This window comes from Atractosteus spatula, chromosome 9 (assembly GCF_055471065.1).
Source record: "Atractosteus spatula isolate fAtrSpa1 chromosome 9, fAtrSpa1.hap1, whole genome shotgun sequence".
Taxonomy (NCBI): Eukaryota; Metazoa; Chordata; class Actinopteri; order Semionotiformes; family Lepisosteidae; genus Atractosteus; species Atractosteus spatula.
This window is the reverse complement of record NC_142714.1, coordinates 44,238,568-44,486,788: the sequence shown is the minus strand read 5'-3', so window position 1 is coordinate 44,486,788 and position 248,221 is coordinate 44,238,568. Positions and strand designations below refer to the sequence as shown.

The window sequence follows — 248,221 nt, the reverse complement described above, 5'->3', positions numbered from 1 at the left end:
TCTAAACATTTGTGGACTCAGTAAATTGGATTTATGAATCCATGAAATTTATGAGTGGAAAAAGGTCAATCTAATTTGTCACCAGTGTTTGCATTTTGCATTGTTTTTCTGACAGTAGGCCTGTCTTTCTTAAACTGAATCATTTCTTGACTATGCAACTTCCAGATTAGACTTCTTATTGTTTTCTTGAACTTCTCACATCCATGGAAAATAAGGAATGCATTGTAAACTGCATAAAAGTGTTACACATTTTGAATGCAATACTTTTTTTGATGATCAAATGTTCATGTCTTTTGTTCTGGTGAATTACAGTTTTCTCACACTGCACCCCAAATGACTGCTTCCTCAGATCAACTCAGAACGTTGAACAAAGGACAACGTCTGCTCTTGTAGTGTCCTGACAACAAAGAATGAGCCACCATGTGCTACAAACAGCATCAAGGGTTTAATGGCCTCCATGCTGGCTTATTGAGCAAATGTCTTGCCAAATCAGCCCTTGCTGGGCTCAAACCAGATGCATACCAGTCTGTGCCCGATAACCACTGAGGAAAGGGAGATTAAGTCAAGTACAATTATTTCATCATGAAAATGAGCTGGTTATCAAAAATACTAAAATCATCAATTAGATGCAAAATTATTTTTTCTTCAAGATATTCCACCAATGTAGAAAATGAGGTATTTATTCTGATGTTGTGCATGCTTTTATTCCATCTTTTTTAAAATAACACAAGAATCAAAACATATTTTTAGACACTTTCCTTTCTCTTCTTCAGTTTGCAGTGCATCTCAGATAATCTCAAAACCGTTTAACATTGGCAGCATTAGGAAGGCAGGATTTTGGATTTGAAATGCTTAATGTCAGTTCAGTGAATGAGCTTATACCCATCAATACCCCCAGAGGATTCTGGTTTTATTGGAGCTGCATGAATGTTGTTCACTTGATTGGAAATACAATTAAAATGCTACAAATGTAATGACGCTGATGCTTTCGCAGCGATAATGAAATTAGACTGCGAGAGTGATCACAAGCTTTCTAAATAATGTTAATGAAAGCTTCATTCTCCACCTGAGACAGGGCACAGCGATGGTACTCAATCACTGCAAAGATGGGAAAATGTCAAATTAGCTGACACTTGGGACTGCCATGACAAAAGCGGATGAACAAGACCATTTTTGCAGTCATATGATGTGATTAAAAGTAATTCAATTAGTGACAGATAAATACAAAGGGATTAATGAGGTATGGCTGGTTCCTGCTTCTCGTCAGACTTTGATTGATGGGGAAAATGTCAAATATATTTTGATGAGTGGTGTTAGCCAGGTCCCTGAAGTAACAAAGGTTATCCAGTGTTTCTGAGCTTCTTAAAATTTAGAGCAGAATGAATCCACCAGTAACACTTTGATTTTTTTGTCTCTTTCAAACTGCCATAGACCTTTTCCAAGCAGCAGCTGTTACATCTTACATCCATGTGTAGGGAACAGTAATAACTTAAAACATTAATCATTAATGTTCTCTGTGTTTATTTGGAACTGCTGAATTGGAATATAAGCATAGATCCCAAAAATGAGAAAAGGAGACTGAGTGCAGATGGATGTGTTCTGTTTTTGTATACCTACCCAAATCTAATTTTGAAATTGCACCTTCACTATTGCAATGAATCTGATTTCTTTGGTTTCATTTTGTCCCGTTATTGTTCAGGGGTAGAATTTTAGATTAATTTTATACTGTACTTGCTGTATGTCACAGGATATGTGATTCCCACATTATGAAATCATTCTCAAATGTTATATAAAATATCACTTGTGAGTGTCTCCAATATAGCACTGAGAAGCCCTTTAAGAACCTCTTTTGGATTTAATATAAGTTTAATACATACAGTAGTTATGATTTTAATAACTACTGTAGCAGAAAAAACAGAAAATCTTATATAGAAGTTAATGCGTATCCTGTAAAAGAGCCTTTTCAGCACACATAATGCTGCTGTAAAATGTAGATATAAAACATTAAAGATAACATCTGTCTTTTTCAACCAGAAAACATTGTTTTAATATCCCAGCATAATTGAACCAGTAATAATTCATTTTAAAGGAGAATATAGGGAGAACACTGAAATCCTCTAGGAACAGAACAGTAAAGAAAATGTCGAAATATAAAACAATGGAATTAATCTGATTGTCTAAATAACATTTGTAATCCTAGTCTTTCAAAACAAACTCTTCTCAGCTATCTTTCTGATAAGGATGTCTAAAAATTACCTTACATAAAGCTGACAGCTCAACTTGAATGTTTCTTGACAATAGATGACCAATGTGCAGTTATTTACTCTTTCATTTTGCATTTCCATCAATGGATTACAAAACGTTCTGTATTGCAAACATTTAATATAGCTTGTTTTGTTTTTCAAGCATTCAAGATTTCTGACAGAATCCTAGTGAAATAAAATATCCATAATTAAAACTACTTCTGTGCAACCTGTCTTATATAGAAGGGCTTTTTTTGTGTTTGTCTTATCTTCTATGTTTGCTTAGTTTTTCATACAAAGCTTTGGTAATTTAATTTTACTCCTGAAATGTGCTTTATATATTGCATTATATATAGTATATTATATACTTTAAGATATCTTTGAAAAGGTGGTATTGAATATAAAGTAAGATTTCTAAATATTAACATATAATATATTGAGTATTGTGTGCAACCTGTAACTGCAACTAATTCACAAATTTAACAGGAAAATTACAGGACAAATTTTTACTTGTGAAATTCTCATAGTTTTTTTAAATCTAAGGTCAAATAGAATGACATTTTTTTTAATTCAAAAATAGTCAGAAATCAAGAGGTTGAAAACACACTTTCTTTTTTGGGAAATTTGCTTGTGTTTTCAATCTGAATCCAAATCAAATAATATTGTAAAATCCTGCGTTCAGTAAAATGTTTCAGGCATTCATATGAAGGACAAAGGAGCTTTAACTGGACGATTATCGAATTTTATTGATAAAACAAAAACAAAAACTAGCCGACCAAACCAGAAGAAGAAAAAAAGAATCAAGAATAACGGACACAGCGCAAGCCTGCATTCTCTCTTCAACCGTCCACACCACACTTTTCCACTCGCACCAAACAAATTACCACACACTGAACACTGAACATGTTAACCCAAATATTTCTCACATTAGACCCACCGTGGAAAAAGAAACGTCCACGTTTCTAAGTAACATTCCTATAAGTAAATAAAACCATACGTAAACTTTATAACAAGTAACAAATACTAGAACAAACAATTATTAGATGTAAGATCATTAAACAACATGAAACTACTGAAACACTTTGTGTACATTTTTCTTTAACTTCGTTTTACAATATAATCCCTGAAACGGGCTGGCAACTTAACAGGCCTGCGACCTGGCTGTCGTGATGACTGCTCGGGGTTATCAGGGGAGCAGGAGGTACTGTTCATTTGAGATGCTACCTGAGCTGCACTGTGATCTGATTCCCCTGGAAGGTGTTGGACGCGTTGTGCAGTGGACTGTTCATTAATTGTATGTCTGGCAGGATGTTGGCACTGCTTCACACAAGAGAAAATGATGGAAGGCAACTCAGGGGTAGCACTAGGTACCTGCACATCTGGGTTGTCCTGGGGTGGCACCCTTTGAGTCTGCTGAAGCTTGACAGGTGCAGTTGGAGGGAGACATTCTGTCTGTGGAAAAGCAGGTGTCAAATAAGCTTTCAGACGGTTGTGATGAACAACTTGGGTAGGTCCATCAGGGGAGTCTTTCTGACTAATGACATACAGCACCCCATCTCCATCAGCAGGACGTATTAACTGTATGATACAGTATGGCCCTTTCCAACGTGGTGCCAGTTTACACCGTAAATGAGCTGGATCGTTCAACCAAACTAAGTCTCCCATGTGGTAAGGTGAGTACTTTACTTTTTTGTCATACTGGGTCTTTTGTTGTAGATGTGCAGCTTCACAATGTTCCTGGCTGGACTGATAAGCATGCTGGAGTTTACGACAAACAAATGCAGCATATTCAGCTGGTGTTCCTGGAGATGCAGATGATAGTTCAGCCTTAGGCGAAAATAATAGATGAACCGGCAACCGAGCCTAACGACCATGCACCAGATAGAATGGTGTATACCCAGTGCTAGCATGTACACTTGTATTGTAGGCAAGCTGAATGGATCCCAGCAACATGTCCCAAGCTTCATGTATTTGATATAAACATTTGGCCAGTTGGTCCTTTAGGAACCGGTTAAATCTTTCGATTAACCCATTACCTGCTGGATGGTAGGAGGAAGTTCGGGTTTTTGTCACTCCTAACTTAGAGCACAGTTCTTTTACCAAATCTGACTCGAACTGTCGACCTTGATCTGTGTGGAAATATTCTGGAACTCCATGCTCACTTATGTATTGTTCAAAAATAAAGTGAGCGACTGTGACTGCACGCTGGTCTTTCATGGGATACAGGCTAACATACTTAGTAAAATAGTCCTGTATAACAAGAACATACCTGTACCCACTGGGTGAGATAGGGAGTACAGTTATGTCTGCAGCCACTTTCTGGAATGGTCGACTAGCTTCAATTGTCTGCAGAGGAACAAGGTTATGGGGTACTATGTCCCTCGCCATAAAAGGCAAGTAGAACTGCTCTCGAGCTCGATGAAGTGTCTTTCTGTGACCAAGGTGGCCAACTGTTTGGTTTCCTTGTAGGAGCTGTAGCACTTCCGGAACAATCTTATCGGGAATTACAATGTGAAGAGTAGGCTCCTCCCCTGGTTGGTTTCACGAGGAATGACGGCAGCCGGAAGCTTGGGAGAAATTAGAATCATTTATTGAGATGTGGAGATTTGGCGTAACCCGCTTGGCTGAGGGCCAACCTCCCGGCCGTTGGACGGGGAGGATAGGACCCCCATGCGACCAATGGGGTAGCTGCAAAGGTGGAGAGGGGGTGGAGGAGGGATGCAGAAAACGAACGAGGAAGAGGAGAGGGTGACGTTTGGTATATATGGAGACCGGTTGTTACATCAGGATTAATGAGAATTGCAGCAGCTGTGTCGAATGAGCTCGGCTGCTTTCATTCCTCCCAAACTTTCATTAAAAACTCCATTTCACGAGGAATGACGGCAGCCGGAAAATTGGGAGAAATTAGAATCATTTGTTGAGATGTGGAGATTTGGCATAACCCGCTTGGCTGAGGGCCAACCTCCCGGCTGTTGGATGGGGAGGATAGGACCCCCAAAAGAACCAAGCGGGACCCCCAGTCACCAGTGCAGAAAAACAAAAACAAAACCAAATGATTATGAAACTAATTCAGCCGAGGAGAGAAAGTGCCTGCTTGAGGGTACCGGGGTTAGTTTTGATGTATGCATGATAAGCCTCGGAGGACCAACGGCCGAGTTGCTTGATGAGATACTCGGGTATGCCTTGGCGAACGGCAGAGGACGCGGCCCCTGATCTGAAGGAGGGCCCGGAGAATTGTTCAGGGGGGTATCCGGCGGTTAGAAGGATGTCGTAGAGGTGAGAGACGAACCAGTTGCGGGTCACGATACGGCCCTTCTCGTTTACGAACAGAGGGTCAGTAGGCAAAGCTCCGGCAGAGGTGCGAAGATGTGCGTAAAGGGATAGAGGCTCGTATGGGCTTATGTATGAACAGAGTTTGAAATAATAGATGAGAGTGCCGGACCCGAGTTGGTCAGTTTTGCTTTTCTTGAGATAGAAGGTCAGTGTTTCGGAAGATAGGATGGAGATGTCAGATAAGCAGGGTTGAGAAGAAGGATCGAAGGATGTGGAAGCAGCGGTAATTTCAGAGCATCTTAGAAAGCCGAAGAAGGCTAACAAGAATAAAGATTCAAGAGTGCGGTCGACCCAGGGTGAGTGGTAACCCGACCTGAGAACGTAGATGCAGGATTCGAGGATGTCCGAGGTAAGTGGTGCGCGTTGGTTCGGAAGTGGATTTTTCAAGCCGCTGAAAGCCTTTAAGCAGGAGACTAATTTGAGGGTGGATAAGGGAGGGACAGGTCGTGCCGAAAAGGAGTTTATGGAAGAAGTGGATACCGCACAGGTATACTTTGGCGGTGGATGCTCGTACCTTGAGTGAGTTTCTATAATAGCAAACGAAGGATGATACGGTGAGAATATCGAAAGAAGGGAATTTTATGTTCACGGAGAAGTGGAAGGATTGGAAGCCCTTCCAGGCAGTCCAGTAAGAGTTGAGAGTTCGAGGGGCAATCCCTAAGAGGATAGTTTGCTGGGCCAGCTGGAAGTAGTGATGGAAAGGATGATTCAGAGGAACGTGAGTTCCGAATAGGGAGGTACCATGGGTTCAGTCTTGCATCTGGTGCCAGGTTCCTGAATTTCTGAACTTGAAAGCGAGAGAGAGAGTCAGCTATCTCATTAAGGTGACCTGGAATGTGAGCATCTACGAGGATGAATTGATGTGTGAGAGAGATCCATTTAAGGCGGCGGAGAAATTTCATGATAGATCGGGATGAAGACCTTCCTTTGTTGATTATATGGACTACTGCATAGTTGTCCGAATGGATAAGGACGGATTTTTGTTTCCAATTGTGGCCCCAAAGAGAAGCTGCAACGACAATTGGAAATATTTCGAACAAGGCCGATGACTGGTCAGCGAGAGGGATTGAAGAGAATTCAGGAGGCCAAGGGGCCGCAAACCATTGGCCTTTGTAATAGCCTCCGAAACCGACTGAGGGGGCTGCGTCTGTGGAAAGCTGGATATCCTCGGCGTCGGAGAGGAGGTCATCGTAGAAGAGAGATATGCCATTCCAGTTGGCCAAAAAAAGCTGCCAAAGCCTGAGCTCAGATTTGCAGTCGGCTGAAAGGCTTACGTGGTGGTAAGGAGAGGACACGGAAGAGGCGAGGTCGAGAAGGTAGGAGATGAACGACCGTCCTTGAGGAATGATACGCATGGCGTAATTGAGGTGGCCGAGCAGAGAGAGGAGTTCCCTCTTTGTGCAAGATTTGGCAGAAGAATAGGTAGAGATATACGTCTGGATCCTGTCGATCTTGTCGCGAGGCAGGGAGGCGGAGAAATTGATGGAATTGAGGGTGATCCTGAGGAATTGGATTATATGAGAGGGACCGGTTGTTTTGTCTGTGGCGAGAGGTACCCCTAGTTTCCCGAACACGGAAATAAGTGTGGAAGAGGCTCTTGCGGGTGGGGCGTGAGGAAAATCTATGGTAAGGAAATTGTCGAGAAGGTGGACGAGAAAAGGAAGCCTATAGTTATTCAAGAGGATCCAGCAGAGAGCTTTGGCTAAGGTATTGAAAATTTTTGGGCTACTCCTACATCGGAAAGTAAGGCGGACTGCGAAGAACATGTTCCGCCAATGAACTCCAAAGAGGTGCCAGAAGTCTGGGTTGAGAGGCATAACTTTAAAGGCACTGGAGATGTTGGCCTTAGCGAGCCAGGCGCCCGGACCTGTGATTTTGATGAGAGAAATGGCATGGTCGATTGTGGCATAGTGGAGGGAGAAGTCTGAACTGGGAATAAGGCTATTGAGACTTGGCACGCGGGAGTTATGGGGGGCTGACAAGTCAATTATATGGCGTTTTTTACCGGAATACTTACGGACCGCTATACCGATGGGATTGATGCGGTATGCAGGGAATGGGGGAGAGTCAAGTGGGCCGATCATGAAACCGTTCTCGACTTCAGATGCTAACAAGGAATAAACGGACTGGGGATCGGTGGTGGCAGATTGCAAATTTTTGCAAAAGACGGGGGAAGAAGGAAGTGTGCACAGGCCTGGTGAGAATCCGAAGGAAAGGCCGTCGAGTAAGATGTGGGTGGAAGAGGGGTCGGGGTGACGCAGCAGTTCGGAAGCAAGAGTGGGGATATCGATTGGGGTAGACAGAAAAGCCAGTAGTCATTTGGGAACGCTGAAGGTGGAGCGAGCATGGAAAGGCCAGCGGGGCAGGCAGAGCGAGCATGAGCTTCGCCGCAGAAGCTGCAAATGTGAAGGAAGCAACAAAGGGAAGAGGTGCATGTTGAGGAATTGAAGTTGTTGCAAATTTGTTGACCTCTGATCATCACGATGGGGAGGCCGCGAACGTCTCTGGACCGGGAAGGTTTGAAGAAGACCTGGCGGGAGAATTGATGCTGAGGAGGAGAAGGGGCAGAGTTGGGGTTGAGGTTGCGGACTGTATTTGGGCAAAGATTTGATGAATGTGTCCAGGAGGAACAGAAGTCGCAGGAAAGAGCTCTGATGCCGGCGAAAGTGCGGCAGTAAAGCTCGATGTCGAGAGCTCCCCAGTAGGTGCGCTGGTTCCATTGGAGTAGGCGGGCAGCGGCCTTGGCCGAGAACTGCTTGTGGTAATCGTAGAACAGGGAGCCCTCGAAACGGACAGATAGATCGAGGATGATGTGCATGTAATCATCGAGTTCTTGGCGACGTTCAGGAAAGGCGGAGCATATGATGTCGCGAAAAATGCTGAAAGCCAAGCAGAATTCGGAAATTCGAAGGACTGAAGCTGAGTGAGGGTCAGAAGATTTGAGAGTAACGGAAATCGAGCCGCAGTCGACTGTTCTGGAATCGGAGTTGTAAGTGGAGGAAGAGAGAAGGTGAGCTAGATTGACGTCAGCACCTCGTAGAATTTGCTGCCGGAGTGAAAAGGGGATGGGAGGAGGACTAAACTTTAGTGCGTTAGGAGGAGCTGGGAGAGGAACGGCTGTTTGGAGAGAAAAGTCCTTAGTAAAGGGGAGATTGGAATCCAGGGCCGAAGGCATGGGATGACTGATGCCGTATTGGACACCGGGGATGGGAGAAGATGAGGAGGGGAGAAGAGCGGAAAGCAGATTGTGGTAGGAGGGGTTAGACGGATCTGGGGCCTGAAGCTCATTGGCTTGGGATATGGAAGCCAAAGACTGTTGAGGAGGAATTGAAGCAGGGGCGAAGGCTGAGTGAAGGACTGAGGAGGCTGCCGAGTCATCTTGGACGCCAGGGGGTGGGGGAGGGTAAGAGCCGCCTGCTGGCTGAGCTGGGGGTTGTTTACTGGATGGCCTTTGGGCCATGGAGACAGCAGCAGGGGCCAAAAGAAAAGAAACCGGGGCCGAAGGCACCAAGCCGGCGGAGCTTGAGCCGTGTTGGACGCCGGAGGTAGAGACTGAGGAGAGTGCAGAAATTAGATTAAGAAGAGAAGGGGGTTGGGGAGGGGCGTGAGCCTGGGGCCTTAGACTCGGCAGCAAGGAGTTTAAGGGAAGGAGGCTGGGTGGAAGAGGCTAGGTGCAGTTGTTCAGCAGAGGAATGGATTGGTTGGGGAACAGACACAGACACGGATATATCAGGACAAGACAAGACAGAAGACGCGACAGGCAGAGGTGCGGACGGCCTCGGGGTCCTCACGTTGGGATGAGTGGCGGCGGTGCGGGTGATGTCATCGGAGGGCGCCGGGGGAAGCTGTGTAGCTGATGTTTCCTTTGTGAAGACTGCGGTCAAGTACAGGGAAAACAGAGTTTTTTTGGAAGCGTTTCTTTTAAAACGGACGCCATGTTTTCGAAGTATCCTCTGGAGGCTTGCTACGGTCCAGTTGGAAATCGCGAGAGATGATCCAGGAGAAGGGTGAGCCGATGTGTGTGAAGCGCGGCGGCTGGGACATCCTCGAGAGAAGCCGGGGTTATTTGGAGACTTTGCTGTGGTGGGACGGGAAGGCTGGGTTTGTGATGAGAGAGGGACTACGACGGCGGAACGCAGTCTTCGGCGAGGAGTTGGATCTTGTGAGGACTGGCTGGGAGATGAGCGGGGCTGAATTGGCACGGCGGGTGAAGGAGGCGATGAGACGGAGGTGAGGGGAGCGGGGGGGGAAGACTAGACGAGAGGGGTAGGAGAGTCTCCTGTGCTGAAGAAAAGGTCTTCATCGGAGCAGCGAATTTGCAGATCCATGAGAAGGGAGCACGGATTTGAGCTAGGCGAAAGCGAACCATGCAGAAAACGAACGAGGAAGAGGAGAGGGTGACGTTTGGTATATATGGAGACCGGTTGCTTCCATCAGGATTAGTGAGAATTGCAGCAGCTGTGTCGAATGAGCTCGGCTGCTTTCATTCCTCCCGAACTTTCATTAAAAACTCCATTACATGAACAGTGATAAATCAGGTCATTCACTAAATGCAATTTATAGAACTGTTGCCACAACACTTTAAGATTTTTTCATTGCCCAAACTGGAGGTCTCTTTCCTATAGCTAACCATGCTTGCACTGTGTGCAGTGTAACATCATCCTTTTGATATTGGAGCAAATCAAATGACAGAGCCTGTGACAAGTCAAGAACCGAGTTGACATTTACAGCAGGATGTATAGCTGGTTTTGTGCACTTTTCTTTGCAGAGTTCATTACAGTTTGTTACAGTTTGTTCATTACAGGCCCCACTAGTGATGATGTCAGGTGGACGTCTTGACAGAGTATCAGCATTTCCATGCCTCTAACCATCTCGATGTTTGATGACCCAATCGTACACATCAAGCTCTAAAGCCCAGCGTGTTCTCCGTCCTGTCAGGTCACGCTGTATAGGCAGTTTCTTCAAGCCCACAAAGGGACATATTGTCAGTGACAATAATGAAAGAAGAACCTGTTAAATAATGGGAGAAATGTCTGACTGACCATACTATTGCCCACCACTCTCGGTCAAAGGTGGACCAGTTGCATTCTGTGGCAGTGAGGACATGACTGGCATAGGCTACGACTTTTTCACTGCCCTGTTGTTCTTGTGCAAGGACTGAGCCTATAGCATCATGTGAGGCATCTGTGTAGAGGATGAACGGCTTTGTAAAGTCTGGGTAAGTCAGTATTGGAGGCAAAGAGAGAACATTACGGAAATACTGAAAGGACTCTTCGCATTGGGCTGTCCATGAAAAGGTGGCATGCTTTTGTGTCAGTTGGTGCAAAGGGGCTGCTTTGTCTGCAAATCCCTTAATAAAACTGTGTCAGTACTGTGTCAGGTTGAATGCCGTCTTTTGATACAATGTGTCCTAAAAATTGTACAGACTGTTTGAAAAGTTGGCGTTTTTGAGGATGAAGTTTGAGGCCTGCCTGACGCAGTCTGCTGAAAACCTCAGTGAGGCTGTCCACATGTTCCTGGAATGTCTTACTGAAAACAATGATGTAATCTAAATAAACTAATGTTTTGGACCAATGAAGACCACGTAACACTAACTCCATTAATCGTTGGAAAGTTGGAGGTGCATTTGTCAGGTCCATCGGCATTACTTTGAAATGATATAAACAATCACCTGTAGAGAAGGCTGTTTTGTCTTTGTCACTGTCTTCCATTTGAATCTGCCAGTAGCCACTTGACATATCCAGTGTAGTAAACAATGTGGCTCCAGATAAAGCATCCAAACTATCATCCACACGTGACAAGGGGTGTGCATCTTTGATTGTGACTGAATTTAAACGTCTATAGTCGATACAAAATCTGTATGAGCCATCCTTTTTGCGAACTAATAGTAAAGGAGAGGCCCATGGGCTGTGGCTAGGTTCAATCAGGTCAGCATCCAGTGATTGTTGCACTTGTCGGTTTATTTCATCCCTCACTAGAGGAGAGGTGCGATACACCAGTTGACGTATTGGGGATGCAGATGATGTCCGAATTTTGTGTTTGATTAAATCTGTTTTGCCTAGATCAGTTGGGCTTGTACTGAAAACATCGCAATTGTCACATAAGAGAGCATTTACTTTTGACAGTTCTTCTGGGGTCAGAGTATCTTTGTCACTGTGAACATCAGGTAAATTTTGAGGAGCATGAAGCTGACTAACTGTTGCTACACACTCAATGGGGATGTAAAAGTCAGAGGGCATGTTTCGCAAAGAGTAGAACTGACCAATGTGTATCTTCTGGGGTAGCACAATATCCTGGTGAGTGGGATTAAGCAAGTGAATGAGTGTAAGTCCATTCTCAACCATGGAGAAACTGCGGGCAATTGCGAGGTTTCTCTCGGACTGGATATCTGGCTCCAGAATTCCCTGGAACCCACGTAGTTTTGCTCCAATTTCAGTGGGGCATGTGACTGAGGCAGGAATAATAATTTCAGTTAGCGGGGGCACTGATACGGGTGACAAAAGTGACACATTGCAGCAGAAGGGCAGTGTTTGTGAAGAAATAAGTAGGGGAACTGGTTCGTTTCTGAACACAAAGGCACTGTCACTCAAAAATGGTCAAAAATCCAAAGGTTGAAACCACACTTTCTATGTTGGGAAATTCGCTTGTGTTTTCAATCTGAATCCAAATCAAATAATATTTTTAGCCATATAGCAGTAACGATTGTAATACTAAGCCGCAAATGTCACCCAAAAATGCTCATCTTATATGGCATTTCAGCAGCAGGTTCGGGTTAGAGTTAGGGTTAGGGTTAGGGTTTAAGCAAGAACTAGCCATTTCCTGATGCATTTCCAGTGCTTTAAAATGCATTTGGAACGCAGGAAAAGTGTTGTTTTGTTGTTACCTAGAGAATGAAATTTGGTCGGATTTTGCCGTTTTTCCTAAGCTGCGCGCCTGTCACTCAAAAATGGTCAAAAATCCAAAGGTTGAAACCACACTTTCTATGTTGGAAATTCGCTTGTGTTTTCAATCTGAATCCAAATCAAATAATACTTTTAACCTTCTCTAACGGAGGGTTAGGGTTAGAGTTAGTGTTACGATTAGGGTTTTAGCAGGATGCATTTGAAAAGCAGCAAAGGTGTTGTTTCGTAGTGAAAGAAATTTGGTCAGATGTTGCAATTTTTGCTAAACTGCGCGACTGTCGCTCAAAAATTATCTCCTTGTAGTGGGTGCACGGATATTAATTTGAATAAATACAACAAAAATAAATGACCGTTTGTCAACAACACTGTTGACCAATAGGAGGTGTACTGTGAAAGTTACAAATTAGTTTTGTGTGGAAACCAGTGGAAGAAATGCCAGGCTGTCTTGTAGAATTCTGTCCCATGCTTGCCTCCTAGTCTCTAAGCCTTATTTGCAACATGTCATGGAATTTCACAGTGGCTCAATATGGCATTGCACTTAGAAAAAGTACGGAATATTGGCTCCTTTCTTTGTTTTTCTTTCTTGATTTACACCAGGCTTAAAAATCTACAACTAAAATCACTTCATCACCTATGTCTTGTCAACCATATCACTAGTGCATTGATTCTCTACATGCACAACAGTAAGTAAGATCATGGTCAAGTAACCAAAATGATACCAAAAATTCCTGCTTAGGATAGTATTCTGAAATTTATAGTTCTAATTTGTATACCTAAGGAGTTCCACACAGTAACAAGCTCTCTACTCCATTTAATGCTACACATACCAGCATGAGCTCTGGCCTGATGAGCCTATGTGACTCTGGGCTGGACTTTACTATACCTTAACACACATAAATACAGTGCAAGTTTATTGTGATGCTCAGTGTAGTATACAAAATATGTAGATTATTGTAGATTCTCCAGTTCTCTTTGTTCCAATTCAAAAAGGTAGCAGTTTCATAGCCATTTGAGCCTTCATGTAGTAAATCACTCAAATAATATAAACTAAGCCATTGCATTCTTTCTTTACAGAGACAAGTCACTAGATTGTCAAGTGATATTCTCGCTAGTTTTGGAGATTTTGATATTGATTTGATGGCTACCTGAGCAGAGGCTTTCAGATATTCTGACATGAGTTTTAGGGTTAACATCATTTTATCAGTAATTTATCAATGACCTATGTATTATTAGGATTAATGGATTACATTAACTATCTACTGTACATAACTACATAAGGTTAGCAATAACTGTACAGAAATTGAGCCCATAACCCCTAACCAATTTTCAGCCTTGTCTGTTTCTGAAACACAAGGCCTGTTAACTTTGGTAACAGGATTTTATTGTACTTGGGAACCAGTCACTTGTGTGGGTTAAATCTCAGAATTCATGATCCATTTCTACTCTGGTGACAATATTTTTTTCACAACAAAACACTTACTGTACATATCTATCACTAGACAAATGTATTATTTGGTAACAATAATGCAGCTAACCTGTAATATTTCTTAACATAAGGAAGAATGCTTATTTAAGGAAATAAAAAAATGGAATGTGTGTGTGTAAAGACTCACGTGAAAAATATTCACCTTTCTGTTTTCAAGACAAAAACAATTACCGTTATCCTGTTTCTAGGTGCTCATGTTGCTGGAGACAAAACAGATGCTGCATAATTATTCATGTTTCATCGACTTCTGCGCCTTCTCATTCACTAAACATGACATGTCAGATCGTCTGCTGTTTGAAGTGGTGTTTATCCCTGAATTATTCAGCTGTTCTATAACTGGAGAGCAGCCAGCAGTGTGTCATTATATAATGAATTATTTTAAGCATGCCTGGCTCTACTTAGTGACCTGCAGAGCAGCCAGTTACAAAAAGCTTGGCGAGGAAACTGGGGGAGTGTGTGTGTAGGGAGGGGTGGGTTCTGAAAGACAGGAAATTGGTGTGCTGTTCACAACATGCTATAAATAATAATTTCTGTAAACAAAATTAATTCTGCCTGGACAGCCTCTTTATTTGCTTGATAGGGATCAAACTACACCCCAGTTCCAAGGTGTGAAAGACAGATGTAAAACAAATCAGTGATGTTCCTATAAAGTTAAGCAAATCACATACAAGAAGACTCTATGAAAGACGGTATTCAGAACTTTACATATATATTTCATGTTTACATTGCATGATTGTAACTTCTTATTTCATTTTTGTGTTTAGAAGAATCCTAGGCAGTTTCAAGCCCCTTAATATGTGACAGCAATTTCAGAAATTTGTGAGCTCTTCAAGTAATGAAGAAAAAACTGTGCTTTTCATCAATAAATAGGGTAACACACACCTATAAAACAAATCCCCAGACTAATCAAAAATTGCTCTTGAATAAAATGTGTTAGTGAGAGCATCTTAAAATATCTTTTAACTCACAACAGTAAAACCCTCTTGCTTGACGCTGACTGTGAATCAGATTTCGCTGCCTGAGACAAAACATGATGCCCCAACCTGTCAGAGAAACACTGAGAACAGTACATAAAATGCATTAGGTACAGAGGAGAATTATCCGGTTCAGCATGTATATACTAAAGGGCGTTAAAGGCAACTACTGTAGTTCCTGTAGTTCTCAACTCAAAATATAATGTGATTTTATTGAGTATATTCTTTGTTGGGAGACGTATATCTATAGCTTCCGTTTCTAAAATTCAGTCCTGGGTTTGATTCCAGAACTGAATGTCCTCTGTTTGGAGTTTGCATGTTATTTTTTCCAGGTGCTCTGGTTTAATATCAGCTCCAAAGGACATACTGGCTAGGTTAACAAGTGTCTCCAGTGTCTCTGTCTCCAGCAGACTGGCATCCCATCCAGAGTATAGTCTCTTAGACTTCCTAGGCTTCAGGTTACTATAATCCTTTCCAAGAATAAGTGGCTTTCTGATAATGGATAGACATGTATTGTCATTACTGCAACCATATTATGTTCAGATTGGAACTGTGCTCGCAAAGTTTCCAGGTTTTAGAAAAAAATAATTTACTATTTTGTTTTTTGGATTCTGCTTACTCCATCAAAAAACAGCTTCCCAGTGACCTGACATAATTTGAAGACACTCACTTTTGTCTTTTACATTTTTATGATGTCTACAGTAGCTCTTCTGATTCAACAAAGGGTATCATAATTACTCAATTATCTAATTAAAGAAAATCCCAAGGCAGTTCTTGTCAAAACATCAGCTGGTTGCCTTATGATTTATGTCTCCCCATCTCTCTTTCTTAAGAATGTCCTCAGTGTCAGAACCACTTTGTTTAAGAAGCCTTTCTTGTCTTTTCATTGCATCAAATATAGAAAAGTGGATTTTTGTTTTATTATGCATGCATGTTTTTTTCTACCTTTTTATAAATATACTAGACATCCACATACGTTTTTGCTGATTGCTAATAATAGGTCAATGTTTCCATCTATTATGCAAAAGCAGTTATTTACACTTTTAGTTTCTTATACAAAGGCTACAGCCATGACTTTGCATTGATCATCATGGTACAGAATACTGCTGTCACATCTTCTGCCTTCTGTTTCGCATCAAGGATTCAAATTGAGATGCTGCCACACATCCCAGCTCATAGGCAGCAGTTTTATAGCTCGTGGAGATTGCTGATATTCAGATTGTGCTCTCAGGGGATATTTATGGGGCTCATCCAGGGAACAGATTAACCCAAAAGCCAGGGAAAAACAACAAAAAGCATCCTGATGAAGTGAAATGCTTTTTCATCAACAAGGGATTGATTTATTTTTTTAAATTAAAAAAACATTTTTTGTTTATGTCAGTATGTCAAATGTGTAAATGTTGATGTTTCAAAAACATCACATTGCACTTGTGTGATACTACATATCCAGTTTGATGACTGATGTTTGATGATGTAGCAAGGGGATACATTAAGAACATGCTACATCAGTTTTCATGAAATTTGAGGTGACGTGTAAAGGAGTCTATTAATAATTATAGCAGACCTTAAAAAGAGGAGTACTCGTATTTTCCATTTATTTTTCATGTTTCTCAATGTGTCTTAGAAATTTTACTTAGTTTCTCAGTTATGTTATAACATACTGTAAAATATACTTAAAATATAAAGAGCATCCTAGTACTAGACAAATGCTAATGGTAAACAAGTTTTAGAGACAAATTTTCTGTCTTGATACACATCACAAATTGTTTTCCTCTTTATTTTTTGTCCTGGAGCATGGAGTTAGCATTCTTAATAACCATTGTTACAGTATGTCTGAAGTATCAACAGATAATTCAACTATCACACCCAATAAGATTTGTGTAAGAACTGTGAAACTTTGCTAACACAAAAATGCCCACTTCATTAACTTATTAAAAATCACAATATTTCTGATACATACTGTATGTGTTCACAAAGCTATGCCTTTTGATTTTGTTTGAAGAAATTAAAACTATTCATTTAGCAGTAATGTTTATTGATGCTTGAATATTTTTTTTTATATGAGACATTCATTTTGGAGGAGTTTTAGTTCTGTTTTGGCTCCATACAGCACATTATTAGCTCTGATATAGAATGTAAAAATATAAACAGTTTACATCAAGTAGTTTTAACAAATAGAGTGTTATATATTTGTCTTTATTTGTGCATAAAACCAGCTATTATATATGGAATATGCAAACATTTCATCTCCATAACAATACCTTTTGACAGGCTGCAAATATGTCATTTTATCTTTTGAGCAGATTTCTGAAGATCATTTAAAAAAAGTGAAGAAAGAGAGGGTGAACTGTAACAAACCTATCTTATTTCATTTTTACCCAGACCAGCTTAAAAAAGTATTAAAAGTCGTGAAAATATGCCTCCATGGTTTTTTGAGTCATTTACTGCCAGATGTGTGGCATAAGAGCAACTTTGATTTCAGTCATTTACTGGTAATGTGTGTTACACGAGACACTAGTTTGTTCCACTACATGAGTTCAAGTGGACAGGAGCAGAAATGTGTAGTTATCTGATCTCTACAGTGATCACCAACATTACTCACAAGAAAATAAATCATTTGGCAAGAATACATTAAAGCTCAAAACCCTAAGAACTCACAAAATACCATTATTGTTGTTAGCAAAAAAATGGAAAAAAGAAAATTAAGATTAAATTGAGGTTTATGTGAGTTTCGACATCTAAACGTTTAACATTTAAACATTTAAAAACAGATTTTAAATGTTATGTACTGATTAACAGGCATCAGAAATTATTTTAGACATCCTGAAATTTTCAATACTGTTGTTCTGATGCCCAAATCAAATTATTCATATTTTCTGGTGTGTTAAATTTAAAAACTCATGACAAGAGGTATACTAAACTATCCTCTATAACAGTAATGACTTCGTATTGTCAAGGGAGATGATGTAGCAGATGAAGTTCTTCACCACAACAGCTGCAAGGTTGCAGTTGCTATGGATACTGCCTCAAACAGCCTATCAATGCCATATGAGTTCACCAACTAAGAACAGAGCTCAGAGCAGTCCCCACTAAAGAGGCAGAAAAAGTAACACATATTATATGGACACTGCAATAATTAAATCCAGGTTACCCTTGCATCTCAGTTGCTTTAACTGAGATGATTCAAACCACCTATCCCCATAAATATACCTATATTGTACATTTTGAGTGCCATTTAGAAGTGCTGGTGCTAGATATACATAGCTCATAAACAACAATAACAACCTTACAGCATCCTGAAACATTTCTCCATAGAATCATTTCTGGACCAACATTTACACACCAGAAAAGTTCCTGCACTTAATTAAGAGTACTGTGGAGGATGAGTAATAAAGTAAAAAAAACTTGACTTGAAGATTATATGATGGAGGTAAAAAAATAAAAAAGTTTGTATTCCAATTTCCATACTAAATTAAAGTACGGGCATACTTTCTGAAGGAGTTTAAACACAGGAAGAGGCTAAAGCTATAAATTCTTCATTGTGTGTGTAGTTGGCTCTCCAGCATGGGAAAGTACTACTATTGGAAGTTACTGATAGACCTGAACCTGAATCCCCCATTCAAAGGACAGACGTGCTGCACTAGCATGTGTTGATATGCCGACATAATATGGGAGCTTTGTTTAACAACAGCTTGTTATTGTACCGGAGAAAATGGGATTACTGCCACTAGAAGGGGTTTATTTTTCCTTTTTGTTGCCAAGGGCAAAAGCAACAGATTTCTTCTCTTCTTATTGCCACTTTTATGGTGGGTGAGAGTTAGATTTATGTTAGAGCCTTCAGAGGAAAACTCACATGAAAAGATGATCTGTGATCAAAAAGAATTTTGATTGTGGTGTTTCAGAGAGCTCCAAAATGTTTTGGAGTATTGAAGTGTTTAGGCATTATGCTTTCATGTTTAAAACATGTAATGCCCTCAGCTCCAGACCTCTGTCAACACATTTGATAGTAATTGTATCTTTAGAATACAATTTGTTAATGTGTGTCTAAGGTGTGGATACATTTTACATTTTAGAATATAAACCACAGATTACTGTTAGTTTTTGTGACCTGTTCACTGAACATCATCACTTTATCATTGTCTGTTAATTCATAATAGATAGTTCTGTCATCTAATTAACACAGAAAATGGAAGTTGAAGGCATTCAGGATGTAAGCTAAAGAGTTTACCATTTAACCAAGTCAAATTCTCTTGATTAATGTGCAACAAATTAAGCTACAAGGGTTTCTCTGATGTACAATTTATTTTTTGAGGAAGCCAACAGGGGTGTTCTCCTCATGTCTGATGGCAATGTACCATTGTTTCCAAGTTGTAAAAGAAATGGATGTTGCTTGATGTTGAACATCTGCTGCCTCAGAGTACAAGTGACTGATTGCAGGCTCAAAATCTATACCACACTAGTCTTTAACAGTATATACCGCCCTCTGGTGGGCTGAAAGCTTACTCCATCACAAACTCTATTGTAACATTAAAATCCTTGTTATCATTTTATCATGAACAAACAGCAACAGCAAAGTGTTCATAATATACTTTGAATAATAATTAAAAATGACTGGTGGTTTGGAATTTTATATAGTTACTACTAATTATTACTATTAAATCTTTTGACTTTTTAGAGCACAGTATATTCTTTTCTCAGATTTGTCTTATCTCTTAGAGCACAATGCGTTATGTCTTTTGGTGCCCTCAGCTGGATACTTACTGTTTTACAGCCATATGATACTCATGGTCTGAGCAGATCTCATCCAACTGCCATTTGGTGGCAGTATTTGCCAATAACACATTTTCTGCGGCAAACCTGCTTATTTATTGGGCTTGACATCTAATTATTCAAGCTTATTTCTAAAAATACTGCATGATATAATTCCTTGTTAAAACCTCAGAATGACTCATCGTTTAACAATGAGGCATGGGATTTTAAAATAGCAACATTTACTTGTACCGCTTATAATTCATTTTTGCTGTGGAGGTGGTCTGGGAAGTGTAATGGCATGGGATGATATTCTACCACATCTCTTAAAGCTCTAAGAGGATGTTTTCATTGATGAGCCTGCCTTCACCAGACTTTAAGAAAAACAGAATCTGTTTTTCACAGTTTATCCAGTTCTTTTTATCTTATAAAATATCTCTTTTATCTTATATGGCCAGCAGCCATATCAACCCACTGAAGCTAATCAGGTGTGAGCCTGGTCAGTACCTGAATGGGAGACCTCCTGAGAAAAACTAAAGCTGCTGCTGGAAGCATTGTTAGTGGGGCCAGTAGGGTATGCTCCCCTTGCAGTCTGTGTGGGTCCTGATGCCCCAGTATAGTGACGGGGTACTATTCTGTAAAAAGGTTGAGTCTTTGGATGAGACTTAAAACCAGGTCCTGACACTGTGGTTATTAAAAATCCCAGAGTGTTTGTTGAAAAAGAGTAGGGGTGTAACCTTGGCTAAATTTCCCAGTGGTCTTTACCAATCATGGTCTCCTAATAACCCCTGTCTATGAATTGGCTTCATCACTCTGTTCCCCTCTCTACTGATAGCTGGTGTGTGGTGAGCATTCTGGTGCACTATGGCTGCCTTCACATCCTCCAGGTGCGTGCTGCACATTGATAGTGGTGAAGGGCATTACCTGTGGAGTGTCCAGAAAAGTGCTACATAAGTGTAAGGAATTATTATTGTTAATTATAATGTGAAATTGCGAGAAGTGTGCTTACAGAACACCCACTTCATCCCTGGCCAGGTTTCTCAGCTCATACTGAATTTGTGAGACAAAATGGATAAAGATGGAAAATCAGCTGTGATGTGAGAATTGTGACCATTTTTTTCCAAGCATTTTTTTTCCAGTTGCAAAGGTAATCACTCCTACACTCATTTGATCATCAAGCTGACAGCTGTTGGTCCTCCGTTACATCACGTGTAGTTTGGAGTTTTGAAAACTACACTTTGCACTTTTCATCCTTACTTATTTTTAAAGAGTAAGAATAGATAATATATCAAACAAGAGATAAAAGAATAAAAAATATCTTTGCTTGATGCTTTTCAAAATAGGACCTGGAGTGAGAGCGACTTTCCCAAATACATGGTAGTCTAGCAATGATATTGTTTGTACTTTTGGAAATCATTCCAAAATGAAGTGACTGCACTGGTAGTTTACACAGTTTAATTTGTAACACAGGCTGAACAATGACACTTGTTTTAACAGAGTTAATGCATCTTTGCTTCACTATTATTCTAGTAGGATGCTGTATTTTTAGTAACATTTTAGATATTGCATTTCCAAGGAATTGCTTTGATTTTCAAAAGATTAATATTTGGTATGACTTACTATTGGTACAGTAAATGATCCAATTCCAGAATACTGCAGTAAATGTTTTAGGCTGCCAGACTTCTTTGCCCCTCTGCTTTGTCATCTACAAGGGTAGAGTTGAAGTGAGTAAGCATAATATTTGACTTTTCTGCTGCCTACTCTCGATGGATGTGCCAAAAATCCCACTGCCAAAATATCCCAAAAAGATCACGGCAGCTCCTCACTGATCTGTTTGTCAACGTAGGACTGTAAAATGCTCTGTTGCCATAGCAACCATCTTTTTCCAGTGCTCACTTATGCTGCAGTAAAAAAAAATACTCTCTGGATTCAGATTATAAAATACTGACCAACAGACTTAGTGTTATATGAGAAAATGTCTTATTCTGAAATGAAGGCGTGAAGACTGTATACTGTGCTCATAAAACGTTAAGATGAAAGTAAAGGCTTAAAGTATTCACTTTATGAATATGATTACCTGTTCTTTACACATAAAAGCCCTAACATCTAAACCTGCATTACAGGAGAGAATATATAACTATGAATAATTAGTACTCAGGGGACACTGTAAATTTAACAACTGTTTTGATATCATCAGTGATCATTTTCTTATTATTTTTTAAATATTATGTACTTGTTCACATTATGCACTGCATGAACTATTACATTAACTGTAATTCTGTTATGCATATGTCTGATTGGAAATTTGTATTTTTATCTTATAAACTATCTACATTCTTTAACCAGCATTTGACATATTTTGTTGAAAGGCATTGGCAAAACCATGCTAGCAAGCTTCCAAGAAGTCCTTATGCTAGCACTGCAACAGGGACTGATTTTTGGACATTCTCCATGGGTGTCGATTTCTGTGGTGCTTTTATCAGAGTTATTTTTGAGAACTACTGCAACTTATGACTTAAGTGATAAATAGTAATAAGTAATTAAGGTCAGAGATGGAAAGAAAATCAAAAGAGCACAGGAGTTACCCATGCCTGTCCTACACCAACTCCCTGTCAAGACCAATTATCATTATACCAAGCACCCAGTGAATGATCATAATGAAATAAAGAGGCAATTTTTTATTCTCACAAAAAAAACAGTTAAAATAAAAGTCTTATGAAAACATAATTTTGTGAAAGCATTTCTAAGCAACGAGCAAAGTTGGGTTCCAGTTATAATCCTATCCAGTTAACGAAGGTGACCTCTACATAGTGGCCTATAAGAGCAATGTTAAAACAGCTCTCTGAAAATGATAGTTATTTCGCATGATTGGTGATGTATGTGACAGTCACCTTTTAGCAACCAGTATTTCTTTAGTCTCAAGCCCCAGACAGTTGCAAATAATTTATTGAGTCTCCTAAAAACAGGTCAGATGGGTATTATCTGTTCAGTGAAGCTTGTTAACCAAAATTCCAAAAATTAAATGAATGTTTTATTACAAAGATCCCCTGGGATCTTCCTTTTATTCCATTCTCTATTTATACCAGATAAAAAATGTTTTGTACTGGTAGTTAAAACTATTCTTTGGTGAGATTTCAGACTAATACTATTTACTTGGAAATAAATATTAGCACAGACAAAACAATTTGAACAAAGCTGTCAGAACAGTGTAATTTTCTGTAAGAAGGTGTTGCTTTTCAAGGTGATGGTTGGTAAAGTGTAGATTTATAAGTAAGCTTGTCAGAATGGAGCTTTTTTCATCCAAAACACAGTGCCTTTTTACAGTGTAATTTCACTATACTGGGGCATTAGGACCCACACAGACCACCAGGTGAGCACCCCTCACTGGCCAACTAACATCTCTTCCCGTAGCAACCTTAGTTTTTCCCAGGAGGTCACCCATCCAAATACTGGCCAGGCTCATGCCTGCTTAGCTTCAGTGGATTGCCAGTTGTGAGTCGCAGAGTGATATGGCTGTTGGCTATTTAACTCATAGTCCCTTGTATATACTATTAGATAAGATCACTTTATTGGCCATATACAATTTCTTGTATTAGGAATTTGTCTTTTCGCATACCCCAGCCTGCTCTCAATGAGATACACATACACACAGACAGGGAGAGAATCTTGGGGTCAGAGCGCAGGGTCAGCCATTTATATGGCGCCCTTGGAGCAGTTGGGGTTAAGGGCCTTGCTCAGGGGCCCAACGGAGTAGGATTCCTCTGCCGGCCGCGGGATACGAACCGGCAACCTTCCAGCCACAGGCGCACACTAATAAGACCAAATGTTTATGTAGTAAGTCATTAAATATAATAGTAAAAGGGTTTAAGTAAAGTTTTCTGGTTGGGTAATTACATGTTACCTTTTGTGAGCTATCCTGCATATTATGGTAAAACTGATTGGGGGTGCCAGCTGGGTAAAACGTTATCTTGTCCCAAGTAAAACAAGGCATATAATAATAAATAATAAGATCGGTGGTCTCACATAGACAAACACACTTTTAATGGAAGATGTATTCTTTATTACAATGGCCACTGGATTTGGCTTATTAATTTTCTTGGTAATATAATATCATAAAACAGCATTCCAGTGAAATATTATGTACTCTCTACAGTTAGATAATAGATCTTATCTTAAAAAAAAGAATACAATTGACAAGTTAACAAGTTAACAAATTATCAGGTTAACAAGTGAATGGATTGATGTTAAGTATAAGAAAGAGGATAACAAGAATGCATCCATATTTGTAAAAAAGGCTAACAAATCAGGGTGGCTTCTCTAAATATTTCCACAAGTATGTCACATCTAGTTTTCACCTTGCTATGACATTCTTACCAAACTCACAGGAACCAAAGCCTGACACTTTCAGTTAGCCATATTTTATGATCAGTGAAGACGGAAGTGACAAATCTCAGAAGTCCTGTATTCAGCAGGCAAACCAGGCTCACAGACAACAAAGAATAACACAATGTAAATAAACCTTTGCTTCTGGCAATGTTTCTAGACCAAAGGACAGGAATATTTCAGCAAATCAAACCATGATTTAACATAGTCTTAACATTGCGCCAAAGGACAGCAACATTAACACCTTTTAGCCTGTTCTTGTCAATTCTCAGAAGGGTAGCAAGGCTGGGCTCAGTCAGTACTGGGAAAGGAAACCTCTCAGGAAAACCAGGTTGCTGGTTTACAAGCCAGTGTCCCAATATAGTGTCAGGAAATACTATGTTGTAGGAGGTTCCGTCCTACAGATGAGACATTAAACCGACATCCTGACTAACTGGTCTTTAACGATCCATTCATATGGCTCCTAAGTATAGGGGTGTTAATGTTGGCACACATTCTAAATCCTTCTTTAAGCCTGAATAATCTGGCTTTTCTAAATTTCCTCCCATAATGTTTGTTAAATTGATGGCATAAATAATTATGACAGGTGCAGTATCAGAAAGTTGTATTAATTTCTGACTAATTCCATTTTCTTTGTATTTTTAAAATACAAACTATACAAACTTTAGTGTATCCTTAGTTCCTATGGAAAACAGGAGTACCACACTCGCTTGAAACAGCTAACAAATGTTCACAGATCCATCTAAATGGGGCTCCCTCTACTCTATTTGAAACATTACCATACAGAAGGGATTAGGTTCCTGCACCAGCAGATGAAACAGCTCTGACACCACAAATTTTCATCACACCACTCATTTTCAGATCATGATCAGGAGTTTCTAAAAAGTCTGGTAACTGTATTGGACTTTGGAGCCTTTGCTCATGCTTGTCTTGTTGGGTTGCAATCAATGGTGATAAAAAGAGTTAATTTTTCGATTTTTGTACATACACCTGAGGATACACCATTCAAAAATATATTTCCAACATTCTAGTGTGGATTTAGTCACAAGAGAGGAATGCTGTAGTTACATTTTTAGTGAAAAATCATTTGTTTTAATAATTCATGGCTCTGCTGCTCTTTGCAGATAACAAAAACCTAGAAAAACCCTTTGGGTATTTAAAACCTACCATGAAAGCAGTCATAAGTATAGACCAAAGTCGCTTTCAAACTTCTGCACCTCTTTAAAATGAATCTGCAAATGCCACAGAAACCTATCCATTTCAACCATTCTTTTTACCTTTCTCAAAGGTTTGACAGCATTGATGGTTTGATGCTAAAAAGGAAAGAAGAAAACAATACATAATATATTAACCCCCTCAATTTTTGTTGGTCTTTCAATCAAGTTCTCTGTCAAGAAAGAAAAATTGCAGCCATGAAATATTGTTATTAATGCCAGTATTGAATGGCACAGGTCAGAGCACCTCATATTCAATTAAACCAATAATAGCAAAAGAAATTGTTGTATAATATTTACATTTTGAGAATTTTTCCAAACATAATGCTGTCATATGTGAGCTTTTAATATACTTATTAAAGCAACTGGGACTTTGGAATATTAGTACAGTATATTTGATGATACTATGCTTTAGGTTAATTGGATAGCAAAGTGATACACTGGTTAGCATTACTGCCTCACAAAGCTAGGGTTCAATTCCTGAGGTGCTACCTGTGTGGAATTTCTCTTCTTATTCACGTGGGTTTCCTCTCACTGTCCAAAGACATGCTAGCAGGTTAATAGTCTTCTGGGAAAATTAGCCCTGATATGAGTGTGCGTGTTTTTGTCTGCATGTGCCCTGCAATGGACTGGCATCCTGCATGTATCCTGCCTTGTGTGTAGAATATTTATCTTTTAAGGTGCCAGAGAAAAAAAACAACTACATATGGCTTGTGTTGAAATACAAAATTTAATCTTAATAGCTAGCAGAAGCCTCTCTCTTTTCGTAAATGTGTAAATCATTGCAGATTTGACTCTCAAGTGCAAAAAACTACCAGCAGGAAGACATGTTTCCTGATGAGTAAGTGAATTGCGGTAATTGTGTCCTGGGAAAATAGTAAATACCTTTTTCATGGATATTCCACATGATGCATTATGTGATTCATACTATTGACTTGACTTCATATGTGTCCTAAAATGTGAAGTATGTCAACAATAATATTTGACATTTAGACCTTTGTGAAGACAGAGTATGACAATCCCCCCAAAATAGCATGCATTGTATTTCCAACCCAGCATTCAAACAAATGAACACATATTAAATAAAAATCTAAACATATACACATCATGGTGACCAAGACTGAACCAAGAACCTTCTGTGGGGAGTTTAAATGCTCTCCAAGTAGATTTGGTTTCCTTCTACTGTTAAAATACACGGTGACCAGATTTGATTGACTGCACTATATTGCCCCCAGGGTCTGATCCCTGCTCCCATTGACCAACGAAGTATGAACTGTTGCATTGCAGGTGTTCAGGCACATAGCACGTAGATAGTAATGTTATTACTGCAAGAAATATAGAGACATCTTTTTCCATTAAGGTTTATTCACTCAGAGATACTCTAATAAAAAAAATAGTACAGGTTTAATAATAATAACAATAATAATAATAATCATCATCATAAACTTTTTTTATATAGCACCTTTAAAGGTGGCTTCTCAAAGTGCTTTACAAAATGACAACAACAATAAATAAAAAGAATACATAAGATAAAACACAATTACAATATACAATATACCATGGATGGTGGTACTAAGAAAAGCAGAGGGGTGAAGAATGGAACCAGTTAAGTAAAGGCTCTTCAAAAGAAGAAGTCTGGATTTGAAGGAGTTTAGAGAAGGTGACTCTCTGATATCCTTGGACAGAGAGTTCCAGAGCATGGGGGCATAACAGGAGAAGGCCCTGTCACCCATAAGGTGTAGACAGGCTTGGGGGACAGTTAGGAGACCAGAATTAGAAGAGCGAAGGTTGCGAGGTGGGGAGTAGGGCGATAATAGTTCAGACAGGTACTGAGGTGCCAAGCCATGCAGTGACTTATAGGTGAGCATGAGGATTTTAAAGTCCACACATAATTTGACAGGAAGCCAGTGCAAGGACTCCAAGAGATAGGAGTAATGTGATCACTTGCACTAGACCTGGTCAGGATTCTGGCTGCCAAACTTTGGACATACTGCAGTTTGTTCAAAGTAGATTAAGATACCACAGCGAGTAGAGCATTAAAGTAGTCAATTCGAAAGATTTCACTTTTGAGACTCTGAACAATACTCTGAACTGCACTAAATGTTAGTGACATAGATGGCTGAAATCATACCTTGCTTCCATCTTCCATGGAGAATGCCAAAAAATACTTATACACTAAGAAATATCTGTACCTCAGAAAACAGGCAGTATACATTGATAAAATCTAATCTTTTCTGCTTTTAAAAGCACAAAGAAATTGAAGATTTGGGGCAAAACTATATAACCTTTCACTAGCCTTACATAAGCAAATTCTATGGTATTTTCAATGATTTTCTAATCTTTACATTTCCATTTTCTTCTATGCAAGCAGAAAGGCCAGAACACTATATGTACATACATTTTATGTATTTTAAAATGCAATTTGTTTTGGGCAGTTTACACCCTTGTATATTGTTTTTAAAGAAACTTGTCAGCATTTTAATGGAGCAAATTAGCCTTTTGGTTTTTCTTCTGTAGATCTGATGTTTTATTCATTCAATACTTAAATTATGGACAAAAATAAAGGTAAAATAAGCTGATTTTATTTCTTCTTTGCTTTTCTTGCAAAATAGTCCTGTTATTTGCATTGCATGCCAAAATTAATCTTTCTTAAAGGTATTAACAGGTTATTAAGCCTCATCATTTCTGAAAAAAGTTTTCATAATAGACTGTTAAAAAACAAGGATTTTTGTGCACTTTTAAACTTGTCCGTAACATCAAAGAGTGTCTGGTGTGATCAGTAGCAAATTACAGGAGAGTGCTTGGTTCTGAAGGGTTGAATTAATTTACCACTTTCTCTCATTCTTTGAAAGAAAAAAGAAAAAAATGGTTGTTATTGATTTCACCTTTTGCAGTTGAGATACTATAAAACATTTTAACTTTGACCTTTGACAAGTCTTTCTTGGAACTTAGGATATTTTTCTCTTATAGCCAACACACAGATCTCAGTGGCACAACCTGAAACACCACCCCCACACATTTGATGACTTTTAAAATAAGTGTAAAAATAAATTACATCTCAAAAGGGAGACATTGCTGACAGCCTTTAAAGCAGAAATAGGTTATGTGTTATTTATGCTTTACACTGTAATTATATTTAATATAAACTGTTTTAACCTTTGCAGTGCTTTGTGTAATTAATCAGGATTCTTTTAAAGTGAATCAAATTCCAAGAAAAATCTACTTTCATTTATGGCACTTTGATCTGAAGCACAAAACTGCAGAGGCAGGGGTATGATTCATGGTCTTACATAATTTGTTTCCAACTGGGTTAGAAAAACCAATGGCAGGGTGCTCTTATAGTCTTTTTTCAGAGCTTCTTTTACACACATTCCTGTTCAGAGAAGAAATGATTGGTGGAAGCCCTGACAGCTTGCTTTCCCAGGAATTCCCTCTGAGGCCAACCTTAGCCTTCAACTGTAGAACAAAGTCACTCAATTGCCAAACCTTTACTGACCATCTGGAGATACCACTGAGCCTGACTTCAGTTTAGCACTGGAGTAGATGTTTAATATATAGGTGAATCAACAAATACTGTCACACACCATGAGAATAAAAGAAGCTAGTTTGGATCTGATGTTTTTGGTATTTGCATTACCAGGTTTAATAATGGAACTAGGTTTTTTGAAGCTGGATGCAGCTGGTATTTTTAAAAACATGCAGTTTTTGTGCTGTTCTGTATCATGGTATTTCCAAATAATAAGTCCTTGATGTTCGACTGATGGCTAAGGCTTTTGTCCTTTTCTAATGACAGCAAATAAGTATTCAGTTAAAAGTAAATCAAACTATTAGAATTCATTAAAAGTCGAATGTTTCAACCTTTCTTTCCGTGCTAACTTTGCATTCTTGTGCTTTTTAATTGGCTGTGTTTGAAGTTATGGATGTGCCATAAGTAAAAGAAATTTACTGAATTGTTGTAGTCAAACGTAGTGTTCATTTCTGTGTTGGAGCCCGGCACAGTTCCAGATGCTAAAAACTAAGATAAAGATAAGTCCAACAGACCAAGCTAAGACACAGGATAAACATCAATAACATTTCCCTAAACAGACTGATAAGACTGCTGACTGTTTTATTGACGCTTTGGTAATTCCAGTTAAACTTCTGAAAAGAAGGTAATAAGTTGCTGATGAACTGCATACACATCGTTTAAATAGTATGAAAGGCAGTTGTTAATGTTACTATATTGTCTGAAAAGTGTTTTTTATTAAAATGCTGTAACATGTTTTGTTTTGACCTCATGACAGCTACACTCAAACATGCTTATTTGGTGAAGTCAGCTCAACATAAAAAGAATGAAGTGAACAAATCAGGATGTTTGTGAGTTTAAGACAATTGTTACAATACTTTATGTACTTTTTTTTGGCTCAAGTGTATTATTCCTTTGTGCTGAAAAGATTGGTGGTACAAGGTCACAGTTGGTCATTAGAATTCCTAAAAAATGTACCATTTCCTCTCTCGCTCCAAAACCGGAAGACGTCTGCATTATAACTATGGCTGTCTTGCTTTGATCCTGTTTATTGTAACTGATTTTCCTGTTTTCTGATTGTTCCTGATACTGCTCATTGCCTGCTCTTCTCCCTGTCTCTGCCCTTTTACAGCCTAATGAATTCATGTCTTAATGCATTTGTATCAATCTGTGAATATTCTGCGATTGGGCCCCTTTGATTGAAAGAAAGGTAATTGGATACTAGTAGGAAGAAAAAAACCTTTTACAGAATGACCTGAAATACCTTGACCTCTTATCTATCCCTTAAATCCCACAGAAACCTTTAGTGTTCAGAACAGAACCCTACTATGGGTCAGGGTGGTCCATCGGGGATTAAAATAATAAAAATTTCAATTGTAATTAGTTGCCATTACTTAATGCTCCTTAAATATGTTTTTTTAAAATACAAACATATTCTAAAATGAAAAAAAACATAGGTTTGTCACATAAGAGAATTCTAAGATCTTGGAATCACCAAAAATACTTTGAAAAGATATTAGTTTTAAATTAACTATTCAAATTAAAACATTGATTATAACAACAAATAATTTAAATTAATTTAATCAAATTAATTAGTCAAATTGCAAAGAAACACATTTAACATTTAACTATTTTATATATCCCAAATGTGTAGCACTGGGTAAATTATATCCTTGAAGTTAAAGCTTTGGTACGTTAATATTGAATGTAGTCCAGAGAAAGTCAGCATAGATAAAATAGCCTCAGCATATTCAACAGTTTTCTGTCATGAAGACATTAATAAGAAGTTGTTGCCAATATTTTTTTTAGTTGGAAAGCTGGCACTCTAAGTAACTTTTCAACATGTTTTGTTTACCATCCCTTTCTTACATTTCATTACTTTGTTTATAGTTGGAACTGCTAACATACAATGTCTTCAGTTCTAGATTTCCACATTGACCTGTTGGATCTTGTCTGAATTAATTATATATTTAATTTCCCCCATCTCTATCCTTTTTGATACAACATATCTGGTAGAGGATTCAATATTTTAACAAAATGGAAACTTTTGCTTCTAATGAAAAAAAAAGATTCTGTGACAAGAGAACAACAGCAATCTATTCTTAGAGTAAAAGTTTTACAATGCATTGTTCAAATAATCAGCTTGGTCCACACCCTTTCTATTGACAGGATTGCTATGCAAATATATTTTAAAAAAATCAAGAAACATTTTTAAATGAATTGCACAACTACTAATTTATCCAAGGGGACTTATAACACTTCAGACACACTCCAACTCTTTTAAAATCAAATATTTAACCCTGGCAGGGAAGCACTCCATTTGATTATGGCTTTACTCCTGCTAATATCCCCTAATATCTCCTTTATATCCCCAGTGGATATAAATAATAGATGAGGCACCAGCAATGGACATTACTCACTGAAGCAGATGGGTTTGGAGTAATTCTGAACAAAAAGCATTGCCCCGAGCAAAGGCAAATAAAACATCGCCACATTTGGAACATGTGCTGTAAAGGTCAACACATTCAGAAGATACCAACTGACAGCCACAGATTTTCACTATAGAAAATTACCTCCTATAGTTTCTGTGTATGTATACAGTATATAATACAAGTGTGAGTATATGCGCATGTAATCTTCCCACAGTGTGAAATGGCCAAAATACATAAACCGTGAACTACAGAAGCAGCACCCCTTTCGAGATGTAAGGTGTTCATGGTTACTAAACCTGAAAAAAATGGAAGAATCAGTATTTTACTTTTATATCAGTACCAATATACCTACAAATCATTATTATAACAGAAAGGAGGGGACACACATAATCCACCACTGTAGTGGCGAACTCACCTACTGTACATGACTGGTGGCAGTCATTCTGTCTGCCACTATACAGCAGGTTGGGTAGAGATGTGACAATGTTGGATTACTACTTTAAATACTATTCATCTACGTCTTTAGAGATGTATACTAATTATACCGCCACAAAGGATAATGTAAATGCTCTAGGGTAACGATGCCACAATAAAGCTGGCAAGGATATGAAAACATTTGAGAGAATGTGAAGAATGCCCTTATAACTGTGCTTAAATCTGATTGCCTCAAGGCAATGACCTGCACTTCTTAACTCTCCACAATATGTCTCCATCTAATGTTGAACAGCACAAATAGAGGGATACTGTATTGGATTTATATCATATAAAGTTTGCTCACTTCTATTCTAATGTAGCAGCAGTGAATATGCAAAAATAATGTCTCCCCATAATGATAATGATTTGAATTATTATTTAAGAATAATTATTTAAGAATATCAGATATTCTAAAGCTGCCATTTGAGAAAAAGGAAGAGGATATAAAAATTCCCACAAAACCTTTTTTATAAATAATAATTACATCCCTATTGTAAAAAAAATGATAATACAAAAAATAACTAGTTAGGGTTATGGTTGATGGTTAGAGTTTCCTCACTAAAGAGTGAACATGGTCACTTACATGAAGTTTATAAACAGGAAAGCTTTTCAGCCTTCCACATGACATCATTCACTGATTCCCTAATTCCATCCCAGCTAACAAGCCTCATCTCATTAACAAACGTACATTTCTTTTAGAGATAAAAGGTGTTTTGTATACTGTCTTCTCAAGCTCTTTTATGTTAGTCACATAAGCTGCTTAACACATGTATTTTATAATAAATATCTGAATTGAAGATGCAAAGCATCTAATCCATTGTTAAATAAAAGGAAGTTCATTTAAACCACATACCTTTTAAGTGCTTCTAAATGAATGCAAAGATATGGAGTTTAAGGAGCATAATTAGCTTGCTAGGGCATTATATATAAATATATACTGTAGTTTCAAAAAGTTTCATATGACCTTTATATACTGTAATTACAATGGGATTTTTACTGGAGAATGATGTTTTTATATCTATGCATATCTTATCAAAGGCATTTCAGCTCAACTGGTTTTAATAATTTTGTAAAAACACTGTCAGAAAGAAAAGAGGAATAATTTTAGACTGGTGGAGTAGAGAAATTCTTAAAAATTCAGACAAGCAGGAAAAACAGAACAATGCCACCTTACAAAGTTTATATAACAGTTGCTAAACCTCTTATATTTTATACATAATCTGTCAACATGTACTGACAGTGTGAATGGGAAAACCCAAAATGTGTAATGTAGCAGAAACTGGCCATAGGAAAAACAGCCCTGTAATCAGGAAGTCAACTGAATTAAACAACTAAAAAAGAAGGTGATGTAAGTTCTTGTTTTCTACATAAATAGGAATGAAGAATTCAATTCACAAAACGCACATCATGCAGGTTTGACAGTAATGCCTAAATCCCTTTTGAGATAGGTGGTGGAGGGGTGATAGTAGTGACTCAAACAGATTTCAGTTTTACCACCTGAGCTGCTGATTTAAACACCTTCAGAGGTCAACTGTATTGCAACAGTAGGTACGCAGGCCATGCGAATGCATTGAACAAGTGTAGCAGATAAATCAGCAGAACAGAAAAGATAAAAAAAATGCTGAACAAATTAAATCTTCCATTTTATATCACATAGTGTTGCAACATTGGCAGGAAATTGCTTTCTGCAGGGAAATGTGTGCAAATTCCATGTCAGGTTATTGAACTTTTAACCAGTTATCCTTCCAAGATTGGTTACTTAGATTTTTTTAAAATTACAATTTTCTTCATGCAAGAAGAAGCCTGAAGCACCACACATTAAGAAATAAAGAATTTCAAGACGTTCATTGTACAAACTAGTTACACATTACAAAACAGTAAAATAGTTTAGAATTCAACACTTTATGATATTATCATATTCTAATAAGATAGACATTAAAAAATGATACAATGGTCACTCTGTAACAAGTACAGAAGGACAGCAGGATTTAGAGTTATGGTCTGAGCAGCTGAGCAGATAGGTCTTGTGGAGGTCTGAAAGGAATAAGAGGGCAGTAGTGATAAGACACTTTGTTCAATTACAGGTGGGTTAGGGATGACAATGTGCAGGTATGAGTGTGAAGAGACTGAAGAGAAGAGCTACATCTGCTTTGAAGCATTAGGAGGAATAACCATGAAGAACAGCTTCACCAATTAGGCATTTTCAAAAAAATGTCAGGCACTTAAAATATTTTCTTGTTAACAAAAAAAAACATACCACACATTAAACATGTAAAACATAAGTTTCCAATACCATTGTCAGGGATATTCTAACCCCCATGTATTCAAAAATTCAGAATCTCCCTTATTGATGACACAGAGTTTTTGAGGGAGAAGAGCAGGGTATACATTCAAATACTGGGGAGAATTAAGGAATATGATTAGCAAGTATTTTTTAAATTTGAAGTATGTAATTATCTCGCATCTCTAATGCAGAAATGAAAAGCCATTCAGATGTGATTTACATTTTTAATACATGTTTTCTTGATAAGGAAGCAGAATGCTATAACAATCAAGAATGTTCCCTGCTACCGAGATTTTTGTTAATTATTTGGTAGTCTTATTTTGCTAGTGTATGTTTTTAAGAGAATGTCTAAAAAATTGAGACTCTTTAAAATTATTTTAAACAAGATCCAAGATCTGCATTATATTATACATGCAAAGCCTGACTGAGAAAGAATGAGATAATATGTACCGAACCACATATACAATTCTTCATTCAAATTGACAAAGATAATCAAACATAATCAGAGCAATACATGAAAGTATATTCAGTAAATAAAATATGAAATAGAGATTGTTTTTAAGTTGAATACTGTACTGTATAACTTTTGCTGTTACACATTTTATAGCCTGGAAGCTAAGATAATTACTACTGATTGTAGGATCTATTCATTATTTAATGAAGAACTTCATCCATAATGTAATGACTAATGTTTGTGAAAGCATTCCTAGCAGCTCCCTGCTAAAGGCCCTATAACAGATAAAAACATAAAATAAATTAAACGTTTTTTTGGGGGGCCAACAGATATAGAATATTAAGAAAATAATGATGTTCCTTAACATGCATTTTTTAAAGAATATTTGATGAAAAAAAAACATGTATATATTGTTGGTATTCATACTGTACTTAAAAAGTTCTCCATGATGAAATGTATTGGAGTCCACACATTTCAGACAATAACTGTGTTCATTTATATGTAGATGAAACAATTCCAGAGCCTTTCTTTAAATTATTATCAAATAATAATCACTTGGAAATAGGATAACCTTTTATTACAGCACACAGAAGGATGTAAGCCAGGAGATATTTACATAATGTAAAGCAGACTTCCTGGCTTTGTCAACCAGTGGATATCTTTTGTTTAACCCATCAATTGTACGATCCACTCTTTCCTGTGCAAATAGAAAGAGATTTCATATATGTTCACAAAAAGCACAAAAGGGTACAAAAAGGAAATGTTTAAATTTAGAACCCCCACATTTCGTCTTTCACAACTCCACCCTCAAAGCCTGTTTAGGTTTCTGAATTCCTCCAGTTCCCCTGGTGTTTTCCTATTTTGACTGTTGAGTTGAAGGACTCCAACATCACAGGAGTTTCAGATAATACAAAAAGGCTTACTTCCCATCATGCAATTAAACTCCTAATTTTGCTTTGTCTTGAGGAAGGGAAGTCTCAGAATACTTAGTGAAAAATACTTCTGGAAAAAAGTAGAGGTTCAGACTGGATATGAGCCGGCTTCTGAACTGTAACCATAAAACAATGTAATTAGGAATGATTTTTTTGCATACATCTGAATCCTGTGAGTTATATAAATGTTTGTTTCTACATTTATACAACTATCACAATGTGTGGGTTTCACAAGTGAAGAGTTCACAGAGTACAGGTAAGATCACCCTTCTTTATTAAATTTAAAATTGGCTTCCAAGTCAAATTAACATAATATTCATTTGCATGAAGAAATTGGTCTTAAAGTCAGTGTACATCTGTTATAGTAGATTGATAGAGCATAGTGGTGAGTAATTCTTAAATGTATTTGCTTACATAAAATCTACTTGGATTGGTAGAAAAAGATTCAACAGACACTTTTAGAAAATAAAGTATTTTAGGAGACACATATTTATAGTACAGTGTTATGTTAGTTAAAATGGTACAGTCCAAAAGCTATTGTTCCTAATCCCGCCTAGCCTAAACGTAAATGTTTTCTTTGGCTAGGCGTTATTTTTAAAAAATCCAAATATTTATTAACATACCGAAATACGAAATAAATGCTTCTTTTGAATTCACAAAATTTATTTGTTATTATATCCAAAAGTCTTGAAAAACCCAGTACAAATCTGCAGTGGACGTTCACGGCCTATTGGTTTTATCGTTTCATGGTGTTTATACCGGTGTCAGACTGCGAGCTGGAACATCGGGCAATTACTACAATTCTATGTACACGCACCTCTTCCATGCTGGCATTATAGTCTTGCCAGACGTTTTCCACCGCCGATGGGAAAACAGCAATTAAATCGATGACTACTTTCTAGCATGTTTGAGCTGGTTCTGTAGGGCGAAAAGTAAAGATTATTTGGGCAGCATAGTGAACTGCACAGTGTATGTGTACTTGCGAGTGTCTGTGAGTCAGTGTGTTTGACAGGGCTGGAGTTAAGGGGCTCCCTCTTACTGTGAAAACTATTCTGTAACTTCGGAACGATCTTTTCGGGTTTGTGTTGTCCAATGGATGAGCTCTGGAGGCTTCAAAGCGAAGCTTCATTCTGCATTGCAGCGTAACAAGTTTTACGTTTTTTTTTCTTTACTGGGTGTGAAGAGTACCCCTTTGATTTATGTATCTGGTGAAAAAAATGAAGACGGATCTGGGAAGTGAGATATAAAGAAAAGCTCAAAGTGTGGTATTTGATTTACTTTCGGAAGTGATTGTATTTTTCACATGAACGCTTACAGAAACTAATTTACGGAATTGTCCAAACTGAATGAAATGTTAGGTAAGTTGGAACATAGTACTTAAACTAATTTTCACTATTAATCGTGTGCCAAAATTGAATTATTTTTAATTATATCCTAACATATGGTTAGGTTGTAACACGTTGTTAACTTGCATGCCAAAATTAAGCAGTTGGTATCCTGTGGGTTATTTGTCATTTGTTATTTGTTATTATCCTTATGGATTTTAACGTTTGTATCATATAAACTATTATAATGGTGTCTTCTTTCGTAACTGCCAGAACCATTTAGGCTTTGTTTAAAATATCAGTTCATAAATATTTTACAATGTTTTCTCAACTTTTTCATGCAAATCTTTAGAATTATTTCATGTTGTGAAAGTGAAAATAAACCGAAATTAAACCTATTATTACAATTAAGCTGCTGTACTGTATTGCCTACATATACTGTATGTTCCTGCAGAACACAAGTAAAGAGGTTAATGCTTATGCGGAAAAATGTATTTCATGTGACACGATTTAGCCTACTCTATGTTATGATTCAGGACTTGAGTTTGGAATGCTAAGCACGACGATTTACACTTCTTCCTTTTCGTCTCTTGGATGCCTTAAGCTTAAGTGAAGGTCTATTTGGCCGTAGAGGTCTTCGGCAAGTCTTCAGGCACGTGTTTGCAAAACTTAATTACCACAGTACCTAGGCATACTGTAGGTGTTTATAAACATACCAGATGACATCTATCTGGCTGTATTCCAAAAAAGTATTACAAACTCTTTACAAAGTATACATACACAGCTCACAACTAATAATATTATGTATTTCTAAATATAATTAAAGAGGACTTTAATTATGTTTCATGTTTAGATTTGTGTAGTTTTGTAAATACCGTTGATATGATTCTAGTGGATTTTTCAAATGCATTGATTTTTTTAACGCCTTATGTTTGAATACATGAAGTTAATGTTTTAATTATCGACCTGAAGGGATTTCACTTGTGACAGATAACAGTAAGCCACTGCAAAGCGGTATTGATGAACATTGATCCTTATTACGTACAAAAGTACATAATATAAAGGGTATGCCTGTGCTCTATTTTAATAGTACTAGGGTTTGAAATCCATGTTATTTCAACAAGTTGTTTTTTCGCTAATAAAGTGCAATACAATGAACTCGGCAAGTAAGTGTATTTTGTGAATTGTTGGACTGAGTTGAACTTTTTTACAGGCAGCTTTTCCTGTGATAAGCTTCGCCAGTAGTTTGCAGGCTACTGATTAAAATAGCCTCTTATGAATAGTTATGGTGGCTGTAAGCGTGGGACCAGTAATTTGTATGAAATTCTGATGCGATGGACAAGTTTTATCTTTTGGCCCATTAATTAACAGCTTAACTTGAATAGCACGCAGAGGTATCACTTACAGTACACCTTTCTTGGTTTGCTGAGTTGATGTCTAAAGAGTTTCCTTAAACTGATGGGAACAGTGGATGGTTAATGTTTCTTGCTTCTCTTCTAACCTCAGAAACCAAAGTTAAAGATTTGTGTCATTGAACATGGTATATTAACTGTGTAATTCTCCCTGTACATTAATTATGTCTGATCTTTATTCTTAATGTACAATGACTCCAATGACTCTTCTATATTATGTGACAATGCTTTTGAAAACAGAATTGCATGGATTGTATACAACATTTTTCTTCCTTTTAAAGGATATTGGGAATGTTCTTGCAAAAATACAATTGTACCTTCATGCTTATTTTACTTACAAGGAAATAAGAAAGGATACTTTGTTGCAGCCTCTCATTTTAGCAATTTGAATATACAAAAGGACAGTAATATTCCTGTCTTTGCCTATATTTTTCTCATACAGCTTTCTTTACTGATACTTGACATTTTCTGTTAGCTTTTATGAACTTAAATGCTTTGGCTGGCATGCAACACAAGTGTACCGTTTATAGAAGAGGCCTAATCAGAGTCCATCTAGTTAACATTTCTGTTTAGTTTCAACTGAGGTTTTCATTCTACTAAACTTTTAAAACTCTGGATAAATATTGTTCCTTATGGGCACCAATCACAGATTTTGTTCACACAGAAAGATTTGTGCAATTAGACCAATTTTGTTTTAAAGGAGCTGTGTTGCACGTTGTGTTTGACTACTCTCCAGTTAGGTGCCTTTGAGGCTGTGCTATATGGGAAAGGCTCAGCTACCAGTTAGCTCTGATACCAGGTTAATAAAATCTAGTAGGACTTCTTTAGTGTCCTTTAGATTAAATCTGTTTAGTCTATTAGTGACACATTTAATACACAGTACAGTGCCCTCCAAAGGTTTGGAACATGAGAGTTAAAATATATTTTTGCTTTACAGTTTGTATTTGTAAAATTTGAGAATTAGTTAAATATGAATGATAAGTTAAATATAATACATATTTTAAATATAATTACATATCACTATTGAGCTGGATGATGAAGTGCTACTCATTAAATATAGAAACATTTTTCTTTTAAAAAAGCAAATGTAAATGGTGTTTGTAAACTTCAGAACTTATTCTGTTGCTTCATTCCATAACATTACAACCACTACACAGATGAGGTGATGTCCTTTGGAGAATCTGCAGCTCCTTACGCCTTAACCTTTCTCTGACTCATCTTTGTACATCCAAGGATATTCTAATCTGTGTTATCTGTTCTTGGCGCTGATGAGAAGTTTATATCTTCCAGTGTAGCCTTCGTAATTCTGCTGTCTCAATCTTCTGCAAAATGTGTATTTCGATACCTTCGACCCTGCTCTCTAGAGGTTATTGAAGACGTTGTTTTAGGTCTTCTTTGACGTCTCTGATAGGTTTTCTGGTTTTCACGTTGGATATGTTTTTAGCAAACCCTTTCTTGGCTAATTAAATCTCTGGATTCTCTCCTATCATGTGTATTCAAAATTGTTTATTTTGACATGCCCAAATTCTGTAATATGGTTGGGACTGACTTTTTCCTTCTGTTCAGCTTCAGAAATGCCTTCTTTTCTTTCCCAGTTACTTTATGAGTGCCTAATGATCCAACAGCAAAAACCTGACCAACAAGGCAATGCATTAAAATCCCAACAAATCCTCTTAGTATAAGTTCATCTTTTAGTACCTTAAACCTATTTCAGTGTGATACAATTTGTATCAAAACTGAGAAGAATTTGCATACATGAACTTATTTTTGAAGTAGGGACCTTCATTTCTATTATGAAAATATTCTACAATCTTAAAAAAATAATAAGTTAAACAAATTTAGTTTATTATTGTTGAGAGGGAACCGGAGCTTTCCACAAGTATGCAGACTTGTAAAGACTAGCAGGATTTAATAATACATGCTGGAAATTTTATATGATTTTGTCGTATTTCGCTTAATTTAATGCACTTTTAATACACAAAGTACTACTGGGATAGTACTGAAAGATGACATGTATAAGCGCACTAAGTTTCTCATGCAATTTAATAGATAAGTCCCCAAAGAATACTGTTTAATTTTCAAGAGTTGTTTCTGAAGAAATGTTTTTATTAAATACGTTGTTGGACTGTTGTCACCCACATACGCTTCAGAGATGAATGAATGTATATTGAACTGAAATGTAATGCATTGTGACATGCATTTAGATTTAGAGTGATATGCACTACTCAAAAGAAGTGTATTTTGGTTTTGGTGTGAATTATCTGATAGACCTTGCGGTTGACAGCTAACAACTTGTCTTAGCTTAGCGATTACACCTTATAGATGAAGAGTTCTATGTTCCATAACTGGAGACAGAAAGTTGCCAGACTGAAGTCACTAAGAAATGTGTCACTACACAGTCGAGGACCAGGAATGGATGCCCAATATGCACAACTTTGCCCAAGGACTGATACTTGATGCATTATGCCCTTTGGAACAGGGACAACAATGTCAAACAAGCCCCACCATACTTGAGTGAAAGGGGGAGCACCCGTGTGTTTAGTAATAGGCTTTACCAACAGGGATTATGTGTGTGACGACAGGTATCAGTCCCCCTGAAAACACCATTTGCTCCATCTGCAACGGACATGTGCTCATGTGATGTGGGGAAGACAGCAGTGGATTCTAGTTCTGTTTACTGATCAAAGGTGAAATGACAGACAGCAATGCTGATGGAGATCATGCGGGGAACACTTTGTTGATGCCACTGCTGTGAGAACTATTTGGAAAGGGGGGCTGGCATATCTGTTCAGCGAATAGCAGACCTTGTGTGAGAGTGGCCTGTAACACTTCCATTGTAGTCAAGAAAAATGACCTTTAGGAAGTGAAAATAGATCTTAAAGGTGACATGAACTCATTTCTTGTTAAGTCAGTATTCACTACATCATTCTGACTATAAGAGAGAAAGTTTTCATTTACAGTGTCAATCCACTGTACGAACGTTCAAAACCTCCAACACTGTGAAGTGTTTCCTTTTTATTTTACTTGTACTTTGGGACTAATTAACAATTTAGATTCTTCCAGTAGATGTTTTCCCACGTTTGTGAGTCAGTGAAGCTGTAATGAAATTTTAATATAGTCTTTCAATAATCTGTAGAGATTTTCTTTTCCCATATTATTATAACAGATTCAGTTGGCTCTTTTTCATATCCTTAATACTATTGTAAAACTATTGTTTTCTTTTGTGTACTGTTCTGATAAGAAACAATTTGTTAAGATTTTATTCTGTAGTTTGTTTATACAACCATTTACTTAATTGTAAATTTGAAGATATCTGAAGAAACTGTTTTTCGAGATTGTGTTGGTATGGGAATTCAAATCTTTTTATTAATTGCTGTTTCTCTCCTGTTGCCCAAATCTTGAATTATACTGTACAGTATATCAAATTTTATGCAGAGACAATCAGAATCATAGGATATCTATCTTAAACAAGTTTTGCATCATTCTCCAGATTTGTTTTTTAAACCTTGAAATGCATTTTAATTGGTGTTTCTGTACTTCAAGCGGAATCTCTTTAAATTCTCCACTGATTCCAGGTCTGTCTCTCGAGCTCAATCTTTTCAAAGTCTGTGTTTTTGAAATTGTAAACATTTGATTTGGTGAAATGGAATGATACCTAAAAGATTCTCTCAACTCCCTCTCACTCTATCTTGTTAGTTTGAAAATAGTAGATCAATACAGCATGCTCTTTTCTGACAAACTAAGTGAGAAAACAGTTGTTAGTCATAGCTACCATTTCGATCTCATCTACTGTCATTCCTGTAAGTTTTTCTTAGCCTGTGTGAGGAACGTTAAAATCTTCGTAAGAAACATGAAGATCCTTCATTTTCACATACAGTATATCCAAGATTTCATTATATAAGGCTCTTTAGAGTAATTCTTCCCTTCCAGAATCTTCCTTGTCTATTGGAATGCTCTGTATCTACTAATGTAATATTTGTCACCACAACTCTTTACTAGACATTTGCCTAAATTCCAATTATATAATAATAATATTGCTTTTGTTTCTTGCATTTTGTATCTAGTATTCCTAGCATTGAGATATAAAAATTGAAATCCATGGTACTTTGATGTTTTATTCTTTATACTTTATGAATTCATACATTTTATGTATATATACTGTATAGGTATTCATAATGACTGTGTTTGTCTATCATAAATAACGAACAATTACTTTATGGTCATTATATACAGTAAACTAATAAGTTTAGCTTAATGTTATTAAGAAATTTACAAAAGATAAACCCTTTTTTACAGATCACACGAACTGTAACAATTGCTGTTTTAGTATCCAGAGGCAAATTGCAGGTGAGGTTTCAAGAGGTTACAATAGTCTGTTTTCTGCTTTATGGTGAGGTCCTGTATCATGTTTTAAATTTTACTATTCAGTTGCTCCTTTTTACAAATGTCTTGGCCTCATTAACACATTAGAATATCTTTCTCTCATTTTTGTCATTTTGTCTAAACTAGGTGTATTTACAGTACAACATTTTTTAATCGTTTCTATTTATTTTGTTTAATGTATGAGCTCAACTGTTGTCTCCTGGCAATGTGAGAAATTTCCTAAATTTAATGTATAACATATAAAAGACAGGCTGCAGTGAAAAACACTGAAAAACACGTTCAATAGTTGCCGATTCTACCCTGGTCCTTTAAAGCAAAAGTGTTTTGGAGTTTCCTCATGAAGGTCTGTGTGCTGTCACTCTTAACATGTTCACGCCCGTTTGCCTTGGTGCAAATTCCTATGATTATGGAAGTCACGGGGATTGTAAATCATCAGAACGTGTAATACAGGCACAAACAGATTCATTAGCTGCACATAGCGCACAACCCTTACCACCAGAAACAGCATTTTTGGAATAGTTTTGTTGCCTGTACATGGCTGCTGGAAAACTGTACAGACATTGTGAAAAAGCAATGGAAGGAAGTGTAAGTCTGAAAGTCTCATTCAGGATGAGGAAGAATTAAAAAAACAACTTGGGTACAAACTGGAAACCATAAAAATGTATTCCTTTGTTTCAGTGCTGTGTAAACTTGCTCTGCGTGTTTTGTTTTAGTGATTAGAAGCAATGCCCAGTAGCATTAGAATTTAAGTGAGCTTCACCCTGACTATTGTAATCCTAAAGTTGAAATCAGGACTTGTACTTGCATAATATTTTGTCTTGACTATGTTGTGGGATTTTGAGGAAGGTTTTTCCTAATTTTCACTCAAGGGGTGACTCACCACAGTGATAGATATAGTATAGATACTCTGTTTACACAGAGTATTGAAAATATTGTTGATCAGAAACATGCTTTAAAATGCATTGGGGTGCTTATAATATTGAGATTTAGTCTATTTTGAGTGCCTTAATGGACCTGTGTGGCTGTTTTAAGAAGAAAATTGTATAAATCAGTGTAGCGAATGGAAGGTTTTTAGTTGTTCACTTAATTGGTTTTTAATTGGTCACTTTAATTGTGAGTTTAATATTACTTTATATTGCTCAATGGCATTAATACATATCTAGTTTGTGTGTTGTGGGCATGTCTGTTTGCTGGAATGTAATTAGATTTTAGAAGCAAGTTAAATTTATCCTCAATCACAACTGTTTGAATCACAAGGATGATACGTTTACATAGTCATTAAGGGTGAAAGAAATGTGTTAATATATTCTGATGCAACCTTTACATGGATAGTTTTAGTAAAGCAAGATTTGTGCTGTGATGCACAACTGGAAGAACTAATGCTGTTGGAAAGTTACTCTTTTTTAATCTTACAGCACTTAATTGGAACTTTATTTATACAGCTTTCACTTAATTGGAATAATTTTCACTTAATTGTTTCTTCGATTAGGCACAACAGAAAATGTAATTCTTCAGGGGAAAGGGGCAGGTTTTACGTATAATAAGCGCATAGATAAAACAATAGAGTTATGTGGAAACTTTGCTATGTTAACATAGAAAGACCAGAAATGTCAGAATGTATAAGATACAATGAAGTTTCAGCATTAATCTGACATTAAATATATTTATGACAGGTTAAAACAAAACAATGCTCACATTTGTAATGTTAGTACAAAACATCAATTACCATAGCACCAAATAATAAAAGTAATTTAATTCTTTAATAAATGCTTCCAATATATGTGATAGAATTAAATACTTCATATAGTAGTAGATTTGCATGTGCTTAGAGGTTAAAATAGAAGTAGCAATTCTTGTATGAATACATTACGTATTAAGAAACAAATTTCTATATGAAACTATGAAACAATAATGTGCAATTTTGCATATCAAATTGCAAACTGAAACATTAAGTATAAAGAACTCTTAATTTGCATATGCAGTATGTTGCAGACAGATTTTTACAGATTATTGTCAATAATCATGCTTACAAAATTACAGATTTTTGAAGAAACTACAGCATAGGGGAACTGCAAAGAAAATAGTTATCCATCACAAGAGTTGAGTATACCCTTATGTGTTACCAAGATTATGGATCATTAAAGGATTTAATTGCAAGATGGAGAAAAACTCTTAACCAATACCTAGTTTTAAATTCAGGAGATAGTTTAAGACAAAGACCTTTACACAACAAATAAAAAAACACAGAACCATCATATCTACTGTATATCTAACAGTTCAACATAGACTGAAAGAAGTTATTAAATAGAAGATTCAATAAAATGGCTTAAATAGTAGAGCTATTAGTTATACCAATGTAACTATAAGGCAGGCAAACAGAGTAATATGCACACAACAACAAACATAACCAGGATAATGTATCCCGGACAGAAGAATCTAAACTTGAGATTTTCTGAAGACATCAGAGAAAGTAAAAATGATACAACATATCTCTTGTAAGAAACACAACAGAAATGAAACAGTGTGATGTGTCTGTAAATATTAAATGTTGAAATTGAAACTGCAGGCTCCAGAGTCTATAGGACAATCCAACTGAAGCAATTTGGAAATACATGCACTTGAATATAGGAGAAAATTTAAAAACAGGCATAAACTTTGGTATAGTTTTGATGATTATTAGAACAATATAGCAAAATCTGCCAAGAATACTGCTGTATATGTGTGCAAATTTAAAGAGCAAAGCTAATGGTAAAAAATGACTTGCAAAGTACTAAACTGATCATGCATTCTAATGTGCTTATTTTAAATGTCTGTTCTTCTGTACTGTCTTATTTAAGGTAACCTTCACTCACAGCAATAATCTCTTTTAAACAACTGCAAAAGTATTTAATGTTTCCAAAAGTTGAAACATTACTTTATGAACCATTTTTAAATGTTTTACCAAAAAAATAATATTGTATTGGTATCATAGGGCCAGTCTGCAACCTGAAACAATTGTAATTTTATTAGCAAAGGGGAACCAAACATCTGGAGGTAAATATCTTCTGTAACTGAAGGAAAAAAAAAACAGAAAAAACGTTCATGTGAATGTAACAAAAGAGAAAATTAATGCAAGACACAGTGTGGAGTGCTGGTGAGGGCTCTAAAGTCGTGGGCTCATATCTCAGATACGACACTGTTGTTGTACTCTTGAAGATAACATTGCAGTCGCAATCTATGGATCTCATTTTTACAGAGCAAAAACTTGTGGGCCAGTTGCAACCTGCTACATAGCTGCTGCTGTGAAAAAAGAAAAGCAAAGTACAAAATGTACTGAATGTCTATTGAGGCAGTTGGTTCCTAGCAAAATGTTTGCTGTGTTCTGACAAAGAAGAATTTTATGTCATAGACTGGTGTTTGTAGTACGAATGCAATTGGAGATAAAAGGTGCAAATAAACAGATTAGCTTTTTATCATAATTGGATTTGGTTACTTTATTAACATGAACATTTGTGTCAAATGCTTTGAAATACTAAAGTATAGATACGGCTGTATATACAGTACAGTGCCTTGCAAAAGTATTCAGACCCTTCCTGGTGTCTCATTTTACAGAATTACAAAATGATGCATACACATTTTTAATCTTATTTTATTCAAAATTTGAATGCTCAAACTGAAGACTTTTAAGGGTACAATAAGTTACAGTAAATGTCAGCAAAAACTACAGAGAAAAAAATGAAATATGTTGATTGCATAATTATTCAGACTCACAATATTAAGTTGAAGAAGCTTTATCAGCAATTACAGAGACCTTTTTGGGGGTAAGTCTACACTTTTTTCCATTCTTCTTAGCAGATTTGCTTAAGCTCTCTTGAGTTGCTTGAGGGTCATTCTCCTGCTGAAAGGTGAATTTGTGTCCTAATTTTAGCAGACTGCAGCAGGCTTTCCTTTAGTATCTGTCTTACTTTTGCTCTATTTTTTGCTCCTTATGTTCCCCCCAGTCTTGACAAGATGCTTACTGATGAGTCGCTGTTGATGAGGTGTGGCCCCATAACACAGTTTTGCCCCCACGGTGCTTGACAGTAGGGATGGTGTTGACTGAAACATGTCCTGTGACCAAAAAGTTTTAATTTTGTCTAGTCTCACCACTCCATGCAGGATGTAAGATGTTTTTATTCAGTTTCTTTCTTGCAAATCCGTCATTAATGCCAGTTTTGACCCATGGACATTATCTACCATCTTCATAGTGGTACACCTAACCTGTTTCCTCCTTGTCCGTCTCCTCAATTTGGACAGATAGCCTGATCTAGGCCGAGTTTGAGTAGTACAATATACCTTCCACATCTTAATCATCGGCTTCATCGTGCTCAAAGGGATATTCAGTTTCTTATACCCTTTAAGTTTTTATACCCTTTTCTTGGTTGGAGTCTTTATACAACCTTATCCCTGATTTTTTGGAAAGTTTCTTAGTCTTCATAAATAAATATTTGTTTGGAATTCACTACCTGATTGATGGTACCTTACAGGGACTTGTATTTACTGTATTCTGATACAGAGGCTTCTTATCTAATTGTGTGTCTTGTTAGGGTAATTTTGTACATCTAAATTAATTTAGGTTTGCGACAGCAGAGGATATACTTCCATCATGACTTTTCCTATTGTTTGTCATTCATATTAATTATGTATTTACTTATTCTTTATTTGAGTATGCAGAGTAGATTATACACATAACAAATATTAATTAAAACAAACTTATTAGTAATAATGTGAAAACTGTGCATTGGTCTGAATGTGTTTGCAAGGCACTGTAGCAAAATATGAATTAGACTGGAATAGTACAAATTATATTAGATAAAACAATTTTATTTTCATTTTATAATTTCTGTTTTGACTTAATATATTATTGATAATTGTTTCTTTATGCTGTGGAATTTTGATAGTGAAACAGCAGTCTCATTCCACACTGTTGGAAGTATTCAAGGGCAGTACATTCCCACTGTGATTTTGTGTAATCAGGTATGCTTTTCCATTCACTGCTTTCGGTGTTTAATATCAGCAGTTCTGAATGCAAGATGATCTTTGAGATAATTGTGTTTGACGTGGACTCTAAACTGAAAAGCACTGGGCATGTCTCAGTCTTTTACTGGTGCTCACAGTTGCTGTATCAGATTTGTGGTTGGTGAAGGATTTAAACTGACAGGCTTTTCACAGAGAAGTTAACAACTGAGTATGGGATTCTAACATTCCATTCAGTCCCATAGATGGCTAATAGTTGTTTGGGATTCTGTCTCTACCACTGAGTCTGTCTAGTTTGGTTGAACTGTTATCATTCTTATCTGCATTGTAATCTGCTGTCATTTTAATAGCCATGGTGTTTGTAAGTTATCACCTGGAGACCCAAAACAGCCAATGGGATTTAATTTGTGATGTTAGCTGGCAAATCTGAAGCACTGGTTTGGTTTCAGAACTGTCTGGATTGAGTGTCAAAGCTTTCATACTGAAACCTAGGCTTTCCGGTTAACAGCAACTTCAAGTTATGTTTCAAAACATTGTTGCCTCTCTGGTATTACTGTATGAAAAAAAAAACAATGTATTTTTTATTCTGCTGCCAAAATGAGAGTTACTATTACACTGGTTGAAAATGTACTGAGATTTGTTTTGTGTTTTTTTTAAAGGTTTACATTAGCTATGGCATTCACAGTTGCACTAAGAAAAAGAATGCTGCACATTGGCATCGTATTCATTTATTGCTTTCCAAGTTTTTTTTGTCTTTTTGCTTAAGCAATGACAATATGACTTTGCATTTTAATTAGCAAACACCGTCTATGGATTTGTGGAATTAGAAGAGTTAGTGAAACCATACAGAAATTAAAGAGTTCTTCCTAATTATAAACAAAAACACCTACTGCAGTGGAGGTTTAAAATGCAGCTTATCATCAGTTTCAGGAACTGTTCATAAAAATTACTTACAGCTTCCCTAAAAGGATCAACAAAGCATCTTGTTTCAGGGTTTATCAGAAGACACATTTTTTAAACACTTTTTTTCAAAGAAGGCCTGTTTTGGCTTATTGGAACTAAAATGATTGAATGAACCGTGAATGATCTAAGGCTACCCAAAATGATGTGGTATGTGACTGCTTTATAGCTGTCACTGTGGAATTTCGGTGCAGTCTCAAAGGATGCACACAAGGTCACTGAAACTGTGTGTTCTTGTAAAAGCCTGTGACAGTTCAAGATTCTCTGGCCTCTGTATTTTGCGGATGTGAAGCTCCAGGCCATTGATGGGGGAACAAAGACATCTACGGATCTTTTGCTAAAGACAGAGCAATGTCATTTGGATCTAGAGCTGCGTATTATTGAAGAGTGACATGCGCAGTTGGAGAGAAGCTCAATAACAGGTTTAAGACTCGACTAAATTCTGTTTCTTGAATCACTTCATCCAGTTTGCCTTTCAGTAACCTGTCTCTCCATAAGTAGGTGTTCCTATACAGAAGAGAAAGTTGATTTAAACAAAGACATTTTACATGCAGCATCTCTCCCATCTCACATTCTTTCAATTGTCTTTCCAAATTCCAAAACACTTATTAATAATTAGCTTCTGGTCCTTATAAAGTTTCAAAAACCTTGTTTATGAGGACTGTTTCTTCTGAAAGTTCTCCATTGTGCATTTAAAATGTGTCTGAAGTTTTTCCTGGTTTTGACCATGGTTTCCCTTTTACTGTGGTTTTATAATGTCTTTACTTGCTTTGCCTTAACATCCCACAATTTGTATTGTGGATTTACTGAAAGTAAAAATTGCATTTACTAGACAAACTTTAAGAAAGTACTTCTCTCCTTATGTGTGCTTATTGTGGTAAGAATGGGATCAATAATTTTAAAAATGTTTTTCTTTCTCAGAGCAGATACAATTTGACAAGTGAAATGCAAAATATCTAACATTTAAATGAGCTGTGAACCCCATTCTACTTGGAACAATATGACATTGATTCTTTATAAGTTATGTGTTTAATTTATGTAATTTCAGAAAGCACCAAAAGTGAGCACTTAAAACAAGATTCACTTGAGAATATGGAGCTTGTCTCATTTAGTTTTAAGAGATGATTCAAACTTCTTCTTTTAGTATGATGTAGATTTAAATGACAGGCTAATTGTTGAAAAGGGAAGGTTTCTTGAATCCTGATTGTACATAATTACATCTGCACAGCAGGGCCACAGATCTGTAGATAATTGTGTGTTCTTCAGTTCCTCTGTGATTAGAATTAGTAGTAGTTCAAGACCAATACTTTCCCTAATGTCATTATAAATTAATTCTACTGATAAAATTCACTGAAGACTATGTTAAGAATATAGTAAAGAGGCTCTCAATTACTTAGTTTTTGTTAAGTTAAACATGATAAAAATAACTTGTGTTAAATTGATGATTCATCTATGTTTTTTTTTATTTTATCATTCAGAAACACATTCAGAACTGAGTTTTATCTTCTTTGTTTTTCCGTTGGCTAAATGCAGGTCTCCCTTAAATATGGAAAAATCAACATTTAAAAAGCAATAGTTGAGTATCTCTCCTAAACTCACTCTCTTCCAAGAAAGTGTCTGGGTTGCATTAGAACACCTAGCATAAAAATTATGTCTACTGGTCTACCTCTTTCTGATGAAGCTATACAATGTGAGTTGATGCTTAGTGTCATGATATTAACATCATGTGCCTATTGAAATTCCACAGAGAAAGAGTTACATCCATTTTATGGTGTTTGTATAATCCTACACCTGCCTAGAATGAAGAGTTGAATTTATAGTAAATATGCCAATTTAGGAGTCACTGCAACTTGAACACCAGAAATGAGGTCCTATAGTGCGATTTAAATTCCTCCACTGTAGCTTCTTAATTTAGTACAGTGCAGTTGTCAGTCCTATCACTGAATTTTGTATTATTTAGACTGATAATGTGAATAATATATCAACAGTACTTCATAACATTTAGAAATCCTGCTCCAGCCAAGAGCTACTTTAGTGTGTCAGGATTTGTAAGACTGAACTGTTGCTGCTTATATTTTATTAGTGTGATGGTTAGCAACAGTGTGGTTGCTCTGAACACCATGTTGTTATTGCAAAGATTATAATTCATTACACTTGTCAGCTTATTTAAAAACTGTATTGTGAAAACTAAGGATTTAGGAATTAATGATGGGAATTATGGACAGCATTGTGGTGCAGTGATTAGCATTGCTGCCTAGCAGTGCTGGGGCCCTCAGTTTATTTCTGCAGTGCTATGTCTGTGCATGGACTTTGCGTGTTCTATCCATGTTCACGTAGGTTTACTCTGGGTCTTTTAGTTTCCTCCCACAGTCCAAAGACATACAAGTAGGTTAATTGGTTTCTAGGCACTGATTGGCACTGGTTTACAGTATGTGCATGTCTGTGCCTGTGTGCCCTGCTGTGAACTGGTATGCTGTTCAGTATCCCTCCTTGTGCCTGGTACTTGCCAGGATAAGCTCTGTCTCTTCCGTGACCCTGAATTGGATGAAGCAGTTAGAAAACTTACTTGGATGTTTGATACATGTACAAGATGGCTGTGCAGAACATTCATTTATAGACAAAAGTACACATCAGTGTGAACTAAAATTAGAGAAAAATAATGCATGAAAGCCACCATTGGCATAAATGTTGATTAAACATTGTTTATGGGAATGTATTCTCTATAGAATTTACCAGGTACAGATTAGAACTCTCCTTGGAGAGACACACATAACGTATTGTTTTTCTTATTGTCATTTTGGCCTGAAATTTAAGATACTAACCATTTTATTCTCACAAAAAATAACTTCTTTGTTCCAAAAATTTAGAAAGCAGCAGCTCTGAATTAGCCTTTTGCTAAAAACAATTTCTAATTATAGCACACCAGAGGGTGATGATTGCATACCAGCAGTCCTGTGAAACATGTGGAAAACCTGATAGAATTAAAATCATCAGTTCCTTTCCCTGATTGAAACCTAATACATAGCCTTCAGAATAATTACAAGTAACCATAAGTTCATAGTGTGGTTCTTACATACTGTAGTAGCATAGCACTGATCACATTAGTGAGAGGCTTGCACAGGTGCATGTTTGTCCAAAATAACTAGTTATAAGACATATAAACAAATCAATAGAATGCTTAATAAGCTTGAGATTTACACTATAAAACATTACTGTATGTTAACTAGAATATTTACGTGTTTCATGTAAAAATGCATTTTAAGGCTGTAGTTCACAATGACACTCTTTTCATAACATTTTGCTACACCCTTAAATAGGCAAAAGAGGATAATTCTGGTTATGTCTAGATTAAACAAGCATACTGGAACTCCACCCAACAACTGGTAAAAACAAGTAGGTGCATTAAAGGTACTTCCTGGTTTTCACAGTCAGAACAATTATCTATCATCCTTTGTATTGAATGGTTATAGTGGGATACCCTGTTCAGTGAGCTTATTTGATTCCATTATGTACATTTGAGCATACGAAATATGTTAATCATAATTCTGTACCAAAATAAGAATAGAAGAAGTAGAAAAATTAAATTCCACCTACAGTATATTCAAATTAAATGTTATTGTCAGAATCAAAATCTACTTTGTTGTCCACAGACAGTGGAAATTTTCATTTGGACTCGCTTAGACAACAATAGAAAAACTACATAAAACAGCATATTTTACAGATGTATACAATTAATAAATCAATCTAATATAAATAACAGTACCATAAAATACAGTACAAAAACATAAGATTCATGTGTAAGTTGCATGCATGTATACAGTATGCTGTGAATGCAATGCTGTGAATGGGCTTATACTGTACATCAGAGTTTTCTTCTGCATTCATCTATATACAGTAAATAGTTATTAGCTAAGACTTATGACTACTAAAATTAGCTTGTTTTTAAAGGTCCACCTGGTACTGTCCATTGTCAGGAAAATGAAAAAAAGACTTTTGCTTAAATAATGCTTTCTGGTTTTCTTAATAAGGCCACAGAAATGCTTGCAGTCACAAAATTGTGCATGGAACAAAATTTGATGGCATCTGCTGTCATTGAAACCAATGTGCCTGGCTTTGGTTTACTGGTACATTCATAAACATTTAAAATTGAATATTTAGAATTAATATTTTATTTATTCTTTTTTTTGTTTTGTGTTTACTAAACATTTTAGACATTACAGTCACATACTGTATATTGATTGACACATGGATGTTAGATAGAATGTCAGAAAAAAGAAAATGTAGAGTAGCTAATGCGTGATTAAATAGAAATGACTATTGTTGGAACTATACTTGCTGTTTCAACAAGAATGCCTTTTCTGTTTTCTCAGAAGTCTTTGATGTCTTGTAGTATTTTTCAACTACATAGGAAGCAACTCAAGTTAAAAAAACCTTACAATTGAATTAGAAATGGATCTACTGGAAATGGAACATATAATTCCTAATGTTTTATTACGATTAAGATCCTGTGTCTTTTGTTTGCAGGTAACATCATATGGATGTCATGACAATGGAAGATGTGAATTGTAACTGACTGGTTTTACAAGATGGTACAATGGATGACATAAACAGCTCTAAATCTAAGCACAAAGATTCTAATGGGTTTGTTAATAAAGTATTTAATATTTCCCTAGACGTGGAGAATACAACAGGCATAATGAGAATACAGGAACCTGACCTCTGTGAAACACCTGTTGTGTGTCAGAGTGTAGGTAAGGAGAAAGTAGAATTAAACAGGAAGCCTAAAAACACTGGAATCTGGAGAATCATCACTAGGAAGAAGACTCCAACAGGATATGGAAGGAGGCCCCATTCTATGATTCTTCCTGGGGAGACTGCGGTACCTAAGTTATCATTTGTAGACAAGGTGAAGTCTTTCAAGAAACTGAAGTCTACATCAGTTTTTAGAGGGAAAGGAAGCAAGAACTCAAATGCAAAGTTCAGCACTATTCTTAAAGATGAACAAGAAGAGGAGTCACACTTCAGAGACCCCTCCTCCCACATATATTCACAAAGGAACTTGTTCAGAAATCGAGGTAAAAGACATTCCTACGCAGGCTGCACCAAAGACTTTGACTGCTCATTTGAAGATGTAGACATTACAGGACCTTCTGAAAACATTGATAATGAAAACCAATGGCTCAGGGAACTCTCAAATCATCATAATGGTTTTAAATCCATTGAGGGTGTGTCTTACATAAAGAGGACACATACCAATTTCTCAAACTGTAACAATGCAACTCTGCTTGAAGAATACAGTATAAAGGACTGCCCAAAGACATTTCAGGGAGGAAGAAAATCTAAAGGTGCTGATGTTTGGAGTTACCTAAGGAAAATTTCTTTTATTGGGAAAGGGAACTCAAATCTAGCAGAAAAAAGTTTTGACTCTGAATTAAATACCTTTGACAAGACAATTGATTCAGATTGTGCCTCCTCTGACTTTGAGTGTATCAGAGATCCTAATTCCTCCCCTAAACACGCAAGTGCTGATACCAAAGGTAATCATTTTGGTGGCTTATTCAGGTGGTTTAGTAATGTGGCTGAAACAGCAAGGAAGTGGAGAATCTCTTCACGGTCTTTTTCACCCCCAGAAGAAGACCGCTCTCCTTTGGGAACTCATAGTGCTCAGAGATCTGGTGAGTTTAGTCAAGTTATATCATTAAGCTCAAAGAATGAAACTAAGATCATGTCCCCAACTCCAAAGACTGTTCTGTCCTCAGACCCAAGTTTATGTGATACCCTTTCATCTCCTAGTTTAACAGGAGAATCTCCACAGGTGACTTTAAAGTCATGGAGAACCTGTCCAGATTCACCCAGTCCTAATGGATACTTGTCTGTAGCAGCTGAAGCATCTCCACACTCACCTCACAAATTGGTGGCTTCTATAGAGAATCGCAAAAGCCACATACCTGCTGAAAGTGGGATTTGCCTTGAAAAAGAACCAGAGTCAGATAGAACTTCAAGCCACAATGATACAGGAAATTGTCTAGATTCCATGAATGACTTTGTTTCTACCAAAGAAAGACAGGATCAAACTGGGCACAGGAATGATGAAAATGAAGAAAATTACTCAAACAGCAAAACTGCCCCATATCACTCAGGAAATAAGGTAAGGTTTTTTAAATGATTAATAAGGTATTTAATCTATAAATGTAATAATTTAATAAAAGTAATTACATTAAAAAAATTAAGCAAAAACATGCATGTATGTATGGTTATGAATTTAAGTTATGATTTATTGTACTTACACCATATACTATCAATATTGTTCAGTTCACCAACTCTGGCATGCTTCTGTGAAGTGAGATCAACATTTTTTCTTTCTTTTAGCGTGCACCTTTTAACTAAACAAATACATAACTTTTAAATGCCACTGTTCTTGAATTAATTCAGCGCATTACAATTTTAAGTGTTACTTCAGTCAATTTATACTTCAGCCTTATTAGTCTTTATTTTGTAATGTGTAATATCTTACTCTTTATTACAATAATAGTACAACTTTTTATACAATTACTCATTTTGTCTTTCTTGTTTTTTATCATTTTTCATAAGAATATGATTACAAAATAGATTGTATGTTATGTATTGAAACTATTAAAATTAAAATTATTACAGTACAAGTATTTTTAACAAATTGAATTTCTCTAAATGTGCTACTTCACAATACCAGATAAAGTTGGAATCCCTTTTGTTTACTAAGCATTTTTCAAGATGGATTTATCCTAACACATTGAGAAACTGAGTTGCCCTTAAACAGTAAGAATTCCATATATAAATTCAGTACTACACTTAAACTAAATTGAAAAAAAAATACAATTTGAAAACTAGCTTTAACTGGCCATAGGTTTACAAGTACATTTAACAACAGTGAATATGTCGTAAACTTATAGAAATACCTTTACACATTAGCAACCTTCTTACCAGTAAAACTATAAATGGTTACATTGAGTATAGAACAATTTACAAGATTAACAATAACTGTACATTAGGTTATCAGTCAAATTTAAATTCATATAATGAATATTTTGATTATATTCTTTTTAACTGGTGAGGGTTTATTATTATGTTGATGAAATTTACATGATTCAAAGTTTATTATGTTGAAATTTGTGAAGTGTGCTCCAGTTGGTCATGAACAACTCTAATGAATTAATTATATCAACTTAAGGCTGACATTTTGTAGCTGTTCATTATATATTATGAAATGTGGATAGGCATACTTAAAATCATAAACTGCTTGGTGTTTTACTTTTTCTTTAACCAACCTTAATAGACAGTAATTAACAAAGTGGGAATATTGCTGAATTATACAGTTTCTTTGGAAAACACACCAATTTTTGGATTAAAAAAATTCATAGGGTACATGCTGGTTATATAATGTTAACTTATGTATGTTTATGCAAAACTTAAACCAGATGCTACTGTATTAACATTTTGGAAAGGTTTAACAAAAGCTCTTCATAATTTATTGTAATAACTGACTAAAATACTGTTTTTCTTGTGGTAAATGTGAATGCTGCAATAATTACTCACAGACGAAATTACTACTGACACCATACATTTCATATTTTAGTCCTATAATATTCCTTGTCTGCCATTAACAGATCTAAAACCAGTCAATTCAGTGAGTGACGTGACTAGATTTTGTATTGAAGAAAAGTCTTTGATACCGGGCAATTGTAAAAAATGTACACAGTTATAAATATCTCTAGAGACATGTTAATAGGCATTTGCTAACTTTTTACTAATAGTGTTTACTAGATAAATTACAAAGCTGAAATACTGGCTGTTCTCCAATGCCTAAACAACCTTGTAAAGATGTCAAGACCTATTTACTAATTGTGTTGTTCCATTAACAAGCAGTGTATTTCTTTGACAATAAGCAGAATAGCAGTTTACAACACCACATTTTCAGTGAGTCAATGGTATCATTATGTTTCTTAATTGAATCCCCTTCTTAAATACAATGACAACAGCAAAGTTGGATTTTCTAAGCTCGCGGTTGTTAATTTCTTTTTTCAGTAATGCAATAGTTCTTAAGATCAATTTCTGCACAATATACCAGCAGAGGGAAAGAACATTTTAATATACATCCATCGTTTTACCACTTCATCCAATTCAAAGTTGCAGGGAAACCAGAGCCTCTCTTGGCAAGCAACATGTTCAAAGTGGGCTACAAACTGGATGGGACTCCAGTCCATAGCAGGGTACACACAGACTCATACTGTACACTCACACCAGAGCCGGTTTTCCCAAAAGCCAATTAACCTGCCAGTATGTTTTTGGACTGTGGGAGGAAACCAGAGCACCTGAAAGAAATCCACTTGAACACACGAGAACATACAAACTCCACGCAAACAGCACTCCAGGTCTGGAATTGAACCCAGGGCTCCAGTGCAGCCTTGCTAACTATTGTGCCATTGATCCCCAGCATTTTAATATCAATCGCGATAAATTTAGTTTTGTAAAGTCAAATATATTACATTCTTCTATATAAAACCCAAAAGGCAAGTGGTATATTGACTACATACTGTATCTCCAGCATATATAGCACATTGCAATACATTTAAAATCTTATGGCAAATAACATGGAGTCTTCTGTTTTGTCATTTATTTTGCATACCTTGTTCATGTATGTTCCAAAAACATGTAATCAAAACCTGTGACAAACTAAATCCTTTCTAATGTGCCATTACATCTGGGAACTGTACTGTAGCTGCAGTTTAACTATGAGAGAAGAATGAAATTAAAGAGAAGAAAATAAATAATGTTTCTTTTTAGAGAGAATATTATTTCTCAGTTTCAATATATCTCAGAACAACCACTATCAGGTTGTCGGTTATTTGTTTATAACACGAAATGGAGTAGTGTAATAATTGTGCGGTCTAGTTTTGGATTAAAATACTTTGTCAGTTTTTGTCTTTTAAAATGTATGTACTGAAATACTTTTGCTCCACCTGCTGGGGAACAGAGAGAATATACAAAAGTCCATTTGAGCCCTTTTTTACAGATGTGAGAACTATCTTGATAAAAAAAAAATATTTTGAGAACATGTCTATATATTTTTGTCAGGTCAGTTTAAGGTACCAACTGTTCAAGGAAATTGACTTAACCACATAATTCACTGTCTAATGGCTGTCAGCTTTCTAATATATAATTTTATAATTATTAATAATTGTAGTTCATGGGTATTCAAATTGGCAGTTATTTTTATTTTTTGAATGAATTGATTTATTAGAAGTATTTCTCAATTTTAAGTCCTGACCTCTATAAAGTAACATTTTAAGATCCAAATATGTATTAATGTTACTGTAATAAGGGTATTAGATTAGAATAGTATGTTATCGAAACATTTGTAAATGATAAACTTGTACAGTGAAGTAGAATTACTTCTATAGCCATGCCTTAATTATCACATAATAACTAATTTGTGTAATGTTAAACCTTTTCATTATGACTTAGAGTTTGCTGTTCTGTCAGCATGATACATTACCAAAATCATTTAGGGAAATAAAAAAAGACACTGTACATAGAGATGTACACAAAATTAATGAGATCTTTCTTGAACACACTTTTAATTTTACGTCCTTTTAAAAATGCATATCTAATAGCCACCTTACAAAGACATGCAGACTCTGTATGGCAAGCCAAACTATCATTTAGAGATGTAACACCTGTCAAAGAATGGTAGCCAATATTGTTTAAATTAGATAATAGTTTCTCTCCCTTCATTTTTCATACGAAACAAGGATCTGCCTGATGACCACTGTTTGGAGATGGAAAACCAACATGTCCCAAGCCCGTCAGAGCTCAACCGCTCTTCTTTAATGGTCACTTCACCAAAATGGAGGAAGCGTCGCCCAACCTCAGCCTACACTATGATGCTGAACCTACAGAGTCCAATTCTAGAGGAGGGGTCTGTTTCAGCCTTTGAAGCCAAGACTGGCCATGTGGATGAAGACCCAACAGCTTTGAAAAGCCAGATTTTACCTAACAATCAGTCTGACGTCCCCCTGAAAAGGCCAGTTATGCGACAGAGACCTCATTCTGTAATAGATGGGGCTTCTGTCACCAAGACAGAGTCTCTGCATCCTCTCAGAGTAAGAACTGATGACCCCTGTCCTTGCCTGTCTGCTTCTCTCATGATGTATGAGTCCTGGACACCACCTTAAGCTGCATGAACTGTCATTCTGTCTCTTGCCTTTCTGTGTGGCTTTAGCATGACTAACCTATGCTAGAAACTTAAAAGCATCTTTCAAAATGTGGATAATATTAATAAGGTCACGAGAACTGCTGAAAGTCAAGAAGCCTCCAACGTAGTTTTTAATGGTAGGAGTTTCTGTGAGATTCTATGCCCCTTGTGTTCTGAATATGCCTAATTCCACATATTATTAGTTTAACTGTAATTAGACTTCACTAGTAAAAGCAAACAGAATACCACAGCTGAGCAGTTCAAAAAGCACATTGTAATGGGAAAACTCTCTTTTTTGTACCTGTATCTTGCACTCAAATTAACTTGTCCCTTTTTAGAATTTAGCAGCTGCTGCAATGAGAGGTTTTTATTAATATGAATTTATATTGATTAAATATAAATATTAATTTAAGGCATTTGGATACAAACATTCTTTCCCCACTGGGCACAACTTGCTTTTGCTCTCACCCTGTCAATGGTAATGTTATGTTTAATTTCCCAAGTCACAACAGATTGAGGAACTACAGCAGGTTTTATTAGATTTATTTGGGAAAAAAGTAATGCTATTTGATATATGTTTTGATTTGATTTGATATGTTTCTAAACTAAAAATACTTGTTAATTTCTTATGTTTGTCATAAATCCCAAAACAATCTGTTCTTAAGTCTGTTCTTACAACTTGCAGTTAATATTTGTATATATATATTTGTAGCAAAGGGTCATATACCTAGTACAAGCATTTCTGAAATGAAAGAAGAGTTATATTGCGGTAAATTAATTATATTTAAGTAGTTAAATATGCTGCGATGTGCTTTTTATAAAAGATTGCTTTATAACTTGATTTTCAAACAATAAAACTTCAGATGATTTACAGTTCAGAGTTTGTTACTTTCATAAACAGGGACAGATAATAAGGTTTTTAGGGGTGTTATTGCTGGTTCCATGGTGATTTAAGAATAAGGAGATGTATCATTACTATCAGCTATAAATCCATATTATGAAGGCAATGCAGTTCTAATCACTCAGTGGTGTTTAGAGTAAACACTTCTTTTTCATCAGTATTTATTCCAGGACATCCAACTCAGCACTTTTTATAATCCACTAAAGATGTGACACTCAGAGAGCGTTAATCCATTGTGAGAGATGTTTCTGTCTTGGCTTGTTTCTTCTTGAGATTGACAGAGTAGACTATCTTCATGCTTCGTTTCAAAGGATAAAAAAGACAGGTCTGTTTGGCTTATATCATATCCATTCAAAAAAGATAAGAAAAAGACGCTCTTTTTCAACTCATTTATTATTTATGTGTTCACTTCTCACAATCCAATTTTTGTTACACCCTCTTTGTGATTAGCAGGTTTAGTGTATGAAATGGCTAAACAAAAAAAAATATATTTCACAGATCATTTTTGCACTTTAGATTTATGACTCATTTTCTAAAATGGCTTCAGTCACTCATCTTCTATGTTTAGTTACTAATTCTAGTAACTAATTAATACTAATTAATTCATGTGGGCTGCAAAGGAACAAGTAATAGGTTTATTCCATGCTGAAAAAAAGAAGAGAGAAAACACAACGTTTCGGCCGTGGAGCCTTCTTCAGGTGTGTGTCTAATTAATTCATGCCCCACAAATGAGCCCTCCACCGAGAACCCTTTGTTTCTCTTGCATTATTTCATAAAGTTTAGATGGTGAAGGAGGTCAACAAGAGACAGTATTGTCTTTCAGTATTTCAGTTAAATACTAATAATGAATTAAACAGGCTGGTTAATATAAAGGGACAGAGCACTTAATTGTTGAGGTTGAGGAAATGAAAATGCTGGCTGAAAAATCATTGTCACTTACAAGGAATGAACCAGGGAGCTGCAGCAATGGTAAAGTTAGGATGGAAGAAGGGGTGTAGTAAAGCAGCACGCAGAATTATGGGCAGCCAGTGATTATTTATATGTAGCAGGGCAGATGTTTGACATTAGAAGAAGACCTTCTCTTGACCTTCTGTTGCATAGTGTCATACCATTTTGTGCTACCACTCTCTAGACACATGAACTGGAGTTTAGTTTCCTTTTCTGTAAACTGCGTGCAAGAAACATCTTCCAATGACTTTAAGTGTATCAACAGATGGCATGCAGATTTTTGGAGACAGCTTAAAGAAATTGAAGGAATGCAATTCAAAGTCAACTTAATTGTTATATTTTAGAATGTTCATCAGGCAATTAGCTGTTTTATACTGTGGTGTACGAGTTACATTCTTACTAATGGTGTAGCTTCATTAAGCAAGTATATATTGATTTATGACTACTTAAGCCAGCTGTAGTGATTCTGCAGTAATTTCTATGCTATTGTTATCTATTGCAAATATATTTTGTGGCAAGACTAAGACTGAATAATCATGCTGATACAAGCACACCTACAGCTTACCACCCACTCACATATATATATAGCATTTATGGTAATGAATCAACAAGATACCTACATTTTACATTAATTAGGAGAGTGCCACAAAGCTACAATCTATGTACTAGATCAAACCAGTTTGGGAAGGTTTACATCTATTGCGGACAGTATATACTTTGTTCTTCATTCTTCTTTTCTAGCTCTCTACTTTCATACATTTTTCTGTGATTGCACTGTTTAGTCCATCTTGGTTGGGAACAAAATACATCTTTTAAAAAACTGGGAAAATCAAAGACATTTTCTGTCAGCAGCTTTTCTTCACTGTATATTGTCTTTCTTTCCCCTAAACTAAATCCCTAAGTTTTCAATTAATCTACTAATTAAAGTTTTTTTTTCATTATTTTTGCCACTTTGGAAAAAAGCTTATTAGCTCAGAAACTACTCAATAAATTATGGAACAATAATAATTTATTAACTCTTTAGTTTTCAGCAAAATCCCCAAGAACTTTCTAAATGCATCTCTACAATTTGTAAGTAAAAACAATTGATTTTATGTAGTTGGAAACCATGAGGCACTACAGTTGATTGCATTTATCTTATGAATGCATTCTAGAACATTCTCAGTGCATATTTTGAGCCAACTAAAAATTCTTGAGGGATTATTCATTTGTCTCAAAATCCATGAAAATGTTTCATGAAAATGCTATACAAATTTGTCACATAACTGGCAGAAAAAAATGCCAACATTTTTATTTAACATTGAAAATAATAAAAAAAAACATCTAACTGTACTTTTGGAAAATATTCATCAGTATTTATTGACATTAAGGTAATATACAGTAAATACCAGTCAAAATAATACAGCTGTCAAATGTAAGGCAACAAATGACATTTTTTCCAAAGAAGTGGTCCTGATTTCTCTAAATTACTTATTTTTTTGCAGCCACTCTCTCGTCCTCCAGGACACTCTCCCTGTGGTCCATCTTTTAAAGCTGCACTGCAAAGATGTCATTCTCTGCCACTTTCTCAGAGCACTCCAGCAGGCTTGAATGAAGCAGGCTGGAGCCACTTGCTGCATCAACCAGGTATTACACACCCTAAATGCTCATTTATTTAGGTTAGACTGCAGAAAGAGAACAAGGGCTTTTAGGTTCATGAAAAAAGTGGAACAGTATTTTGGTGTGGGGGTTGTGGAAGGGAAACCGGTTGCAGTGCAGAAAGTCACAGCCCTGCTCTAAGACCAATTCGTGATAAATAGATGGTGCTTTCAACTCCTGCTTTTCAACTTTCAGCAGAGCTGAAGCACTCTGATTTTTAAGATTGACTTTATTTTGAACTATATGCGCAACTCATAATCCAAACCTTCTTTCTTTTCTGTATTAAAATTCCTTTTAGAATGTATGCTTTATGTTGGTAAGGCTGATTTGTTTTAATGTAAGAAAAGGCTACACTGTTTGAAGGACGTGTATGTGATGTTTTTCTTCATGCTGATTAGGGAATGTGAGGTGATCAGGAACCACAAAACCTGGCTGCAGGTGGCCTGGTGTGTGAATGCTGAGTTTACATCAGTGTCCATCTTTCCAACAGCTGAGTCCATGTTGACACGTGATGGTAATGGAGGCACAAGCAGGAGGCGGAGGCTAATAAGGCCTGGAGCTGAACAGCTGCTAGTCAATAATGTAAGTGAAAGAGAAAATGCCTTCTCAGTCTTTAGACCGCACACCAAAAGGTCATTGAGCTGTGCAGTAAAGCACACATTTCACAGGCAAATGTAGACGCAGTTTATTTTCATGTCTTTCTTCAAAGACGGAAGTCTTCAGTTGTCATAAATCGGCACAAACCAGCAAGAGGGGAAAAATCTTAAAAGTTGCTATACTATGTCATAATTGGGTTAAGTCTTGGGAATAATTGCTGTAAATACTCAAAAAGGTATTCTTGTCTGACAACACGGGTATTTCCACCATTATACAGTACATGTATTCCAGCCAGCAGGTCACCATAACGTTTGTGTTTTTAGTGGCTGGTCTACAAGATTGACAGTACCTCTTAGGGTATTTAAGTTTTGCCTTCGTCTCCCCTCCGGACAAGGAACATCCGCATGGTCTTGTTTCATTGTTTTTCTCTCATCTTTCCTTAACTCAGTGTTTTTAAATCCCCACTTACACATTTAATTAGGCATTGGAGATTTCTACCCAATTCCTTCCATGTCACCCAATAACACTTCTCACTTCATTAATCTGTACTATAAACAAACTACTTAACCAGCTCTGCTCTTTTAACTCTTCGCTCAAACAGCCCACATATTTCTTTACTAAGTGTATGGACAATTTAATCATTGATCACCACTTGCATCCCTGACACAGCAGCAAGTTTGTTATTTCCCTCTTTAATACCCTTCACACAGAGACCACTGTCTGCTGATGGTAAAGTAGGAGTACTCAGGACTACTCAGGACTCCACTTGTGTTACCTACACTCTCTTCGCTTTTGACTGCAAGCAGAAGATAAACTGCTACTGGACCAGGCTCTGCCCTCCTCCTCCACGTACTAACACCTCCCATCACCCTGGTTCAGCTGGCCAGACCTGTCTTTGGCATATCAGTCTAGTCTAAGCTATGCTTCACTCACTGAGTCCCATGAGTCTCTAAGCTAGCTCAACCTCACTTGATCTCTACCAAGACCTGCCTTCAGATCTTTCACTCTCTTTCCATCCATACTGGAGTCTCCTGTCTGTTCTTATATACCTTCCAATTATCCAGGGGAGTGGCCAATTCCACACAGAGCTGATCCTTTCTGCTCTTCTCTCGCATGTGGAATCTCACCCCCTTTGGATGCCAAATACTCAGTTAGCCCACGTGCGTCTCCTTTTTAACCTGGCCTTTCTCCTTAATAGAAGGTTTTCTCTTATAGACACCTGTTCCTCACAACATGCTTATCATTTGCTTGTCACATGCATGTACAACAAAATGAATACAATTACAATAATGCTTGCACAATAAAAGTAAGAAGTGTAATGTGATTGCCATACAAAAACATTAAAATAATGAGACTGCAAATACTAAAACAATAGAATGCATTTGCAGACAATGCTGATACTGTTCAAAGCAGTAACACAGACATTGATTTAGTATGTGTTCCATGTTTATTGTGAATAAGTATGAATTATGTTACTGTGTGGAATTTAGACACTACACGTTATTTTACATGTAGTCTATTGTAGTATGGTCCTTTGATTTTTTAATACCTCCATTTGCTATGTATCTTTTTTCTTTAAATATTTAGGGTCTTGATTTGCTTATTTAGTATACTACAAAATCTGTGATAGTTTAGAAATGTTGAATATTTGTATATTATAAGTACATGGAGTTGCTTACTTTCAAAAGGTTACTTGAGAGGCCAGAGAATGACTAGGAAAGCAAGGCATGGGGATTAACTCAGAATATTCCAAGGGGTTAGAGAGACAGGTGTGAAGGTACTGTATGTTAATAAGTTGTGTTAAAAGGAGAGCCGATAAAATATTATTTTCTTGTATTCATTTTTGCGTGAAGAGAGACACATAATGCAAATTTTCAAGTGATTTGCTCTGTTCGTGAACTTGAAAATTGATTTGGAAACCCCAAAAAACCAGAGTGCACTTCAATTTTTAAAGGCTTTTTTGTAATGTGCTTTCCCCTAACATATTGCACAATTGAGCAGTAACCGATAGTTACTTCAGTAAATGAAGTAAACGAGGCTTCTGTCACAGTGAAATGCTGCTAAACAATTTAACATCTTGTCATTATTTGTGATGGACTTGGCAGATGAAGAACAGTTTTAGGATGCAAATTGTGCTTTAGGGACATGATGATATTAATGCAAATTGCATATTTAAAAAGGCAATTAATATCAATAGCGATATTAGTGATCAAATTGTCTTAATTGGAAGTTAAATATAATTTCTGGTACTGCAGATATTATTTTACCAGTATTGGTAGTTTTGAAGAATTCATGAAGGTAATCTATTCTAAAATAAAATTATGCAATGCAAAATATGTATTCATGTCAACTCTATGTGCCTCAGAATTTTTTTAAATATCCATTTTGTTATTTTTGAATGAAGAGGGTGCCTGACGAAACTGACATTATAGACTTTGTGTAATTTCTATGTGTTGTGTTCGCTGTCTTCAGGCTCTCCCTTTAATCCTTCACTTACAGGGCTGTACTTCAAAGCATTTTACTTGAAGTATTCCCAGGCATGTCCACGGTAACCTGATTTAGAGATGAGCTAAACTCATGAACTGGCTGATTACCTCTTGCAGAAGGACGTGGTTGCCATGACATAACAATTTTGTCTTAGTCTCTGTAGATACCTTGTTCGAGAGGAGGGTGCACTTGAATATGTGTGCGTTTAATTTTAAAAAAGAAGCTGAAATATTAAGCACCAGCAAAATTAAATTTTAAAATAACATTTGCGAAATCCACTTCAATACTCGGATAAGCTAGCGAAGGGTCACTGCAGCACACTTGCTTTAACTACAAAGGCTTTCAGAGTATGTAGATTTTGTACTGCAGTGGATTAGCACTATATCTTAATGCAGCAGTCTCTCTTTCCTCTCTTTGAATTTGCTGTATTTGGAGTGTGCTAGTTTTTTCTAAGAAGAAAACAACAAGAATTAAGTCGAGTTAATTGTGGAAAAAAAAACGTATTTCATTTGTGTAGCAGTGATCTAATACATATTTTTTTTCACGCCGGCTGCAGTACTTAATACAGTATTAGAGAAAAACTCTGAAACCTTTTTTTACGGTCACAGAGAAGCAAGGCTAGTTTATTTTGATGAGATCCACTTGTTTAGGGTCAGTGATAAACAAGACTGATTATTAAGAAGAGTGATTATTTTTTGGAGACATTTAAGGAGAAATTATTCCTGTTACTGCATTTATCTCATTATGCAGCTGTACGTATTAACAGATGAGTCAGCAAGATAACAAAGCAAAAGAGAATGGGAAGGGACAAATGATTAAAAAAAATAATCTCTTCCCCTCATGCATGTGAATTTAATAACCTTCCATACAGATGTTAAGGCAGTGCTCACATGTTTTATACAGTAGATGCATTTTTTTCAGGCATTAGAAATCTTTTGAAGACTAGGCACAGAGGACCCTTTTGCATCAGATTCAAAACTGTTGGATTGTTTTGAGGGAAAATAGAACCCTTTGCTTCCATATTTGTAAGCGCACAGTTTTCGTCAGCAGCCTTTGTTTCTGAATGCTTCTTTATTGTGTGTCTAAGAGGCTGTCGGTAAGGCAGTGCTCTGTCTTATTTTCTTTTCCTGAGTCCCTCTGTGTTGTTTTTTTGAACATGTTGTCATACTGTATTTCTGTTTCAGTGTTCTGAGTTTTCTGCCCAAGAAAGATCCCCTTTTGCTTTTCCTCCTTTTCCTGGGTATTTCTACATTAAACCTCTGTATTTATTGAATTGTTACTCGTAAGTTTCTGTCTGACTAAACTAAGTTTTTACTGTCAGGTTTCTTTCCCTGTTTTGTGAAAGCTGGGGTGTATACTATTTTTTACACGTTTTTCTGCAGGGGCTACATTATCCCAGGATGATCCTGAGACTCCTGGTATGTTTTTGTGCTATTAAAAACTGGCTTGTGCATTTGTTGGACTTCAAATTTCAATTCATTCTTTTAAGTTTTAAGCTGCACCATTTCAAGAGCTTCACTTGCTAAGTGAAACTGACAAATATTGTACATAGATGTAATTTGGATTAGTACAGTAGTATTTAATACTAAATAACTAGTTTAAGTGTTTTGAAGGTTTTCCAAACCAAAATTACAAATTTTGTTTTTAGTTTCATCCATTGTATTTCATAATTACATTGTTTACTGAGTTATTTGGACTTCTGTGCAGCCTTAATGCCAGCGGCATATCACCCTGCAACTCACAACTGGCAACCCACTGAAGCTAAGCAGGTGTGAGCTTGGTCAGTACTTGGATGAGAGACCTCCTGGGGAAAAACTAAGGTTGCTGCTGGAAAAGGTGTTAGTGGGGCCAGCAGAGGGCGCTCACCCTGCGGTCCACGTGGGTCCTAATGCCCCAGTATAGTGACGGGGACACTATACTGTAAACAGGTGCCGTCCTTCGGATGAGACATAAAACTGAGGTCCTGACTCTCTGTGGTCATTAAAAATCCCAGGGCGTTTCTCGAAAAGAGTAGGGGTATAACCCCGGCGTCCTAGCCAAATTTCCCATTGGCCCTTACCAATCATGGCCTCCTAATAATCCCCCTCTATGAATTGGCTACATTAGTCTGCTCTCCTCCCCACTGATAGCTGGTGTGTGGTGAGCGTTCTGGCGCACTATGGCTGCTGTCACATCATCCAGGTGGATGCTGCACATTGGTGGTGGTGGAGGGGAGTCCCCATTACCTGTAAAGCGCTTTGAGTGGAGTGTCGAGAAAAGTGCTATGTAAGTGTAATCAATTATTATTGATAATTAAGTACAATGCAAGGATCTTCTTCCTGCTTTTAATCAGGCTCCCTGTTTTATTTAGTGTTTTATCCTAACAGCCGATTCAACAGTTAATTAAACTTGTCTTGAATCCTTTTCCCTTGTATAACAGTCATTTCTTGAGCTGGGGGGGGGGGGGATACAATTATTTAGTATTCATGAGTTTTAATCCCATACTTGTGATGTGTAAGTGTATGTGTGACTTGCGTTTAGAGTATTATAGCAGAACTTGATTAGAATTAAGAATGTATATTGGAGGCGCTGAGGAAATGTGGTAGTTCAGAATCTGAATGTCATTTGAACGTGTTTGATATGCAGATATGTGTCATACATCCCACTTATCAGGGCTTGCAACTTTTTAGCAGCTACTGTATTAACTTAAAATATTTTATTTTCCCAAATGGAAATGAATTATTATCAATTTAAGTATGCATCTGAAAATGTGAGATTTAATGTGAGTATAAAGTTAAATAGAGTATACAACTGTATATTTTTATTCCTAATCACATTGATCTACAAATAATCTCAACAATTCCTGGTAAAATGTATGAGTCATTATAAAGTTTTGCAGATTATCAATGACATAATCAAATTTGGTCAAATATGACTCATTGCCAAGTTTTTCTCATCACTGACTTAATTGGTTATTCACCATTCATAAAGTAATAATAAATTCATAATTATTAAATATGTATTTTTTATTCCAAATGATCTCAAAGAATTTTATGTAAAGGAGAGGATTCTCTTCATCCACTAATAAATTTCAATCACTACCAATGTGTAGCATCCACCTGGACGATGTGACAGCTAGGCAGAGTGTGCCAGTACGCTCACCACACATAGGCTATCAGTGGGGAGGAGAACAAAGTAATGAAGGCAGTTAGAAATGGGGATCATTAGGAAGCCGTGATTGGTAAAGGGGAACTTTGGCCAGGACACTGGGATTAACATCCATAATCTTTTTGAGAAACACCCTGGGATTATTAATGGAGAGTTGAGATCTTGGTTTTATGTCTCATCTGAAGAACAGTGACTTTTTGTTTTACGGTATATTGTGCCCATCACCCTAATGCCTATGCGGCATTAGGACAGACAGACCACAGTGTGGGCACACCCTACTTGTCCCACTAACACCTCTTCCAGCAGCAGCCTTAGCTTTCCCAAGAGGTTTCCCATCAAGATTCAGAGGGTTGCCAGTTGTGAGTTGCAGGGTGATATAGATGCTGGATGTATATCACAATAGCGTAGAAGCCATTAAGTTCAACAGCCTCACTATGGGGTAGGTCAGATGGGAATGTTTGGGGAAAAGTATGTGAGAAGTGTGCTTCACCAAATGGTGTGATTTAACAGACGTTTTAGAGGAGTCTTTACTACTGCTACATAGTAGCGAATACTTGCTAGCTGCCCATACAGTAGCTCTGCACTTGTCTTTTCGACACCTCTCCCTCCCCCCCAACTTCACTATTGCAGCAGCCACTGTGGTTCATTCCTCATAAGTGAGGGGGGTTGTGACAGCTCTGACCTTTGGTAGTTACTGTCATATGCCGAAGCAGTAAGTACGCTATTCCTTCATATTCATCAGTTGTTTCATTGTTACTACAATTGGACTGAATTTAGAGGGATCGTTAGATGTCCAGATTATACCAGTGAAATTTAGGTAGGGCACCAAGCTTAATCTTCCAAGTCTTAAGAACAATGCCATGGGATCTTAAAAATAACAAAGCAGTCAGGACCTTGGTTAACATTTAAACCACACGTTAAACCACAACCACAAGATAGCAATTCCTCCAGCATAGTGTCTCCGGTCACCATAATAGGCCACGGGATTTTGGACATTCTGGTCCAGACGGAAAAGTTCTACATACCACCAACTCCATATGCAGCGATAGCAACCTTATTATTTTCAAAGGTCTCCCATTCCAGTAGTGACCAGTCCCAATCTTGGTTAGTTTCTGAGATTGATGCAATCAATCTACAATGGGGTAATTCTGTTGTGGAGCTTAAGATATTTTTATACAGTAAAATCCAGATTATTGGAGTTAAAAGGAAAGTTTTTAGTGGAAGAGCACCACAGAATTGTGTTTCAGCATACAGAAGAAAAACATTTACTGTGGATATCAAAAGTCAAATTAAGACTTTGCACAGCAGTGTATTAGCAAGATTAATCTGATAGGGAAGGGGGTTATTACACAAGCTCATTAGGGTGTTCACATTAAAATATGACCTTCATATTCGGAAAAAAATAGTATTTATTTTCTTTAGGACACAAGTCTGGTTTATTATAAATCTTTTACATGCATCTTAGGAAGTTCTCTTCTGTTGTTTTCTTAACTTGTACTGTACTTTAATGTACGCAGAAATATGCAAGGAATGGCAAACATGCAAACAAGTACTTTACATTATTGTCATTTGAATTAAACCTTCTCTAACCGTAAGGAAAAAAAAAACCTCAAAGTTTGTGTTCAGCTGAGCTGAGTTTCAGAAGTATGTGTGCTGTTTTCTTGCCAACAAGCCAATATCTTTGTTGATGTCTTTTAATTATGTTAGACACTTCTTACTGGTCAATTGTATATGCCCTAAATCTATTTGAAAGACTTCATTAGTTAAAGCAAACTTTAAAAAAATCAACTTTAGTGCTCTGAAGATGTTTAGAGTCTATGGTTTGTCTTAGGTGTATATATTAGTATATGCGTAGGTAGAATGCATTTTCCTTTGAATACCATCACAGTCCAACATATGTATAGTGAACATAGTAACAGCATAGTTGCATCAGAAAGAGATTCTAAGGCATAGAGTGCTTGGGCTGTCAGCATATTAGTTGGCTGGAAAATAACAGGTTTTGAGAAAAAAATGCAAGAGTGACAGCAGAACTGACTTGCTTCTAATGGAACCTGTGCTAGTAGAGAGAAGTAATAAAGATATAATGTGCATCATAACCAACATGTAGTTGAGCAGTTTTGTAGGATCCTAATGAATGTGATAGAGAGACAGCCTACGGATAATGTATGTGATAATGTATTTGGCGTGAGCTGTTTAGCTGAGGTAATGGTACCTTATCAGAAGGATAGGCTTCCCCAACACCCCCCCAAGCTAGGGAGTTTGCTGCAAGGGCGTAGATGAGGAGGAGGCGGATGTGAGAGAGATACACTAAAGGAAGTCCTATGTGTGAAATGTATATATGTGGGTGAGCTGACGTTTATATAAACGTATATTGTGGGATTCCTGGAATTCTGTTATAAACACCATTTGTGACAAGGATTGAATGTCCCTATTGCTGTTATATTGTATGTGTTGAGATCCAACGTCTACAAGGGTTTTATTTAAGATTTGGTTCCAGAGCCTTGTTTTTTAGATTACTGTAAAGCAGGTACTTTTTAGGTTAAAACAACAGTCTTTTATCTTTGTTGGAATTCATAAAGAGCTTTTAAATCCTTGTCAGATATTTTTGTGCAGTATAAATACAACACTACGAAACTGAGTTTGAATTCTGTGGCTATTATGGCAACCTGCAGGACTGTGCGGAATACTTATGGAATATTTATTGATTTCAGTGCCGAGAAGTATGGAAGATATTAACTAAAGTGTGACTAAGTCCAATATACAGTAAACACTGTGTATTATTCCTCTAATAAAGATAGCTGCCTGACACATTATTGTCTCATTCTGGAGAATATAAACTACAGCTTTAATCAAGTTTCTCTTAATAGAATAATTCCCTGTACCAGGGTACAGGCATGAGCGCCATGGCAACCTTCCGCATGTCACTCACCACCTGCAACTTGCAGTTTCCTAGCTATGAAAATTTTGTACTGTATGTGCTGTTTTAGCAGATGTCTGGCTGGATTTTGGTTCCATAGTCCTTGATTTTTGCTGCTGCAAGAGACTGTACAACCCATAGTTTTCCATAGAGTCATACTACCTTTAGGACTGTACACTCATCTTTCCATGACACACTGGGTTTCAGTGGTTGTGAGGGAAAGCTTCGAATTTCTTTCACTCTGACCTTTCATTTTCTCTCAGTATAACTCCATCCAGGAGTATCAATAACCACATTTCCCCTTGTGGGAAAATGTATTCCCACACTGACAGTGCTTACTTTCCTAAGGCTGCCTTCCAGGATCTATCCTTATTCCAGCTCCAGTTCCCAGGAATGCACCCCCTTTGCAGTCAGCGAATGACAGACACACTGTTATGCTGCAGTTTTCCCTTTAACTTATGCACCACAAGGATCTTTTGCTACTGCCTCTTTTATGACCAGAGGATTTATGCCTTGTGCATTCTCACTGCCCTTGGACAGCCCTTGGGTCTACCTTCCCTCTGTCTCTCTTTTCACGTACTCTTTTTTAACCCGTTGTTCTATAATCATTACCTGCTCAGCTGATCATGTTGGGTAAAGGATGCTTCTAAGCAATCAATGCCGATGGCCTGATGGAGCAGCAGTCAGGTTTGCTGTTACCCTACTTGGTTTAACCTTATTATGTCTTTACCCACCTTCCATGAAAAACCAATTCCCTTAAACTATTGGGAAGATACAAACACAATGGGGTATATTTTAGGAGAGCTAGCCATTTCTCTTTCCATAGGCATCCTTTCAAATAACCTGTTCTCTCTAACCTCCATTAATTTACTGAAGCTCCTAACTATGGTGTATTTCCTAGGAAAGCTAATGATGCTTTGTCTGTTGGGCCTCCCTTCTAATAGGACATACTGTTACCAAAAGACTGGTCTAACTACCAGCAATATCTGCAGAAAGCTACAGTCAGTGCAAACTATTGACTGTTCCCTGGGAGAGTGAAGTATTCTTTTTGGCATATGGTTTCCCTTCAAACTGAACAGCAACAGCTGCTCCTTTAAGTTGTCTTGAGTTTTCTGTTTTGATCAATATGTATGTTGGAAGAGGTTTGGACAAATTAATTTAAAAAGTGGAGGTGATTTTTGTGTATTGATGATGTACAAAAAAGTTTAATGCCATGTACGATACTTACTGTGGTTTTCCAATGCAAATACCTTTGTAATTCTCCATGCCATAGGCTACTAGTCATTACTACACACTAAATAGGACATCAGTCCATTATGTGACACTGAAACAGTACATTAGGGAAGATTCAAAGATCCAATTCACCTAGCCAGTATGTCAACTGGAGCGGTCTGGAAAAACACATGCAGAGAAGGTGAGAAACATCATGCTGAAGGTGACTCAGAGTGGAATTAAACCCAGGTCTCAATAGTGATATGTACTGTAACTAATATGCTATTGTGCCCCCCAGTATAACAGTAATACACAAAATACTTTGCATTTACTGCTAAATGTGACCATCATTAGATCTCCCATTGAGTTACTTGGTAAGGTGACAATAACATTTTCGTCAAGTATTTATTACCATACTGTTTCCTTTGCCTGCTTTTTGATTTTGCTGCAATAATAGTGTAATTATTAAAGACACTAAATGTCCACAAATGAGCCCTTTCTGATCCAATTAAGGTGGTTGTAAGCCCAGCAAGGAAAATATCGCAGAGGTACAAAAACTTTATTTGAAGTAATTTCCTAAAAATGTAGAAAGCAGTTGTCTCATAAAATACATATTGCAGTATAATAATATAATAATCCTATAATTTAATACAGTATGTTCTATAGTCACAGCAGTCACTTAAGAATAAAATTATTATGCCAGGCTGATAATTACTGGTAAGGAACTCAAAATGTGTGTATGATGTGGTTATTTTATTAATGTCAGATGATTTATAATGATGGTCTGCAGTATATAATAATACTACCTTTCATACTTCCTTCACTTTTGCTTATAGTATAAATTATCTCATGGTCCTTAAAGTGAAAATGAGAATTCTATCCTTAACCTCTCCTAATGGGTCTGTCTGACTATAGTGACTACTATTTAAGTATTTTAGTATTGCCATTTCATAGGGATATATCTTCTTGTTTTATATAGTTCAGGATCCTACAACATGAAATTGCTACTATAAATCCCTATAGCTGTTTGTTACCAAACAATCATGAAACCTGGTAAAAGCAACACTAAATATAGTGCACTTAAATGTTTTGAAGTAATTCATAAATGTAACCCAGGAGGGTTTTATAATTCTGCAAAAGAAAAATGCATACACGTACATGTTCTAAGGTGAAAACCATTCTTTATGGTCTGTACCCAGACTGCACATTCCCTCAAGCAACTGTCTCCATGGGAAATAAGCCTGTGCAAACAAAAGGAAGCCAATGGCCAATTGATTAGTGTTGACCATCAGTGTTTCTAGGGGCCTCTGCCTCAAGCTTTCATGCTGCAGAAAAAGTGATGTCATTGAAAAGATAGGTCAGATATAACATACAGAGAAACAAGTCTTTAAATATGAACAAACAAAAGGGGCAAAGAGCTAACAGTTTATTACCATTAAAGTAGAATTAATGAATATTAGTTCAAATATTAAAACATAGGAGTTAATACAGTGGGATACCCTGCAGATATGAACATTAAAAATATCTCGTGTATCGAATTGTTACTGTTTGGGAGAATGGTCAGAACTGTCCAGTTGTTGTTTTGGTCCATTGTTCAACACTTAAGACAGTGAAGATCTGTGCCTTTAAATGATGACAGCTTTATTCTTATCTCATGTTATGCTTTTCTCTAAGCCTGTATGACTAATTTTTGCCAGTCAGTTTATTAGTTGTTCCCCACCTACAATCCGCATGTTAATGCAGTTATGTAACTTATTAAAACAAACCAAAAAGAATTCCTAAAAAATATTTTGATATCTCTGTAGTTATGTTACATGTTTTACCCTGTCTTAATTCCCTTAACTTAAATAGCTACTTCCTTGTCCATGCTGTCAGTAGAATTCAAAGTAAATCAAAATGTTAACATTTTATTGGAATTTCAAGTAGATGCTCTGTGAAAACAACTTCAAGAATAAGGATTCATGTCTAGTGAAATAAATTTATTTAAACATGACTGCTGAAAGGGATATTATGCATATGAAATGATCATCTCTTGGAATAAATAAGGAAATTGCCTTAGCACTGGATATTTTACATTTGGGGATATATCAACAAAGTTACATTGCCATTCATGGATACTGTTTATTTCATGTGAGTTTTAAAAACCTTTACTTCTAATAATGTTGCATGCATTTTAAGTTACTTTTGCAATTCTCTTTGAAATGTATACTCTGCTCTTGAAATAAAAGGAATTTAAATTCATGCTTTTGTATTTTCAAAGTGAAGGGATTTTCCATAGCTTTGTTTAAAGCAGTTTTAATTACTGGCATGTTTGCTGAACTTAGAATATAGAAGATACGCTATGTTTCAATTATGATTGCACAACTATGTATATTAATGATATTGTACAGCAATGGAAAAAAATAGGAACATATGTGGCTTAAAATGCAGACGAAGAGTTGTTTTGAATGCTAGAAGTTTTTAAATGATTGAGAATGCTTTCTTAATTTGTAAGTGGAATTTCAATGTATAACCCAGACAGAAAGCAAAGCCAGTTTATAAGTTGTGTGCCAAGGTTAAATTAAATAAAATGTTGAAGAACTCAGTTTAATCCTGGATTTTTTGGATATAACAGACACAGATATTGCTCTTTACAGTTATCTGCAATTTTTCGAACTACCTCCAAGTACTCAGAATACTGGTCTACATATTTTTTTTCTGTCTTTGAAACTTAATGCAGGCTACTCACTCAGAGATGAAGGCTTTCTATCTTAAGCACTACTAATTTTGTATTAATTACCACTGCTTCTTGGAAGGATTGCCGTTTTTTAGTTTTACAGTGCCTATAAAAACTATTCACCTCCCTTGGACATTTTTATATTTTATAGTGTTACAGAATGGAACCATGATGCATTTATTGAGAATTGTTGCCGCTCATCAACACAAAGTACTCTATAATGTCAAAGTGAAAAAAAAATCCAGGCATTTTACTAAATTAATTAAAAATAAAAAAACAAAATAATTGAATGCATTTATGGGCATCTATCTTATAGCTCATTGCTTAAGCTAGTATTATCCAGATACCTGTATCCAGATACCTGAATTTATCTAAAAACTAAGTAACCTTGTCCTCTGTCCCAGTTTTTAGAAACTTTTGGGTTATACAATTAAAGGCATACCACTCATTACCATTCACTGCAGAAGTTCAAGGAGATATTTGAGTGGCAAACTCTAATTTACTATATAATGCCTTATGATCTTACATTTTTAGTTTTCTACTGGTGGATCTGTCATTTGCAGTAGGATGATGATAGATCATTAACGTAGTGGATATTTAACTGTTTATCCACCTGTGAAACACATTTTTAAAGAAGGACGTTTAAGATTTGAAAGTTTTCTCCAAAAAGATTTTATGATGTAGATGTCAAATTCTGAGTGAGGCCTTTATAGAAGATGCAGATTTTGGATATTTGTAGTAGTCCAATGTTTTGCACAATATATCATATTTCAAAGTAAATCCAGTTAAGTAAGAACTAGATAAATAATTCACTTGTTTTCAAACACTAATTATCCATAACCTCCAGATTTCAATAGTGAAGTGAACAATAACTGGTCTGCTACCTCCCAGTGGTGATTAGAACGATGCCTCCGTTTTTAAATTAAATAGTATGTCACCTGTCTTAAAGGTCTTTGTATGCCTTAAGAGCGTTAAGTATATTTCTTTTAAAGCCCTCAAGATGTTATTTACTCTTTCAACCTGATCTAAACATCCAGAAAAAATTATAAGCTGGAACACTGCAATTGGCCTAATTAAATCTGCATACTTAGGAAAAGGATTGTAACTTGTCTGGATTTTTCTGGACAGTCCTCTGACAAAGGTCTTTGTTTTCTATTGTGTAAAAACTAATGTATAGAAAACTGGAGCAGTTCCAGCATATTCTGGTTATTACTGCAGTGCAAGTCTTGTGTCTACTTTAAGGTTACTTCATTGGATTTATTTACAGTACCTTCCTTTAGCCTTATTATAACACTGTTTTGGAGTGCAGTGGTCTGTATTATCACCTTGAGGGCAACTAGTTACTTGCACCCCTCCTTCCTTTTACAGACCCTGGATATTATTCACTATACATTAGATGTTTGTCGTAGTATTAACCTACTAATCTCTCTAGTGACCAAATTTGATTGTACTTGTGCCGTTGCTGCAAGTTAGCAGTTAGGTGCTAATGCTATCTATTTCAGTCTTTGAAAGCTAGCTTAGAAAAAAATATAATAAAACCCTATAAACTAAAAAAAAAGATATTAGGGACAGTTTGCCATTCACTGCTTACTCATGTTAAAGAGTGTATAAGATGTACAAATTATATTATTTTTACATTTAAGTATATCAATATTCTGTTGTGATAATTTGGTTACTGTTTGTAATCGTATGGAACTGCAAAAGAAACATAAAATCTACCCTTATGATGTTTTTACAAGATAATGTTTTTTACTGTGGAGCTGGAGTATCTTTTAAACATACGTGAAAGGGCAAAAAACATTTCTGAATCTGCATTCCTTAATAATCTTGATTTGCCACAGTACACTTTTAGTTGCACAATATATATGCTTATAATATCCAGTCTTTAAAAATCTTATTTAATATATTTTATGAAAGGTATTTAAAGCAAAAGAAATTACTTTAATTTTATGGTGGCAGTCAGTTTGGTTGGTACTTTGTCATCTATAGAAGCTACCCTCTGCCTGACCTCAGGGTCTCTTAATCTCACATGACAGACACCAGAAAGTGTGCTATAAAAACACATTTTTTATTTCCATTTTTTACAAACATTGGAGCAATACATACTCTGATTTTTAGATTTCGAAGAATAACTGTGATTTTTTAAGAACAGCTATTTCAAAATTATTTTTCACAGACAAAGTAGGACACATAAATAAAGTAGAATAAACTACAGAATAAACTGTAAACTTTGGTTACAATTTTGCGGGCCATAGTATATTAGACCTTATTTAAGTCACTCAGAGTCAAAGCTGCCAATTTTTTAAAGCTCTGGAGTACCTTCTTTGGTAAAAGCCCACATTTGTAGTGCCAGACTAAAGTTTACAATTTGAATTCATCATTTATATGCCAGCAATAGCTGGGAGTTCCAGGTGAAGTACAGAATCGACCGTTAGCTGCTGGGGTTGGATGAATTGTAGTTAGATGGGAATCCTTAGTTTTTCTTTAATACACTGAATCTTGGCCGGGAGGGTCTGAGTATGGGTGTCCACTTGTTCAGCTGGACAGTGCTTCCAATATGTGTGCTCTCGAAGGGCATTGCAAAATGAAGAACACAGTCTGGGAGAGTGGGTTCAATCCACATAGCAGTGCTGATTCAGCTTGAATCAATAATTGCAGATTCCAAATTGTACATAAAATAAATTAAAAATAATAACCGAATGTATTCATGTAGAAAACCTTTTCGCAATTACACAATGTCTTTGAATGAGGCTTTGAATTACAACAAATTAATATTAAAACCAATAGTATTTGCTCTGTTTTTAATGCCTGCCATAGAATATAGAATAGTTTTGTTTCCAAATATATTGCTTTCTCATATTTTTTCTGGCATGTAACTTGTTTGTCACCCTCCATAGTATGTGTAAACAGCCTTTACCTTTTGCCAGTTGATTCCTTGTGTTTACTCAATCATTTCATTGCTGCTAGAATAATAAAATTCTTATATTAGTCTGCCAATAAATAAAGGTTGTCCTGTTGGATAGAAGTGTGTGTTGTGCATGAAATGTGAAGTAACTGACAGTTTTTTTAAAGGTGGCAGTATGCATGAATCATACTCTGCATTTCAGAAAAGAAAAACATGGGCTGTTTGGCCTTTTTGGTTTTCAGATGGTATACTTTTACTATGCAAATATCTTTAAATAGAATAAAGAATCACTACACTAAGGGAATGTGTTTACAAAAATGTTAATGTTACAAAAATGTTAATTTTTGGATATTGAGTTACCATCCATCTTTTTAAGTAGATTAAACTATGGTCTGAAAACATCGACGATCTGATTGTCAGTGTCTTTGTTGGTCTGTATTTACAAAAATTACAATTAAGATAATTTATAATACAGCTTATAAATTATAGCTGTAGTTTATATATGTTATAGAAACCAAAAGTATATACTGTATGTTACTGTTTTTAAGTTAAAGTATTCTTTTTACATCATTTTGCTGGATTTAAAAGCGAACATTTCTAGTTTTGTAAATTTGATTATATTGGAACGTTAAAGAAAAGTGAAGGACATTCTTAGATTTCCATAATAATGTGTCTTTCACGTGTCACAAGTACTCATTTTTCTTTTTGCATTTGTCTTAGGGCATTATTATTTATGATCCAATTATATATCCCCTTGTACTAAACTTATAAATCCCTCACAGTTTCCTTCTGCAGTGCCTGTGTTATGTCATAGTGGATATATTGTAAGCCTGTCCTCTTCTCATTACTCACGGTCTGCATCACAAATGCAGTAACTGTTTAGTTGTATCATAAATGGAAGTAGTTTATAGACATGTCTCATATGCAATGATATTATTTAATATATTGTAATGGTGTAATGTGGTAAATTCTGTAAAAGCATAATGATGGATGCGCTATTACATGTATTCAGAAAAAATGAATGTTTGTATGTAAAGTGAGTGATTTTCAGATCAGTTGTCATAAAACATCTTTCACAGTTCAGTGTGAACAGGTGGGCTTTTAGATTCTATGTGCTGCAGTTCAACCACAGTAAAATAAATTTTGAATACACATGAGAACAGAAGATCTTTGGACACATAAAACAAGTTATTCCTGGTTTTAATAATGGAGGCAATATTCTGCACGGTGCTGATGCAAGCAGCTGGTTCCTCTCATCTTCAGAAGCAGAGAAAATCTAAAAATACTCTGTTGCGTGGACTGTGAATCTGCAGTCACCAACTGCAGCATGCTACAGGGAATATATTTTCTGCCTAACTGCACAGGGGTTTACCACATTTCCAAAACTGAGCTTTCATGTCCTTGTGTCAGTTAATAATAATAATTATCATCATCATTATAAGCAGCAGCATCAACATTAATTACATGATACCAGATTTTTTGGCCAAAATCTAAAAATGATATTGAACAACTCCACATGGAAGGTGAAAAATACTCACCAATTGGATCACACTTCTATTTTTTTCTGTTTGTGACTCCTGAATATGCTGTGCTACTTAAGCATCCTTAATGATAATCTTGAATTCTTAAGAAACACTCCTTTTGCAATGGAAAGTTTAAGACCACCTACACCCAGAATAGTTTTCCTTTTTTGTGTAATCTTTAAATGCATCCAAATGATTTTTCATCAGAAGAGGGCCTGATTTTTTTTTCTTTGACCTAAAACAAAAAACGTTAAAAAAATATATTTTATAGCACAACATATGGCATGTTTACTATGTAACTATACATTTATTGTTTACATATCCAAACTGTTTTAGGGATGTCAGGGCAAGGCATAGTAACATTAAAGGCCATCATACTGTATATCAAACTACGGATATTGAGTACATCTCACAAGTGAAGGTAGGGTGTATTTTCTTATCTTATGATTTAAAAGTAGACAAAACATCTGTGTGGAATGTCCTAAATAGAAAATCTCACACTATATAGTGAATACCAGATCTGTGTCTACTGTATTAGGGGAGAGAAAATTTTTTATCAAACAGTTATCGATTATACAGTAAGTTGTGGTAAAACAGACTAATATGGGAATGTGATAAAACTTAAGGCTACAATAAGACCTTTTCACAGCCCATATATAAAACTACTTTGTGCTCTCTGAACTGTTAACGTTTTATGAAAAGTATTTCAAAATGTTTTCTATATCAGAGTTGTTATTAATACCATTTTTTGTTTGAATGGGATGATATTTGGGGTGACACTGTGGCACATTGGTTACTTTCGCTACAGCACTGAGGCTAATTCCTGGAGTACTAACTGTGTTTAATATTCTCCTGGTGTTTGCGTGGGTCCTACATGTGCTCATAGAAGAAATGCTGGTAGGTTAATTGACATCTGTAAAATTGGCTGTAGTGTGAGTGTGTTTGTCTATGTGTACCCTGGAAATGGAATGGGTGCCCTCTGCAAGGTGTATCCTGTCTTGTGCTCGTTGCTTGCCTGGTGAGGCTTTGGCTTCTCTATGCTGGATAAAGTGGTTATAAAATGGATGAATTGATGGATTGTATGATATTTTAGACTGTATTTGCTGAACATGAGCCTTTAGTCATAGCTCAGTTCTATGAAATAACTGAAGGATTATTTAACCCTTAAGATTAAACCATTGGTAATTCAGTCACAAAAGAATTGTTTAACCATGTGGAATTATACACTGTTTAAAAAGATAATGGTTCACTATAAGATAATACTGCACTGTTGTAACCTTGAAGATTAAAGTTTCCCCTTTGTATAGTACATTTTCTCACCTAAAGCAATTCAATCCCTCACTGTTCAACAAAATACATTAAAACGGACACCCTGCTTAAGGCATAGCCATAAATGACTCCTGTGTTGCGTAATGCTACTGGTATAAAGATGTACCTCATGTATTTTGACTAGTGAAATGGTGTTGCCTGAATGTGGATTCAGCCTTTACCTCACTTAAAAAACATATTCAAGTAACAATATTACTTATTACATAATAAGAACACAGAATGAATATCTTGTTTATAGATAGTTCTATATCCCATTTTTTACAATAATTATATTACATACCTAAGCTTTTATTTGATCACCGATTTTGTCAGATCTATAGTAAAAAAAAACATGCAACCTGTTTTTACCTAGCGTTTATCAGTTGAGGGTGGCATGGTGGCACAGTGGTTGACTTTGCTGCCTTGCAGTACTAGGGCCCTGGGTTCAATTCCTGTCTTGGGGCTCCATCTGTTTGGAGTATGTTCTCCCTGTATTCGCATGGGTTTTTTTCAGATGCTCTGCAGTCCAAAGACATCCTAGTAGGTTAACTGGCTTCTGGGTAAACAGGCCTTGGGATGAGTGTGCATGTATGTGTGCCCTGTTATGGACTGGCGTCCCATCCAGGGTGCATCCCGTTGCTTGCTGGGATAGGCTTCGGCTCCCCCATGACTCTTAACCCTAAAGAAGAAGCTGAAGTCTTAATTTTTAAGGGTGGTAATGAAATATGCATAGGTATGAAAAGGAGTGTTTGTTTCCTCTCAGGAAGGGAAGTGGCTTTGTGATATATTTTATTGTTTTGGTGATGCTTTCCTGTTGTTCTCCAGCATTGTTATTGAGAAATTTGTGTTTTAATCCAGTAAAAAAGCCACAGTTTATATATGTATATAAATAAGGGGATACGCATTTGCCTTCCTCTTCTTTCTTTATAAGGACATTTAATTTTCACTTCTACAATGGCTTCATAGTAAGAACTAGAGTGAAAGTGGGATAATAAATCAAGTGCTCATACCTCAGTCTGTCAAGATTTTCTCTTATAGTCACAGAGCTCAATAAAAAAGACGGTGATGCATAAAACGTTATCTGCCCTAATAAGACAACTGTTACCCATCCAATATATTAAAAAATGCCAGCTGTGTGAACCAGTCAAGCATGGCAGTAAAAGGCAAACCGATTCATGACCGAAGGCATTTTAATGAACTTTTTAATTTGTTCTAATAGATCATGTGAATGGTGCTTTTGCTGATTTGCCCTATTGACCCATCAGTATATTGAAAAAAGCAGGTAATATGGTAAAAAAGATTGATAACTGTAATTTGGAAAAAAAAACACTTAAAATCTAAAAGTTCTAAAAAGTCATACCTACTCTATTTATCAGAGAGGGAAAAATACTAAAAGACAAATGTGGTGTTTCTGGAATGAAGTTTCATTTGTTTTAAACTGTTCATCTGCTTACAATTAAAAAAAAAACAAAGAAGATGGTGGAATAAATAATAATACATTATACATAAAATGCCCCATAAACTAATAGAATCATCACAGTAATTTTAAAGGCTAGAATCAATTTAATAAAACAGTTCATACATGTTAAATTATTATTTCTTTGCTTTTCATGAGCAGAGCAATAGTGACAGGTGGTTCAAAAGAATGCAAATGAAGCATGTATATAGAAAATTACATCAAATAATCTTTGGCAATAAAAATCTTAATGTTTCTAGACAAGAGCTGCCTTACCTTCATAGTCTGGTTATTTTAGTTACTGTAGAAATATCTTGATCATATCCAATAAGTGCCCATTCTTTCAGAGAGAAATGTCCTGGTAATGCAGTTTTCATTTTCAGTGTAAATATCCTGAAAATAAAGAATTATAATTAAGTGATGAGAAATGTCTGCTTTAAGGACACTAATAGCAGCTTATATCATATTTTACCTAAAGGTGTGCATGTCCACAGTGTGATCTAAAAATACATTCTCTCTTTAATTAACCACTTGCTTTGTTTGGGATTTAGCTGTCAGCCTGATTATTATACTGAAAGGATATTTCCCATATTTACTTTTGTTTAAGTTGAGGAAGCTATTATTTTAGTGCTATTATATTTAAAGCTAAACATATCTACATTCTAAATTGAGGGATTCACCTGTTTGCCTTGAAAGTGTTACGATCCCTGCCTCCCGGCAACGGAGGAGGCAGAAGTAGGCGTAGCCCCTATCCAATCAGTTCACCTATTAGTTTTCCCATTCACCACCACACCCCCGTCTCATCCTACTTAAACACCTGTCCTTCCCTACCTCGTTGCTCAGTATTGGTTTTTCCCTTCGAGCTTCCCGGTTGCGCTACTCCTACTCCTACTTCTACCCTGTGTTCGTCTTGGCTTTCGGTTTGCGGCTTTTCCCTTTGGACTTCGGCTTTTCGGATCTCGGTTTGGCTTGGTTACTTTCGCTCTGTTTTGGATCACTGGCTACCCCTGGATTATCGGATTGCTCGACTGACTACGACTTCGGATCACGCTTCAGCTTCGGTACTCGTTCCCTTTCGGATATCTGGCTTCCCCTGGACTCTCGGCTCGTTTCTACGATTACGGCTTGCTTTCGGATTACGGCTTGGCTTTGTTCGCTCCTGCAAGTGGGTTCACTCACTGGTTCGGTCCCTCGTACCGAATCCCTAACAGAATACTGAGCCATTTAACATGGACCCAGCGGAGCAAGAGGAGATTCGCTCGGCTCTGGATCAGCACGGACAAGCCTTACTCCAGCTCCAGGCTTCTGTCCAACAGATCTCTGCGCACCTGTCTGCAATGCCACCCATCGGCGATCAAGGAAGCAACGCTGGAGCTGCCGCTTCGGCTCCGCCCCCGCCAGCTGCTACACCTGCCCCTCGGCCTCTTCCACTAACTCCACTTGACAGGTTTGACGGCAACCCTACGAAATGTCGGGGCTTCTTAGCACAGTGTGCGCTGGTTTTCAGGCTCCATCCGGAAACTTTTTTTTCTCCTCAGGACAAGATCGCCTTCATAGTTTCACTGCTAACCGGCCGCGCTTTGGAATGGGCTACTGCTCTGCTTGATTGCGGGGCTCCTGAAATTCAGGATTATGATCTCTTTTTAGGAAAATTTAAGGGGGTTTTTTGTCATCCCGTAGTTGGTCAAGACTCTGCCTTCCGCCTCTCCTCCATCCACCAGGGCCGCCGGTCTGTACAAGACCATGCTATAGATTTTCAAGTAGCAGCAGCGGAGACTCACTAGAACGACGAGGTCCTTATTTTTCTTTTCCGTCAAGGACTCAGTGAAGAAATAAAGGACTGTCTGGTAAATATGCCGCAATTGGGCATAATTGGGAGGAAGTAATTTCACAAGTGTTGGAATTGGATATCAGAATTCGTCAAAGGAGTGCTGAAAGATCTCGGACCCCAATATTAAAGGCTCCTCGGCTATCTCCTATCAGATCTTTCGACTCAGATCAACCCATGGAAGTAGCCCGCACCCAGTTAACCCCTGAAGAACGAGAGAGGCGCCAACGAGAGGGTCACTGCATGTACTGTGGGAAATTAGGACACTTTAAAGCGGCCTGCCCTGCCTCATACTCATCCTTGAGGCGCAGCTCACCTTCTCAAGTTCCTACGGTGAGTGAGATTTCTCAATCCCCTCAGTTTTCCGCTGGATTTTTTATTCGTTCTACACTATTCTGGGGTAATGAAAGGAGACCTCTTCTAGCTTTTATAGACTCAGGGGCGGCAGGAAACTTTATTGACGCCTCCATCGCTCGAACTTGGAAATTACCCTTGACCCCGGTGACTACACCACTTCGTGTTCAATCGATCGACGGCTCCCCCGTATCTCCAGGACTTGGAGATGGCAAACTGAAATTATAAGCTTGCAGATTGGCGCCACCCATGTGGAAGACATCTGGTTTTATCTCCTTGAGACCCCAACACATCCTCTGGTGTTAGGCTTTCCTTGGCTACAACAGCATGACCCTAACATTTCTTGGTCCCGAAAAGAAATTTTAGCTTGGGGACCCAGATGTATTAAAGATTGCTGTCGTCTACCAGTACGAATTGCACTCACGGCGACGTCCCCTTCAGGGGTTCCTACCATACCCCCTCAATATTCCGATCTACAGGAAGCCTTTAATGAGCAGGAGGCCTTGGCCCTCCCACCTCATCGACCTTATGATTGTGCCATTGACCTTTTGCCAGGTACTATCCCTCCTACAGGTCGTATTTTTCCGCTCTCCAATTCTGAGTCTGAGGCCCTGAAAGTCTACATACAGGATTCTCTGAAGGCTGGACTTATACGTCCATCCACTTCACCAGCATGTGCCAGTTTTTTTTTCGTGGAAAAGAAGGATGGTGGGCTTCGTCCCTGCATCGACTATCGTGGCCTCAATGAGATCACAATCAAGAATCGGTACCCTTTGCCTCTAATTCCAGCAGCACTTGAGTCGGTGCATGGAGCCAAAGTCTTCACCAAACTGGATTTACGAGGGGCCTATAATCTAATCCGCATTCGGGAAGGGGACGAGTGGAAGACGGCTTTCATGACAACCCATGGACATTACGAATATTTGGTCATGCCCTTTGGTTTGGTTAATGCCCCAGCGGTGTTTCAGTCTTTTATTAATGACATCTTTCGTGATCTCCTACAAAGATTTGTCTTGGTCTATCTAGATGACATTCTAATTTTTTCTGATTCCTTCCAGGATCATGTTCTCCATGTCAGAGAAGTACTCTCCCGGCTCATCAAGAATAAACTATATGTCAAACTGGAGAAGTGTACCTTCCATGCTTCGAGGATTCATTTTTTAGGTTACGTCATCTCTCCAGAGGGTGTGGAAATGGATTCGAGTAAAGTCTCGGCGATTACTGATTGGCCCACACCCAAGAACCTCAAACACATTCAACGATTTCTCGGCTTTGCTAATTTTTACAGGAAGTTTATTCGAAACTTCAGCTCGGTGCTCACTCCCATAACCTCCTTGACCCGTAAAGGACCAAGACAAGGCAAATGGACCCCTCAAGCCGAAGAAGCATTTCAGCGTCTGAAACACCTGTTCACAACAGCCCCCATCCTAAAACACCCTGATCCGACTTTGCCTTTTGTAGTCGAAGTGGATGCTTCTGGCCATGGTGTGGGGGCTGTTCTCTCTCAACGTCATGGAGAAAAACAGATTCTTCATCCCTGTGCCTTCTTCTCTAAGAAGTTATCCCCTGCCCAAATGAACTATGACGTGGGTAACCGTGAGCTCTTGGCCATTAAGCTGGCATTGGAGGAATGGAGGCACTGGTTAGAGGGTGCTCATCACCCTTTTTTGATTTACACAGATCACAAAAACCTGGAGTACCTGCAGTCGGCCAAACGTCTTTGTCCTCGCCAGGCTAGGTGGTCCCTTTTTTTTTCCAGGTTTAATTTCTTGATCACCTACACTCCAGGTTCTAAGAACATCAAAGCAGACGCCCTCTCACGGATCCATGACCCCCCTGAGTCCGGACACCCTGGAGTCCACCGTACCTTGGATTTCATCTCCAGAGACTTCTGGTGGCCAACTATGGCTAAGGATATCAAGGAGTATGTCCAGGCCTGCTCTATCTGTTCCCAAATGAAGTCTTCCCGGATGAGGGCAGCGGGCCTACTTCAACCCTTACCCATCCCGGATCATCCTTGGACCCACCTCTCAGTAGATTTTGTTACTGACCTTCCACCCAGCCATGGACACACGACTATTATGGTAGTGGTAGACCGTTTCTCCAAATCTGTTCATTTTATTCCCCTACCATCTTTACCTACAGCTCGAGAACTAGCAGAATTGTTTGTACAGCATATCTTCCGACTGCATGGCATCCCTAAGGATATTGTTTCAGATAGGGGCCCTCAGTTTGTCTCCCGATTTTGGAGGGCCTTCTGTAAGTCACTGGGCGCCTCAGTCTCACTTACCTCAGCTTACCACCCTCAGGCCAACGGTCAGACAGAACACATGAATCAGGAACTGCTGACCTATTTACGGACTTATATCTCCTCTACCCATGATAATTGGGTGTCCTTGCTCCCATGGGCAGAGTATGCACACAACTCATTGTATACTACATCTACTGGCATGTCTCCCTTTAAGTGTGCCTTAGGTTATCAGCCTCCTCTGATCCCTGACTCCCACCCCAACACAGAGGTACCTTCGGTTCAGGACTACATCTCTAACCTGAAGACCTTCTGGAGGAAGGCCAAAGCCACCCTTCTTCGCACCTCAGCTCAGCAGAAGAAGGTAACTGATCGGCGCCGTCGGATCCCACCCAGACTTCGACGTGGGCAGTTTGTTTGGTTATCTACTCGTAACCTTCCTCTTAGGCAACCTTCTGGCAAGCTTGCTCCCAGGTACATTGGTCCTTTTCGTGTCCTCGCCCAGATTACCCCAGTAACTTACCGGCTGGCCTTGCCTCCTACCCTTCGGATCCACCCTACTTTCCATGTTTCCCTCCTTAAACCCTTTCACAGATCCACCCTGTCTAAACCGCAACAAAAAACCCCTCCGCCTCGAGTAATTGATGGACTCCCTGCTTACACGGTAAATAAAATCCTGGATTCCCGATGGTCTCGTGGATCCCTACAATATCTCGTCGATTGGGAAGGCTACGGTCCGGAGGAGCGCTCATGGGTTTCGGAGAAGGATATTCTGGACCCCAACCTCATCCAAGACTTCCACCTTAACTTCCCGGATCGTCCCGTTAGGGCGTCAGGAGCCGCCCGTAGAGGGGGGGGGTAGTGTTACGATCCCTGCCTCCCGGCAACGGAGGAGGCAGAAGTAGGCGTAGCCCCTATCCAATCAGTTCACCTATTAGTTTTCCCATTCACCACCACACCCCCGTCTCATCCTACTTAAACACCTGTCCTTCCCTACCTCGTTGCTCAGTATTGGTTTTTCCCTTCGAGCTTCCCGGTTGCGCTACTCCTACTTCTACCCTGTGTTCGTCTTGGCTTTCGGTTTGCGGCTTTTCCCTTTGGACTTCGGCTTTTCGGATCTCGGTTTGGCTTGGTTACTTTCGCTCTGTTTCGGATCACTGTCTACCCCTGGATTATCGGATTGCTCAACTGACTACGACTTCGGATCACGCTTCGGCTTCGGTACTCGTTCCCTTTCGGATATCTGGCTTCCCCTGGACTCTCGGCTCGTTTCTACGATTACAGCTTGCTTTCGGATTACGGCTTGGCTTTGTTCGCTCCTGCAAGTGGGTTCACTCACTGGTTCGGTCCCTCGTACCGAATCCCTAACAGAAAGGCCCTACTCGTACCAACTCAAAAGCTGTAGAAGTAAAATCTTCTGGCCACAATCACTTTTTGTTTTACCCATCCAAATATTTATGGTCTTTGTTTGCATAGAGGTATTTTTTAAATATTCGGGTAATGAAATAACAAAGTGCCGAATGGAATGCCCTCCTGTACTGCATGTTTTTCTTTTCAAACATGCAGTCCTTTTCCAAGCTCTTCTTTTCCCTGTTGTCAAGTCCTGTTTAACACAAGATGGTGACATAAAATCAGGCACAGAATACTGTATACACTTGGTGTTAAGTGTATGCTGTTTTTTTTTCTAGCACTTCAAAAACTAAATACCAGTAAAATTAAACCAATTAGTGCAGCAGGCTTCAGAAATAATTTCTGGATAAATGATGGTACTTGCTTTAGCTTGTGTTTGTTTTTTCCCTTAGTAAAACCAGAAATTGTCTTTGAAATTGAAATTGTCTAGCATCTCTAAAATGATTAAACCTTTTAAAACTGTCTCAGGAACTTCTAACAATGTATACAGTCTTCGAGAAAACAATGTTTTGATGTGACTTTCACCAAGAGCATTATGATATTACTCGTAGTTCTCTTGCAATATGCTCAAGCACATTTTGTGATAAACAACAGTGCAGCCAAAACAGATCTGGTGCCAGCATTGCTTTCCTGACTTATTTAACAGTTAGTGGGTATCACATCTCCGTAACTTAGCAACATTTCCAGTGAAAACACAATAATGTAGAAAACGACAATGCTCCTATTTTCATGATGAATAAGGAGGCAAAGATAAAAAGAACTTAATGCATCTCATCTCATTATGCTGGTGTGGTAAAAGCTTCAGTATATTGGAATAAAGTGGATTTTTTTCTTTTTTAGAATCTATTCCTGTTTGTATGGTATATTGATTTGTAAGGGTTTTTTATCCTTTTCATGCCCCGTGGTTTCTAGTAATTCATGTTTGAAAATAACACTTATTATTTTAGGTCAGTTTAAAATCTTTTTATTGAATTATTAATGCACTTTCACAACTTTTATAAGGAAGATGACAATAAGAGTTATGTTTTCAGCTCACCTTGGCCATCTGTTTAATTATATTTTATGTATACAGATTCCTTCTCATATTCATATATTAGGATAGGAATTATTTTATTTTACACAACAGTTATATTGTTGTAATATGTTTTTTGGTTTTTGGAGTTTTAATTCTGTTTTCCCTTACAAATAAAACCCAAAGGCTTCTAAAGAAATATGTTTCTGTTGAGAATTCAGACATTTCTTTAGAACCTATAGATATTCTGTAAGTTATTTTTGTAAGGCTTAAAGAAAGGACATTTTTGTCAAACATTATATGGAAGGGGCACATAATTCTTTAGGTGAAATATTGATATAGGTTCAATCACTGTTAAACTAAGTTCAGTTCCTCCACGTTGCCACCTTTTAAAACAGCAGTTCTGAATATCTGTCTTCAAAGCTCTACAACTGTCAAAATAGAACAAAAAGAAACAGCGTCACAAAATCTAAACACCCATGCCCATTACCCCTCTCTAACATAGTAGAATAAAATATAATAATCTTTTGTAAATGTGCTAATTATATCTTACTGTGGCACTAGAAACATGTTCATCTATTATCTAAATGAGTTGACTCTTGAACTCAATCTAAAATTAGCAAACATCAGAGGGACAACGATTTAGCATGTACTATACTACCGAGAGTGGCAATTTTAATCATCTGCTGAGTTGAATGGGGTGAAAATGGTAAAAAAATTGTGATAACTGTGTATTTACTTTAGTGGTTTTGAGTGTTTAAAAGGCAGGCAAATAACCCAAGCTAATAACATATTTTTCTTGACAAAACAGATTGATAAAACATAACTAATTATTCCTCTCTTTTTTCATTATACATGCTGTTTTAGTTTTCATTGAAAGACAGACATCTTCTGGTTTAACATTCACTTACTGAATCTACACATTATTTTCTAATTTCCATCTGTCATTACTTGATTACCAGTTCTGTAAATATACAAATATAATTTGTACGTTACATCAAAGTCTATCCAAGGTAGACTTTGAGAAACAATGAGAACGATCTCCTTAGTGTATCAGGGTGCTCACCCTTTTCCCTGAATCCGCTATACTTGTGAGATATTTGTCAAATCCTCTAATTCTTCCTACATATGAGCAAGTATTACGATTTCAGTTAACTCACACCAGGACTCAGTCAACAGCTATTCATCCTCAAAAAAGCTATGGTTAAATGCACTGATTATGGATTACTGTATATACGTTTACTGTGTAAAGAGAAAAAGAGATAAGGAAAGACCATATGTACAAAAACACACTTTTTTGGTGATTGGAAAGAATAGATACGAGTGTGTTCAGTTAGAATCTCTAAAATGAATTTAAAATATCCACAAAATATGGAAGTATGATGTAAATAGCACACCTGGAACAGATGCCAGAAACAGGGATTAAAAACAGAGTTCTCCTTTCCTGAATATACAGTGGGAAAGATAAATTGTAAGATCCATAGTATTCCATTCAGAAAGAGCTTTAGTTGTTATTTTTAGGCTTTTAATGCATTGTTGAGTAACTGCTACAGGAAGCAGGGATTTGCTGTAGCAAAGGAGAAGACAGAAGTTGAACAAAATAATAAGGCCGGAACTCTACACAAAAGGATGGAAATAGGTGGAACTGACCTCCTGGGCTATTACCAAATCGTGTTTCTCAGAGAGAGTCATTTATATTTACAGAGTAAATAAAAATTTTCTACAGAAAACCTTGAGAGATCATTTAAAAAATCATTGAAATCCAAAGCAGTTGAAAAAGCCAAGATAGATGGTTTTCTGACCATTAAACACAACCAATAGGGAAACAACACGATGAAAGTATGTTGATTTGTAATAAGAAGCAGGCTGTTTCAGGACGGGGTGCTGACATGCTAAGCATTCTAAAACCTCATAATATGGGCCTTTGTTTGGAAAACAATTCTTTCATTATCCCACTCCTACATTTACAATCTCTAAGGCCTCAGTAAAGCCTTGGACAAGATTTGATTTGTCTTTTTCAAAGCTGGTGCCTCAGGTTTATTTTGCTTGATAGCTCATGCTTTTCTTTATATTACTGTTTTCACAGCATCCTGTTTCTTAATGCTGGAGCAATTGCTGATGTTTTCCATCAATACTCTTGGTCACACCAGTATAAATTTCAGTTCGGAATTTGTCTCTGTTCATCAGATTGTGATTGCAGTCACCCCTGAGTTAGTATGCGTGTACTAAAACATAGGCCAATGGAATTTCACATTTACATTATAGACTCAAGAGATGTACAGTATAGATAACTTTTCAGAGCATGCAGAATAAGAACATTTGACTTCCTGTCATATGGATGAATAAACACTTCTTACCTTATGAAATAATCAGCAAAGGAGAGGAAGATTGTATTTATTATGTGTTCAGGATTGTATGGAGTGCTTCGCCATTGGCTGTGAAGTTCCAACTGAATTGATCGCCTGAATGTATTGCAGACACTGGGTTTTTAATGGAAGCTGTATTATAGGCACCTTCATGTTTCAAGTCATGCGCCTCAACATATAGGAACTTTTTTAGTGGATGCTGCTTTTGTACAGTGATTCTGTACTGAATGTTATGCGGGTATATTGGAAGTATAAAAACATCCGTGTCTGTCATGTAAAGGCAACTCCAGAATGCAACTGGTCCATGTAGCAACCATGCCACAATTTTCTCAGTTGTTTTCTCCTCATTGAAGTGTTGTAGGTCATTTTTATAGGTGTCTACAGAAATTAAACAAATGCTGTGCAGTCATTGTATATACTGTATAGTTTAAAAACTGCTTAGTCAATACATTGACTGTAGTCCTACTTTGTCTTAGGATGTTAGTTTTTTTTTCCTTGTAGGAAACAATAGGGCAACCTCACATAACTGCAGAAAGAGCAATGAATGTAAAAAACTAAAATGAAACAATATTCACCCAGTTTCTTATATTTTGATATTTGATATTTTGTATTAATTGCATATTTTCGTTGACGTTTAATTTTAAACTTTGTTTAGTTTTATGCATGTCTGATCTAGAACATATACAGTAAGTCCATACTGTATATAGTGTTTTCCAGATCTGTCTTCTGTACCAGCTTGTCCAGCTTTAATTTTCATTGTCAGATTGTGCCCATTTTTTTGACTCAATCATGGATAAATAGCAGTAATGAAAAGAACTCCTTCCTTTACATATTTTTTTGCTTAGAGAAATGTGGTTGCTTTTTGTGACTCAGTCGTCTTTCTGCTCTACTCTTTCTGTAAAGGGGATGTTAGCCATTAACCTGTGAACTGCTTGTTTGATGAAAGGTATCATGCCTAGAGACAAATGTCACATGAAACTTTATTCCTAAGGAAAATGTGCAATTAGGCAAAAAGAATAACAATTGGGTAAATAAATAATGCATTTGAGAAGGTCAAGGATTTCATTCTGGTGATATCTGGTAGAGTCATTGCAGTACTTTTCTGTATTTCTGGAGTGAGAATAAAATGCTTGTTAAAATTGTTCTCTTAATTTGAGTTCATTTTAAAGATGTTTTCAAAGTCAAAGGGACTTTTCACTACCATACAGGAATAAAAGTTGCAAATGAGCATGCTGTATTACAAAGTATCAGCATACAATACATGCTTTCCTCAGCTGCTGTCAGTTAGTATTGTGCATTACATTTTGAGATCAGACAGACATTTATTTTAAAAAACACTACTTCACTTCTAGTAGTATTAATTATTTGATTTTAACTGTTGTTGAAATCATATTTCAAACATTAATAGAACAACACACAAATGGATGATCTGTACTTAAGTAATGTGTAATAGATTGTCTCGGGGACATTTGCAGTCCATTTGGGCTTTTAAATGTCCACTTTCTTGTCCATTACAGAGCTGAGACTAACTTTTTTTAAACTAGTCTGATTTAATTGTACTTTGGAAGGGTAGGCAGGGAACCTAGCAACAGGACTGATGTCATTATATCTAGATGGAGATAAAACCATATGTGGGTGTCACAAGAAACTGTGCTGAAAAGTCAAGTGATTCATATCAACTTGGGAATGAGTTACAGAAATTAAATTGGGTACGGGGGTACTCTTTGGTAATATGTTAAAATAAAATTAAATTGAACCTTTACAGGCATTTTTGTAAGGAATTATTTTTTGGGTGAAGAAATGATCATAATTAAATGACATGTGATAATGGCATGTAGGTGCAAGCTGTCATTGGTAATTACTCATCCAGGGAAAAGAGCTCAGCATTAAATTTCATGGTCTTATCAGTTAATGCAGAAGTTACATAATTGACACGAAGTGCCTATTGTCATTGAAATAAAAAAAAATCACCCTATAGGAAGAACCTATACTCTCCCACCAAAGGTGTGCGCTCGTTGCAGGTCCTTGCTTTCTCCACGGTGTTTAGCTGTAGTGGATGTTCTTTGCTGAAGCATTCTGGGATTTTTAATGGTGTTTGCACAATATTTCTTGTGCACTGACACCCTTAACCTCCTCTTTTTGCTTTATGCTTTTCATGCTTCCACTGCTTTGCCTCTTAAGGCAAAACATACTGAAATACTGTAGTACCTGATTTGGTTGAGCAAACATTTCATTTTCAAAAGATTGCAAAATAGCAAACAATAATAACAATGTTTCAGTGAATTTCAGGAAACTTATATCTGTACAATAATACACACAATACACAGCATAAGCACAAAGAAACTAAAACAAAAAAAGTGCAGGACTCAGTGAAACTAAGAGTAATCCTAAATTCTACATGAATTCAGTACAAACTTAGTGTAAACACAAAAATACAGTAAGAGAATGTGGAAAATTTTGACTGTCAGAGTCTCTAATGGATTTAGACAATGAGGTCCATAAACATGGTTCTGCACACAGGAACGTACCCATGTCAATATTTCAGTGTTAGGAAGAACAGAGTTCTTAAACAGTGCTATGTACTGTAGGTAGACAAAAGATGTTCTTCCATTCTTAACTTACACTTCAGATGACAGTACAGGGTCTGATGTAACACCAATTTTTACAGCAAAAAAAAAATTAGAGCTTGCAACACTACAAAAAGGGAAAAACCTCTGTGCCCAATGTCACAGTGTATTTCCACTTGATCACTTTCTGTAAATGAATACCTCAAAGTGCCATCTGGAATCTCTATCTAAAGATAGACTTTTTAAGCTGCAGTTAGTCAAGGCACCACTAGTTGTTGTGCTTGAAGATTTATAGTAATTTGGGAATCATTGAGAAGGTACAGTTAGATTCAGCGATACAGTCACATTGAGAGAGTATTAGTCACATATTTCAAAAAGGCTCTATTATAGGATATGCCCAGCACGTGTGGGTAGGTACCTAATAGTACATGATTTTTACAAATAATGCCAAATCACAAGGACACACAACAAAGCCAGAAAGCATTTGTAATATAATACAAATAGAGAAGAGGATAATATACTGAAGAAAAAGGACAGGCAAGAAATGCAAAATTATCACATTTTAACAAATTCATAAAGAACATTGGGAGTCACTTTGAAAACAGAAGTGTCAGCAATTCAAAGACACCACAAACCTCAAAAGCATAAATATTGGGGTTATAATTTTAAGATGAAATTGGTGCTTTTAATACGTTTTAAACAGGTGCTATTTAAAGACAAAAAACTGTAAAGGCACTGTGACAGTGAACACATTTCCTTCCTGCCTGAGGCTATTTATCTTGATTTTATTCATGCTAGCATTGTGAAACAGCCAGTGCTAATATTCAAATTCCCATAATTTTTGGAAACTTTGTTCTTAAAAGACAATTACACAGAAAGGTGCGCCTTGTGTTCTTTAATCACTCTATATATTGTGACACTAATTTATCTTTGAAAATAACGTCTGACTAATTGTTAGTTCATTTGGATTCAGTTTCAGCTGCAAAGAAAATGATTATTTAACTGCCATGTCATAACACTAGCATAAGCTTTTTTGTCATGGTGTAGCATTGTCAAGCACATGAAGGGAGCATTAAAATGGTGGACAGTCCATTTAATGTATGAATTTATATTAAAATGAAGTATTACAGTTATTAAAATATGTAGTTAGAATCAAATTACAGAGTTTCATACTGAAATAATCCATATTGGAGACACTCTTTAAAAGTTGCATTATTAACAAAAAGGGTCAGTCTTATGGATGATGTCAGTGGTTGCGCAGGGCTACTAGTATTATTTTGAAGTGCATTAAATTCATGCTTTGGGAATCTGATCATCCACTTTCTCTTTGTTGGTGATATTAAAGTTAGGCTCCTCAAAAGTATGTTACTGCTTTTGAAAAAGACCAAGATAGTTGGCTTCAGCTCAAGAGTAACTTGTTTCAGACTGACAGCAGTGGGATCTTCCCAACATTTATCTTTTATTTTGAGAATACAGTGAGAGGTTACAGTGTACAAATCCTAAAAAAAGTTGTGATTAGCTTTTCACAGATTAAACACAAGAAAGAGCCTGTGAACCTATTTCATATCAGTGTGTGATGATAATCATACTAATCATATCCATTTGTTCAAAATGTATAATTGAGCAGTTCAGCATTGCCATAGAGGCATTCATTCACTATTACAGATGATGCTGCCCTCTCACCCACATTATTCTATTTTTAGAAAAGCAGTGAACTATTCTGGGGTCTAAGAGCATATTGAAAAAACAAGTGAAGAGATCTGGCAAGCATAGAACAGACAACTTTAGATTTGTAGTACCTGGTCACTGTACTGTTTACACATGTTATTGCTTTAAAATGTGTAGTAACAACACTTTGAAATAGCAAGTAATATTGTTATATTGCTACACCAACCAACTCGACCCATAAGAAAAACGTAGTAGTTACATAACATTAAGGACAAACTGAAAAATCATGATTGCATAAGTATCCAAACCTTTTGCTGTGGCACACCTAGATTAATTTTGGTGTACAAAATTACCTTAAGATAAGATCACTTTATTGGCCATATACAGTACAATTTCTTGTATAAGAATTTGTCTTTTCACATACCTATGTGTGTCCACAGTACACAGGGAGAGAAGTTTAGGGTCAGAGCACAGGGTCAACCAATTATATGGCACCCCTGGAGCAGTTGGGTTTAAGGGCCTTGCTCAGGGGCCCAACAGAGTAGGATTACTCTCCCAGCTGCAGGATATGAACTGGCAACCTTCCAACCACAGGTGCAGATCCTTAGCCACAGAGCCACCACACCCCCTTAATGATCCATAATTAGTTCAGTGGCCTTTGTCTGTGTGCCATAATAGTGGTTCTCATTATTTCATAATAAAACCTGTCTCTCTGAGGTTCCTTGGCCAGGTGAATCTCAGGCAAAGACTTAGGAGCTCAGGGAAAGTTATTGAAAAGCACAGGTTAGGAGAAGGTTATAAAATATAAAAATATCATGTCTGAGTACAGTCTGCTGAATCATCAAGAAATTTAAAGTGCTTTATACCAGAAAGACACTCCAGATCAAGCTATCCCTCCAGACTGATCAGCTAGTCAAGGATCAAACTTGAATGCCAGTGTAGGGCCATTGACAACTCAAGAAGAGCTACAGAGTTCAATGGCTGAGACAGAAGCAAATGTACATCAGTCAGCAATATCCAGAACACTTCACAAAACTAACCTGTGTGACAGGGTGGCAAGAAGGATGCTATTACTAAAAAAAAGTCATTTTAAAACATGCATTGAGTGCAGCAAAGTACCTTGTTGATCCTGCTAAAATGTGGCAAAAGGTTTTGTTGTCTTATGAGACCAAATTAGAACTTACTGGTAGAAATGCAAAATGTTAGTTCCAACACAGCACATCTCCCTGTCAGCACTATCCCTTCACAGAAGCAGTGTGATGGCAGTTTTGGGGATGCACATCTTAATCCGGAACTAGAAAACTTAAGAAAGAAAAATGCAAAGTACAGCTGCTGAACACCTGAAACTGGGGCAAATGTTATCTTTCAGCAGGGCTTGATTCCATGCACAAGGTCCGAGTTACACTGGAGTAGCTTAAAAATAAGAAGTGACTGGCCCAGTAAATGTCCTGACATGAATCCTATTTAGAATCTGTGGATAGACTTGAAAACTACTGTCCATACAGCAAGCGATTCCCATGCAACCTAAGAGAGCTTAAGACTGCCAAGATGTGTGGGGAAGAATTGTACTAAGCCAGTGTCAAAGCTGTAAGAGACATATGGCTTTTACTACTGCCTAATGTACTATTACCACCTATTGATAATTTGAATACTTGGATTTGAATACTTTGGAACCAACATTTTTCGGGTTTTGCTGACATTTACTTTAACTTATCTTACCCTTAGACATCTTGTGTTTGAGCATTCAGGTTTTGCAATCGCAAAACAAGACACCATGGCAGGGAGTATCAACATTGTAGTTTACAAAAACAAAAAGTAAATTCATTTTTTTCCTTATATTCTATGTAAATCATGTAAACCGCTTATCAAAAATCACATCCCTTGAAGGTCAATTCTGAACATTTTATGTATATTTTGACTTTAGTCTATAGGTAGAACAAATACACAAAAATAATGCCTGCAGTTGTTTTAAGGGAGTTTTACTGTATATTGTCGGCATCTTACCTTGAAGAATTTGATTTTGGGAATGTCTGTAAGTTGTCACACTGTGTAATGAACTGACTTTGCAGCATAAATACATATTGCACAAGAAATTATCTGACTACAACACATTGTAATCCTAAAATTATCTTAAAATATATTGTGGCACACCCTGGGATTTGGGCTCTGTAACAAGCAATCTTTTAATGTAACAAGGTGGGTCCCACAAAAAACTGACACAAAAAAAGCCCTTAGGTATACCTGAAATACTAACTGGCCTCTCACACAGTCCCACTACAAGACTCTACTCACATTCTTCTAAAAAACGTAGGCACTTTCTGAGACTTCTCCCAAAAACTCATTCCACACAGGATCAATCCTTTTTACACAGGTTCTTCTACTGTTCAACACAGACTTTTCTCGTCTTTTTCTTTCTCCCACTGTTCTCCTTTTCTTTCTTCTCTCTTCCAGAAGCCTCAGCTTACTGGTTTTTAAGTCAACACCAGACCAATCATGCTTAATGCTTTCTTGCTAAGGTTTTTAATTTCTCCCTCTCTCCATCTTTGCCCTTGCAGCATCCTTCATTAAACGTGGGGTTCAGATAGCCTGTTGTTCTCCTCAGCCAAGTGACTTACTCCAGTAAAGCTCAATATTTAAATCACACTTCTTCATCACCTTAATAAGGGTTTATGAGAACTACTGAAATATTATTAGTATTATTAGTCCAAACATTAATTTGTTTATCTTTTAATGTTTCTCGGTATCTAGAAAACACTAATACAATAGTATGCTTTAAAGATTTTTTTTTAATAAAGCAAAAGGCTACATCTAAAAGAGCATATAGTGTGTAGGAAATTCTGGTCTTTTAACCTATAGTCACAGTGTAGTATACAAATTCTAACAAATGTTTTATGATTGCAGAATGCTAGATATTTCATAAAATGTATAAAAAACTTAATGTAAAATGTTTGAAAAAAGCTTCTGAGTAGGGCATGTTCAAAATGATGGAATTAAACAGCCACTTATTGTGGGTGTTTTGGGATAGATACTTCTGACTCCCAGAAGGGTTGTCAACAGGAAAACTAAAGAAGCCAAAGTAGCCACTGGCACCATGGAAGCAAAGTGGTCTACAAAGGCTTGTAATACATATTTAATTGAATATAGAATGTACTTTCACATAAATCATAATAGATAGTATAATAATTTCTAGATTTTTTTAAAATCTGCATAATTGAAGAAGTCTCAGAAAACATGCCTTTAGACCAAAACAATTAGAACTTACAAGTAACTTACAATTTATAATGAGAATTTCAGAGCCATCAGGGTGTTATATATTCATGTTACGTTTTATTTTTTATCATGGAAATGTAGTTGACAGTAATGGATGTTAAAATAAATGAAATTGCATAACTTATTTTCATGAAGAAAGCATAGGTTTTTTAAAACATAAATTTATCTTAGATCTCTATTTGATCTCTCTTTGACCTAGATTAGACGACAATCTCTAATTTAAGCTACTGTATACACAAAGATGACAGTATTCTGTAGCTTCCTTGGAAAAGCACTTTGTATTGGTGGTTACAGCGAATAAAATGAGTGGTTGTTTTTGACACTCAGTCCAAATTCTAAAATACATTTCAGACGACCCAAAGAGCCGGATACCAGGGCTAGTGAATAGGCAGCATAGACAGTAAAAAGTAAGAACTGTTATTGAACACAGGCTACAGTATGTGAACTTAGGTAAAACATAATTCAAATGAGGGTACTCTTATGATTATTTGAACATTTCTAAAAATTCTTCAGACAAGGTGAATATACTTTTGTAATATTTGGACTTATACTGGTTTCTAACCCGTTTGAAATGGGACTTTTTACATAAAATTAATTTTACTGTATATATTTAGATGAATACTAATATGCACTTTATGGCTATTTAAGGTACTCTAGCAGCTGATGCTAATATTAGCCTAAAACTATGGGTAAAGCCAAAAAGGATCCAACGAAGACGTCGCTGTTGCAAATATTATTTCTTTAAATTAAAAATATTAACACTTGTACCCTACCTTTCCCTTTATTTAATGCAAAAATGTTTAGAAAATACCAACAACAAAAAAAGACAGAATTACATCATGGCTAATACCTGGGTAAATCAGAAAACAGTGGTTATCAAAAATTGTGTAGTTTATTAATTAATAGGACTGTGAAATTACTGTGTGTATCTTGCAGTTCTTCATTAATTCTTTAAAGGGTGGGAATCAATAAATATTGAACATGCTGTTTCAAGCACCACAGGGTTGTCAGTTGTTTGATGGGCTAAGATTAAGCCTATGCAAATACAAACTGCCTGCTTAGAATGGCAGTTAGAAGTAGGTGTAGTGCTCGTGAAAGGTTAAGTCTTGTTTTATCCCTGTCTTTTTTCTGAAGGCTCAGCTGTGAGTGAACCACTTTAAAAATAGGTGTTCCATACAGCACACAGAGGGGGATTGCTGATTAGTGATTATTTGCCTCCTGCCTTTGAGAATGCTTGCAGAATTCTTTGTCTGTATATCTTTAGATGAATGAATGAAATTTCAAGTACAATTTGGTATAAAAAATGTCACCTTCTGTTTTCTTGAAATCAGTTCTTGAAAACAACTGAAACTCTTAAGAAATATGCAGATGGTTTAAGGAGCTGTTACTGTGCGGGACAGACAATCTTCCCACGACAAAGGTTTTGCTTCTAAACCTTCACTTACCTTTTTTTACTGATGTTTGGATGAATGGGCTTGCATTGTGAGTGTACGTGTTCATTTTAGAAGTTGCTGATGCACAGCACAGAAATGCAAAAGACTTTGAAATCCCCTTAGAGAATTTAATTACTACCAGGGGTATTTGCTGTCTTGCAAGCTGAGCATAATGCATTAAGAATCTTAGTATCATTAGCATTTTGTGTTACACATCATCTGTATTTGACCTGTGAATTCTGGAATTAGTTCTATATACCTTTGAAGATGATTTTGTGCATCTAGTTCCTTTAGGGAGACCACATTTCTCATGTGAATTATCACTCTGCTTACTTATTAACATTATATAAATACTTCATGAAGTTAAACAATCTGCATTACAGAAATTTCTTACATGAATACTGAGATATTTTGCATGAGTGACAGACAGAAGCATTTGTGTTTCCCCGCCTGTTGGTTTGAACACTTTATTTTTGCCAAATAAACTGGATATTAGACGAAGTCATAGTCTTCATAAGCTGCAGATATTCAAGTAATCAAATAATCTTTGATATTATCAGATAAAAGCCATTAATAGAGAATCTGTCACGGACGTCCAAAGGGACTAACCGTGGGGAGCAGGAGAGCGGAAAAAGACCCATATGCGTAGCGGCGAGACGGGAAAAAGGCCCGGGCTCATTAGTGCAAAGAGTTCAGGAATGCCGTATAGAAACCTATGCCCTCAGGGAGCGGACGTGGGGCGCCCTGGTGCTAGGCGGGTCTCAGGACATCCGAACATCAATGCTGAGCAAGGACAGAGTGCAAGACCCGGAAATATAAAGCCCAAGGGAAAGAGAGGGACCGGAAGGACAGCAGACAGGAACCAGGGACAGGACAGAGAAGGAGCGCCCTCTGGCTGCAGAGGGCGTGACAGTACCCCCCCCTTCATGGGCGGCTCCTGATGCCCATACAATAAAATGAGCTGCCCAGCACTGGGGGGAGGAAAAACCTCATTTAACTGAAAGGAAACCTCCGGGAGTCCACGGCTGAGAGCTACCCCCTCCTCCGGGGTATAAACCTTTATTGGGTGGAGGAAGGGGGGGTCGAGTAGAGCTCCGGAGACTTAAAACAAAAAAGTACACAAGCACAAACACCACAGACAAAAACCTGGGAAAGACCAGGGAGACAAACCACACAAAACAGATAGGAACCAAATACAGGTAGGAACCAAAGTTCCGAGACACAGAGCAGGGGGGACCAAAAAGGAGGGGAAACCAGGAAGAAAAAAATCAAAACAAAAGGCAAAAAACAAGAAAAAAAACTACAAAAACCCCGGGGAAAAATACCGCAGACTGGGCAATGGGCACGTTCACATTCTAATGCTGATATCGGAGTGGACAACCTGAGGAAAGCCAGACCGAAGTCCGCTCACAGACACAGATGCCCGGAGTGATATCCAGCGAAAAGAATGGAGGAACGGCAGAAAGCTTACCATTCTATCACTGATATCGGAGAGAGCAAGACCAGGAAGAGCCAGGCACGAAAACCCGCTCCAGACACAGAAGCTCGGAGTGATATCCAGTAATAAGAATAGGAAAGCCAGCTCAACATTCAATCACTGATATCGGAGTGATCTACCCGAGGAAAGCCAGGTGCAGGACCCGCTCACAGGCACGGAAGATCGGAGTGATATCCAGCGATTAGAATAGAGGAACTGAAAAAAAAAAAACAGCCCAGAGAACAAGAAAAAACTGCGGCAAGACAAAAAGCGCCGCTCGCGGGGTCAGAAAGCGGCTCAGCATTCTGTCACGGACGTCCAAAGGGACTAACCATGGGGAGCAGGAGAGCGGAAAAAGACCCATATGCGTAGCGGCGAGACGGGAAAAAGGCCCGGGCTCATATGCAAAGAGTTCAGGAATGCCGTATAGAAACCTATGCCCTCAGGGAGCGGACGTGGGGCACCCTGGTGCTAGGCGGGTCTCGGGACATCCAAACATCAATGCAGAGCGAGGACAGAGTGCAAAACCCGGAAATATAAAGCCCAAGGGAAAGAGAGGGACCAGAAGGACAGCAGACAGGAAACCAGGGACAGGACAGAGAAGGAGCGCCCTCTGCAGCCAGAATCATCTGAAAACACTTCCTTCAACAGACGTTAGAATAAAAGTGTAGTAATAAGTACTGATTTTTAGTGTGAGAAGACAGTTAAAGACCAAACTACTTTAAATTAAGTACTTAATGTTTGCACTTTTACAAGATTCATAACCTTTAAAACACGGAAATAAGTTCAAAAAGAGATGGTAGTTTATAAATAGACATTTTAGCATTAACCAGAAAGAGGTAATGAGGTACAGTATATGTGAACAAATGAGGGAAGATACTACACCGTGTAATGTAACTGGACAATTCTAGAACGAGGACACAAAAGAGGAGATATTAGTAGGCAGGAACTGGAGGATTTGATTTGCTGCAAAAGAACAGACATCTGTAGGCCAGAGGGGTAATTTGAAATTACGCTGTTCAGGGCTCAGTGACATAGACTGCATAGTTATTTCACTATTTTCTTTCATCTGAAGTTGAGTAGCTAAAACTAAGAAAAAACAAATTTAGCTTTTGGATCAGGTTGAGCCTATCTGTTTAATGAGGTTCAGATATGCTTGGTATATTTTTCTGTGATGAATACTAGTTTTGGAGAGTAAGATTTTTATAACATTTTTTATAACTCTTTGCAAAATAAACCTTTATAATTAACAAAGTTGGTACAAAAATATGATAATTACTGCTTGAAGTTTTACCTCTTGATGCTGATAAAAATTTTGAATTGTAATGATCATTTCTGCAACTGTCTGCAATGTGTACTTAGTTATTTAAACACATTACAACTATTCCATTGAATAACTGCAATAATTGACAATAATTTCAACAGTAGCAGATTACCATTTTGATACAGTTGTCAGGGATACTATGTTGCTATGATAACTGTTTCTAACTATGAGTCATTAAATTTTTCAGCTTTCAGAATATGCTAATTTTTTTCGAGTTTTTTTCCGGTTCTTTATGTGACCTGCTCCAGGTGGAAAGCTAAACTGCAGGTTCGATTCTATCTATTCAATTGCAAAAAGTGTTTAATCTGATGTAAACTGACAGGCGTTTTGTTGGTAGATTCCAATGATGGCCGTCTTACTGCTGTACTACAACAGTCATTGCATTCAGTACATTCAGAAAGCAAACTTGTACAGAGACCAGAATCACTTAAGAACAATCCAGGTCTTGATGCCTATACAGAGGCAGGACAGGAATACTTGTCTATGTCACACACTGGGTATTCCAGTTTTTACATTCAGCAGACTACTAACAGGAGTTTTTGTTGAGAAATATAAACTAAGAAGAGCTGAATGAAGCCCATCCAATATTTTTTTTCATTATCATCCCATGCTACAATAGCATGTGATATGACAATTAACTTGTACTTGGATATTAAATATTCAAGATTAAAATGCTGCATCGTAAATGCTTCAGGAACATTGAAAATTATTTAGATTTAGATTTTTGATTTATTTTGATTTTGATTTGTTTACTGTACAGTAATGTCTTTAAAAATACTTGAAGAATTACATTTTGGAAGTAGGGGTCTTTGATGGCATACATACTGTATCGCAATAACGCAATAGGACTTAATTTGTATTATGTGTATGCAAGTGAAATGTGAAACATCCTTGGGTTCAGCATCTGAATGTTCCCTTTTGAATACAACAATGTGGCTTCTAATGGACTTACAACCTTATTGTTCTCTGAAATTATTTAGAATTGCCAGTTACCACTTCATGTTGTATACTGCCTCAATTTGGAATTGGCAATTATTTCTTCATCTCTTGGCTCACAAAAATGGCTCCTGTAACCAAAAGGGGAGGATGAATTTCTCAGATGGGTTTCTCTAAAACCCCTAAACCCTCCACCTCAAGGCCCATTGATCCTTCATTTGAGAGACTATAGACTGTGCAGTTACAGTACATGTTTTTAGAGGACAGTAAGTTCAGCACTGAATGGAAGAGAGTCAATTCCTCTGCTGATGTCATTGTCAGTCTGTGGTTGCCTGGGGAGTTACAGAGGGTCATTGTTTTGCTGGGAGCAGCAACCTGGTTGACTGATCCTAACCCTATCTTCAGATGCCGTGAATGAGATTTGAACCCACAACATCTTGCATCTGGATTATGGTACTCAGCCTGTACTTGCAGTGAGCACCTTTGCTCAATCATCATAATGCTTTTATTTAAAAAAAAATAAAGTTCTGCTAGTTGTATTTTTACTTTATTGGCTCATGACTGTGTTCCTCTCTCATTTTGTGTATAAGATGTAACACGTTGTGACAATTTCATTTTTTTTTTGCTATTTATATTCATGACTATATTAGTTTTCTAAAAAAATTTAGAATTGCAGATGTGACCTTTGGTGTCTAAATGTCACACACTAGATGCAGCAGAATTACAGGAGAGAAAAGCATGTTGAGCACAATTTTAAGCTTATATAATTTCTGGAAAAAATTTCTTTGTCTATTACAAAATTTAGACAGAGATTGTACTTTCATGCATCACATAAACAGAACACGCCTGACAGCTTGTTCACTGAATAATTTTATGGTTGATTTTAGTCTTTTACTATATATTGAAATGCAATCAAATTCAGTGATTGCATCACATAAAACAATGATTACAGATATGCCTGAAGGGTTGGGGAGCTTTTTGGATATTAACTCCAAATTCATTCTAAAGTTCTTTGACCATTTTTTTCCCCACCGTCTGAAAATTTGAGAGCTATGAGAAATGTCTTTTAATAAAAAAAATGGCATCTCTCAGAAAAGGAACACACTTCTGCATTAATCTAAATATAGTGATGTCAATATGCACAATAATGCAAAATATAATTGAATGGCTTTTATGTCATGGTCTTTTTTATCAAGGAAGTTATTATAGTACTTAATTGAAATGCCTCATCAGTACTGAAATGAAATGTCAAAAAGGTAGAAACAGTTTTAATACAAATACCCCCTTATTAACAAAGTGAAACAGGCACACAATTTTTTGCCTGATGTTATAAAAAACACTATTACTTTATTAGTGTTTTAAGTACTACTTCGCTTTTGTGAATCCTAATTTAATTTAAAGCCATCATATTCAGGACTTTCATATTATTACTGTAGGTCACCTCTTTTCTTGCTGTATATTGTCTTTAAGAGGTGTGTTCCTGTGCTCCTGCTCAGCTGGCTGTATTGCAGGCCATTCCAAAATCCTAATTAGAAAAGTTCTACCTCACTACCAGGCCCTCAGATACATTCAAAGGGGTTTTATATTTATTAAATATGTTTCCTATCAGTGTATTGTAGAGTTCAAAATATAGTGTTATATAATATTTATTTTAAGTTTATATGTACTATATTTGATCGATTCTAGATCTTTGACATACAATCTGATTGTCACTGTACATACTAAGACGATAGTGCTCCAGCATATCTAAGCACTTCTGGAGATTTTAACAAGTTTAGAGAGTGCATTAAACCTTCATGTTTCTGATCCTTTACATTAGCTTGAGCTTTGGAATTAAACACATTTTTTATAGTCCCCCTTCCCTTTTTCAGCTTTATTTGGTAAATCAGTATTAACACAGGTATATTTTTGTTTCATTGAATATAATTTGAAGCAGGGTTGTTAAACATGCAGCCAGAAAATTAGGGCTAACCTTTCAATTCTGTTGTGGTCAAAATCTCGGCTGGATTTTAGTTTGCCTTGTTTGAGCCTGCATAGCCAACACACCAAGCGGACATACTCGGGCATCTTGCACACACAATCCTACCTACGGTTGTCGACCTCTGTCCCGTCACAGCTCCCCTTTTTGATGTCAGAGATTTAATTTGACAAGGGGTTGGGTAAAAATAACACTCCCAAGACCTGTATAGACACTTCCTCCAAACACCCCTTGCAAATTTTGGAGCAACACCAGCAACTGGACCACTATTGCTGTCACTGAGCCTTTATCTTGGAGATTTTTGTTCAAGTGGGTGTGGAAATTTATTTTGCTTCCTAGATTTGAATGGAAGGGCAACATGCTTAATTTGTACAACAGGAAGCTGTTGCCAAAGAGCAATAGCAATAGTTGTATAAGTGAATTTTCTGCTGTTTCTATATCATTGATATCTAGAAAAAAGTGTTCTACATTTTTAGTGTTTATTTTTTATCAGCTTTAACCTTATATTTTGCTGATTCTGTTTTCCAGTAAATAAAAAGTAAAGCTGTGCTAATTGTGAAACCATTATGTTTACCATTTGATATGCATGTATACAAATCTCCTGGTTTATGAAGGAAATTTGTTTCTCTAAAACTGTTTGCAATGCAAAATTTTGCATAATGAAAATTAAAATCCCATTACCTTTCATGTTAAACCTAATTCCCAATGTCTAGAAAATTATGTATATAAAAACTGTTGAACATGTGCACTTTTTAGGTAAATTTAAGCCAATGCAAATGTCTTTCAACCACCCATCCTTTTCAATCATTTATAAACTTTCAAGTTTCAGATGCTTTCCTCTTTTTCTTTCTTAAGTAACATCTGAATTTCTGGAATTAGAATTTTCTGACAAATTAAAAATATGGAGCATTCAAAAATAAAAATCACTAAATAAGCAATATAGGAGATGCAGTGCAACACTATAGCAAAAATAAAAATGGCTACATAAAGAGAAAATCAGGTATTAAAATACACATTTGCAGCATAAATTCAAGCATTTATTTCACCAGGTATTGAACGATCTGCCTTGACCACTGTTTTCAACACAAGAAGGTACAGTATAACAATCACAGATATGATCATTTTCTATAATGCGTAAGTTTTGCTAAACTGGCATTTAGTGAAGACACAATTATTATAATTTACTTTAAAAGAAAATATTTTTCCTTTTCCATCCCCCAAACAACAAAAAACCTCTACAAATAATACTATATAAGGTGATGCCTATTATTTTCATAATAGTAATTTATAGTATGCACTGTATTATACACTTGAAGTACATTTAAACCAAATCTGGACAGCTATAGCAAAGGAGTTTGACATCCTTAATTTTTAGGTTAAATTTTACAGGAAAAGTAAAATAACAGGATGATTTTAACAGCAAATGGAAAATCTGGTCGCAGATTGCTACTGCAATGATGCACAGTAGCACTACTTACTCCTAATTTCTAGAGGACAAGGTTTGTATCTAGTGCAAGTCATAAGTGGAATGTGTTTGATGATCTGAGGTTAGCTCCCGGTGCCCATTAACACAAATCTAAATCAACTGCACAACTTGAAAAATCTGGCAGAATTTCTCAGTTGGGAGAAGCCCAGGACTGAATGACAGTGAGTATTTAGGTCAAGATTTAGATAAACAAAAATATTTTAAGTGTGTATGTCTTTTTTTCCCAGTACATAAGCACATGTATGTTATATTATGTACTGTACATGTACTGTTTTTTTACAAATGTTTTGGCCAAAGTGACATTGGGTGCCAAATTCTGTTGGTGAGCACCACTTATGTCATTAAGTAGTGCCAAAGACAACCACACAGTCTAGGGAGTGTAGTTCCCCTCACTCATTTTTCTTTCTTGGCCCCCTGTCATTTTTAGGGAGTTTACACCTAGTGTAGCCTTTATATCACGGAAAAAAATAATAGTTCCCAGTTGTGAACAAGAAAAAAACCAACACAGTGACTGCAAAATGCAGAAACAAAGTTTACAAGCATCCACAGGAAAGAGATTAACTTTGCCGTGCATTAGGTGTTGAATTTTCCCCTGCACTCTGTGTTGCCAGACGCTGCACTCTCTACACTTTATGCTTGACCCACTATTGGAACAGCATTTTGTCTAACTTTATACGTACCTTCTTTGCGACAAGATCCCTCCTGTATTTTGCACACATATTGATTGTTCATCAGCAGTCATGTAATAAAATTGTGTGTGACTGGAGACTCTGTTTCCAGATCACCTGGCACTCGTGAGGTATCCACATGTACACACACATATGCAAACATTTCACTACCTAAACAATCTGGTTTCAAACGTAAAAGTTTACCTAGTCTAGAATTCTTTCTAATGCTTATTTAATTCACATTTTCAGCAGTGTTAAAATCATAAAGATACTGCACTACCACATCAAAGCATGTGAGGATAGATACAGTTTCTTTTGATATTCAGACAGTAAAATCATTCTCTGATTGGAAATGTATCTCACTACTATCAGAAAAGAAACATTCAAAACACCCCTAAACAATTTTTGAGCAATGCTTGCTCTTTGGGTGCACACACAGAGTAAAGTAAGGTTGTTTAGGTATGGTAAAAATTAAACTAACTCAAACCAAACACTCCTTTTTCTTTGTTTTATAAGTGAAATTAAGTAAATTGGCATTTAACTCATGTGTTTCAAATAAATACCTTGGTTTGATTTCTCGCCGGCAAAATGGTTTCTCCCGCAACCTGTAGGACCCAAACCTTGGCATGGCAACAGGGGCTGGTTTAGCAATGCCTGTTCCAGAATTGCGCATGCGTGGATCAATTTGTAACAAGATACCATTAAGAGGAGGTAGTATTTTCTTTAAAATATTTATGTACATAAAAGGAATAATTACATTTTATTTTTGTTAATATTATGTTTATTGTTTAATTGTGTACTCACTGGGGAAAGTTGTATATTAGAATTCTGGTTGTTATTTTGTAGAATTATTTTTTGCTTTATAGTGGAATGTTCTAGGGGGAGGGGTTTAACCTAGAAGTGGAGCTCCTCAAGATAGCAGAAGAGAGATAGGAGGAAGTTGTTCATAGTATAGAATGGGAGCTGCCTACCACAATCTATTTTTTTAAATCAATTAATGTATATATTATTGTACTATAGTTCAGGTGGGTAGCTGCGTCCACATGTGTAGGCTGCAAAGGAACAAGTATTTTTTCTCTTTTCAGCATGGAATAAACATATTATTGTTCCTTATTGTACTATAGTTTTGTATTTTTTTTCCGTTGGTTGGTTTGTATTTTTTTTCTGGTGTGCACTTTGGGAACACAGTTCCTCACAATAAACACCATTGCACTTCCTTTTAATTGTGGCTGTGCCATCATTATTGCTGCATTCCATCTACGCCTCTAAACTTTTGAAGGATGAGATTATGACATTGTGCATTCTCAGATCTTTGGCTATTTGTTTCCTCACCTGGTCAGTCAGAATGTACAGGATGTATTTAGTCAGATAATGCCAGTGACTAGACCTAAAGCATTTTTGCTGGAATAATATCTCCCTTGTTAGAGGAGGACATTATTCTTTGTATCATGACTGAAGAAAGAGATGCTAACAACACTTTGGGTTACAGTGAGTATTCAGTCGTTCTACAACTGGACTTTTCAGTCTGTTTCAGCACCATCCTCATAAAAGTTTGACCTCATCTACCTGGCTTTGAAGAGGTTGCAGCTTGGATTGTTGTACTCTGATGGAATAGTGGAGATTGTGGATTTGCTCATTCATGGCTGATGACCTTCTTTTTGAACCTAAGAAGCACATGAAATGTACACACTAGAGCACCGGGAAAGGAGATGTTATAAAGCTCTTAACAGCAATACTTGGAGAAAAAGGAACCAGAACAGAGAAATGGGTAGATGGAAGACCTAAGACAAGAACAGAAAAGGGTGTCCTGAAGGGGAAACTATGAAATGCAGCTAATGACTAGCTGACCAGTCATGATCATCAGAATCCACAGAGAGGCTAAGAGCTACACAACTGCAACAGTGGGCATCAAGAGGACTTGAGTGGAGTGAGGTGGGATGCTGGGCAAAATTATATACCCACGAAGTCTATCCAGTTTTCATAGTAGTATGGATGCAGGCCAGAAACTTGCTGATACCCAGAGGAAGATGAATCTAGTATAGAGAAAATGTGTCCTTTTTCTGAGGGCATCAAAGAGTCTCTATATCAACTTTTGAGGCAAGTAAACACTGAAGTTGTAGAATCTATGAGAGGGAACTTTACTGTTGACCAAATCCTGACACTGTACTGCACCAACCAAGTACTGACATCTGCCTATGCTAATGTTATATATAGTTTTCTTTTGCGATTATCATTATTATTTTGATTGTCTGTCCATAAAGCTTACAACACACTCTTAGTACAATAATTACTGATGTAGGTTACATGCATATACATGCAGTATATACAGTACATATGTGCACAGAGTGGAATACATTAAGCACTTAACTTTACAGACATCATGTAAATTGTAAGTAAGAAGTAATAAATGCAAATCTAACTCACACTTTCCATTTACGTGACTACGTTCTATACTGTGATGCAAATGATGATGCTGTGAATATTCTAGAAGTTCCCTGCAAACTGTCAAGTCAAATACAGGCTGGTAGACCATAGTGCGTTGTTGCTTTGTCAGCAAAGCAGAAAGCTTTCTGTTCTTATGCCAGTGATTCCAAGGGGTTGAACGTTCCTTTTACATGATCCTTTTTGATGTAGTCTTCCACTTTGTTCTGGAAGATTGTATAATTGCAAAGGAAAGAAGATAAAAAACTAAAATGGGTGCCATTTCGCCAATTTCACTAAATGGCTTATAGGGCAAGGAATAGATTAAAGGAGAAATAGCACACAGCAATTTCTGAAGCAGATCTCAATAGGAAGAATTCATTCTATTAATACATTTTTTTATTTATTTGAAACAGTAGAAATCTTCTCAAGACTAAAAAAGTTTCGTTATTTTAGTCTGTCAGTTCTTTTAGGCAGCTTTTCTATGAACACATTACAGAGCAACAGTATCTTTTTGTGACCAGTAGACCAGACCCGTCTCTTATGAGTGCATTCTAAATTTTTAACTTAAAATCCATTTTAAATATATACTTTAACTGTTTTGTCTTTTTCATAAAAGTGCTTTCTTGTGGTTTTGCTACCTCCATATAGTATTTTGCACTTGTCAGCATTTAGCATCATCTTCTAGGTGTTTAACCAATCTTCAATCCAAACATGTACATTTCCCTAAATGCCTGTCTGTAATATGGGAATTAAGGAACCTTTTGAAGAACTTAATACATATTGTTTGCTCTGTGTGTGTTTATTACTGTTGTTTTTTTCAGAAAACAAGCTAAATAAGACCTACCTAACTTTTCTTTGTTCAAGTCAGAAATATTGGTTTAAAATTACTTGGTTCAGTTTTCTCGCCCTTATTATGGATGAGCACTACCTTAGCAATTCTCATGCTTGGGTACTACCTCTATCTGGTATGACTTTTAGAAGACCTGTGTCAATGGCTAAAGCATAACATCTCTTATTTCCTTCAGTACAGTTCCTTCAGTTTTTTCCTTCAGTTGAATATTATCAGGACCAGGTGATTTATTAATTTTGAGTGCTTCTCATAACTGAACTGCTTTGTCTATGCAAGTACTATTTCATGCAGAACTTTGTGCTTCTGTGGCCTGAGATGTTGCAAATCAAGTTGTTGATTTCGTCTTTAATGAACAAGGCAAAGCCCATGCCAGAGCACAGTGGCTCATTGGCCTAGAATTTATCCTGGTTACCATAGTATTAAGTGGACTCAGAGCATGTGACTTCCCACCTAGATGAGTTGCTGGTCCATCACATATACAGAGGAAGTAACTGGGGTAGTGTATCTTGCTCAGAGGTACAAGATCAGTGATTCGAACATATAAACTGTCAGGAAAGACCATAGTGAACACCTGAGTGAAATACTTACTATATTTAGTAGAGTACATCAGACTCTTTTCTTTCATTGTCCAGAAGTTAACCATTACTGTCCCATATACAGTATTTATATATTACTTTGTTGGATTTCACTTGAATAGATTTCTTGATTTTTTTATAGCATTCTTAGAGCAACACTGTTTTGCAGTAAACCCATACTGTATAATATAATGATACAGATGTTTTATATCAATTAACAGGGATAATCCATGCAACTACTTAAACTCAGGCTGATTTAAGTAATTTGAGCTGGGCCTATCTTAAGTTGGCGTACTACAGTATGTTTTTTTTGTTAATTACTCATATTAATGGCATACAAGACTATGTGCTGTCCTCCAGAGACGGTGTGTGGCTTTATAGACAAACAAAAAAAGGCTAATGCAAAGCTGTGCTCTTTTTTCATTAATCATATCTCAATGGCCCTTTTCACCTGATTTGAAGGTTACCTTCTTCTCTGGTTATGATATTGTCCTTGACAGCCTTGCTTTTCTCCCCTGCAGAGCAGGAACGAGACTTAGTGCAGCTACGTCATTTAGGTTAAAACAGCAGCAGTCATAATTGGTGACTAAATTTTGTTAGTTGCGGATTCCTAGTCTGCAGTAGTAATGGGACTTGATTTTTAAATTTCCACTCCAGCTCATATTTGAGGAGACATTTGCTTCTCAAGCTGCTGCTCTGGTCCCTAATAACAGATCCATACCTTTTTAAAGAAATATTCTGACGTATGTCTGTTTCTGTACATAAAACTTCTCTATGTGTACTATAATGTATATACAGTATAATGTAATGTACTGTAATGTTTCTGTCTGTATAACTGCTCTATGTGTACTATAACCAAATTTCCCTTTTGCCCTTACCAATCATGGCCTCCTAATAATCACCATCTATGAATTGGCTTCATTACTCTCTTCCCCTCCCCACTAAAAGCTCATGTGTGGTGAGCGTACTGGCGCAGTATGGCTGCTGTCGCATCATCCAGGTGGGGCTGCACATTGGTGGTGGTGGAGGGGAGTCCCCATTACCTGTAAAGTGCTTTGAGGGGAGTGTCTTAGAAAAGCACTATATAAGTGTAAGCAATAATAATAATAATAATAATTATTATTATTATTATTACTATTATTATTTTTATTATTAACTTGATCATTTTTACCCTTACAGATTTATTAATATTGGATTATAGTTTTTGTTGGATTTTTAATACATTTAAGCTATGGATTATGAACTTCTAAAAACAGGTGCTACTACAGTTACAGTAGCATCGTAACTCCAAAACATCCAAATCAAGATACAGTATTTATCATAATCCAATTAATTGAGATGGGAGTTGTTATATACTGTTTATACTGTAAAGTCAAATGTTGAAAGTGACAGATGGTGCGGTGGGTTTGGCGCCAAAATTGATTAGAAACACTTACTTCATGTTATATACTGTACAGTAGTGAGGAGATATTGACACACTAAAAAATGACCCATTTCCAGTCCTGATTATACTGTACATGTGCTTAAATTTTGCATCTACAAGTCCTTATTTTTGGTAAGTTTCCTTATTGTAATCTCCTTGTAGTCTTCTAAGAGTTAAATTTATTTTAATTTTGTGGATGTGACATTTCTTTAAGGCCAGGCTTTGACCTACAGTACTGTAGCTGCTTCAATTTCAGTGAATTCTAAAACCAAGAAATACCCAGTCACTTGATTTATGGATTGCTTTTTTGAAACACCAAGTTTCAAAGTTTATAAGTACATAATATATAGTTTAAGTATGTAATATACTGTACGTGTGTATGGGTGTATGCATTTAAAAATGATCCTCTGTTTTTTTCTCCCTTTCTGTGCCTGATTGACCTGAGGCTGTTGTGCAGGGAGAGCTGCTCTGTTTGTCAGGAGGACTTGAGATTCAGGGAAGCAGAATTTACGTAAAGCGGGAGTGACGATGTCATATAGTCTGCAGTGCACAGGATTCTCTGCACGGATATGGCTTCGTGCACACCAGGCTTGCAAACCTAAAAATAGACTCCGGCTGACAGGTTAAAAAGCAGACAAAAAACACAGAGAAGAAACAACTGAATAACAAAGATGATTCATTTTCGTTCAGTTCACTGCGTGTTTTCAAAAGCAGTACAGCTACGTGCATTTCATTACCGCTTGCTGTCCCTCCCCCAACCATGAAGAGAACTATTTCGGTAAATAACTAAAGTTGTACAGGCTACAGTCATGTGTCCTTCAGTGATGGCATCCCTATGGTAAATGTGCTGTGTTACATAACACACTATACCCCATCTGCAACTAAATTAAGGGGAAAGTATGATTAACTTTGCAGTCCTTAAGGGATATGGGGCACTCAAATTGAACAGATCATTTTGTTAAAGTTGTATTGCCGTTGTTCAATTTTTTTTCCTTATGTTTTATTTCTACAGAGCAATGTGTGGAGATAATGGGGTCTACATCATTACTTTTTTTATCTGTAGTTTGTAGTGCAGTTCCTTAGGCTATCATCTGAGTTATGAGTCATTTGTTAGAGCTGAGTTTTGTTTTAAAGATCTAAGAATTTAAGCTTGCAGAGGAAAAATGCAGTGTAACCAAGCGTCTTGGAGAAACTTGGTATTCCTTTCTTTAAGGGATTGTGTAATTTTTGGGAGGGATGTGAAGTTAACCACAAAATGTATTTGAATATTGGTTTTTATTTGACAGTTGAATACTCGTATTCTTGAGAATATTCTGTAAAAAGGAATAGCACTGGGTTAGAATTCTCAAAATCCATATTTAAAAGATGTCAGACTGAGTGTGGGAGAAAATAGATTTTATATGTACTTTTATCTCAACAACAGTAAAACTCCAAATAAAATAACAACAACATGAAAGGTAACAATAAATAGAACCTGAAATGAAATCCTTGTGGGATTCAGAGTCGATTTTAGAATGGATCAGTTATTGCTGTATTAAGATTATTACTTCGGATAAATTATTATTATCCTCCCCTTCATGACTTGTCATCATCACTACTGCAGCTGTTGATGTCATTATTGATTAAGCCGTGGTTTACGGTGCCTGAGCAATGAACTGAACGGTAGTGGGATCAGCCAGTGTTCTACAGAGCCTCCGACTTGTTTAAGTATATTTTCACTTTATCAGTATATCACAGAAGCGTTCGCCTCTGAAGATCTTTCTGGATTTATGGGACTGTTTTGGAAATGCGTGGTGAATGGCTTAATAGGCTTGGAATTTTGGCTTGATGACTAAATATTCGCTGTAAACTGTAGACTTCCCCTCTCTTTTGATTGATGGCTGAGTCCCCTGGTTGCCTAGCTGCCGGTTGCTGATTAGCATGCAACAAGGGCCGCCTCGGCTGCTGCTAGCTGCTTCATACGGTGAGATGCAGCAGCAGCCACTTCTGCTGCCGTCAGAATAGTGCACCTCGCGGTACTTGCAATATATCTACTGTATCTCTTGCACTGTCTTTTACCAGCAAATCAAGAAACCAGCGGACGCCGGGGTTTAGACTAGAAGAGAAATTAACGGTACTGAATCTGATGATGATGAGGATGATGATGGTGAGGATGATGATGCTTCTGTTGGCGAGATTTAAACATGAGCTACAATAAGAAAGAGTAAGAAGAAAAGAGCTTATAAAAAGAAAGGCTGTTGGTATTATTGTTATTTTTTTTTCTTTATTATTATAATGGTGGATGTATGGACAGTTACACAGAACCTAGGTTGACATCTGAAAACAACCTGCCAGCCCAACATCTTGAATATTACAGCCTCCTGCATTGCACCATGACCTTGGACGTACAAACGGTGGTTGTATTTACCGTGATCGTGGTGCTGGTGCTTGTGAACGTCATTTTAATGTTCTTCTTGGGTTCTCGTTAATGGATTTTTGCTTGAGCCGCTGTTTGCCTGCCAGCACTGAGATACATACAGCAAATATACAGTGGAAGCGAGGGAGAGAGTACGCGTACATACAGAGTGGGGGACACCCAGCGCTCCAACATGGCCACACAGTGATATGAATGACGTTGGTATATTATATCTCTCCCTAAATCTTTTGTCGTGTCTTGTCTTTTTAATATGTCTGTAAGCGTAGGTGGTGGTGATTTTTGTTGTCAGATATTTTAGATGTAGTCAATTTGAATTAGAATACCAAAACAACATATCTTTATTCCAACAATTCCTTCTCTTACCTCCTCTCCCCACCCTATTGTATAAATTGAATTTGTGTGAACAATTGTATGAAATTTTCAGGAAATTCTCGTATTCCATGTTGCATGAGATATTGGTGTTAGAAAAAAACGGATGGCAAATTTGAATGATATAAATGTCTGCATATATGTGTTGGACTAGAATGAGATATTGGTTGATCCATATACTGCTAGCGTCTGAAAAAAAAAACAAGAAGGGAGATCCTAGCTGTAATGGGGAGGGAGGAGGGATGCCACTTTGATTGCATGATTAGAATTCACACCATAATGATGCGGCATCAATCTGCAATTGATGATAAACTTGTCTTGTAGATAGGCCCATTCAATGATGTCGGGCTTTTAAAAAAGTATTTTTTATTATTAATTGGAAGCAGCTATGTTCTAACTGCGATTTAGTTACAGGCTCTAACATTCTATTATTATTTCTTAAGGATTTGATTGCTATGTCTTAATTTAGTTAAGACGTTTCCTAATTAAGTATAGATATTTTGTCGTTTGAAAAAAAACTTAAACAGCGAGTTGTCGCTGAATAACTTGTAAGGTTAAGTTTTTGCTTTCTGCAAAACACTTGCTACAATGCCGACGGATTTAACAAAAATCAATGAGATTGCCTTTCAGTGCAGTGAATTAAATTTAATTTTAGGTTATCTGTTTGGACTTACCATAGAGATATAGTACATATTTTTTTTCCTTTAAAAACTTTAAGCACTTGCAGTATGACAGTGGCTTATGTAAAAAACATATCAACTCGCTTCAACCGCTGTCAGTCGCTTAGTGACAAAGAATTTTAGAATTCTGTGTATTTGAACATGGAAATTAATTGATGGTGTTTTCTTAGCAGAGAAAATGATAGATTTGGCCTTTTCATTTATAATATTACATCTTTATATCTGTAAACTGTTCTGTCTTTTAGAGTTTTCATTAGTTGATTTATGTACAGTACTATTCAGAGAGGAACCATACAGCTAATAACTGATTTATAATTATTGATTTTATTTGATTATTTTATTAAGAGTAGAAACTGGAACCTCTTTTAAGTATATTGCAACTAGAACGCAATGCTGCATTCTAAAATGTGTAAAACTTAACTAACTGCTAAAAAAGTACATCTAAACACGTGGGTAACAAATTAATAATACCTGCATCTGGCTTGTCTAGCCTTCACATCCAAAGAAGATAAAACAATTAAAAAACTATGTGTGAAACTTTGGAGACCTAATGAAAAAATATTGTAAGTGGCTTATCAAAGAAAGGAGAAACATCAGACATCAATGGTTTAGATAAAACCAGGAAAACTGAGTTTGATCTATTTTAATTTATAAATAGATATTTATGCCTAAAAATAATTCTTGATAATAGAATGTTAATGATAATTTTGTTAAATGGCAATAAAATGATTCTCCTTTGACTCTAATACTGTAGGTTAAATTTTTTTTTTAAACCACAGCAATACATCTTTAGTCTGTTATTGTTATTTTTAAATATTTTGTTTTAACCATCTGTACTTATCACCAAACAAAAAAAAAAGGTTTCCTTGATTTGTCATGCTGGCTGTTATTTTAAAAAGATGTTCGTGCACTATTTGTTTCATTGTGCTTTGTCACTTTGGTCATGGAATTACTGAGGGACGTGTGCTATCTTAATTTTCGTACATTTAGTGTTGTGTAACAATTTCAGTCTATGAAATCACACAACCTCCTTTCCATTACTTTGAAACTCACCACCGGGTGCAATAGTATTTGTAGGACTATCATCACAGCGACACTGGCAGTGTAGATCATCTACAGGCAGTATATTGAATTTTTATTTTGTTAAAAAGAGAAATCTCTTAAGTTCTAGCAATATCTGATTTGTTTTTTGTGCATTCATATTAAAAGCTTAATTACAATTATTAATATTCCCTCTGTTCTCCGGCTAATTGGGGGGTCTGATCTGAACAAGCAAAATGCATGTTGTCTAATACACAAGCATGAATATTTAATGGCCAACAGTGGTGCTCTCACATGCAGTAGCATGTGGAGCTAAAAATATATATTTTTTTAACATTAAGTAAAAATGGATGGATTTTTAGCAACATACATGTGAGGGAGTACCTGAGTTTATGTCTGTGCATATATGTATTTATCTGTCTGTGTAAATGTGTTTGGGAATGTATTCTAAATTTCATAGGTTATTTTGTTGTTTAATTCCTTCTGGTTTGGATTTATTTTGTCTGTCCTGCACCTGCATGCTTTATATACGGTAGATAGCTGAAGTAAGAAAATACAGTATTTAAATTCCTTGAAAATACATTGTTTTTGTGGCTGTGGTTTGATCAGTCCCATTCAGTTTCTTTAATATAATTGCAGTGTCTTGGTTTAGATAAAACCAGGAAAGCTGAGTTTGATTATAAGGAGATGGCTTGAAAGATTTCCACATTTTGTTAGAAATAAATATGTGCAATTAATAATTGAAACAGTATGGTTATGTACAGTGTATAAGAAAGGTATAAAAGGTATGAGAAAGGAAAGTGCATATGAAAATATGGAAAGTGCAGATGTATATCCTCCTGTTCTGAAGCTGGGCAACTTTGATTGGCCTTCATACTCAGGACATAAGCATATTACATAATAACCTTTGCCAGACACAGGCAAGGGATTTAGTAAGAATCTGCAATGCTGAAAATGATTTTTTTTTCCGAGAATAATTTAGTTCATTAATTAAAAGGGTAATGTCTTACATGAGATTAGCAGCCATTCTCTTGTTGCATCAAATTGTTTTTTTTTTATTCTGTCAAAATATGTTTGCTTATAAGTATCAGTCCTATAAAAATAATAAATTTCTACAAAAACAGGGTAATATATTTTGCCAGTTAGATCAAAGGGAATGTTTTACTTTTTTTTATTGCAACAGAATAAGAACTGTAGTATAACTGTAATGCCTGAAGGTGTGCTCAGGTTTATTTTACACTATTCACCAAGTTTTTATTCCTCCTCTTTTTACACTTATTATAGATTCATAAAACCTAGCATCAGCAGACATGAGAGTTCACTGAAAAGTGTTTTTAATTATTGTGGAAGTACATTGTATAACAGTTTTTTTTTTACTGTACTGCAATAGAGAAAAAACATTTGAATATTGGAAAGGAGCTATAAGTCAGATTTTATTTTTTGGATAATCTATGCTGCTGTTGACTGTACTATTTCAATTTGTTCTGTTTGGCTTTGTGCTGTTGGACTGTATTTGTAAGGAATAATGATGCCAGGATGAAAATGTCGGAAACATCCAAGTGTAATTCTCTTCTGGCATAGGCTATAATAGTCTACAATAAGTCTTTTTATGTATTTAATGATGAACAACTTAGAAATGTATATATTTGCTTAATGTTTCCTGTCAATTAGTGTTTCATAATAAAATCTGGCCATGCATTATTTTGCTTTTTCCTAAAAGTATTTCAGTAGTAATGGGCATGTTGCATATTTATTTTCTGAGACAAAATCCAAAGCATTTTTGCAATGCTTGCTTTCTAGTAATTTTTAGTTCTGGTGGAAAATGTATGTGATATGAGCTATCATTTGAAATTTAATTTGTTGTCTAGAGTGAATTTGATCAGAATAAAACACAATATTGAGCTTAGCGGCAATATTGCTTTAAAGCGAGCAGGCCAAAAAATCTAACCAACCACATACAAAAGCTTAAATGGGTTACATTCACATATAACCTTTAATGAATCATTGAACTTCAAATGGAAATATGCATCACAGAAAACACTAGTCTCTTTGTGATATTTGCCCCTACAGTAAATGGAAAGATTTTTTTTATAAAACTGTGCATTTAGTGCTAGGACCTTTTGGAATAAACAATTTCAATACATTTGTTATTATGACTTTATTAGGCTGATATGAAAGTGGCAGCTGACAATTTTATTAAAGCAATTCATGTGAAAACCTCGCTCAAGAATATAACAATAGCATGCCACATTTTGAATTTTGAATCTACAAACCTACAAGTCTAGAGTCCTAGCCATCTCTTTATTCTGCTTCCTACCAAGGCACTGTACTGCTGCCAACTACATTTATATTACTTTCTTTAGCATCAGATTTTATCTTGATGGGAAGTGATATTGCACCCCCAAATCAGTTTAAAGTTTAAATAATATAAATCAGTGTGTACTTCAGAAATCAGTAATGATAAAAAGTCACTGTATTTTGAAGTAATTTAGAGATTGTAACCTTTGCACAACTGTGTGATGCACAATAAAGCTCACTAAATCACATCTGCAGAGCCTAAAAGACATTGATTATGTAACATTTCCTAATCTTTGTGATGTTTTCAGTAATATACAACTATAGAGGAACTCAAGTGAGAGATATGCGAATGATTTGAGAATGAGGGATTTAGTGAAGATATGCGGTCATGTACGTATTTGCTGCAGAATATTATAGAAATGTCAGGATCATAAAAACCAGGCTGCAAGCACTTCAGGCACCATTGATTTTAGGAATAGATTTTTCTGAGTGTGCTGTAAACTTACAGTCGGACGTGAACATCCTGTAAATTTTAAAAGGATCTTAATATAAGTGGTTTTTAGTTTATATTTCCTTTACTAGCTTGTTTGGTGTAATTTAAATAGCTGCCTTAATTTTAGATTTGAACAATGAAGCTGACATGTACTTTACTCAGTGTCTGCAGGGTCTTATTTCATCTAAGCTCTTAACTACCTAACCGATTATTGGATTAGACTCATAATCTCAAAAAATTGACAAAACATATATCCACAGTATAACATAGAATTGCATTCAAAATGTTGTTTTGTACCTGGTTGCAGAAGCTAATACTAAAATAGTTGGCATCTTTAACTTTTCTGTGTTGTTCTTCTATTTAATTATTCGGTTTAACTAAAAATGAGACTTTTCTTTGGTCTCTTTTTTAGAAGTTAAAACATATATAATACAGGTTCTGTATGTCTGTTTAAATATACAGTATTCATTTTTGACTACTCTGAAAAGAGAATAGAAATATTTTAGGTATTATTTGTTAAGGGAACTGGTTCGGAAAGGACCAATATGTCTTCACTTCTGGTAGATAAATATTTTTTAAAGTTTTCTAAATACAGCCCATGTGCTTTAGTTGCGATTTTGCTGTGTACCGCATCTGATGTAGTTTCTAATGCTCAACTGCTATTTGAAGAACAAAAATTGGAATCATATAGGATTTGCCTTACTTGCCCTATTTTGGAGTTAACTGGCTTAACAGTGTGAGCAGTCTAGAAGCATGAACCAGTCATAGTTGTGACTGTGTATATGAATGTACAACATCATTCAGAAAACATAATTCTGCTTAGTAGTTTAGAATGGGCCATTATGAGAGCTGCACAGTCCGGATAAAAATGCAAAATGGTTTAATGAGAAAAAGGTGAAGTGATTTGGAACACTGAAGTCTTTTAGGACAACGTTATTTTGATATATCTTCATGTTTTTAGTATTTTGCCATGTAAGGAATTGTCACACACAAAAGGCATTATTGACAACTGTGAAAGAGTATTTCAATTTTTTGTAAATAGTAATTGTTCACATTTTGAGTATATCTGTTCAAATATCAAGCATGCATGCTGAAAAAGACTATAATCAAAGCTTAAACTGGTCAGATTTTTTAAATGCTAGTTAATACTACTCTAAGCAAAATATATGAATTTACAAGAGTTTTCTAGCATCAAAAATGTTTATTTTCTGTACCATCATCTATCTGTTTTTTTTTAATTTCTGTGTAGTTTATTTATATCAAGTGATTAGCAAAGTTTATCAAGCCTTTTTAATTGGAAAAAGAAAAAATCCTGAGTTAGTTCACATTACAAACTGTAACTCACCTCTGGTTTAAATGCAGGCATACCTGTACATCAACAGGAGTCAGGGGTGATGTTTCTGTGTTCTGTTTTTCAGCCTGGTTATAAGTAGGCTAGTGTCTTTAAACTAAAACAGGAAATTCCCTGGAGAAACAGCAGTTTCTTTTTATTTGTCAAATGTTTATTTTTCTTTTTTGGAAATATTTTTCTTATACAAGATCGCTTCAAGTAAACTGACAGTGTTTGCACTATTCTTTTGTTTTTTACTGTGTATTTTTTGTTTATCCTTTTATATTTCTTATAACTTCTCTGACCATGCCTGAACTTGCTTAGTCACAGTGATATATACATTTAAAATTATTTTTCAATGGCTAGTAGTGCGAACAATGAAGAAAGCTTTAAAACTGTGCAGAAAAATATAGTAACTGCAGACTCATACATTTGGTTTATAATTTTGGTTGAAGAGCCAATAGTATGAAGCTGCCATCTGTGGGAAATGACTAAACACATCTACTGTAAGTTAAAATCCCCCCTAAAAGATGCAGATATACTAATGGACAGATAACTTCTAAAATGCATACCAACATCCAACATGTTACGAAATAGTCAATTAAAAAGCTAATATCAAATCTTGCAAATAGAAAATCTATATACTCACAGATTCCTATTGCAAAAATCCTGTTCAGGATGTAGTGTTTGTTTATGGTCAGTACTTTACATAACAATCATACTTTAAATACTGTACTTTGTTTTTTAGATTTTCATTGTTGTGCCACCTTTGTTCTTGGGTAAATGTTTCTGGTGATCTTTCTGTTAAAGTACAGTTCTTTGTACAGATACATTTTTAGTGTTAGTTGCATTACAAATTATTTTCAATTCAAATTTATTCTGCTATAACTTGATCTGCAAATGATCCCAATTCAACATATATAACTTCTATAAATGTCAGTTCTTTACTTGATGTAGTTTATATCATGGTGTTATTTGTATTTCTGATGATAGATGATTGTTATATATAGAACATCTGCTGTGTACTATATCAGCTATAGTAACATAAAATAAAATGCATTTTATCATTACCAGAATCATACACCCTGAAACGTTCCAGGTAAATAGAGGCATTCTGGTATAGAAACCTGTTTTATTTTATTGATATAATTACAGGTAATTATTTTTTTCATACGTAGTTACTGCTTGACAAAATGCAAATGCACAGTAATTTTAGGTACTGCTACTTTAGGGTTATTTAGGAAGAATGAAATATTGTTTTGGTCTTAACTTTTTCCTGTCAAATATAATTTAAGTAATATTTCTTATCACTTAGGAAATATTACTATCGTTAATCTTTTATGAAGTTCACTTAAAGTTTAAAATGGAAGCACTGATCTTGAAGCTCATGAAGAAGATAGAGTTTTTGTGGACATAGCATCCTCTTCTGGACAATGTGATGTACAGTAGCAATAAACAGACAATGGTAGTCAACATAACATATGTTAAATTATGACAAAAAGCAATAAGAGGACCTCTTTTACAATAATGCATACAGTAGTGGCACAGTAGTGGAATTAGTCCAAACTGGAACTTTATCCTGTAGTCTGTAAGTGAGGGGACTCTACAAGTGTTAACAATGTTGTGGTTCAAATCCAGAGTGGAACCCATGCTATTAAGTTTAAATGTGAGTAAGATGCTTCTTTGAAATTACTGTATTTCAGTAAAATACCTACCTGTATAAATGTGTGCAGAAGTATATTTCTTTGTAAAAATGCCTCATCAAAATAAATTAATAATAACAATGATAAAAGTATTGAAATAACTTAACAAGCCATTGTTAAATGAGGAACAAAAGTGCAAAATACAAATACTTTAAATACTTCTGTACATAAAGGATTATATAAACAAGGCACCCAGTAGTATTATTGAAGCAGATTTTGTGATATCCTTCAAGAAATAGCTGACTGAAATCTTTCAAACCATAAACCTTTACCAGTCAAATGAGCAGTATAAGCTGATTGACCTCCTGTGTCAGTAGCCTTTCCTACATCCCTTTGTTTAATTATTTTTCTTTTAATTTTTTTTAAGTCATGCTCGGAGAGTAACAGACACATTGAGTTGGGCATTAAGAAATGTTTAAGTTTCTTAGTGAAAGACCATTATGCTTTGGCTTCAGAGAAATTTACTGGGGTGTGAGTGTAGCATTAATATAAATGAGTAAAGCATTGTGTTCATGATACAATATTTCATTGTTTTTAGTTGTCAGCTAGTGAATAATTTGTATCCTTTTTATCTTTTGTAAAAGTACTGGTTTGTTTTTATATTAGGCAGTGTGGCTATGTATGCATGTAATGATATATTTTCTCTAACCTTATTATTATAATGGTAATAGTATTGATTGTGTGTGATATGCTGATTTCTTATTCATTTACTTAATATTGATGTTTCTGAAACCCAGAGATGATTGATTCAAATTCAACGAAGCAGCATACAGTGTGAGATACAGTTTGGACAATCACAGTGAATAAAATTATACACTTGATACACAATGATACACAATGAGCATGCAACCAGCCAAAGAATTCACCAAAAGGTGTTTGTGGTCTGGTCTTCTGAACTGTTTATAGTTTTCAAAATAGTCAGAAAGACTGAAGGATCTGCTGGTGTTGTCATTTAAGGACAGATTTAAGGAAGATGCTGGAAAGTGCTAAGAGGTGGTATAGTCCTGTGACACATTGCTGGTTATACAACAAGCAAATGAAGGAAAGAGAATGAGCATTAATGGAACTTAAGTCAGGGGATGTTACAGATCCTGTAAGGAGAGGAGGTGGGACAGACAGGGGAATGGAGATAAGAGGAGAAAGCGTGATGAACTGCACAGCAGGAAAGGAATGTGGAAAGAGAATCATAGAGTACTTTTCTAGTTTTATTATGGAAACTTAGGAACAGCTCATCTCTGCTGGGCTAATCTTTACTAAACCGAACGCTTCTCACAGGAAATCATATACGTTGCATTTTGCAAAAGTGCTCACTAAGGTCCTGTGGTTCTTTCAAGGTGGAACAGCAATTAGTTATTTCGATTAATGTTAGTGTGCTGGGGGTTATGTATAATTGTGGACACTGGGGATTGGGCTAGAACTGACTAAATTTGCCTGAGCAAGAGGCTTTCCTTACAGTCTCCTGCTGTATGAAATCTGAATCATTTCCATGACATACTGTACCTTTCTAACGAGCACCTACAAAACTAGCCTAAGACAGATTAACATTGTTTTAATATAGCACTACAGCATTACTATATAAACATCTGCTTGCCTTTCCTTCCATTTTTAAAGTAGACACTAGTGGATTTAATGCTCACAAAATGAGGCAAAGTAAATCCTCACTGGAGTAGGGGAAGGGAGAGAGCTAATATTCTTATTGATAACTAACAGCATTGAATTAATAGTTGTTGTTTTTTTTACAGTTGCTCAAATGTATGAGGGCTGCACTTTGAAATGAGAAGAAACTGGGAAATGCATTTTGGCCAAATACTGTGGAAACTATTGCAGCAGGGCTGAAGAATTATTATATAGTATGGAAGTGGAAGAGAGTGCTCTTGGTCCCACAGCAAAATAGCTGAGCCGCTGACAATTATTATGCGAGCCCCAGGGGAGAGACATTTGCAACCATGTTATTCAAATTATTAAACCAATCACTTCTGTTTTTGTCCAAAGGCAGACACTACATTGTGTTTTACTTTTTGATACCTTGATAACATAACATTTTTGCAGTGATAGTATTAGAGTTTTTCCTGTCTTTGTACTTCTAGGTTCTAGGTTCATCTCAACTAAATACCTTTTTTAACCTGTGAAATGTTTACTCTTGTTTTTTTTTTAATCTTTTAATACCGGACTATTCTATATTGGAAGACTTGGAAATCCAAGAGCTACTGGATTATAAAACAATTAGCTGCAAATTTGTAAAATCCTGTGACTCATGGTATGGGGTTTTATTAAGAAGTCCCAAAAGTAAAAGCAGATTAAAAAGGACGTCTGACAGACTTAAGCCTCTTCAGCTTGAAGTAAACCCATCGAAAACATGTGGTTTACCTGACGCATCTTTTCAGTCTTCATCCTGTCATCCTTCATGACAGCATATAACTCATTCTTAACAGAAATTAGATTAGGCTACATTTGAGAAAACCAATTACACTGATTTTCAGCTTGAGTTTTCAATAATTAAAATTGAATCTTCTTTTTCTTGTGGGTGGGCATTGCATCTTCCACATCTTGATCTTTTGCAGGATTGATGTTGACGGATTAGCATGGAATGGTGTCAGTTTAGTTTGGTGTGTTTAGAAGTGGGGATAGGCTCACAAGACATACTGGATTACTTAGGGATATTCTTCAGACACTGTGGTCAGTATTAACAATTGTCTCTTAACTGTTGGTGAAAAAAGAAATATCACAATACTATTTCTGTGCAGGTTTTTTAGATATAGAAATTTAGAAACATTTACCTCAATAATCCTTCATTTTGATGAAACATGTTGCAAGGATCACCCTCCAGGGTTATGCTTGCTTTACAGGAGCATGCAGATTAAATAATTTTAAGAAAAGTAATATTAATTGGCTCTCGCATTGTTGTAATCTTGGGAAACAGAATAATATGATATTGCAAATGTGCCAGTAACCAAGTGCATGGATTTCCCTATTTTGTAAGTTTGTGAACATTTAAAACATTTATTGGATATCTCACATAACATAATCACAATAGCCAAGTAAAGTGGTGTTAATCGTTAACTCAGGCTAAACCAGTTCTCTGCTACATCATTAAGTAAGCCCTCTTAGAGCAATCAAATGTAGAAAAGAGATTATTAAAAGCACATAAACAGGTAGAAGAGAAAAGAACAGAAGAGAGAGGTAGAGAAGCTTAGAATAGTACTGTATCAAGGCAGTGAGGGAGAAACCTAGAGACAAGAACTTAAAGCCTCAATAGTAACAAGAATATGTCAAAATAAAATGAATGCTTGGAGGACCAGGCTTTAGACTTAAAGTAAGGGGACGTGTTGTCTTGTACTGTATATCTGGAAATACTAATTTGTGCCCTGTGATGAACTGGCGTCCTGTCCAGAGTGTACCCTGCCTTGTTATCGTTGATGGAATAGGCTCCAGCTATCTCAAACCTGTATTGGATACAGCAGTTAGAAAATAGATGGATGGATTCTCCATTTATGGAATCCACAGGCTGACAGGTTGAAGATTTTTTTTTATTGTTTAGTGTGTGAAATTTGGTAATAGGTCCCTATTCATTTATCAGGTGCTTTTGAGTGATTTAGTCTTGGACACAAGTTCTATCCTTTCCCTTTTCAGTTTTTTTGTGTCTCAGTTATAAGGAAAATTCTGTGTCCTCTGGGTGTGTAGAAAACACATGCTCTGAAACTCACAGGATATATCTGTACATACTGTACCTGTAAAGTTGTACAGTATGTGGTATATTTGTGTAATTTATTGGAATACATATTTGTTCTGTTTTAGTTACAGTACATCACCGAGCTTTGCCAGAGAAATCAAGAACACATGTGGAATGTAATACTGTATTTCTTGACTACAAGGGGGAGTCATTTTTGTTAATTTTTAGAATTTGTGTTAAAGAAAGCTGGTGTCAGGATCGGATATGTGATATTGTTTTGATATCTCTTATTTTCTAATTATTCACTCTTATTTGCAACAATTGAGCGAGGTTCTCTGTTCTAAACAGGCTGATGATAGAGTAATTATCTTGGTAGTTTTTTGCATTTTTAACCATGGCAGATATTGAGGAAGTCATTGTAGGTGAAGAGGTCCTAGAGGTAGATAGTGGGTCTTAAGAGTATTGAAGCCACTATACCATGGCTAGAGCTACAGGAGAAATGTAACAATACAACATGTATATACTGTATTAGGAGACATTAGAAAATCATAATACGGATATTTGATCTAACAGCATTTGTTGTATTTTAATGCTTCTCATTATACTGTATGCATTCTCTGTATTCCTTCAGTCATCTGTAAACTTTACCCTATTGGCTGTAACCATTGCTGCCTTAATTCAGAAGGCAAAATAATACATACATTGTACAGTAAGTGGTGGTTTTAACAATTCCTTTCATGTCCCCTTCCAATTTATTAGTTTGATAGTTATATATAGCAGATAATAAGACGTCTTAATTGAATTCAGATAAGTCAATTGAGCATAAATTCTCATTAAAATCACAACCTGGGGAGAACCCATTTATTCATAAGCAATTTGCTATTACAATCTGTGTGAAGTATATACAGTAAGGTACAACATTCTTGCCTTATGTGAGATTTGACCCAATAGATCTCCACTACAGATCCCGAAAAACTATTGCAGACTGCTATACTTTTGATATTTTTTTATTTTATTTTGGTGCTTTTTGGAATACACTATTTCTTCTCAGTTCGTTGGGAGAATCTCCATTTAACTACGTACACCAACAGTTCATTTCCAGGGAATTATTTTTAAGAGCAGCACAATAATCAGGCTCCCGGAAAAAATAAAGATCCCAAGGTACTTGATCCAGATGAATTTTTGCACAGCTTTACATCTGGAGAATCTGCTCTGTAAGAAATATGTTGCTTATGAATAAATATGCAGGGAAAAGCCTCATGGGTCTCTATTTATGGAACAGCTCATTCTTTTGGGCGCTTCTTTATGTTATTCTGGTTTTTCTCTGCTACAGTAACTGCAGTTGCATTTTCCCTCCCTAGGCACAGTGCCAAAATCTGCTTTGTAAAGGAAAAGATAAAGATCAAACAGCTGAGACTTTGTGGCATTTTAACAACCACATTTATACAACAAAAATGTTCATGTAAAACATATCTCTGTTATATGATGAAAAACTGAACCCTTATCAAATAATTTAGTCTAGTGTTTCTTCTGTTGGTTGGTTACATCCTTGGGTTTTCAGTGTATTCTTTCAACTAGGGCACTAACAATAAGAGGGTAAAGCAGTTAGTGGGGTTCTGTCTGTTTTACTGTCTAAACACGACAACTCATTTTGCATTTTGTGTTAATATTACTAAGGAATTACTCTTTAAATATAAATGATATAGGTTTTGGCTCCCCCACAATCCTGTTGTAGGTAAAGCGGTTAGAAAATGAATGGACGGAAAATACTTATAATAATTGTGGTGCAGCATGGTTTTGGTTAATGGAAAACAAGGTTTATATTTGTCTGTAGTTGCTTTGTTTCAAGGAACAGATCAATTATTTAGTGTTTGTTATTGATACGCAATATAAAAAAACAAAGTAGCAGCTAACGTTCAATTTGCTTCTGTTCATTATCGATCGTTTTCTGTACTTTCTATCTGATTTCTTTCCTTCAACAGGGTAATGCTGAAAGCCAGTCTTTTGTCTCTTTTGGTTATCAAAGCAAATTAGCCCCACAGACTATGTGACTACACTGAGAATAGTGTACGTCATGTGACTTAGTTGGATAAAATTGATTACATCTCTGTAGTTACTTTAATCTTGAGCCATGAAGAATTATATGGAAATCTCATTTACTTTACTTCAGAATACTTGGAATTAAGCCATGCTTTAACCAATGCTTTAAGATACAGACAAACCCCAATAATGTGATTGGAGAAAAACTATTGGTATTTTGACTTTGACAAATAACTGGCCACTTGAATCAGGATGTCAGAACTGCATAAAAACCCAAGAGTTTACTGCCTTGGCAGTGGAGTTGGGGGATGGTAGAGTGGTGTTGGTGAAATGCTGTAAAACCGATCTAGAGATCAGTCACATAAATCCAATGACTGTCAGGAACTGAAGTCTGTCTTTCTCCCACATGATTATGAATGTTACTTTGTCTGCTCAATTGGGTTGTTAAGATACCATTGTTCACCATAGTGTGTCAATATTTTGTATGAGAAAATATGAATTTATCCATTTTTGCCCAATGAAATGTTATCTGAGTGTGCAGTTATTCAGCAATATTCACTGTATTTTTTTGTTTCAGTACTTTTACTGTCCTTCTTATTTAAAATTAGATTTTATTTGTAGTTTCTTTTGTAGGAGAGGTAGTATTGACAATTTTCAACTGAAATGTAAACACCAGATGAAATATTTTATATAGAAACATTCATTTTAATTTTTCATTTCATTTTTTCATTTTAAGGTTATGTGAAGGAAAAATTTTTCATGATTTCATGAAAAATGATTTCAGAGTAATTATATAAACAATGAACAATTAAAATATCTGTTTTAACATAATAACTGAAAGACATTAGTGTGAAAAAGAAAAAAAATAAATTTATCACAAGAAATTAATGATTTAACATAAGGCTATGTCCATGTTACATTTTTTTCAGTAACCTCATCATCTATCACTTGCAAAGCACGCCTTTCCCGATTAGTGTAGCAATGCATCATGGGATATATGAATATTAATTAACTGTTTCACACTGCTAGAAAGCAGAATTGGAAGATCTTTCTTGAATGATCTGTCTGGTAAGAGATTAATTCATAAAATAAATTTAATCCAGAAATTGTCATGCTATCAGCTTCTAATGAACCACATACTACTTCATCCACAATCCTTAATTCCTCATTTCGTAGCTCCAACAGTTTTAAAAATTGACAAGGATGGATGTGGATGGTTTTCAGAGCAATATTTAGTTGAAGTACATTAAAAATAACATTTTTGTATTCAAGCAATAAAACTGTTATGCTAGTTGTTTCTATTTTTAACTACCAAGCAAAGGAAAACTGACCACTGACATTCGGTGATCATTAAAATACATCCTTTTGAAGAAATGGCGTAGTTCAGTGTGTGGGCGTTTCTAGAAACTTATGTGGTCTTGATAAAAATGGTCCAGAAGGGTTCAGAAGGGGAGCAGGAACTGATTTTAGAGAGAGGAAGTCTCTATACCTACTCACATGCTTTTTCTCAATATGACAAGGAATGATGTTATGTTTTAGACATAACATTTATTTTTCAATAATCTCAATTTATATTAATATCTCATATGCTTTTGATATTTTTTTTACTGGCAGTCAAGCTGGACTACATACAGTGTGTTTGTGAGGAATAGGCTGGTTTGTCTTAAAATATAAAAATATAGCTGTTCTTGCCAGTGCCATCTAAAGAAGATTAATGAAAGCCAATGGATTTCAATAGACTGTTAAAACAGATGTACAAACAAATATCTGGTATTGCTGTCATTTAAAAATAGCTGTATTCCTAAAGTCTTAGTTACACCATTTATCAGAATTTACAATCAGGCTGTGCGTGATCAAAATCTATAATTTAATTCTTCGTTTACTTGAGAGAAGCAAAAGCATGTGCCCCAACAATGTGCAGCACAAATCAAGTATAAATGTGAAATGAAGGCTTGACAGGATTATCATGGCTGGCTTGGGCAGCAACAGGAGCAACTGTTTTGTGACATTTACCTACAGATCCTCTCGAAACCTGTGGTCTTCAGAGCATTTTGAATTTCTAATGGGAATTCCTCACCACTGCCTGCCCATGGCACAACCTGTATTTCAACAGTTCTGCAGGTTTTACCCTGCACTCTGGGTGGTGTCTTTCACTAACTCAGAATGTCTCACACCTGCAGTATTAATCTTTCATCATATGTCAAATCATTCGGCTGTTACAGGGCTTGGGCTCTTCCAAGAGCCGAAGGAGTTTCTTAGAATGAATGGCCTGCACAAAACCATCATGTATTCAATTTTTATGTGGAAGTGAACAGCTGACTTTATTTGACAACACATTACGGTTGATATCTAGAATGCTTAACATGGCACAGAGTGCATCTGGTACCTACATTATCATTCACTCCTGCCAGTACTGGAAAATAAGTATGGCTATGAACTTTATTTGCAAAGCAATTATCACAGGCGGCTGCAGTAACTGAAATGATTAACAATTCTAGCTGAGCAGCAATAAACATTTCCTTCTTAATCATGTGTAACAGTCACAGTCACATAGCTGGAGATGTGGCTTAAAGTATTTCTGTGATAAAGCAGGGATAGTGGCCAATTTAGTGTAACATTTTATTTCGCTACTTTACTTTTAGCAAATAATTGTTTTCATCATTTAAAAAAATGTTTTTATCACAAAATAAAAATTAATGATCTAAGGCAGTGTATCTCTATTTATGTCAGAATATATAAGACAATAAATATAATTTAGTAAGTAATAAAGTCTTAATAGTTGCTCATTAACAGAACAAACAAAACAAATATTCACACATCAAGCCCTGCATGCACATTGATTGAAGCATTAGGTAAGCCTTGTTTTAACATGAGTTTCATTGATGGGATTCAATGTTCTAATAAGACTGACATAGGCATACAATATATGCTAAGGACAACAGTCCCAATTGCCCCAGCTAAACTATCCACGTTCTTGCAGACTCAGTAATCCACAAACATCCACTGACAAGACTAAGTTAACCCATGTTTTGGTGTTGGACAGTTTATAGATGACACAATCATTAGAGATTCAACTAATACAGTTTGCCCTGAAAATTTAATACTGGGAAGAAAGACTGCAAAAACTATACTGTATGTTTAGGTAAGTAACAGAAATGTGTCAAGTGGAAATCTGCGTAAAAAATAAGGACGTCCACTTGAGTTCCGACGATGTCTACTAATTTAAGAAAAGAGTCATAGACGTGACTTTAATGTCAAAGATAAGAATGTTTCTTTCTAAAAGTCTTTGATACAGTCCTTGAAATAAAACAGTGAGACATCCCAGCAGAAATGCTTTCCATGTTGTATCATAACGTATTACCTAGAAAAAAAGCAATGATCATTATTTTTAGACATGCTCTTGGGATAATATTCAGATTCACCGTCTGTTATGTAAGAGGCAACTGAGCAGTGCTTTGTTCCTCTTGAGTATATGCATATGATTTATTGAGAGAAGTAAAAAATATTGAAACGAAGAGGGGGAAGGTTTTAAAAATTAGATTTGCTTTAATTACCCTTGTGGAAATGCTTTAATGAGTTGGAGCCTCAGGTTCATACCATTAGTGCCATATAGTGACGCTTGTGTTAGAAAAAAAAGAGTGAAATGTGTAAAGGCATATCTCCTGTGCATGATTTGTGAAATCTTTTGTGTACTTAATTCCAAATTATTAGAGAGATTCTTGAAGCAGAATTAACCTGTAGCATTAGCATAGAGAATATTGTGCTTTAAATGTGCTAACCAGATGTTTCTGGTTGTTCTGTTGGCAAATATAATGTGAAAGTCAATCTTATTTGTGTTGTTCTATAAGATATAACATCTAGAACTCTAAAAGTTAGAAAAGAAGCACACAATATATTTCTAGAATTAACAGCGACAAGTTCTTGAGATTATATGGTTATATTAATGGAGGGAGTTTTGTTTTTCCATTAAAGTGGATACTGTATGTACTGTAGTATTATGGTAACATGACAAAATCATATCATGACCTTCATTTGGACAGTTATTACATCACATCAGTTTTACTGTAGATACTGTTGGCATGTATTTCCACATAAAGAGTGTCAGACATAATTTAAGAGCACCATATAAAATCAAAAGATTAAAGATAATCAAAAGCAGATGCAGACATTTTATTTGAGAGAAGATTAAGATGCAGTCCAAAAAACAATCCACAATTGTTTTGGATGGTTTTATGAATACATCTTTCAGTTAAACTCAACCTAGCTAGAGAGGTGAGAGGTCATTTTTTAAAATTATTGGAATTTGGATTCTCCCGATTTCTGGATTGATTGCTGGTGATTTTGTCAGTACTGCAGTAGTGCGACATACTCAGAAGAACTTACAGTTTATGCAAATACATTTTTAGGCTTCTATTTTAATTAATAAAATGCAATGCTGAAGGTTTTTCAGCTAAATATAGAATGTAGAATTTAGAATTGTATAATGGTTTTAAAATTAATTTATTCTGACAGAATATTATTTAATAATTCACGAGTAAATGCTGAGCCAGTCATATGGTTTTAAAGAAAAAAATGACAAGATGGTGAAACTCCACCAGTATTTTAGAAGCTCATCATAAATAGTGTATTAATATGTCTTACACTATTTATATTTTTGTTGATTACATTGCAAGGGTACTTGAAAAAATAGCCAGTGTCCTTTAAGCACCATATTGACACATAGTTAATTTGGCATAAAGACACACAGTAAGGACATAAAAGATTTTATGCAAATTATTGTGGATGTTTATGGTGATACTGTATATATGTTGTGGTATTTACTGCTACTGTTTGTTCCCAGAATGATCATCCTCCATTATAATAGACAGCCTTTTCTAATACACTATAGATTGAAAAAAAAATCTGTTAGGGTAGATGCTGTTGCATTTAATTTGATATTTTATTGTTTGTATGTCAGATCCCTCAAAAGATTATTTTATGTACAGTACAGTAAATGCATTACAAATCAGCAAGACCACAGGCAAATATAACTAAACATACACTTAAAAATCAGCATCCCCCCAAAAATCAGCTTGAATAATATTTTTTCAAATTTGAAATATTTTTCAAATGTGCTTTTGGAAACTGATGAAATTTCATTATCCATTGTTACAACTGCTTTGAAATTACCTTTACTTAGATCTAGTTCAGTCATAAAAGTAGCTTTTGAAATGCTAGTGAATAGCCCTGAATGTTGGTTTTATCTATTGTAGAGAAAAAACTGGCACCTTTCACATAAACATCTATTAATACAGGGATTTCTAAACTCTAGTTCTGAAGGCTGCAGGCTTCTCTGAGTTTCATACTGTAGCTACTCTGACCATAATTGCTTAGTTAAATCAATAATTATCTTAGTAATAAATTCAAATTGCCTGTTATTTTTGGTCTTGAGCAGAATTCCAGCTGTTAAGAACTGGCGTTATCCATCTCTGAATTAATAACTTATAGTTTATGAGCCTCAATAAGCTGTAGGTTTCAAGTACAGTTCTGCTGCAAAAATGTTTGGCAGGGTTTTAGATTTCTGCAGCAATTGGAATCTTTTCTGGGACCTGGCATATTTCCCCTTTGCCTGACCTCTTTGCAGTTACTACTGTAGGAGGAGTGGTGGGGATTGAAGAATGAAGGGTTAGAACCAAAACTCAACGTCTCTTTCTGTGTTTTTGCTTCTCTCCTGTTTAGTTGATCAGTGGTGGTTCAATTGTCAGTGCCGAGGCAGTATGGGATCACGTCACCATGGCCGATCGGGAGTTGGCATTTAAGGCTGGGGACGTCATCAAAGTCCTTGATGCTTCTAATAAGGACTGGTGGTGGGGCCAGATTGATGATGAGGAAGGATGGTTTCCAGCCAGCTTTGTAAGGGTAAGTCCCCTCAGTTTTATTAATTTACTCTTCAGCTGCCTTGAAACAGGAGACCATTGATTTCCGAAACCATTGATCACTATATAGCATGCCATATCATGTCAGTATTTCGGGCTTCTGTAAAAGGATGCGAATGAGTAAATGAGTCTTATTTTGGATGGATTTGTCTTTTTGTTATGTAGTCTCCTGTGTTGGTGGTGTTGTTGGGGGGTAGGAGAAACAGTGGGGATTCAAGGAAAATGAGTTACATCAATTAAAAACAATATCCAGAAGGGAAATCAACCTTGGGCTATTGAATGGCTGCAAGGTTCTATTTTTTTTTTATTTTGGTGCTGTATATCACTGATCCATCTCCATATAGGAAATATTCATATTTCATCGTAGAGTTCTGAACAAAAGTGTGTTTCTTGTTCTTTTTAAAGGTTGAACCCCATCCTCCACATCCCCAAACAAAACAAGTTTTCTATATCAACCCTATAGCAGCTCCAAGATTCCAAAACACAGCTTCCAAGGTGCGTTATTTAGCTCATGAATCATTAAAACCCTCTAAGTCCGTCAAAACAGGCATTTCAATACATCTTATTTTTCCCATACGTCTCATCCTGTGCACAAATTAACTAATACCACAAATGCTTTGGCATCCAGAAGTCATCAGTGGGAGAGTAGGTAAAATAAATATGTATATATATTGTACCGTTAAACAATTTCCAAAATCACATGTGAAATACATATCCAGTCAACTCCAAATCCTGACTAGAGAGGCTACTACAGTAGGTAGTTCTGTTTTCCAGCTACAATGGCACTTTGTCCACAGCTTATCCTCATTTCTGTGGTGTTATGCAGAGAGTACACAGCCCCCAGATGGGACACTTGTCCATCACAGAACCTTCCCCCAGTAAACACTGGGTGGAATTTGGCTATAGTACCTCCCTGAAGGTATGACAATGTCTGCAGGAGGGACTTGAACCCACAATCCACTAGTCATGACTCTATGCTGCCACCTAGTGAAAAAGGTAATGACACCATCTTCTTTTGTTAATCTCTCTGGTTCAGAAACAGAGATGGTTAATTACATACAGTACTAATGAATGGCACATACAGCATCGTATTGCTTTTTTGCACTTCTGATAAAAATACATTTGTGAACACAGATGGGCATAATGCAATTTTCCAGCTGTGGAAGTCTAAATTTATACTGTGAGTTTCCCCACATTTATTCTTTTTTTAGTTTAGGTTTGAGATCAATTGAATGAGAAACACATCAAACATTGTTTACAGAAATATGTCAGGTTCATAATTTTATGAAGTACTCCGGGAACAACCTGACATTAGCATAACCACTGAGTTATCTTTTGTTTACAGCAATGAAAAATAAAATGTAATCTGCAACAGGAACATAGGCTTTAGTTTTCATGCCATTCCATTTTTCACATACTGTACTTCTCGTTTTGAAGTAAACCCCATTTAATGCATAAATATTTATGTAGATCCGTATGTGTAATGCTTTTATGTATTATGGTGATCTGTATACCTATTTTATACCTGTTGGAACACTTGCTTTCCAATTTAAGTTTTTTGAGGTGAACAGCTACTGTATATAATTGAGAGACAAAGTACTGTGGCAGAGATGCAATATTGAAAAGCTTGAAGGTGTGTTTGTATACCTTAATGATCTGATACTAAGTAAAATAGGCATTGTACAGTACCTACATTATACACATGATTAAGAAAATTACATAAATAGCAGCTACTTTACATCTTTTTTTGAGTATAAGCTGTAAAAAGGAATTGTTATCATTTAGCATTTCTAAAACAAAGGATTATCATATTTCCCAAATCCAGTCTGATTTTCAAATGATGTGATATTATGTATATTGAGTTTTTCCATGTATAATCAGCTAGAACTGTCTGGTTTAACTAAAATATGTGCAGGAACTGTAATGCATATTAAGTCTCAATCTCCCACACAAAGAGGCCTAATTATTTTGACCCAGAATGTAGATTTATGCCTGTTCTGTAATTGCCTAGACTAATACATATATGGCCTAAGCCTATGTGAGTATGTCCTCTGATTTAAATCATTTTTTAACCTTTGACCTTAGCACAGTTAAATTTGTTGGCGCTCGTTTCCAATATTGCCTCCAGTAATGTGCATTGATGATGGATTTAGAGATGCTGTAGATTGCAGAACGGGTGTCCTTGATTCTATTGCCCTGGAAAGAAAGTGTTTTACATTTTTCCTCTATTAATGATGTTTATTCTCATGCAGTGATAACATGTTGAATGAGTTGATATGTAAAACACACATTCAAGTTGGAAATTATCTATTTAAAACATTTTCTTCTGTAAAGAATACCAAACTAATAATGCTACTAAATGAATCGTAGTATTCCTTGTCAACTGGATTCTTTTAAATTTTGAGACCGCACTACAAGCTTAAATGGGGTTACTTTACTATATGTGCAACTTTCTCTAACTTAAACTTATTACATTTCACTTAAAAGAAAGGTAAGAAAAGGAAAATAAGACAATTTGTATTTTTAAATACTTAAACATCATAACTTATGTGCTAGTTCTTTCTTATTTGTCTTTGTATCCCTTTGTGAATGTGTCTCGTTAGCATCCTGGAACTCAGTTGTGAATAATGTATAGCTATGCAAATGTACATTTCAACAGGTTCTCTCAAACTGAACTACAGTAGGAATGCTTTGTCAGTTGTTACAGAGTAGAAGTCATTCTGTCAGAGTTGACATTATGACTCACTGATATTACCTGTAAAGTGCCCACTGAAGCAAATGCATTTGCATATTTATAAGTGACAGAAACTGATGTGTAGAACACAAAACATGCACAAGCAACACAGGATATAGAGGCAAGTGAAGAAACTAATATACATGACATTTTTTGATGGCCACAACAGCTTTTTGAAAAATGTTTGATCAAAAATTCTTCCATATACAATTCACCATGACTGATTGTACTTCCACATCTTGTGGAGGAGCATATCAATTTCAGTTTACCTTGAAAAATAAAATCCCAGGTCTCCATGAGGGAGAAGAACCTTTGTTATAGATAAATTGTTCTGTATTTGTGATTGTACTAATTCCAGTAGCATTTTTGGACTTGCTAATGTCATGGAAGGGGCTGTAGAGTCAGAGTTGTTAACTGCTTTAGCGCTGTCTTTATAACCTCAGCAAAAAAACAAAGCTTTTCAGTAAGCACCACAGGATGTTCTGTAGTCAAGATCTACTGTATCTGTACAAAGAATTCGTCTCACAATGATTCTGCATTTGACCATAAAAATGTGTTTCACTCCGTTAACGGATGGGTGCATTTTTACAGTAATATTTGAAGCAAACTAAAGTAGTATTTTGAAATATGCTTGTTTTTCTTTGCTGCATCCTATGCATTTTATATAGTGCGGACTGCTTTAATATTAGAATGACAAGCGAAAAGGTGTTATCAGGCAGCTTTTCATTTTTTAAGCTGATTACATGCCCTTGAAGTAAATAAGAATGTTAATATTGCGCAACAAGGCCAAAATACTTTTCAGAATGATGTTTGAATATTCTACCATGTTAAATTGATTGTACGTATAGTTGAAGTTGAAGAGCAACATGCAGTATTTGAATTTCTCCATCTCAAAAATGAAATCCCAGGTATTTATTGGGATGCATTCAAGCAGTACACTGCCAGGCAATGATTATTTTCTCTGGTTTTACACCGGACGCACAAATCAATGGGATTCACAATTTACAGCGCTGTCAACCTCTAACCTTTTGTCTGCCATCGAATTAAAAAATGAGCTGAAGGTCTGAACTGTACTGCAGATGAATCACATCTTCATGGAACACTGAGTTAAAATGAGTTCTAAGGATTATTCAATGTACAGTATGCATTTTAACTATTGAGGATCCAGTATAAAAAGATACCTACAATATGACTTTTAAATTGAGATTTTTTTAAACAAAAAGAAGCAAAGGAGTGATCACAAATTTTCTTATTAATACTTTACCTTACATGTCTGTTCACGAATGTTACAGGAGATACAACATATTTTTGTGGGATGCAATATTGATGACTGAATATCAGTGAGGACTATATATACTGTACAGTATATGTGAGAAGAATAGAAGTTTGTTCCTCTACTAAATTTAAATTTTAAACCAAATGATATTGAATTGTAATATATGTTTGTGTCAAGAACATAAAAATTCTTTTATCTGTATGCATATCAGAATGAAAGTATTAGACGGCTTGTTTACTACCAGAGAGACTCACTTAATGGAGTTTTTCTACAGACGTTCGGGCAGAGGTCAGACTTGAATCTTGCCCACTTCCTCTCTGCTGCGCATAGGATGCTCAGCAGGCAAGATTTTTCACATCTTTCTTGCACCCCTCCCTCCGTCCTATCCTCACCCTTACAGAAAATCAGTGGGTAGGTCCTGTCAGCCTCGACCTTATGGTCAGGTTGAAATTTCCTCAGCCAGGCAAGTTATACCAAATAATGTAAGTATACAATTTATACTGTTTAAAAAATGTTTGGCCTATTAACTCCCAGCATGGTATCATTTTAGTGAGAATACTGTTAACATCTAATGCACTGTCATTCCTGCATAACTGTATACCAGTATGGATGCATAACTGCTACTTTATTCTTGCAAATCAAATTGCCTCTGATTGCCTCTGATTCACTGCACCAATCAAATTATTTACACCAATTAAGACTGGTTCTTATTTATTCCTCACAAGTTGCTGCAATAATATTCCCACCCACACCTAATCATCTACTGCTTGTAAAAAGCAGGCAGTGGTGCAGTCTGCTACTGCTCAAACACCATTTGACCAGGTAACTCTGGTTACCTGAGAATATGGTTAATTTATGGCAAAATGAGGTTGCAGCAAAAACTAGAATCAGTACTATTTTTTGACAAAATCAAAACTACCTACAGTATGTCTTGGGAGCAGTTGTACGAATTGACTTGAAATTTGGTAGATACTATAAATATTTTACCACATTGCATTTCTGTTGGGGTTAAAATGGATGTGACTTATTTTATTTTTGGGGGCTTTATGGATAATGCATCTTAATTCTTGTTTGGTTTACTATAAAGAGAAGGATGTGCTATTTTTTTTTGTAAATTACTCTTTTCTAATAATTGAGAACATGTCTTTTCACTTCTTTTTTTGCCTGTGCTTTAGGCATGTGTGTTGGTTCTCAGGGAAAGAAATGATGATGCTCAGGTATGATGATGATGATAATGACGACAATGATGATGATGATGATGATGATTATTATTATTAATGTTGTTTTTGTCATCATTGTTGTTGGTCGTTGCTGTTGTTCTAAGGAATTAATGCACCAGCTGCTGGCTGTCTATTGGATATGGATATGGATAACCAAACTTGCAGCAAAGAAGCAAATGATAATACTCAGGAAACAAATTACTGAATTTTCCTCTGTGGTGATTCAAGTTACTGTATTTTAGATGCATTTGCATATTTATTCAAGATATTTCAGATAATAGAATAAATTATAATTAACTGAATAGAGAAATAAAGTCATTCCTGTAGCAACTTTCCAAACCTGCACTGTGGAGAATCTGCATACAGTAAGTCTGTGATGACATACAATAGCTTTGTGACATCACACAGCAGTCTTCAAACAATGCTAGAGGAAATTAAGCAATACAAAGGAAACCCTTCAAAGCGACATATAGTCACTGTGTTCACACAGCTGTTATTGAGGACACCAATTGTTCAGTAGACAGCTTTATTAACAGGATGGGATTACCTCACTTGTACTACTGATTGCCCTTTTGTTCTGTAGTTTACGTGTGGCCTGTTTTGTGAACTACTATTCAAAACCTATTACTGGCACATATCTTTACTTCAGTATTTTGAAACACTGGTATTTCCTAGGCCTTCCTTAGTAATTTTTTTAATGTTTGTGTTTTTTCTACTTTTTCTAGTAATAATATGAAAAAGAAATGTGCAATTACACCATACTTGTAAATTATTACAAATTAAAAAAAAATATTTTTTTCTATACAGGGTTAGTTATTTTAAGTAACATATAGTTTGAAAATGTCAAGTGCTTTCCTCCTCTCATCTTGCCAGTTTATTAGAGAGTGGTGTCACAAAATATGGTCCAGTTGATAAAGGACTAGAAAAAAGAATTCTGTGCCTGAAGTACAGTATACTAAGCATCATTAACACCCACTGTATGTTGGCATCTAAAAACGTTTTCCTTCAGGTGCAAATGTACAACTAGTATTCGTTGTCAAATTTTGTCACACAAAACATTTGGTTGTGACAGCACTTATATTAAGACTCTGTTGTATTGATAAAGACATTATATCCAAAATGAGCTCTGTCTTGCCTCCTTTACACTGACATCTTCCTGGGAATTGAATAACTACCATCATTCAGCTTTGGTAACCTCTGACTGTTGTTATAAGTCATGGCACTTGCACCCTTGGGACCAGAAGGCAATCCCAGGACCACTCAATGTAAAACATAACATGCAGGGTCTTTTGGGTCTTTTGTCTACAGGGTCTAAAGGGTTTTGCCTTGTCTGAATATTTTTAAAAATTCTATTTGGTTACTATTAAAAAACAAATCTAGCTTCTAGACTGGTAAAATAATGTTTGCAGCTTTACACAACTACTGCTACATCTGAATTGCTTGAGAACAAAGGTCAATACATCAGGTAAGTAAGGTGGAGCTCGAGCCTAAAGGACATGTTCCAAGTCTGTGACTTCACTTTGCCCATGTATGAGGAGATAGCCAAACAGGGGTTGAAGAAGTTGAACACAACTGTTAATTGTTTCAGTGGTATGCCTTTATGACTTCAGTGAAGCAGAGTGTTTGAAGAAAAGTTTTCAGTGAGCACATTTTCAGAACACAGAATGTTCTGTAGCCAGGATGGATGTATGCAAAAATGTATCTCACACAGATCAGAAAGGCTCTGTATTATCTAATTCTGCTTTCAAACATAAACATATATTTCACTGAGATAAATAATGACTATGTTTACAAGCAAATTACAAGTATACTTAAATGTAATGGTTCTGGCTTCTTCTATTTTTATCGATAGTATTTTATTGATATGTATTTACAAAATACCAGAATATGGATTATTTTAAAATAGGAATATTATACAAAAAGGTATAAGAACTAGGCTTCTCACAGTGCTATGTTATGAGACAGCTTGCCGTTTTTTTAATCGTAATTTTGTTCACTTTGTGGAGGAGTGTCTGCTGTAGAGCTTTACACATGAAAGAAATCATATACAACAATGAATCTCAATAAATCTAGAATAAACTCCTGGTTTTCTTTAAAGGCTTCTTAGACCACTACCATCCTCATTCTAATATATCCTTGGGTCCGTGCAGTACAGAGACATATACAAAAATACTTATGTGTTAATGATAGTGATCATTATCAATTTCAATAACTGCTTATCCAATTCAAGGTCATGGTGGCCCAGAGCCTATCCTGGGAAACATTGGACACAAGGCGGGATATACCTTGGATGGGATGTCAGTCCATCGCAGGGTACACACAGCTACAAACATGCACACACTCACACCAGAGCCAATTTTACAAAAGCTGTGAGAGGAAATCAAAACACCCAGAGGAAACCCACATGAACATGGAAAGAACATAAAAAATCCATCTACCACAAAAATTGAACCTAGGGGCCCATCACTGTGAGGCAACAATGCTAACAACTGTACCACCCTGTCACCCTAACTCTATAATTAACCATTTCCAAAGTCTTTTAGAGTGACTCTTTTTTGACCCCTTGCGGTAGCCACTTTGTTTGTGCGGTAAGAAGTCCACTCAACCAGATCCATTACAGATACAGTAAGATATAATAATGTTCCATAGCACAGTTTAGTTTCATACAGAATTAATATTTTCTTTAATAGCAAGAGTATGGTTAGGTCAAAATGGTATACTTATCTTCAGATTTGTATGGTACATGAGGCAGCTTTGTACCCTTGAAGTGAGCAGGAACAAAGTCCTCCAGCAATAAACACCAAAATTATTTTTGTTTGAGGAATACACAAAGTGACAGTTTTGTTTCCAGAGCTGAGTATTCAGTTTGTTGCACTAATACGTTTCAGTTTCTCATATACAGTATTTTCAAATACTGTATAAAATGTGTAAAAATCTAGAAATTTAGTTTTTTGTATTGACAGTAATTTGTTTTTTCCACTTGAAAAGGTTGGCCAACCCTCAGATTTTCTTTCAGTTTTCTCTAAGTACCTCTAAGGTAACATTTAACTTCTAACATTTTCTAACACAATTTCTAATAGGACACAATTGTGTTAGGATAAAAAGTAAAATGTATGTGGCAGCAACTAAGACTTGCATTGCTGTGATATGGACAATAGTCTCAATGGAATGGAGATAGATTACTCAAATGGCCTTATGTCTGTTTTTTCTTTTACTCTGAAATGTACTGTAGTTTGGAAGAGCTGTAAGCAGTTTAATTGAACAGAAGTTCTTATATTACAATGCGTGCATTAGTGCCCCTTGTTGGAGGTATCTGAAATCATCTGGAAACCATCCAAAATGATTACAGATTATTTTGAATCTTCTATATGGATGTATCTTCTGTATTGAAGGTGCATGTTTTATGACACGTTACGGTCTGGGAATGGAAAAGGTATCCTTAAAATTACTATACCATTCACATTTGTACCATACGTTATACTGTATACTGTATCATACATATATACTGTACAATTAATATGTATAAAGACAAATAGGTACAACATTTTCAAAGGTAGGTACAATATATGTACAGCAGCTTTCATTTAATTTAAGATTTAATACGATCAATCAATCAAAGTGCATTGATTGATTTTTGGTCCAGTTTTTCATTAGAAATGAAACATTTTTGGTGTGTGCTGAGATTCCTAAGACAGTTTATTTATGACTTCTAATTTTAAGATAAGCCAATTCCTGTTTGCTATTAATGTGCATAAAGGAATTTAGACCTAAAAGGCTGTATTCCATTGTTGTTTGGGGAAAAAAACATTTTCTCAGTTGCACTGAGCATTTCTGTTACCTAAGAGATACGGGATATATGACGGAACAGTAGTGGCAAGTGTCTGGTCCAGAAGTTCCAATCCCCATCAATAGTGGCAAAGGACTGAGCTGTGCGAGGTGCTGACTTTCAGAAGGGGTGTTAAATGAGCTGATTACTTGGTGATTAATGATCCCATACAACATTTCAAATGAGCTGAGGTGTTAAACCTTGTGTCTGAACCTTCTCTGGATTCTACAGAATCCCTTATGTAAATGTAGGACATTTATAAAGTTCCTCATAAATTCAATAAGACGTTTTATTACTAAGTTCACTAACTGATGTATCAGCTCGTAATGTAGCCACCCAATACAGGTGTACACCCAATACACCCTTGTGTTTCATGAAGGGTTAGTTGGGGCATTGATCATAAAACAAGGGGATCTGCATTAACTGAAAATTAATACATCTTACTTTTTTGTGGTGATTAAGTTTAATTTATTTGAGAAAAAGAAGGAATTTTGTATGAAAGGGGAAAAATATTAAATGCTCATTTATCTGTAATGCAGTTAAACATTAGACAGCATTTGAACTTTCTCTCCTAGAAACTTCTGTATTATTTCTATTAAACGAAACAACACAAATGGTCTGTTGGCTCCCTCGCAGATTCTTTCAAAAGCATTTGGCAAATGTTGCTGTTGTCTATCATCAACTTTGTTGTACTGCAGAGAAGTGGTGAGGGAAATTTGATGCAAATCTGCACTTAGAATGACCCCATGGGATATCAAATCGATAAGAATTTAGTGCTTTTCCTGATACATGCAGCAGAGAAAATGCAGAACACCTGGTAAAATCAAATATCATCTAACTCCAGCAGTTTTCATAGTGTTTGCTCTATTGCCTTAAACAGTGGGTCGATCAAACGTGAAACATAAAACATATTTTGGCCTTACAAATTATATTCATAAAACATGACTTGAAATGCATTTCAGTGTAGTACTGCCCCTTTTCATTATGTAGGCTGACAGCGAATTTTGCCCAAAATGAAACATGTCCTTTAATTTTCCAGTCATGACAGTGTCTAAAAGATATTTCAGTATTCATGCCCTAAAGAGGAAGACCTTGCTTCATTATGAGCTTATCCAAATGTCCAGAAAAGATGTTTCAGAAGCCATTATACAAAACAGTTTATATTTAAAAAACATAAAGTGCCAAACCTATCCTAGAACTGCAGCACTATACAGTATACTGTATACAGTACATATATAGTGTATGAGCAACTCACCAAGTCAGATTCCTTGTAAGTGAAAACTTACTTGGCCAATAAAGTGATCTATCTATCTATCAAGACCTGTATTGTAATTTACAGTAGCTGCTTTTTAGTCTCCATTTTACTTCATGTTTGTTCCCTTTCAATCTTTAATTGGATTTAGCTTTATATTTCATGGGGCTCATGTCATTTACAGTCTCTTAAAGCAAGTCCTTTATTTTTATACTTTTTTGGTAATTGCATTATTGTATTGATTTCACACATGTGACTAACTGCATTATAAACTGCTTGAGGGTGAAAGCCTAACTACTACTTACAAATCCTACTACTGTACAGCTGGCCAATGTTTCTCTTGGATATATTTGTTAAAATATGGGTGAGTGATACCTTTGAATGGTGTAATGATGTTACCGTGCTCATCTTTCTACATTTAATGTCACCAGTTATGGGTAAACCAGGAAGATGGTGTGGAAGCAGCAGAGGGGAGCAACGAGGTACAAAATGGCCACCTGGATCCCAGCAACGACTGCCTGTGTCTTGGAAGGCCTCTCCAGAACAGGGATCAGATGAGGGCCAATGTGATCAATGAAATTATGAGCACAGAGAGACACTACATTAAGCACCTGAAGGATATCTGTGAGGTAAGCCTGGAGTAAAGAGTATTCATTCTGTAGCCTCAGCGGGGCTTGCTTTTTCTGTCCATTTGCTTCATTGTAGTTGATATGATGTTCCAAAAGCTGCATAAAATAAACACCTGCTTTCATTGAACCATTTTTGCCCTAGCTAGGAATCAACAAAGTCTTGGCCCTAATTAGACAGCAGCAGATCTACCAGCCAGTACAGCTGTTGATGCTTACACTGCATAACTGTGTCTTACCTTAAAACTGCTGGTCTTTATGAAGCTTAATTATCAGCCTTGAGAATCCTTGGCCTCGGATGATTACTTGTCATGATAATTCATCACGCCAGCTCTCAAGAATACTGTAGCATTGGCAAGCAGAAGGAGGAAACTTGAACACCGTCCACCCCCAGCTCTTGCTAATAAAATGCAACACATTAGGGGTATCCTGGAAAAAAATATTTGAATGGGATTTGTTGAGGAGCTATTAAGGAACTGCTGCTGATAATACTATTCAGACATAAGGCTTCCTCTAAAAATGAATTTGCTCCTTAGTCCTCATATAGTTCCTGACATTACAATTGTCAAAGTAGAGTAGCAGAACTGGTACGTTTATATGATTAGCATTGTTTTTCTCTGGGGAAGTGTTAATTTTATGCAGCGAAACACACAAAATCCTACAAGTATTAATTAAGAGGTTAAAAGCACAGATAGATCAAAGAGGCCTTCTGGTTTAGCCTGAAGTAGGGCCTCATTTCCCTATCGGATTCAAAGTCAGCTAGTTACAGCATTCATAGATACTATGGTCTTTTGTAATATTTTAAAAACATTTATTTACAGTAGGAAGAACTTTAGTTACATTAAGGAAGTTACATGCTAATCATTTATTCAGGGTTTTGTTTTTTCACTACACAGTACATACATTTGAGTAACCCAGTTGACTCTTGTAGGGAGGAAAAAAACAGAATTTTTAAATCCAGAATTTGATAGTCAGTGAACTGACAACACATAGACAAATCATGATTTTCTCAGTTCAGGCATATTCCTACTGCAGTGCTCTGATCTGACACATCCATGGCTACTCATTACTTAGTGTCATTTGGATTCAATGGTGCAATTTTAACTCTCCACAATTTTTGGCAGCTATTAAACCAGCCAGAATAAACACCCACTGCTTCAGTATTTTAAACTGCAGATAATAAGGGATGACTAGAATTGTCATTCATTTTTGCTATTTCTGCTGCTTCTGGATATCTTGTTTTTCTTTTCACAGGGCACATTGTGCCATCTGTTGTTCTTTAACTTAAAAAGTTGTATTTACTGTGCTGTGAAAAAGTGGATTTTCTGTAATTAAATTTACATTTTCCAAGGATTCTCAAGAGTTTAACAGACCTAAAATTTCAACACCAAAAGCTCTATGTCTGTCTACTTATATCCTTACATATATACAGTATATATTTCTCTGATAAAATGCCACTCAGAATGTAGGGCAGATGTTGTAAAGTATATTACAGTTCCTCATTATGTTATGCAAAGGATATTGAAAACTTGAATTTTATACATTTGAAACATTTAAGCAAGTGTATTTACATTATTAAAACTACTACATGTTCTTTAGGACAACATACTGGCTTCTTTTATTGGTAACACTTTATCTGAATGTGGTGTTATATAGGTTATATAGCTGTAATAACATTCATAATCATTTATTACTTTTTTTCAAATGCAGTTAAGAATATATTCATTTTTTAAAAGACAGACACAACAATATTAATAATGACCCTAACCTTAATCCTGTAACAGTGCCTAGCAAAAGTATTCAGACCCTTCTTGTGGTGTCCATTTTGTGAAATGACAAAATTGTACATGTACATTTTTTCAAATTAACATTTTATTCAAAATCTGAATGCTCAAACTGAAGAAAATCAAAGTGTAACATGTATCAGCAAATCCTAAAGAGAAGAAAAAACTGAAATATGTTGACTGCACAAGTATTCAGACCCATGAACTCAATATTTGGTAGAAGCTGAAATTATAGCTGCAAGTTATTTTTTCAGTATGCATCTAACAACTTTGTACATCGGCTTGGTGCAATATTTTCCCATTTTGCTCAAGATATCCCATGTTGCTTGGGTATCACTTGTGAGCAGCAATTTTCAAGTCCTTCCACAGATTCTCAGTAGAATTCAAGTCAGGACTTTAACTGGGCCACAGAAGGACTTGACCTTTTTTCTTATACCACTTCAGTGTAGCTTTCACTATGTCCCCCTGAAAGTTTAATTTTTGTCAAAGTTTTAATTCTGAAGGCAGGTTTTCTTCTCAGATGATATTTACTTTGCTCCATCAACGGTATGTCCCCAGTTCCTTATGCTGCCACCGCTATACTTGACACTGGAGTTGATGTTGACTCAGTGGTAAACTGTAATGAGTTTGTATCAAATGCAATTCTTTTTTGTAGATTTGTACGAAAAAGTTGGAATATTGCCTCCTACTAAGCCTTCATCACATGTTTGCAGAAACAGTAAGGGAGTTTGCAAAAAAGTACATGCGGGGTTCAGTTATTTTTTAGAAGCCCCCTTTGTAGACTGACCAGAATATAGTTGATGCATTGATATTTTCTCCCATCTCAGCCACTGAACTTTGTAACTATTTCAAAATTGCCCTTGGCCTCACAGTGGCATCTCTCCTCCCAGTTTCCCCCTTGCCCGACAGCTCAGTTTGGAGGGACACTCTAATCTAGGCTGTCTAGGTGCCTTTAACTTCTTAATGAAGTAGTTCTTTGACTTCACCATGCTCAAAGTGATATTCAGAATCTTTGAAATAATTTTATACCCTTGTGATCCGTGCCTTTATGCTACTTTAATCCTGAGCTGTTATGAAAGCTCCTAAATGTTCATGGTTAAATCTTTCCTTGAAATTCATTACCTGACTGACGGACCTTACAGAGACAGGGGTATTTATTCTCAAATCATGTGAACTGTTGTTATTGGACACAGATAAAGACCACTCACCTAATGTGTCTCGTTAAGGTATTTAATGCCCCTAAATTAATTGATAAACGGGTTAAATACTTGAGAAATCATGACTTTGATTTTTCTTTAAATAGGTTATTTTATTTACTCTATATGTATACTTATTTGCTTTTGATGTTTTGCTTTGAATGTGTGGAGTAGATTGTACAGTATATATCAAAATATTAATTGCTACTTCAAGTGTCATGACTGGAAAGAAGAAATTCCAGTTTGACAAAAATTTCAGTCTGGGTCTGATTAATTTGCAAAGTACCATATGTTTTTTGAAACAGTTACAAGTGTTAATGAAGTGTCATATACTGTATAGCTTCCAAATGGTGTTATGCTGACTGAATAAGGCCACATTTAAATAAAGTGTTACCTTTTGTTTTTTCTTCTTGCTGGCAAAAGATCCTTTGGAAAGGGTTTCTCCACATTATTAGGGATTATGCCAGAGGACTACATACATATTGAGATATTGGGATGATTTAGCACGGTATAATTGCCTGCTCCATGTCTTAATCTATAATTTTTGCTTTGTATTTTAAAACTTGTGTTATTCTAATTTACTAAACTGTACGTGTAGTGTTCTGGCAATCAGCTGTGACTATAATTACAAGAAGCAATTTTTATAAACATAATCATAGTTTAACAAAAAAGTAAAATGTAGAAAATCACATTATGGACAATGTATGTTGGACAGCAATAGTAGGACTGTGCAGGTAGTATATGTTAACACTTGAAGTGCACTATTTTTATAATTCTTTATTATGATTTTAAACAAACGTTTAGCCTCATTTCATTTCGTAACTCAAAATATACTTTAGGTTGAAGCATCAATTTATTTAGCTTTAAAATAGGTGGTTCTGATACATTAGAGGAAGTCATAAGCGACCCCTTTGGACCATGGAGCTCAGTACTAAAACTTGTTTTTTCATTTACTTTTGTTAAGAAAGAAGGAGGATTGGATTTTGGAAACTTGAAATCTTGTGGAGCACAGGTTACATGGAACTAGTTTACATTTAACAAGGCAGGCGAGGTGAAATTGTTGTCTGGATGCTAAATGTAAAGGATTATGATGTGAAACCTGAGAAGTAGCGATTGAGAAGGGTCAACATTCAGCTCAAGAGTGGAGCTCTGAAGCAGCATTATATCAATCCTCAGTCTCCAGTCTTGGCTGCACACAGTATGCATTATTAGGATAGTAACAGGGACTTTATTTCTACATGTTCTGCCTGTTCCTGGCAAGCGGTGCTCCTAAGGGAATACACGAAAAAGTACTTAAAATGCTCTTAGATTTTCTTTATCTGTCATCCTGCAGTCATTTTTTATTCCATTGGCTTGCTCACTACTGACATTCTTTTATATTGCCTTCTACACTGTCTTAACTTGCTGTTTGAAAGGCAGAAAACTAAAGTTTTTACATAACCAGGGTAATACATATATTTATGGAGTGAAGTATGGTCAAGGTCATGGAAATTCATCTGTTCATTTAAGGCAGTAAAGCACAAGAGCAAAAGGTTGTCCACATATAGTTCTGTATGCATAAGTGGCATGTGGTGCATTTTCAAGAAAGCAATGCAGGAATAACCTGTTAGTGTGTTTTAACCTATAGAAGCTAAAAAGCCAAATGTGCTATGTAATATCTAAGATAATACGTAGATTGTATTGCATTTCTTGTAATAAAATAGGACAAATGAGATTACCAAGAGGAATTTGTACACATTGACATGTACTGTGCATGTGCTAACTGTCATGCTGTTTTACTAGTAAATTTTGTTGACGTCACAGCACAGTAACAGTAAGATACTGGAATGGCTGATATGACATGCTGAGCTCATGTAGCGTGGCAAGATAATGGGTACTACGATGATAGCACTAATCAGATTAGTGCCACTCTGCAACATAAACTATGTATGATGGGCAAACAGAAAAATAATATAATTAAATATTTTTGATGCACGTTAATATCAAAATTTAGATCTGTCTGGTCATGCAGTGCATGACCTGATTGCACTGACTGCATGCTCTAGGTATGCAGGGATATTGGTTCAAAGCTATGCTTGTCACAGTATTTCAATCACTATGCACCATGATCTGTAACATACTGTATCTGTATTATTGTTTCCGCTCACTGATTTGAACGTGGTGCAATCGTATAATCAGTTTTAAAAGACATAATTTAATAAAGATGAAGAAATATCTACAATATGGATGCATACAAAAAGTATGGGTTTCACACAGAGACATAAAATAGCCTAGTTACAGTTACCCCCTTAGAAGGAGATCAAATAATCATTTAAAAGATACTAAAGCAGAAAGGTGTGTGCTTAATCACCAGTAGTTCTGTGGTAGTCATAGAACTCTTATAATGACACTCATGACTCATCTTCTGAACAGCTCCCTCATATGGAAATAGTGTTTTTCACTTTTCTTCCACAAGATAAAATGGTTCCTTGCTTGATAAAATTTAAGATGGAGTATTCCCGAGTGAGCAATCATTTAAAAACAAATTTAAAAGTGGTTTTACTTGTAATGTAGTGACTGATATTAATTTTGATATTTTGTTTAATTTCTTCTTTCTAGGGTTACTTGAAGCAATGCCGAAAAAGAAGAGACATGTTCAGTGATGATCAATTGAAAGTTATCTTTGGGAATATCGAAGACATTTACAGATTTCAAATGGGATTTGTACGTGATCTGGAGAAGCAGTACAATACTGAAGAACCTCATCTTAGTGAAATTGGACCTTGCTTTCTAGAACATGTAAGTACAGAGCATTGCACACAGGAGCATTGGAATTGCTTAACCTTAATTATGCCAGACATCATTTCATCAGACACCTGACAACTTTTGCTTTATTGACCATTAGAGGTTGTTTGATGTTTTTTTTTTACCAGTCTTAGGCGAAAATCAGAAATGTTATCAGCAAGATAGATCCTCAGTGATCTCCTTTTAATGATAAAATAAGGCAATTTAATATAATATTTTACTATTTAAAATGAAGTTTTGGAAACTCAGAGGTAACTGTGGATAATGTATGAGAGTGCTACTGTAAATAGTACAAACATACAATAATTATAGGTAACTACTACTGTATGTATTTTCTCATCAATACAGCAAAATATATAGTTAATACACAGTTATTAACTATGAAAGATTTTCTGACAGTGAGGAAAATTTAAATCCTGTAATGTAGACAGGCTCATATACAATCTGACCAACAGATTAAGCCATAGAAAAATAGATAAACTGTATTTAAACACAATGAATAATGTTTAGTAGAAAGTGTTTTAAAAAAATGCCTTATGGATTTGAAAAACTTCATGGAGTACACAGTATGTGACACTGAGTTCTGGAATGTTCTGGTTCATGCAGTCTGAAAAAATGATTGTTGGCTACTGTTTTGACTGCCTAATCACAAGAACTGAATATGATTATACTGTACTAAGTGTAAATATTGATTATTGATTGAAACATCATTACACCTGCAAATGAAAATTATCCTTTGGAGTGACCAAAAGGCTTTAAATGACTTTTATTTTAATAATTGGTTTAATATTCCAGATGCCATCATCATTTTCAGACGTTAAAATGTTAAACGTAATCTTTTCAGGGTTTGAATCAAAAGATCAAGGACTGTCAACTTTACATGAATGGTTATGACACAGTCTGTGATATCTTCCAGGAACATTAATGATGCTTCTTATGAGAAATAAAGCAAATCTGTGAACAATGCTGTCTTTTAAAACTGATTCCCTGCTTACTGTATAAATGCAGTGATGCTTACAGGTTTTCATAAACTGGAGTGAATAGTGCTTGGAGTCAGTCTTGATAGAAATTTAGGATTAAGTAAATCCAAAGCACAAATCATATTAATCCAATTTTAAGATAAAGTGCTTTCCAATTAAAGTAAGCATTGCTGGTTTCACATGACTGGTCTGATAACACCCAAATGTGGCTTGTAATTATTTAAAACACATAACATTGCTTAGATGTCTTTGTCTGCAAGACACAATCCACTTTTGAAGGGTTATTTATATATTTAAACACTGCCATTCTGTTCAGCATGCTAAAGCAAAATATTTTTGTATCTAAATTAGCATTTTGAAGGTTGAAGAAAAGTTATGGTCCAATAGGAAAGCTTTGTGAAGTCTCATAATAACAGAGCAATATTTAGAAATTGAATTCTGCTGAGTTATACAGTTAATCAGCAAATTACCAGACTCCTTTTATTGTATTCTTCATTAACATGGGACAAATGTGATGTCATTGGATATAAATATACTGCACCTAACATTTCTAAGTAATTTCTCTTACTTAATTTTTAAAGGTATGAACATTTCTGTTTAAAATGAGACAGTGTTAAAGTTTTCAAGTCTAATATATGGATAAAAGTACATCCAATGAAAGTTAATGTGATGACATCGGTTGGTGCATAAAAAAATAAATGCAAAGAATTTTATGGTACAATTACAGTAATTCTACAGAAAAAAAATATTGTTCCTACAGTATGACTATTTTATTAACAGTGTGGTCAGTGACGTAACAGTTTTTCTACAAGGTAATATTTCTTGTGAGTTCTCATACGTGATCTTTTGTCCCATATAAACTCTGTAATCCGTCATCTTTCCAGAGCAGTATGACACAGAACACCTTCATTTAATAAGAGCAGTTGCTTTCAATGGGTCTCTTGCTATTGAGCGTTTAGCTTCCTTATATAATCTGTGCTTCTCACTTTGCAGACTGATTCTCTATAGTTCTCACCTGATCTGTCTTTCCCTATTTCATTGTTATTTGTATTGCAGCAAGACGGCTTCTGGATTTACTCAGAGTATTGTAATAATCATTTGGATGCATGTATGGAGCTCTCCAAGCTGATGAAAGATGGCAGGTACCAGCATTTCTTCGAAGCCTGTCGTCTTCTTCAGCAGATGATCGACATTGCTATCGATGGCTTTCTGCTCACGCCGGTGCAGAAGATATGCAAATACCCTCTGCAGCTGGCTGAGCTCCTCAAGTATACTGCCCAGGATCACAGGTAAAAAAGGCATACAATAGGATAAATAAAACACAGGGTAACATTTACAAAGAAGCTAAGTAAATCCTAGCTGTTATGCCCAATAGCAGATGTCTACATAGAGATGAGAATAAATGTAATGTACCGCACATAACAACCTTGGAAAAGCCAGCTTTCCTTTTTATGCCATTAGTGTTTTGCAAATATGCTGTTCTCATACATTTTCCGTTTAGTAGTTACCTAGCAACCAGCAAGGGCTCTCCTTAATTGGGAAGAATAATACATTAAGATGCTTCACAAGAAGCCTCTGGAGTGTTCATTTCATTTAGATGTACAGCACATTTGTGCTCTAATACATGATAGACATATAAGTCTTTCATATAGGTTTTTATTTAAAATGAAAAATATGTTTGAATATCTTGGAGGTTGAGCAAGGTTAGTGACTCAGTATTTCAGTTTTACTTTGTTGCGTTTAAATCACTATGTAGAATTATGAAAGGCAATGTTAGTAGTATAGTCTGGAAGGCACAAATGTAAAGCTTATAAACATTACAGTTCACATCTAAACCTGTTACAGAAAAATCTAGTAATTTTGTCACATTTGTGCATTTTCCCAGTCTCCATAGAATTTTTTTTTTGCTGATGATTAGCTTTTCTGGGAAGTGCATAATTGCATTCTTATTATCACTGGGTATTCAGGATTGACATGCAAATAACTTCAGTTCACATAATGACAAAGGCAGATAAAAGTCAGATTAAAACAGAAAAGCAATCACATGACAATGCTAACCAAAGGTAAGCGTGAAAGTGCGAATTATGTAAAAAAGGCGTTTCTTGTATTTGGAAAGATGAAGATTAAGCTTCTGGCTCAACCAGAAAAAAAGCACTTGGGATGCTGCTTTAGTTGTATAGTCCAGATGAATTGATTTAGGATTATATTACTTTCCTGCTATAAAAGGGTTTTCTCAACTGGGTTGGCCAAGTGCTGGCATTGTGGGTTGTGATTCCACCAGGGTTTTATCAGAAACTACAGGGACTTGCTCCACTAGTTAGTGCTAACTGTCTTGCATGGGAAGGTTGAGTTCACACTGTGTCAAATTGCAAATGGCTTGTAGGTGGACTAATCAGAAGAGTGCATTCACAAGTGCATTCACAAGTTCTCGGTCTCTCTGTAATAATAAGGCAAGATGATTAACAATTGACAGCTTTAAATTGGGGGAGTGAGAAATATAGCAATGAGCAAAAGATGTGCAGTGCTCAATTGTATTTGATTTATTCAAATATAGTAAAGATATTTATCAAGCGAAATCTTTAAAAAATAACTAAAATACTCATCAAAGATTCATCATAACTCTTGCATATAAAATAAGAAACATTAACAAACATTCTGGTATGATGTCCTTGAGCATTAAACAGTCCTGGCAATACTGATACCCATGTAGATATCTGGCTCTGGCCTGGGGTCATTGACCTGGTCTTCTGACCTAGCTTTAGAGAATTTTAGAACAGACATCTGCTTTTGTACGTGACACCACAGAAATAGCTGAAAGGCGGGACAACATCATCAAGAGTAGTCACTGGACCATAAGTAGAATGTGGACTCTTTAACCCCCAGTCATGGTAATAAAATGGCTGGACTGGGGCTATAAAAACACCTGTAAAACTGTTCCAATTCGGGGTTGCAAAAAACTGCAGGTTGAATGACTTTAGTAGGGTGTGCTGGCCTGTGATCTGCACTCACGGTGTTCTTTTAAGAAGAGATCTTATTTAAGACATCACCATACATTCGCTTCACCTCATTTTGGTTTTAACTACACAACAGTCAGCCTAGTGCTCATTGTGTGTGCATCTTCATTGTCCTTCATCATGCTGTAAGGGAAACATGGTTATTTCCATATATACTGCCATCTATTTACAATCAACAGTTTGTAGCAACTCATTTGGCAATGGACACTGGGTATCCAGTGCACAGCAGCTCAGAAATGTATTTAATATTTATTTATTTAAGTTTAAAATAGACCACCTATGAAATAGTATTTGATGGTGCACTGTATCTGCTTTAGTGAGCACAATCATTTTTAGTCTATGACATGGGAAGCTTTTTCACAGAAGTCAGAAGTGGAAGATCTTCCTTTAAGTATGCTTCAAGACTTAATGCTTAGTACCTTTACCAAGTTAAGTGATTCACTTAAGTTGGCATTTGTAATTGCTCCTCTTAACTGGGTGCAGATTTCAAAAATCATCTTGCTCCGTGGCATATGGTTTTACAATATTGATTTTACTGAAACCCTGTATTAGATGTAATAAGTGTTAGGACATAGAAGGTATCTATTTGTTTCATATTAAGCCAGTATTTTCTTCAAATAAAAAAATACAATTAAGGTATTCTGTTTAGATGCATTTTTCTAAACTTTAACTCAGTCACTATCACTATTTTGTCACTATCACTCAGTGACAAAACAAAATGGTGTCGTTTGGTTTTGATGTATTTAGGGTTGCCATACTGTATGTCTCAGTAAATGGGCTGGTCCATTATATTTATATTTTGTAGAAATCATAAACAGAAAAGTTTCAGACTTTTTTCCACGTGCCTTTTTTCAGGTTTTGACAAGTGTATTTCAAGACTATGTGTTTGCCCAAAAAAGTCAACTGAAATAGTTTAAAATAATTCCTATTATGTTGATTTGAACAGCTTCACAGAAGCAATCTCGTCATTCCCAACAAGATTTTTCTGTAGTCAATTTTAAATAAAAGGTATGGAGTTTCTCTAAATGGGATATCAAAAACTGTAGCATAAGCCACTGAATGATACAGTACATAAAAAAGTAACAAAAAATATGGTTAGCCTCATTTACTTGAATTAATTAGACCAGCACCATTTTATCTAATAAAAGAAAAATGAACTTTTATATTTAAACATGTATTCATTGGGGAGTGCTATTTTGATGCTATGTTATGTTGTTTTGTTTTTGCCAGAGGGAGCATCTAGGCAGATTCAGTAGAGACAAAAAATAAAAGGGAATTTGTTATGTTTTTAGATAAAATGGAATAAACAACACAATCATAGGCTCAGACTGAGTCTAATGAGGCGGAGAAAATAAAACTGGAACAAGCTACAAGCCTGCCTATTAAAAAATAATATCTCAAGAAGAATTTACCAGTGCATACTGTACATGTAAAAACAAAATGTAGCTGCAATCATTTATCTTATCTAATGCATAAGATAAGAATACTTCTCCTTAGAAGCATTAAAACTAAGATGAGAATCAAGAACAAGGTTAAAATTAAGGAAATATTTAAAGATGAAATGAAATAAGTGCCCCATTTAAATTGTAACAATGTTCTTCTGCACAGCAATCTCCACAAATAATTCCTAAATCAACAGGAAAAACATTAAAGATTTGTAGTACATAATAAGCATCAGCACAGAAGTTTATTTTTCACAGCGGACATTTTGCCTTGAAATGCCCCAGTGACAGAGTGTTGGGTATTTTACCAAAATGAAATGAAATTTCTGAAGTTGGAAGCGATTACGTTTTCTAGCTTGTTTTAATATTTTTTTAAATGAAAGTAACATTTTTCACAGAATCCATCATTTTATATGCCACTGCTAAACCATCTCCATCTAATTTTAAATGGTGTCTGGCTCACTGCCCTTTATTCAGGAAGCAGCCCATACCAAACACTATAATGATTTACAGTAACTCTGAAATTTGTGCTATATTTTGGTCTTGATAATATGTACTGCTTTCATCTAACAGAACTGTTCTGTACTTCTTAAAATAAGTATTTGTTTTGATTTATTGCAGAATCATTTGTTCCTGCACACATACAGTATAAGTCATGGCTTTATTTCTTCCCTGTGGGGGCTGAGACCTCAAACACCCCAGGGTAAAAAAAATGGGCCAAAAGGCATCATTGATTAAACTGAGGTGTTGTCTCTTGAATTTAAACTCGGCAACTACAGTCAAAAATATCCTTTGGACAATTGTTATGGTCAAAGGGCATCTGAATACACCATTTTATTAAGCAGAGGATCTTCCATCCTTGTAGCGACAGTAATGCCAGACAAATCCAAGTCTGCTTAACAAAAAAAATACTTAATAACAAGAAATATTTTCTTGAGAAGATGAAGAAATCCACCCCTAGTGCACAGTCCCATCTGAATTCTCCAATATCATGTGAAAAAAGGTGACATGTCTACTCTTAAGGGCATGGAACAAATTTTGGGGTGTTGATCCCTTAGAAACATCTCTGAGCAGTCAGGTTCTACAGGTAAAATTTAAAAGGATCAACTGCTGCTCAGCTTTTAAAGGCCAGCTTGAAATTAGTCTGAATAGTATCTCAAGAAATGGCTTCTTTTAATAGAGGCACAATGTTATGCAGGATATCACTGATTGCAAAAGTTTAACGTGACAATCTCAATAGGTGAGTAAATGTGGCAAGTGGGGTGATCTTGCCTCATTGTTCTGGTTCATAAGCATTAAGCATTTTAGGGGTTAAAACAGAAATTGCCTGCACCAGGAAATACCTTGAGCATACATCTCTTAACAAAAACAACCCAGTAAGTTATTACAGGTGTGAATTGGAGATCATCGAATGCACTGTAATGTCTAGAATAATATCTTTTAGATTTTTAAAAGTAATTGATATATAGTGTGTTGCAAAATTATTCACCCCCCCTGAAATGTTATCACATGTTGTTGCTGTCTGAACTTTGCAATTAAATATCTGGCACTTTCAAACAGGACTTTATATAGTCTTTATAATCTGCACAGTCTGTTCCAAACTGATAAATCAAAATATGCTGAAAGAACCTAAATACATTTTTTTAAAAAACAAAAAATTCTCCATTGCTGAGGTATTCAACCCCTTGATCGGTTCAGGAGAAAATAAATAGTTGATCACAAAATTAGTATAATGGTCTTTGTAGTTAAGCAAAGTGATTAAACCTGACTTTTTTATATTTTTTTTATAAGCCTCTGTAATGTCTCGCCGATAGATTTCCAACAATACCTCACAAGATGATATGACAAATTGACTATGGGAACCAGGACGCTTTTGAACCAAATAAAGAATACTTTAATGGTAAAGATGTACAGATAAGGATTTTTTATAACTATGAAGCCATCAGTGACTTTGAAAGATTTTAAAAGATGAGATGAGAGCTACTCTTCTACATTCACAATATCACGGTTCCTACACAAAGAGCCTGCATGGGTGAATGACAGGCAACAAGCTATAACTAAAAAATAATATCTTAACTCTTGTTAGAGAGATACTGATGACATATGGTTTTATGGTCAGAAGAGAAACAATTTGAAATTTGTGGTCTAAATACAAAGGGTTCTGTCTGGCACAGGCCCAGTGTAGCACATCATGCAGTCAGCACCATCCAAACTGTCAAGTATGGTGGTGGCATCTACATGTTTTGGGGATGCGTCACATCAGCAGAGCCTGAAAAGCTTGTTAGGACTGACAGAAAGATGGATGATGTAAAGTACAGCCGAATCCTTGAGGAAAACTTGCTTGAGTCACCGAAGAAACTGAATCTGGGTTGAATTCAAATCATCAGGAGAATGACCAGAAGCACAAGCACAAAGTCAGACTGAAGTGGTCTGACAGGAATAGAGGGATTCTTAGAAGTCCTTATTGAATCCAACAGAAAATTTACAGTATGTGGAAACATGAAGATTGCAGTTTATCAGTGACTCCCAACAAACTTGTCACAAATTAAGGGATTTTGACATCAACTTGCAGTGCTGGTTGGAATCTATCCATAATTGCTGCCAAAGGCACTTCTACCAAGTAATGACCTAGGCAGCTGAATACTCATGCTATCAGTTAATTTAACTTTTTAATATCTTTGCAGGTTCTGCTAATATTAAACCTGTTTCACATATTGAACAGTGTTCAATTTGAGCATTGCAGTTTTGGATAGAAACAGTTTAAAAAAATATATGTGATTCATAAAAATGTGATATTTTTTGAAGAACAGAATACTTTTGGAGGTTATTATACTTTACATTTTCTGTTACCAGAGACATCACTGTAGGTTTATTAATCAGTCTAATAAATTATTTACCAGATAATCTTTTCTAACTGTTGTAGTAAAGATATCCTTGTTTCTATAAAAGAATAAACTTAAACAACAAAGGTGTTAAATGTTACTAGTTTTGCTGCCATGTAAGGCTTAAAGTGCTCAGAAATTGATTTGTCATCAAAATGTCACACTTTACTAAGCTGTGCATTATCTAGCTTTTTATTGCATCCACATAAATTAAATCTCTGTGACTTTAAATATATCTGTCAACAGAAATTGTTATTGCTAGAAATTTATTTTCTTTTTACCTTCTCTGCAGGAAGTGATGCAGGAGGTTGTTGTCATGGTTACTAGACAAGAAATTACTGTGCCAAAAGGAAATGCACTGGTCAACCTGTAGAAAAATATCAGTTTAAATGTCATTTTAAAATATGCTTTTAGTGATTTCATGACCTGTTGGCTTTCAACTTTACGTGCTCTTTTTGAAGACATAAGAGATCTATTAAATTCATATTTACACAAATTTGTAAAGCTGATTACTGCTTTTCAAGTTATAAAATGTAATATATTGCAGACCCAGTGCCAAATTCTTAAATTCAATCTATCTATTGTGTACGACTGCATATAAGGTCAAATAATAAAAGAACAGGGTTTACTTAGTAAGTCAGATTAAACAAATTTTACTAAGGGCATGTTAGAACATTGTAATTCAAATATTTTTTGTTTATAATAAAAAAATCCTTTCCATTGTCATTTGTTTTATTTGGTCCTGGCATTTTTCAATACTCATTTCAGTCCCCTTATTTCCTTAAACCTTGAAGATGAGCTACCTACAGTATAAGTGAAGGAGAGAGAACTATTGTAAATTCTGTAAATATGTTGTACAGTGAGTATATTTTAAATTCTGAGTAGCTCAGGTTGAAAGTATTTACCTTATTTACCTTGAACTGCAGAAATGACAGAAGAGGACTGACTCTGCCGTTCTCCTCTGAAATGAACTTTCTTTTGTCTTGCACACATTTTTTTAGACATTCTGTTTTTTTCCCAGTGATTATAGGTATGTGGCTGCAGCGTTGGCTGTCATGAGAAATGTAACTCAGCAAATAAATGAACGGAAGAGAAGACTGGAGAATATTGACAAGATAGCACAATGGCAGGCTTCCGTCTTGGATTGGGAGGTATGGATTTTAGTATAGGCCAAACTCTTTTCATAAGCTTTTCCAATGATTATCCTTGAGTGAGGGTCGAGTTAATGCTAATCACTTAGTATGCCTAATAGAAGCGTCAAATTTAAAAATACACTTAACTACTTCTTTTTTATTTAAAATGTACTATTGGCACCTGTGCAAGAGAAAGCAAAAAGCAAAACATAAAACAAAAAAAACACTGGTACAGAAACATGCATTCAAAACAAATAGCTTCTGTGAAAATCCTATGTAGTATGAATAGTGTTTGTCAGTATTTAATGGGGCTTCTGACTGTTTATTAAACCAGTAAAGGTAAAATAAAAGACAGCAGGTTGATTGGTGTGGTATGCATATTTATGAGGTGCATCTAAGCTGTGTCGATAGCTGACTGAAACTATAATTATCCAAATAGTGGCACATAAATGGCCAAGTGCCACTGTGGTTGGATGAGCTTAGAATCTTTTCATTTTATACCTCAAGTGTGACTCCTGGGACTGGCTAGGCACCTCTGAGTTTGCAGCATATTCATTCCACAAATTGATGTGAGAGAATAAACTCTCCTGTGAAATTTCAAGTGTATAACATGTACAGTAAATTACAGTACATGATAGCGTTTATGTAAGAGAAAAGTGTGATTTATATTGTAATCCCTCCCTTGTTCGGAGACAGAGGTTGGAGTTGTGACCCATGTTGACCAAGGCTATTAAACGGAAACTGAAAGGCAATGAACCTTTCTTATAGTCTTGAAATAATAATTAATATACTGTATACTGTGTATAATCCTTTAATAAACTACATTTGAAAAATGGATTTGGGCCAATGTACTGTGTAGCAGAAGCTCTCAATTTGAATCGTGAGACATATGGGGGCCTATCTTTTGTTCAAATAAATAATGATAGATATTTTGTATGAATATTTTGGCTGCCAGGTGTGCTGTTCTCCACAATTTATCTTTTTAGCAGACTTGGTTCAAATGGCAGAGAAATATGTCCAGCTGGAGATGAGTTTGACCTGACAGTCACATCTGAAAGAGGAACTGGCATGTTTCTGAGAGTCTTTTTATTTGCAATTTAAATTTTACCTAATACAGTTTTATACTTAAGCAGTTTTTGGCTGCAACATTTAATTGCCCTTTGCTAAATGTACTGTACAACAGAATTCCTGCAGAGACAGCTGCTGTTCAGAAATCTAAACTGTTTTGGAATTGTTCCTGCATGGATGAACAGGCTCTATACTAAGATCAAAGCAGGCATAAGAAAGAAAAAGGAACAGACAGTTTGACTTTGGAAATGGAGTTATAAGATGACATTAAGTTGAAGTAAAGTAATGTATTTTTTGTGAAATGAATCCTGAAATGAAAGATTTTTTAAATGTAATTCTAACAAATTGTCTGAAGAGATTAAATAATCTATTTTTTCAGTACTTTTGTAATTTCACGGAGTAGTGCCTTTTTATTTCTCTGGCTTTGATAAATCTCACCTTGTTTCTTCAATTAGCTGATAACCATACCCTTAATCATCAGACAGTAGATTACATTGAATGATCTCATAATATAATTATGCCTGAGATACGTAAAAGCTCAATACCTTATGTTAAAAATAAAAAAAAAATGCTTTAAAATGGATTTTTGGCATCTGGCATCTTTTTTTACATTAATCAAGAAAAGGTCTGGGCTAATAATTAAAAGAGTTAAAACAGATTAGAAAGATGTTTAAGAGGAAAACACTTTACATTAGTATTAAATGCCATCAGATTACCCCCACTAATTCCATAGCTACAACAGAAGTATTGTGCAAGCAGTAGAAAGTTCCATAAAAATAATATCAAGATAGGATCTGATCTAGTGGTGCTTGGAGAAGGAATGAACAGGCTCCAAATGAAGCACCAGCATTTCTTTGCTGCAGTGAAACTGCCTAGCAATCTACTTACACTGCTACAAGTGAATATGTTTTAACAAAGGTACTTAAGGAGAACAACAAAGGTATTATTTATAGTAGTGAACAAAGAAGAAGAAACCTACTTCCGAAACATAATTCCATTTTGACATATCCAAAACCTGTAAATATGGTTTACAGAATAAAACATAGTATTTAAGTGAATCATTCCATGGTTATGATTTAGGGAACCTAAATTCATAATATCCCAAATGTTGTCCTTGGACTTTTTTTCAACTCTTAACATTTGAATTCCTATTCCAAATACATACATATTACAAGGAGGCAGCTGTGAGAATGATTTATGTAAAATGTAGATGCATTATATTCAACAGATTATAATAATGCAAGTAATCTAATGTTGCAATTATGATCACTCAGAAATGAGTCATTGTGAGTGGCAAGATGTATCTTTTCAAGCAGTAGTATTGTAGGGAAAAGTTGCATACTGGCTTCCACACATCTTCATCTACAGAAAGAGCCCTAATTTGCCAGAGCAGCCATTGAGATATTGAAACTGGTATGTCTTCTTCCGTCTGTCCCTCCAATGTGGATGTGGTTATCTCCACGATGAAGTAAACAGGAATCCTAACAGTGCTTCTAGGACTAAAGGAGTCTTTATGTACTTCACTCTGCTGATGCTGACTGCACATTACTCATTACTCACATTACACCAGTTTCCATGGTGAGGACAAGGGGGTGGTATTTGGAACAAAATTACAATGTAACAGGATACCAAAGCCAGATGTAATCTTCCCTTATCCTTGACTAAAATAAAATTATTAATGCCTCATGCACATTGCATGATACAAAACCTGGTGTAACATATTTAATTAGTAAGACCTGTGAGAGACCCTGTCAGGGTGGTCCCTACTGTAGGTCTGCTTGCACAAAAACACATGATGGCAACAAGAAGCACAGTTTGGGAAGTTTATACCTTTACAGGCCAAGAACAACAAAAACTTGGCACTAAAACAAACACCCAACACTGCTAACACCAGGTACGCCCCTTTTCATAGCAAACAAAAACTTAACTGCACCCATGTTAGAATGTGAATTATTATACCCTCAACCAATCACCCAATATTTGCATAACCCCACTGTGGCTATTTTTAAGTAATTTACAGGTCATGTAGCAACCTCTAGTGGCAGGCCAACTGCAATTACAGGTGTTTCTACATCTTGCCTGCCATACTGTACAGTATGTCTCCTCCTTCAGCTGTCACCAACAGGGAGAGAGATAACCTGCCCTAAAGAAGGTGGGCTGGAGGGAAACTGCTTGCATATGCCTCCCACTGAGTCATATGCCTTCCACTGCTGGTTATCTCCCCACTGAAGGATGCTATGAGTCACTGTTCATTTTTACCAGGACCCACTTTCTCCCAGAGGCTGTTCATGGGTCACCCTGGTGACAATTGTCCTCCACGATGGTGCCTGCAGGGAGAGTATCATTGTCATCCTCATGCAGTGAAAACTGCAGGGAGAGCAGTGCTGTCATTCAGGTGACACTCCCCCCTTAATCTGTATCAAGAGTTGGTCACACAGCCTCTCTCCTTCTGTCGGAGGTTCAGACTTACACAATTGCAGACTTTCATCATTTCCCTCCTCCCGAGTCCCAGGCCAGAGCAAGAATGTCACAGTATCACATCCCTCCTCCTCTGGAGACTCAAGTCAGGGTGGCAGTGGTATTCCACCATGTCCTTTCCTCATTGGAAATTCGGGCCCAAGTGCATCATTACCAGTTTCATGTCTTGGTAAGAAGAGCTGCATCTCCTATAGTTCCTATAGTTCCAAGAAATCTAGGGTCACAGATTGTTGCACTTCTTTCCCACTGACCTCCAGGGGTTCATAGGACATCATTCCACCCTTATCTCTGGAGGCTCTTGGGTTACAGGCTTCTGCACTACCTCGCCTCCTTTTTAGGGCAAGTAAATTATACCACCCCATCTTGCGAGGACTCTTGGGTCTCAAATTGTCACACCTCACTCAACTCCAGAGATTCTTGGATTACAGGTCGTCAACTTCCCAATGACTGATTTCTATCTCAGTCTCTGTAGAAAGAATCCGCTCTGTACTGGTCACTGTCTGTTTATGTTTTATGTTGGAGCCTACAATGAGTGGTCATCTCCTGCTGGGTTGTTTTTCTAGACGCAGTGCTGTGACTCTAATATATTGGAATATGGGGAAATTATACTTTTTAACTCTAAATTGTTCTGATTTCACAAATAGTTCATGTTTGTAATCTGATAGACAAACAGAATGGACTTGCCAAAAAATATTTGCCTTGTGCTAGAAAAACCTTTACCATTTACACTTGTGACCTTTGTGTGAAAGAAGATCATATTATACAGTATATTGTTTTTAGACCTTTATGCTGTTTGTGTCACATACAAAATATCCATGTCTTTCAGTCAAGTTTGGAATAAGTTCTGGAAGGTGTATTGCACTTAAGTAACTCTTCATTTAATGTACAGTACTATGAGCTAGGTAAAATATTGCCACAAAGCATTTCATTAGTCATTGTTAGTGTTTTTCTTCGTGCCTTACTGCTGTAAGGGATGTTGGGATGCTGAATTACAGATTAAGGCATTATAAGTGAATCAATTTAATGTCATATCACCTGCAGTTATACACAGAAAGCAAAGGTGACCTTTAAAATAAGTGGGTAGGCCCAAGTCCCACAACTTGTTTGTGTTTCTGACTGATAATTTCATAATCTTCTTCGAAAGGAATGGTGGATATACAGTAGTTCCATATTGCTAATGAGGGAACTTATTCCACAAAAAGATGGATTTTTAAATTATGAGGCATAGACAAAAGAAGACAGGTGCTTAAATGTATACATATCATCCCAATATTTCAAATTTGAACAGTATATTCTTCTTTTATTTTCTAAGAATCTTATAGATACAGTGAAGAAAAGGAATTGGAATGGTACAGATGGAGTCATTCAGAATGTGCATTAGATATGTTTCCCGCAGCATGCTTGCCATAGCATACAGAAATATAATTCAGGGTGCCAAACAATTTTTTACTGGCCAAAGAATATCAATGGGTGGCACTTGTGGTGCATTAGATGTTAGTGAAACAATTGCTTCATTAAAGTAATCTATTTCACTACTGTACTTCTTTAAATTCACTTAATAGGGAATATCATTATGGAATCTTGTAACTAAAGGGAAACTTTGGTAGCAAAAATAAAAATAACATCTCTGAATGTCATTAATGATATTAATTTACGAATAAGTGTCTTTAACTTGATCTCTTACTGTAGTTATTTTGGAAGTCTTTTGACATACTCATTCTAACTACAATATATAAAGTTTATATACTTTATAAATCTCTTTAATGTTTTAACCTTTTACATGAATACTTTCTTTAGTTATTGTTGTAAAACATGTGTAGTACTTTTTGAAATCCACGTATAAATAGGGAATATTAATATGGAATCATGTAACTAAAATATTGGTAATTTAAAATTTCTGAATGTATTTAAAAATATTACGTATGGATCTAAATATAATATATTTGTGCAGCTGGTAGTGGTACTACAGTATATTCCACTTTCTTCATAAATACCTGCATCATTTCTTTAACTTGTTCACTTTGGATTTGGGTATTTTGAACGCATATTCTAAACATTTTGACATATTCTAATTCAACACAGTTTTGAAGTACATATTGAATTATTAAAAAAATAGAACCCTTTTTAAAAAAAAACTTAATCCCATGTAAAAAAAAAATCAGTTCACTATGAAGCTCATAGATATGAATTAATTGGGCAAACTAAATGATTCTCTGATTTGTATGAATCTAAGAATGTTATTATGCGATACCTATAAACAGCACATCTCTCGACATCACTTTTTTTCAACATTTTTTGCAAAATTGCAAAGCACGTTATGAATGGCATTCGAGAACATATGTTGGGGAAAATAAAATGAAAATGAAATAAAAAAAAATAGGCAGATAAAAATGACTAACACGATTGCAGCTAATCTCATTTGAGTTTATTTCAGTGAGAGAAATGTGTTATACTTATTAATTTAGGTAATTCTGTATTTTTAGAAATTGTATTTTTCATGAAGAAGATAATTAACACCAATCCTAAATATGTGACTGGGATTTGATCACATAAACCTGCTGAAGTTGACAGAAACTGCAAAAATTCCACTTGCTTTTAGAATTGTTTTGATTGAAAGCAGATGTGAAAAGCAAGATTGTATACCATGCTACTTGGGCCAACAATAAATATGTAAATTACAATAAATATAAAAGTCTATGATTTCATATTTATTATTTATAAATCAATTTTTTGAAGAGATCAAAGGAATGTTCAGAGTGTTTACAAACAAGAGAAAGCCATTCAGCCTATGCTGTCCCATTATTCTTCTCTAAGACTTTTTATCATTCATGGTTTGTTTTTCTGAAATTCTAAACCTTTGTTTTTGGCTCTCCTTGTAACATTTCAATTTATTCTTCAAAGCTTATATTCTGTAGTGTTGGAAATATGGAGGAGAGGAAAGGAAGGTTTTGCTTTATAATGGATAAAGTGTAATCCTTGAAGCCCAGTGATAGCCAAAGGGACTAAAGTATATTTTTAGCACATTTTACATCACTAGAGCATAATATAGTGTGAGGTATTTATACAAACCCAACAGATTTTTTGGGACGTATGTCTAATTAGAAACTTTTAAGTACTACACAAAACATGGTCTATGACTTATTTTGTAGAATGGAAAAACACTTTGTAAGCACTATTTTATCTACAGGGATGGATAGGGCATTTTGTAAGAACCTTTGATTTTGTCTTTAAATAAGAAAACAGCTTTAGATGATCAGAAGCAGAATATGGCTGGGGATTTCAAATATTCTATTCCACTAATACATGTATAAAAAGAAACTGGATTTTAAAGTCCTTAATGTGTGTTTATCTTAGGGTGGCTAACACACAGCTTGTATTGTTTACAAGGAGACATAGAAGGGTAAAAAAAAACAGAATAAAACCAAAAATACTTACATATTTTCCCCCAACTGCTATGCTTACGTGTTATTATGAAACTTAAATGCATTGTGCTTTTCTGTTGTCCTGCAACTAAGGACTGATACCAATTTTAAATTTTAAACCAAAAATGTTTGTTGTTAAAGCTCAAGTGGTTATTAAAACATCAGTGCAGAATATGAAAAGATTAAATATCATTTTTATATCTCTCCCTGTAGCTCTTCAACTATGAATAAGGATGACATGTTTAGATAGCTCTGTAGGATGGAGTTAATAAATAGAATAGAATTTCCACAATTGGGATTAAAAAATTAAAAAGAAGGACATTAAATATTAACAATCATGTCGTTTTTATCTATGAGTGCCTGCACTAGATACGGGAGTAGGGTTAGACTATGGAAACTGTAGATGTACGCAGGTTCCACAGTTGTCATAGTTTAACCCAAATAGCTGAATAAGCAGGTTAATACAAAGGTTCTAAAACATTTGATGCTCACTGGAACTTAAGCATACCTGAAATTTTGTAAAAGTCATCTTTAACTGAAAGCATCCACAGTTACTTGCTGTGAATAAATCCACCTATGATGGTTAAATCATTCAGTTGGAATTAACAGTGTCTCTGCACAAGTATAAAGGGCCTGTCACAGCTATCAGGACAATTTTCTATTAGTTTCCACCAGAGAAAATCTTCTGTCAAAATATTTTGTTAATGAAATTTCCCTCTGTAATAAAAGTAGCTCACTAATAGTAACATTTGTAATACTATACATAAAGACTGCATTTATTAAATATGTAATTTTGTTTCAGAAATTAGTGAACTTTGCATCAACATGGTAAATCCCAACAGAGAAATTACCCTTAGAAACTACAGTAGCTTTTGTTTGTGTAGTAACAGATAAAGCACTGTATCTCTGTATTTTTTCCTTTGTTTCAATAGACTTGTACAGATCTGTTTTCATTTTTGGTTAGCAATCACACATAATTGAGACTTGCTCAGAGACATCAATTACATAGTTCTTAAGTAATAGTTAAATACTCCCAAATTTCATAACACTGTTTCATAAATAAGGCTAAATATACATTAATAAATGGACCTACTGTAAATTGACATGTTCCCCAATAGCATGGATGTTCCTGTGTTTGTGATCTGGTCCCTGATTAATTTCTCTTCTCTATCTCATGCTGTCTTTGTATGGTTTTGAAATTCTAACATGTCCTGCAGCAGACACTGCATCCACTTTAGTCAGTCCTGGTTTACAACCAAGTTGATGAACAACTCATTATTCATTGTACACCCCAATACAGCTCCTGACCTTTTCATCCATTGGTCATGAGAGGTTAGGACTGCAACACTGGAACTTGAGACTGACATTTTTTGGCATTTGACTGACATTCTAACCTTTTATAGATAAAAATCTTTACCAAATATTTGTAAATGCACAATAATGTCTGATAGACTTCTCCTGGAGGATAACAAGTGTGCTATTAATAAAAGATATTTTTGAATTTCTCATTGATGTTTTCTGTGGATGGTCCTAGATGAACACACAGCTGGCTCATACTGGATGCACACATACCGTAATTATAGCTGATGGAAAAGAGATGCATTTTTAAATAAGATCACTTTATTAGCCATATACAATTTCTTGCATTAGGAATTTGTTTTTTCATATACCCCAGCTTGCTCTCCATGAGACAGACAGGCAGGGAGAGAGAAGCTTGGGGTTAGAGCACAGGGTCAGCCATTTATACAGCACCTGTGGTTAAGGCCTTGCTCAGGGGCCCAACAGAGTAGGATTCCTACTCCTAGGATTCCTAGTAGGATTTGAACCAGCAACCTTCCAACCGCAGGTGCAAATCCTTAGCCACAGAGCCACCACTCCACCCAACGAAACAGCCACAAGCTTACAGCCAGTCTTCTTAGTGCTGTAAATGTAATGATTTCAATGATGATATCAATAGCCCCAGTGTAGTTTATAAACTTGCTTGACTTTTGGATTAATTTTTCTGATTAGGGTGATGATATTTTGGACCGGAGTTCTGAGTTGATATACACTGGGGAGATGTCCTGGATTTACCAGCCATATGGGAGGAGTCAGCAAAGGGTTTTCTTTCTGTTTGATCATCAAATGGTCCTCTGCAAAAAGGTAAGTTTAAGTTAATTAGTACCTATTAGTACTTTCATATCCTGGGGGATGACTATTGGCAATCTCGATATCAAACATTTTTGAACCACGTTCTGGCATCTGGAGAAATACTGTGTACATGTATGTTTTGTCATGTAACTGCAGCCTCCCTTAGTAGTCTTTGTGCAGTAAAGTGCTGAATAGTTAGATTTTCATGACCGCAGTCTCTGTCAGTAGTGGTCTTGGCCTATTCTTATCCAATTAATTTTTGACCACTGATATCAGCTGAGGTCAAGACCTGGTAGTTCGACAGTGGGGTCAGTAATGAGAAATTTGTTTTGGGCAGTGGAGTTTTCCTAGGCAGCTTGCCATCACTCTTTCATGCTAATTTATTGTTGTCGGAATGCCCTTGTGGCTTTGTATGGCGAGCAGCATGCTGTAAGCCTGTTTGCCACAGTGATTTGCAATAGATGTTGCTGATGAGGAGAGAGGGATTTTTACAGTAATGTTTTTGTAGGTGCAGGATGTTTCTTCGCCCATCAAGGTCTACGATAGAGGGATGGTTTGTAGCCAACCTGTAGCAGCTCGTTTCAGGGCTCCCATGATGTGCTTTGCTTACAAGAGTACTGTAACAGCTTTAGGTGACTGAGAAGTGTCTCTTAGATTTCAGATCAAGTTTGTGACACTTGGAAGAGTAAACACTTCTAATTTCAAAGGAGATATTTCCTGAGGTCTGGGGGACCCTTGAGCAGTATGTTGTCCCTGTGTCTACTTGTATTACCTCCACTTTGTTTTTCCTCCTACCTTTTAAAGACATACTGCATAGATTAATTTAGGTCTCAAAATTGCTATATGCTCTTCCTTCTGTCTCATAGTGCAAAGTTAATATACTGTTACATTAAGGGTTAAACTGAAAACTTGCTTTTTACATGGTCTTTTATAGTTCAAACAATGTTAAAAAAAATCAGATTAAAAGATATTCATTACACTTTGGTCATTCCACTAAGAGTAATGACGTGTGGTAGCTGTCTTGAGTTTGTTTAGTATTTTAATATTGTTAGTAAGTATGAGGATACGTTATAGGAGTATTTTTCATAGTTCTTTTAATAAGATTAATTTATTTCCACAGCTGGAAACTACCTGTTTTTTTGATTCAGAGTTTTCAGATAGGCACCAGTGGAGAAAGCTGCTTTGTAAATACCAGAGCCAGGGGAGGACCAGAGGTTCAGATGAAAAGCCAAGAAATTCTTCAAGCCCAAATGAAATTTGAACAGTGGTTAACTTAAGAATGACTGCTTGACATGTTTCATAATTTAGCATGAAAGATGTCTTTGTGGTTCTATTTTTAGCAACTTTTCAACACTATCCTTTTAAAAATGATCCCTTGGGCTATAATGAAGGTTTCTTGTTTTCTTCAGAGCAGTGCCTTATCAGCAGATATGTTATTCCACTTGGTAGTTTAAAATGTCCAGACATTTCTGCAGTGATTTGATCCATTTAGTTAATTCCAAGAGCACTGTTATGATTACTAGGAATATGAACATTTAACAATATACAAAAAGGACTAAAAGAACACATGCCACAATTGATCATATCAATAACATAGGTAAACCTGACTAATGCTTTGTTAAAAGTGTTGACTCTAATGTTCAGTCAACCTTTTTAAATGAGCCTTGTTATGATACCTAAGCCAGATGAATTATAGGACCCAAAGTGGTGACTAGTAGATCTCAATTAAAATAAGGGGAGTTAGAAGGAAAATCTGAGTGTACTTATCCAAATCAAAGTTCAAGAGTCGTGGTCAAAGACAGGTTCACTGGTTAGGAAGCCAAAGGTTCAGAAGCCAAGTAATAAGTGAGGAAATCTCAAAACAGAGACAAGGAGCTCCACTTGCTGAAACCAATACTGAGCATTGTGGGGAAGGTGGTGAGGGCTTAAGTATTCTGGGAGGTAGCGGGTGTGGTGATGAAGGAAAGGTCTGATTGGTTGATTAGTTAATGCGACGGCATTTGCAGGAATTGGATAAGACTGGAGTCTGATTAGGAACAATGGGGGTCGTTTGTGGGAGTTGCATAGGGTTGGATTCTGATTGTGAACAGTCGTGACACTCAAAATATAAACAACAATATGACAGACTATAGCATTAACCAGGGAAGCCCCAGGGATCTGCACACATGAAAACTCACACCGATCAGTGAAGTGAAGTCCAGGAGGCTTTAGTGTAGGCCTTTTCAGGTTCTCACAAAAAATGCCTGGCCAGGCATTGTTTTCTGATCAGGTTTGAAAGCCCTGCAGAGAGATTGTCCTGCTGTGGCCTACTGGCCACGATTCTAAGAGGATGTCTTTTTTGATGCAGAGAAAGGGAAAAGCTCAGCTTCTTAAAGGTTTGCTTAAGTTGGGTCTTCTAATTTGGATTTGGAGTTCGACTGTGAGGTGAGAAACTGGCAAAGTCTGCTTGCGCATACTTTGTAACTGCTGTGCTGCGTGTTGATATTCAGTTAGTGTATACGGAAAAAAGTCCTATTTTGTACTATTCTGATGATGAGGTGAAATCATAGTGGGGCTCTTATCTAAAAAAACTTCTGTAGTTTTCTACAGTCTCTCTCTTCCAACCTGGTAGCTTCTTTTGGCTGTGGTCTTTTTGCTTTAGCAGTTTGGTATCGTAGATAGTGGTACTCAAAGTTACCTGACATTGCTGTCAAGTTGCTAGGATTTTTGAGAGCAATCATAGAATGTGGTGCACAACTCGTAATGATTGGTGGTGATTGGTCATAACATTGTCAGGTGGAGTGGAAAGTCCACATGGGTTATTTCTTACCAGTGGGGGATTCTGGTGCTGTCTGTGGATTTATGATAGGTAACTTCCAGTAAGAGTGCGAGCTCAGATGTGCCTTTGAATTAGGGCTGGGTGATAATTCGATAACGTTAATTATCGCGATATAATTTTCCTCGATATAATTTTAACAAAAGTTCGATAAATGTTCGATATATGTTTATGCTTTGCACATCATATGCGTATGCGCAAAAAATACTGCGCAGCTAACCGGGCAGCTAACGTGGTGGTGTTTACCCACACGGTGGTGGCTGACAGGATTGTAGTTAGAGTGGAGAAATGAGCGACACTGAAGCAAATGTAGTGCTGCCAACGACCAGCTCAAAGGATGCTGACATCGTCGACAGAAAAGGTCATTCAACTTCGGTAATTTGGAGAGCACTTTAAACTTTGCAGTCTGTCTGAGCCATCTTCTATGTGTGTTTTATCACACTGCAGTATTTATTTTTTCTATTAAGATATTTATTTTGTAAGTTTTACTCATGCATATTTTGACATAAAAAAGACTTGAACACTCTCTACCTCAGATTTGTTTAATGTTTCTGCTGTTTGGCAAGTGTTTGTTGTGTTCTTAAAATAAAGAGTTGTTTAATTTACCAATTAACTGTCTGGTTTCTTCAACTTTTACTCAGGAGAAAAAATCTGCCTTTAAACTTGTAAGAAATAATGATTTTACATTTATTGTGATAATTATCGATATCGGCTGATATGAAAATTTTTTATCGTGATAATGTTTTTGGCCATATCGCCCAGCCCTACTTTGAATTGGAATTGCGGACTGACAGCTGTTTAATTTGATCATAACGGTACATCACTCACGATGTGAGAGAATCCAGTTACCAGAACTAATTCTCAGAAACTTTCCTAAGGAGCCGCTGTAAAGACCCATGTGAGCAGTTTCGCACATGCTAATGAATTTCTGTTGCTTGTGAGTATGATTGCAGAAATATTTTCTAACATCACCAATATTTAATATCCTTCTTATGAACATGTATCTTATTTGACAGATGAACTGAGGTTTTTGTTCAATGTACTTGTTGTGTTAATTCAGATTTTTATTTTTTTTCCTAGAAAAAAACCCATAAGCACTTACACAAAATTATTTACCAGCCTTTATACTAAGGCATTCATTCTTTGAATTTGTGTTTTGGTTTTTTTTTTGCCTTGTGTTCAAGCATCAAAGTTTAGCTGATTGCCAGAGATACCTGGAGCAGAGCATAGCAAGTTGAATACTTGTTGATTTTTCATGCATTTCTTTAATCTCACCTATTTAATTACACTTCTTTAATAAAGAAGATGAAGAACATTTACAGTACAAAACTGCCAGGCCATGGGAATAGAGATTAAGTTTATTAACAAATTCTAGAATCTTGGCAAATAAGTAGTAAAATAAAAATGAAGCGAGTGTAGGATTTGGAGACAAGTTGCTGACATGAAACAGATTGCTGTTAACAAATTTACACAGTGAAAAATAGAATTGTGGGACTTCTGACAAAAATATTGATACATTTCGTAAGTAAATGTTCTGTTTTTGAGAGCAGTACTTGTTGAATAACGTGTGTAACGATATATCACAGTACACTACACATTACCTGACTGCCTTACTTGCTTTGTGTTAGCAAAGATTCTAGTGTATCTTAGTTTTAGTTTCAATTGGAATTAAATTTTTTGTTGCCATGTTTGAAAAGACAAAATAACATTGTTATAATATCTTTGCATTTTCTATAATATTGTATAATTCTGTATTTTAAATCTTAATTTTCATTGATCTGATTTCGCATAGAAATTCAATTACATAAACTACCTCAATCAGCAATGCTTTAGAAAATAAGAAGCCCTGGCTGGTTTATGTCAGGGTTGTTGTGGCAGCTGAATTAATCTAAACCATAAGTGTTGCCAGCTTGGACAGCTTGTGATGTGTGTTGTTTGTTTTCCTGTAGGACTTGATACGCAGAGACATTTTGTACTACAAGGGTCGTATCGACATGGACAGGTATGAAGTGATAGATACAGTTGATGGTCGGGATGATGATTTTAATGTCAGCGTCAAGAATTCCTTCAAACTACATAACAAGGACACAGAAGAGATTCACCTGTTCCTTGCCAAGAAGCTTGAGGAGAAGCTAAGGTGGCTCAGAGCTTTCCATGAAGAAAGGAAAATGGTACAAGAAGATGAAAAGATAGGTGAGTTGTCTGTTTTGTATTTCCAACAAAGAAAAAAAACAGATACAGTATGCGGTCGGTTGGCATATTCAATTTCTCTACCATTCTTGGGTGACCCATTAGAAGTTCCAGAGTCCCTAATATTGCGGTACTTAGAATTTCCAAATAAATCCATACAGTACATCTGTTTGAATGCATGCATGTTTTATGGGCTTTAGATGCTGATGATATCTTTCACATATTTTGTTCTGTGAGTTCATTATATTCTTGCCAAGTACTTGAATTTTAAATGACGAAAGAGAATGGTTTTCGTTTTTGCAGACATTTCCAAATTTATCAATACCTAGTGAGATTTCAGAATTCATTAATTTCTATTAGGACATTTCTAAGAGTTTTACTCTTCAAAAATATGTGACTAATTTTGTATTCATTGGGGTGCTATGATATATATTCAAGGAATGATTTATTAATAAATCCAATTACATCCCTGTACATGAATCCTAGTTTATTTATATTTCAATATTGGGAAAATAAAACCTATTTTTTAACTTTTCACATAATCAAGATACTATACTACCAGGTAGCTAACCCTTTTCAATGGTACTTCCTCCAGTTAGTAATACTATATTTAAATTTATCCTAGATTTGCAGTTTGTTTCCTATATACCGGTAGTAGAGCTTTGGTTGGTAAAAATAAATAAATACATTTCAGCCTCCTCTTCTGCTTGCTTTTTAGAACTTCAAAGAATGGCACACAGTATAAAAAATTAAAGTGATCAAATTTTGACTAGGGATGTTTATACTGTGTAAATTATTTAATTGGCTGGAGTACATTTTGTCATTGCATTTTTCAGAACCACCTAAAACAGATCTGTAGAATTTTTAGTAATTTTACTTTTTTGTTTGAATTTTCAGGGTTTGAAATTTCAGAGTATCAGAAGCGACAAGCTGCCATGACAGTGCGAAAAGTGACTAAACAGAAAGGTGAGGGAACAAAGAGACACCAGGTGATCCTTTGTGCCTTTCTTCTTATCACTTTAGATTTCATGAGTGTGTCTTTTTATTTATGAACATGTAATATCTTGCGCAACATAACATTTCCTTATCTGTCCTTTAATATCTCACATATATACTCTCTTTTACCAACTTTTTACAGAACAAAAAGTTTGAGGTTTCTCATGCCCCTAGGTCCTATTAAATCCATTGTTATTATTTTCTGTGGAAATCTGAAAATTTGAATTGTGCTTAAAATGACTAACTTTAGCTGACAGACTCAAACCTCTTTTGATTTTGCCTAATTCACCATGTGCTGTATATTACTGTAAGAAACTGAGACTGAAGACATTTCAAACATTTCATTATAAGTTATATCTGTTTTACCCCTGTTCATCAAATTATGGTACCAGGAGAAATTCTCTTATGGAATTTACTTACTTATTACTATATGGAAGTTAAAGAAAACAACATCAGCAAAACATAGTAATGGAAAGGACTCTATAAAATGCTCACTCATAAATAAGATAATATGTCAGTTGCTAGCAGAAGGCATTAATAAAAAGAAAAACAAGAACAGGAATCTAGATTGAGGAAACTCTCAAATGTTGCCGTGAAAATGGAAAAATGGGCCATGATTCTTTAAAGCTGATGTGAGAGACTGATTAACAGTTACAGGAAATGGCAAGCTGAAGTAATTGTTGCTGAGGGAGAAATCACCAGTTGCTGAAACTAAACGTTGCTGAATCTTATTCTTGGAATAAGTTATGCATATTGTGCCATATTTTATCAATTGTAAATAGAAAACAGTGAAACATTAATCACAAAAACAAATATTATGCAGAAGTAATACATTCCAACTAACACAATGACCAATTTCTATGGACAAAAATACCCATGTTACTCTCTTATCTGACCACAGATGTTTGCAGTCTCCTGCAAATCAAATCCAGCAGGATGCAGGATTTTAGATGTTTTTTTTTCAGTTTCACACTGGTCTCCTTTGTAGAGTAACCAGGATATCCCTGAATCATGGACACTTTCTTCCATCTCAGCCACTAAACTGTATTTTTTTCAAAGTCACTGTTGGCCGCATAGTCCTAATGAGTTTCCTCCTTGCCCAGCTGCTCAGTTTGGAGGGACATCCTGATCTTGTCACTGTTTTTGGTATCTACTACTTCTGAATGACTGACTTCATCATGCTCAAAGAGGGTCTTTGAAGTGTTCTGTACCTTTCTCTTGATCTGTGCTTTACAGTAACATTATCCCTGACTTTCTTTGAAAACTCTTTAGTTTTCATGGTTGTGTCTTTGCTTGAAATTCACTAACTGAACAAGGAACCTCACAGAGACAGGTGTTCCTATTCTGAAATCATGAGACCTATTATTATTGCACACAGAGGCAGCTCATCTAATTGTGTGGCTCATTAAGGTGATTTTGTACACCTGAATTAATTTAGATTTGCCACAGCAAAGGTTTTGAATACTTATGCAGTCATGACTAACATTTGTCTTTGGAAAATTGAATTATAATTGTACTTTTTGTTTTCTAGATTGAATCTGTGGGGTAAGCTGTGCATAAAACAAATACTAATTGTGATTTCGACGTGTCGTGACTGCAAGCTTTAACAAAAGCAACAAAACGTGAAATTTGTGCATGGGACTAAATACACCCTTTTTAGAGCAGCAGTGTTCTTTGGATTACAGTATTTCATTCTGTTTTGTCAGATTGATATACAGTAAATGTTTATTAAAATAAAATGTAAGCAGATTTTTACAATTAAGACATATTTTCTGAATATCTTGCACAATAAAACAGTTTTAGGTTGTCATTTCCATATCCGATCTGTATCAACTTAGAGCTTATCCTGGCATTAAACAGATGAGAGAGCATGTGAATCCCTTCCTGAACTGGATGCTGATCCATCACAAGAATTACTCCAGCAATGTTGGTACACTTTTGTACAGCTGGGTGGACTGTGGTAAAGAACCGCACTTAAGGTACAATAGAAAGTCTGCCATGGAGACTTGAACACACAACCCACCTGTTTTTTTTCCAAAAGAGCTACCCACTATACTACATTATACCTAGAAAAAAAATGTAGCAGGCTTTAAATGTTATGCATATTCAGAAAGGTATTTGTAGTTAACATTTTGAAATAGGTGGAAGTTGGAAAGCTATAATAAGTGTTGTAACTGCCCATTGTAATGAGTCAGGATTGCTAAAAACTAAAATGGTGTTTGGGAAAGCTGCATTTTTAAAAATCACATAGAAAGAGATAGAGTAAAGGTATGCTGCTACAGGACTCTATTTTGCTATACTGTTTTATTCTGAATTCTGCAATTCTGCAAACAATTCTGCAATTCCTAACACATAGAAAACATAAGACAAGTTTGGCTAATTGATATTGCCAATAGTGCATGAAATATGGTGTCTCAGCTTTTAGATCACAGTTTGAAAAATTGCTTGGAGCAAAGCAGACACAACAGTCATTTATCATGACAGAGGTTTTACTTTAGTCAGTCTCACTCATGTCGTTTCTATGATGTACTTTGTTTTTTCAGTTTTAACCTTGGTGTACACACCTGTCCTCAGTCCATTCATTCACCAATCCTTCCTCCTGCATAACACTGCCAGTATACATGTTCTGGTAAAGCGATTCAGTACTATATTGCTGAATATTTTTAAGGGTATAATACAATATACAGTATGTGGTTTCAATGAACAATGTTCATCTAGTCACAATCTACCACTTTCTCTGTGTATCTACTTCGTCTCTGTTTGTTTCTCATATACAGGTGTGAGCCAAAATAGGTCCATGCCTCCTGCTTACCCCCCTCCCCAGGATCCAATGAGTCAAGGACAGTACATGGTACCTGACGGCATGGCTCAGTCCCAGGTATTCGAGTTTAACGAACCCAAAAGGAGCCAGTCACCGTTCTGGCAAAATTTCAGCAGGTTAACGCCGTTCAAAAAATAGAAGAAATAGAAATTTTTAGAAGGACCTCCTTATTTTTTTGAGAAGCACTATACTGCAAATAACTTCATAATGACTACTCAAAGAGAAAAGGACCAGTTGCAATTTGGAATGCTACTGATTTGTAAACATGAGACTGACTGACTACTGTATCGCCACTACAACTACTACTACTGCTCCTTGTACTACTGCTACAAAAACCACAGATCCTTGGAACCTGCAAAAACCTTGATCGAAACACCTGCGTTCTCATGTTCTTTGAAATCCTTTTGTTTTCTTGTAGGCTTTGCCTTTCAGGAAAAGCAACATCAGCATCATTTTTCTTAGCAGGACTGAGTCAACATATAGGATCTTAAATGGAAGACAAAGTACTAATCATTTCAATATTTGTGCCATTCTGGGTGTGCTCTGTAGTGCACTGTGATATTGATGGGCATTTCTGTTGCTTTTCTTGTTTTTCTTGCTGTTTTGGGGGTGTCAATATTACTATGTGAAAGGCTGTTCTGGCTGAGCAAAGCAAGGTTTAGTCTGGTAATATTTTATTGCATATTTTAAATGTCCTTTTTCTCCTGATTGCTGCATGAAGAGGTCAATTCACTTGCAGGTATTATATGTGCAATGATATTCTTACGGGTTAAGGAACAAATTAGCACCAGTAACTATAATTTAATACAGATATATCTATGCTGTTGACAGGGTATTTATTTATTGTGGACCAGAGTACGTTTTTGCATGCCATACAAGGATTTCAGTTCAAGCAAAAAGGCAGAGATTAGCTTTTTTTCTAAACCATATCTATTTATACAGAAAATGGTCCATTTGGGTCCTAAATTACAGGGTTCACCTACTGCTGACCACAAAATGGTTTCATATACTGTATTTCATCATCAAACCCTCAAGAGATCATTGTCATAAAGCAATCATTTTTATACGCTGGCCTGAGGGTACATTCATGGTGCTCACCAACTGTTTTGTCTCCTTTTAAGGATACTTATTATTGATTTCTGTGGAAGGTCAACATAAAAATACCCCATAAGAAACATTACATTAACATAAAAAATTAATGATTGAGCTCAAATATTCAAACATGGAAAAGTACCACCCTGAAAAAAATGAAAGGGAAAGCCAGTCTTTTATACTGTTTCTCATGGGTTAAGATAAATTGGAAATTAAATTAAATTGGAAGATGTGAACAAAGAAAGCTAATGGGTTCAATGTAGGTAGGACATGTATATCAACTGTGCAGCCAGCTGTGTCTTTTAGTCATTAAAGCACTATAATCATGCCTGTTTGCGTTGTCATCTCCTGTCAAGATCTCCAGAACGAAAGCAGAATGTGATATTAATCATTATTGAATAGAACTTAGGTAGTATTTGTCAGTGTTCTCTGGCTGTCCTTTACTTGTTTTATATTCTAACTACAATGTACGTTATTGGCTTAAGCATAGAACTCTAATAATGAATAAAAACATATGGAGCACATTATAACCCCATAAGGACAAAGAATTCAGTTTGATTTGGAAAAACAAAACAGTAAGTAGAATCTATATAAAGTTGAAAAATGAGGCACTTATTACTGCATTTACTTAATTGCAGGAATAAAGATACAGTATGCTGCAGTATCATTTTGTACAAAGAATCTGTCATGGGTTAATCATTTTTTTTTTCTAGTGTATTGCTTTACTGAAGTCAGAATTAGCCCTGCCATCTCCCCTAAGTATGATGAGTATCAGTTAATTAGAAATATTAAAAATTCTGTACACATTGAAAAGAGTTTGCATATTAAACTTGTAATCATCTATCAGTAGAATTCAATTGGTATTATGTTTTATTGTTTAGTGTGTATTCTAATTGAGCAGTTATAAAACAAAGTGATTAGAAAGTTATTTCAAAAATATTGGTTTCTTAGTACATAAACACATCCCAGAGAAAACCATTTTTAATGACTTCACTTTCCTTCTGATTTATGAAGACCTTGGTTCTAGATCAGAATACTGCATTCTGATACACATTCAAATTCAAATATGAAAGACATAGTTACCATCCAACAGTGCCTTTTCACATTTCACTGGTTATTCTTAATTGAATCATTCAAACAATAAAATAATAATTTATTAGGTCCCATGTTTGTTTTTCCTTATATAAATGTACTGTACCATATCCCTCTCTATTTTAATATTGGTGTTTCTGTCACTACATTTAAACTGATAGCACAATAAATATGGATTATTTTTAGTATTTTTAGTACCTGTTACTTTTCCCTTATTGTGGTGTTTGCACAGTATCACTAATTGGTATGCAGGAATGTGTAAGCAACATGTACATTCTTTAAAATGTGAAACCACGTACATCTTATGGAAAAACTGAGTTATTGATATGATTTAACAGACTGTGACTAGTTATTATGGTTGGTTTTATTCCTGCCCTTTTCTGTGCAGTACTATATCCTTCTGTAGCTTATTACTTTGCTTAAGTTTGATGTGAATTTCTGTATTTAACAGTTAAGACTTTTTCATAGCTAACCAGTGGCCCTATGTATAGAAATCAACTCTGTCTTTGATATTGGAAGCACCTGTATGAATTTCCTTTTAACATTAAGTTGAGGAGAAACATTTGAAGTTGCAGACCCCCCCCCCTAAAAAAAAATTCAAGATTCTTCAATGTCAAAAAACAACTGCTATTGAACTAGATTTACAGATAATGAATCCAACCCCCAAAATACAGAAATACAAATTATCTAGTTACTGAATTGAAAAGTACAGTCAATAACAGATGAAAAAAATACTAATTTACAGCAAGCAGCTAAACCATGTACTGTACATATTGTAAATATAAAAGATCATATATTTAAATATTTGTATTTTATGTATGAAACATATATACCTTAAGTCATATGCTAGGTTTAGTTTTCAAGTGGATGCATGTTAAAGGCCCAGGTGTTCCTGCGTGACACAAGCAACTGAGAAATCATATTTTTCTTTACTCTTTCCCATAAAACCATAATCATGTCTATCGTAAAGCTGTGATGCAAGGGATCCCAATTTTTTATTACTAGTGATTTAATGAGTAACACTTTTTGAAGCTGGATGGCAAAGGGCATACCATTTAGTTATAACATTGTGTCCTACTAAATATACACTACATACTGTACATAAATATAAGTTTAACAAGTAGATAGCAATGAGTAATATTAAAACAATGCCATTCGATCCCAGAATCTAAAAATGAAAATGACAGCTTCCAGGAATGCCATTTGGAAATCGGCATACACTTAAAAATAAAGCTGCATTAATTACTGTCATATAGGAAGCGGTAACCATTACATAACAGCTGCAACATAATATAACTCTTTGACTCTGAGTCCAATTATTTATTTTAAATGCATACATTTACAAGATTTAGTATTAGTGATCCCTAATTTATGGAAAGAAATTGTCAGTGTAGTACATTACAGTACATTGCACATTAACCTGTCATGTAGTTACATTGCAATTAATGTCCCTGTATTTTAAACTGTATGTCCATAGAGCTACAGCTACTGTATTTAGATGTGTACTGTAACTATAAAGCACTGTGCATTTTAAGTGCACACAAACAGTAAAAAAATACCTTTTCAATTGTTGATACAGGTAGCAGTTATTAGTTGAGAATGGAGAAAGCTCACTGATAAATATCCCACTAAAAAATAACCCACTAGGTTAACATTAAATTAATCTCTAAAATTAGAATTCAGAGTTAAGGCTACAAAAGAAATACAAGCGCTTCATTAAATTAAGACGTGTTGTATGTTAGATATAGGCTATGCAATATGTGGTAGGTTATATTCCAGTGGGTTATTTTCTATTGCTGCATATTCCTGAATTCATTGTTAGTGTATGTTTTGTAAATTACATTTTTCTTCCTTTAACAGATTTATTTTAATGAGAATTATACAGATGATTTACAAACAATCACATAAGAATATTTGTAAATGAGAGAAATGAGAGGTAGCCACTCAGTACATCTATACTGTACATCTAGGCCTTTTGGGTTGTGATCTCAAAACAGTCAAAACAGTTTTGAAATTGAATGCAACCTACTCCTTTCTCATTCCCTCTGGAGAGAGTGTAAAATGAATTAGGATTTTTTAAGAACCAGATTGTGTTATTGTTACTGTCTATGTTGTCTAGATTGAGCACCCTTAGGTATTACATTAATTTAAAGAGAAGGAGCTGTATTATTTTGCTGACATTTTATAAAACTGCATTTCTCTCCATTGCAGCATCTGAAAAAAAGGATATTGTTTAAGGCACATTAAATATTTATCATACTGTGTCAAGCAGTATAGAACTTAAAACGGCCCTTTTACTGCTTGAGCATTAAAACAGTATGATGAAGTCTTTTAATAGCTATTGTAATAGCTAATGTAATAACTATTTATGCACCTTCAAGCTGCTGTTATACACAGTTTGACCGCAGTTTCATATATGATAGGTACTGTATCAATTTGTCTGTTTTATTTACCCTCTAACAGCCCAAACATTTTGACAAGACACATCAGCAAATACATGTTGGACATTTTGGCAAATGTAAGATGTTTCTAGTTACATCTTCCATTTGCCAAAACTTCCAACATGTAGGATAGGTTTAATAGCTCAGTATAATGTAATCCTGCATTTCTGGCTATACCATAAGCATCCAGTTTAAAAAAGAAAAATCAGTTTTAAAAATGCCTATGAAGTTTTTTTTTTTAAGGAGTGTTGTCTTTCTATAAAAACATATCACAATCCAACCCATTAGGCCTTCATTTTTATCTTGTACCAAAAAAATATCAGGGGATGAAAATAAATTTAAAAATTGAGGATGAAAGTCTGAAATACTGTGAAAAAAAGACTTTACACCGTGAAAAGGAATTGTTGTGACATTGGGTCTTACAGTGTGAAACGAAATTCAAATCTTCCCTTGTTTTGTCCATCATCTTCTGTTCTGCTTTTACTTGTCACATGGTGAATATGAAAACACACAAGCATGCAATATGAACCAAAGTCCACATGTGTGAAGTTCATTATCACAGTAAGTGCCATTTCTGTCATGTCACATGACTGTATTTCTTTATGCATTCTTGCTTCCATTTGATCTTTCTGTCCAAAAGGTTCATGATAGAAATAGCTGAATGTTTGTATTTGGTCATCGCAGGTTTTTCTGGATTACTGGAGACTGAGATAGCAGAATAAACTGTAAATATTACTAAAGATGACCTTAGAATGTGGAAGCTTGACTACAAGTTGAAAGTACAGTAGAGGTCAGAGTTGCTTAAAACAACTTTCTAAAAATTATTCAATATTTCCTAAAAATATTGTAGTGAACTTTAGTTTTTTGTGTATGCCAAATATTGTCAAAAGCATTTTAAGTATCTTAAAAGATTATTTCTCCATAAAATACTCACAAAAAGCATTTGACTACTCACAGTTGCACTGCAGTCGCAGAAACCATGTCAATATCTTGAGAAACATCAATATGCCTCAAAGTATAACTGAAAGTGTTTCGTAAATTGTACAGTACATAGTCACATAAATTCTTTATGTCTGCTTGGTGCTGTAATGTTACAGAAAAAAATTGTTCTCTATTTTTTGTTTTTGAATTTTAGATATAGAAATTTTGTAACTTGGTGAGCTGTAATCAGTGTTGTATACAAAGAGGTCTCAATATTTAAGCCAAACACCGAGCTGACTAAATAAATTATGCATAAATGAGTTGGTTATCAAAGTTTTCTTTTCTTTTTTGTTGTATAACGCACAATATATTGTTGTATAGTGCACAATATTAAATGTTACAATAAGCCTGAATTGTGGAAACCAGGTTTTCAGAATAGACTTGACACGATTTAACAAAAAGTCCTTTCCATATTTTTATAATATGGCCTTTGATAAATTAAATGTTTTTAGTTACACTTTACATGTGAACCATTATTCCACAGATAATTTACTGTAGTCTCAGTGCTTAACACCAACCTATTTGAAAGTGTCTATGCAGGCTTCCAGAAACATCAAAAGCAGATGCCAATACCAAAAACTTCAGTCAGATGAAATGTAAATTTGAACTCTGGCTTTACAGCATAATATAGCCTAAAGAATGTAGTCATAATAAAATATAGCAGACATCAGGAAAGGATACTGTGAAATGATGCTATGCTTGGCTACATCAAATACTTATCAATAGTCATAGTATTGTTTTATCTTTAATATACATTTTTATTTGTTTTAATATTCAAAGATGTAAATTTGGAACTCTGAAAAGAAGTGTTTTCTTGCCTACAAGAGTATGAAAGACTTTCTGGCTACACACCCTAGTGACCTACTTTTTGTCACTTTTCTTATCAGTGGGTAGTTTATTTTGTTTCCCCAAGAAATTACTGCCTAAGCTTAGTACAAAAGCTGTATAAGAAACCTCAGAACTCACACAAACCACAACAGCTTTCACAAGAATTGGTTGACTTCTTTTGAAGTGTTTATTGATTGCACATTGAGAAGTTCCACTTTCGTTCTCACACATTATCGTGGCTGATGGAATAGTGCACTCTTCTGTTGTCAGTAATCAGACGTTCAGAGTGAAACCCAAGATTAAAAAAGAAAAATATAAATTCCTGTATTACATTTGATTAAATCTGTATGTTTTGAATTTCCTGTGTAAACCAGTTATAGAGACAGTTTAGTGCTTTGTGGATAGGTCTCCATTGTTCAAAAGTCCCTTAATGAAACAATGAAATTTCCCAGTCTATCTTGAAATATTTCTGAAATAATCCTGGCTTCATTTGCCTGTTTAAACTATTCTGCCTTAATTTCCTCTAACTGTGTCCATAGAACAAGCAGAAGGTTTAATTGCAAGTAGAGTTTTCTTTCTGCATATGTCTTGTTAAAACACACTGCTTCTTGTTAATCAATTCTTTCATTTTCTGTTTCAGTGCAAATCTAGTTGAATAAACTTCAGGATTTGAAATATGGATAGTCATTTAAATTGTTTGAAGTATCTACATTATTAACATGTATTCAATTGTGACCTGAAAACTATTTAAAATAAAAAAGTATTTAGGTTGTCAATTACATCTGTAATGGAATCTGAGAAACATTCTATATACTGTATATGACATAATGACTATATGCATATGCACCTCTGCATAGAAACCTTGAAAAATATAAATATTTAAGGGGGGCATTTATGCCATTGTATTTTTCTTTATATTATATTTGCAGTTAACTGTTTCCATATTTTATTGGGTATTTAAATTTGTCAAACAATACTTTTATTTTTTCAGCATTACACATCTGGGAAACTTCAATTGTACAATCTGAACAAAGCAAACAAAAAAGTAGTCTAATAGGTTTTTACTGAACTAAAACCTGTATTCTTCCTATTTTATTTACTCAAGTTAAGTTAAAGGAAAATATAGGACATTTTGTGACCTTATAAACATTTTCATTCATGTGTCTTCAAGATGTTTGTTTGACACATTATCTAGTCTTGTACCTAATTCTAAAATGGTTCTGGTTGATAAAATTATAAGCTTTTAAAAATTGTTTGGACATGGTATCACGTTTGATACCAAGGGCATATTTGCATTCACAGAAGTCCTGATAGGAAGACACTGTTGATAAAGCTTTTAATTTTTAAGAGACTAAATTCATACAGTACGTGTCTGTTAGTGGTGGAAATAAAATGTGGTTTGTCATTTCAAACTATGAACAGAAACAATTTAAATAAAGCACATGAATCACAAATGTTATTAAGAATATTTTTATATATTACAATAGGATGTATGTACCTAGGCTGCCTAACATTCCATAATTTTATTAGTTTGTTCCAAATGATGATTGAGATGCAACACTAGCTCAAATAGCCCGAGGACATGTTGGTTCTGTATAATTTGCCATGCTTCTCTTGAGCTCTGTATGAACACTGGGACTTATTTGTAGTGTTTTAAACTCCAGTCTAACGTATTATTCAGAAGCCTGAGCTGACCAAGACATCATGTTCCTGAAGCCTTAGAGTTTTATTTTACATTTGTTTGGGTTCAGTGCTTATAAAACATGACAACATATGAATTAGTTGCTTTCAGACCAGTAGGTAGCTATGAAGATTGCAAAGGTCAGCTCTGAGTTTTGCTTTCACGTGTTTGTATTATATTTCCCTCAGTTGCCACATCACATTTCTGCTTCTCTGGCCTTGGAACAATATAGTCTTCAAATGTTTGTTTTTGTTTTCATTGATCAGTTTGTAAAATCCCGCTTAGATGTTTCTACTATTTAAAACAATATTTTTTTAAAAATCATACTTATACTGCTTTTGGTTTCTTTTGTGTAAATATTAAATGATTTCAATGTTCATTTTAGTGGTTATTTTCCAGTCATTTTCAGGCATTTGTGCATCTTGTTCTGTAAGTGGCTAGAATCTCAGTTTGTTTTGTTTTGTAGATGTATTTAAACCATTACGTTTACAATAAATGCTTAGAACTATTGGAGTCAATGGCTTATTAATTATTACCCTACCCTAAGTAAAAACTATTTTTTTATATAACTACACTGTCTTTTGTGTTTTCTTATAATGAAATGGGTTTTACATAGATTCATACCACTTTAACAAAATTTTGACATTAAAAAAAACAGTGACACACAAACATAGAGTATGATCAGCCACTGTTAGCTGATTTCAATGTAAAAAAAAACTCACACCCAGCGCCCCTTTTATTTTTTAACCACTTCATTCTTAATTTAGTTTAGGGTGGTTTTCACAGCTGTAGTCTACCCCTCAAGCCCCTACGTAGTGATTCATCCACAATAGAGCCAGGGGCATCTTCTCTAAACGCTGTGTGCAAGAAAGCTAAAAAGCATTTCCTTACCTTGCAGACTGCAGAGACCATGCATTTATAAACTAACACACTGAGGGAATTTCCTGGTCGTTCTTTCACACAGATTTTCTCTGAGGCTTTTACAAGCCTCTTTACCTGTGCACCCTGTGCACATCATAGAAATCTTCCAGGACTTCTGTTCACATTTCCATACTTCTGAAGCCAACACAGACATGGCCGGGAACTCAGTTCTGGGATTGGGAACTCACATTTGGAATTGTCTCTTTCATGGAACTCTCTCAGAATTTTGCAATTGAGCAATTTGGGTTAATTTATTTTTATTGCCTGAGTTCAAAACAATTGTTCATACTCTTGGCAACATTTATGGTAGCAGTAGCCTATGCACATTCCAGGATCTAAGAGAATCTTACCTGCTTCCGAAGCTTTCTTATATACCTTACACTCTTCTCTGCACTTTATAACTATAATATGTGGTAACATTAAACAGTGTTTTGTCCCTTTTCCATTGGTTTATGTTATACATTGCAATGAGTGAAATCACGTTTAATTCTACATAACTTTTTTTTTCACAGCTCAAATCAGTCCTTTCTCAATTTTGTATGGAGAGAGAGACAAACTGGATGGTTCAAATAGAGATACAAGCAGAAACAATATTTTCTTTTTTTCTTTTGTGAACATTTAGCACACTAGCTATTCCATTTTAAACTTGCGCACAGAATGTATACAGCACCATGCTGACAGTTCCAGGTGAAGATTTTTTCCTGATCATCTGTCATAGTTTAACAGGTATGCTCTTTGCATGGACTTTTAATGTTCTCCCCATGTTTCCTCCAGGTGCTTTGGTTTCCAGCCATAGTCCAAAGACATACTAGTAGGTTAACTGGCTTCTGGAAAAACTACTCTTGTTGTCTGAATCTGTGTGGACACAGTGTCAGTCCCTGTGATGGACTGACAACCTGTCCCTGGTGTACCTCTCCTTCCACCCATTGCTTGCCATTGCTTGGCTCTGGGTCCCCTGAGACCCTGAATCGAATCAAGTGGTTAGGATATGAAAGGATGGATGTGACTGTGCCAATGAGTCCAAGACTGCTCAATTATTCATTGGCCATGATATATGAGTACAAAATAATTTATTCAATTTTTCTTTAGCAAAATCCTTTATCATTAAATCAGAATTTAAAAAATTGGATACTCAGAAATTGAGGCAGTTATCTGTACTTTCAAATGAAACTGATTTGGCAGCCTGATATTTTGCCCACATTTAATAATTTACTCTCTATTCAGTATCTTTTCATTTTAATTTACAACAGCACTTGGTATAGTAAGGCAGAAAATTAACTATTTGGTTCTGAGTTTCATGTCTGAGCACATGATGCAAGGGTATTACCACTTGGTATTATAGAGGACAAGGACCTCTCAATTCTATAGTTTGTCATCTTCAATTCTGGGATTCTTCAGTTGGGTGAGCAATCATGGTGTCAATGACAGTGATATTGGCAACAGTTCACTAAAGTTATAATACTTTATAAACCACTGAAATAATAAACACACACTGGTCAGCCCAAATCTGAAAGGAAGACAGATTTACATTACATAAAGAGCAGCGAGTGAGCACAAAATACATTTTAACATTGACATAGACTTATCACAATAAAGCCCAAACCAGATAACAAAACATTTTGGATCTCAGTGATATTACAATTGAAGCAAAAGCAGTTTATCCTAGGAAAAGTACAAGATATTGTACAAGCTGTACAAAGGTATCTCTTGGCTTGCTCTGTGTCTGCTCCCCTTTTTAAGGCCCTCTCACCATCCTAAAACAATCATCATGGTGGGCAACAGTCTTTATGAATATAATCAGTTTACCTAGAATCTCATCCCTTATTATAGTATAGTAAGAAACAGAAAGACAGAAAGAGCACAGAAGAGAAAGGTAAGAAAAGACAGCATGCCAAAACACTTGCTAATTGTCACTTGCCAAATACATATAATAGTTCTACAGATTAGTATTATATAGATTAGCATAGTAGTATCCCTATTTTTATTCTGTCCTATAGAGTATGTGTTACCGGTGTCTTTCTTTTTTATTTTTCTTCATTCCTGTTATCTGTATTCTGTATATTCCCATTGCCCTTGTTGTCAAGATGGCTGATCAAGATCTGCCACCCTTCAACATCCTTCTTTGAAAAACTATCTTTCTAAAAGTCTTCTCAAGATTCACTGCCTGAAAGTGTGGTGGGAAAGCAAAGTAGTGTTGAAAACTGCACTGAAGGATGTCTCTCTCTGGTATATGGTATGTCTCTTCTCTGTCCTGTCAACATTCTTCTCATTCTTCATCTTTCTCAGCACTTGAATAATACAGCATGTTTTGAAGCAACTCAAAGGGATATGCAAGTGAGAAGGGGGTAGAGATGGCTTACTCCCACTCATCCATTTGTTTAAAACACAGTGGTGCAAATGGACATGAATGACACCTGATCTAGCAAAGTGGAAAAGCTCAATTCATCTTCTCCCTGTGGTCCTGTGCCAGTATCAACCAGGATTCACAACAGTAGTCTTCCCCAGGTGAGAGGCTGAGGAGTCCATCACAGTGGAATTTTTAAATAGAAACAAAAGCCTTATGAGTGACTGCAGCTGCCTTAGCTTGGAGGCGGGGATGTATTTCTCTTTCAAGTACTTGCCAGAAACAGGAGAACTAAATCTGTTCAGGCTTTGATGACTCACAATCATCAAGTCTCAGTATGGAAAAAAGACAACAACAAAGGAGAATAAAATAAATCCATTTCCAGAAAGCCCTTGCCCATGCTCAGCATACCAATGTGTGTTCTGCTCTATTCACATTGATAGCAAGAACAGACATGATTCTTTTTGTTTCACACATCTTCTACTGGCATCCATAGGATAGCAGTTTAACATACTGCTAACTGTATACAGAATACTGTAGTGTTACTATAAGAATCCATAGTAATAAATGACTGTACTTGTGTAAGTACAGTACTATACTGTAAGTGCAATTAATATGTTAAAATTAATAACTTTTACCAGAAATAATTCTGCAGTAGTTTCAAATTCCCTAGCTAAGAATCATTACATGAAATTGGGCCTTAACTTCCATTACTTTAATTTTTGCATTTATAAATACTGCATATAGTTTCTTTTAAAATTTGCCATGTAAATTTACTTTAAAAGAAGTGTCACTCATTATATAACATTATGACAAAGTACAGGCCATATTTATTTATTTCAGTGGCATGCAGTTGAAATTTTAATAGAACAACTGCTTGGCATTTTAATTTAGCAAAAAACAGTATGCAATAAAATCTCGCGGAGAGATAGTGACTTTCCTTAACTTCAAATTAGTTTGTAGACTCAATGACATGTATGTATTTCAGGCTATTAATTAATGTTTCCCTAAAAGGAGTTTTTAAACAGAAGTTCAGGAGAAGGTCAAATTCTAATCTCGCCCACTTTTGCTCTCCTACGCAAAAATATCTCATCTACTAAGCACTCCTTTGTGCATCTTTCTCACATATCTTACTCTGATAGAATTTGCAGCCACCTCTCACCACTCCTTTCGATTTTTCCTTTTATTGTTGACTACTACAGCGACATACTGCAGCTCTTCGTTCAAACCCAGATGACGGTTCTTCTGCAAACTTGACTGCTCATTGAGTCTCTCCATCTCCAACACTCATCCATCATCATTTCCTCTCTCCCTTACCACTCGCCTCCTTTATCTTGCAGTCCCTGCAGCAGTCAGCACAATCACCTGACTCCCAGCCCTTCATCCAGGCCTGGCTGGATCTGACCACCGTTCTTCTTCCCTGAGGAGGCTAACACAGTCCAGCCTTTGTTCCCATCTCCCTTAGAGAGATCTACATCAGTCCAAGTTCTCTTACACCAACTCCAGCATTTTTTCGGCCGATTCCTTTCCTTGCTATATCTCTCACTCCCAACGCCCTTTTCCAAATTTCCAGTCACTAGATATCAGTGAAGGGGTTATGGCTTGTTTGCAGATGACACTGCAGGAGCAAGAAGTCACCTTTTCTTCCTCCACCTCTATCTCTTTGAGCTGTACCTCTCCATGCTTTAGGGAAAACTACAAACTGGCTCCAGTAGACATCAAGCCTACTCTTCTCTTCCGGCCCCCTTTCCTAAAATCATCCCTCCCCAGTACTCAAGCATAACCCCATTTCCTGGACTTCTCCCTGTTACCCTCTCCAACTCCATCCCTTCTCACTCCTCTCTTCTCTTCTCTACAACCTCTTCTTGGCTTGCTTTCTCCCTTCTCCTCTCTGTGTGTTGTTCTTTACCCCTCCCTTGGCCCCCATGTTTCAGCTATCCACATAAGAGCCCCCAAGCCCCCATTGACCCTCACTCCGCTCCCTATGTGAGTGTGAGGGCACAGCTTTGGTCTGCACTGGGTCTGAGCTCTTCCATCACAGCCCTTGCAGTATACCCCAGATTTTCCACCTGTGGCTCCAGTGGTCTAGGCTTATGAGATTACTTTATTGGAATTCTTACCTAGCCTTTTCCATTTACAGGGATGTCTCACATTACGAGAACATAAGCACAATTTGAAAGCCTATCTTTCCGGATCTTGCTGTCCTCTTCAGCGGATCAGTTTTTGTATGAATACCATAAACCGATCTCTGCAGCAGAGGTCAAATTCTGATTTTGCCTGTTCTGTTCTACAACTTATAAATAGGTCACCTCCTAAGCACCCCTTTACATCTTTCCACCCCTATATATCTCTTGAAGCTGCTCCCTGGCTCATTCCACACAAAAAGTGAAGAGGAGGTTCTGTGTATTTTGTGTGAAGTAAATATCTTAAAATACGGTGCATCTGCCAAAATGTTTAGAGAAGTAAACAGTTAAATTCTTTGAAAGACATACCAACTGTGATAATTATACAATGAAGCAGAAACATATTTAGTTGCACCTGGAAACCAAGAATTAGGCAGTAGAAAAGCAAGAACTAACATTTTTCTGGCAACCAAAGATATGCTAACTACATACTATGTGTTTTGTGTTTTCCATTTAATAAAGTCATGAAGTTAACTATTTTGGGCACTTGTTTACTTTGCAGGTCTTAGCTGACCCTGGTAAGCTGCTTACCGGATCATGAATTTTCTGCTTAAATTCCTTAACTTCTAACAACTATGTTTTGAAACTAATTTTAAAATTATGATTTTCATTTTCACTTTTCATTTTAGGTGGGCATTGGATTAATGGCCATTTTATTGTAAACATCTGCTTTGCAGAGCTGAGATACAATTGTTTAATGCAAAGTAAACTACAGTAGGTAAAAAATAGAGAATGGTTATGTACTGCATATACTGTACCTTAAGTGAAAACATTAAGGAGCATTTACTTTAGCATTCAATTTATATACTTTGCATAGCTTGCATTTTACCACATAAAGGAGTACATATTTAAAATAAAATTATGATTTTTCATCAGATAACAATATTAAGCAGCATTAAAATAGCAGATTGATTAATGTTTTCTTTGTAAACCACACTACAATGGACTTCAGGCTTCCCTTTTCTTATTTTTGGAAAAATCAGAGCAATAAGATCATTATTACAGGAACATCTGAGATTCCTACCAAAACCTGTGAAGTGAAATAAGTTTTGAAAGGTTGAATCCAAGCTAGCTGCATTCTGAAATGTAAAAGAAAATGATGCATTTCAAAATTATTGATTCCACAGATTGTAAAATTTCATGAGCTTTAGTTTTCTTTTAATATATTAAGAAATCCCCCCAGTTTACAAAACATAAATATAACTATAATATAATGAGTGAAATAATAATGGTATCTATTTTAAAAATTATGGCAAAACACTAACCTGAATCAGAAACTATATATTTTTCTTAAGGAAGTCACTATAGAGTAATTTGTTGTGTCAGGGTCTAATTATGTATATTATATTACCTTCATCACAAGCTGAAATCTGCTTCTTCATACTCCAATATTTGGCATGTGACATCATCAAGACAGCACCAAAAAAGCACATTTCTTTTACATTCATAAAACATTGTTATTACAGTACCTACAGGTATGTATATGTTATTAACAGCTTCGAGGCTTATTATAATGAAAATGGAACACTTTTGTAAGACATTCATTGGTGAAAATTTAATTTTAATGTTCTAGCTAAATATTGTGAAGGCATCATTAATTGCTATAAACAGTGATCAATTTGTTTCTTGATTATGTTTGTATTGTACTGTTTATCTCTCAACCCATTACTCTTTATCTGCTATGTCAAAGCTCCTGACTTGTTAACATTAAAGAATTTAAGAAGGGGTTAGATTGGGGATCTGCATTAGTGTACAAGCTGCAAAGGAAAAGGTAGAGGTTAGGTTCATGCTGATAAGTAAAAATGAAAGAAGAAAAAACTAAATTCAATCTGGGGGGGTTTCTTAGAATGTGTTGAGGCGAGAGAGGGGGGAATTATATAAAAATAATATACACCTTTTTAGACTGCAGGGCAGTGAAATAACAATGTTTTTTTTTCTATAGCACGTCACTGTTATGTAATCCTACCCATCTGAGTCAGCTTAATTAAAGTTTAAACAGCTTAACACTTCATTATCAAGAAAGAGTGAAAACTAATTCCCTTAAAAAGTCCATGTCTTGGTTAAAAAAGTATTTCTCCAGAGTCTTCTGTCCTGAGAAAGGAGAATAAACTTTTAGATTTAACATCAATGTACCAGCAATAATATCCTTCAAATTCCTATAGTGCAGAGTTGTGCGTAGGAATTCTGAATCGATCACATTCTCATGTCTCCCCAGTTTACATAAAACTAACCATTGCTTGATGATGATGGTTAGGGCATGCCAGACAAAATATTTGAGCAAGATTTTTGCATCAGTGGAAGGAAGTCACATACCTACAGATGTACAGTTACATTGTGGCGACATTACAAAACCGCAAGAAATGTTGTCTCCAAGCTTTAGGAAGATGTTACTTGGGGATGCTGGATACAGTACACATTATCAAGATGTCAGCATGTTACCAAATCCCAAGATGACAAGTAAACTTTGCAGCGACGTAGTGATAATGTTGCATAATGGCTCCAACCATGTAAAGAACTCCACTGTCAGGGTAAGTGACATCAGGTCTTGGAGAATTCAACGTTGTATTGCCATTACATTTCTCTACAAAGTTTCAACTTCATTTGTTATCTGGATCTGACCTTGAATTCCACGTAGCATTTATTCAACAGGTGAGCAATTCTGGAATAACATTTTTTGACAATATAAGTACAAAAAGACAAGACAAGCTAATGGAAACTGCACTTAATAACACTATGCTCTCCAAAACAAAGTTTAGTGCATAATGATGTTGTGATTAGTTAGGTTATTGAATATTTTTTCTTTTGAAATTATATTCTGTAATGAACACATTGTCTTTACAAAGAAACACTATCTTTTTATATATGTTAGATGATATATACTTTGTTCTTCTCTGCATACCATAACTGAGTTGAGAAAGAGTAACAATGTGAGGGATTGTCATTCTTATGACAGGTGTACAGTATTTTGCATGGAAATAAATAATTATTTTGGAATTCCAGGAAAGGACTGAAATTCTCAAATCAAGGCAACATGACATTTTTCAAGCTAGAGCCTTCATTCAGCCTCTGTTAACCTAAAGAATGGTGGAGTCATTTGCTCAGAATTAAATGTATAAATGATACCTAATGAATGTATGTGTGATAATGATTGCGGTAATTACTAGTATTTACCTGTTACTTATTTGCTTATATAACTGCTAGACATTTTATTAACACTGAGAAAAGAGAAACTTTCATAAACTTTTATAATTGCGGTTCAGTGATGGTAGTAATGGGAAGAGATTGCTTTTTGTGATACTAAAGATAATTTCATGTTTATTCTCCTAATTTTAAAATTATAAATTGACACATAACTCAAAACAAAAGGAAATAAGAAACAGTTAATTTGCTGCAAATCATTCAAAAATGCTTTTAATCAATCATTGTTGCACAAGTCTCCAGTGATTGTACATAGGTATGTACACAAAACCTTTAAGTTGTACAAACCTAAAAGGTTACACCTTTAATTTTTTACAGCAATGTATTTTCTCAGAAAAGCAGAAAAATAAGATTTTATTAAGACAAACAAGATGTTTGTTATAGTGGCAGTGCTCAAACATCACACCTAGAGTAAAACTGTTTAAGGAATTTAAAATAATTCTTTTAACAACAAACAACAAATGTTACGATTATTCGTGACAATGTATCAGGTAACAGTGCAACTTCATAAACCAGAAGAATGATCCTTCATACTGTACCAGCTTCAAGTCCACTCAATTACATTCAAAAGCAATCCATCTGGGAAACGTAAAAATGTAATGATTAAACCTTCTTAACCTCCCTTTTATAAGTTTACTCTGGTAAACCATGGTAAAAGCAGAGTAGAGTGTAATAAGCACAGTGATATCATGGCAAAGCACAAATAGGTATAATAAGGCAAGATGGAAACCAGAAGATTCCCTGGCAAGGCAAAGAAACTGCATAGTGTAGTCATGGTAGAACCGAGAGAAAACATATTTACTGTGTCCACTATCGTAAGGGTTCAGTCATTGTAAAAACTATATAGACAGAGACTTACAAAGTGTGCAAAGGTAACAAAAAGAGTGTAAATGCTATCTGGAGTCTTGCTTCATGTGTCCTATACTGTACATTGGCATTAACCAAATCTACTATTGGCAAGATAATGCATACATTAAATTTAATGTAAAATATTGCATATTATGTATGTAAGCGTAATGATTCTAAGTATCAGTGTGTTTGTGCATATGCTGGGAACACTGTAAAATCAATCAATCTGAGAAAAAAGATTTGATCTTCAACATTGACCATTTTGTCATGTAAATTGTACATCTTTGAAAACTACTAGATACTGTAGTACCAACTTGAAAGCCTTCAACAGAATAACTATAGAAGGTTAAATACAATATTCTAGAAACAATAAATCAATATGCCTTTATTTAATAATATTGTTGTTTAGAATTTTCAGTCTTTGATTGTGCATTTACTTAGAGTGCCATAAGATCATTTAAATCAAATGTCTTGTCTTTTTTTGGTAGTTAACTAAAATATGTTCTTTTTTGGTACATAGGTTTTCTTCTGGTACAGCATTTAACTAATTCTTTTTTTTCATTCAACACTTCCCAAGGTTCTGAATGCTGTGAGAGAGCATTGATATTGTAGCTGCAGTACTGAATTCATAGTTTCCCTTTTTCTTAGTATTATCACTATTAAATACATTATATTTTTTTCTGACCGGTGCATCTGTAAGTGCCTCTTCTTAGAATATTATTATTTGTTGGCATTTGAATTTTTGGAATATTTTTGCCTATTATATGCCTAAAAATGAAAGCTATTTTATTTTTCATAAATAAAAATATCTTAATTTGGTAGCAAAGCATATTTTTTCTTCTGTACATATAACTGCAAAGTACAAATAGTTATTTTTTAAGGATTCCCCCGTCTTTTTAAATGTTAAATAATGTACTGTACAATATTTAACAGTGTTAATGCAGTGCGTTTTCATGAAGCTAGTTCTCATAGTGATTTGAATTGTACCTGAATTCATGAAAAGCAGATGAAAAATGCCACTGAAAACATGCACCTACGTACTTTGATTTGACAAATGTGCTGTAGATTATGCATGCTTTAATCCATATAGAAAAAAAAATCAATGCCAAATACAGTTATCTGTGTGTTGTGCATACAGTGGATTCTGCTTGCGTCTTTAAGCTTGTTAAGATAAAAGGTTTATTTTTCAGCTATTATTTTTGTCTAAGCTTTTTGCCATTCATTTTTGAGCCTGAGCCAGTGGCTTATTCCAAGTAGGATGGGTCTATATCCTTGTCCCATTGGGTGAGACTGAGCTTCAGCCAGGCCACAAACTTGGAGTGGATGCATGCTTTGATCTCTTGATTTGGAGAGCTTTGCAACACATATTGTACATTTACAGAACAGTGAAGGAGAGAAAAATTACAGCATCATGACAGCGGACTACCTTTTGACTTTTACACATTAGTTTAACAAACTGAAACCTTAACACCTTTTGTTCCTCTGTCCTAGCTAAGGAACCATAGTTTTAACTGCTGTATTCATTTTTATATCCGTAAATTTACATGAAACATGTTTATTTTCCCCTTCACAGTATGACAATCTGAAATGAAAAGGTTTATTTAAAGACTGTTAAAGCATATTCATTTAATCTTTTTAATTTTTGGATGCTTCTCGACCATAGTAATGCCCTTTATGGAGTCAATTCAGCAGAGTTAAAAGTAGCTAAAAAAATATATATGACAGCTATGCCATGTTTTTTGGCAGACATTTCTGTTCACTTCAAGTAATAAAAATGAATAATAACAATAATAAAAACAAAGTATAAACTTCATTATGAAGTAAATTGCATGTCAATTTAAGCAACTTGCAACAAATGACAAACTAATTTTCTAGAACATGCTGTTACCCTGAATAGTATGGCATGTTCCTTGTATTAGAAATCTTATGGTACACTGAACTTGAGACCTGGAATATTTTTGTGTTTTTCTTTTTACAAAAATGTATTTTACAAAATGAAAACATTTAGTAGCTTTTACTTGGGGTAGTTCATGGTGGATTTCTGGGTAAATTAATGCGAGTTTATTTCAAAGTGCTAGTAATGGTGGCAAAAATATCCTTTGATTATACTACCACAGTTTTTGGCGGTTTTTCATTTTAGTGTATTATAATCTCAAATAATATAATATGAACATGAAAAAAAACATTATTGTTCCTATTCAGAATCAGTGTGCTTTTTGATATCATCACTAACATTGTACATTAATGCTGCTGTAACAATATTCTGAATAAATTAAGATGTGATTACGTATGTATAATTTACAAGGAAAACATATGACAATCATTAAAAAGTATTAACTGTCTGTTTTTGCTGATTGTTAAAAAGGTACAGCACTGATATTTCAGCAGAGGTCAAATAGTGGTGTAAAACAACAGGTTGTGGTTTATCTTTTCCAGAAATAAAGAAAACAAAACTTGTATAATTCTTTTTCATGGGTTTCCTTTGCCTGTTCTTCTTCTACTTCTGGTACCCTTTGCAGGATTTCAAAGCAAAATTTTAAACTTTGGACTGTCTTACATCCTTCCACTCCATTTTAGTGTTTTGCAGGGCCTGTGTCTTTTTCTCATCAACTTGAACATAGTCCACTCGGTGTTCATCAGCAAGCAAGGGTTTCTGCAAACAGAACAGAAGGACTATAAAAACAGAGAACAGTAGAGTAAAATAAGGTATTTATTTAGTAGCAAAATGTACATTCCATTTTTTTGGATTTTATATTCTTGAACCCATCCAATTTATCCATCTGCCTGAGTAGTGTCATTCCCGTTACAAAACACATGAGGTAGAAAAGTGAGAAATTGCTTTAATATTTGAGCTAAGGGGGGATGTGACTTACTATCCAGCATGAGAAGTCAGCCAAGTCAAAAAAAGGATGCCATAGTATCAGAAAAAGAAAGTACTTTTTTTGAAGTGCAGGTTTCATAAGGGAAATCAAGCCAAAAAATGCATACAGAAAAACAGCAGAACACAGCACAAAACTCAACCAACAATTACTACACCACCTAGGCCAGGTTATATACTGTAACACTCAGTCCTGATCGTCTTGATGGACAGGTGAACCTCTACCCTGACACTAGATGGTGGAACAGACAGACACAAGACAACATTGTGGGTCCACAACAGGTAACACACAACAAAATACAACAACACATGTAATATAAAAATAACATAGTGATAGACACTACAAAAGGTACGATATACAAATGTCAAATGACAGGCCACAAGACAATGCAACAAGAGCCTAGTACAGCCCTTTGTAACAGGTAGGAACTTTAGGCAGATTGTGTGAGCCCAGAGTCAATTGTTTTGCGATGCTGAAGTCAACACTCCTATCCTTTTGAACAGTGCTATGGGATTTTAATGACCAAGTAAACTGAGGACCTCAGTTTAACATTTCATGAAAGGGATGACACCTTCTACAGAACCTCCCCCTCCTTGGTCATCATACTTGGTCATTGGATTAGAAAATCTGGTCCAGAAGGAAACATGCCAAATAATAATCTACACACAACACAGCAGAAACTGTGCTTTCACTGGAGAGCCTGTCCCAGGACTGACCAAGCAATAATATGTGGACAGCTCAAAGGTAATCTTTACAAAATTGCCTATTTACTTCCTAGTCTAAAGCATACAATGCATATTAGATTCCTAATATTTTTCATATAATAATTTGCTGATTTTTAGAATCCACACTGAAATTCTAGAGGTAAAATTTGCTTTTACCACTTTTCAGTTTTTATTTAGCCATTTATTTATTTCCTTAACTGTTTTTTGCTATGAGTGTGTGAAGTAGGTTGTGTATGTAACAAATAGTAATTGCTACATTATAGTGGCATTGTGGCAGGACACCAAACTTTAAAGCAAGAACATATTAAAACTGTGCAACGGTTCAGCTACTATTGCAAGGCACTGTATAATAACTTCTGTGTACAGTTGATTGCATAACTGCCACTAGAGGATAATGTCAGAAAGACAATCCTGCCTCTGCTTAAAGAGCAGTTGCCTGGATACAGCAGGAGTGTACATGGAAATTGGTTTCTTTCTTCTCAAATTTAAGTGAAAAGCATGAAACACCACAATGTGTACTACTGGGTGTAGAACATGGACTGTTGATGGTCAGATTTAGAAAACAGGAAAGTAAAATTGGGATTCTAGCAGCACTTTTTCACAATTATTAAAACAGAAAAGAAATAGGAACCCAGGAGACTTAGTTAATTAATAACAAGTAGATGCTGCGATGCCTGTTTGAAGTCCAGCAAACACAAGGCTGATTCAATTTCTTCCTTCAAATAGAGCTTTTTCCTACTCCATATAGGAATCTTTGACCATGTGAGAGTTAATTTCCTGACCGGAAACTCATAGTTTCCGTGTGATTATTGTTGAAATTGATTGGACCAGTCTATCGGTTATCTAATAGACTATGATCTCAGTGATCACCTGCACCTGCCATTGGAGATACTATAGTATTATAGCCCATGTGACTCTGGTGGTAGTCCAGGTGATAGCATTTCTTATAGAAGCTGCCATTTTCTATTAATAACTCAAGAAAGCATTTAACAGCTATGGTTTTCAATACTGAGTTTTAAAATAGTTTGTACCAGCATTCAGTGTATGTACAGTATAAGTATGTTTTAGTGACAACTTTGGGTTGTGTAGGGGAAAACAAATAATTATCTAAAACATACACAGAATTATGTTTTCAAATATGTTTGGCCCATTCTGTTATGAGGTGATATATGTACATGTAATGTGGGTAAAAGAGCTTGATTTAAGAAATGTGTTGTGTAATTCTGCTTTTACAGAATACTACAGAACTAAAATATGATCATAAAGCAATGAGAATTATATAAGGAGTCAACATTCTTTTGTGAAACCTGAATGAAGTTTTTCAGAATTATAAAGCAAAAATCGTAGTTGTGTTTAAATTTAAAAAAGACAGTTAAAGCAATTTTGGATAGTGCTTAAAAAAGCAACATTTCTGATAAACTAGTCCTTGTCTCTGAAGGTGGTACTAATTGATAGCTCTTTTCCCTTTTGTGTGGAACTGACAGTAGTTACAAAAGGATTCTGTCAGACCTTTTCTTTAAAAATAACCTTTTAACCAGCCTGAAAATACCTTCCTCTACTAAATTTTCTAACATAGCAGAGCAAGTGAAGATTACAGTAATATACTGTTACAGGTTGAGGTAAGTGACAATGGAGGTTTCTCAAAGAATGTACGCACAAGTGGTCTAACTCGTGTCAATATTTCCACTTCCTAGACAAGCTTCAATCCTAGGGATCTTTACTTAGTTGCAATTGGTGTGAGACACACTGATTAAAAGAATCTTCTGGGTTTTCTTAGTTAATTATGTTCTGGGTAAATGATTTAGAGTATCAAAAGTGTAGAAGTAAAGAAGACAATCTGTATAGAAGACAGAGACAGAAGAGGGGAGACAGGAGAAGGACAGAACTTAAAGCATGTCCCAGGCAAGAGGTTCTTGTTTAAAAACATTTAAAGAGTCCCAATTGGAGCTAGTGTACTGTAAGTGTTTGAATCTTCTACAGAAGAGAGCTTGCTGTTCTATAGCTTTTAGGGAACTGGATTTCATGAGTAAAGAATCCCTCAGTTAAAACAGCCTCTCCTGCTTAGTGGTTGAATAATTGAATATGGAGATTGGTTCCCATTTATTCTGTGGCTGTATTCTATTTAGTTTAGAAGGCATCTTATCTCTTATTCTGGCCTTCATAGGCATTAGAAGCTAGGTTAGGACATTAGACCTCTGGGACACCTTGTCAGTAAACTTGGGAATAGAGTAACATGTGTGCTGTATGTTTATGTTGTAGTAGTAGGTTTTGTATTGTCACTGTTAATAAATATTTGTTTAACCAAATGTGCCTGAATTATTGCTTTTTTCAAAAAAGAATTCATGTGCCTCAAAAACAGTATGTTCTTGGCAGAAATCTTTACAAGCTTGGGGTTATGATTGTTTTTTTTACTTATTGATTTATCTGCTTGGTCAGTTCCAGATATTCCTAATTTGTGACAATGCATTCTGTGTTGATCATATTAACAATGACTGCAAAACCTTCAAAACAAAAGACCTTTTAAAAAATCTTATTCCTAAATAAATAGATCTACCAGAAATATATAATAAAATACATTTGTGATTTACATTATATGAAATACAAGTATGCATTCCCTTACAAGATGTATCCCTTCTTCCTGTCCCATCCTGTTTTAGAGTAGTTTCATATTCCCCCCAAACAGCAGAAGAAAACTGTCTTTCTGAGTACAATAACGTTAAACCTATTTGCAAGCGGGGTGTTTTATACACAACAGATTCCATTTCAAAGATATTTTGCTTTTTTATGTAATATACCTTTTGTACAGGAGAAGGAGATGCTGAATTGAAGTCCAACGAAAGATAGTCAAGGTTCGATTTTCTTGGCAAGGGAAAAATTGCATTCTCATTGGTAGGAAAGACCAACTGTCTGGACTCCTGTAATTACAAAAAAATATTAATAATTACATTTTTCTGTACTGTAAAAGTATATATTACTTCAAACATGGCTTTGGTTTTTTCAGGCTTTAATTGGACTTTGCTCAATAGAAGAACATTTCCTAAGGTAGGATTTTATTTCCTCTGAGGAAAGTTTCCTAAATAAACTTGCTGAGACATTACACCTACTATAACTGACAGGCACATCCTGTTCTCATTTCTAGTGAAGGTAACTGAAAGTATATTTAATCATTAATAATGGCTGGAGGAAATTATTTTTACCTGGCTACATTTTTGACATTAATGAATCTTGCACTTGTGTATAATTCTATTTAATGAGGAGGTTTTCAACAAAAAAGGCATGTCACAGAAATCTTTGGCATGTGAGGAAACAACATAACACTTACTGTATGTATAACACCTTTAGTAGCAAAAACAGCACATGTATAAAACTGACAAAGTAACATAATGTACAAGTCATTTACTGTATCTGGATTAATACTCAGACTGTAAATCAGTAGTCTAATAGAAATGTTTGTCAAGGCCCCTTAATCTTCTGATTGAGGTTTCTTAAAAATGTGAATCACCATAGGTGAAAAGGAATCAGATTGAAAACAGGTAACACTTTAATATGCAGTAATGGCCAAAAATGCCTAATGAAATTGAACTGAATAGCACAGGAATAAAACCTGAATATCTTATGCAATTCCTCTCTTCTGTAGAATTTTAGATTTTTCTTCTATTTGTATCAATATAATATCAATACGATATCATTATGATACAATTCCAGTCTCTCAGCTTAGTCAGCTTAACAATGTGTGACCTTCCTCTTATCAAGATACCTTGGGATTGGTCCTGTTTCATGTTAACACCAACTAGGATTTATGCCAGTTTGTCTGAATCAGATTACTGTTTTAGATGAATGCCTATAAGTAAAATATTCTTTAGTCGATACAGAAATTTGTATTGCCAAATGACCAAAAATAACTACCTTTGCATGTTTTCCACCTGTTGTTGTAGAGATGTTACTGTATATTATTAAGTGGCAAATTAGAGCTGCACCTCAATAAGGTAATAACCTGGGATCCAAAAAGAGATGCATGATATCTTCTGTGAAAATATGTTTCTTCAGAAGCCTGTGATTTCCTCTTTATTATGATGACACTATTTTCCATATCATAAATATGATAAGATATCATAGCCTAGTTTGTAATATTATAATAAATAATCATTCCCAGTATTTGTGCATTTCATCCCAATGGATCCCAAAACACTTAACATATAGTATAGGAGTGGACCAAGTGCAGTTCCCACTTTTTTGTGCCAGTAGTACCAGATTAGGATTAGATTAGGTGGAAAAGTGATCAAATTACTTTAACAAATGAACAAGACAAAGTGGAATCTTGCTAGGACATGAGGTTGAACGTTCCTATTCTTAGGATCAGTGCCATATGGGATATTTACTATAGTGGCCATGTATTCAGAATCTTGGTCTAATTGACAAGATCTGTCATCCAAAGGACAGATCTTTCGAGTCTGGAAATTCTGGTCCAGGGGAAAGATTGCCACCTACTGGTCTCTCACTTGTAACAGCAATGAAATTATCCTTAGAGGTCCTCCACAGCAGAGCGGTTTTTGTTTTTGTGCTCGAAGGTGGTAACAAATATGGATAAAACTTAAATTGCTCCTTTAAGCAATCAAGAGTTTAATTTTGTTCTGGATTTTGTTCTGAAGTTTTCTATCATAGAATGTTAGCTGAAAAGAACATGTGTACTAATTAGTTCAGGTGGGTAGCTGCATCAGCATGCGTAGGCTGCTAAGGAACAAGTAATAGGTTTATTCCATGCTGAAAAAAAGAAGAAAGAAAACAACGTTTCGGCCATGGAGCCTTCTTCAGGTGTGAAGAAGAAGGCTCCATGGCCGAAACGTTGTGTTTTCTTTCTCCTTTTTTTCAGCATGGAATAAACCTATTACTTGTTCATGTGTATTAATTTCTGTTTTTTTCTTTTGTGTCTTTTCCATGACCATGTATTCAAATTTGTGAATCAAAATATTTAACAATAAAAACAGCTTTAAAAAATGTGTAAAATTCAGGGTCTTGTAAAAAAAAAAAAGAAATTGTAATTGTTATAAAGTTTTTTTGAGATATTAGAATGATTTAAGAGGAAATTAAGCTACAGATATAAATATCTCTGTATATTTTTCCTCACAAAATAGCATAACTATTAATGATTTGTTTTCTGGAGTCCTAAAGTTAAAATTTAGACATGCCATCTAGTCTCTTTACCGTTGAAATGCAGTTCTCTTCCTCTTCTCCTAGATTGCCACCAGCTCCAGGCCTTCCTTCCAGTAGAACACAGTGTGTTGGATTGCTGGGAGGGGAAAAAAGATAGTTTCAGGGTTACTGTATATTCCAGAGAACATGGTAACACAAGGCTGAATTTACTCAAAATCAAACCAAAAAGCAAGAATAAGATAATGACTGTTTTTTTTTTCTTTCATAAAGCCAGGATCAGAAATAATACATATTTAAAAACATAACTAAAAAGAGGTCAGTTGAAACTTACTGATATAAAACACACAGTAGAGTGTGATAGTTGAAAGCACAAAATCATAATTTATTAAACACGTTTTCTGAATTAAATTTTTCATTTCATGCAGCTTGGGCCAAAGAGTACATTTTGGCTGGAAGATCCTATTAAAATAAACTTTGATGTTTTGAATTTGGCCTTCACAGAGAGATAAGCATTCTATTCAGTATATTTGATGTGCAAAATACATTTATTTCTAGTATGAATTAACCTGTTGCTGACCACACAGCAACTTTTGTTTTGTTACTGTACATGACTTTCTTACTGTTTATTGAAAAGCAGAAATTAAAAGTGACTTTATTCTCAAATATGTATTTGCAGCTGAGATGGAACTTTTGTATCATACTCACAAGTATTCAACAGATCTATACTGAAGCAAATCATAATCTGGATTTTTACAAATGTATTCATTAACCTTTTGTAAGTTAACTGACATTTTAAATTCAGAAAATAAATATCATCTTTAATTACTGATATATGTAGAATGTTAGAATTTAACTTCTCTGTCTTTTTTGGAATTTGGAGTTTTGTTTCACAGATTAATATTATTATATGATATTAATATGAAATTTTAGCCACACTTTTATTTCTTTGGGTACAAAACTGAGACTATTTGTTCTCACTTGGTAAAGTTTTGTGCTCTGTATTCCAAGTAATTTTAACCACAATTTTTTTTCTTTTCTCTCTTGATACATCAGTGCACTAATAATCCAGACAGCTTAGAGTACAAGTAAACATATTCAGCGGTGAGGTCAAAAGGCATCAGGTGACTTCCTTTGTGGTAAATAAGAAAAACAAGAGTTGGAGATACGCTGTTTGATTGTCACTGTTCAACACAAAATTACCTCAGTTAATAGGTGTCAGCTATATACCAATTGTAACATTGTTCATTCGGGGCTAAAAGTGCAGTATTTACTTTGTACACTTACCATGGCTCTGTCATAGTCCTTGTAAGGGGTAAATGGCTTGGGTATTCTCTGATTGTGGAAAGGCCTCTGAGATCAAGAGGGGGTGGTCTTGCTGTAACAGAAATAATCGTGTTGACAAGCATTTAGCAAAATTCCCCAAAATTCTATAATTATTGTCAATATTTGTGACATAAAAGTCACCATATGTGAGCTTTCCTGTCCTCACTTTTTAAATGACAATTTTGACAATGAAATCTTAAATCACACTTATAAAAATCTTTTGTTTTTAATCTCGGCTTGTAGTGTGCAAGATTGCTGTAATTACAAAAATGTTTGATACACTGAGGAGACATGTTTGTCCTTGGTGAATTTCAGAAGTTTGAGCTAAACCCATATTGAGGAGTTTAGTGTGTATTTTCGAAAAACAGATTTGGCTTTCTTTCCCCTTGACTTAGGGGAAAATCCTAGAGGGCTGTTTAACCCCCCTTACTGCCCCAGATAGGTGAAATGAGTCAAGAAGCTTCTGTTGATGCAATGATGGGGTGGAAAGAAGAGTGCAAAATGAAAAAGGGGTGTTTGTTATAATATAATATATAATATATAATATGTTATAATATAATATATAAGGATATAATTAGCTGGAGATGGTGGAGGCTTATTCTTTTGCATTAGAACTTTAAAATTAAATGAAAATGTATATTTCTCAAGAAAATGTACTACTGTATATATTTTCAGCTGGATGCAATGTACCTATCTATAAATACATTGACTTCTGCTAGTCTTAGATTACTAAGACATATTGTTTACAGCATTTACCCGACTGTGGATTTTTACTACATTTACTCTACACAAACTATTATATTTTACGAAGTAACTAGACTGTTTGTAGGACACCTATGAAAATACCTTACCTTCACTAAATTCTCATGCAATATGTACTGTAGATGCATGTAATTGAAACAATATATCAGATCTGTGACTAAAAACTGCAATAAGTGAGATTCAGAAATTAGTAAGTGCAGCATGCTTGTTTTCACTCTGTCACATTGGCAAGAAGATAAAAACTGTTCAATTTTTTGTCTTTGAGGGTAGTAGGTGATGGACTGATGAATATTTCATGTCTTCCTGGTACAACTAGAATCAAATTGTACGGTAATGGAATTCAGACTAAATTTATGCTTAAGCTCTAGTGATCTGAACATCTTTCTTTACGTAAGACGTTTTGTTTCCCCTGTGAGTACAGCATCCACTGAGACATTCTGTAACTTACTAAGCACAAAATGAATGTGCTTTTGTTCTCCATTCAAATATGTAAATGGCACATTTACATTTATTTCACTGTTTAGCTATGCTGATCATTACCAGATGCGAAGGACTAAAAGGCATGTTATTGTTCTATATCTCAATCAAAATTATTGTTCAAAGGAAGGGAGAGAACAAATTTCAAAGAGGGGTAATACTGATCATTAAAAAAAGAATAAAACAAAACCCTAAAAGACCCTAAAAGTCTCTGTGTATTTAAATCTTCAGATGCTTTTGAAATGCATTAAATACATTTATATTATAAATATTATAATATTAGTTTAATAAATAACATAACCATCAAAATAATACTTTACTACACTAGTCTCTACTGCAAATACACTGATATGCAATAGAAATATATTTTTGGGAAAAGTTTAAAGGATGACTAATACTTTTAAAAAGCCTACAAGATTGACGTGAATAAATAGCCTCCCACACTCATATTCAGCTTCTCAAAGCATAATTTAAAAATCTGTGGATTTTTCTGGCAGCTTGCGTATATGTGGTTCCTGAGTGAATTCGTAACATGATGTAAATAGTGTATGAGGAAGAGGAGAACAGACACATCTTGGGTGGCTGACAGTTTAAAAACTTTGTATTTTACAGCAAATCATTGTGCTTTGGTAATAGAAAACGCAGAAGAAATATATAACCAAGAATAAATCATTTTTTAAAAGCCTTTTTCTTTTTGCTTCTGGTTGTTTCTTCACACTGAGTAAGGAGCAGCATCTCAAAGTAAAAAGTTAGAGAAGAGTTCCATTCCCCACCCTGGTCCTAGAGGGTCAGTGTGATTGAAGATTTTCCATGTGTCTTTAAACCATCAGTGTCTGAAGAGCTGGAAACAGCTGTAAACTGGTGCAATTAAACCAATAATGAGCTAACTCAGCCCAACAAAGCATTACAAGCCCAGCTGTACTGAAAGTTTATTCTGAGAACTAGTGTGGATAAACCTGTTTACAATGCCAATTCCAATAAATAGTATGCATGAGGATACATACGCTGATATGTTAAAGTCTAAGACATCTTAGATGCAATCAAGACTGACTTAGCATGTTGTGAGCATTAAAAATCTTAACAATTTACTCAAAGCCTTCACTAGTTTTTCTATCATTATAACAACTTTTCAAGTTTCACTTTTGTTAATACTCATTAGTTTCAGTGAGAAGAAAGGAAGCTTGTCCTTACAAGTCTTTAATTCAGAAACTTCAAAAATGTTGTTAAACTGTAACGCAAAGTCCACTATACCTTAATGGTTATTATACAGTGTTGTTGTAATAGCTAATCCATGTACATGTACCAATCAAATCTAATTGTTATTGTGGGGTGTTTGACATAATTTGTTTTGTTCTAATGAAGCTAAAAGGCTAATTTTGTAGCACAAAAATCAGTTAATATTATGTTATCTTAAAAACAAAATGGCTAAAGATCAACACAGTATTGTGTTAATGAATAAAGAAGAAAGAGCAATGAGAAAAAATAAAGAACAATGCTTTTCATTTCAAAGACTTTTCCACTGCTGTGTACATTATGTGCCTCAGAAAATGCTGAAATTATATGTTACTAACATACAGTATACAGTAAAGCAACAGGAAATTATTTCTGTTTTCAAAAGGAAAATATTCTCACTGAATCAAAAACATGCATCCTTATAAAACAGTTCAGTACACAAGGGCACTGAAAATGTTTTTTTTTTCTAATAAAAATAAGTTTACCTTAATTAGAATATATTGTTCTTTCGTGCAGAATTCTGTTTATGAACAGAATTTATGGTCTAATTTTGAAAACAAACCTATTCATAAACTAAAAATAAACATGTTTGTCACAAAACAGTGTCTCACAGAACATGATCAAGATCTGGCTGACAGTCACATAAGACTAACAACAGACAAGGTTACATGATTTTACTGGACATAAATTTTTTTAGGAACTGTATTTGAGGAACCATGGAGCTGCCATTCTGAATGCTTATGTTTTCATTATATACAGTATGGTAAAAAAACATCTGGTATTAGGCTACTCTTAGATAATGAGCTAAAAATACAAAAACAAACTTTTTAGATTTCGTCACTCACAAATTGTAAAAATATTAGTGGTATTGCAATATAACTGAACTTTAGCTTCATATTTTTGGTAATTTGACTCCTGTCTCTTGATTGAAAGCTCCATGTACTCACTTCTTCGTCGTGGTTTGAGGTCACGGTTAACAGGGGGGGGTTCAAGGTCATCAGGCAATTCTGGCAGAGGAGCGGCAGTGGGGATTGGTTCTGTTTTGTTGCCAGACAGGAGGAATTTCATTGAGGTGGGACTCATGGGAATATAGCCATCAGGGGAGCAGTCCAAACTCGACACAGGGGGAGAAGCCCCAGGATTCATTGGGACATAGGAGTCTTCATAGGTCTCCACAAAACTTGAGCTATTTGCTGCAGCTGGAAGAGGCTGAAACAAAGAATGTATGTGATGTAGACCACACGAAGAGCAAATATAAAAAATACCAACATCAGTTATTTCTTGAGGCCTCGGTGAAAATGCCCCCATGCCTATACTAAAGAATCAATGGGCCTTGACTGCCTCTGGATTTTGATCTCCGTAGGCAAAAGAGTTTGCATTGAGGCTACAGTATGTGTAAAACTGTCAGTAATAAATGCAGTTTACAATTTAAAGCATAAAATAATTTCAAAACCTTCTTACCAAATTAAGGCTGAGCCTTTTGCTCCAGTTTCGCGCTGAGTTGCCTTCAAACTCACCTGTGAATAAATACAATACCACATTGAAATACCGCATTGGTATTTTTGAGACACTATGCTGGTATTTAAATCATTCCTAGCACTTTCTGACAATAAAAGTTTCAATGAGATCTACTGTAAGTTCATGAAATCTACAATATAGTCCAAAAGTATAAGAGAAAATCACAAAAGAAAAAAGAAAATGGAGAGGTATTTACATTATAAGGCAAAAAATATATACAGTGACACCTTGTACTTCGAAAGCTTGACTGCATTGCTGTGTGAATAAAAAAAGTTGTTATCCATATCTAGAAACATGCTCAAATAAGAACTGTTACATGTTAAAATCTGTTTCAAAGTAACATTTCATCTGACAGGTTTCACAGTTAATTAAGAAATACTATTCCCTCAACAATGGAAGCCAATAAACAACATATCAGTATATTTAAAGGAACACTAAAAATAGCTAAATGCTATTCTGTGATAAGTCGCTAATTAGGACTAGAATTAATAATCAGGTAAATGCTGAAGTTTAATACAGAAATTTGTATTAGGATTTAGTGATGATTAAGATAAATCGCTCATTTTACCTTCTGTGTAATCCTTTCTGTATTTACTTCTTTTTAATTTTATACACCATTTTCTTTTTGCATATCTGTTGAATCGGTATACACACGAAACACTTTTGAATATCCTGCATATAATTAATCTTTCTACATTTGTCAAATCTACATAATTTATAGTAGAGGTAAAGAGTTTAAGATTTTTCAGCTGATGATTTCCATAGCTGGTAGAATGTTTATCTCTAGATTACTGTAGATTTTTCTCACTGATTCGAAGAGAATAAAGTTTGACTTTTGTGGTCAGTTATTTTGGTCAATAAACTGATTTTAGGAACATGGGCTCGAGAGAGAAGACAACCCCCAAATAATATCACTGACATAACTTTACTGTCCAGCTATAAACACAGATGTTAAATCCTGTTGCTTCTTGCCATTGATCTTGCAGTTGCCATTGATCTTAACAGTTAGTGACCTCAAAACCACTTTTGTCCAGTTTTTGTCTGGAAAATACCTGTAGTTTCTTTCCCTATATCTCAAATAACAACCAAATTGTGGTATTGTCTGAATGTCACAAACTGGGTATGTCGAATTAAACAATTCAGCTAAATAGCGGAAATGGCATTACACTACACATGGATTAATTTTTTAATGCCTTCTGGATATTACCTCTCCTCACATGATCCAGACCTGCCAGAGAGATTCTTCTTGGGATGATTCCAGGCTGCAAGGCATATGCACCATCCCCGTTCTTCAGCATTATGTGAGGTGATGGCTCATCGGGGCGCCGTTCAGAGAAGCGACTGGGTTTGGGGGGCCGAGGAGGTGGTGTGTTGCATTCCACACCAGCTTCCAAGGACAACGCAGAGGGGGGTTTGTCAAACTGGAAAATATTCGGAACGTGCTGCACTGTCTGAGGGGATTTCTCTAGTGGGGTGGAGGAGGAGGGGACGCTGGGAGGAGAATCTGAGGGTCCCGTGGAACTCAGGGGGGAGAACAGCTGATTGGGGCACAAAGGTGAGAGGAACACATCCTCAAATGCATTGTCAGATGAGTTCTGCTCCAGAGACCTTTCAGAGTTTGACCAGCTATTACATCTGGAAAAAGATCAACGTGTGCAGTCAAAAAAACATTCCAAACGTAATGGAAGCTTTAGATATTTCCTAAGTGGGAAATAGTAAAGCCTTGTGCTGACTGTTTTACAAAATAAAAGTTTATTGCCAGACTACAAAAAAACAGAGAACACCAAAGTCATGGTGCTGCTGTGATTTAGTCTGACATTGTAGGTTTTACCTTGAAATTGCCTGATTGATGGAGAACATTCCAACATGAAAATATACTGTGGTAAACTTGAAAATAAATAAGATAAGCAGACGGAACAGTGGGAGCAAAGGGGTGTGGAAAGAGGGAAGGAGAGTATTTCTGTTGAGCATGAGCTTGATTGCTTTGATAGTCATCAATGAATTCTGTTTCCCAACAACCCCTGCTAAACTGTGATATGCCATTCCTATCGCTATACTGAAGAGCTCACAGCACAACAGATAAACGTAGTTAATGAAGTTTTACAAAAAGGGCAGAACTTACCTGGTGATGCTGAATCTTCCTGTCTCACACTGTGACAGAAAGAGGTAGTCAAGGGGCAGGCTGGAATCAGACTCGCTGCGGCTTTCCTTAGTGGTGTTGGTGTCAGCAGTGAGGTCATGAGTGGAGAACAGACCATCATCAGTGTTCCTGGATGTGTGCGTTGAGACAGCGGGGGAGGGCTGCTGAGAGGACGGGGTCTGTGACAAGCTATCCACTGAATCTGATATAAATTAAATGAAAATTAAGTTGAGTTGCCTTCAGACCAAAGTCAGATATTGCCAAACAGACGCACTGATCACAATTTTTATGATTTCAGGCTATAAAGAAGAAGTATACCTTAATCAGCTCAAGCATGAAATGAAACTGAATATTAACTGTTACTTGGACACAACTCTCAGTTCCCTGAAAGATGATTTTCTCAAGACTAGCATGAACTCAATGTGGCTGCAGCAAAGCATCTGAAATTGTTACACAGTTTGGCGAGCATACTAGGCTGAAGTCTTAATGCTGTGAAGTTTGTCTTAGTACTTAATGGTGACTTAATATCAATGGATTGAACACAAAATATTGTATTATGCTAATTTGATTAAATGTAACTAAAATATATGATGTACTTATCGTTCATATAAATCTCATGATCACAATTACAAATTACTAAGTAAGTAATTAAATATGTTTTGTCTGTTCCAATACTCTAGGAGAAGACTGTATTCGGCACAACAAACAACAATAATATGTGAATATTAGAAAGATTATTCATGTTGTTCCAACAGAGTAACATTCAATTAGGATTTGCTTAACTGAAAGTACTGTACTACTAATAAAAATGTTCTCTGGAAACAGTTCCTGCAAAGGAATGTTTTCTCATAGGAATGTCCTATCATCATTTTCTTCTCCAAAGGCAATGGCAAAGTAAACCCCGTGAACTCTCAATAATGAAGCATGAACCAAGAGGACACAAGCACATAAGGAACTGCATTTGAAACTAAAAACAGGAGGCAGTTTTACCAAAAAAATGTGGGAGTCTGTAACAAGCTGCCTAGCCATGTTAGCGCAGCCTGACTTCTTTCAAGAAACATTGTGAGGTTCTCAGATCAATTACTAGCAACCAAACAAAGAAGAGGAGAGGCTATCTGGCTGTCATTTGTAAACATTTATGATTTAAATAGTTTTTATTAGTTTAATTTAATTTCTTACATGAAAAATACAATTTGTCCACTCCAGAAGGTTAAATCTGATTTGTTTTAGATAGTCCCACTCCTTCTGACACACACAATTTACTAGATGCAAAAACAGGCCATTATGTCTCCTGAGATACAGTATACACCCTTTAGGGGCTGCATTTCTGAGATGTGCACTACAAAGTGAAATTTCTAAGACTTGCCACCAGAGGGAACAGTACTGACAGCTGTTTTCTTGCATGTTTCTAGTATCTCTGATACACTTGACAGCTTTCTCTGAAGTTGTTCTTAGGCGAGGGGAACTTCAATGTCAACAAGATCTATTTCAAGGCGTAAAATTAACATTTCAAAAAGAATAAAAATAATTTTCCGAATCATCAGGATTAACTTTATTGAAAGCCTGCAATTATTATGCTTTTTTAAGGAACTGTATGAAACTGGCACGCATTAAAGTTCTGACACACTTGAATGCCAACACCATAATCCCTCTCAACAACACTGCCAAGTACATCAAAAAGCCATTTGTTTCATGTTAGTCATTAAAGCTCAAGATGACGGTAGGAAAAAAAAACAATTGCAGTGTATTGTATCTTTTTACAGGTGTGAAAACAGGTTACTATAAAAAATCAAAATGAAGAGAGATTACAAATCATATGGACATGCAAGTGCAAGGAGTTGTGCAAATTTCAAAATCATTACTGATATATGTAAAAAATAAAAAAATGTAAATGTTATGGTATAAAAATTAAAAGGAGCTTTTTTAGAATAAATATTGTAATACTGAGTAATACTGAGTTTTTGCAAACCTTAATATATATGTTCAAACCTGAAATTTCACATTTGAGTGACTGATCTATTTCCTTTTTTGAAAGTAAACCGATAAATAATACAATTCTAACAAATTATCAAACAAACCATGAAAAGAGTAGTCAAACAAACAGCAATAGTACTACTACTAATGATGAAGCAAGAAAATATTTGAATTACCAGTATTTATTTTTTCAAGCATAAAAAGATCAGCAGTGAAATATTAAATGATTACTTAAGTTCTGGACAGATTTAAATCCCTCAATCTATTAAAGCTCTCCCTTTGGTCAGGAGGGACTTGAACCATGATGTTATCTAACATTTGCTGCACTGAGTGTTTCTCGTAGCTTTAGCTCACTGGAGCACTGAGGCAGAAACTCTTATTTGATGGAGCATAAGATCTCATGGGGGAGAAGAGAGGCTGTCCCCATTGGAAAAGACAAGCTGCTTCTCTTTACAATGAAGGACATAACAGTTAATATTGCCAGACGCCCACTGTATGAAATCTGGACAGGACTGTCTGGGAGTCATTTCTCTTTTCTATAATATTGCAAACAAATTATACAGTACAACAACATTATGCTTTAAATATACACATGCAATTTGGCTGTAATCTTTTACAATCCGCCTCAAACTTTTACGCTTTTTTCCTAAATATTAAATCACGTTTTATACAAATTTGCTAACTGAACCCTTCGATTAATAACCCACTGCAAGATAGCTCTTTTTTTAATCCTTAAAGGTTGTCAATATATGCGTGAGTTAAAAAAGCTGTTGTTAGGACTTTGTAAAGCTATGAGCGGAAAAATGAAAAGAAAGACCGTAATACATGTGAACTGAAAAAAAGTGCTCATCAATCTTTCATGCCTTTCTCCTGTGCCTGCAGTCTGTTAATAATGAACACTGATTCTATTACAGTGCTTGGATTCTCTAAGAAATGGTTTTAATCCATAGGACGGAAAGCTTCAGAACTGAACGTAGCCTCAGGGTTAGTTAAAAGGGTTTTTACCAGTCCGTGCTTAAACACAGAAACCTCCTCCCCACAGTTGTCTTAGCTCACAGGGTTTTCTTAGATTTATTGTAGACTTCCCCCTCCAAAGATGCATTAGCACTAGTTTGGTCTTATGTTTTCTGATTGTCATCAAAACGTGTTGGACAAGACAATTGGGGCAGATTGCCACAATTACTGCAGATAATATACTGTATTTATAGTACAATCTAGCTAAATGCTATGTTAGGCACTTTAAGCTGAGTGACTCAGAATGTGTAAATCATATGACAGTTCTATAAAATGTTTCAGAGCAGGTGACGGGGGAAGTGCTTATTGGATTTTGAATCTCACTTAAGGCTTCCTACATTGTACACGTGACTACTGTAGTTGCTTTTCCTCCCACTTCTTAGCTATAGCAGTGCTTAATATTTTGAAACAAAGAAAAATGCTTTCTCATACAGTTAATGGAGTTAATATTCAAAATTACTTTCAAGCACACATTCTGCATATACAGTACAGTATACAACATATATGTTTACAAATAAAATAGCTGTCACAGCCTTACAGAAATTATAGGGAAGCAGGTGGAGTATGAGAGAGTGAAAATAAAAATGCTTTAAATATGTCACTTTTAGCACTGTATGGCAATAATTTGATAATGATAACAATAAAAATACACAGACTATTATTGCAATATGAAAATAGCAAAATCTGCAGACATATGTGGCCAATGGATCTGACATTGATCAGTATTTTTCCCACAAATACCGAGATTGTAGTTTGTCAGTATAGATATCACAAGCTAGATCTCCTAGCTTGCAAAGCTACTCTAAAGCTTGATTGTGGAAACACATTTTTGTAAAACATTTTAAATGTATACCAGCAGTGAAAGAGGTGTAATACACAGAGTAAAATGCTAAACAACTGTACAGGGTAATACAATTTCTTGGAACCCTAACTGCCTCTTTTATCTTTTGCTGGTACAGTATATACAATGGACATATTTGAATAGCAGTTTATTACATTCATATTCATTATAGTAAAGATGAAGGATGCAATTTACTAGTTGAATACAAGAAAGAACCCCCCTCCCCTTAAATGCAGACTGAACTAAATTAAATGCTTTATTGCACCTATATGTTTATCAAGATTTCTCTTTAATTTTGCTTTTCTGTGCAGTGTAAGCTGCGTGTACAAGTAAGAGGTAGTGGTTCAACTGAAAAAAAGTCAAACCACTGTAGCTGTTTAAACATGCACCACAAAAACACTGGCATGAATAAAGTCAGAACAGAGAGCAGGACAACTATAAAGTGTGACACTAATACAAGTCTAATATTTTTTCAGACTGAAGTGATATTAAATACTTTGTAAAAAGTAACTGTAGGGAAATACCTCTTATACTGTATGAACAATGTAATCATTCATACAAAGAAAAAATGAAGGATACAATCAGCAATTTGAAAGCTTCTAAGGAAAACGTAACGTTTGTTAATCAATATGACACATAAATGTCATGTTATGTCTAGTGTCATATCTCCACCATCTGGTCAGTATCAATCATATCAGTGTAAAATGAACCAGACAGCAGTCTGAGACAACGACCATAGTTGAAAGTGCAATGAAGTAAACAGCCACTTTATCTCGGCAGTTACTGTTGTCAGTTTTAGTCGTTGCAGAAGGGCAGTTCATTTGATGGGGAAACCACTTGCAAATTGTCACTTCAACATATATATATGACACACAACATCTTTGATAATGGTTGTTGAAGCTCTCCCAACTGTTTTAAAAATGTTTAAAAACAGTTAAAAACTACTGATTAGTGATTAGTACTAGAGGAAAAAAGTATATAGAAGAGGAAAAATGGAAAAGCAGATGTCATTGTGTTCCTTATAGTTTTCAGCATTTCTGAAGCATCTTAACAATACACTAACTAGGAAAATGAGCATCAAAAAATATATTATACACGCATTGCTGAAAATCCATTTTAGGAAATGGAGTTTGGCATTATTGAATCTTGACCGGACACCTTTCTAATTGCTGTTACTATAGTAGAATAGAATAGAGATTCTAATATTACTGCTTGTTTGAAAGACACAACTGCCTAAAAATTCCTTACAGTAATCATACATTTTTTACAAATACATTTATTTGCTAATGTGTTGATCATTTTTGCAATTGTAAAATTATATAGCCAACTATTGACAAGAAAGATATGGAGATCAGCTCGATACCTTAAAATATCTCCAATTCACCACTGTTCAAAAAGAAAAGACACATTCCTGTTACTATGATAAGTCTTTGTACAGTATAAAGCAGTGTCTCCTGTTCTTAGTCTTAAATACACTTTGATGCCTGGCTTTATATATACTGTACTTTGTAACTAATTCTCTATTTATTGTCCTTTAAGATAATTCCTACACTGTCTGTTCTACATAAACTGCAACCTTTTTAACAAAATGATGCAACACAATGGGCCCCTAGCCCAACCCTTTTAGAAATAACGGTGGTTTAGAATTGCATAAGAGCCATTAGAAAATGAGCTTGTGGGCTGAAGTGTGAATCAGTTACAGCTCATATGTATGATTAATCTTTGGATGGCTACTGTTAGGAGATTTTCAAAGGACATCAGGGAGGAGCAAAAAGTAAAAATAAACAGAAACAGTCACACAAAAAATGCTAGACCCGATGACCCACAAAGAAACATGGAAAGATGTGTTTGACAAGACGAGACAGGAAGAAACAAAGGAATTCAAGTAAAAGCTAGTGAATGTGACATTATTGTAATGTCAGTGTGGCAAAGGATTGATTACATGCTCTCTCAAGGAAAATTGATCATCACTACACAAAGAAAATACTGAACTGGTTGTCACGAGACAAGAATTTTGAACAAAGGCTATTTAGTTGCAAAAATGAAATCATTTAATTTTCAGTAACCGGCTGGATGAGGATAGCCAGTGTCAGATGTTTGTGGGCAAATTTTGGAGAGACCTTCATCCAATACTTCAATGATAGAAAAAGACAGAACAGAACCTGATAATAATGGCAGTTTAAACTGGATAAAAATGCTATCTGTAACTGACAATACAGATGCTACACTAAATCTATCTAAGCTGTCTTTTATGTGTAAATCGATGTGAAATACTGTATTTTCGTCAAAATGTAATTGTATTTTTCAAAGCCTAAAGAAAAAAACATATACTATTGTATGTTATCTGTAAAATATGCTATTTTACATGATCAGTATTTAAAATGTAATTATTTTTTTGACATTTTGTTGAGTACATTGATAAATTATGATTTTTTTCTTCCATGCACCTAATCCAATACTAATGATGCAGTGCCCAACAGATCAAAGAGAGGAAACGGTGGGGAATGCCATTTAAACAAAGATGCGTTGCTAAGAAACATTTACATCAAATGAAAATGACAGGATTTTTAATGCTTTCATTTTTTATATATAACAGACCCTTAAGGAAAATGTCTGTAGTGTTAGCTTCGAGACTGGATATATGTTTTTGCAGGGGAAATCCCTTTGAAAATGTCTCTTCAAAGTAAAGACAGGGGAATTCCCACATAAATTCTCCATAAGAGAGATGGATACAAAAGACAAAAAGACCAAAGAAGGTACCAACGTAAAAAAAATGTAAATATGACACGAACGTCTGACATTAAAAATACAACCAGATTAACAGAAATGCAGAGTTAATCTGAGTAAACATAACTTTGAGGCTATGTTTAAGAGCAACGTCTGTCTGATTTTGTTGTCTAGCAACAAGGATATGGTGCTCAACGAGTAAACCACAAAATAAATGTGCATGCTGGGATATGATTTGTTTACTATAAACAGTTGGTACTTTAGGGCTAGGCAGGTTGAACACCGGTGCAGATGGGGAATACCAAAATACAAAGACTGAGAGTAAAAACTGTTATATTTAGATGTGTACTACCAGAGGCAAATACCACTTTCATTCCAACAAATCTGTTCTAGCATCTGTGCTAGAAAAGCAGATAAACAGCTAATCATATTTAAATGTCACACCACTTTAAGAAAGTCTTTTAGAAAAGTTTATTTTTCTTGCTTTCTTATTTCCTGACTCTGAGACCAGCAGCACTGGCAGGGCATATCTGAAGATGTGTTGCAATTTTAAGAATATAGTGGTCCACCCTCACTGTCCCCAAAATAAAGTATAGCAGCCTTTGTTTTGTCAAAGCTCTGCATTCAAAATAATCTGCAGAATTTTGTAGTGATATCAATTTAGGGCAAAGTCAAAGTTTACAGAGCCACCATACATTTCTGTGCTTTCCTCGTTAAATGTGTATTAGAATATTTTTGTTAAGAGATATACTGTATGGGAAAGACTCATATCAAAAGATGAAGTTTTTTTATCTATGTTAGTAGTAAGGTAAGGTAACCCTTGGAAGGGTATCGCATAGTTTCCATGCATATAACTGCAATCATTAATTGGCTGGGATAATGCCATATACAGTAATGTACAGTATGTATTGTGTATATAGGAAAATGTGAGTATATGCATTGTTGAATGGTTAGGACTGTAGTTCGTTTTTAATGTGTATTTATTTTATGTTGAGTGTTATTTGTTTTTTTTTAATTATGTATGGTAACGCCAAAGACAAATATGTACTCTTCTGGATGGACAATAAAGTTATACATATTTTATATTTAAGCAGATGATGTTTAAAGCACTAGATTGAGTGGAAAAGAGAAAAAGGTGGGGGGAGGAGAACTAAGCCTACATTTACCCACAATGCTAGAGTAAAAGTATGTAGTATGTTCTCTTTTCTTGTGTAAACATTTGGTGGGAAAGGACAGCATACAGCATCAAACCACTTAAAATTAATTCTGCTTATACTGTATTTATAAAGCAGCTAATTCACCCCCTTGTACAGTGCATGTCTCAGAATCACATGGCTCTTACGTGTATTTTAATTAATTGAATCAGTTTTCCTTTCTATTTTTGAAACTGCTATGGTGCATTCCCCACAGATCAAAATCTCCCAGGTTATTTATAACAGGTTATTTTTTCTGAGTAATGTAGATTCAAACAGGATTTTTATCCTCTGCCTGGTCAAACTGATATGAAGCAAAGTACTTCACTATAAGGATTTTAGTAAACTATTGCAAAGCAATTGCATATGCACTAGTTTTCCTGAACTCAGTTTAATGTAAAACCATGAAGCAACATTTTGTTTTTCAGCACTCGTTTTTATATTACTGTATATTATTAATATAGTCATATTGATTTGAAAGTTAGTGTAAACATACAAATGTATGCAATCTACATAAATACTACAGTATATATGTATATACAGTACAGTGCCTTACAAAAGTATTCAGACCCTTTCTATAGTGTCCCATTTTGTGAAATTACAAAATGTTGCATACACATTTCTTTAAAATTGATGGTTTATTCAAAACGTGAACGCTCAACCTGAAGACTTCTAAAGGAAAGATAAATATCAGTGATAAAAAATAAATTAATTAAATTTAAAAATAATTAAGATTAAAAAAAATATTGTGAAAGTTTCAGTGAAAAAAAGAGAAAAAATGCTTATTGTGGAAATATTCAGACCTGTTAACTCTGAATGTTTTATGGAAGCACCCTTGGCAACAATTACATGTACACACACAAGTCTTTTTGCACAGGCCTCTTGAGTAGGCCTGTTGCAAAGTTGCCCTTTCTTAGTGGCAGATTTGCTCAAGCTCTCCGAGGTTGCTTGGGAATTGCTTATGGAAAGCAGTTTTCATGTCTTTCCACAGATTTGCAGGAGGCACCATTGGCAGCTATTTCATTATTTTGGATAAGCCTCTACTATATCAACTTTGCTTAGTTAACTGGGTTAATTTTTGCCCATTTTTCTTGGCAGATGTGATCATGATCTCTCAAGTTGCTCAGGGTTTGCTTATTGTCAACTATTTTCAAGTCTTTCAACAAATTATAATTATGATTCAAAATAGTATTCTGACTGGGTCTCTCAAGGACCTTCACTTTCCTATTCCTAAGACTTTGTTATCCAACTAAAAGGGGAATTTCTGTCCCAGTTTTAGGTCTGAAGCCCGTTTTCCATAGTTCTTTGCTATTATTTTGCTCCATATATGTTCCCATCAGTCTTGACAAGCTTCCAAGTCCCTGTTGATAACAAAACATAAGTATAACATAATGCTACCACTAACAGTAGGGTAGTACCTGACAGTAGGGATGGTGTTGACTGACTGAGGCACTGTGATAGGCTTGTGTCAGATGTAATGTTTGCATGTAGACCAAAAAGCTCCAATGTCGTATTGCTGCTACAAAGCCCTTTGCCACACGCTTGCAGTATCACTTACTGTAGGTACTTAGTTCCAAATTCCAGACAGTGACAAGGATATTGTTGACCTGTAGACTTTTTTTTACCATTGGCTTTACAGTGACATCATTTATCAGTTTTCTCCATGCCCAGCTGCTTGTTTGGAGAGATAGCCTGATTTACTCTATGTAGTGCCTGGGTGGTTTCAACTTCTTAATGATTGACCTCACTATGCTCAAAGAGATATGAAGGGTCTTTGAAATCTTTTTATAGTCTTCTCCTGATCTGTACCTTCATGAACTCTATCTTTGCATTGTTTTGAAATCTCCTCAGTCTTCATGGTGGAATCTGAAGGACCTTACAGAGATAGATGCATTTAATCAGAAATCTGGTGATTTCACACATTACTATTGCACATAGAGACCACTCAACTAATTGTGTGAATCATTAAGTTAACTTTGTGCACCTACATTAATTTAGATTTGCCACAGGTTTTGAATAGCTATGCAATGATGACTTTTTAATTTTTCTTTCATATTATCTATTTAATCATTTAGTTCTTTCCTCTTGTTTTTTTTTGCTTTGAATGTGTGGAGCAGGTTTTGTATATAAAAAATATTAATTGTTGCTGCAGAGTCATGACTTTAAGCTTTAAAGCAGCACAATGTGAAACCTGCACAAGGGTCAGATTGCTTTTGCAAAGTATTTCATTTTATATATTGTATTCATTGTTTGCTGTAATGGCAGCTTAGTTATTCCTCAGTTGAGTTAATACAAGTTTACAACAAGTGATACAACTCAAACAACTTAACCACATTCTAATTAAAGTGACAAATGTGTAAGAAACATTAACTATAACTCCACCCTACAGTATATCTTTAAGTTGTTTGCTGAGCACTGAAATGTTTCTTGCCTATGCTCAGAAGAATACCTTCAGATTCAGCTTGCTTTGTATTTTCCTGTGTGCTACCTTGCAAACCCTAACCTTGTTGTTAATAAATATTGAAGAATGCTAAACTTACTAGGTTGGAAAGGTAAAAAAAAACTTACTTACAGGACTAATTCTGAAAGACAATATCACATAGAATACAGTCATATTTGTGGATGTGGATGACATAACCTTTTAAACACAAAGTTTAGTAAGTATTTATAAGTTTCCAAACTTGTAAATTTCTATTTCCTTCAAAAGAAATGAAGTCTACAAACCCCATTAGCTTTGAAGGTAATGCACACACAGATGATCAATTTTAGGCAAAGGTTATTGATCTGAGTTGAAAACTTGCCCTTGATTAGCTTCCGTTGAATACTGGAGTCTATTTCCTTACCTGCTCTTTCATCCAGGGGTCCAAAGTGACATATCTGACTGATATTGTGCACCCAGTTGTTCATCTCCTCCTCAGTCTTAGCCACCAGGTAAAATACTCGAAAGGAGGTTTTCACCACAAATACATGGTGGTTCTGAAACTCCCTCTTGACCACCGTCACTTCAGAGTGGATCTGCACCTCACATTCATTCAGATTTATCACTCGGATGGGCTTCTTGGAGGTCTTGGTCCTGTAGTATTCCAGAACATCTGGGTTGCCACTCATTCGGCCCCTGCGCAGCACAAACCATCTTTTTCTCCAAGCCTAATAAACATACAGAAACATAAAGGGAGTCAGGAGAGGACTTTTAAATCCTCAGGTCACTTTCTGTCTGACTTATTCTGATCAGCACCTTGAGATGGACTAATTATTCCATGATCTGTCTGTAGAAATACCAAAACTATCTCACCCCCTTATTGGATTCTGAAGATGAAGATGCGTTCTAAGTTAGTAAGACAGCCGCTTTAGCAGAGATTTCGAACTTGTTACTTTAAGAGTTGCTGTTAGTATCTCCTCTGATCCCTCATACGCTCTGCATGAAGAATATCAACTGATGCCTTCACACAGATGTTTTACAGTCACTCAATGCAAACTTAGCAAAATGGGGAATTCCATTATCCCACATTCAATCAAGCTACTTAATCAATAAAGGAGTATTGGTTATAAGCAAGTGGTTTTGTGCAAAATGAAGCGGTAATTTGTAATTATGTGGGCTTAGAATGATTGTGTGAATTTCTGTAAGAAGGATGTGTAATTACTATGTACTGCATGGTTTGATGTCTTTTATGTACTGTTATATTTATTTTTAATGTGTATTTGTACTATTTATACATTTGTGAAAGTCTCTGTGTGTGTGTGAAACACAGCTGCTTGGATGCAAAACAAACCTCTGAGAAATTGGACAATAATGTATTATCATATCGTAGATAGTTAGCCTAAGCAGCATATTGCAGTTACTAATATTATTGTAATTTGAATTAGATCAGCTTCATAGAACACATACAGTACATTAGGACTTCCATAAGGCACATTCTAAAAACAAACATCATATTGATATTTCCAAATATTGCAGGGTTTCATGCAGGGTGTAAAATGTGCTCAATATTTCTGTCTCTAATCACAAAATTCTTTTTGCAAATGAGAGAGAAACAGAAATGCAACTGCCAATTCAGAAATGCAATTTTAATCCTGAAACAGCTACATACAGGCTTTCATAGCTGGCATCCACTGCTGTGAATAATTTCTGTGCAATCATTCTTTGTATCTCAATATGATTTTCCAGAGATGATTTTCTTGGAGATGATAAATACCCCATATTTGTATTCATTTTAGGAAAGAATTGTATATTCTTCTCATATACATATTGTATACTGTATATCAACATAACATATATTTATAAAAATGTAAGCACAACATACAGTAGCAGCTATTTTTTTCTGGGACAATTGTTTTGTTTTGCAATAGTAAAAATGTATAACAGTGCTAAAAGATGTTGGTAACTTTCAGAAGAGTTGCAGAAATGAGTTTCTTCACTGAACAATACTTACAGTACTATTGGAATTGGTACTGTACACTTGTTATTTTTCTTGCATCTCTCCATACATTAATAAATAGCATTTTCTGTAATTTTCTATTTTTTGGTCATAACTTAAATGCCAGCCTAAAAAACGTAGGCAGTTACACCCAATTTCCAACTTAAAATGTTTGTTACTGAATATACTTGTAAAAAATGAAAACATATAAGTAATATTTTAACAACTCACTCTTTTCTATTAGTGATTCACGATAATAATAAAAATAATAACAACCTACTAGCATGTGGACTGTGGAGAAAGGGCTACAGCAGATTTTTATCATGCCCTTTTCAAACTTTTAAGCTTGAGTTAGTGAATCTTTTAATAATTATTGCCTTGAATTCCTCCTTCTAAGGGAAAGATGGCAGTGGTGGTGGTGGTAGAGGCTTATGTACAATCTAACAGTAACAATATCCTTATCACAAATGTTCACAACAGAACTCCATTAACCAAGCAAAATATTCATTTTTACCGAACCATATACAGGTCAGGGCAGGAGAGAAATAGTTTTGTTTCAGCAGTATGCCTCACCCCAGTGCTAATACTATAAGTTTCATTTTTTAACACATTCACTATAGCTATAAATACAAAAGTGAGAAAAAAACCTTGTGATGAAACAGTCAAAAGATGTCTCTGAGACTAACAAATTCTCTATATTGAATTACTCTGGATCCAGTTCTGCTATTGCTGGGTGATATACAAACAAGATTTTGCTTGCGACAAGCACCGCCACCAGGCTAGCTAAGTAAATTGCTTGTACCTCAAATTCAAACAGAACCACCTCTTTTTATTTTTGGTAGGCTTGTTGTGGGGAACTTCATCGCATTTCCCAGAAGTGTTGAAAGGGGGAAGTTAATTCTACACAACAGAAGCCATGTCTGAAACCAGCTAGGAGGTTTTTATGTGAGCAATTTGTCTTCTGAAAAACAGTCAAGTAAAGTTACTATCCATGTTTTAATGTTGTTTTGTTTGTTTTTTTGGCTGTTTTTCACCCTCATTTTCAGCATAATGCATAATATATGCATAAAGTAATACATAATTATTTAATAGTAATGATTTAATTTAGGGCAGCACAGCGGCACAGTCATACTGTCATGCAGTGCTGGGGCTCTGTGTTCAATCTGAGTGGAGTTTGTATGTTCTCCCCATGATCGCATCAGTTTCCGCCAGCTGCTCTGGATTCTTCCCACAGTCCAAAGGCATACTGGGAGGTTAATTGGCTTCTAGGAAAATAGGTCCTGTGTGAGTGTGTGCATGTTTGTGTCTTTGTGTCTGCCTGTGATGCCCTGTGATGGACTGGCTTCCTGTCCAGGGTGTATCCTGCATTGCACTCATTGTTTGTTGGGATAGGCTCTGGCTCCCCTGTGACCCTGTACTGGATAAAGCAGTTAAGAAATGGTTGGACGGATAGATGATTTAATTGCTTCTCAGATGCCCTACAGTGGGCAAGTTACAATATATGCAACATACATAAAATATATGTAAATATAATGAATACTTGTGCAAGGACAATAATTTAAAAAATGGCAATGCAAGTGCCTCTCAAACAGCCTGAAAAGGGTAAGAATTAAAACATTATATAGATGATATACTTATAGTGAGAAATCAATGCAAATACGGTACTATATTTGTATGTATTCCATGTTCACAGTAATTGAAATGAGCAGTCTGAGAAATAAAATCTTCAGAAGATGGGAGCACATCAAGGAGTAGCTGGCAGAGATGTGCTGTAGAAGGAGACATGAATATTAGCAAGAAGAGATAAAATAAAAAAACAATAAAATAATTATAATAAAATGATATGAAAAGTCATGAAAAGAGAAGAGCCAAAGCAAAGGTGTAGAGACAGAACAGTAGGGGACCTAGAACAGAAACTTGTTGGACACCAGTAGGATTGGTGAAAGGAGCAGAGACTTAACACATGTTCTCTCAGTTATGCAAGAGGAGAACCAACTACGAACAGGGAAGCCTGCTGGGGACAGAAAGGTGAGGAGTGGGCAAGGTGTGTGGACAGACAGATGAGAGTGAGTGGTAAGAGCAGAGATGAGAGAGAAGTTAGCAGTGCCTGCATTATGTTTGGGAAATGAGTCAATAGGTGGAAAATGGGAAACTACAAAAGAAGCAAAGATAAAGAGAGATACAGTATAGTGGAAGTTGCAATGCATGATTTCAAAGGAAGCTGGTGGAGAAAGAAAAGATGGGAAAGAGAGGAGATACAATGATCTGAATAGTCAAGAGGGATGACAAAGTGTTGTGGTGATGGTGGTGTTGATGGGGGTGTGATGGAGGGATGGGGAAACAGTAACTATAGAGGTTAAGATTCAGATAACAGTCAATATTGTGCAAAAAGGGAGGTAGAGAAAGGGACAAACTGAACAGACGCAGAAGAGGAAATACCTACGCTGAGGAATTACTGTTGTAAATGTGAATGTTCAAGCCACCTGGTATGAACACTATAGTGGGAGAGGGGACTGAAGGAGAGAGAAACTCTACCTAAATATTCACCTAAAGAATATACAAGAGGACCAGGGTGGTGGTAGAGAATTATCTAATACATGGTTGCAGGAGAGCCACAGCCTGTCCCAGCAAGCAATGGGCACAAGCCTGGTACCATTCTAGATGGAAAGCCAGTCCATCGCAGGGCACACACAGATACAAACATGCACACACACCAGGGACAATTTTCCCTGAAGTCAATTAACCTACCAGTATACCTTTGAGAGGAAACCGGAGCACCTGACAGAAATCCACATGGACGTGGTGAGAACATATAAACTCCTCCTGATAGCACCCCAAGAATTAAATACAGGGCCTTAGGTCTGTGAGGCAGCTACTACTGATAAGTATTGTGCCACCGTGCCACAATGATAAGAAGACAAGAAGTTGAATTTACTTTGACAGTGTGAAACTGACAGTGCGGTAAGAGAGAGAGAGAGAGAGAGAAAGACAGGACAGGCGAGAGGGAAGCCAGGAGGGAGAATTCAGCAGTCCAGTGACATCACCCTGTCCACTGAGATGTAGTGTAGGCAGAGAAGAGGGCTGCTGGGTTGGCACACCTGTCTAGGAAGATTCAGGTTTCAGTGAGAGCAAAGAAATCCAGAGCAAGATAGGAAGCAAAATTGGATATGAAGCCAGCTTTAATTGGCAGCTCCAAAGCACACCTGAAATGATAAAAGGCGAGAATGTTGGAAAAGAGGGAAGTGGCAAAGGAGTCAGGTTGGAGAGATTAAACTAAACTGGTGTGGAGCAGCATGAGGTTGAGAACATAAAAATGGCAGAAAAGGAATTGTGTATATAGAATGTAAAGAAATATATTTTTAAAAATTATTCTCTTATTTTTATCCCAGCCATCTGGTTCACTTTAAAAAGGAAATATTGCGTGACCTTCGAAGTCTTGTCTGTCTGCGTCTTACGATTGTGCTTTAGCTTTTTGTATCTGAAAATATCCATACATTTTTGTTACATTTTCTCACTCTACTGACATTAATTTATTTCAGGTTAAGGTTTCAGTCAATGTAGCTTATCTGTTTACATTAAACAAAAAAAACGTGACATTTATTTATGACTGGTCTTCCAACCTAGAAACTTTTATCAGTTCTCTGGAATGTTTGTTTTTTAAAATATAACAAGCCAACATACAAAAGCAATAACAAAACAGACATTTACAAAACATACAATTGTTAACTAGTGTCTGTGGACGTGCTAAAGGCAGCTGTTTTAATATTTAGCACCTAAAAATCAACTTTCTGAGTACACTTGATGACAGGAACTTCAAAGACTTTTTAAAGCATGGAAAATAAACAGGAAGTGGGGTAAACTATATTTTACATCAACCACATCACCATTACATCAACCAAATCACCATACCACTTTTTACTTTTTTTTGCAGAACAGCAAATAGCAAGATGACTAACAGGCAATACTGTTCTACATATCATCAATGGGTATTCATTTAATTTAGTTTTCATACACTATGGCCGTACTTTAAAGAAACATAGCCTTAACGCAATCCTCATGTTAATTTACATGAGGTGAGAGTTCACTGAACTCCATTTTTTTAGAATACATACTGTATTTAGTGTTTGTATTTTGCTGTTTCATTTCCTGCTTGTTTTATTCTGATGCGTGCTGTGTTGGTTGCTAACTTACTTACAGGTGTTGTAAATACATTAATGCCAATAAACTCTTTTAGCAAATGATTTATGAATCATTTGAATGTTAGGGATGGAGAACCAAATTAAAAATGCAGAAGACATTTTGATTATCTGTGTGTTGAGATCTTATCAGAAAAAATGTGGACATTTTATTAATTCTTCTTTTTATTATACACCTCCAAATTGTTATCACTCTTCTTTTTTAAAAAATGTCTCTCTGGTAGTAACTCCTGCATCTGCTCAGGAAAGAATGAGACATATGGACTTACTCCTCCAATATGCCTCCCTGGAGCCATTTGTCATTTGATATGCTGTAAGCCCCTCAGTTCTTGATAGGAGAGTTGTCATTAATTGGAGAAGCAATTCATCTCACTAGATGTCTCAGAAGTAACTGTTTTGCAGAAAGTCAAGACCATCCTGTCTGCTAATGCTGATCCTACCCTTGTGGCACTTCAATAATTCTGTCCCAATCAAAGTCTTTTACTTCTGTTTTTACTATTAAAATAAATATTTTTCCTCCTAATTGTGATACAGTATGTGCATTTTTCTGGTGCCTAGTATGTGTGCAGTGCAGGTAAATATCTATTACAAAAGTAACTATGGAACTATTTTAACAATAATGAATGTGGCTATTACAGCAATAATAAAATAATCAAAGAGTTCCAGCATGAATATAATTGGTTTAGTGGTTAGAGAGAAGTTGTCAACAACTGCCAATATGATCATGAGAAAATAACGTGACTGCCATTTGCTTCTGCCCTACCAAATGGATAGCAGCCTAGAAATGGCACTCTTCCCGAGTGGGATATTTTACATAAATTATTCTAGGAATAGGGACAGGGTATTTAAACTGTGACAACAAAGGCTTTATAAAAATTATCTGCATCCACTACAACTCTTTTATCTTACCATAAATGTGAAAAATTGTTCCTATCACATTCTTGCTACTTGGCCTTGTCAGCAGTCATGAACTTTAAATAGTTTTGCAACATGCAGCAAAATTACATGAATTCCTTATTAACTGAAAAAAACCCACAACCCTTCCTCTTTTGTGTTGACAACATCAATACTAAAGACCCTATCACAATGTACCATACAGTATGTCTTAACAAAACACGTTGCCACCTAGAGTATTATTTCCAAATAAATATCAATTACATCTGGAGAGGTGGAAAGTTAATAAAATAACTCATTCACTGTTTTATGAATATATTATATTTGTGGGTGGGTGGAGGGGATGCAATATTCAGAAAATTTAAACTGAAGTGCTCGACTTGTCTGTAGCTGCTATTCTGAAATACTGAAAGACAATAATGGATTTTAAATTTGGAAAAATCTGCATTTAAACTGTCATATCTAGAGTTTCTAGTACTCTGATAACATTGATCCGTTCAGAAGGTGAATAATATGGGCATCATTTGACTGAAAATAACACAACAACAAAGTTAGCTGCACTTGATTTTTGTCTTTTTAAATTCAAATGTGGTGGGCAACTGTAATATATTGTAAGCCTCTTTAAGAAGCACAAATCTGTGTGTCGTTCTTTTCATCAAAATGTAGAAATGTAAAAGAAATTTGTATATGCAAGTTAAAAGGCATTTTCTTTTTCTGTTGTTCACAAAAGTAGTTTTCCCAAAAATAGAGGATCCTCCGATCCAGAATTAAATCTCTGGGTTTTGTCAACCATGAATCAAATTACAGTAAATAATATTCCATCACTTATTTTATTTTAATTTACACCTGTGCTTATGGTTTGTACGTCATTTCATTAATAAAGGGAAGCAATTTTAATTCAGTTTCAGAAGTGTGAATTAAAGGCCAACCAAATAAGCTTTCAGTAGCTCCATGTTCCTGTGTTCTGATGAATTTGGTGTTCTTTGTTTTCTGAGGCTTCTCCCTATGGGTGGGTTTTTAGGTCTACCACCTGTGCAAGCTGACCTTTTCACAGATGTTGAGGTCTGATTATGACACTGAAGAAATAAATCATTTACCATTAATGTCCATCTGTCTGATGGACTAATGTAGTATTTTAAAAGCCCCCTGCTATGGGTTTTTAAAATATTATGGGGGTAACTGGATGGATATAAATACTAATGCTTTTTTTATGATAACAGCTACTATATATTGTAATTTTTTATTGGTAAAGATAACCATCTCCGCAGTTGCCGGTAGTCTGTTGTGGATTATAATAGGTGCATTTATGGTTTGAATGTAACTAATACCTTCCCAACAGGTACTTATAAAGTGAACTGAGTAATAAAGAGAACAAAAATAAAGTAAAACATGAAGACTCCAAACGTTTGACAGATCTGAGTTTTCTTTAAATGTACAGCTACAGTAGATTCTTCCTAGATTATCAGAACATTTATAATTCAGGACATGAAAATAAAAATATTTTAAGGATTCCAATATAATTACCAGAGCATGTGTTGGAGCACAAATATAGCCCTGAGATTGCTACAAGTCAAATTTAAGATAAAATATCACATCACATGTCATTAAGACTATAAACAGTGTCACGTACTGTGCAACAAGTTATATATAGAAAATAGAGGTTTATTGCTTCACACATATTGTGTCAAGGAGTGTTAATAAACTTCAAAACTGCGGCAAACTTAAAAGAAATTGTATTATGGTGAAATTATAATGATCACATTATCTCAAATGTACTGTAAATTCATTATTAATTCTGCACCACTGACACATAAAAGTATTTTTTTCTTAACATCATTTTTGAGCTCCTAGAAAAAGAATAGCACAACAGTTTAGTTTCTGGGTCCCAAGATTGAGAGCTGGGATGTACTGTATATTTAGTCAATGTCCCAGTATAGAATCTGAGCAATCCCTCTTAAGGTACAATGATGTCACCCAGAGTACCTGAATTCTGTACATATTATATATTACAATAAACCTATGACAATAAGAAGTATACAGATCAATAAAACATTACAGAAACCTTTAGATTTTGTTCAATCCTAACATAAGTGTTTTAAAAATGCAAACCTCTTGTGATGCTAAGCAATCCAACCTACAAATCTCATGGAAAGTTGATCACTTCACATTAAAGATATATTGCAAAACATGCAATGTTTTGTATGTTTTTTCTATAATATACTTAAAATTGTTCAAATAAAATAAAATGTTCAAATAGCTTTCTCATCTATGTACTGTTAAGAGATAAATGTTACTTGTAGACCACAATGACTTCCCATTAAGCTATTTGGTCATTGCTTCATATACAGTACAGATGATTTGAACCTGTACTGCCTAAAACAGAAACACAGTAGAAGCATTATTGTTTGTATTAAAAATGTGTAGTTTTGCTTTTAAGGGTTAAAAGCTCTGGCACAAATTGTAACTTTCTGTTTTTAGATAAAGGAATAGAAATCTTATTTTCTATTTTTGCTTTAAGAACCTTTGATACAACCTTATACGGATGTGTAATGTCTTTAGCAAAGTGAAAAGCAAATGCGTACAGTATGTGTGGGAGTGGGAGAGTGAAGGGTATTAAAAATTGAAAATGTGAAAATATGAAACCTCTGTTGTTACAGATTGTCTTGGAACCTCTGACAATATGCAGTGTAATCTAGCCAGTGATGTTATTAAATCCTTTAGATGACCACTTTAAGTTCTTTCAAGATGATACGTTCTCATAATAAAAAACTGTTGGACCATTTTTAATACAATTGTATGTAGTGGAAAACTTCAGAAAATCCATTTAAAAGGAACAGCACTGCTGAAATGCATAGGAGAGAATGAAGAAAGAAATATTTTATCTTCTGTCTTTAATCATTGACATATCAGTTCCATTATATCAGCGCACCAATAAAGCAAAATATAGATGGGATTGTCCTATAAATGTTTTTTTACATAAAAGAAGTTATCTAACAGTATTTTGCATTCTATTTTGCCATTTAATATCCTTTCCAAAACTGTTTTGTTTCCTGTGAAACAAATATGTTTTCACAGGAATACTGTATATTGTAGTTTTACAGATCACTTGTTGTAGAAAATAGTCACCAAAAAGGAAATGCCTGACAGTGATAACTTTTGTTATTTTTAACTGTACTAGGAGGAGGCCTTGAAAGCTAGAAACAAGGCTTGTCTGATGGCACGCATGGTGTATATCAAAAGAAAGAATAACCGTTCTCCATGGGGAGGATGTTATTTATTTTTTTTTGTAATTTACTTTTTTTCAGCAGAAACAGTTTTCAGACTGGCATGTTCTGAACTGCATAGCTTCCTTTTTCAGGACAGGTGGTCAATATCTAAGCCACAGCAACTAAGGAACAAACAGTTCTGAGTTGAACTGTTTTTAGGAGTTCCCTATGATTTACTGGAAATCACAACCCACAGCACAAAATAACACATCCCTTTAACTGTTACAAAGTTGGGGCCATGAAGAATGCGAATAAGTATAACAAATGGATATGCCTTAATTGTATTTTGCATGACAAATCCACACAGGGAATAAACTGTTGTGCCTAGTCTAAGTACAACATTAAAGAGTAAAGAGTTTTAGTAACAGCATAACAATCCATCTTTATTTTTTATCAGTAACAGGACTCTATATAGACATACAAAAACTCAAATGAGCAAAATTTTGTTGTATGGCAAATTCAGTGGGTATCCAGCTTCTCTGAAAATATAACCATATTATATTGGCCATGAGAGTAGTAATTATTTTTTGTCATATACAGTATGCATCAATTTAGGACACACTCATATTTTAGATCCATCCTTGGTAGAAAAAAATATCATTAAATGAATGCAGATGTACAGTATGACCACTAACTTCTACATATAAGCAGAAATCAATCGAAGGATCCATCACAGTGCATACAATCATGTTTATACCCAGTATTGAAAGTTGTAGAGTTGAAAAAGAGAGATGAGGGATTGTAACCACAACCAACCAACTATATTTAAGTAGAATAGACGGACATGCAGTTAAGGTGCAGTATGACTGCTGGTTCTTTGAATGCAAAAAGTTGTATTTGTTATTTTTGTTATTCACATTCAAAACAAAACAGCTATGGTGAATGCTAACATGGGATGGCACAAAGAACTGAAATCCTGTCACTGCAAGCACAGATGATAACCCCCTGTCTTTGGACAGGTTGAAATATGAACAGTAAATCTGTAGCCAGAAATGAAATACTTTCATACTTTCATTGCACTCTTAGAAATGCGAACACATTTTAGAGAGAACAGCTTCTAACTAATGTTATTATGAAATATGTACCTTAGGTAAATCTGACTGAATTTAATGTACAGAGTATAGTGCCTCTTATAACAGTTCTTAATATTCCTTAACTGCTATACCAGCAACATATAGTATAGGGAACACTACATTATTGTGGCGTGACAAATTTAAAACAGTCTTTTGGGAGACATAAACAACAGTCTTTGATTACAGTTTAATATACAGTTACTGGTACATTTTTTGTTTTACACTTACACTTTTTATTTGTTTCAAATAACAGTTCAAGGTTTAGTAGTGGAGCTACTATATTTTAAAATATCCACAGTTTTATTCATGCAAATATGGCCAACACCGTAGTAAGCCTTGCACAGTCAATAAGTTAAAGCAAATCTTTTTGACTTTTCAAGAGACATAACATAATAAAGTTTTAAACTAAGTGACACAGGCATACAGAGATCGTTTTCAATTGACTGATTCTCATTTTATAGAATCTGCAACTGTAAACCAAGGGAACAAAATCTGTAGTGCATTTGAAAATGTCAGTTCCTTTTCTATGTATAATACTAAAGAAGAGAGGGCATGGAAATAGTTTTTATGGCATTTTTATATACCATCTGTCTTGCTGCTTACAGTTGTAAATGTATCAATTACCTATTAAAAGTAAGTTACTATTGTGGCTCCTAAACAGGTTACATCACCTCTACAAACCACAGTTTTATAAATGGTTATCATTATTATTATGCACCTTGGAACAATCAAATTTGGACTGCATAAAAATATGACCATGGGAGAATTCAGACCATCTAAATGTGGGATGATGTACTGTATTTATACCCACACATTGTATATTTGCAAAATCACAATGTTCTCATGGCACACGTGCTTGGTGATTACATCATTAACCTCAAAATACCCCAAAGCCTGACTACCATGATCTGACTATGGGACTATTTCAGATTCATATAACCTTATTTTACCCTATAGAGCTTTGAACATTTTCATGTGGGTGTGTACCACATGCTTACGCATATATAAGCCATGTTAAACACAAATAAAGGTTATGCTGAACTGATGTAGCATCCTCTGTTGTGTTCTGTCATTGACCATGGGTGTGTGATTCCCCATTGTCCTATTTTTTTAGGCAGTGAAACAAAATTCATTGTTCCATGGAGCACAGTTCTCACAATACATTTATTTGAGCAGTCCAACTAACTTTTTATATGCACTATTAACTTGTACCAAAGTTAAAGAAGTTATAAATATAGATAAGCTTGAGTACATTTCTAGATACGATATTATGATGGTATTCTTTAAATTCATTATTCAGTTTAAATAACTAAGACACTGACTCTTGCAGGAAAGGTGTTTATTTCCTTTAATTACACCTACAGTACGTGCAAAGTTTAACACTGATTTTAAGAGATGTGTTTTGCAATTTATTCGGCAATCATAAAATTCTTCAAAGTTACTGCATTTGTCTTCTTTCAGCTGCATATACTGTACAACTAAGAACTGAAGGAACTTCTTTACACAAAGGACTGTGAAGTATGGAACAAGTTACCCAGCCATGTTGTTGAACCTGAAACCCTGACTTCTGTCAAGAAATGGTGGACGAGATTCTTCAATCAAACAGGCTAGCAAACAGACTAGATGGGTCAATTAGCCTCTTTTTGTTTGTAACCTTTCTTATAATCTTATGTTCTTAGTAAAGAAATAATACACTTAGTGCACACTCAATAGAAGGCAAGTTAAGAAACCACAAATCATTAAATGTGTCTGCAATTCAACACTTAACTTAGAATAAGGAATAGAAAAGCAGATAACATTTACACACAAAAAAGCATTGATTTAGATTTCTGGATTCTTTCCTTATACCATTTCTCTGTGTTGGTTATCAGATTGTATCTGATATTCTTTGACCCTTTCACTGTGAATCTGAGAACTCTGGTGTACTGCCTACACACTCTATCAAAGTTAAGACATTATCTAAGTTAAGAAGACATTTGTTGAATAGATGTTTATATAAGCACTTAAAATATTAAACTGATATAATAAGGATTAAAATAAATCACAGCATAATCAATATCAAGGCAGAATTCTGACGTGATTTCTTATTTTATAATGTTGCACTCCTTTTGAATACTGAAGCATCATACACTGATTTAAATGAAAATGCATTTTAATTTATGACAGAGAATAATCTTAGATGATGTACAGGGTAGTAGCTGGTGACTGAATTCTTTGTAAGACAAAAAACGTTCTTCACTGCAATTAAATATGAATCATTCATAGAGAATGAAGTCTGAACCAAAAGGAATCCTGCATTTAAGTAGCAAACCAACTTGAGTTGGTGATTCTGGTCAATTTTGCAATTTAAAATGTTTTTCCAAATATTTGGCAGTGTTTTGGTATGAAAAAAGGGAATGTAAGTGACATGATCCACAAGCTAAACTGTGAACAGAAAGGCAAGCCGTGCAATGAATCATCTTTATAGAGATCTTAGATGTCCTCAGGAAGCCTGCAGCTTGCACTCTGCCTTAGAATCCACCCACAAAAAAGGAAAGAAGTCTGAAATATGGCTTCAAAGTTTTTTTTTCTAGGTCTACATCAGTTTCCCTAACTTATAGAAGGATAACAAATGAACCTTCATTGCATTACCTTGACACAATTTAACAAAATACTCTTTTTCAGGATTTTATCCCTGTGAATTGTGCTATTTACACTATTACTCTTTAGTAATAGAGGTATTTTTTTATTATACAGGTAATGGATAACTGTATTATCCCTTTTTCCCATACTAAATAAACAAAGAAAATAAATGACATTCATTAAAAAAGATCAATATTTACTCAACATTTATAAAATGAATATTTGTACTGTTCAAAGTTAGGCTTTTAACAATTTGCTGTCAACATTGATATAGTGTTTTATAATGTCTATATAAGTGAGAAACAATGTTTAAAATCCCTTTAATGATGCAGTTAATTTACTGTACCACAGGTCTTTTTTACACAACAGCATTGTCTTCTACCAACGTATAAAACTGTTATTCCTGATAATATTTAAATACCAATGTTCAGAGGATGATTTGCATGCTTATTGGCAGTGTCTGTCATCATCTGAGTAATGGCTGTTTGCATGTTCCTTTAAATGTCAACATTGTTCATCCAGTACCTTGCTTGTTCTCTGAATGTGTATTACTAGTAAACAACAGATAACGCAGGCAGCTAACTTTTAATGACAACAGAAAAAAAAACTGCCAAAGAATGATCTCCAAACCCTGGCCTTCAAAACAAAAACATCTTTGAAAATCTATTTCAGAGAAAGACAGAGGAATCCTTGAGAAACCATTCTGACAAATGTAATCTTGGAAAATAATAAAAAGCTTCTACTTCAATCACTATCAGCAAGAAAAAAAAACAGTGGTAACAAATTATATTTTTGTTGCATGTTTGTCTCAGTTGTATCTGAAAAAATACAGCAGCAATTAAACAAGTAGAATTTATATGAAATGCATTTGCAAAACCAAAGAATTCTCTTGCAGCAAGAAGTAGTAGCGAGAGGGTTATTGCAAGATACAAATGCATCTACATAAACCCCCAGTGAAAGGAGCACAATCTGTCCATTTTAATGGTTCTCAGGGTTGCCATTCTCTTTAATCGCTTGAGATATACAGGAAGAAACACAGAGAAAAATGAAGAGTTGTCTTTAGCAAAGGAACAAGGCACCAGCATACACTGGCTGTGCCTCAATTAGCTGAGTTTCTGGCTAACTCTAAAGAAGCATTTGGCACCTTATTTACACTAGTCATGGGGGAGGAGAGAAAAACAAAAGAGAGGCTGGCATTTACCCAAGGCAGCAGGAAGGCAAGCAAAAATAATAGAGAAACAGAAAATAGGAAATACCACTGAAAATAAAAGACCTAAAGATAAACAAAAGTACTGTATTGCGTATTGTACAGTAATGAAATTGGCAGAAAGTTATATTTCTTCTTCTGTGAAGATTAGAACTGCTTTGAATTAAACAAATTAAAAACTGCAGGACAAAATAAATCCATTGCTGACTTGTTGACTCTATTAAAACCTCTTAGAACATATACTGTCTTAACCCATAAAAAGGAAAATGGAGTTTGCATATTCAAAGGGATAGCATGCAAACAGAGATTAGCATATCATGGAACTCTGCCCTGACCACAAAAAAGGAGGAGACCATTGTGCTTAAACATATTAGATAATAGCAGAAACAAGGTTTGCAAAAGCTTACAAATTACAAGGTGGTTCACCTCCTACATTTACATGATTTGTACCATCCTCATAAATTTAGAACCTTGAAGCTGAGTCCACAATATACTTGGAATAAACATATACAGTATAGTAAGTGTTGTACATCAAATTACTGTAGTTAGAATACATTAGATTGGGACAAATGGTAGCCACAAACAACGTCAAATTGGGTGTTGCAATTCCTGTTAATGATATTCACCAGCTGTGGTTGAGTTATTATGAACTGAAATAAAAGGTCTAATACATGGAAGATACAATGGACTTAGTTAACATGTTTGTAGGCAAAAAAAAATGTCATATTGTATATCAAATGGATTACCTATCTGATTGAGGAAAAAATTGTAAAAATTGAAAGTGTTGAGTTTAAAAAAACACTTTACAGAAAAATGTTCATTCAATTTCAAATATCTAAAGCTCTCACAGATTAAAAAAACAAAGTCATGGTAATTGTAGACTAATTTTTTAGATTCATTTGCAATTTAAATTACCAGCAATTTGCTACAGTTTGAGGTATGTGTTGGTCACAGTGTCAGCTGATAAACAAATGACTCAATGAAACAAAGTTTGAAATAAAAAGGCACTTCAAATATCAGATTCATGCACAAAAAATGACTTTTCAAACACTAGATCACATCCAGTTTTGTCTTTGTTGTTTTTAAAACATTTTGGAGTATAAAGACATGTCAGAAAGGTTCAAAGTTCATATCCTTAAAAACAACTTTAAGGAAAATCTTAAAGGAAGTTTAATACTGTATGTATATGCCCTTATAACTGCAGACATATAAAGAAATGCCTAAATCTTTCAGACAAAACACGTAGAAAAAACACATGTAGACATTTGCTAACTCTAATGGACAGTGAGTGAGTGATGAGTGAGTGATCACATTGTTATTGTATTTTGATTCCTTCAACACATGTAACATTACAAATTTCCCTTGGTTCAGTGTTCTCTGACATCAGCATGCAGAAGACAAGACAAAAATAAAGAACAAAGGAGTTTATAACAGACTTTGTTGTTTCATTATATTCAACACTGACTACATGATATCCACAAAAAGCAACAGTCTATGGTAGCACTCACTCTGATATTGCCATATTCTTTTCACAGAAGAGTCAAGTGAGTGCAAGTTGAAACAAAAAGCTCTATTATTTTTAATTGAAAATGAAAAGTAGACAGTTACACTAAAAATCAAATATGCCTTTGAAATAAAATAAAGAAGAAAATAATGTTGAATAATAGGAAGCAAAGAACAGGACAAAACATAATACCATCTTAAACAGCAAAAAAGAGGATTGCTACTTTCAAGGACTAGGTAATCAGAAAAGTGGGAAAACTCCTCCAGACTGTATACCGGTGTCTCCGTGTTTTATTTTTTTTATTGAACTTGTTTTACTCAAAATGACAGTCACCTACACACAAAACATTTCAGAATGATGTGTCTGATGTGAGCACCATAATTAGAATAAATGAAAACCTTGAATTCTGTCTTAACGATTTATACATTATACTCACATGACTCTTTCATTTCTGTTTATATATAATGTATATTTGTTTTGTATACTTTACTTTGTTTTGTATATTTGTCCCATATCCCCCATTTCTTTTTTTTTTCCACACATTACATAATTTCACATCCAACAGTATTATAACAGTACTTTCTGAAGAGAGTGGGCCTCTGTCTCTGTTGAGTTTGAAACAAGTTTTTTTTTTGTCAACCGCCTGAAAGGAAAACACTATTCTTCCTGTTGTCCTCAACTTTCTTATTCATGTGACAATGAGATTTGAACTCTTGTCCCTGTGTTTGCCCAAAATAATCGAAAAGGCGTAGATGGAATTTCCTGGTGTATCAGCACCACAGAAGTGCATACTGTAATAATCATGTCCCCTTTAAACTGCTGTTCTCTGTCTTACTTTGCAAAGCAAAAGCTTTTGCCTGATCACTTCTGTCTGAAGGGTCATTTCTAAAAGCTCAGCTATGTTAGAGCTTCCCATGTTTTGCAACACACACCCAAATTTCACAGAATAACAGTCAGGCAGTTAGACATCTAGTTCAGGCTAAGGGGCCCCTGCTATCCTATCCTACACAACAGAAACTGTTAGTTTCACATAAGACTTTCCAAAGAACATTATGTCATCAGCTACTATTCAGTATGTGTCTTCAAAAACACCATATAATGAAAGTACTGTACAAAGAGCATAATATAATAATAAGATCCTACGAACTTAATGAATTAATTGTTAATTAAAAAAATAATTAAAAAAAAGGTTTGTATAAAATAAACCTTAACCTTATTATAAAAGAAGTGTAGTACTGTATGAGACTGTGTTTTCTGTACATAAGGAACAAAAATATTTACTTACTTTATACTAAGGATGCCATGGATATTTAGAAACACTACAGTTCAAGTTGCAAGCCTCTACATTTTCCTCAACTACAATTTTAGCATTTTTATCTGTTTAAAAGATGGATATTCCCTTATCAATTAGCAAAAATATCACAGCACTAAAAATGCACTTGATATTATGTTTTCACTGTCTCATGCTGTCAGAATTAACAAGAGCCATACAGTGCACAATTTACCATGCAAAATCCAATAAATCTAAGAGCTGTCAAATGTAACATACAGCTGCAAGCTTCTGTTTCTTTCTCTGGAAAAGAAAAGTGATTCTATTTTCTAAAAGCATAGCAGTACTACTGTGTTCATGGCTGAGAGCCATGCACACATTTGGTGCAGGAACTACAACTACTACTACGACAGCCTGAGAAGAATGCATCACAATAACACGTTACATATTTCTTTCTTTCATTTTAGTACTCACATATCTCTTCAATTTCTTTTCAGGAGGTGATTTGATGAGCCAGCCTGTGAAGACCACATCCCCTGCACTCATGTTGATGAATAATTGCTCGAGCACAGAGAATCCAGTGTAAGTGCTATATTGTTTAAAATGCTACTGCCGTGAAACTGACTAGCACCAGTCAATTTCTGTGTTCTAGCATTGAGTGTGCCAAATAAGGAAGTCATTGATCACTGACAGAAAAAAGAGCTCCCCCTCCCACTAATTAAAACACAATGCACTTGTACCAGAAGCACATGATGCTGAGATGTTTTATAAACACAGAAATAAGAATGTGAATAAGTAGCAATCTGAAAAGGTTGGGGAGGCAGTTTTGCGTGCCATCTGACAAAAAAAAAAGCATTCACCAGCACTGTGTGACTACAATGTGATCTTTCTGGTTCACACTACAAGAGCTAGAGACTGGAAAGCTGCAGTTAGGAACACATTTTACCAGTAATGGGATAATCCTTCTGGCAGGAACCAGTTCAGTCTGAGATGGGCTTTGTTACAGTGCAGTAAAGGTCAATGTAAAACAACCGAAAAGTTTGTGGTTCAGGAAGGCAGTGACTTGAGATTAATAATAAGAACATTTAAAAAAGAAATGGTACACCAGTATTGAGCAATGCAATGACTCATAATCATTTCGTGTAGATGACCTATACAGAATTTATTTTTTTTAAATGACATCACATTTTATTCTAACTAGGACAGTAATAATATTATTAATAATAATACTCATACTGTACAAATAACAGCACGTACTTCTCTGCCATCAAGTCAAAAGGCACCACCTTCATCTGTGTTAAAATAAAAAGTGAATTTTACTCTACATTGTAAAAAGTTGTTTTAAGAAAGTGATACCACGTTTGATATACTATATGTACACAATAATTCTTCAGTATGTATTTCACCACAAATGTACAAGGAGTTCTACCTTAATTTGCTACAATATACTGTGTTCTATGATGTATAATTATATATCCATCATTAGTTACAGATCATACATTATAAACTCAGTCTTTCTAAATTAAAAACGAACACAAAATAAGGCAAATTTAAGAACATTTTTGCATTGCATAACAATTTAGAAATTCAGTTTATTTAATCCATATCAGAAATACACACAATACTCCACAAAACAATACTTATGTTCACAATTAAGTTATAAAAAAGGGCATGAACTTTCAAGTGCAAACTGACTTTGATAAAATGTAAAAAATTGCCTATGTGCAGTAGCAGCCAGTCTCCCCATTTCTTCCACTAGGTTTTTGAAAGAATAACGCTGCAGGTGACCATGATAACACACTTGTGACTTCTGTAGTGATTTACTGTGCTGACAAACCTTTTCATAGGTACAGTATATGCTTTTGCTGCAATGCTGGAACTGCACCATGTACTGTATAATCCATTGCTGAATCCTAGTGTATGACTTATTGTGAGTTTTAGATTTTCCTACTATTGCTTTTATCAGTTCATATTCTTATTATGTTATTAGGGTGTAAAAAACATTTGTATTTGCAGTACTCTGTACTCAGAAGGGAAGACAGGTAAAAACACATAAAACATCTGGAAACTCTTCTTAAACTGGCATGTGCTCATCACAAACTATGGCTTGACCCAACAATAACATGGGACACTCCCAGTCAAGCGGTGTATAACCGTCTACAAGGATATCCTCCCATCTCCTCTTAGATCAGTAACCAGCTGTCAGATATTTCCAGGAAGGATGACTAAAGTAACAACTAATCTTCCAGTTGCATTCCAGACCTGCCACAATAAGATATCAGTGGGTCCTAGATTTGAGACACACACACATTAAAAAAGAAAAGATGCATATCATAGATGCAAAAATACATTAAATGGATAATAGACTGGGGGAACTATATAACTAATGCTGACTGTGATTTTGTGCTGATTGATCCAATGTAGTACACTGAAGAGTTCATTAGCATTTCACCATTAATGTAAGATTTACAAATAACAAAAACAACACAACTGTTCAGTTGCCTGCGAGTGTTAATTTTCCATCTGATTATTTATCAGATACTGTATGTTCAAAAAACAAAGATACAATTGTGAGGCCTGTTCTGAATGTTTTAATCTGACCCTGCAGAAATGTTACCGTGGGTTCTTTTTTTCTATTGACCAGACTGTGGATAACTTCACGAAACAAAATACAAAAATGAATAAAAAACTAACAGTGTAGAACAAAAATGAAATTATTGAAAGAAATTCATGAACACTTCACAGGGACCTGTCTGTCTTGCTGCCAAGGATGTAGAGAGAATAGTTGATTATGTGTAATTATGTGAGCAGCTCGTTTAGCCGCTCATAACCAGTGAACATTTTAAGATTAACATAAAAAGATACTTCAATACACACAAACCTAACTAGTGAAAATAACTTCTTCGTGAAGCAATTCCTATTAAAGTTTTTTAAAAATCCTACAAAAGATTGAATACTCCTGCACGAACATCCAACAGTGAACCACTGGAATTAATGTATTTGTCTGTGTATATATCTGATCCTTTTAGCTGAATTCTTGGCTGACCAATTTCCAATGCTTTGACTTAAAGTTAGGTGTGAGTGTTTACTAAATATATATCTTTGTTGCAAATATGCAGTCTATGTGCTTTGTGCATTACAGTGCTTTAGTAGAGAGGTTTATAACTGATAAGGCTAAATATATTGTCTTCACTTGGGTTCTGTGGCATGTACTGTACAAGTTTGGTGGCCTAACATTTGTCAATTTTAATACAAGTTAAGTGCTGTACATAAAATGACTTGGATGTTAATTTGCATAACTTGGTCTGTTCTTAAAAACAGAGCTCACATACCTGACATAAAATACAGTTCAGACTACGATAGACTTGAATAACTCAATCAAAGCAAAATCCTGCATATACTGTATATAATAATCTTATTTATGAATTTATAGAATTTATATAACTGTGCTACCCCCAATGATATCATGTTCTTCCCACATTTATGTAGGTTTCCAGCAGGTGTTCAAGTTTCCTTCTACCTCCAAAGAGATATTGGCTAGGGTTTTTGGGCTATTCTTAAATGTACCCTTCCTCTGTAGGCTTCATCTCAAACCAATCCACTTCAGTGTAACTTAGTGCTTTGATTCACTGTCCTGCTGAAAAGAGGTGATTTTTTTTTACCCTGGCTTGGATTCTTTCTTTTCCTCTAGAATTTACCAGGAGCTTGAACTGTCTTTCCCCCCCCGACAAATGTCCTATTCTGATCATCTCCACAATCTAATGCTACCATGACCCTGCTGGACAGTTGGGATGGTGCTGACTGGGTGATATGCTGTTTTGGAACTTACAGCAGACATGACATACTATGGTAACACTATGCATTTTGACCAAATTCCATCTAAGGTTTTGTTTCATCTGAGCCCAAATTCTTCAACTACATGTCTGTAGTGTCATTTACATGTTTTGTTCATGTATGAACACTGACCTGCATATCCGACATTGAAATATAAAGAACTTTCATAGTTACTTTTGACTTCACAATGGTATCCCTAACCAGCTCCCCGCTTGACTGCCTCTTCAGTTTGGAAGGGCAACCTGATCTGAATACTATGATACACATTCCACTTCTTAATGATGATCAATGACTTCGAAACTTTTTTGTAACCTTCTTCTGATGTGTGCTTCATTACCATTTTATCACTGATGTGTTTTAAAGGCTCCTTGGTCTTTATGGTTGATTTGAAGTATCACTGTATGAGTTGTGGCTTAAAATTCAATTTCTAACTGAAGAGGCTTACACAGACAGATACATTTATTTAATTTAACCAAGCTGAACCACTTTGATTACATACTGTTTGTTACTGTAGAGGCCACTTGTTTCATTTTGGGATGTTTCAAACTAATCTATTACGCCAAAAATGATTTGGGGTTGCCACAGCCCAGGGATTCAATTGAAAATCATCTAATGTTCTTTGAAAATCTAACATATTTATATATAAAATATATACATATATAAATTTTATATATAAAAATGTATTAGCTTTATCAGTATGATGGAAATTTTAAATATAAATTAATATTTGAAAGTGTCATAAATGCCATCTCAGATGGCAACATAATATAGACATTTCATAGGGAAATGAATACTTTTGTAAAGTATTCCATAGTATATTGTATATTCATACAAAGTATGTAATTAGCATGTTCCATGACTAAAATATTCTGCTTTTGCTTCTCCTTATCATGGTATTAACTTCAACTTGTTCCTTTCCAGCTTGCACTGAGGCAGTTCCCCCACTTCATCTCATTCACACTATCCTTTTTTATCTGAAAATCTAACTCAGAAGAAAGATTAAAAATTGGCCAATTGTTCAATCTAGCCTATTTTGTTGCTGTTAGCCTCACAGCCACCCAATCTGGACCAGCCAGTTGTGTGCTCTTCAAGACTCAGCTACCATACCCACCACCCAAGGGTCCTCCAACAACCCCCTGTTGAGCCAATGCTCTTTTAACACTTAACATGTCACAGACAACACAGCCCATGATAGAGATGTTAGGCTGACAGCACCACGTCACTACACGCTCCTGGGAGGCCACAGGACTTACTTACACAGGTATTTCTTTTGCAGCTTCTTCGATTGTATGTTTACTAATCCTCCTAATTTGGTATAATCTGTGAAAGTTACTAGTTTACTAACTATACCAGAATCTAGTTTATTGATGAAACTTAAAATGATCAGTGGTCCCAACACAGATCTCTGTGGCACTCCACTAAGATCATTATGCTCTTTAGCATTTATACCTTATCTGTACTTTGTCTTCTATCTACTGTATTAACCAGTAATTAATCCAAATCCATCTATCATCTTAAATACCTAATGCCTGCAAATTCAGAACTAATCCTTTATGAAGAACTTTATTAAAAGTCTTCTAAAACCCTAAATGTACCATATAATGTGCTATGGTTGTATTTGTTACTGCTGTTGCTTGTTAAAAGAATTTAAACAAGTTAAATAGGCAAGACCTATCTTTTCTAAACCCATGTGGATTTTCATGTGCAATCCATTTAAATGATCCTCTAGTTCACTTCTCATACCCTTATATATAATAAAAGTAAGACTTATTGATATATAACTACTTGGCTTCGTTATTTACACATGATCTCAGACCTTGGCTATGATGACTTCATCATATGTAATAGATAATCATATTTTTTATGTAACTGTATATGGCTTGGGTGGTGCAGTAGCCCAGTGGTTAGTATTGTTGCCTCGCAGCAGTGGGGACCTGGAATGCTAGATTGTATGTTCACCTCATGGTCACGCAGGCTTTCACCATGTGCTCTGGTTTACTCCCAGTCAAAAGTCATATACTGGTACCACCAGTAGGTAGGATATTTGGCTTCTGTGAGAACTGGCCTTGAAATGAGTGTGCGTCTGTATGTGCCCTGCGATGGATTGACATCCTGTCCAGGATGTATCCTGCTTTGTGCCTGTTGGTTGCTGGGAAAGGCTCTGGCTCCCCCACAACCCTGTATTGGATAAAGGGGTTAGAAAATGGAGGAGCTGATGTACTGTACAGTATATGGCTTATGAAAAATGGTGAGGAAACTAAAGATAGTAAGTAGTAGAAGCCTTAAAGTTTTAGTGTGGTCTGGACACGTACAGTACACTGTTTGCTTAAGGTTTTGATTAAAGCAAAGCTGACAGAAATGATTTACTCACTAAACTTCAAAGACCTGCATAGATTACTGCAGATTTCAAATGTCTAACTTCAATACATTAGGCTTTTGTGACATCTAGTGGTCTGTTTAACATTTTTCCTTTGCTAAGAAAACTGTGAAATTATTATTCGATAGACGTATGCCCTTATCCAGGGCGATTTACAGGGATAAATGCTATGGATAAAGTACTATTTAAATGTCGGTACAAGGATCACTCCAAGAACATTACAAATGTGTCAATTTAATAACCTAATAG

At 35.6% G+C, this 248,221-nt stretch overlaps 2 protein-coding genes across 4 annotated transcripts; one reads left to right on the top strand and one right to left on the bottom strand.

The window, feature by feature from the left end:
• The first annotated feature begins 35,549 nt into the window (after positions 1-35,549).
• On the top strand, positions 35,550-188,368 carry arhgef9a (Cdc42 guanine nucleotide exchange factor 9a). Of its 3 annotated transcripts, none has more exons than XM_088925174.1 (15): positions 35,550-35,621; positions 52,965-54,588; positions 58,229-58,579; positions 62,005-62,146; positions 62,649-62,740; positions 135,482-135,661; positions 136,084-136,173; positions 146,418-146,615; positions 152,191-152,370; positions 154,413-154,645; positions 161,716-161,845; positions 170,806-170,937; positions 175,690-175,933; positions 176,828-176,896; positions 179,704-188,368. In XM_088925174.1, the coding sequence occupies exons 2-15, from the start codon at positions 53,035-53,037 to the stop codon at positions 179,883-179,885; spliced, it is 3,777 nt and encodes a 1,258-aa protein (XP_088781300.1). In that variant the 5' UTR covers positions 35,550-35,621; positions 52,965-53,034; the 3' UTR covers positions 179,886-188,368. The 3 variants fall into 3 exon arrangements, with proteins under 3 accessions (XP_088781300.1, XP_088781301.1, XP_088781302.1); XM_088925175.1 differs by lacking the exon at positions 35,550-35,621 and adding an exon at positions 36,681-36,723; XM_088925176.1 differs by lacking the exons at positions 35,550-35,621; positions 52,965-54,588; positions 58,229-58,579; ... (1 more) ...; positions 62,649-62,740; positions 136,084-136,173 and adding an exon at positions 115,667-115,869.
• Positions 188,369-196,694: 8,326 nt separating this feature from the next.
• Positions 196,695-242,619, bottom strand: gab3 (GRB2 associated binding protein 3). The gene is made up of 10 exons (XM_088925441.1): positions 242,236-242,619; positions 224,158-224,461; positions 213,548-213,767; positions 212,633-213,060; positions 211,369-211,424; positions 210,855-211,116; positions 207,397-207,487; positions 206,164-206,248; positions 203,757-203,876; positions 196,695-200,010 (listed from the first exon to the last, which is right to left on the bottom strand). Exons 1-10 carry the CDS (start codon positions 242,305-242,307, stop codon positions 199,894-199,896), a joined length of 1,755 nt encoding a protein of 584 aa, XP_088781567.1. The 5' UTR covers positions 242,308-242,619; the 3' UTR covers positions 196,695-199,893.
• Positions 242,620-248,221: the final 5,602 nt, after the last annotated feature.

Bases quoted from the DNA above. Each gene is read 5' to 3' on its own strand.
- gab3 (XM_088925441.1), bottom strand. From the start codon at position 242,307: ATGAGTGCAGGGGATGTGGTCTTCACAGGCTGGCTCATCAAATCACCT. The intron at 224,462-242,235 runs GTGAGTACTAAA...TATGTTTATTAG, and splicing joins AAAAGAAATTGAAGAGATAT to GCTTGGAGAAAAAGATGGTT. The intron at 200,011-203,756 runs GTATATTACATA...TTCTGTTTGCAG, and splicing joins CTCCTTCTCCTGTACAAAAG to AAACCCTTGCTTGCTGATGA.
- arhgef9a (XM_088925174.1), top strand. From the start codon at position 53,035: ATGGATGACATAAACAGCTCTAAATCTAAGCACAAAGATTCTAATGGG. The intron at 136,174-146,417 runs GTGCGTTATTTA...TAATGTCACCAG, and splicing joins TCCAAAACACAGCTTCCAAG to TTATGGGTAAACCAGGAAGA. The intron at 176,897-179,703 runs GTGAGGGAACAA...TCTCATATACAG, and splicing joins AAAAGTGACTAAACAGAAAG to GTGTGAGCCAAAATAGGTCC.